The sequence below is a fragment of the Anabrus simplex genome, chromosome 3 (assembly GCF_040414725.1).
Source record: "Anabrus simplex isolate iqAnaSimp1 chromosome 3, ASM4041472v1, whole genome shotgun sequence".
NCBI lineage: Eukaryota > Metazoa > Arthropoda > Insecta > Orthoptera > Tettigoniidae > Anabrus > Anabrus simplex.
This window is the reverse complement of record NC_090267.1, coordinates 504,488,177-504,776,534: the sequence shown is the minus strand read 5'-3', so window position 1 is coordinate 504,776,534 and position 288,358 is coordinate 504,488,177. Positions and strand designations below refer to the sequence as shown.

The window sequence follows — 288,358 nt, the reverse complement described above, 5'->3', positions numbered from 1 at the left end:
CACGTCTAACGTCAGGGCAGGAATTTCTTAGATGACTTCGGGACCCACAGTTGTAACATTTACGGGCATTCACTACTTTAGGTGTTGACGGAAGGACAGGACAATTGGTAGTAGTAGGGGGAGGGAAATTCACAGGTCTGGAGGCATCCCCATGTTTGACATCTTCAGCAAAGGAACAGGCCTCTTCCAATTCTTGAAAGGTAGTAGGGCAACGGGTTAAGGAAAGATAGGAGCGGTACGCAGGAGATATTCCTTTTAAAATTCTAGAGACCATTTCACATTCTGGCACAGAAATTCTAAAAACCTTGCAAAAGAATCGCAGATCCAGCACATAAGTTGGCAAGTTCTCATGCAGGAACTGGGTCCGGAAACAGTGTTGGGGCACAAGACTTTGGAGAGCAAGAGAGGGAATAAATTTGGAAAGGACAAGTTCATGAAAGGTGCTAATCGATAAATTTTTAGAGATAGCTTCAGAAATTTCTCTTTTTAGAATCCCTTCACAATGAGGGAAGAGGGCGCGGAAAATCCCCAAATCATCGACTGAGTACACATTACCAGTCTCGGTTAACTCCACCAGAAACCGTAGGAATCGAATACACTCATCGATAGAATTTACAGAAAAGGACTTCACTCCCCGAAAAACTTCCTTTAAACAGTTAGGCGATGACGCCGAATTTAGCTTAGAGACTAAGGTTTCCAGTAAAGGAGCAGTCACACAACACGGACCTTGGGCATGGGTCGAGGACGCAATTTGGTGGGAAGGGACACTCGGGGTCGGTACAGTAGGGTTAAGTCCAGTAGAAATAGAACAATTCTCCATATCTCTGTTAATCAACAGCAAATCTAAATCAGAGGTGATCCCAGAAACCACCGTTAACAATCTAGCACATTCTGACACAAAAACAGAATCAGGCTTAATGGATAATATATCCTGAATTCGGCCCGAGTAGTGGTCAGCTCTGGCCCTCAGCCGGTTTACTTGGGCCTTGGACGGAGGCAACTCAATAAATTCTTCACGAATAATGTTAATTTCGTTAAGATTGTCACAGATTAGGTTAAGGTACTCACCCACTCGACTCCTGTCAATAGAAAATACATTAATGGGGACCTGGGAGTTGGCTGATAGCAAGGCAGCGCACTCAGCGACAGTACGGGCAGGTTCAAGGCCACGAATGGATAACTCGTACTCCAATTCGGCACGACGCAGGAAGGAGGGGTTCGTAACGGCACGCGCCATGGTAGCAAACATGGAACAAAATAATCAAAAAATTTCACAAGATCCTTGCACTCCCTTTTACAATAGTTATTGACAATAACACTTTTATTTTTTTTTAATTTTTGATTTCCATCCGCCAACATTCGCCACAGCACTGCACCGAGCAAGGGTAGGAGGGGAGGAAAGTTAGGCTGCACAAGGCAGAAACAACAGAGATTAGGCAGCAGAGCAACAACAACAACAGCAACAAACAACCACCGCTCTGATACCACTCTCACCGCTCACCACCCTCTAGGACCCCGGTACGACCTAGGGATGATGAGGTGAATAACCTTACCCACCAGGGTGAGAGTAGAAGAGAGGGGAAAAGAGGACAGAGAGAGAGAGAGAGAGAGAGAGAGAGAGAGAGAGAGACCCTGGTGAGAAGGTTGCTAGCGTGTCCGCCCCAGAATGGGAGTAATAGCGAACACGAGGGAGAATGAAGGGCACAAGAAGAAGGACAACAAAGGTACAGTCACAATATAAAAAACAAGAAACCATAGAAAAACTTACCGGAAGCAGCGGAGGAAGACGACTTAAGGCCGTGGAAGTTAATGCACAAGAAAATCGGTGGCAGTGCTCCACCGAACGTGACGAATGAAAACCAACATTTACATGAAGTTAAAAAAAAATTATTGAAGGGCAAATTGTAGGTAACAAACCAAGTCATTAAGTTGATAAAACCTATTTTTATTTTAAGACGTAAAGCCAAAATGTAAATAAAGTCAACGTAAAGTTGAAAGGTGGAAAAGGTAATTAACAGTAAATAGAATAAAACAGAAAACACCCAGGTATGGTTTAAAAGGAAAATTAATTCATTATTAATTAACAATTAATGGTAAATAAATACTCTTTAACAGATAATAAATTGAAAATTTTATGAAAACAACAAAGAAAAAAGGATGACCTCCGTACCTAATAAAATGTGTTTAGAAAACAACGGAAAACCAATAGATTTCCTTACATAAATACTACCTTGAAATAAAATGTGATCAATCACGGATAGTTATTTAATAAAAAACTAAGTTAACAATTATTCAATAAAATGGATCTTCAACGCGGCCGCTTCTCATAATTACCAAAATTAAAAACGTTCAGTTTTCACCAAGGACAGTTTCCAAGACATATAGAATTTCACGTAAAAACAAAACTCATTCGGGGAAAGAAAATAGTAACACAACGTTAAAGGGCGGTCGAAATTAATAAATTAACTTGAAACAGAGAACGAAACACTCAACTCCGAAACAAATACTTCTAGATGCACACCGGCTCCCACGCCAGACAACATTCAAACCCGACAACAATCCACACACCAAAAACGTTGCCAAGGTAACCAGCAAACAAAAGCAACGCCTCCAAAAGGAGGAAAACTGGGAAGAGAAAAAAAATGTTAATTCACCCAAAACCCCAGAAGGGGGAGGGGAGAAGAAAACAAACCAAACGAATTAGAAAACAAAACACAGGAAAGTAAACAGAAAGCCGAAGAAGGTAAAGCTCGGTACCTTGGAGACTGTACCTTGGTTTACAAGGAAGGTAACAATTTAAAGTGCCAAAAAATAATTCGTTTAAATTTTAAATTAATAATTCCAATTTAGTTCACGGTGAACCTTCCACATTACTGTGATTAGTTGCCGAAACTGTTTTTCAGATTTTCGATACCACACACGCAAATAGGTATTAATTTAACGGCGAAGTCCAAATATTTATTATTATTATTATTATTATTTTTCCAGAAATCTTCGAAAATATCAAAATCCTCTTCAGGACGACGTTTAAAAGGATTTCAAACACTGGTACATACCTTTGGTGATGAAGAAATGAGAGGAATTTAAACCTGACATTGTTGACGAAGAAATATAGTCACACGACCGGCATCCAGACCTCGTTGGGAAGTATCCAAACGAAAAATAAATCCAAAAATATGATCAGAAGAAATGGCAGGAGGTCTCCAACTAGTTCATACGGGGAAAATCCACGTTAACGTAGAGATTACGGTGGTTTCCTGGTACTCCACCACTCCATGACGCCGGACACAAATACACACACGCTCGACATGGCTGACTGAAGCGAACTCAGTCTCGCGTCGGCAAGCGAGGAGGAGACAAGTTTTGCCTGGTAGTAGGCCAGCGCATGCGCAGTTATGCTCAACAAAACACAAGGCCAGACAATGGCCCGCTGCCTACCGTAACTTTAAAAAAAGGTATGCTGGCGTAAGCCGTTTGACACCAATATTCAAGGCGACAGGGCCAGTTCAAAATGGTAATAAGGGGGAGGCTCACATTATTTAATATTGTCTCATAGGATAAAAATAGAGTACGACTAAGTAGTATTGTAGTGTAGTCATATATTAATTACCTTACTGTCGCGTGATCTTTGAGTACTATCCCAGACAATATATCCCTCCGTTCATTTTTTCAACATAAGTTATTTTATTTTTTCTTTTATTTTCATTTTTCCGTAAAGAATGGCTAAGGAGTCCAAGTGTAGGAACTGTGGGTGTGGCGAGGCATTGAGGTGTATGAGGAAGGATTTGGAGAGTTTGAGGGAGATAATTAGGATTCTCACAGAAGACAGGAAGGAAGATAGGCCTCCCTCAAACAATGACAGGTTACAGTAGGTGTACAAGCGGGAGGGAAGGAAAGGGGAGAGTTGTAGAAGACAGGTGGTCTAAAGTTCTAAGGGGAAGGAGATTGCAGGTTAAGGGCTCTATTCAGGATCAGAATTCAGGACAGGTCACGATGCGAAATCGCTACGAATCACTCAAGATAGAACAACAGAGGGAAGATGAGGAACAGGGAAAAATTGCTGAGAGGTGTGGAAGTAGAAAGAAGGGAAAAGGTAGGAAAGGGAAATGTAGAGTAGAGGATAGTAAAAGACAGGTGGAACAAGGTCATGGGAAGGAGAAAAGGGAGGGGGAAGTAGCTGCAGCTATAAGGAAAGATAGGGATGACCAGGAGGGGAGGGGATCAAATGAGGTGGGTAGGGTTGAGGCTCTGGTCATGGGGGATTCCATCGTTAGACATGTGGGAAAAGTGTGTGGAGGAAAGGGAACCAGGGTAGAGTGTTTTCCGGGAATTAGGCTGAGGCAGATGTTGAGGAATGTACAGGAGAGGGAGGAGGGGAAGGAGAAGGTGGTAGTGTTTCACGTTGGTACCAACAACGTAAGTAAGCTGATGTAAGTAGCAACATAGTTGGAGATGTATGCGATCTGGTAAATGTACACGGGTGAAGTTTAAGAAAGCGGAGATTGTTAACAGTGGAATGTTCTGTAGGAGGGATAATGACTGGAGGGTGATTGGGGATTAAAATGAGGCTATGGAGTAGGTATGTGGGAACTGGGAGTGAAATTTCTAGATCCTAATGTGTGGGTAGGAGATGGGGATCTGCGTTCAGATGGCCTTCACTTAAACAGCAGTGGTACCTACAAGTTAGAAAGTTTGTTTGGAAGGGTAATAGGGAGGTACATTCAGGGAAACGGGGTGGCCTAGGGAGCGGTAATAAGGGAACAGGGAACTGGAAATCAAGTAGGGATGACATAGAAATGTTAGTGCTGAAGTGTAGAGTATTGTAAAGAAAGGAATAGAATTAAGTAATTTAATAGATACTAGCTGATGTACACGTGCTTCGCTACGGAATTCTATATTGTATACAGAATTCTAGGTTAGGTAGTGTACACGTTGTGAGCAAGATTGTATTAAACTGCAAAGCTCTTAACGTTACCCTAGAAACGCGATGGCGATGTCACCAAACATCTTTTCTCATATGAAGACTCATATGAAGACTGCGTACCATCAGTCACAATAAGGTTGGGAAGATTAAATTATAATGGTAGACACTCACTCTCCACCAGCTTTTTACATCCTCATAAAGACTGTCTTACTGGTTTTTCCAGCTGAAATGAACAAACATTACAGTGACGTCAGTAGGAATGGCGCAATTAAAAGCAATGCTTACATATGAAATACTCGATCAAATCACAAACCACACATTTTCTCACATTTAGCGAACAGGTCTAAGCTCCCGATATTACAGTCCAAACTTTCAGAACTGGAATGACCAAGCCGCAGAGAGCCGTGATCCGTGAACACTCTTCGTCTTTTTTTCGGCGGGGAGGGGGTCGAATAGTGGGTAGGGCAAAAAATCATGCCCTTTTACTTATCTATTTCCTAGGAGTACACGATGAGTTGGTAAATATCAATTTACTATACTGGCGGCGCAAAATCTATCTAATTTGGAGGCAAATTTCTCCTCCAAGCCAAGGGAGAAATCCCCTCTTCACTGCTAATTTGGAATAAAATGAATTTGAATTTAAGAAAAGTGAGGAGGACGAAGCTTAAGAAACGGCTCTTTTCAGGGTTGAATTTTGAGTCATTTAGTGAATTGTGGTGCTATAATTTGGAATAGGCCTAAATTGTTATTCTAGACCAGGCCATAGGCCTACTACTACTACTACTACTACTACTACTACTACTACTACTACTAAGTGAGCCTCTGCCTTAAATATGCACACTGCTCATTTAAAACAGAGCGTCAGAGTGGGGATCGAACAGCTGGAATACTATGATGAACCGGTGTGTTACTTACCAGCTGTATCAGAAAATGTATGAAACAGAGGAATGGCATGCTAAAGAAGACAGTTTTATAACTCCCCGGCTATTTTATTTTCCGACAGTAATCAGTCAGACTATTATACTCGGTGCGCAGCAGAAATCCCATCTATTGGAGTTGAGAGGCAGCATACGAGATAAAGAACACCGCCACTAACAATGGTCAATGTAATGTTATTGTTCATCAATGTTATGCGCTTACGATATTGTAGGCCTTCACATTTAGTTTTCTTCCGTCTCTGAAATACCACTCCTATCATAATCGGTACGGTAAAACTGAATAAAATATACATGGTCGGAAAATGTATTCTCTGTAACATTTGTTATGTAGTACTTTTCGATAGGACCAATGACATAGGTATTTAAAAATTAAATTGTAGGCGCCTTCCCCTAAACTACAATTTAATCCAGTTTGAATAAAATTGTTTATAGCTTAGACTGTAGTTTCTTATTCGCCATCTCTATATACTGATTTTCATTAAATTCTGTTAACCCATTTCCTCGTGGCTCGGCGTTGATATGGACTTAGCAACAAATATACAAATTCATGAATATCTGTGTTATCATAGCCGGTACGGTAAAAATTTATAAGAGATAAATGGGCGGAAATTTAATGATATATAAATTTGGTTATGTAGTATTTGTCGATACGACCACTAATAATATCAGTAGGTATTCGAGAATTAAATTTTAGGCCTTCCCCTAAACTACCACTTCATTCAGCGTGAATAAAATTATTTATAGCCTAGATTGTAGTGGCTCATTCTCCGACTTTGTATAACAGTTTTCAATGAGATAGGACCACTAATGACGTAAATATTTAAGAATTAGAATTTAGGCCTTCCCCTTAACTGTGTAAGTGCCCGCCATTATGTAATGTCCTGTACAATTCCTATGCATGAGCCTGCAGGCTCGTTGGAATTAATTGAAATAAATGAATGAATGAATGAATGAATGAATGAATGAATGAATGAATGAATGAATGAATGAATGAATGAACTGCCATTTCACTCAGCGAAAATAAAATTATTTACAGTCTAGCCTGTAGCGACTTATTCACCGACTTTGAATACCAATTTTTATTAAGAGAGTACCTCTAATATCATAAAGATTTGAAAATAAATTTTAGGCCTTCCCTTTAACTACCATTTCTATCAGCGTGAATAAAATTATTTATGGCTTAGATTGTAGCGACTTATTCCCCGACTTTGCATACCGATTTTCATTAAATTCCTTTTAGCCGTTTTCTAGTGATACATGTACAGACAGACAGACAGACAGACAGACAGACAGACAGACAGACAGACAGACAGACAGACAGACAGACAGACAGACAGACAGACAGACAGACAGACAGACAGACAGACAGACAGACAGACAGACAGACAGACAGACAGACAGAAAGTACGGAAAAGAAAAAATGCATTTTCTTGTACTGTGGACATGACCGATAAAGAAATAAAATTATTTTCAAATTCTGAGCAATGTACAGACAGAACTCTTATTTTATATGATATAGATATATTTACCAGATATTGTAATAGGAGTTGAATCTTGGCTGAGAAATGATATAATGGAAGGAGAAATTTTCTCACGGAACTGGAGTGTGTGTCGTAGAGATAGGATAGGAATGGTGGGGCGGGGGAGTATTCATTCTGGTGAAAAAAGAATTTGTAAGCTACGAAAAAGTTAAAGAAGAAAAACATGAAATTCTAGGTGTAAGGCTCATTTTTAAAGATAATAGGCAATTTGATATCTTTGGAGTGTACAATCAATCAATCAATCAATCAATCAATCAATCAATCAATCAATCAATCAATCAGTCAATCAATCAATCAATCAATAAATCGATCGATCGATCGATCAATCAATCAATCAGTCAACCAATCAATCAATCAATCGATCGATCAATCAATCAATCAGTCAATCAATCACTACTGATCTGCATTTAGGGCAGTCGCCCAGGTGGCAGATTTCCTACGGTATCTGTTGTTTTCCTAGCCTTTTCCTAAATGATCGCAAAGAAATTGGAAAATTATTGAACATTTCCCTTGGTAATGAACCCTTTAGGTCCATATTGAGGGATACCTACCTTCCTTACCTATCAGCAAAGCTCATGAGATCTGTCTCTTGGGTCGTTTCGGGTTCTTCGTCACTTGCTGAGGTAAAGGTAGGGTTCATTAATTCTAATCTATCTACTGGAATGAAAGGTCTATTTAAAATATTCCTATATATTCAGGGAAATGAAGTAATTTACTTTGTCAACGATGTCATAGTCGATTGTGTCCACTGGACACCACCATCATTTTTACATAAATGTCAGAACACTGGTGTGAGACTTTAACGTAATTGCCTGATGGGCATTCTTACTAGAAACCATTGTCTCAATTATTAATCATTTAAGAAAGGAAAGTCTGGAAATCCTTAAATTCGGCTTCCATGTGAGACCACATGTACCATCATAGTGATTCGTTATGGTCCAGCCTTCGTAACACGAACTCTGGACTCTGAGTATAATTAAGGCCGTCCAATCGGTGTGTGCCACACAGTGGTTCTACGGCATGGACCCTTAATTGAATCGATGTGACCTGCGTCTATGTCATGGACCGACATCTAATCTTCTAAGTTACTTTAAAGTCATTGTGGATGATGACCGCAAGGAAATGATGCTACAATGGCATATGGCCCTAATCTAAGTCACTGAGGTTGATGACCCCCTGACCATCCAAGTTTCTAGGCTGAAGGCTAAACACAATTAAGTTACATCGGTTGATGACCAAAGTTCCACTTTACTATCCCCAGCACATTCACTGCTCAATCAATCAAAGTTCAATAATTACACCAACAACAATGCTCACAAACTTTGTGGCAGTAAAATCCATTTCCTTCGGATATGTCCCTTTAATCTTTACTTTATTTTTAATATTCCCCAGACAACAAACTAAAATTTCCAGAATGCATCTCCAAGTTATTCGCTTGATTAAAGTTATTTCAAAATGCGGGTTCACTGAATTTAATAATTTAATAAATTTAAATGATTTAACGAAATATTCACAAACAACAAATTTTATCTCCGCGGACTCTGGTTTCCTCACAAATTTCTACGCAGCTGTGATGTAAAATTCAATATTGCGATGTTTATCTGGCTGGAAAAGAATTTTTTACATCATTCATGTCCAGCTATATATCTCATCTCGTGATATCATGCTTAAAAATCTAATCTAATCCTAACCGTTATTAACACTTGGATATCCTAATAATCTACGTACAAAGCAAACAACTCGCCGTATCATTACGATGTCATACCTCGTCATCACTGAATTTTGCACACCCCTCGCAGACAAATCGATCATCACGACCATCGCTCTATATTTTAGACAACCCTGAAATTGGGTTACTCTGTTCCTTATACTCAAAGTTCATGGTTTCAAATGTTCATTCCGTCCCCAATTACAGTATTTCACAATACTTAGATCATTACCGGCTATGAATTTTCAACTAAATCCAGCATTTTAACGTTTTCCCTGGTCGAGAATTGCAGTACAATCTCGACTCCACTCCTATTCCCGTTATTATCCCCGCTGTCCGCTTAGGTCTCTCACCCCATGTTCGCTTGGCAGTTACAGGAACCACCTGGTTTATTCACAGATGACTGACTTCTCAAAATGCTCCCTTTACACTCTGCTGACATAATTAAACAAATACGATATTCTAACCAACAAAATGCACAGATATGCTTCAAGATGCCTACACTAATTATACGCGTTGCCAATTATACCGCTATGGATTTCTATGAATTTCTTTCCATTCTCAACATTATAAAATATTCCTCGGGTTATCATATCCCGGCTTCAATGACAGGACTCTAACCTGATTCGCACATCTCATCTCAACTCATATAAAACATTCCTCGGGCTTCCGTATCCCGGCTTCAATGACAGGTCCAACCTGATTCACAAACTAACCTCTGTTTCCCAGCTCCACAATTATCATCGACAAAGAACTGGAATAAAATCCTCACTAGAAATCCCAACATCTAATATCGCACAATGCATTACTCATGAATAACTTTGCATAAATGATATCGTATTTAATAACTTGATTTTTTTACGAGAAATGACTGAAACATTCTACTGGATCTTTTATTTGTCAGTCAGACACAGTTTAAAATGGGCATTAAAAAAGAACGTTTCTCTCCGTGACCAAATTCATCCCCTAGGTTCTCACCCGACAGCGCGCTTCCACTCGATTGAAAATGAGTAACCATGGATTATTATTATTATTAACGTCAAATTGCAGACAGAAGAATTTTACATCGAATGAACATCTCACTTTGACATCACAAATTACAGGCAGTACACTCACACGGATGACGATCTACATTGGACGTGATATCACTTCGGAACCCTATTCAATAACTTTTTACAACATTATATGGCACTCGCAAGACTTCAAAATTTTATCCAAGTGGAAAATAAAACAAATGACTCTTTTAGTCGTACCCTCACATTTACAAAACTTAGTAGGGGTGACCACTGCGTCGTAAATCCCCATTCAAATACAAGAAATCACGAGACAAGATATGAGGTAGTAAGATGGAAAGCCACCTACCTCATGTCCACGCCAGTATTCGTCTTAGGGCTCACCTGTGACCCTGGCATTTATTTAGCCATCTTTACATTCATGGCTGTACATCTCATTTTGTTTCTTCAGGTTTCCTGGAATAAAGCATAAAAAAAAAGAAAATACCCTTCACTTGTTTGCTGGGCGCACACGATGGATTTCAATTATTCCCGCACACGAATTACTCAATCACATTAGAATATTTCAGTACTTTGACCGTCCTATCTGATACACTTATTTCTCTCAAGAAAACTATCTCCCCACGGAGTCAAGACTTAGCCACACTGGCTAAAATCTGCAGTCGAACTCAGTCTACTTTCGTTGATTTGATTTCGCGGAGCAACTCAACAATTTCGTCCGCTTTGTATCACAAATGCCGGAGAAGGAAGCTTCGTCATGGCGTCCCTTCATATTTATAGCAGTTACCCCCTCTCTTCGGATCTCCCCTTTTGCCGCCAAGAAAATTTCTCTAAATTTTCTGACTTACCTAAACTGTAATTTCAAGAGTTTTGAAAGTGACTACATTCTTGCTACACTTCTGGCGGTAGTGTTCATGGACATTTAAAAATTTTACGGGTTCGATTTGTGAGATTGATTGACCTCCTTTGATAGGCACTATATTTTTTGACTTGGCGTTGTCACGCCGTGTACACGCGCTTCGAAATAGTTCATAAAAATGAATTGAGATTCTTCCGCCGTCGACACGTGTGGTTGACGTCACGTACCCCAGAGCGTGGGACCGAAGGTAATCACCCCCTCGTCACGTGTCAAATCCATGCTATCAAGAATCCCACTTTTAGTTTAATTGTTATATAATGCATAATGTTCTTAGGGCACAAAGGTCATGGGTTCATATTTCCCCCAAGACACGAATTCCTTTCGCGCAGTGACAAGGAATTTCCTTTAAATACTCCAGATGGCGAAATTTCTAATTTTGACGTCTGATGAAACATGACCTTTGAATGTAAATTCCTTTCCTCTCTCTTATGCAGTTGGTCATCTTCTGGTGTACGGATATTAGTTGATGCCTCCAGCTTCCTGGTAGTTCTCCACTGAATTTTCGACTGAGCTATTTATCCCTTCCTCGCCGTCAAAGTCTTCCTCGCTGTCAAAGTCTTCCTCCTCAGAACCTTCCTCAAATTCTCCCTGTTCTATCGAGATTTTCTCTGTAAGATTCCAATACTCCTCAAATGCTCTCAATATCACAGAGTCTGGGACTTGCCTGCATTCCCTACATCGTTTCAGTGGGTCATCCTGCTTTTCTTCGAGCGGTTCCACATCTTGATTCACCACTGATTCAATGAGGTTAACTTCCTGGTCCGCCATATCTTCAGGTTTGCGATAAACCTTCAAGTTAGCTGCATTGAAAATAGCCTCAGAGCGTCCATCTAACGACTGGATTTTATAGGAATTATTTCGGAAACTCTGGATGACTTTAAATGGACCCATATACAACGGTGCAAACTTCGCGTAGTACTTGTCCTCAGGTTTTGAAAGAGCGGGTTTACGAACAAGCACATATTCGCCTTCTTTCAAGGGCCGATGGAATCTCTTATTTTTGACGCGTCTCAAACGTCGGTCAGCTTGCTGACGAAGATGCCTAGCTGTCTCTTCAATGCGCATCGCTTGAGTCGGCCGTGGGTCGCTCGGACACTTCACCACTGCGTGCCATGGTCTCAAAGGATAAATATCGGAGTGAACCACATTTGGGACGCATCCTATAGATTCGTGGATTGTGTTATTCACGCAATCTTCTATGATAGGTAACACATCCATCCATCTCCAATGCTCTTGAGCACAGAAGATCCGACAGAACTTCGCGATGACCTGCATAATTCGCTCTGACGGGTTTCCCTCCGGATGGCGAACTGAACTAAGAATATGTCGAATTTCAAGCCTTTGCAACTCCTGTTTAAATTGAGCTGAGGTAAATTGTGTACCGTGGTCCGTTAACAAAAACATGGGCTTCCCCATAGTTGGAATTATGGTCCTATTTATAGCTCTTAATACCAATTTAGTGTTTGCTTTCTGTAATGGACGTAACGATGTGAACTTAGAGAATACGTCTACGGTTACCAAGACGTATCTATTCCCTCTACGTGACTTGGGAAGGACTCCGTAAATATCCATCGCGAACAATTCACGAGGTTTAGCTGGTAAGAGAGGTATCGGTGCCTGTCGAATGAGGTACGGGTTCGCCTTAACTCTCTGGCATGTGTCACATGTAATTACAAGGCTTCTCACGTCTTCTCGTAGATGAACCCAGGTGAACGTTTCCTGAAGGGTGGCGGTGACCTTGTCAATCCCACCATGACCGGTTATCCTATGGGCATGCCATATAAGACCCTTCCTAAGTGGTGGTGGTACCACAATTCGAGATTTAGTGTGATCCTTGTCTATGAATTTCAACAAGGTGTTGTCGACAAACAAATAGCTCTCAGCTAGCTTCTCAACTTCTCCACGTCCTGGGTCGTCATGTGGAAGTTCTCCCTTCAACAACGAAATTAACCTGCCACAGAACTGGTCCTGTCGTTGACATTCTGGTAATCGTGTCAGCTCATTTAGAAAGGTTCTATCTTCGTCAGTTAACTCCACGAAGTTCACCTCATGTTCGTTATCGTTTGGGTTTCGACTTAGGGCATCCGCCAGGACATTTGACATTCCTGAACAGTGCTCGATGGTCAGATCAAACTGCTGAATAAACAGTGCCCACCTAGCTACTCTCTCGCTAGCAACTACCGTCTTCATCACAAAGGTCAAGGCCTTGTGATCCGTCCTAATGGTTATAGGGAATCCAAAAATCATCTTTCTCCAGTGCTGTAGTGATTGAACAATTGCAAGCATTTCTAATTCAGTGACACTGTATTTTAGCTCGTGTTTCCTAAGTTTACGGCTAAAGAATGCCAAGTAGTTCTTCTTCTTGGGTTCTTCTCCTTCCTCTTGGTATAAAACTGCACCAATCCCTACGGTGGAAGCATCAGTTTGCAAGATAAAGGCCTTATCGAAATTCGGGTACCCTAGCTTCACACTTCTAGCTAACATCTCCTTAGTATCCCGAAAAGAAATCTCATGTTCCCTAGACCATTTCCATCGATTGTTCTTTACTAGCAAATCTTGCAATGGAGCTACAACCTCCGTATAATTTGGACAATGATCACTGAAAAATTGACTCATACCCAAGAACTGTCGGACGTTCTTTACCTTGATAGGCCTTGGAAAGTTGTCGATTGCCTGCAATTTCACTGGGTTAGGGCGTACTCCTTCACCATCAATGATGTGTCCTAAGAAGAGAACTTCCTCCTGTCCGAAATTTGATTTTTTCAAGTTGATCTTAAAACCGGCCACCCTGAGATTTTCGAGTAGCAACTCGAGATGATGAAGATTTTCCTCGAAATCCTTCGACGAAAGCAATATGTCATCGACATAGCGCGTAGTTATGGCCTTAACCTGTTCGGTGAGGTTGCGATCTAGGGCGCGTATGAGAGCTGCACCGGCGTTTTTTATTCCAAACGCGAGACGGTTAAAAACATACGTGTGCTGGTCATACAGGAATCCAGTAAACAATCTTGACTTCTCATCGAGCATTATATGATGATACGACGAGGTCAGATCAATATTAGTGAAGCGGCGCTTGCCCCTAAACCTCCTAATAACTTCTTTGATGGGAGGAGCTCTATCATTTTCAGGGATTAGTCTGTCATTTACGACCCTTGCATCGAGGCATACCCTCAGGGACCCGTCGGGCTTCTGAACGGTAACTAAGGAATTAACGAATGGTGTATTTGCCTTGGAAATCAACCCACTTTCTTCCATCTCTTTAATAATTTTTCCAGCCTCCTGGCGATGTTTCTCCGGAATGGGATACGGCCTACGTTTGAACGGCTCCCAACTATTTACAGCCAACACATATTTGAAATTTGGAATGCATCCTGGCTTTGAATCGAATACATCCTGATATTTGAGAAGTAGTTCCCTCAACTTCATCTTCTCTTCCGCCGTCCCTGGGCATTCTGATACTTTCTGATTTATTAAATCTTCTACAGCCTTTCCCAATTCAGTCTCGAGGACATCCCACTCTTCCTGGTTGACCTCTTCTGTTCCCTGTTCTATCTCCTCTTCTGCCTCCTTAGAAACGGTAGTGAAATGGACTTCTTCCTCACACATTCTTCTCCCAGTCTGACCCAATGATTCTTCGTTTAGAGCTACTAATTCCGGTCCGTCATCCTTCCTAAATTTCACCTCTCTCCTTCCTAAATCGATGACGGCATTACTTTCACAAATGAAGTCTGCCCCCAGAATAACATTATAGTGCAGCTTTGAAATTATGACAAAAGGATGCGAAAATGTCATGTCTCCTATCTGCAAATCCAAAAATGTCTGCGTTTTACAAATGGCAGTTTTGTCGGGAATGACTCCTCTAATTTTGATATTTGCTACAGGAATTTCTGGCAATTTCTTCCGAGTAGACAATTCGTTAAAGAAATTTTGTGAAATTAAGCTGATGCTGGCGCCTGTATCCAATAAACAGCTCACCTTAAAATTGCATATCCTGACATTAATGATTGGTAGCTCTCTTATTTTCCTAACCTCCTGTCTGAGGTGGTCTTCCACTAATTCATCTGGTTGTATAATCCAGGAGTCAATCTGGGCTACTATCCAGCCGTCGCGAGAAACATATTCAGGCTGTGTGTGGGAATCCTGTCTCGTAACCACTACTGGAAATTTGGCGTTTTTTTCCCCGCTCATTTGACGAATTCAGATTTTCGTCGAAATGAGGCGCGTTAGGGTTTAATTCCCTATCCTGGTGGTAGGTCTTTCGGATAGCTACAGTATGGGACATGTCTTGAGCTCCTACACAGTCAGTGTTGACTTCCCTTCGCTGGATGCTGTCCTTCCACTTGTCCTGTCCGGTACCTGACCTCAGCTCTCTCAAATACTGGTCCCCTTCTCTCCTTCTCTCTTCAGGCCCGTGCCAGCGGTCAGAACGTCTGGAATTTTCGTAACCGTCCCCTCTTCTGTTGCCTTCATTCCCGCGCGGGTTCCTTCGTCTTAGATCTGAGTTCCCCTGGTATCGACCCTGGTTTCTTCTCCACTGTTCTCGGCGTCTGTCCCACTCTTCGTGATGGTATCTGGGCTGTTCCCAGTTCTTCCTACCTTGGTATGGCCTGGTGTCGAACCGCCGCCCCTCATTCTCATATCTCGGTGCTCGTGAAACTTCCCTACCTGGCGCGCTCTCCTGGCTGTGATTTACGACATTTACCTGGGGCTCTGAATGCCTGACTATTCGCGGGGCTGATTGATGCGAATGGGTCTGGTCCAGCTGTCGCAATATCAATTCTGCCTGCATCGGGGTTTCGACCTTCGCAGCAATTAATATTCTCTGGATATCCTGTGGGAACTGTTTCTGGATAGCCTGAACCAGTTCTTGCTGACTTGGGGCTGATTCCAGTTCCTTGAACTTAACTAATTGTTCGGTAAAGTAAAGCGAAAATTTCGGCGGTCCTGCTGTGTTATACCGGCGACTATATAACTCTAGCCTTAGGTTCTGCTGAATCTCAGAATTCCAAAATTTGCCCAAAAATGCGGTCTGAAATTCCTCGAACGTGTCAAAGCTATATCGGAAACCTTTGAACCACAGCGACGCAACTCCATCTAGGTACCGTTCCACAGTCCTTAGTTGCCTCTCTTCAGGTATCCTATTATCGCGAATATACTCTCTAAGTTCTCTAAGAAAACCCTTTGGCGTCTGGGTACCACTGCCATCGAATTTCTTAGGCTGATCTTCCTTAAGACGAATCATGTTTATAACATTAGTGACGTTTTGCCCCTGAGAATGGGTAGAATTGTCAAAGTGTCCGTTCCCTGCAGGATGTATGGGACTACTAGCGTTGCTAGGGCAACTGAACGACATATCTGAGGTGCGGCGAGATTTACTAACCACTTCCTCTATCTTGGCCTGGACTCCTACGATATTGTTCACTAACCCATCCAGTTCTAATTTCCGGGCACTAACTTCCCCCTTAAGAGCCTCATGAACAGATGTCAACTCGTCGCTCAGTGTTATGACCTTATCTTGGGTATCTTTAAGTTGTTTCGATAGGTCTACCCTTGTATCGCCTAAATCCTTTCCTTGTTCCTCAATATCTGCTTGTACCTCCTCAATACTCCTAGCCGTTTCTTCCTGAGTTGTACCTAATTTTCTCATATCCTCTTTATTCATCTGGATTAATTTAAAGTCAATGGCCTCAATACGCTGGTCTACAGTTACCTTGACGTCTTCGGCTACCTGGTCTACTTTGTCATTTACGACGGCTATCTCTTTACACAACATTTCCTTATGTTCATTCATTGCTGTGAAGACCTTTGACTTATCGTCTTCACGCATGATGTTGAACTTCTCTACCTCTGTCTTCAGATCGGCCTTAAGCTCAGCTTGATCTGACATCAACTGCTGATGTAGTTCCCTACTTTCGTTGACGTGCCTATCGAGTTCCCCTCTAATTTTGTCCTGATTTTCACTCAGAACACGATGTAGCTCGCGAGTTTCTATAAACTGCTGATTTATTTCGTGTTTAAAGTCACCAATATCCTTCCTAATATCAACGCTGGCTTCCTTACAACTATCCTGAGTGTCCTGCACTTTAATGTCAACATTTTGAACAACTTCCTTCATACCTTTTAATTCTACATCTGCACTATCTAATTTATTGTCCACTGTTTCCAACCTTACACTCATAGATTTAATATTCTCACTTAAGTCCTTGATCATTTGGACAACTGCCCTTGGGCCAATTCTCCCTCCTGCATAAACATACTGTATTTAACAGAAAACGATAGGTCATCGGTGAGCCCGAGACTTCAACGGCGTATAATAAGACTACAACGATAAACATCACAACATCCCCCTATCTAATACATCACATTGTTAATGCAACATTCTCTAAAAATTTTATTTAATAAAATGTGAAATTCAATGTTCACTCGATCAAAGTGATCAGCCAAAACACTCAAACCAGTATTCAAAAATTTGGGAAATTACTCTAACACACTTAAATTATACCTTTCATTCAGTAGATAAATTATTCTCATAGTGGTATCTCCTAGCCTTACTCATCGGGCGTTTATCTATTTCTTCGAGTTCACTATCAACTCTGGCGCACGATTTTATCATCCATAATGTGGCATAGCCTCAACATTATTTCTCTTTTCCCCTAGTACACGATTTTTTTCAAAATATCCTTATCGTTATCGTGACTTATGTTCCCTCATCGTTATCGTGACTTATGCCCCACGTTGGGCGCCATTTTAATGAACCCTTTAGGTCCATATTGAGGGATACCTACCTTCCTTACCTATCAGCAAAGCTCATGAGATCTGTCTCTTGGGTCGTTTCGGGTTCTTCGTCACTTGCTGAGGTAAAGGTAGGGTTCATTAATTCTAATCTATCTACTGGAATGAAAGGTCTATTTAAAATATTCCTATATATTCAGGGAAATGAAGTAATTTACTTTGTCAACGATGTCATAGTCGATTGTGTCCACTGGACACCACCATCATTTTTACATAAATGTCAGAACACTGGTGTGAGACTTTAACGTAATTGCCTGATGGGCATTCTTACTAGAAACCATTGTCTCAATTATTAATCATTTAAGAAAGGAAAGTCTGGAAATCCTTAAATTCGGCTTCCATGTGAGACCACATGTACCATCATAGTGATTCGTTATGGTCCAGCCTTCGTAACACGAACTCTGGACTCTGAGTATAATTAAGGCCGTCCAATCGGTGTGTGCCACACAGTGGTTCTACGGCATGGACCCTTAATTGAATCGATGTGACCTGCGTCTATGTCATGGACCGACATCTAATCTTCTAAGTTACTTTAAAGTCATTGTGGATGATGACCGCAAGGAAATGATGCTACAATGGCATATGGCCCTAATCTAAGTCACTGAGGTTGATGACCCCCTGACCATCCAAGTTTCTAGGCTGAAGGCTAAACACAATTAAGTTACATCGGTTGATGACCAAAGTTCCACTTTACTATCCCCAGCACATTCACTGCTCAATCAATCAAAGTTCAATAATTACACCAACAACAATGCTCACAAACTTTGTGGCAGTAAAATCCATTTCCTTCGGATATGTCCCTTTAATCTTTACTTTATTTTTAATATTCCCCAGACAACAAACTAAAATTTCCAGAATGCATCTCCAAGTTATTCGCTTGATTAAAGTTATTTCAAAATGCGGGTTCACTGAATTTAATAATTTAATAAATTTAAATGATTTAACGAAATATTCACAAACAACAAATTTTATCTCCGCGGACTCTGGTTTCCTCACAAATTTCTACGCAGCTGTGATGTAAAATTCAATATTGCGATGTTTATCTGGCTGGAAAAGAATTTTTTACATCATTCATGTCCAGCTATATATCTCATCTCGTGATATCATGCTTAAAAATCTAATCTAATCCTAACCGTTATTAACACTTGGATATCCTAATAATCTACGTACAAAGCAAACAACTCGCCGTATCATTACGATGTCATACCTCGTCATCACTGAATTTTGCACACCCCTCGCAGACAAATCGATCATCACGACCATCGCTCTATATTTTAGACAACCCTGAAATTGGGTTACTCTGTTCCTTATACTCAAAGTTCATGGTTTCAAATGTTCATTCCGTCCCCAATTACAGTATTTCACAATACTTAGATCATTACCGGCTATGAATTTTCAACTAAATCCAGCATTTTAACGTTTTCCCTGGTCGAGAATTGCAGTACAATCTCGACTCCACTCCTATTCCCGTTATTATCCCCGCTGTCCGCTTAGGTCTCTCACCCCATGTTCGCTTGGCAGTTACAGGAACCACCTGGTTTATTCACAGATGACTGACTTCTCAAAATGCTCCCTTTACACTCTGCCGACATAATTAAACAAATACGATATTCTAACCAACAAAATGCACAGATATGCTTCAAGATGCCTACACTAATTATACGCGTTGCCAATTATACCGCTATGGATTTCTATGAATTTCTTTCCATTCTCAACATTATAAAATATTCCTCGGGTTATCATATCCCGGCTTCAATGACAGGACTCTAACCTGATTCGCACATCTCATCTCAACTCATATAAAACATTCCTCGGGCTTCCGTATCCCGGCTTCAATGACAGGTCCAACCTGATTCACAAACTAACCTCTGTTTCCCAGCTCCACAATTATCATCGACAAAGAACTGGAATAAAATCCTCACTAGAAATCCCAACATCTAATATCGCACAATGCATTACTCATGAATAACTTTGCATAAATGATATCGTATTTAATAACTTGATTTTTTTACGAGAAATGACTGAAACATTCTACTGGATCTTTTATTTGTCAGTCAGACACAGTTTAAAATGGGCATTAAAAAAGAACGTTTCTCTCCGTGACCAAATTCATCCCCTAGGTTCTCACCCGACAGCGCGCTTCCACTCGATTGAAAATGAGTAACCATGGATTATTATTATTAACGTCAAATTGCAGACAGAAGAATTTTACATCGAATGAACATCTCACTTTGACATCACAAATTACAGGCAGTACACTCACACGGATGACGATCTACATTGGACGTGATATCACTTCGGAACCCTATTCAATAACTTTTTACAACATTATATGGCACTCGCAAGACTTCAAAATTTTATCCAAGTGGAAAATAAAACAAATGACTCTTTTAGTCGTACCCTCACATTTACAAAACTTAGTAGGGGTGACCACTGCGTCGTAAATCCCCATTCAAATACAAGAAATCACGAGACAAGATATAAGAGGTAGTAAGATGGAAAGCCACCTACCTCATGTCCACGCCAGTATTCGTCTTAGGGCTCACCTGTGACCCTGGCATTTATTTAGCCATCTTTACATTCATGGCTGTACATCTCATTTTGTTTCTTCAGGTTTCCTGGAATAAAGCATAAAAAAAAAGAAAATACCCTTCACTTGTTTGCTGGGCGCACACGATGGATTTCAATTATTCCCGCACACGAATTACTCAATCACATTAGAATATTTCAGTACTTTGACCGTCCTATCTGATACACTTATTTCTCTCAAGAAAACTATCTCCCCACGGAGTCAAGACTTAGCCACACTGGCTAAAATCTGCAGTCGAACTCAGTCTACTTTCGTTGATTTGATTTCGCGGAGCAACTCAACAATTTCGTCCGCTTTGTATCACAAATGCCGGAGAAGGAAGCTTCGTCATGGCGTCCCTTCATATTTATAGCAGTTACCCCCTCTCTTCGGATCTCCCCTTTTGCCGCCAAGAAAATTTCTCTAAATTTTCTGACTTACCTAAACTGTAATTTCAAGAGTTTTGAAAGTGACTACATTCTTGCTACACTTCTGGCGGTAGTGTTCATGGACATTTAAAAATTTTACGGGTTCGATTTGTGAGATTGATTGACCTCCTTTGATAGGCACTATATTTTTTGACTTGGCGTTGTCACGCCGTGTACACGCGCTTCGAAATAGTTCATAAAAATGAATTGAGATTCTTCCGCCGTCGACACGTGTGGTTGACGTCACGTACCCCAGAGCGTGGGACCGAAGGTAATCACCCCCTCGTCACGTGTCAAATCCATGCTATCAAGAATCCCACTTTTAGTTTAATTGTTATATAATGCATAATGTTCTTAGGGCACAAAGGTCATGGGTTCAGTAAGTTATTCCAATCCCTAACTCCCCTTCCTATAAACGAATATTTGCCCCAATTTGTCCTCTTGAATTTCAACTTTATCTTCATATTGTGATCTTTCCTACTTTTAAAAACACCACTCAAACTTATTCGTCTACTGATGTCCTCCCAAGCCATCTCTCCTCTGACAGCTCGGAACATACCATTTAATCGACCAGCTCGTCTCCTTTCTCCCAAATCTTCCCAGCCCAAACTTTGCAACATTTGTAACGCTACTCTTTTGTCGGAAATCACCCAGAACAAATCGAGCTGCTTTTCTTTGGATTTTATCCAGTTCTTGAATCAAGTAATCCTGGTGAGGGTCCCATATACTGAAACCATACTCTAGTTGGACTTATATGCTCTCTCCTTTACATCCTTACTATAACCTCTAAATACCCTCATAACCATGTGCAGAGATCTGTACCATTTATTAACAATCATATTTATGTGATTACCCCAATGAACTTTTCTTATATTAACACGTAGGTACTTACAATGATCCCCAAAAAGAACTTTCAGCCCATCAACGCAGTAATTAAAACTGAGAGGACTTTTCATATTTGTGAAATTCATAACCTGACTTTTAACCCCGTTTATCATCATACCATTGTCCACCGTCCATCTCCTAACACTATTGAGGTCACAGACCGGGAAAGGGTAGCGCTGACATGGATTCAGAATTATTTGATAAGATAATCAGCCTTGTGGGAAACGACATGGAAAGGATAGCAGGAGATCTGAATTTACCAGATGTCAACTGGGAATGAAATGCGAACGATGGGAAGCATGACCAACAAATGGCAATGAATTAATATGGGAAGGACAGCTGTTTCAGAAAGGGATGGAACCAAGTAGAGGGAAAATATCCTGGATGTAGTGCTGGTAAAACCACATGAGCTCTATAGAGAAACCAAAGTAATAGATGGTATTAGTGATCATGAAGCTGTTTCTGTCGTAGTTGAAAACAAATCTGTTAGAAAGGTAGGTCTTAAGAGTAGGACTATTAGGCAGTACCATGTGGCTGATAAAGCAGGCATGAGTCAGTTTCTAAAAATTAACTATGACCGGTGGAAAACGTAAATAAATATGTAAACAGACTCTGGGATGGGTTTAAAGCAATTGTTGAGGAATGTGAAAACAGGTTTGTACCATTAAAGGTGGTAAGGAATGGTAAAGACCCACCTTATTATAATGGAGAAATAAAGAGACTAACAAGGAGGTGCAGATTGGAAAGAAATAGAGTTAGAAATGGCTGTGGAAGTAAGGAGAAATTGAAGGAACTTACTAGGAAATTGAATCTAGCAAAGAAGGCAACTAAGGAAAACATGATTCCAAGCATAATTGGCAATCATACAAATTTTAGTAAAAAATGGAAGGGTATATATAGGTATTTTAAGGCAGAAACAGGTTCCAAGAAGGACATTCCGGGTATAATTAATGAACAAGTGGGGTGTGTATGTAAGGATCTTCAAAAGACAGAATTATTCAGTCAGCAGTACGTAAAGATTGTTGGTTACAAGGATAATGTCCAGATAGAGGAGGAGACTAATGCTAGAGGAGTATTACAATTTACATATGATAACAATGACATTTACCATAAGGTACAAAATTTGAAAACTAAGAAAGCAGCTGGAATTGATAAGATTTCTGGGGATATACTAAAGACAATGGGTTGGTATATAATACCATATCTGAAGTACGTTTTTGATTATTGTTTGGTTGAAGGAGCTATACCAGATGAATGGAGAGTTGCTTTAGTAGCCCCTGTGTATAAAGGAAAAGGTGATAGACATAAAGCTGAAAATTACAGGCCAGTAAGTTTGATATGCGATACATGTAAGCTTTCGGAAGGCATTCTTTCTGATTATATTAGACATGTTTGTGAAATTAATAACTGGTTCGATAACAGGCAGTTTGGGTTTAGGAAAAGTTATTCCACTGAAACTCGACTTCTAGGATTCCAGCAAGATATAGCAGATATCTTTGATTCAGGAGGTCAAATTGACTGTGTCGCGATTGACCTGTCTAAAGCATTTGATAGGGTGGATCACGGGAGACTACTGGCAAAAATTAGTGCAGTTGGACTAGACAAAAGGGTGATTGAATGGGTTGCTATATTTCTAGAAAATAGATCTTAGAGAATTAGAGTAGGCGAAGCTTTATCTGACCCTGTAATAATTAAGAGGGGAATTACTCAAGGCAGTATTATTGGATCTTTATGTTTTCTTACATATACAAATGATATGAGTAAACAGGTAGAATCAGAGGTAAGGCTTTTTGCGGATGATGTTATTCTGTATAGAGTAATGAATAAGTTACAAGATTGTGAGCAACTGCAAAATGACCTCGATAATGTTGTGAGATGTACAGCAGGCAATGGTATGTTGATAAACGTGGTTAAAAGTCAGGTTGTGAGTTTCACAAATAGGAAAAGTCCTCTCAGTTTTAATTACTGCGTTGATGAGATGAAAGTTCCTTTTGGGGATCATTGTAAGTAACTAGGTATTAATATAAGGAAAGATCTTCATTGGGATTACCTGATTACCTGATTCAAGAACTGGGAAAATCCAAAGAAAAGCAGCTCGATTTGTTCTGGGTGATTTCCGACAAAAGAATAGCGTTACAAAAATGTTGCAAAGTTTGGGCTGGGAAGAATTAGGAGAAAGAAGACGAGCTGCTCGACTAAGTGGTATGTTCCGAGCTGTCAGCGGAGAGAAGGCGTAGAATGACATTAGTAGACGAATAAGTTTAGTGGCGTCTTTAAAAGTAGGGAAAATCACAATATGAAGATAAAGTTGGAATTCAAGAGGACAAATTGGGGCAAATATTCATTTATAGGAAGAGGATTTAGGGATTGGAAAACTTACCAAGTGAGATGTTCAATAAATTTCCACTATCTTTGAAATTATTTAAAAAATGCTAGTAAAACAACAGATAGAGAATCTGCCACCTGGGCGACTGCCCTAAATGCAGGTCAGTATTGAATGATTGAAAAATACAAGAGAAGGAATACATGCTATATACATACACCATGTGGCTCTCGAACGCCGTACTTTCTACTTATGAATGCCCCGCATGCACAAGTGATGAATGGGATGTCTACCAACTGATTTTCACAGGGGAACTACTGCCAGGGGGGAGGTAACGTCAGAATATGAAGAGTTAAGAAACGGAGTGTCACTCGCAGCATGTTACTCATTGCTGCCGTTCGAATACACCCCTTGCATTAGTAAACATCGTTTTCGACCGCATAGTTCTAGGTTGGTGTATGGTACAGCCGCACTATATTTTTTGCCGAGGTCGTGCCCACTGAGTTATAATTCACCCGCTTGCCGCGCGCATTCGTCAGTCTGGCAGTCTCTTTATTGTCCGTTAGTTTCTTAGTGTGTATTCAAATCTAAATTATTTTTAATTTCATAATCATACAGTACGTCTATGTAATTGTGGAGTGGAGTCGTGGTTGAGAGAAGGGGTGGGTGATAAGGAAGTATTTCCAGAAAGGTACACAGTCTATCGTAGAGACCGAGGAGATAAAAAGGGAGAGGGGAAATGATTATTCTGGTGAAGGAAACTTATTGTTCTAATGAATGGTTTACCGATGAAAGGGATGAAATATTAGGGATGAATTAGTTTGTGATAATATGAAGGAGGTGGGAATTATAGGAACATACAGGCCTGGAAGAGAGGAAAGAGACATGGAAATATTTGAGAAAATAATAGTTTATACTCATAAAAACAATAATAATGATATGGTAATAATTGGGGGAAATATAAACTTGCCTGAAGTTGAATGTAATGGAACTGCAAGTGAAGCCCATGAACAGAAACTTTCAGTTTTGCCAGCAGGCCTTCATGCCACAGTTTATCGAAGTCCTTTTGTATATCTAGGAAAACCGTGCCCGTGACCCTTCGCTTGTTAAACCAGATTTTGGCATGTTGTAGGAACCGCGTAAGGAGTTTTGTGGAGGAATGACCGTTACGGAACCCAGATTGTTCGTTCCTTGACATTCCTTTCTCCTTTATGTATGTTACGAGTTTTTTTTAGCAGAATTTTCTCAAATACGTTCTTTATGGCTTTTACCAGGCTTATGGGTCGATAATTATTGGAATCCGATGTATCTTACCCTGGCTTCCCAAATACTAGGATTTTCGCTAATTTCCATTGTTCTGGGAAGCATTGCAACTTAAGCATGGCACTGAATATGTTGGCGATTATTGTTAGGGCTATGTTGCTTAATTTCATGAGGACTATGTACATGATGTCGTCTGACCCGGCGCTTTTTGGAGTTGAGGTGATCGACGATCCATTTTATTTCGTGGACATTGATCTTTTTAACATCTGGCCTAGGTGCGTTATTGAGAAATTCCTCTACCCTTGCTTCTGTTCACCGTGTGAATTCGGGGTCCGGCGGGTCGTCATTCGGTGTGAATGCGGCCTCTAATGCATCAGCTATGACTTCGACCTTCTGCCGTGTGTCTAATACTGGGCCATTCGGTCCCTTGATGGTTAGAATTACGTGTGGTTCGCGTTTGAAATGTTTGCCAGACTGGTCTAGTGTTCGTGGTCGAATTTTCGCAGCTTGTGGTTCCATTCATTGGACCGGAGTTCAAAAGAATTGAATTTCAGTGATCAGCTGATTTTTCATTTCCCTGTCAATGTCGTCTGGCCGAGCTACGCCTATGCCGGTTCCTTCTTCGGATGAGATCCTTTCTGTTATGTGGGATTTCGAATGTGTGCTCCTTATATGTGTGGGTTGTTACGCTCGCTTCTGTATCACTTTGATGCGGTTTTTTATTATCTCCTTAATCTCGGCTAGGCTTTCGGGGGTGGTATTTTCTATTCCCGGTAGCAGCGTATCAGATTTCCTTACGAACTTGTCCCATTTGGCTGCTTTGTATTTTAGCCTTCGCTTGAGATTAGTTCGTAACCCTCGGCGTCAGCATCCAGTGTTAGAAGCACTAGCTGGTGTTTTGATGCTACGTCATTTATCACCTGCATACTGTATTCCAGAGGGATGTGATTGAGTAGGGTAATGTCGAGTATATCAGAATTTTGCCCTTTCGGAGCTAGGAATGTGGGTTCCTTAAGTACCGCTATTACGTATTCGCGAGCGATCATATATTCATACAGTGTGGTGCCTTGTTTATTAGTCCTAAGGCAGTCCCAGTTTTCGTGTTTCGAGTTAATGTCTCCGCCTCTTATCATGTTCCTGGCTAGCCCTAGGAGTATGTCAATGTCCCCTGTGTTGACTGTCTTTGGGGGGAGTACGTTGCTATGACGTTGATTAACGTCCCTGGTACTAGTAGGCGTATTACGCATGCTTCCATTGCCACTAACTCTGGAATTTCGAGCTCCATGTGTTTTAGGTCCCGTCTTACCAGAACCGCCACGCCGCCTCTGGTGTGGGTCTGTCATACTTGTGTACAGTGTAACCTTTGATTATTAGTTTGGTGCCGGGGGCGAGAAATGTCTCCGTGATTAGCGCCACGTGTATTTCGTGTTTTACAAGGAAGGCTTCGAGTTCCATTTTCTTGTTGTGAATTCCTTCACAATTCCCAATTAGAACTCGTAGCCCGTTTGAGTTGTGTATATTTATGTGCTGTGTATTTTATACAGACATTTCAGGGTATAGAGATAAATGATTCGATGAGGTTTACTACTTTCCTCAGCCACTTGAGATCCTCATCTTCTGCCACCCTTTATAAGAAGTTTATAATGGTGGGGATTAGGATGCTCAGAGGTATGTTTATGCCTAGTGACTTCAATATGTCTTCGGCTGTGTTGGTCTTCTAATCTGGAGGATCTCGTGGGGCTTGTGACTGGGGAGGTGGTTTTGGGGTCGTGTTATTGGTAGTGGCCTCGGTTTGGGTAGCGGATGCTTTATGTGTGAGCCCGGTTACAGTGCGCTGTCTGCGATGGGTGGAGCAGGCGGCGTGTTTTCTCTTTGGTTCCTTCTCGTGTTCCCTGGGCGTGGCCTTTGATTCCTTGTTGTTATATTTGGTTTGGGGGCTGGTTCTGCTTGTGTTGGTTAAGGCTGGGTTTCTGTTGCCCGAGGCCTGGGGAGGTGGGGATTGGTTGAGTTTGAGCCTCAGGGTGACTATTTTCCCATATCTGTTTATTGTGTGTTTTGCCTCGGCTTGAGAGGACTTTTCCATTAGTAGGGCCTCGCTGTCCTGGATATCCAGGTTTGCTTGATGGGCCTGGTTGGCTAGGGGACCTTTGTTGCCTGAAAGGCCTCAGGACGGCCACGCCGTTATTCTCCAGTGCCCTTCGTCCCTTAGCTCTGAGGGAGCTTTCGTAATCCCTGCGGCTTGGGCATTCACTGTAGCTGGCCGTGAGTTTCCCCTCGCAGTTGCAACATTTGTCATATTCCCTGTCGCCGCCGTTCGGACAGTCACGGGAGAAGTGGGGGCCCAGCGCAACTCCTGCATCTGTGGCTAAGCTTACATCCCACTTGGGAGTGACCGAATCTTTGGCATGGGATGCACGTGGTTTTAGGCCGGTAAGACTTCACCTTCACAGCCATGCTGACGTGGGTGCGCAGTCTCTTCATATTCTCCACTCCCGACCGGTCCGACAAGGTAAAGTGGGACTTGTTTACGGGGTTTTGAGTACGTATCTCTTAACCCTCACGTAGTTGAGCATTGCGTACTGAATTTGTTGCTCATCAAGTGCGATAGTTGCCAGGTGATAGTTTTTACTGAATACAGTATCAGCTGGACAGCTTCGTGTGAATCCCTCCTGAGCTTTACGAACTTATACTTCCTTTCGCTGTGCGGGAGGTACTTGAGCAGCGCAGACTCAATTTTTATTAGGTCGTTGGAATAAATTGTGATAGGTTGATTTATCTTGTTGTTGTTGTTGTTGTTGCGCTACTTGGATTTCTGTATTGTGGAGTTGAGACACCCTTCAGAGGGGACAGATGTGTTAGGGTGATCGTTAGGCTGGGTTTCTCGTTACCCTGCTTACGCTCCCTTTGGCGTGACTTCTGCTCTTGAATTCTATAAAGCGCCCCTGCTGGCTAGCAGTTCCGGTCCATAGCCTCAAGCGAGTGCTCTTCCTCTCCCCCTTGGGAGAGGTCCGGCTCTTCAGGGCATTACCCCGGTTCCTGTTCGCACTCCCGTTCCACTACCCACTCGGTTCCGCTGTCCCTGTGCAACGCACTTCTATTTAGGGGCTCTGCTATATGCAGGCCGGTCGGCTAGGTACTGCTTGCACTGGTATATGCGTCCCTGAGGTTATGGTTGTGGTGGCGGTTGTGTGTGTTATGGAGGTTGTGACTGGGTACGTTGTGTTTGTGCGCACCATGTTTTTGCGATGTATCGCCCTGTGAGATGGATATTCTGCTGCAGGTATAGTGTCTGCTCGTCGGGTAATGAACCCGGTGCCAGATTTACTCTACCTGTCCGCCGTTATTTGTTTGATCACGTGAGGAGTTCAGTGTGGAATTGGGTCCGCCCGTTATGCGGTACGCTCCCCGTGGGTGTCACAGTACGGCCGTCTGCGCGTGCGGCGCTTAACCATGTCCCTGCGCGCGGGGAAGGGTAGCCGTCATAGTGGCCTCGGTCCCTTTTAGAGCCTCGGTTGTGGATCCGATGACCGGGGAGTTGTGTTCAGTGAGGGAGGGGAAGTGACAATCTGACAAGAGCATAGGGACGCTGGTCTGGGTGGCTACCAGATCTTGGGGTCCTTGCTGTTCGTGTGGGCGCTGTGAGAACAGCGCTCCTTTCACGGCCTGCGATATGACGTCCACTACTCGGGTAGAGTGCTGTGACAACAGCTGCTCCGCGCTAGCGGTAATCTCTGGAAGTTCCCGGCGCTCGAAGTATGTCTGTGAGGTCCCAGGTTCATTGACAAATAGCTCTTTCGGAAGATTGCTCTTTTGGAAAGAATGAGCCTGGTCCTGAGTGTGTAGTTGTGGGGATGAGCTACATCGAACCAATGGGCGCGGGGTGGTCCGATACGAATGGTCCCCTCACCCACAGCAATCCATATCTAACCCTATGTAGCGATAAGCGGTAACCGGTTGGGACGGGTGTATGTCCATCTGGAAGGTCTTGAAGGTCTCGGAGTTGGGCGAGCAGCGCATAGCGCTACCCGCAGCCGCTGAGAGGAGAGAGAGAGAGAGAGAGAGAGAGAGAGAGAGAGAGAGAGAGAGAGCGAGAGAGAGAGAGAGAGCGGAGCGAGAGGCACGTACGTCCTTTCACTTCGACTGTCGAGCTGCTCCTCTCCTGCTGAATATTTTTAACTTCGGGTTGGGGGGGGGGAGCCCGCTCACCCCGTCCACCCCACGTGGCAATCGACACAATCTACATTGCCTCCGACATGCTATTAATTTCTAAGGAGAAAAGGGATAGCAGGAAAGAGTGGAAAATGTACTACTGGAGCACGTGCCTGTTTGCACGTTAGACGCGTTACCACGCAAGGTTTGTGTTGGTAAGGTGGTGTTAATGCGTCGTATTAAGGGTCAGAGAAAACCACATAGGCAGAAAAAGAAAGAGCCTACATGTAAAACCTGACAAATTTTGAAAGTACAGTATATGTAAATGGATGTGGTTTCTGGATAGGTCCAGGTGTTCGTGTTAGTTGAGAAAAAGGTAACATGCAGCAGCCATGAACCATAATTTCGCCATTCCAGTCATCAGGGGAACAGTCCGTCTGGGCACTGCCGTGACTAGCGCAGGCTACTTCAAGGGTGGCGTGCACCATCTAGGAGTAAATTACTACGGACGTAGCGTTTACTAAAGAAGTCCATACTACAGAAGTAAATTACTACGGGAGTTATTTACTCCGGAAGTAACGTCGGATAGTTGAAATACCATTTACTCTTTCAGTTACTACTATAGAAGTGGCGTTCGTTACTCGCGGAGTAGTGTTGTGTTTGTGTGTCTTCTTTAAAGAAATCTACATGGATAAGGTTATGAGCGATAGGAAACGGGGAGAAACACTTAAGAGAAAAAGATGAATGCTTGTTAATAGAGATAATGACGATCAATGCAAAGGATATAGGGGGTATGAAACACAATATAAAGATGCTGGATAAGAAAAAAATTCATCTAAAGCCGTGACAGAAGAATTCAATGCTTCGAGTGACGGAAAACGCAGTGAAGAGCAAGTTAAGATTCTGTGGAAGAACGTAATAGCGCAGGCTGAAGCAAACCAAAAAGTCATGGACACGCGGGAAAAATTAAAACTGATGGTGGTCTCTTCATACAGATCGCCTACATCCACAGCGAAATGTTTCCATTTTTACACCATTCAAATGCTGGGTCTGTACCTTAAGTACCTAGGCCTTTCCTGCCCTATCGTTGCCATAAGACCAATCTGTGTCGGTGCGACGTTACGCAAATTGAAAATAAAAGATAAACACCCCTTCCGATTTCTGAAAAGAATACCGTTGTCACTGGGAGGGCAAAAAATGGGAATATGCGTGCAGTCACAGTCAATTGCGCCCATGGTGTGTGGAAACCTGCCAACGTAAAGAATATCCTTTTATTTTCCGAACAATCATCATCATTTGCAGGCGTACCTCCTCTTTAGCCTCATTAGTGATTTAACCGCGCGATGAAACATGCGGCCAGCAGTTGTGCGGTAAACGTTAATTAGATCACCGGTAATTGTACTGAAATGTTCCGGTACGAAACAATCATAGGGCACACAGCAACTGTAATTTGAGAGATAAAACAAAATTAAGGCAGAAATTCAGCTGTAAGTGATTTTCAAGTAGATTCAGAAGGAAAGTAAAGGATTCTTTCCTAAGACCAAAAACGTTCCTGAAACTCTCCGTGTGCATATTAGACAGCTCTCGTATTTCACGCACTGTACGCACTATTACATTTCCCCGTCGTTTTCTGCTACGAGATCGTCAATATAATCTAAGTAATCCATAAACACGTTTGAAACGTCTTCCTCTCATATACGGCACGATATTATCATAAGCCAACAAGTCTAAACCTATCTTACTCCATGCACGACGTCAGAGTAAATTCGAACTATATTCGTGCGTTATTTACTTCTTAAGTAACATACTACAAGACGGTGCTCTTCAACATTATACTCATGTAGTAATTAGGTCCAGGAGTATCTGAAAGGACTAAAATACTTCGGAAGTAATTTACTCTCGTATGGAGGTCACCGAATGCTGACTTCATGAGCACTTTACTACGGTGGTAGAACTCACTCTAGGGTGGCGTGCATCATCTTGGAGTTAATTACTACTGAAGTAGCGTTTACTAAAGAAGTCCATACTACAGAAGTAAATTACTACGGGAGTTATTTACTCTGAAAGTAACGTCAGAGAGTTGAAGTACAATTTACTCCTTTAGCTACCGTACTACTCTAGGGTGACGAGCACCATCTTGGAGTAAATTACTACGGAAGTAGCGTTTACTAAAAAATCCATACTTCAGAAGTAAATAACTACGGGAGATATTTACTCCGAAAGTAACGTCGGAGAGTTGAAGTACAATTTACTCTTTTAGTTACTACTATTAAAGTAGCGTGCGATACTCGCGGAGTAGTGTTGTGTTTGTGTATCTTCTTTAAAGAAATCTAAATAGATAGTGTAGTGACTAGTGCTTTAACCACGCGATGAAAGGTACGGCCATCAGTTGTGCGGCAATCGTTAATTAGGTAAAAAAACTAAAATCTCTTTATTTGCAAATGATGTGTCCAACTCGGTGGCAAATGGTACACTAAAATACATTATTGTCAAGCACTAAATATTAAATTAAAGAGAGAATGATATTTTCCTATAATACAATGTTATACAATTTACGCTAACAATTTTTCTATTAAACACACAGCTCATCCTTAATAAATTTATATTGTTTACAAAATTCTACCTATAATATCTCCTGTACTACTTACAAATATAGTCAACTGATATACAGTATGTGGAATGACTTAAAATGATACTATACAAATTTACATTGCATTCATTTACTTTTTTTTACCCATTCTGGAACCTAAGTAACATAACGACCTGCTGCGTCTTAACCAGAGCCCCATTTGCCACCACCTTTCAGAGTTCCTGAAGGGCCTTCACAGCTACCGTAGCGGTCCCAGGGCCCTAGGAAGTCCCCACTGTACTTCACCCCTACAGGCAGTCCCCTACTTTTGCTGTCCAAATTCCTTAGACCAGGGAGAAGAATTAATTTATTCACACACATTTTTTATTTACATTAACCTGCACTGGTCGAATGCCCTCTAAAATTTCATTTATTTTCTCTGTTGCTGTTTATTCTCTTCTTGAATATCTGTACAGATTTTCGAAAAGGATCAAACACTACACCTGGTAAACTGTTCCACTCCTTCACACCCTTCCCAATGAATGAAAATTTACCCCAATCGCTTCTGCTAAAATTTCTTCTAATATTTATATTTGTGGTCAGTCCTGCCGATATAATTATTTTCCAACCGAAGCCTCTCACGGATATATCCCCATGCTTCTTCTCCTGTATAGGCTCTATATAATCCTATAAGTCTAGTATTCTCCCTTCTCTTACTTAAAGTTTCCATCCTAGTTCCTTTAACATTTCTGATACACTACTCTTTCTCCTGAAATCCCCTGTTACAAATCTTGCTGCTTTCCTCTGCACACTATCTATTTCTTTTATTAGGTATTTTTGGTGTGGATCCCAAACACTGTTTGCATATTCCAATAATGGACGAACCATACTTAAGTAACTTTTCTCTTTTAATTCTTTGTTGCATCCTTTAAGTATCCTCATGTAACAATCTGTATGCTTTTCCAACAATGCCATCCACGTGACCCTTCCAGTGCAAATTATTTTCAAATTTCACACCTAAGTATTTGCACTTGCCATCTTTTGGGAAAAATACCTCATCCAAAGTATATTCAAATTCAGTTTAGCACTCCTGTTTGTAAATGTTGTAATAGTTAATTTGCCTCCATTAACTTCCTTTTCTGCGATACATTATTTCCTACTTTGACTTTCTGAACCCTTGAATTTAGAAATGTTTTTATCCATCGTGTAACCCTTACGTCCAATCCAATTCCCAGCAATTTCTTTAATAATATTGCATGTTCCACTCTATCAAAGCCTTTAGAAAGACCTATGGCTATGAAATGTAACTGGCCTCCTGAATCCAAATTGATCTGATATGTCTTGCTGAAATCCCACCAGTTGGCCTCACAAGAAAATTTCTTTCTATATCCATACTGCCTCCTCATGAACCAATTTTTATCATCACATATCCCTCTGATGTACTTTGATATTAAACTCTCCAGCATTTTACAAACTATAACTTTCTAACAGAATTCCGGGATTCTTTAAGCGGGATGCTAACAGAGATCATTAACGAATCCTTGGCATCCGGTACATTACCTAGTGAGTTAAAAGTAGCTAAAGTAGTTCCTATCTTCAAGGATGGGGATGGGAGTAATCCTAGTAAGTATAGGCCTAGCTGCATTCTCTCCATAATCTCCAAAATATCAGAAACTATTGTTAAAAAGAGAATTCTCACTTTTTAAACAAAAATAATTTCTTTTACAATGCACAATATGGTTTTCGTGAGAACTCTAACACAGAAATAGCAACCATAGATCTCTTGAATCTGCTGCAAGACTCAACAGATTTTAATCATTTTGCTGGTGGGTTGTTTATAGATCTAAAGAAGGCCTTTGGTACAGTGGACCATGAAAGACTGTTAGCTAAATTAGAGAGAGCAGGAGTTCGTGATGTTTCTTTGAAGTGGTTTGCTAATTATTTGTCTGATAGAAAACAGTATGTAGTGCTGAATAACTGTAGGAGCTCAGCAATTAGGGTAACTCATGGCGTTCCACAAGGGTCGGTATTAGGGCCGATACTCTTTCTAGTCTACATCAAAGAGTTTGCAACTTGCCCTTTGAAAGGACGTATCACACTATATGCCGACGACACAAACATGTTCTATACTGGTTGCAATATAGACTCCATTGTTAAAGATATGCAGGAAGACCTCAATACTCTGTGCTTTTGGTTTCAAGCAAATAAATTAACAATTAATGTGAAAAAGACTAATTATATGATAATGACAAAACAAGGTCAGAATGAAATCCCATACAGTAAAATATATATGCAGAATTCTGAAATAAAACCTGTTAGTACTGTCTAATATCTTTGTTGGTGATTGATAGGAACTTGAACTGGAGAGACCATGTTGAATACATTACTAAAAGATCACACCTGTTGCAGGAATTTTAAAGAATCTTAGTTATCTTATCCCACAACATCTTCTAAAACAGACCTACTACTCTTTAGTTCAGTCACCTACAATATTTGAATGTAATCTGGATGCCCTGTAAGAAGTCTGACTCGAATGAGGTAATGGTAGTACAAAATAGAGCTGTTAGAAATATACTTAATCTTCCCTACTTAACGCCAATAAAATATCTGTACCTAAGTGCTAAAATACCACCCCTAAGCATGAGTACAGAATTCTATACAACTGTACTCATGTAGAATATAACATAAATTTATACACCACAACCCTACATATACTCTGAATTCTGACAACCATGCATATAGTTCTAGGCAAGCAAATGACTTTGCCTTACACAATGTTCGTTCTTATAAATATGGCATACACAGCTTGAAGTTCTCTGCGATCCAGTTATTTGATAACATCCCTGTGGAGGTAAAAACAGCACCAACATTGGCAAAATTCAAACAAAGAGTCAAGCATTATTTTTGGGGAATGTATAGTGCTGTTTAAATCAAAATATCAGTTGTCATATAAGTCATTCTCCCAAACAATCTTGCAAACTGTCTGGAACTATTCTTGTACCACTGCAACTTTTATGTTATGTGAATGTAAATACTCTGTAATCAGTTCTTGTACCTCTGCAACTCAGTGTTACGTATATTACTGTAAATACTCCGTAATCCATTCTTGGACGTCTGCGACTTTTATGTTCTGTAATTGTAAATAAGCTGAAATCTATTCTTGTACTTCTGCAACTTTCATGTTATGTAAATGTAAATAGTCAGAAATAATTCTTTGTAATCCTGATATTGATGATGTATATATTTTATATATTGTAAGTGTTTATTTGCTCAACCGTATACTATAATCTTATATAGACAAACTATAATTTTAATATGTAAGTGCCCGTCAGTATGTAATATTCTGTACAATTCCTATGTATGAGCCTGCAGGCTCGTTGGATTTAATTGAAATAAATGAATAAATACTGGTCAGGCTGATTGGTCTGTAGTTCTCTGGTTTCCTTTTATCACCCTTTCCTTTATAAATTGGTATTATTATAGATTCCCTCCATTCCTTTGGTATTACACCATTATTTATGACATAGTCAAAGAGAAATTTTAAATACGGCACTATGTACCACCCCATTGTCTTTAATACCTCCCCAGTAATTTGATCACTTCCTGCTGTTTTTCCTTGCTGAAGCAGTTGGATTTCTCTGAAAATATCTTCATTTGTGAATGAGAAGCTTCCTGTTTCCCTCTGTGTCTCTCCTTCTCTATCTTGTGTTTCGGTTTTCCACTCCTGGCAATCATCTACTGAATTTCTAAATAGGTTTGCTTTCTCAGTATCTGTTAAATAGTGTTCACCCCCTCCTCTCACCCTTGTAGGAATTTGGATTCCTTTTCTTTTTTGATTCCTGATATATGAATACAGCTTTTTCCATTTCCCTTTGTGGTCATTACCCTCTTGAAGTATGTCATTCATTTAATTCTCTTTTGCTTCCTTTTTCACTCTATTCAGTTCCCTCATTAGCTGTTTTCTACTTTCTCCACTCTCCCTATCCTCTTTGATTTTCCTGTTTACTATTCTACATTTTCTTTTTAATTTTCTTATTTCCCTTGTATAATAAACTGGGTCTGAGTTCATTTTCCCATTCTTAACAGGTACAAATTTCTTCTCTCCTTCCCAAATGATTCCTTTAAATTTAGCCAAGTCCAAAATTCATCAACTTTAGTTTTTCTGTACAATTTCTTGTCTTGTGTGACCCTCTTATTAAGCCTTTTTGGTACCAGTCCTTCGTCCATTATTACAGCTTTATTGTCACCTATTCCTTCAATTACCTCAGTTTTATCAACAGTTTCCCATGGTTTAACCAGTAATACATCTAGTAAGTTATTGAGATGAATCGGTTCTTGTACTGCTTGTGTAAATCCTCCCTCCCAAATTAAATTATTTTCGAGTTTCTCTTCATGGGCTTCACTTGCAGCTCCATTCCATTCAACTTCAGGCAAGTTTAAATTTTCACAAATGATTACCATATCATTATTATTGCTTTTATGAGTATAATCTATTATTTTCTCAAATATTTCCATGTCTCTTTCTTCTCTTCTAGGCCTGTATGTTCCTATAATTCCCACCTCCTTCATATTATTACAAACTAATTTTATCCCTAATATTTCATCCCTTTCATCGGTAAACAATTTATGTGAACAATAAGTTTACTTCACCAGAATAAACACCCCCCTCCCTTTTTACTCCTCGGTCTCTACGATAGACTGTGTACCTTTTTTTTAATTTCATTTCAATATAGGCACCTGAGCTAAGGCTCTTCTTGGTGGAATACAAATAAATGACAATGGCAGCTATATTCACAATCTGATTACAAAATAAAATACAGTAAGTATATAATTTAACATGGTGTAAGAGATAAGATAGGACAAAGCTTCCTAACCATAATTACCATACTACTTCAGGTATTTAGTTACATTACTTTTGAAGATAGATAAAGTTGGTAACATTTTTATATTTTTTGGAAGCGAGTTATACATAGTTATAGAAAAATGCCAAAGAGAGTTTTGACCATAACTAGTGGAATGAATCTGATTGTAGTGAATATTATAAATAATTATTGTTTCATAATTATGAATCTGTGAATTGGTAATTACTGATGTGTTTGAGCAGACTAATTTGTTTTGAATTTTATAGATCATAATTATAGAAGCCTTTATGCGGAGGTTTGGAAGTGATAATATATTACAATATTTATACAGATCTTTAGTCGGTGTCAGAATGGGCAGTTTGAAAATTATTTTTAGTGCTCTCTTCCTAAGGACCTCTACCTTTCCAAATAATTCTTTATTACAGCATGCCCAGACATGTATCATATAAGAGATGTGGCTTTCAATAAGAGCATAGTAAATACACTTCAACAACCCACGAGAAAACTTATATCGCAATCTACTGAGGATACCAATCACAGGGATAATTTTATTACAGATAGTCTCCACGTGATTACTCCACGACAGATTTTCATCTATAATCAGTCCTAAGAATTTAGTACTGTGCACTTTCATTACTCTTTGATTGAAGAAAAGCAGATTTTTATCCAAATTTAATACATATAAAGGTTTGTGAAAATTTATGTAGTTTGTTTTTGTTAGATTGATAGTTAATCGGTTGGAATTAAGCCATGTTTCAAGTAATCGAATATCCTGCTGCATATTTTGTTCAAGTTCATGATTGCTAGAGCCTGTATAAAAAATATTAGTGTCATCAGCAAAAATGGATAGTCCTCCATTTAATTTAAGGTGACCAATATCATTAATGAAGATAAGAAACAATAAAGGCCCAAGCACAGAACCCTGAGGCACACCAATTGAGATCACCTTCACATTACTCTGATTATTATTACATGTAACAAACTGCTCCCTATTAGAGAGGTAATCAACAAACCAATCCAATGCAATGCCTCTAATGCCTGCTACTTCTAATTTATGTAATAAAATTTTATGATCAACTGTGTCAAAAGCCTTTTTAAGATCTATAAATAAACCAGCTGCTAACATACCTGAGTCTAAAGCTTGTTGTAGTTTAATAATAATATCCTCAATAGCATTACTGGTACTCGAGTGAGGTAGGAAACCATACTGAAATTGATAAAAATATTTATTATTTAACAAAAAATCTAATAATCTTTTTTAACCACTTGTTCTAAAATCTTAGATAAAGGAGGTAGTACGGAGATTGGTCTGTAATTACTTACATCAAATTTATCCATGCCTTTATAGATTGGTACAACTCTGGCGATTTTAAGTTTGGCTGGTACTTTACCCTCTGATAGAGATTTGTTAACTGATTTTGTGATGTGAGGTATAAAAAATTTTGAGAGTCTCTTTACAAGAATATTACTAATACCAAAACAGTCAACACTACAACTGTTTTTAAGATTATTAATTATTTGTTCAATTTCATTTTCATTAGTAGGGGTTAAAAATAAGGAATTAGATGTGCCAGGCTCAAGGTGAGGGTATTTACACTGAGGAATTTTCTTAGCTAAAGACAGACCCATATCAGTGAAATAGTTATTAAATATAGTAGAAATTTGACTAGAATCAGTCGCCAACTTATCATTTACTTTCAGTTGTATTTCTTCATTGTTACTGTTATTAGTTGTTAGAATATTATTAATAACTTTCCACTGATTATTTGTGCTGTTTAACTTATTGATATAATAATTATTTTCTAGATCTCTTTTCATCCTAGTAACCCTGTTACGTATGTCTTTATAGTCTTGTATTAACTGCTGTGAAACATAGCCACATCCCATACTAAATCTCATCTGTTGTCTTTTAATTTTATAATATAATTTATTTTTTTGTTTGATTAAATCTGAAGTAAACCATGGGCAAAAGGGTCTAACTTTCTTATTTAGATTAGGACTTTCAGTTTTAACTAAAGCAGTACTTTCTTTAAAGTATGTCATTAATTTATTTGTTATGATATCCGAGCTATCCTCTTCATTTATAGTTAATGGCGTTTGAGACATGTACTTTTCCATAGATGGGACATGGTATTTTGTAGGTTGAATTACATAATTTCTTTGTGTATTCATTTTGGGTGTAATATTAATATCCAAGATTAATAAATTGTGATCACTCAGATTATTTATTATGTTATATATTTTATATTTGCAGACTATGTTTATGTAAAAATGATCTATAAGTGTACTAGTTGTCAATGAAATTCTAGTAGGAAAGACAGTGTTACATGAACTCTGATTATAACACCCACAGAGATTCTGAAGCTCAGTAGATATATGACTATTTTCTAATTTATTTATATTAAAGTCACCAACAGTAATACAAAATGTTTTACCACTTTTATTCCAAATATCTACTAAACATTTTAGAAAATCTTTGGAAAATTTGGTATGAGGGTTATATACTGCTACTAAGTGAATGTCATTCACAAAACCCTTTATCTCGATTAATAATATACTATATGAACTGGCATTACTTGATTTTTCATGTGTCTACAAGTAAATAGCCTGCCTAAGTCCTAAGGGGAAGAGAGAGCTAAGACATCATCTATGTTTTTGATATGTATAATGCTGGAAGTATCATTTCTCCCTTCTGGAAATACTTCTCTGTTACCCACCATTTCTCCCAACCACGATTCCACTCCTATCACCACATCAGTCTCATAAGATTCCATCAACGTGCCGAATTTTAATTGTTTATTTACTACTCTCTGGCAGTTTACCAAGAGCAATCTCAGACCCCCTTCCTCCCTAAAACTTGACTGTTGCAATTGGATAATTTGAGTTTCTTTACTTTCCTGAGATTCACTTTCTAGTTGACTGAGCCAGCTTGAAATACAACTGGCTCTTTCTACTAGTTTTCCTAGTCAGTATTATAACTCACGGGAGTTGCGTTTTTTACAGTACATATCTTAAGATTAATAAAATATACCTGAGTTGTTTGGATAAAGGCAATGTTTTGTGTAACAGTGTCTCTCGAAACTGCTGCTATCAATTACGGGTACCTGTGTATTACGAAAATGTTTACAAATTTTAACCATATCTGTGCCGGTATTAACTTTGTCCACTTCAATGTTCACACACGAGTCTAATTAAATCGTGCCTGTGGGGCACGTTCAGTACAAAGGTGTTAGTGTGAGTCAGCTTACCTAGTGTACATTTAAGTTGAGAAATAATATTCTTAGCGAGCGTCGTTGTGAACTACGTCGTTCGTCCCGCCGATGATCCCTACTGCATCATGACTTCCGAGATTTCTTGCTGCCTGTTCCGTGTTTTCTAATACCCTCTTGATTGGGGCCCCAGAATTGACGACGGCCGATGCTGCAATATCTTCATTGTTCATTTTTTCCGCAATTCCCCTCGCCTGGCTACCACCAAATATAAGAATGTTCGATACTTTCGCCGGTGCACTGTGTGGGATTTTAGGCCTAACTTTGCCGCTTCTCGTAACGGGTTTTGCGCTATACGTTTGACTGCTTCCCATACGGATACCGGTAAGTGCTTGCGTATCGCTTACTTCCCTCAGGGCTGAAGATCTATTTTTGGTGTCAGTTGCAATGCTGTCCTTATTTAACTGTACACTTTTTCTCCTAGAATCTGAAGCAACTTGACACCACGCGCTAGAACTCACGGAGCCACCTGTGTTCTGAGTGTTTACTGATACGGGTACTTTCGATTCCAGTAAACGTGGCTTCTTCTTTAAAATCTCATTCTCCGCTTTTAAGGCTTGTAAATACTGCTGCAATAAAGAGAGAATTACAAGTACATTATCATTACCTCCATCCGCGAAGATCACCTAGATCACTGGCAACTGTACTGAAATGTTCCGGTACGAAACACTCGTCGGGCACACAGCAACTGTAATTTGAGAGATACAACAAAATTAAGACAGGAATTCTGCTGTAAGTGATCTCCAAGTCGATTTAGTAGGAAAATAAAGGATTCCTACCTAAGACCAAAAACGTTCCTGAAACTCTCCGTGTGCATATTATACAGCTCTCGTATTTCACGCATTGTACGCACTAAGACATTTTCCGTCGTTTTCATCGTAATCCATAAACACGTGAAGGGTTACGTAGCTGAGAACAACAAGAGGTTCACTATCACTGTAATAGAGAGACTGACCAGAGAGGGTATTGAGAATGTTACTGCAGAAAATGGGCCTCTGTGGTGAAACACACATGGGGACTGACGCAGAAGCAGTGGAAAAAGGAAGGAGTTTTGGAACACTGTGTGGAAGAAATGATCATCTCCCTCGGTTCCAGCTCCAGCTCCGCAGGTGAAGAAAGCGATTCCTCCCTGGGAGTTGCTCCACTCACACCGTGAAGGTGAGTAATTTTCCACTGTGATGAACTTCTCCAAACTGCATTTTAAGGCTGAGAAACCAGAACGGGAGTCTGTTTTCTGATAATCAGTATCATATGCATAAAATGTAATTTCGGATTTTTCTTGAAAATTGGTAATGCAAATTTTCCAGTTTTAGCATGAAGTCGACAAAATTGCCTTGAAAAGCTAATGTTTGAATTGAAGTATAAGAGGTGTTTACAGCACCCTTCGAAATTTTGATAATGATTATTATTTTTGTCTCTGAAAATAATAATTATACATTCTTCTTCTTCTGTGCTTTCTTCTCATTAAGGTGGATGGACTTCGATTTTTCGAATTTTAGACAAGGCATGTGAGATTTTATGAAATTAGGAATCATGATCTATGGTTAGAATAAATACTTTTTTATTTTGCTTCGGATTTCAATAAAAAGAGGTGCCATGACTAATGATTGCAAGTTTAAAGGCACTCGAAACGACAAGACTACTTTTACCTCGCACAACTCTAATTCCAACTATAGCTGGCATCTTAAATTGTGCCGTTGCCTGTGACAGAGTCCGAACGATTTCTCCTCTTTGTACAAAAATCTCTTAGATATTTTTCTCACCCTCACCCGGATTTGGACCCAGAATGTTGAGCAGGCCTGTCAAAATGCCATTCTGATACTGAAATCTAATTAAAATAAAAATAAATCTTCCGGAGATAGTCTGAATAAAGCCTATGAGGAAGGGGAATGAGGAGTTTGTCTTACGATATTTGAGCTAATAAAATTACTGCTGAGCCACCTTGGAATAATGGCAACGATATTTAACGTTTTTCTAACTCTTTCATGTTCGCCGTTAATTGATATTATTTTCCGCAGATACTAGCGCAGAACGAGAGATGTTAACTGTGATGTAGTAACTCCTGCCGGATCATATGGCAACACAGCGCCCCCACTCCTTTTTTCGGCGCCACGTGCTGCGAACTGTCAGAACGCGCACATTGTTTTAATAGCACTATAGTGAGTTTCCTTTCGGTCTGCGACATGTGCCAGATATCAACGTTACTTTTCAAAGTTTGCAAAAAGAGGAGTTTGGTGTCATTGGCCCCATACATTGGGTTTGCATCCTCATTTAAGGTGTATGTTCCTTTCATAACATGCTGAACATTAACAATGTTCCACCATTTAGAGATTAAATTTAAAAATTGGATGGTACCCTCAGAGATAACCATACCCTCATTCCGTTGCATCTCTAAGGCCACAATATTTTTAGGGTCAAAAGTACTCATAGCTAGAGCAACGTTCTGCCTCTCAATAGCCGTGGGATACAAAGCCTGGAGCTAGCTTTAATAACATCCTCTTCTCAGAATGAAATAGGTCTCTCAAGTCTGAAAAATTAGACGACTCACCAAATTGTCCAGTTTACTCCACCTATTACACTTAAGGTCACTGTTTCCTTCACACTGCAGTATCCACTTGAACTTCTCAGTAGGCACACACAGATTCTTATAAAATACTTTAACATCTAAGGAGCTCGATATTTTGAAACACACATTCATTGATGGCACATCGTTAAATTTACCACCATCATCTATCTTAATAAAAAGAACACTACTTTCACTCTTAATTACTGTGAATGGAGCCACCTGTTTGCTGTCGAGAATTCTTCTGAAGTCTTCAAAACATGGTATTAAATCCTGCTCACACCACTTAGCAAAATTCTTCTCCTCCCTGTCGATCACATGTTATAATCGTTCTTCTGGATTTCTCTTGCTTTTGGGGAGCCTGATTGTATGGTAAGAAGGTTGATTTGAGAAAATTGTAGGAACTGCATCAGGAGTTAATTTAGGAATTTTACAAGGGATACGAATAGGCTCACCATTTTCGGTTGGAAAGAGCTCTTCCCTAACCACAAATTTTGGCTCGAAATGTTTCACACATACAACAGTTTGCTCTTTGACTTCCAAATTTTCCCGATGAATATTCCTTTTCCATTTCTCCCGTAAATCTCTATCTTTAGGGAATTTACAAGTTGAAGTATCCGCAATGGTATAGTTCGATGTACAACCAGGAACGCAGCAGGAACGGCCCATTTCGTGATATCTTACTGTACGGCAATATATACACAATTACATACTAACAATACCATTATACACACTCCTAACAATGCACCACACTAATAAACCGTTATAGATTACTATTTCATCAAATATATACTTAGTACTTTAATTACTCGATCAAAATAACACTTTTAACACAATGTAAACAAAGCCATGAACCAACCACCATGTCTCAAACTCTCGTCCACGTAAGCGTCATTTTCCTCCCAATCGATAATTGTATTAAGGTCTGATATATTGTACTATCTGCGCAATTTTTAGCAATAGATTTGTGTACGGGTTTGAAGAGTAAGGTGGGAGCGCTTCCGGTTCTGTTAGTACCGCCAACTGAATGGAAATGAAATCTGAATTGAATCGATAATATGTTCGATCGATATGAATTTTCTGAACTTTTGTTATTTTAAGCCAACAACTGTGTCACACACACATTATATAACATTTCTCGATGCGAATTTTATTCCTCGAGTGAATTCTATAGTTTGGCTTTGCTGTGTAAATAACAACAGTAATAGTACTTAAAGTGTACGGCAGACGTCGCACATCGATGCATAAGCGATTCATAGTTTGTGTTTCAAAGATTGCCAGTACGAATCTCGAAGATTGCCGAGGTCGACGGCTTCAGTACTAGGGTGTAAACAAGACCAACTACAATATGTAATTGTAGTTGATCTTGGGTGTAAATCTATCGCTAAAAAGTGCGCAGATAGTAGTCGGTCTTGCTTTAAGAGTACTTTACTACAACTTACTCTTGGTTGGTGCACGTCAGCGTAAGTGTTTTTTATTCTCTGGTTTATAATCACATGACAATTTAACAGTGGTGGCGGTGGTGATTATTGTTTTAAGAGGAAGTACAACTAGGCAACCATCCTCTATAGAACGCTAATCAGAGGGAAAAAAGGAAGGGATCCGACACTTCGAAAAATGAAGATATCGGCCAAAGGAAGACAAGGGCCACGAAGGACGTGAAAATGAAAGACTCCCTAGCCCTCGTAAACCTAATAGCTTCGGGGTCGGAAAAAACAAGTGTTGACCAAGATAGGTCGGATAGGATAGATGAAAGTGAGAAGCCTGGCACAAGTGGAAGCAATGCCAGGGCTCAGCTGAGTGCCCCGTGGTCGCCAATCCACACTCCAAAGTTCAGAGCCGCTGGGGCCCCTTTTAGTCGCCTCTTACGACAGGCAGGGAATACCGTGGGTGTTATTCTACCGCCCCCCCACAGGGGGTGACAATTTAACAGTGCCTGTTCGATCTGCATCCGATGGCTGCTTATACTGCCTGCTCATTCCATATTCAAACGTGTGACACTACTTACAAACAATCTACCGCTAGATGGCAGCACCAGACGAACCCTGTTATTGCGTGAATACAACTAGATAATCATACAAGCCAAATTTAAACTCTGAACGTAACAGAAAAATTAAAGAATTTTACGTATAAAGTGGTGCTCTAGAGAGTTATAGGTTCACAATTTTTCGAGAAAGAGCTTTCGACGAACAAGAAAACCTGGAAAATTTGTCTGTATGGTATTTCCCTACATTAATAAATAGAGCAATCCGCCAACAAATACAACGTCGTATAGTTTTTTTCAGACCATACTGGGCGCAGTTTCTGAAAGTTATTCACTTGATCTTGAAGATAAATGGTCTTTTCAACACCCTCACCATCAACAATCTCTTTATAATGTTCAGTGGTTTGAGTTGAATATTACAATTCAAGCTCTTTACTTGATCGGTGTAATTTTTTTCCAGATCTACTATTTTCTTCTTCATTCTGAATAGCGCAACACGAAGCCTTTTATTTGTTCTCTTTAGACTTTCCATGCTGCTGTCATCCAACATATCAACTTGACAACCAACGTCACATGGTTCGTTGTTACTAGTATTTAGGCCTACCTCTGTATCCGTAAACGGAGAGTTGAATGGAAAGTGAAAGATAGAGAACCTGACATTAGTTTAGATATAACTTTAAAACCGAAACAACTAAAGAGGCCATACTTGCGTAATGAATAATAATAATAATAATAATAATAATAATAATAATAATAATAATAATAATAATAATAATAATAATAATACGGTATATTGACACGATTTTATTCTACTAACAAACTTTTCGTAATGCAATCAATGACAGCATAATATTCTGTGTTGTACGGTACCTCTAAAATTAACAGTACAATTGTCCCCATAAATTATATTACATAGTATGTCATACTTAAAACCTTACTATAACGCTTACCATTTTCTGCAATGTCGTTTGAAGAGCTCTTGTTAGACGTCTCGGTGCTTATTTGCTTTCTCTTCCTCTTTGAAATCATTTAGGAAAAGGCTAGGAAAGCAACAGATAGGGAATCTACCACCTGGGCGACTGCCCTAAATGCAGATCTGTATTGATTGATTGATTGAATGGTTGATTCGCTGAAATTAGTGGTTGTTTATAAGTTGGATAATCAGGGAAAAGGCCGGGTACAGATCCTGTTTTTAATTTTCGCGTTTGGCTGGTCACTTTGAAATCGTCATTTACGAAATGTAGACTACAAACCACGGAATAGTCAGAAGGAATCCATTCACTTCCCCTACTGTTTCCTTCCCTGGATATAATACTCAACCTCTTTCGACGCAATTCTGTACTTGAAGGTATTTTCACGGCATTCTGGTTTCCCTTTCTTTGATTTACCGAAAGGCACGCAGCAGTACACCATTTTCACAGCACCGATATTACCCTACTTTCCGCTATGTCATTCCGACAGGTCTGGAGCCCTTGATCAAGACCAACTACAATATTCAGACCACAATACAGAAAAAACATGGCTGCCATACCAGGCCAAAGCTGACGTGGCGAGGAGGAACCTAATAATGGTCGTGAGAATATTGCAGTACGAATATATTTATTGAAGGATTTTAAAAAAACAGCATTTGATACGTAAAAGAGAAATAGTAACTTTACGTGCTCTTTATCTAGGGGATTTTTTCTTGTTTAACGTCCACTATCACATTGAAAGGTTTTGGCGATGGATGGAAGGAAAGGGCTACGAGTGGGAAGGTAGCGGCCGTGGCCTTAATTAAGGTACAGCCCCGGCATTTGCCTGGTTTGAAAATGTGAAACCACTGAAAACCATCTTCAGGGCCGCGCGGTCAGGGTTGAGTAGCTGTGATCTTGCATTCGGAAGATGGGAGGGGTTCGAATCCCATCGTCGTAACCCTGAAGATGGTGTCCCGTAGCTTCGCATTTTCACCCCAGGCGAATGCTGTCTTAATTAAGACCACGACCGCTTCCTTCCCACTCCTACCTCTTTCCTATCCTTCCGTCACCGAGAACGTTTGATGTGTTAGTGTGACGTTGAATAACTGGCAACAGAAAAAAGCATTACAATAAACAACAAGTTATCAACGCCTAACAAATGTCACTTCGTTGAAAACACGAATACGGACTTAAGAAAAAATCGACACAGCACCAAACAAATAAGTAGTTTTCCGAACATTGTGACCCATTATCCTATTATGCATCATACACCAAAATATTGAAGTTGACTAAAACTAGCACTACACACATCCTACAACTCCTCTTTTGAAGTTTCTTGGCAATTTTTCATTTGAGATCGTATAATTGTTGATAAAATTACTGGCCAGAATTTTTACATAGTCCTTTATCATTTTTGATGAAGAAACATCACACTTCCACACATCACTTGAACAATTAATGTTACTTTCAAAGGTTAATACAAGGCTAAAACAAGGGCTCTATTTTTCAGAAAGTTCCCCAGAATAAAGATTATATCACTCATTTCAATACTACTCTCTCTGCAATTACCAAGGTGACTTACCAAAATTTCACATTTTCTCTATCTCTCACAATTGAGGTTGCCTTGCCTATAACATCCTAATATCAACTTTAATTTTTCTGCTAGTAAAGCAATAATTTTAAGATACACTTGCACTTCTAAGTCACTCGTCACTTTCATATTGATGGAATATCTACTGTAGGTCTTGAGAACATTACAATATTTCGCAAACACGTTGAATGGACCCATATTTTTGTCTTAAAAGGCTGAAAATATCTGTATCATCTTCACACCAATGTTTAAATGCTACTTCGTCTCTCAGTGGCAGTTGCTGTTCATGCTTTTTAGGGCACCTTCTTCCTCGAGGTAAATAAATGTTATGCGAGAGACAGGTCTCAGTGGACAATTTAAGATATTTCCTAGGGAAGCGAATAGGTTCACTATTCTCAACGACAAATATAATATCTTTGCGGACAATGAACTTAGAGTAAAATATTTGATGCACACGGCAAGTTCATTTTTTACAGCAAAATTTTCCCTATCAATGAACCGAATCCATTTCTCTCGAAATGGAGAGGGTAGACATACGCGAAGAATTTCCGTAATTTGACCTGCAGAGAGGTACACAATGTAGCACACTACATTCTAAGTAAACGCCAATAATTATAAGACCACCTCTCAAACACAATGATAAACAAACACATAACCTGTACGGTACCACGTTGAAACACGAAATAATTAACCTACAGGTATTTTAAGCTTCCACGTAAAAGCGACAGGAGACACAAATACTTCCGTATCAGTATTGAAAATCAGGAAGTACGATCATATGCCCACTCGAAATACCTATTTCACAATTATTGCTTTAAACTCGTATCCACAATCACTTTTAACCTACGCCTGGCCCGCACCCACGGCCATATTGCCATTAATCGAAACCTGCCTTGAGGTCTGAGGATTGTAGTTGGTCTTGCCTTGATGATGCCACGTAGTGTTTCATTTAGTGCCATGTTAAAATGTAGTAATGAGCAGGCAGTATAATCATCCATCGGATGAAGATCGAGCAGGCTATGCAATTTAATGTAATGTTATATAAGTCTCGTCCGCGACATCGTACTGTACGGTTCGTAGTGTTCGAGGTTTCGTGTTCGGTGTCTGAAGTTTCTAGAACTTACTCCTGCGTTCGAGTGCTAGCTTGCGTGTGATTGTGAAGTGGTGGCATGAGTTCTGATAGTGGAGGTACTCGGGACTTTCATCCCGCGTCAAATAGTAATGTTGAACGGGAAGAAGAAGTGAAAATGGATACAAACGTGAATGATAGTTCTACTCCTACCCCTTCGTTGCAAACTTCGACCCAATGCAATACTAACCCTCCCCTTCCTGCTCCACCTCCTAATACTAGTGCATGTAATTTATACCCATTAAACCACCCGGGACCATATCTTGTTTTTGTTTCATCCAAACAAGGTAATAACATTGGCAACCTACACCCTATGGCTATAGGGCGTTTACTCCATGAAAGGAACTTTCCTGTTAAATCCATCCAGTGTAAAGGCCGTAACAGGATTCAGGTAAACTTTCACTCTCCTAATCATGCTAATGACTTTTTGCAGAATAAGTTCCTTGAGACACACAAGTTGCATGCCTTTATTCCTCACTCCAGTATCTTCCGCGTAGGCATTATACGCGGTGTTGAGAAAGATCTAACTGAATCCGATATTCTTACTTTACTTCAGAGTGACGTCAAAGTTTATTCTGTTCATCGCCTACGCCGTAAATCCCTCCAAGATGGTCCACCTACCGGCTCCGTAAAGATTGTTTTTTGCTCCAAAACGTTGCCTAAATATGTTTCAATCTATCATGTAATGTTAGAAGTCAATCCCTTTATATTTTACCCCATTATTTGTTCCAAATGCCAGCGTTATGGACACACCATACGCAATTGCCAGTCCACTAACTTTCGCTGTCGCAACTGTGGTTTGAATCATCCTACCTCAGACTGCCTTGCTAATGTCAAATTATGTGTACATTGCAATCGGGAACACGAAACGGGTTCATCAGATTGTGCTGTTCATCAGAAGCAAGTGGAAATCAAAAAACTCATGTGCACTGATAACATCTCTTTTTCAGAAGCTTCTGCTCGACTATTTCTCGACTTATTCTGAGTATAATAACATTCAACAATTTCCTCCCCTACCCTCTCAACATCCTTCTCCAATACCAGACGCCCCTCGCAAACGCAAATTCACACAAGTGATTGTTAAGGATTTGCCACCTAAGCCTTCTCCCGGATATGATAGAGCTGGGTATCTCCAGCTAGTACAATCCACTACATCCTCTCGCCCCTCTCAATCTCTGAGTTATCAATACCCCATTCAACCCAGTCAGCCAACTTCCTCAACATCGAGCCCGTCAATGCCTCTGCAACCCGCACAGCATCCTCAAACAGGTACTACCCTCCCGCAGCGAGAACATGTTCAACAGTGTGTTCTCCATCTTCTCATGCAGCTTACCCAACTAATTGGAGATCACCCCAATATCTTACCAGTTATTAGTCAACTTCGCGAAAGTTTACACCTTATCTTTCCTTATCGCATCCTTCAATGGAATGCTAGGAGCCTCCAAAATAAACAATACGAATTCAAAATTCTCATGCACGAAACATCTCCTCATATAGTCGCTTTGCAAGAAACTTGGTTTTCTCATACAACTAACTTTTATTTTCCAGGATATTCTATCGAACGCCATGACGGACGAGGATTTGATGGTGTCGCACTTATGATACATAGGCCTACTTCGTTATCGTACACTCCATTACATCTACAATACTTAATACCAAATACCTATTCCCTAGGTCTTATATATCAGAACACATATGTTATAAACTTGTATAATCCCCCTGATAACTACATCTCTTTTGCCCAATGGTTCAAATTTTTTAATCAGTTTCCACCTGATACCCAACTGTTGTTTTTGGGAGATGTCAATATTCATCATACTCAGTGGGGAGCCCCGCTCAACACCTCCAAAGGCACACAGTTCTTACATGCTGTAACTCAACATAATCTCTTGCTTCTGAACGATGGTTCCCCTACCAGGCTCACTCCTCCTGGTTCGTTGCCTAGTGCAGTCGATCTATCACTTTGCCGCAACTCTATTGCCTCTATAACCACGTGGCGGGTACTCAGTGACACTCAAACAAGTGATCACTTTCCTATCCTCATTACTTATGGCCACGGGTATATTACTAAAACCCCACTTAACGACCATTATATCGCTCCGCTACGTTCCATGAATCAGTTCAACGCTTCGTGCTTTAACTCCTACATGGTAACCCAATTGGAGACCTTCCCTGTAACAGAATTATCCTATCACTCACTTCTCAAAATCATAACACAGTATCTGGACCTATACCATCCTTTTACACCACCATCAAACTCCATGACCACTGGTGCCTCTAAATTAAAGTGGTGGGACAGTGAATGTCACCAATTAATCCTTAAACGCAAGAGACTCTTCAAAATTTATCGCAAAACTCTAACCCCTTCGCACTACTTTCACCTCAAACATCATATTGCTCATATCCGACGTGTATTCAATCAAAAACTACGACAGGCCTGGAAAACATTTATATCCTCTTTCCATAACCATATTTCTGCATCTCAATTATGGAATGCTATCCGTGCTCTCACCCGGGCTTCCACTCACGTCCCACGCCCTCAAATCCCGCCGACTATTCCGAATGACTTTCTACGGTCCCTCACTTCAGATCATGCACTTCCACCTTATACCCCAGCTATCTCTGCTTCCACTCGTCAGTGTTCAGTCCTTTCTCGTCCCATTACTCTCCCTGAGCTCACGTCCGTTCTTAACTCCTGCAAATCATCCACTCCCGGTCCTGATTATATCTCTTATGCTATGTTACAACAGTTGCCGACCAAAGCCCTAAAAGTGCTTGTTCAGTACTTTAATTTTGTGTTACATACTACGACTCCTCTTCCCGAGTGGAACACTTTTTTCCTAGTCCCGTTTCCAAAGCCTCGACGTCCAATGACCTCCCCTCACAATATTAGGGGAATAATTTTGCCATCTTGTATACGCAAACTATTTCTTAAACTCATGCTCCAAAGGTTTCTCTGGTACTTAGAATATTATTCCCTCCTTCCCAAGTATCAGTATGCTTACTGTAAAGGTCGAAATTCTCAGGATGCGATCAATATGCTTATAATAGACATCTTATTAGCTAAATCTCGAAAAGAACACACTAATGCTGTCTTCCTCGATGTACGAGGTGCCTTTGATTCCGTCCCCCTGAATATGTTATGGGATGTGTTATCACAGAAAGGCATCCCAACCACTTTCATAACTCTTCTACGTCTTCTGTTAACGTCTCGCACTCTAATCTTCAAACCTCCTCTCACTACGCCATCCCCTCGTCAAGCTACTGTCGGCGTCCCCCAAGGTGATATCTTCAGTGGAATACTGTTTGCTTTATATTTATCCGGCCTCGAGCAACTTGCCCTCCAATCTGCCCGAATTCTTATGTATGCCGACGACATAGTTCTCTACTTTTCCCATAAAGACGTAGATGTTGCTCGCAAATGCATAACACGGCTGCTCATTCAAGTTCAGTCCTGGTTACACACTCATGGGTTCTCTTTATCACCCGGTAAATGCTCTGCAGTAATCTTTATTACCAAGCGTGTTTACAACTCCGAGCCTTTACTGTTCGATACCTATGAAATTCCCATACGTTCGCACCATAAATATCTTGGCATTATCCTTGACCGTAAATTACAATTTTCCCAACATATACAACACCTACGCAACTGTACTGCCACGTATATTAACCTCCTAAAAGCCATTACACGTCGTTCCTGGGGAGCTGACCCTCTTACAGCAGAATTAGTCTACTGCTCCACCATCCGTGCTCGTTTCGACTACTGTGCACATATAATTGATCTTGCATCACCATCTGGCCTTCAATCCCTCACCACAACTCAAAATCAAGCACTACGATATGCTTTGGTGCGTTGTCTACCACTCCTACTAATGCCTTATTAGTTGAAACTGGTGACCCTCCTCTTCTCTTTCGGCGCCGATTTCTAGCATCTAAGTATCTCCTCAAACGACTTATAGTGCTCTCCAATAACCTTCTACCCAAAATACAATTACTCGCTCAATCATTCTCAACACCTATCACACATCCTTGCCGAGCCCCTGCCTTAATTTGGGCATTTGAGTCTATCTCCCCTTTTAAATCTACTATTATTCGTAGTCATGTGCTACCATACTATTCTGTGGCATACGACGTGATTCAATATACTCCTACTATTATTCATTCTAAAGAATCTTCTTTTGCTATGCTCCCTTACCGGCTTTCATTTTTTCCTCTACATTCTAAAAAAATTCCCATTTCATCCACTAATGCCTGTCCCAATTTTTATACTGATGGATCCAAAAATTCTTGTGGTGTCGACGCTGCTTTTTATTACGAACAGACTCAGTATGCTGAATTGTTTCATTTATCGTCCCACTTTTCTATTTTTTGTGCTGAACTCCTTGCCGTCCGACAAACATTACTGTACATCAAACATTCATCCATCCAATCTGCTAATATATTCACTGACGCTCTCTCCGTGCTCCAAACACTAAAATCTAACAAGTTTACGCTGAACTGGTATGTTTATAATATCAAACACATCCTCTTCAATTTACACCAATCAGGTGTCCAAATAAGCCTCATTTGGATACCTGCACATAAGAACATACCAGGCAATGAACGAGCCGATCGCTTAGCGAAAGAGGCTTCCCTCTTATCTACAACCCCAGCTACATTTTCTGTTCCAGCCACAGATTTCATATCTCTCCTCAAATCACAACAACGACAAATATGGCAAAACACATGGACAACATCTGCATGTCAGAAGGGCAAATTCTATCATAGTCTCCAACCCATATTACCTACTACTTTCTGGTATCAACACGCCACCTACACTCGTCGTCATATCATCAATATCATACGTCTTCACTTTAATCATTCCCTCACATCTCTATATAAATTTCGATTTCGCTTACAACCGCATCCCCTATGTCATTGTGGATCTGTAGATGCTGATATCAATCATCTCTTTTTTTCAATGCCCATTGTACAACTCTCCTCGCCGATGCCTGTACTCCAGCTTAATACAATACAATTATCCACTCCCCTCGTCAATTGCATGTCTCGTATACAAGCCCTCTCCCACAATCATACGTATCTTAAATCAGTTCTTAGATCACTCTACTTTACAACTATAACCCCACTTTCCCACAATACATTGACACTACTTACATATTTCATCATATTCTCATTTGCCTCCCGACCACCCTAACGCCTCCTCTTCAACCAAGACACACAGCTACCGTTTATTCTCATCTCTCCCTCCACCGATCGCGTGTACATTTTCATTGATGTTCATATCAACACACCGTCGCCCCTCTTCATCCTTTGTTTACGATTTCACTGACACTTTGCGCTCTCTACATCCCCCATATACGTTGCTCAGATATTTCTTTCCATCTGTCCAAAGTCCTACACTCTCCCATACATCCACCCCTCCGTCGTTCCACTGCCCTCTCCTGCTTATCCCTTATATGTTGGCCCGGTGTGTATGTTTTGTAGAAGTCGCTGAGACGGCCACTCTAGCGTGAAGATTAGTATATCTTGTGTCCCTGTGCTTTTCCTATGTCTCCTAGTCTTTTATACGTATTTCCTCACTCTCAGTTGTCTAGGTGCTACGTCTTTTCCTGAACTACTTCAAGTGCTTTGAACCCATTGCTTGCTGATGCTTATGGGCTGTGTCTACGACATTTCACCCAGTCAATACTCGTTTACTCATGTAAACTCACTAGTATAAATGAAAAACTTCAGTTCAATAATTGATGCTTGAGCTTGCAAGTAGAAAAACACAAAACACTGATCTTCACTATATCACATAACAACCCTAGTTTGCTAGAGCAGACTGTTTTCATACGAGAAACTTCCAATCTTGCAATCACACTGCGTCGAAAGCTTCACCCACACGAAGAATCCAAAATAGCACTCGCAAGTAATACACTAATGATATGAGGAATCACTCAAATGGAACCTTCAAAAGCATGAGCAATTCTCACCCTATATTACAGACAGAATTATAACACGATATTGGCTTCATCTAGAAACAAATTTAGCACTCGAATAATCTCGACTGTAGGATTACAGAGCAAACAAGAAACACTGGTTGGAAAAACCTGCTTGAGTCGCTTGAGATTAGTCATAAGTTTTTTACGGGGGTTAGCATATAAAGAACATTCAAATAAAATGTGGTTGGAGTCGCCATTACGAATATTTGTACCACACAAAGAGTTTGTATCCTGCGTTAAATGGAAACGTGATCTATATTGTGGTGTAAGGGCATGATTAAACCGTAACCGAATGATGTTAATAATATGTCGTCTAGTATAGGATCCTCGTATAAACCAAGGTTTAACTAAAAGTGTTGGTTGTAAATGATAATAGAAGTGACCTTTGACTTGTGCAGTCTGTCTATAGAAATTCTGCCATTCTTGACGCCCCTCCTGTCGGATAACAACTACATAATCAGAAGCTGGAACAATATTGTTAGTATTCGGAACAGGAAGACGAGAAGCTTGTTTTGCAAGACAATCTACTTTTTCATTGCCCTCGATACCCACATGACCTGGTACCCATACTAAAGTTATGTAAGTACCGACGTTGTCAAGCATATAAAGGATACTCTTGACATTGTATACATATCAATTATAGGATAACTCATACGAAACCAAAGATTGTAATGCACTCAGCGAATCCGTATAGATTGTAACTCGCGTATATCCCTGTCGCTGAACAAAAAGTAAAGCTTGCTGTATAGCGAATAACTCCGCCGTAAAAATCGAACAGTCACTAGGCAAACCATATTGTTCTTTAACATTTAGAGAAGGTATATAATAAGCGGACCCAACTCCATTAATGTTCTTTGCCCCATCTGTAAAAATGTTTATACTTCGTGGAATATTAGAAAATTTCACTCTTTTAACAGGACAAATCTCGGTCTCCTGCAGACAAGTAACGTTAGTAGAGCCATTACGTATAGGCCATATTATTTGAGGCTTATAATAAGAAACCTGATAGGGTAAGGTATAGGGTATTAAATTAACACTGTGTAATAAGGTATACTGTTTCAATGTAGTAAAAGCATGAAACAGTACTGGCAATCTGCGTAAACCCTGACGCCGTACGGAATAATACTCCGAGAGTAACTGTAACTTCGGAATTAAAGGATGACTTGTTAAAGAAAACTTTTTAAGTAAATATTTCGTCGCAAGTATTTTTCTACGTACTTGTAAGGGAGCTTCGCAGGATTCGACTAAAAGTGCATTGGTAAGTGTGGACTTTAAAGCTCCAATACAGGAGCGTATTGCTTTATATTGACAAGTGTTAAGAATATTCAAGTTAGTATACGATGCCAAGTCAAAAATATGTGATCCGTAGTCCAATATCGATCTAATAGTGGTTTTGTACAAAGATAGCACCACAACGGGATCTGCCCCCCATTGCCTACGGGTTACAGCTTGTATGACCTGAATATACCGTTCACTCTTCGAACGCAAATATAAAAAATGATGTTTCCATGTAAGTTTTTGATCGATAAATAACCCAAGATATTTATGGTGACTAACCACTGGTATTTCATACTGATCAAAAGCAAGTGGCGATCGGTCATAGGTTCGGTGATGTGTAAATATCATCGCTCGACATTTCGCTATGGAAAGATTTAACCCATGGGCCTCTAACCATGTTCTAGCTTCATGAAGCGTGAAACTAATATGTTGTCTACAGAGCTGTAAATCTTCATGTGTATAATAAAGCAAAAAATCGTCAGCATACGCCTGTAGTCGAGCATGATGTAAAATGACCGTTTCGAAATCTTTCATGAAAAGAGCGAAAAGAATACCACTCAGAATATCGCCCTGTGGCAACCCATTACTTACCTGCCGGGGCTGGATTGTATAAGGTGTCGATTTAAATCTGAGTGTTCGATAAGTCAGAAGTTGTCTGAGAATGATAATAAATCCCTCAGGAATCTTAAGAGTTGGAAGTTTTTCCCATAATATGTTCAAAGGTACGGAATCATAAGCCCGTTGAATATCAAGGAAAACCGCTATGGTACTATGTTTTCTATGACGAGCTAATAGTAAATCGATAACAAAACTATTAAATGCATCAGATGTACTGCGTCCCTTAAAAAAGGCATATTGATATCGAGGCGTCAAGTTATAGTATTCTAATACCCATATGATTCTTCGAAGTAAGATCTTTAGAAAGACTTTACGGAGGCACGAACCGAGGACTATACCTCGATAATTACTAACCTCAGTGGGTAATTGCTTATTTTTAAGAATGGGAATTAGAAAAAAATCATTCCAACTAACAGGTGTACTATGATTGCGAAAAATATCATTATACCTGTTTAATAATGCCTTCTTTGCTCTACTAGGTAATAATTTGAGCATTTGATATGATACATTATCTGGACCTGGGGAGGAATTTGAGCACGATTGGAGTACTGCCTCTAATTCCTGATAATCGCTGGGTTGTAGCAACACGGAAAAACGTGCATCTAGTGGGTCTTGGGAATGAACATACTGTGGTACAACAAAATCTGGCGTCTCTCTAACAAGAAAATCAGTTAATACCTGACCTGGGATGGTCTTGGCAGGGGAGTGCTGCGTAACTCGTGTGATTGCCCTGATGGCATTCCACAAGTCTGCAAGTGGAACCTGACGCGTGAAGGACGATATAAACTCCCTCCAAGCGACACGACGTTTTTGATGGAAAATTCGGCGAGTTTGTGCTATGTGTCGTTTGAGCCGGAAGTAATTTTCAGGTGTTGCGTGCTGCCTATATTGTCGAAAACGTACTTTGCGGGTTTGAATCAGCAAATGACATTCCTCGTCCCACCACTTAACATGCGCAGGTTTCCTAGAAGATAAAGGGGGTGAAACGATGATGGGGTGGTGAAGATTAATATAATCTGTTAAAATCTGCAGTAAAGTTTGATATGAAAAATTATTTTCCGGTATTTTTTGCAACGCATCCTCAATGTAAGCGGTATATATTTGCGGTTTAAATCTCCTCAACGATCGAATCATGTTATTTTGCGATGTGTGCGGCGGTGGAGAAAATGGTCTGCCTACACCATAAGAAATAACAATAGGGAAATGATCACTGGAATATGTATCACTCAAAGTATGCCATGTAGTGATAGACACCATATTTCTCTTACACAACGTTAAATCTACTGCGCTAGGAGGGGCAGAAGGCGCAGTCAAACGCGTAGGAGAGCCATCATTCAAAATAGCAAGAGTATGGTTATTTACTGCATTAAGGAACTGTGTACCTTGAAGTGTATCCAAATTTCCTCCCCACAGTGTGTGATGAAGATTAAAGTCTCCAAAAATAAAAACATATGGTTCGGTAGTAAATTGTTGAAAGAATTGGTTCCATTGTCTCTCAGTAATGGAAAATTCAGGAGGACAGTATATATCACAAGTAAAATATGCATATAATATAATCCTATAACATATGTATGGGGTATGGCCTGAATATTCGAATGAATGCGATATGTCACGGACGAGTGGACCAAAAAGGCAACCCCACCGTAACCGGGTCCATCATTGTAATTAGGATACTTAATGCGAGTCTCAAGATTAAACCAAGTTTCTTGTATAGCTAAAAAGTGGGGTACTGTTTCCTGAATTAATTTAAATAGCTCATGACGTTTGTTCATTAGACTTCTAGCGTTCCATTGAGTGATTCTGATCATAGAATTGAATAAAACTGCAAACCCTGTCCCTTAACTGGAATACATTATGAGCTAACGCGGGGTGATCACCCAATAATTGTACCAATTGCTGAATAGATTGATAAAGACCACTTTGAAAATATTCTCTTTGCCTATGAAATGACGAAAGCGGTTGCGCCATTGAGGCGCTACTCGTGGCAACAGGTTCGTCCAAAGGTGCCTCCATCCGCCGGCTTGCGCCATTGGAAACAGGTGTAACTCTTGAAGCTGCCATCTCCATGCGGGGAATCTCTCGAACCAAATTTTGATAACCTTCCTTATCATTTCCTGGGGCTGGTACTGGTCTCGGTGATTTTAAATTTACTTGTGTGAATTTTCTCTTACGGGGATTCGACTGTGTAGGAGTCTGCTCCTCCCCAGTTAAAGGGGGAAAATTCTGGGAATTGTCTACTACATTATATTCACTAGGTTGGACTTTTTGTACAGCGTCCTTGAACGATAAGTTCTGATGGCTCATGATCTTTTAAATGTGGACTTGCTGTTGGTGAGTTGGACAGTCAACATCTCCAGTTGAATGGGTACCGCGACAATGCACGCATTGCAGGAAAGTTTCCGTACAGTTCGCAGTAGTATGGTGCAATGCACATTTCCCACACTTTGGACTTGTCGCTCTGCAATGCTTATCAACGTGACCGTACCGTTGGCATTTTTTACAGATGATGGGAGCAAAAACATTTGGCTCCACCTCTAAATGCACCTGATATAATGACACATACTGTGGAAGTTTCTGCGCACGAAAAACCACTTTTATAGATCCAGTAGGGACATACTGTGTTCCTTCTTCGTTAACAATTCTACGGTTCAAACGCTTTACAGAATTTATAACAGCAGGAGACTTTAAGTGCTTTAATATAGCATCCTCTTTCAAGGTCTTCTCTACTCCCCTGATAACTCCTACCCGCAATACATTAGAGCTAGGTATGTATGCCCGTAACTTAAGCTCAACTAATAAAGGGTGCTTCAAAAATGAATTTGCCTGTACGGCATATACAAATTCTATTTGTACCCTATTTCGTCCCTTGCGGGCCACTGATTTTATGCCTGGAATATTTTTCTCATAGAAAATTCTACCCAGGGTCATAGGATGCATGTTACCGACATTGCCTGTTTCTGTGGACTCCACAAAAATAATGAAAGGTCCATAATGAGTACTAGGATAAAGTTCCTGCGACTCAGTCTTCGAAATCGAAGCACCAGCCTCTTTATTCACCACCGCATTTGGTGTATTCGATTTACTCACTGTACCACTATTCTCACTTGGACTATCATCCTCATCCTGGTCCATTTGAACTGTCTCTTCTCGAGCAACTGTGAGGGTTGAAGGATCAGGAGACTCCTCACCACCACTTTGCTCCCCCATAACGTACGAATTACACTCGTAGAATCAGTACTCAATACCGTCCACGCTACCTCTTCACAGCAACTGTCCACTCAACTGCACACTAGCACTGCTAAGAGGGAACTGATAACGATAAGTTAAAATGCTCTTCTGATTCACCCGCCAAGTGTCAAACACCGGTTTGAACCCATTTTGTGAGGTCGCTGCATGGTCTACTTCCCTCAATCTTCAAGTACTTCGTACTCAGAAAACATTGTAAACTGCATTGGTGTACTACTTTATTCGAATTGTGTGCGCGCGTAGAACTAGTACATATATAATACAGTATTGTGTCTGGGTGAAATAACGAGCCCATATCAACTTCACGAACAGAATAATGTTATAGATATTGGTGTTCTGTGATGTAACCTGCTGCCATCTGTTGACTCATTTCCAAAGAAAATAATTTCCCAACTCAAAGATGTTTCAAGCAGTTTGGTTCATTATTTAAGGGTCATGTCTTTTTAAAGTTACGACAACAACTAGAATTTTCCTATTGTAGTGTTAATTAGAGGGGGATTTGCAGGTACTAATGTCGCGTTGGAATGAATTGCGGAATCATAGAATATAACTGAAAGAAGTTTGTATTTATTATGTTTTATCTTTCAGGCTTTGGATCGCTAGAGACTCTGGAAGGTAGATGAATAATTCTGATTGGTCTGTTTTAAGAACAGCGGAGATTTTAACGTATCCTAGCAGTCATGTTTGGTAAAGATTATTTGAAGTGTGATTGGAACTGTGGAGCTATGACGATTTTGTAATACAAATGTTCCACGAAATGTGTATGTAGTCTCGCATGTAACGAGTGCTGTTGAATTACATCCTTGCTGTCAAAACAACCATTCAAAAAGACATAACCAATCGAAGCCGTTACAAGATCTGTTAACATGGCTGCATTTCGAATTCATCAAGATCAAGAAAATAGCAATGCACAGTTGCGACTACGTCAGAAAGAGCCTCAAAATGCTGACCAGAAGCAAAAAAGAGCCGTGCTTGGTGTACTATGTAATAATGTTCTGAGGCCTAATGTTCAGAAAGGTCGTAAGAAGGTACTCGATTATTGTGTCGTCTGTTCCTAAGATTTGCTTTAAGTTTAAATGTCAACTGTTGCTAATCACACATTTTGGTAGATAGATATTTTAACCCTGATGTTATTAATCTCTCCTTCAGAATCTTTCATTATATCATCTTTTGGGTGTTGTGATTATAGCCGTTGTGAGTTGGTTTATCACACTCTTTAGAACAAGTGTCATTGGCGATTTTGGATTGTATCTTTATTAGCCTACTTCTAAGATACTAGGAGGAAGATTAAATTTTTAATCTAAAGCGTGCCGTGTTTGACCTTAGTTTTCCTTTTATGGATCTCTGCAAGTTAAAAAAAACATGACGCTAAATATGAAGGAATATTTTATATCAACATAAGTGTTTTTCTTATGTGCCAATTTTTGTATTTTTTACACGTTTTTAGCTGAAGATGTTCCAAATCAGAGGAATGAAAGGTGTTGTTCTTTAGTCATTTAACTAGACTTTAAGCTGGAATATGTTCGTGATTACACAGATTAGCCATAAAAAGCAAATAAGTATTGGAAGGTGGGATTCTTCCTTTAACTTAAACCTTAGTTGAGTTGATGCCAATACGGGATAAAAATGAGATAAGTTGCAATTGAAGGCTATCAATTTATTTTTATAATAGAATTTGTCATCTCTAACTTAACTGAAAGAGTTCTATAAACAAAGTTGATACAATGAAACACTGGCATATAGAAAGTGGACTACTGGAGCAATCTGTGGGTTATGTCGTGCATTCCTATCTACGAAATGTCACTGTAAAATTTGTCACAAATGGAACATAATTGTTTTTACACAGCTGAAATCTAAAATCTGCAGTAAATTAAAAAATATTTTAGATTTGGAGAATATTATGTACAGCTACTTTACTACTTTACAGGTACCTTTGGTGCTACGCTCACAGTAACACGTATGTCTTTTGTTTGTCTGACCCTGTCAACAATTTTGTGTGTGATGTCTTTGTTCACTGAAGTTCTTTGCTTTCGTTTCATTGCTTCAGTTGTGAATGACATCATTTCCTGAATTGTATCGCGATATGCAAGATTTAATAGGCGATAAAAAGCTTTGGCCAATGTACATAAGAAGAATTCTCTGGACTAGCGATTTATTGGTCCAGGGATCATACTATTTTCGTTCGAACAAAAATAAAAAATATTTATCGGTCCAGGGGTCTTTCAACAAAAATCATTTTTGTGTTACCTGCGATATTTCTCTGTAATGTGCAGCACCAAGTTGTTGAATGCGTCCTTAGTTGTTTTTCCGTAGAGTTCGAGCCACACCACTATAACATGGTCATTTGCCTCATTGAAGAATGAAATATTGTGAATGCTGTTGACCTCCATTTTGCTGTTTGAACTGGCCACTCTAGTCATATGGATAAAGATAATGAGAATCCAGACATAGCACTCACATTCCTCGGTGCTAGCCCTGGACCTCAAGAAATTAACAAAAGACGGCACCAGCAGCGGAATAAGACATAAAGGAGTCCTGTCTCTAATAACGATGGTATTTCTTAATTTACCGCAGATTTTTCACTTCATTTAAGTAAAAGCAATTGTTATGTTCCATTTGTGACAAATTTTACAGTGGCATTTCGTAGATAGGAATGCGCGATGTAACCCAATCTGTGATCCAAACATGCAACTGCTAGGACACAAATCTGTATTGTGGAGTACTTCACTCTCGTCACCAGGGGGCCCTTAACAGAGTCCTGGCATTGCTTCTATTTGTACCAAGGTCCTCAGTCATCTATCCTACCCGACCTCTCTTGGTCAACTCTTGATCTTTCCTGACCCCGACGGTATTAGGTTTCCGAGGCCTAGGGAGTGTGTCATTTTCACGCCCTTCATGGCCCTCTTCTTTCTTTGGGTAATACCTTCATTTTTCAAAGTGTCGAGCCCTTCCAATTTTCTCCCTCTGATTAGTGTTAATAGAGGATGGTTCCCTAGTTCCATTTAAGACAATAATCATGAACTCTCACACATTGTCCTATCGCAGTGGGCTAGTTTCAGTTTGTGTTTTGATTCTTTTGTCCTCTGCGGTCTGATAACATAGAAACAAAAATTTTGTAGAGGCGGTATCAGCCTCCTCCAGTTTATTGTAAATTTCACAATCTGCAGTTCAATATGTTTCAGAACATTCACGAGGCAGTTGAAAATAAAGTACCTATCTTCAAAAGACTACAGTTCTTGGTACAGTTAGTCATATATGCACAAGTTGATCTAGTTTCCTGTTGATGTGAATCCATTCCCTGTTTTTTCCCTTTTTATACATTCTTTCATAAGAGTTAATAGAGACAACACTTCCTCATTTATTTCATACGCATACAGAAGCCACAATTTGAGCATGAGCGTCTATGCCCCCAATAGTGTACTGCTGGTGCCATGTGATGGATTATTTGTGGACAGCTGTGACTGAGCCTGTTAATTCATGCACAGTTGTTTAGTGTTGAATGTTTGCTGATGAGCTCAAGTCTGAGATCTGCACCTAAGGTAGATGCACCTATGCCTGACTCTGTACCTATGGCTGACAACGTAACTTAAGATATTAAAAAAATGAGAACATCTCCACTCATAATTAATTTCTTTTTGCATCGTTTGGCTGCATGGCTAAATGGTTAGCGTGCTGGTCACAGGGGTTCTGGGTTTGATTCCTGGCAGGGTCAGGAATTTTAACCATCATTGGTTAATTTGGCTGGCACGTGGGCTGGGTGTACGTCTTGTCTTCGCCATAATTTCATCCCCATCACGAGGCGCAGGTCGCCTCCGGGAGTCAAATCGAAAGACCTCATCTTACAAGTAATAAATCTCATTGTAGACCGTATTGGACATCAGATATGAACATTAAAACAAGAATAATAGTTAACACCACCTTTCCAATACTTATCTTTCCTTATATTTAGGAAATAAACATTACAACAGGAGTTGTAAGATGGGACATGTTTCGCTTAACAGTCGTAAGCATCATCAGCCGAAAATAAATCTTCGCCTAAAGTTAGGTCAGGTCCCTGAACCTAGTGTCCTTAACATATATGGCACCCTAAGAATCAACATTTATATTTAGAATATGAAAATAGGCTTAAAACTAGTGTGAAAAAAACATAGAATGTTACAACATGGCCTAACCCTCCCGTCCCAACTTACTCTCCGCCTAGGCAAGCACACAGATACAACACACGCAGCAACGGGCGTAAATTTAACAGACCCCCTTGAACGGCTAATGTCTCCGGTCAACGCTCATCCAACATAAGAGATTTCAGTTCACGCACGTGGCATCTTATTTTTTCCCGTTTTGGTCTTGAACTCCCAGCAAAAATGAAGCGGCTTCAGGCGTGATCAATCCTGTTTGAAGTGTTACTACTCCATGTTTGCTACAGTATATGATTTCTCTCGCCCGTTCTCACGTATCTATACAAGAGTGAGATTTAATTATTTCTCCACTTAAAAGAATATAACCATGTTTTGTTATGTATGAACATTCTTATTAACTGACTGGCAGCCATGAGTTTATTACACTGCCAGCTCTGTGTTGTACGTTATGTTTTTAACCTCTGGCAACACGATTACGAGTTTTTTCTAACTCTGTCATGATGAACACTCTTATATATTTTCACTCTTGTTTTTATGTTTGAACATTCTGATTGACTGACTGGTAACAATGATATCCTAATGATTTTAATTATTTCACTACCAGCTCTGTATTGTACTTTCTGTTCTTATCCTCTGTCTCAACTCGATTGTGTTTTTTTCTCTTAGCCATGTTGTAACATTTTATGTTTTTTTCACACTAGTTTTAAGCCTTTTTTCATTTTCTAAATATAAATGTTGATTCTTAGGGTGCCATATATGTTAAGGACACTAGGTTCAGGGCCCTGACCTAACTTTAGGCTAAGATTTATTTTCGGCTGATGATGCTTACGACTGTTACGCGAAACATGTCCCATCTTACAACTCCTGTTGTAATGTTTATTTCCTAAATATAAGGAAAGATAAGTATTGGAAAGGTGGTGTTAACTATTATTCTTGTTTTAATGTTCAGACCTGCATCTAGCGAGCCGAACTTGACCTCGGACACTCCTGGCACTACAAGCCATACACACTGCGAATCGCGTCAGCGTGTGGCGCAGATCGTAGTTTACAGACTGGAAAGGTGCGGACTACGATCTGCGCCACACGCTGATGCGATTCGCAGTGCACGGGTTCCACCATCGCGTATGCAAGAATAAGGGTTTCTACACTCCGGACGAAGTATCGTGTGCATGTGAACAGTGCGATAAACAGTGTGATCGGTATCATGCGCTATGGTGTCACCAGAGACATATATCCCTAACACAACTTTGTAGCGACTAAATTGCTATATGCAGAACAGCTATGCACGTTGTGCGCTTTTCTCTTATTGTTATTATTATTAAAAGCCATATGCCATTTCTCTTTTTCATCATTTTGTAGTTTAAATGTTCCCTTTGTTAGGAAAAATGAATTGGCAGTAATTAAAGTTATGATCTACAGTAGATCTGCAAGTCCGTTGTATGAAGGGGAGCATCAGCAAACAGTTTGTAGTTTTCATAAGGAGGTTAGCACTAGTAAGATTTAAAAAACATTTTTTTTTATTGGGTTCTGAAAGGTAAATCAATATTTGATAGTATATTCAATGAATGTGCTAGAATTTTATATGGTGGCTGAAATGAAAGATATAAATTCACATAAATTATGGAGGGTCAGCCATTGGTACGCTGTAGTGATGCCTTATGTCAGCTTAGAGTGAAAACATTATTTTGGTCTGTTTCAAATTAGACAAATTCAGTTTATACTAGCTAGATAGTAGATATGGTGGCTATGATCATTAAGGCATCAAGTCTATATGGTCTATGACAGTGTGGTTAGCTGGCTCAAGTCCCGTTGATATAAATGTTGATTCCCACAGAGAACCTGAAATATTTGTCTCAAATGAGTAAATTTATAATACCAATATTAATAGTCCGTTATTGGACATTTTTTCAGCTAACTCATTCCTTGTTGCCAGCGTTTTGCCCCAGTGTACTAAGTCTTCACTGCTGGTGGCTCCAAATAGCCTACGCACTGGCCTCCACGGTATGCACTAGCCATGCGTCTTGGTAGGTGTACTATTTACCAACTGATGAGCCCAACTTAGCACACTGGGGCGAAACGCTGGCAACCAGGAATGAGTTAGCTGGAAAATTTATAATTGCCAATAACGGACCATTTATATTGGTATCAAGTCCTGTTGGTCGAAAAAAATTTCACCATCAGAATATTAGCAGCTGGGTAGGAGAGGTGGTGGTATACAATTTCTAATCTCCAGATTGCATGCCAGACGCCTGGATTAAACTTCAAACATCTCCGCAGTGCTCATATGGAGTGAGGATATATGACGCTGTTGATGGTGATTCATTCGTTGGATGAGGATGTGAAGCCTTCAGCAGACCCCTTGGTGCTAATTGACAGGAATAGGCTATGTGCAGGCACTGGGTTTCACCTTCTCTCTTTCTTCTATCATATATCATGTCATTCTTTTCATCTCAGTAACTCCTCAGATGAGGTTGAAGTCGGGAAGGGCATCCGCTCGTAAAAACTTGCTACGAAGATTCATCTCTCTTTCAACCCTACCCCATAGAGCAACGGTACAAAGGTTGGATATGCATAGTAGCTAGGGTAAAACTTCCGTACCCGGTGTGTGAAAGTGAGGTTAGAGATTCAACATTCCGTGGCTCATGCGACGTCCCGTAACGCTCGGCAGGCTTGCCAACTTATGCATTCTTAGTGACACCATTGGGCTGGATTGGTTAGGTCCGGGGAGTGACAAGATCATTGGGCTCGATGGGTTAGGTCCGGGGAGTGACAAAACCGTTGATCTGGATTGGTTACGTCCGGCTAGTTACTAAACCATGGCTTGGGGGCAAGCAAAGGTGTAGGTTAGAGCCGCAAAGCGGCCCTTAGCCTTTAGTATCCTGCGTGACACCACCATTTGTTTGGTTAAGTTAGGATAGGTTAGTGATGAAACGATTGGTCTGGATACGTTACGGTAGGTTAGTGACAAGACAATTGGTCTGGATAGTTTAGTTTAGTGTTTTACGTCAGCTTTTAGATTTCAACATTCATCCAGTGTTTATTCACTCCATGCTCAAGACTTTTAGGCATTACACATAAGGTGGATCATTTGTACTCTCCTTTATTGTATGGATAGTTTAGGGTAGGTTAGTGACAAAACCATTGGGGTCCGACTCGTTGGCTGAATGGTCAGCATATGGCCTTCGGTTCAGAGGGTCCCAGGTTCGATTCCTGGCAGAGTCGGGGATTTTAATCGCTTCTGATTAATTCTTCTGGCTCGGGGACTGGCTGTTTGTGTTCGTTCCAACACTCTCCTCTTCATATTCACACTACACTACCAACCACCATAGAAACACACAATAGTGATTATATCCCTCCATATAGGGTTGGCGGCTGTAAAACGGCCAAATCTACATGTGCGATGCAGTTCGCACCCGTGATACCACAGGTGTGGGGAAAAACAGTAGGAAAAGAAGAATTGACAATTGGATAGGTTAGGGCAGGTTAGTGATAAAACCATTGGTCTTGGTATGGTTCTTATATTTAGCAAATATGGCAGCCCTGTATTTGCACATGATACAAGCTCTGTCGGGGACAATACAAAGCTTGTCTGGCGAATAGGAACACTAAAGGTGTTTTAATTTGTTCCACCTCTTCAATACTTTTATTTTCACTTATAGTGGTTACATAAATAGACTCTTAGTTAAATGGGACATGTTTCGCCCTCAATTAAGGGCATCTTCAGCCTAAAAACAATCATCAAGAATACAACTAATATTAAAAGTGAAAGCTATTAAAATTCAGAACATAAAAATGTGAAAAATGATGCAATATATAAAGATGCTAATGGAAAACTGTCTATGATTAAACTATAATCTTGTCGGAGACTAAAACTTCTTCCATTAAAAGTCTAATTAAAAACAGTTCATTTAAAATATTAGTGGAAAACCAAAGTGGTAATAATATAAAGCCAACGACATGAGGGCGTGAACACAAGCATAAGCATGATTGTCATAAATACAATCTTTCCAAGGCCGCTGATGAAATTCGTCAGTGTAAAGTGAGACAGAAGCATCCGTTAAAAAATTGTAAGTGGCCCTTAGCACTGGTAGGGCTCCTCTGCAGCACAGTTACAACACCAGACTCAGAGCCAATAGACGGGCAGCAATCAACACAACAGTAGATAACAAATAACAACTTCCACTAACATAAAACATTATTTCTGCATCTAATGACATTTCCTGGCAAGGTTCCAGCCAATTGTATTACCTACCGGTGCTAAGGGCCACTTACAATTTTTCAACGGATGCTTCTGTCTCACTTTATGCTGACGAATTTCATCAGCGGCCTTGGAAAGATTGTATTTATGACAATCATGCTTATGCTTGTGTTCACGCCTTAATGTCGTTGGCTTTATATTATTACCACTTTGGTTTTCCACTAATATTTTAAATGAACTGTTTTTAATTAGAATTTTAATGGAAGAAGTTCGTCTCTGACAAGATTATAGTTTAATCATAGACACTTTTCCATTAGCATATTTATATATTGTATCATTTTTCACATTTTTATGTTCTGAATTTTAATAACTGGCTAAACTTTTAGCTTTCACTTTTAATATTAGTTGTATTCTTGATGATTGTTTTTAGGCTGAAGATGCCCTTAATTGAGAGTGAAACATGTCCCATTTAACTAAGTCTATTTATGTAACCACTATAAGTGAAAATAAAAGTATTGAAGAGGTGGAACAAATGAAAACACCGTTATTGTTGTTGAACTGTAAATTTTCAATACGGACCTAAAATAAGGTTTATAACATATAACATGGAATAGGAACACATCGTGAAATTCTTGGGGCGGGGTGGCGGGTTTCTAGCAAGCATTAAAGGAAGGATCGGTCCTTTCTGCTACTTAAGGTATCGTATATCATTTTTATGATTTTGATCATCCCTAAATCTGCACACTGGGTACGGAAGCGGCATCCTGGCTGGATATAATATTTCTTTTTTATGTGAATCTCCAGTAAGGGAACACGAGGCTCACCCCATGTTAGATGTAAGCAGCTGATATAAACCATAACCCAAATGTGATACACTTTTTAAAAATGTTGTCACACCCATCTTTTAGGTGGTGATATAAAATAGACCCTCAACAAAGTAAATTTGTAAAGTACCCACAGTCATCTATGGCTGCTGCATTGGATGAGGTGAAATGAGGAATGCCAGTAAATAAGACAGGTTTAAAATAAGGGGTACCAAAAATTGTTCTGCAGGATACCTGTAATGTTATGCTGTAACTTAGGCCTATAAACAATGATTGGTTGATTAAAGGGTAATTTATTTTGTTATACAATAAAATGTCACCAATAGGTCCAAAAAGTGTCAGCCTTGGGTGATGAGAAAAAAAGGAAGTGTCAGCTACAGGTACAAAAACACACATTTAAAATATTAATTAATTAATTACATGCATATTTTCTTTTTATGCATCTTGTTGGGCACATAGTACATAAAGATAATGTGTGACTTGTTTAGCAAATTTTTTCCCCCTTCGATTATGTAAAAAAATTATGAAGTGTCAGCTATTGGTGCATCTACCTTACATCAGGTCTATTTCTGTACTTCGTTTTTAATTCAGTTTTTGGTAGCACTTCACTGTTGGGGGTGCATGTTTAGTAATGATTGTCATGTAAAAATGACTTTGAAATGATACCTGAAATGGAGAGGAGAGATCCTGCCTTTATGTTTGACAGAAGCATTCTTACTTGTATAGGAAAATTATAACGGAAATACAGACACTTCTGTGATCCTATTTGCTGTATTGACCAGCATGTGAAGAAGAGCAGTTTGCTATTGTCTCCAATAGGGCTTGCATGGCTATCCACCATTTTGAAAAAATAAAGAAACCACAAACTTTGAAAGTGTGATGCGAGTGCTGTGTCTTGATGTAAACATATTAAGTATGGAAGGCGTAAAATTCAGTGTTCATTAATTCAAGTTTTATCCACTGTTGAACATAGCCTAGAATGAGCTAATCTCCCAGGGGATACTTCATTAATTCAAGTTTTGTCCACTGTTGAACGTAGAATGCTCAGTGTAATATCAATATAATGGGTCCGTTATTGGACATTATAAATTTTCAGGCTAACTCATTCCTGTTGCCAGTGTTTCAGTCCAGTGTGTTAATTTGGAATCGTTGGTTTAAATATAGCACACCTACCAAGGCGCATGGCTAGTGCTTACCGTGGACACCACTGCTTAGACTATTTGGAGCGGTACACACGTACTGTAGTATAGGCACTCCAGCATATAACACATAACTTCGCGAAGAAATATATACGAATTTTACCTTAGAATCATTTTAGAAAAGTGATGTGTTCATTCTGAATGCCAGGGACCAACCCAACCCGTCCAAAAAGGTACATGTACATTAATAACCCTAATGAAAGATTTCACGCGCCATTGTCCAGTAGCTGGCCAGCTATGAGCACAGCCATTGGCTGACATGAAGTCATTCTCAGAATTCCTAACATGTTTCCGTTACCAACCCGCGCAAATTAAAAACACAAGGAAAGGCTCTGTTAGTAGCTGTAACCTATCTTTGAGAATCCAGGCCAAGCTCAGTCATGAGAACAGTGTCCCCTTCGGGGCCACACTCTTAGAGAGGCTTTTAACTATTGCTGTGGCGCATATTACCTGCACGGCAAGAAATAAATTAATTTTAGTAGCTGTAACCTGTCTTTGCAAATCCAGACCAAGCTTGGTCATGAGAACAGTGGCAACTATCACCGCGGTGCATACTGCAATACCAGAATGGAATGCTCCTGTGCTTTTGTCAGACATTTCCTTAACAGTTAGTAGCAGCTCGTAGCTTGTATACACTCCTACCGGCAATCCTGTGAACTAAGCATGGATGTGCAATGAGTTGAGTGCCGACACTAGGCTTATGCCTTTGAAGCTACCGGCAGTGCGAAAAGAGACAGCCTCTCATAGTGCATTGGCACTGCTGGTAGCTTTAAATAGCCTACGCAGTGGCCTCCACGGTATGCACTGGTCACGGGTCTTGGTAGGTGTGCTATTTAGCAACTGGTTAGCCCAAATTAGCACACTGGGGCAAAACCCTGGCAACAGGAAGGAGTTAGCCTGAAAATTTATAATGTCCAATAATGGACTCTTATATTGGTAATATAAATTTACTCATTCGGGACAAATAATTCAGGTTCCGTAAGAGAATGTATATCCATGTTGTAGAAGGCTCTGCTGTCTCGCTGTACTACTTCTCGGCTCTGGCCCCCATCCGAGCAGTCTTGTTACCACTCAGATGTAACCAGTCCAGACCAATGAGTTTGTCACTAGCCAGATCTAAGTTAGCAGCCTTGTGTAGTGTCCTGCGACGTGTGAGCTGCACCATACTGGTTTCCTAACCCCTCTTTTGCACCCCCATAAGTTTTACCTTTCTCAAATAGAAAAGTAGGAGCAATATGGATTATCATTCTGAAAGCACAATTAGATGGTTCACTGTAATGTTTTCACTGATCATCTGTTTACAACTCCAGTTTCTTGGGTACTGTTGATAACTCATTCACTATCTTATATTCATATATTCATGACATTGTTATAACAATGTCAGTCTTGATCACATCCATGGTGGTGGTGAGTGTTTTAAGAGGAAGTACAACCAAGCAACCATCCTCTTAACACTAATCAGAAGGAAAATGGAAGAGGTCTGACACTGTGAAATATTATCAAGCTAAGGAAGGCAAGGGGCATGATGGGCATGAAAATGAGACTTCATAGAACTCGAATGCTCTAATACCGTTGGGTTCAGCAAATGAGTCGACCGAGGGAGGTCAGATAAGGTAGATAAAACTGAAGAGCCTGGCACAAGTGGAAGCAATACTATGACTCAGATAAGGCCCTGTGGTTGCTAACTCTTGCTCCCAAGTTAGCCTGTGGGGTCCTTTTCAGTCACCTCTGACAACAGGCACGGGATACCATGCGTGTTGTTCTACTGCTCCCACCCACAGGGGGCCTACAGGTTCTAGATTTTCCAACCTGGCATTTTTTTTCTACCTCCCTTTCCAAGTGCACTTGGGCTGTTCTCATAGGCTCCGTCATCACATGTCTAAACCACTGTAGTATGCACATACTAACTCTGTTTAGGAGAGACGTCTTAATCCCAGCTTCCTCCCTCACCTCATTTGTTAATGTCCATTCTGGTCTTCTGGATGGTAGACCTCAGGATTTTCATTTTTGATGGCCTGCATTTTTGAAGTCTCTTCATGAGGGTGCACGTTTTGATATAGGTCAGGATTGGTATGAAGTAGTTGTTGAACATTGCTAATTTTGCTTTCTTTGGAATCTTAATATCCTGAATAGGGGTGGGCAGACCAGAACAGTCACTTATTCCAAAACATTAGGAGCGTGAGGTGGAGTGTTTCGGTACAGTGTGCCAGCACACGGAACTGTAACTGCGCTGTAGAGAGAAGTTTGTGGGGCAACATGACATGCTCTGCATCAGTGGGAATGTGCCTGTACCGGACGTGCTGTGTGTAGTTACAGCCAGCATAAAGCTGCATGGAACGTGAAGGAATAGTCGGAACACTGAAATTTGCGCCCAATATCATGTTTAACCCAAGAACTGCGGATCGTCTGACAGAGGGTGTGACTGTTTCTCAACTGCTATTGTCTGACTGACGGTCGGGAAAATCGTCGTAGTTCGTAAGAATCTCAAGAGATGGCAGGAGTAGCATGTTTACCTGCTAGTTGGAAGGTTTATCTTTCTTTTGAAACTATTTGCGAGTCACAAATATCATTTGTTTGTAAGGCAGACACTATTTTATCTTTACACTTGAAGTTATCGACTAAGCAACATGGCGTCTGTTTTTGTTGACGATAATGAAATTGAAAGACTTATGTATGATGATAGGATAGTGATGATGATTATTGTGTGGAGGATAATGTGGAGAGTTCATCAGATGACGAAACTGAAAATGAAATTGTGAGTGCAGCGGGTAGATTTTCACAGGATGTCCCAAAATCCTGCGACATGTATGTTGATGAGCTTCCAGGTTCTACAACAGGTTTCAGGCAACTGGTAATGTAAGTATTGAAGGCGTGAGTGTGAATTGGTGCAATATGGAAACTCCAGAAAGTGAATTCCGCGGAAAAAGTGTCTCGTGTACTGTTCACCACCCAGGACCCAGAAATATGCCTCCCCGTAATGCAGCCCCAATCTTCTACTTCTTTCTGCTTTTTAACCTTGGGTTCTGGAGATTATTGGTGCAAGAGACTAATCGTTATGCCAGACAATACATTCATAAGTTAGGTGTTCTACAGAAGCACAGTTGATTTCGTGTATGGCCAGATGGTGGTATTGGGATGGCAGATTTAAAACGTTTTATTGGCCTGGTCATAAATATGGGTCTTGTGAAGAAAAAGAACTTGTCAAGTTATTGGTCAACTGGGCACCCTAGTCAAGACACACTCTTCTTTAGAAAAGTGATGGCGAGGGATACTTTCTTACTAATAAACAGATTTTTCCATATCGTGCAGCAAGAAACCAGGTGACCCGGACTATGATCCCCTCTTCAAGGTTAGGCCAGCCATTGACCACTTCAATTCATGTTTTAAAAATCACTATGTTCCAGGGAAAATACTCAGTATTGATGAGACATTAGTTGGTACTAAAAATAGAACTCATCTGATTCAGTATCTGCCAAACAAGCATCACCACCAGGTGTGTGAACCAGTTTCCTCATATACAATGCAGTTCAGTGTTTATTCACCTGTAAAGTCTGGAGGTACTACACCAAGTGGTAAAGGATTGGGATATGATGTAGTTTTCAGTTTACTGACCAGTATTGGAAATATATTTGGGAAGGGGTACTATATTGTTGTAGACAACTGGTATACTTCTGTTGACCTGGCATTAGCTCTTTGGGGACTGTTTGCAGTAATAGAAAAAATCTTCCTCCAGGAATAAACTCTTTAAAATTAGAGCCTGAACAAACTGTATACAAAAGAAGTGGCCCTTTGCTGTTCGCTGCATGGAGAAAAAAAATCTTAGAAAAAATTATCAGTTCTCTCTACTGCATGCCCAGCTATCAATCACAAGATGAAACGTAGATCTTCGAAGGGGAGGGAAATTGTTATGCCAGTTGTAGTGACAAAGTATACAAAGGGGATGAGGGGCATTGATGTGTCTGATCAGAAAATTGATCATGTGTCAGCTGAACGATCTAGCCATAGGAACTGGTACAAACTTTTTTTCATATTTTAGAAGTGAAGCTTCCACGGTGTGAAGAATTATTTAATTTATTTTCCGGGTTGAACCGTGTTGTGCTTGTACGCATATCACGTACAGTTTGCCGACGTTTCGAATACATTGCAGTATTCTTTGTCAAGGCGACTGAGATACCCCTACTCGATCCAAGGTAATCAGTCTCCCAGGCAGAAATTACACTACTAGAGTGGCCTTGATCTTGGCCTTTTATATCCTAGCCTTTCTGGCTGACCTAAGCCCTGCCTGTCTCGCGAGGCTTCTGGAAAGTATATGTCACAGCCAGGTAGTGGGGCTTGCCCGCGCTGTTATGTAATGGGGTTGCGGCCCGTGTGTTTATGTTGTGGTCTGTATGTCTTAAACTATGAATGACAGACCACAACATAAACACACGGGCCGCAACCCCATTACATAACAGCGCGGGCAAGCCCCACTACCTGGCTGTGACATACTTTCCAGAAGCCTCGCGAGACAGGCAGGGCTTAGGTCAGCCAGAAAGGCTAGGATATAAAAGGCCAAGATCAAGGCCTCTCTAGTAGTGTAATTTCTGCCTGGGAGACTGATTACCTCGGATCGAGTAGGGGTATCTCAGTCGCCTTGACAAAGAATACTGCAATGTATTCGAAACGTCGGCAAACTGTACGTGATATGCGTACAAGCACAACACAGTTCAACCCGGAAAATAAATTAAATAATTTTTTCATATTGTTGACATGGCCATCCTCTATGCCTATATTCTATATACACTGAATACAGATGAAGATAAAAACTAATATCAAGGTATGAGTTTATTGTAAACATTGTGGAATCTCTCTGTGGTGCAGAAGAAATTCAAAACATGCCAGCTTCTGGCAATACCTTTCACACTATAGAGAAACTTCCCAATAATTGTCAACACAGGTGTGTTGTATGCAATTCTCCTGGAAATAAAAAAGTGAAAAGGGCGAACTATGGCTGCTTTGGATGTGATCTTGGTGTGTGTGAACTGTTAAAAGGACTTGGATCACAACACCAAAAAGAGAAGGGTGTGAAGACTTTAGTCCACCATGCTTGTATTTCTGATAAATGTTGAGGTAAATCTTTTATTTTTTCAAAAGGGAACTAATAGCTTAAAATTAATGTTATGGATCTCCATCATAAGCTTATAGTGCACAAATTACATAAATAATATTTTCAGTCACATCAGCCAATTATTTCAGCCACTTCTAGGCCAGGATTTTTTAAACATTTTTGTAATTGGTAAAACTTTTTATATATTTTCACAGTATTACCCATTATAATTAATTTAATCTTTTTGTCGCTTGCATTAACGATTAGTACTACTTCTAAGCTTTAAAATGGTATACAATACATGTACATTATGACTTATTTGTGGCTACAAATATATATATATATTTAAATGTTTGTGGGTTACTGTAGTCACGTCCTAGTTCGTGAACCATGGGCAACGGCTGAGTGGCCTAGTAAGTGGTCCTGATAGTCAGGATACCAGTTGCTATGGAATGGGAGTGGGCATCTCAGACATATTCTGAGTCATGGCCCTCCTTGTGCTCAGGCGGCTAGGGCTATAGAATTCACCGGTGGTCCATAACCTGTTAGAGGAGAGATCCTCGCTTGGATCATGTGCAAGTAGGGTAGCATCCTGCTTCATGAATTTACCGAGCTCAGAACATTTTAAGCAAGCCTCCGACCTATGGGAGTAATGGAGTCCCACTCCCATTTGACAGGCGAGGGACTCCTTGGAAACAACTTGGCGAACGAAATGGAATTCGATAGGGAGCTATCAATATTAATGGGGCTTATGGAAGAAAGAAAGTAGAACTGGCTGAGTCAGCAAAGAGGATGCATTTGGATGTGCTAGGAGTAAGTGATATTCGGGTAAGGGGAGAGATAAGGGATTATAAAGTGTACTTGACGGGTGCTAGAAAGGGAAGGGCAGAGTCTGGGATAGGGCTCTTTATCAGGAATACCATTGCACGCAACATAGTTTCTGTTAGGTACGTAAATGAGCGAATGATGTGGGTAGATTTGTCACTTGGAGGAATCAGGACTAGAATTGTGTCCGTGTATTCACCATGTGAGGGTGCAGATGAGGATGAAGCTGTCAAGTTCTATGAAGCATTGAGTGACATCGTGGTCAGGGTCAACAGCAAGGATAGAATAGTGCTAATGGGCGATTTCAACACGAGAGTTGGGAATAGAACTAAAGGATACGAAGGGGTGATTGGTAAATGTGGAGAAGATATGGAAGCTAATGGGAATGGGAAGCGTTTGCTGGACATCTGTGCTAGTATGGGTTTAGCTGTTACGAATACATTCTTCAAGCATAAGGCTATTCACCGCTACACATGGGAGGCTAGGGGTACCAGATCCATAATAGACTATATCTTAACAGACTTTGAATTCAGGAAATCTGTTAGGAATGTACAAGTTTTTCGCAGATTTTTCGATGATACAGACCACTATCTGATCTGTAGTGAACGAAGTATCTCTAGGCCCAGGGTAGAGAAAGTGAAATCTGTCTGCAAACGAATAAGGGTAGAAAATCTTCAGGACGAGGAAATTAGACAGAAGTACATGGATATGATTAGTGAAAAGTTTCGGAGAGTAGGCAGTAAGCAGGTTCAGGATATAAAAAGTGAATGGGTGGCATACAGGGATGCTGTAATAAAAACAGCAAGGGAATCCCTAGGAACAACTGTGTGTAAAGATGGGAAAAGGCGAACATCTTGGTGGAATGATGAAGTGAGAGCAGTTTGTAAACGTAAAAAGAAGGCTTATCAGAAATGGCTCCAAACAAGGGCCGAGGCAGACAGGGATTTGTACGTAGATGAAAGAAACAGAGCGAAACAAATAGTTGTTGAATCCAAAAAGAAGTCATGGGAAGATTTTGGTAATAACCTGGAAAGGCTAGGTCAAGCAGCAGGGAAACCTTTCTGGACAGTAATAAAGAATCTTAGGAAGGGAGGGAAAAAGGAAATGAACAGTGTTTTGAATAATTCAGGTGAACTCATAGATCCCAGGGAATCACTGGAGAGGTGGAGGGAGTATTTTGAACATCTTCTCAATGTAAAAGTAAATCTTCCAGGTGGTGTTGCAAACAGCCGAGCTCATGGGGAGGAGGAAAATGATGTTGGTGAAATTATGCTTGAGGAAGTGGAAAGGATGGTAAATAAACTCCGTTGTCATAAGGCAGCAGGAATAGATGAAAGGTGAAGTATAGTGGGAAGGCAGGGATGAAATGGCTTCATAGAGTAGTAAAATTAGCGTGGACTGTTGGTAAGATACCTTCAGATTGGACAAAAGCAGTAATTGCACCTATCTATAAGCAAGGGAACAGGAAGGATTGCAACAACTATCAAGGTATCTCATTGATTAGTATACCAGGCAAAGTATTCACTGGCATCTTGGAAGGGAGCATGCGATCAGTCATTGAGAGAAAGTTGAATGAAAACCAGTGTGGTTTCAGGCCACAGAGAGGCTGTCAGGATCAGATTTTCAGTATGCGCCCGGTAATTGTAAAATGCTACGAGAGGAATAGGCAGTTGTGTTTGTTTCGTAGATCTAGAGAAAGCATATGACAGGGTACCAAGGGAAAATATGTTCACTATACTGTGGGACTATGGAATTAAACGTAGATTATTAAAATCAATCAAAGGCATTTATGTTGACAATTGGGCTTCAGTGAGAATTGATGGTAGAATGAGTTCTTGGTTCAGGGTACTTACAGGGGTTAGACAAGGCTGTAATCTTTCACCTTTGCTGTTCGTAGTTTACATGGATCATCTGCTGAAAGGTATAAAATGGCAGGGAGGGATTCAGTTAGGTGGAAATGTAGTAAGCAGTTTGGCCTATGCTGACGACTTGGTCTTAATGGCAGACTGTGGCGAAAGCCTGGAGTCTAATATCTTGGAACTTGAAAATATGTGCAATGAGTATGGTATGAAAATTAGCCTCTCGAAGACTAAATTGATGTCAGTAGGTAAGAAATTCAACAGAATTGAATGTCGGATTGGTGATACAAAGCTAGAGCAGGTCGATAATTTCAAGTATTTAGGTTGTGTGTTCTCCCAGGATGGTAATATAGTGAGATTGAATCAAGGTGTAGTAAAGCTAATGCAGTGAGCTCGCAGTTGCGATCAACAGTATTCTGTAAGAAGGAAGTCAGCTCCCAGACGAAACTATCTTTACATCGGTCTGTTTTCAGACCAACTTTGCTCTACGGGAGCGAAAGCTGGGTGGACTCAGGATATCTTATTCATAAGTTAGAAGTAACAGACATGAAAGTAGCAAGAATGATTGCTGGTACAAACAGGTGGGAACAATGGCAGGAGGGTACTTGGAATGGAGAGATAAAGGCTAATTTAGGAATGAACTCGATGGATGAAGCCGTACGCATAAACCGGCTTCGGTGGTTGGGTCATGTGAGGCGAATGGAGGAGGATAGGTTACCTAGGAGAATAATGGACTCTGCTATGGAGGGTAAGAGAAGTAGAGGGAGACCAAGACGACGATGGTTAGACTCGGTTTCTAATGACTTAAAGATAAGAGGTATAGAACTAAATGAGGCCACAACACTAGTTGCAAATCGAGGATTGTGGCGACGTTTAGTAAATTCTTGGAGGCTTGCAGACTGAACGCTGAAAGGCATAACGGTCTATAATGAAAATGTATGTATGTATGTAATACAGTAACTTTACCCTCAGCATTTGAGGTAAAATCCTGCAGCAGTACTAGGGTTAAAAGATGCTTTTAAGCAACCCATGTAATGTATACACTGTGTAAATACTATGTATACTATGTATTGAATAATAGGTGGAAATCTTTTATGTTTATAATTTATATGTAATCTCAGTTCAGTACGGACCAATAACATGAAGTTTATAACCCTTGATGCCTTGAAGTCAAGATTTTGTTTGGTCAATATGAAATACACATAACACGGTTACAATGGCAATACAAGTTTAAAAAAGTAACTAATCAAAGTATATTTTCACCAGTTGAATGTATTGGCCTGTATTATGAGTAAGTTGGGCCAGGATAAAACTTCACAGCACGTGAAAAAGCAGTCGGAACTCTGAAATATGCACCCAAAAAAAAAATCATGTCTAAATGTTTTTGGGATAAGAATGTTTTCATTCATTCTGAAATACACCTCTCACAATTACACTGGCAGCAGTTGTGTTTACAAATGTCACAATGTTATTTTCACCAATTAAAAATATACTCTCGCAATTGAAACATTCGTCGGTACTTGATTTACGCACACAATATGTAAGCGGAACATGAAAATAAAAATTAACCCGTACGAGCAAAACACGATAAAAATTAAACACTACAAGCGGAACAGGAAATTAAAAATAAAACTACAAGCAGAACATGAAAATAAAACTTACATATATAAAAGCAGAACACGAAAATAAAAATTAAACACTATATACTGTACAACAACACAAAAATAAAAATGAAGTGGAACTATAGACAAATATTAGGCCCGGTTTATTCAACCTCATTTAACATTTAAATGCCTGTTAAAAGAAGGTAACAGAGAACTCAACCAAATTAGCATTTAAACAACATTGGTTAAGACTATCAATCCATTAAACTCTCAGTTAACTTAGCTGCTCATGTTCAAGCAGTTAAATTCTCTGTTAGCTCAAAATATAGCAGGTGCATTAGATGCAGAACTTCTGTATCTTGAATATTTGGAATATGATTGGCCTTTTCCAGAATTCTGCCAAGCGTCACTTTTAACTTTGAGCATGGCTCCATTAGTTTGCTTACTTTCTGTAACAGGTAATTCAGTGTTTACCCCAGAAATTTTCGCCAGCCGGGTGGCAGGGAACGAGCTGCCTGGCGGGAAATACTACGTAAAAAATATGATCAAATTTCAGTTTATTTCCCTCAGAGGATTAATAATATCAGACAGGTAAACATTAACTGCAAAACTGAACTATTTTAATGTTCTCACGAACAAGACATAAGAGAGTGGTATTTTGAGCTTCTCGTGTTCTGCTGCTCGTTCATCATATAACACCGGGTCTTGCTGCTCGGTTGCTGTAGAGTGCCATGCAGAATCTAGTGCTTGCATGCTAATCTGGACACTGCTTGCACATGATACGTGACAGTCAAGCTGAACATTTGAACTCGGGGTGTAATTGATGCAATTGTGCTGATAATAAGGAAGATTTATCATTTAAATAAACAGTTTTGCAATATTTAAATTTTAATTTGACTCAGATATTTATTAATATAATAAAACTAACACACATCTAGGTTACGTTAGCGGGGTGGTCTGTAAAAACAAAGGTCAAGACAAAAATTTCAAATAAATGTTGACTTCATGCACCTTGGTTTACAGCTGTATTCAAACAAAAGCACATTGAAGTGCGCTCACAAACTGTGGTTCTGCCACTGCCTTCTAGTTTTAAGAGTTAACACAGTGTTAGCTAACTGTTCCCAGGAGATGTTTGGATGAACGCAAGAATTTTAACAGGCTGCTACATTTTTAACGCTGTGTTAACAAACAGCGCGTTAGTGTTCTTTTAAATACAAAGTATGTTACAAGTGTTTATTTATATATCCACCTATTTAAGTACATTTCAATACGGACCTAACATGAGAATTATAACATGTAGTGTTCTTTTAACCGAGATTGAATAAACCGGGCCTTAATCTTCCAATATTACACTTTTAAAGGTGCTCAAAAATGTTCACAGCATGTTTCCTTTCAGGAACATGATTTTAGAAACTGTCACTCTTTAGACATGTACGGTTTTCTGTGATGGTTTGTCCCTGCTTTAAAAACGCTCGTTCACAGGGAACTGATGTCGCCATAATGCAAAGTCTGTTCATTAACTCGTAGAGGGCTGGCAAAGTATCTTCGTCATTCCACCATTGAAGAGGATTCTCTAGCCTATGCAGAAGCGGCATCTCTGTCTGACAGGTCAACAGCCCAGAGGCTGGCTGGATCCTCAAATACGCATGGCTGTGAGCTTGCATCTGGGAGATAGTAGGTTCGAATCCCACTATCGGCAGCCCTGAAAATGGTTTTCCGTGGTTTCCCATTTTCACACCAGGCAAATGCTGGGGCTGTACCTTAATTAAGGCCACGGCCGCTTCCAACTCCTAAGCCTTTCCTATCCCATCGTCGCCATAAGACCTATCTGTGTCGGTGCGACGTAAAGCCCCTAGCAAAAAAAAAAAAAAAAAGATCCTCAAATAGCACCACTAAAGGTTATGCAGTTCTAAGGAAACCCCAAAAACCAATGGCAGCACCAAAATGAGGCGTACTAGGCAAGATGAGGAGTGAGGTAGTTTGCCATTGCTTTCCTCACTGGGTCAGAAAGTACTATTGCAGCACGACTGACCCTGTAAGCAGCACCTTTCATAACACTCGGATGCACTAGTTGTGCTCTGAATATCATTACTCAGCACTACCCATACCCCCAGCAGCTTCTGTATTGTCACAGCCATGGATGTTGACTGGGACTTCGGTGGAAGCCACACTTTACTCTGGTCTGTGCCAAGAGATGGATGCAAAAGTACTGTATCCATCAAGAAATGACAGCAGGCAGAGAAGAGGCATATTTAAATCCATCTGTATGATACTTGCTGCTTTTGAATTAACAGTTGGTACTTGAGTGAGTTCAACTGCTGCATCAAAGTTCTTCCATAGTATGCTTGAAGATATTGTAGATCCATATGCCCGATTCTCATTTGATGAGGGCTCTTGTGTTCCACCTGATGTGTTAACAGCTGTCTGTTGGTGTGCAGTGCCAATAATGGTAGCAGCATCATTGTGTTTTTCCTTTATTTCTTTAAGTTTACTTTCACCCTTCATAAAACCATACGTCTTAAACCTTGGGTCTAAAAGTTTTGCTTTCCACAGTATATATATATTGCAGTACTTGTTGCAAATTTTACTTATCAGTGCTTCATATATCTTGCCAAGGAGTCCTCCAGATATGACCAGACTATCATATTCCATCTCTCCCAGCTGTTGGTAATGAGTTAGAAGGTTCCTACTCATCAATCCAATCTTTGAAAGGATAATGTGCTTTTCGCTGCTAACTTCCCTAGTCATTTCATCAAAGCATCATGGAATTTAAACTGATTTCTTGATTATGAACCAGTCTTCATTATTTAAAACTTCCACAGAATTATTGTTCATTTTGCAAGAGTACTTTGTAATGGTTCCTTGGTCTGAATGACTCTATTCATCTTATATGTTGAGTTCCACCATGTTGGACAGTCCTCCTTTAAAGTCAGAACAGGATAGCCCATCTGTTTTTGAGTGCTGTGAAGTTTCTCCAAGGTTTATGCTTCTTTTAAAGAATTCAACAATACGTTTTACCTTCTCTCTCGGTTTTTATTTCTTCTTGGCTTGATTGTGCTAAAAGATTCAAACTATGCGCCATACACGGAACGTGCTACCAGTTGCACTTTTGAACGGCACTAACCATATTTGAAGCATTATCTTCAACGAAGTTCACCCATCTGTTGTGAGGGCTACATTCAAAGGATTTTCTGACATGTTAACCATGACATCTTGCAATTTTTTGTCATAGTTTATTCAAGAGACTATTCAAAAGTGTTTTACGACTTGGGAGATTATAATTAGGGTTCAACATTGATAAAAATGTCAAACTACTCAGCCTCAACTATATTGAAAGGTAAAAAAATCTTTTGCGATCCATTTCAACAACTGTTCAAGTTTCTCTTTCTTAGTTTGTTGACATAGGCCTGAATGAATAGGCTTGTATTTTGTCTTGTTTCAATCTTTGTACCTTCCCTTTGCGTAATGTGCTTAACTCGAGAGTATGATCAGATGTACCTGTAGTAGTAGTAGTAGTAGTAGACAATGATGATGACAATGATGACAAAACAGCTTCCATTAGTGCCACAGATGTGGCAGCACAGGACTTGAAGCTTTAGTTGTTGCCTTTTTATCTTCTGAGTAGTGATGCACCGATATGAACCTACTTTGATAAATATCTGTTGTGGGATGTTTAAGTTTGAAATGTCTCTTCGTTGTGCCGGTTGAAGATCCCTTTGCATACAAAATGGGACATAAATTGCAATTTACTCTGTTCGGTTTTATTCTAGTAAAAAAGAAAAAAAGTCCCAATCAGGACTCCGGTGCCACATTGTGCAAAGTTTACTGTCTTTTGTACAGAATATATTACTAGGCTTCAATGAAAAACACTCTTACAAAACAGAACACATTAAGTTATTCGCATGTACCAAAGGCCAGTGGCCGGTGCAGCGGAATTCACAGAACAAGGAGGATATGACAAAAAACGGAACACTCCAGCATGTGGCGGTACACTGCCGGTATCAAGTCATCTAATAGATATAGGTGTTGATTACCATAGCTAGTAGGTGAAGGGCAGTGCATAGTGGTGCTTCTGACGGGGTAGTGAGTCACTGTCTCTGTCTCACTTGAGAATGTTTCGGAACAACTGACACTCGGTGTTCCAGAACAGTGGAACATAACTGTGCACTGGCACAGTGTGCCAAAACAGGTACATAGTGCCCAACCGTAATCCCGAAGAAGGGTCCTCGTTTGTTGGTAGAAGAGGGAAGTCTATTACACTCTGTTGTTGATCTCTCTTGTGGCTAAGTTGTCTCTGGAGACTGTTATTGCTGAGGTAGATGAAGCTGTACCTGCACTAAAACAGGTGGTGTTACTTTGATGACTGCTGGCCGGCCATCTTTGTTCACCATCACCACCACTGTTTTAGTTTTGCTGATCTTGAGGTTGAACTCCTGAAATGTGGCCTTCTGTGTTTTGAGTTTTGGCTGAACTACTACTTTTTCTCCCCAAATCATGTTCTGTCATCCATTTGTGGTAAACAGCAGTTGGGACAGTGCACTACCCTGCTAGATGCCACTCTTCTTCGTGAAACATGAGGCCCTCCTCTTCAACTTGCACACAGCTGGCACAATCCTTGTACAACGTTCTTTGAAAATCCTCTCGGCACCTTCCTCCTTCACAAGCACTGCCAGATCTCTGTTCGGGAATATCATGATCTGGTTCTTGCCTTTCTCCCAGTAGGCTACTTTGCCATCAGTTTCCTGGCACTGAAGATACGATCTATAGTTGGCCCGTTATTTGTGAATCCATACTGCTCCTCTTCCAGTTGTGGTTATATGATGCTTCGCAGCGATCTTCTCAGATGGGATACCGTGGGTGTTATTCTACCGCCTCCACCCACAGGGGGAGGGAGTCTTATCCATATCCATTGAAGACATAGGTATCACTCAGCAGCATCCAATGTCTGTCTGCACTGTGCAGACAGTGTGTGTCTCAGAAGAGCAGCTGTGCATCCCCTCCCTTACCCTACGTCTTTCCTTCCCCTCCACTCCTTGCGGTGGGGGAGTGTCCTCGTTCAAGAAACTTTTATGGGTTAAATGTTAGGTGACAAATGTATTTTGCAGTAAACTTTGTGAGAACACTGAACTTATTGTTCATGAAATATTTTCAATTAATCAAATTGCTTGTCATATGAAGGAAAGAATGCCAAAAATCATCCTTTCAAAATATGCTCAAGTTAACTCTGGACTGTTTAACACACAAAATTTATATTTATTCATTTAAATTTCTCCCTTATGCGAAAGGGAACAAACATATATAACACAATAACAGCTTTACAAAAAATAAAATACATAATGCTCCTACAATGGTAAATGTGCAACTAATTTTACATACCAATTAAAAAGTAGTACCATGCATGTTTGCTGATACACATAATGTTAATTTCTATTCTCATAATAATTCATGGTTCTGTGAGTTAAGAGTCTTGAGTTCTCTTCATCAGAAGTATTAAAAAAAAAAAAAAAAAAAAAAAACTCTCTCATTGTTTCTTAAATTGTTGTGGCAAATCACCACTTTGTCGCTTTTTAGCAGTTATGTTTTAATGATATGGTCCTTGACTTTTAACAGATCGCAAGGGAGTGGTCTTACAACAGACTGATACTGAAACACATGAGTAGCATGGCAGGATACATCTCTGCCATAATGCGCGTGCACCATTGTCTACTGTGACCGAACGGGCATCACTCCTACCCCGACTCTGCGAATTTGCACAGTGTGAAGCATTCTGGATGCTACTGGTATAACTAATCGCAAACCTCAAAATTCCTCCAAAGTGATGCACATCGAAATAAATACTCTTTAACCTAAAAAAAAGTCATAGCTTAAATACCAATAAATAACAGTGTAAATAAAGCAAAGAAAGTATGGGATCTAAGAATAAACAATGTTTAGCACACTACTGCCAACCACATGGAAAATTATGAAATTGTTCTAATTAATTCACACAGTACTGTAATTGAACTCTCAAACGACACTGAACTTAAAATGTAATTTGAAGCAGAAGGAATTGTTAATTTCTGGAAATTATCAGTGAAACTGTTTGCCTACTGGTGGCTACACAGAGTGCTTAATGCAGTGTGGAAGGACAAGGTACCTGCAGACTCGCACAGGGGTGTTGTGACATTCTTGAACAGAGGAATGATAACAGATCTGCATTTAGGGCTACTGCCCAGGTGGCAAATTCCCTATTGGTTGATTGCTAGTCTTTTCTAAAATTATTTCAAAGAAGTTTGAAATTAAATAAACATCTCTCTTGATAAACTATTCCAATCCCTAGTTCCTCTTTCTATAAACGAGTATTTGCCCGAATTTGTCCTTGATTTCCAATGTTTTCATACTATCTTTCATACTTTTAAAAACTCCACCCAACCTTCTTTAGCAACTGTCATTCCAAGAAAAAAAAAAGTAATAAAGAAAAAAAAATTGCCAACCATCGGTGGGTAACTGCAGTCCTGACTTTGTCTTTACAGAGCATCCCATCACTATGTACTTTCGGTTTTGTCCTTACCTGTGGAAATGGACAGACGTCTGACTTAAATTGATTTAGTTGCATGTGCCATCTGTGAAAGTTATTATGGAGTATCTGAAGACCGTCTTCTAGGACCCTCTTGCAATCAGCCTTTGTCCCCCTCCCCATGACATGCCAGACCTGTCACAAGTAGGTCTGCCCTGTACAGGTTGAATAAGATGGGTGTGAGAACAATCCCTGTGGTATGCCATCGTCTGACGTTCCCTAGGTCCTTCCTTTTTCAATGATAAAGATGTGGAAAAGACTATTCAATGGTATGTTGTTAATCAGTTTACTTGATATGATGTATGTCACCTGCATGTATATTAACATCAGCCCATTTTACCAGACATCATATGCTGGAATTAAGTCAATGAACACAACTCCAGTATTGAGGCGGTGTTCATATCCTGCTTCAATGTGTCATAGGTAATAAATTTCATATTATTCTGTATTGAAGAGCAATATGATGTGTAGTGAGTAAAAAGTAGGTCCTCAGCCTGCACTGTCAGACTGGCATGCACAGGGCATGGAGGATGATGATCTCTTGTTGCTAGCACCATATTCAGTTGCTCACACAGTGCTACCAACTCTCCTGTTAGTTTGCTTACTACATAATGTATTTGATTTTTTCTGGGCATAATGGGTTAGACTTTGTTTAGGTGCGTGTGTTTTAATTTATCACCATTGGTTTGCTTACAGCATAATGGGTTGGTTTCCTTTCTATAGGATTGTTTGTTGGTAATATCTACTTGTGCTGTATTCTGGGAGTAACACCATATTGAATACATTTCTGTCTGTATCAGTGGCTCTTGACATTGGTAGTATGGAATATGTTGCGCTATTTCTGATATTTTCCTATAAAGGTAATAAATGTGAACTTGCATTCGGGAGATAGTGGGTTTGAATTTCGCTGTTGGCAGCCCTGAAGATGGTTTTCTGTCCTTGCGTTGCCAAAAACCTTTGGCGTGTTAGTGTGACGTTAAACCACTATCGGTATATCAAGTAAATAATATTACATTAGTCTTGGGACAAGTTTCAGCCAAAAAAAAAAAAAAAAAAAAAAAAAAAAAACCACCAGCAGCAAGTATTTATACTCTGGATGTTAGGATGTATGACTGGGTATCATATATCTTGTTTGCAGATTTTCTGACTTGTGAGTTCCTGTTATGACCACATACATATGGCTTTGTCTTGCATTAGATGCCCAAGATATTCACTCTTTGATCAAGATATACCCTCGGTAATGATGTGACAAGTGTTGTGGTAAGAGAATATTCAAAGATTCTTAGTAACTGCCAGTTGCCCATTCATGCAGAATTCATTCACTTTGCTTGTGCTGGGTGAATTGAGTACCTCAACAGACTGACGGTTCCAAGCCTGGATAAAGGTGGAGGGTTTCTTGGTGAGTTAGCAGCTTGCTCAGGGTAAAGGATACTCGCTCATTGTGACAAGAGTATGCAAGAGAAATGGATGATTAATTTGCAGAGTTTGCTCAACAGTATTTTGTAAGGATGATAAATTAGCCTATGGATTGTAAAAAAAAAAAAAAAAAAAAAAAAAACAGTGCCAAGGATTGGCACTTGGAATGCAAGACCAGAGAACAGGAATGAACATGAAATTGTAATAGCGTTGTCATGTTCCGAAGAGACTCACCTTGAAATACAAAAGCAAAAGAATAGGGGCTTTTCTTCACAATCTCGACTTGTTGATCAAGAAGTTATTTGAAAACCAAAATATGTTGTAAACAGTTGCTCAGAACTTGAACGGGAACTGTACCATGCAAAAATAGTTAAGATTGAGTAACAGTGATTAAATATTCTTGGTAATGTTTGTTATAATAAAGTGTTTAATTATTCTGTTGTTGATGAAATGTGATCTGTACCTTAACTGTTGGACTGCTGTTCTTTGTCATTCTTATAATTGATTTGCACTGTCTGTCTTTTTCTAGGATTCTGCAGGTTACATAAGTATATGAGGTATTGTCTGAAGTAAAGGTCAGGTGAATCATTTTCTAAATTTAAAATGACAAATATATATATTTTTTAAATTTGACCAATTTTCCTTTCAAACAAGGCTTTTTTTGTTTTTCATCTTTGATGTGGACAATGATGTGTGACTTAAATCCTTACTTTGTGTTTGCATATATTAGGAAGTGTCTTCCTTCTACATAAAAGGTAGTTTCCTAGAAGATTTGTATTTATTGTTATTCTGAAATTTAAGAATTTTCTTTTCTGACTTGAGGAATTCTCTAGAGATTCTAATCTTATTTTCAGACGTGCCAACTCCCCTGATTTAAGTGGGAGACTCCCTATTTTTGGTCCTTCCTCCTGCTCTCCTGATGTCAGAGACTTATCTCCCGATTTTGAGAACTGATTTAGTATTCCTGTATTTTTTTAAAATTCCAGGTTGTTCCTCCTTTAATTGGAGAGAACTGATGTTCAGTGGGGACTGGCAAGACAGATGCAATCAGCTGGTGGTGGTCTTAAATATGACAGGATCTCTAACGTAATGCTTTTTATTTTATCATTCCACATAACAGTGCCGACTGTGAAACTATTTTTAGTATATTTACAAGGACGAAAAACTCGGTTCAGATAAAGTTTCCCGAAAATGAATTCTGGAAAAAAATTAAACTTTAAAACTTTTTCAACAATGCCAGTGCTTTGAGCATAAATCTAGTTCATAAATTTCTGAAGAGGCCTAAGGCAGTGACAATGAAGAGTCATGTGTTCTAAAGCTCAGATACATGCAACATTTCAGTACCTATAAATAAATAAATCAATCAATCAATAAAAAAATAAGAGAAATTATGTAATTGAGTAGTATAATGTTATATATTCTTCAAAGTTACGTCTTGAATGATGTGTCCTAACATGTAGAAACATGCCATAAAAGATCTAATTTTTGACTTTTGAAAGTTGGCAGGTCTGTATTTTGTTTTCCCAGTGTAGAAAAGAAAATTATTATTGCAACTGTATTTGTATTTATTCATTGTTGAAATGGTTCAGTATTCTGATAATGGTATTTTTTTCCCTTAGGATGAACCAAAGATCTTGAAACAGAAGCCTGATGCTGAAAACAGAAGAGACGCTTTTGAAATTTATATAGACAGTACAAGTGAAAATGTTCCACAAAGTGAACCAAAAATTCCATCTCCAAAAGTTGACCTTCCGGAAACAATTACTGCTCTCCATCGCCTTCCCCTTCATGATATACATGAACAAGATGACTCACTTTTTGAGGAAAATTGGGAAGGCTCACCCATGGTGGTGGATAAATCGGTTACTGAAACGGAAGTTAAACAAACGAAACGCAAAGATGTTGCTCAACAGTATTTTCAGATTGAGGAATATAGAGAAGATATCCACTTGTACTTGAAGCAAGCTGAGGTATGGTCACTTAGTCATCTTTGTAAGGAGTAGAAACATTATTACAATAATCTACAGGATGAGCCAAACATCCTACCCCCTATTTAGTTTGCAGTTACTGATATGTGTAGTAGGCTCACAGAGGAGACAAGTGATCAGATGAGGTAGAGATAACAAGTTATTCCAGAATGTCTGTGTGTATGTCATCATTTTCATTGCGGGGAGATATTTGTCTCGTAAGTGTGATGTGAAATTCTCCTCTGTATTATGGAAGTGAATTTATTTATAACTGTTAGGTTAAAATTAGTTTTCATAGACTGAAGAACCCAACAGTTCTAAGTTAAGAGTTAAAACTGGAAAGAGGTGGGTTCAGGAATCACAAATTACTGACATGATCAAATCAAATGCATTCTGAATGGATTTTTTCTGTTCATCACATGTCTGGTGTTCCCCTACAATTAAGTAATTATAACACGAAGACGGGTCTGGATTGCGGATTGGTCACTCCAAAGGTTTTTTTTTGTGTGTGTGTGTGTGTGTGTGTGTGTGTGTGTGTGTGTGTGTGTGTGTGTGTGTGTGTGTGTGTGTGTGTGTGTGTGTGTGTGTGTGTGTGTGTGTGTGTGTGTGTGTGTGTGTGTGTGTGTGTGTGTGTGTGTGTGTGTGTGTGTGTGTGTGTGTGTGTGTGTGTGTGTGTGTGTGTGTGTGTGTGTGTGTGTGTGTGTGTGTGTGTGTGTAAAACAAGGCCACATGCCCCCAGCTTATAACATAAGGTTTCTTTTCACCCTTGATATGGATAATGCTCTGCAACTTAAATCCTTCAAAAAGTTAAAGGTTTTTTTTTCAGATATACAAGACTTTTTGACAAATTATTGATTTTTATATGATAAATTTACATAATCTAAGACATGATTCCTGATTACGAGTAGGGATGGTAAAGGGGAAACAACTAAGTGGAAGGGGCCAGCTATTAGACATTAGAAAAGGAAAGGAAGGGCATGCGCAGGTATTTTTCATGTGGGAGCAAGACAGAGATAGGGAGGTCACAGTTTTGATTGGACCTGTCAAAAGGCAAAACAAATGATGATGATGATAAAGATAAATTGCCATTTTAAATATGAAATCGTGTTATGTGTTTACTTATTTGGTTGATCGAGTGCGAGGTTACGCTATGTTGCTGAGGTGACCCATAGCGAATTCCTAAACATCCATGAGATCGAAGATGTTTTTGCATTGCACTTTTTCTATTTAGGTTTGCACTTTACTTTGTGGTGTGAATAAAAGCAATTGGTAACAAGGGTGTAGCGTTGCCATTATGGTGTTTGTACTGTGAACAGTAAATTAAACTTAAAAATTGTATGAAACTTGTCATCTTTGATAATCAGTAGCAAGGCTGCATCTGACATCAAATCTAATCATCAAATTACAGTAGGCGCTCGCTAATCAGACGTTCATTAGTCTGACATTTCCAGTAATCGGGAGTTTTGAATGCTTTTAGTGTGGGAATGGTCAGCTTTATAGTTGGACGGTTTTGGTGGTGGGCGACTGCTCCGTAATCGGACAAAAGCAAGTTTATTGCACTCCACCCCTACTACTCCTGTTGCTTGGTGCCACTACAGATAGCTTATTATTAGGCAGTGTCGGTCAGTCTTAGCGAAGTGTAGCACCATAACCTTAATGCATGTGTACTTAACTGTTAAGCGATTGTTACAGTTTAGTTCTGTCTCTTTAGTTTTAAAGGAAGTTTACGTAAATAAAAGTACAATAATCTACAGTTAAAGTAGATTTTTGTGAAATGTCAACGGTCAAACGGAAACATGAGAGACTAACACTGAGTGTTAAAATGGAGATTTTAAGAAAGTTGTCAAGGGAGAGAAGGTTGCTAACATAGCTCGAACACATAATATTCTGCGCACTACCATCTACTCGATCAAGAGTAGCAGAGAGAATATTGAGATGTTTATAAAAGATGCTGAAGGCAAACTGTGAAAGCAGGTGAATTTTCTGAGATGGAAGAAGCACTTTACTCTTGGTTTATAAAAGGATGTGTTCACCACACCCCCATTAATGTTGAATTGTTAAAAGAAAAATCTAATTTTTTGTAACAAAATGTATAGAAAAGATTTTAAAGCAAGTGATGGTTGGTTTGGAAAATTTAAAGTGCGGTATGGTATTTGTCTGTTGACTGTGACCGGAGAAATATTGTCTAGTGACGATGCAGCTGTAGAACCGTTTATTAAAATTTTTCTAGAGCATGTAGATGACGGGTGACCAGGTGTACAATGCAGATGAAAGTGGATTGTTTTGGAAATTGTTGCCACAAAAAAAAGTTATGTTCATCAAAATGAAGCTTGTGCACCTGGTTTCAAAGTTCCAAAAGACCAAATAATCAATTTACCCTGCTCAGATGCCACTGGAACACACAAATTGAAACTTCCTTCATAAGGCTAAGAATCTGCAGTCATTTAAAAATGTAAATTTGCCTGGCACTTATAAAGGTCAAAATAAGGCATGGATGATAAAAGAAATCTTCCATGAATGGTTCCATACTGATTTTGTACCGCAAGTACGCTCGTTTCTCAAAAAAATAAATTTACCTGAAAAGGCGCTACTCGTCGATAATGCACCAGGACATGGACCAAATGATGTGTTAATGTCAAACATTAGGGCTCTTTTCATGCCTCCAAACTGCACTCCCCTGTTACAACCAATGGACCAAAACAGTTGAAATGGTGAAAAAGAGGTAAAAAAAGAAAAAACTTTTGCTTGAGGCTTTTAGCTGTAATATCACTGTGACTTTGAAATCTATCAACTTGACTCACTGTTTATGGTTGCAGCAGCCTGGGATACTGTACCTCCATCAGCAATAAGATCGTCATGGAAGAAGTTGTGGCCTTCACTGGACTCAGCTGAAGAAGGGCAAGATTCTTTTGATCCAGAATATTTAATGCCATTAGCAGACCTGCTAGTCAGCAGTAAAGCAGGCCCAAGGCACTGAGCTTCGAGTCGACATTCAAGATAGGTGTGGTGAAAATATTGACTTTCAGGAGGCAATAACTGATGAAATTATAGCAGAGCTAGATTCATCAAACTGAGAAGAAGCTGAAGACTCATTCGAGGTGTTACAAGGACAACTGTAAAAACTGAAAATGCGTTCTCTGCCATTGAAACGTGTATCAAATGGGGAGAAGAAAACTCCACAGCAACCAGCACTTTTAACTGCATTAGGAAAGTTGAAGAGTGATGTACTTGTGAAAATGTATAAAAGGAAGAAACAATCTACTATAGATAAGGTTTTTTTTTTTTTCATTTACAGTAAAATTTAAACATGTTGAGAACAGAACATACTAATAATACATATTATTTTACCGAGCTCGATAGCTGAAGTCGCTTAAGTGCGACCAGTGTCCAGTATTCGGGAGATGGTAGGTTCGAACCCCACTGTCGGAAGCCCTGAAAATGGTTTTCCGTGGTTTCCCATTTTCACACCAGGCAAATGCTGGGGCTGTACCTTAATTAATGCCACGGCTGCTTCCTTCCCACTCCTAGCCCTTCCCTGTCCCATCGTCTCCATAAGACCTATCTGTGTCGGTGCGACGTAAAACAACTAACAAAAATATTATTTTACTTAATTTTAAATATAGTTTTTCAATAAATGTTACCCTACTTTATATTAAACTCTATAGCCTAATCAATTTGTGTGTTTTTAAATTTTCCAATAGTCGGACCCTTCCAGTAATCGGACAACTTAATGGTTTAAGACATGTCTGATTAGCGAGCGCCTACTGTATGCAGTTTTTCCTTCAAAACTTTCCAGCTGCTTATCTCGAAAGTAACATGTTTTCAAGGAAATAATTTATGGGAGATGTTTGAGGGGGAAAACAATGATTTTAGCTACATTTTATTTAATAAAGGTTTTCAAGGTTACTTCAACAGAGGTGCCAACTATTACGGATTGTCCGTAATGATTACGGATTTCACTTCGCGATAAACATCTATATCATACGGCATTATGGTCGAGGGGGAAATTATTACGGAAAAGCAACATTTTCACGATAAAAATTAATTTCTGCGAAAAAAGGAAAGAAGTAAAAGAATGTTCAATCCCTTAGAGAATTACTGGTCAACCCTCCTCGTTTCATTGTAAGTTGGCAACTAAACATATTAGGCAGTTATTTGGTCGTCACTTCGCGAGCGTTGTGAAATCACGCCCAGCTACATAGATATATGCTACTCTCTTAGCTAGAATGACGCGGGAATGACGTATCAAGTCGGCCGTGAGGTAGGCTCTACTCCTTGCTCTGCTGTTCTCCAGTGCACGGTTTGTTGTGTGCGTAGAACGAGTGGTATATTTAGCGCATTTCAATTCTAATTATCCTAGACGTTGATTCGAAAAGTAGTGATAGGTTTTGTGAAATGAAGCAGAGCAATTGTCAAATTGCATCTTCTAAGAAGACAGCAGTGTTACAGAAATATCGAGACGGTTACACAAAGGAATGGCCGTGCTTACTTGCCTCACGTGTTAGTGAAAACCACGTGTTCTGCAGTGTGTGTTCGTGTGATTTCTCTGTGGCTCACGGTGGATGAATGATTGCAGAAGACACATAGAATCCAAGAAACATCACACATACGGTGAATCAAAATTACGAAAGCAGTCTGTTTCATTGTTGTTCGTAAAAAGTAATGAAACTGCGGTGACAAATGCCGAATTATTGTTCACATTTCTTTTGGAGCATAATATTCCGTTATCAGATTCAGATCACGCTGGAAATTTGTTTAGATTAATGTTCCCCGACTCTAAGTTATCTCAGAAATATGGTTGTGCAAGAACTAAAACCTCTGCTTTGGTTCAATACACGGCATCTGAGGCAAAAAAGGAAATACGTGAACTTTTGCAAATAACGCCTTTTTCTTTGGCTACTGATGGTAGTGCGGATTCAAATGCAGTTAAACTTGATCCTATAGTTGTATCTTTCTTTAATGCTCAGAGAGGCCAAATATCAACTCATCTATTGTCATTGTTAGAGAGTACCGACAATACAGGTGAGAGAATTTTCTGTTATTAATAATGAATTGTCTTTTTTAGGCATTCCATGGGAAAATTGCATTTCTTTTTCATCTGACAATGCATACTTAATGATAGATACGAATAAAGGTGTTGCCAAATTTGTGAAGGACAGGCATTCTTCTGTTTATGTCCCGGATTGTTCACGTCATCTCATACATCTGTGCACTAAATGCAGCAGCCCAATTGCCAGTCAATGTAGAGACCTTTTTGGTTCAGTTATATTACTGTCTTGAAAAGAGTTCTAAAAGGCAAGACACGTTGAAAGTTTATTAGGCTGTTTGTGGCACAGAGGGTCACAAAATTTTGAAATATGTTAGCACCCATTGGCTCTCGCTTCTTCAGTCCATTGATAGAGTTCTTAAGTAGTGGGAAGCTTTGACACACATGTTTTGTAGTGAGACCCACCATAAAAATGAGACCACCAGGCAGTTGGAAACTGTGAAATCTTTCATACAAGACCCACACACAACTGTTTTGCTACTTTCTTCAGAGTTCACTTCCTCTTTCTAACTCTGTGAATATATTTCTGCAACAAGATGCTCCAGCCATACATCATCTTAGGAGGAAACTTACTGGTCTTTTAACTGACCAATTGGTCAGACGTGTTCAGCCATGTTCTCTTCAGTTAGAATCTACCTCCCTTTTGAGTGTTGAATTCAAGAGGAGGAAATACCAGAAAGCCAATGAGGACTTGGGAATTGGAGCAAAAGCTAGGGCATACTTGAAAGATAATGATTGTGATGAACACATGTTTTATAATTCTGTCAGAGAGTTTTATATGGCAGCTTGCAGTTACATTATCAGGAAATTTCCCCTTGATGATGAATTTCTTCATGCCGAAGTTGTAGACATCTCTCTCAGAATTAAGGTTTCCTATTCATCTCTTGAATATTTTGTTCGAAGATTCCCAACTTTGGTCAAGGAAAGTGAACATGACAAACTTGAAGATGAATTTGCAGTTTACCAGTGTGATACTTTCCCTGAATACATTGTACATGGACCTAACATTGATGTGAATTGGGGCAACACTGAAGAGCTTAAAAATGAAAGTGGACAAATTAATTATAAAACCTTAAGTAATGTTGTATTTGCAGTACTAAGTGTACCTCATAGTAACTCTCCCACAGAAAGAGTTTTCAGTGTAAGGAAAAATCAGACAGAATTCAGGCCTACGTTAAGTACATCTACACTGGAATCGCTTATGGTTCTGAAGACGAAAATGTCATCTCAGGGGGAAGTATGTTTCAAGAAAACCTACACCGAAAAGCAGCTGCTGGGTGCGAAACAAGCTCCAAAGAATTTTTTATCGCAGAACAGGTAATGAGCAAATTTTATTGTGTAATATGATATACTTTAGAATAGATTGCTGTAGGAAAGAGCAAACGGGGTGCTTTGTATTAAACTCGTAAGCATTTTGCCGGGGGGGGGGGGGGGTTAAAATGGGATTACTGATAACCCACTTCAAAGGTTGGCACCTCTGCTTCAAGATCAACTTTTTTAACAGAAACCCCCATTTTTGTTATCAGATTCTGTGTTTTTGCACAAAAATAAACTTGAAAAATGTAAAAATAAAAATTATTGGAGATGTATTTGACCGAGGAGTCCAATTTTGGCAGATACAATCGTGTCAGAGGGACTAAGAGAATGCTCTGAATGATTATGAAATATTTGTTTTTGTAATGGGTACACATTTATTTTTATTTTTTTTGCTTTACATCGCACTGATCCAGACAGGTCTGATGGTGACGATGGGATAGGAATGGGAAGGAAACGGCCGTGGCCTTAATTAAGGTACAGCCCCAGCATTTGCCTGGTGTGAAAATGGGAAACCACGGAAAACCATCTTCAGGGCTGGCAACAGTTGGATTCGAATCCACTATCTCCTGATTACTGGATACCGGCCGCAATTAAGCGACTGCAGCTATCGAGCTCAGACATTACCTTTAACGGTTCTGTAAATCAAATTGTAGGTACTGGAATGATGATTGAATAAGTGTCCTTGTTCTGAGGTGGTTCAGCCCATTTCAGACACTCATTCGAGGTGAGCTGCATGAACCATTTTAATAACATATCAGCCCGCCTGCCTTTCTTAAATCTCTGGCAGTGCTGGGAAGGAAACCAGCTGATAGCACTAACAGTTATGCTACGGAGGTGGACCATTTCAACAATGCTATGTATCTAGAAATGTTAATGTTATTAATCCTTTCATTTCATGAAGAAATTTAAAAATCAGCAAGATTGAGAACGGTAAGAGTTGCTTTAAATGAAAACTTTCTTGCATTCCAGCATGATGCAGCGCTATCACATTATGCCCAGAATGTTTGATGGTGGCTTAGTAATAAATTTCTCTAATACACGATTGGTAGAAAGGGGAATACTGAAGATCCCCTGATTTAAGCCCTTTAGATTTCTTTCTATGAAGGCACCTAAAATAAGACATTTTTAATACACAATCTGCTGTTCTGAGAAAGGATAACAGCTTCACGAAGTACACATAAAATAAATACAAAAATTTTTAATCCACCTTCTCAATACTTGACAATCATGTGATGGTTACAAAAACATTACAATGGGCTATTACAAGGTACTAGTTTCGGTCCTATAAGGACCATCATCAGCCTAGCCAAGATATACAAGTGTACTAGCTGATGTACCCGTACTTCGCTACGGGATTGTCATAAAGACTGTTTTTGTGGTTTTCCTACCTGAAGGTGTCAAAAGGAATGTAGTGATTAAAAGCAATATTATATAAAATACCCGATCAAATTAATAAACCACACATTTTCTCACTTTTAACCAACAGTACTGTACCGTACCCAGGGGTAAATACCCTCTAGGACGATGCCTCCATTCCTGTATGAACATCCGACTAACTCAGGGTTGGGCAGAGTGTGGGTTGGTTGTCGATTGGGTCAGGATAAAAAGTCGAAGTTCTACTCTAAATAGCAATCAATAACAGGAAATGGAGGTATAACACGAATGAGAAACAATCATAAGGGGTAAGATGGATTTATTAATAAATATCCCCGATCATATCACATGAAAACAATAAAATCAAGAAAAATAATAATTTGTAAAAAAATAAACTCAAAGTATTGAAATAAGTCGAAATTAAAAACGTTAATTGAATGATTATACAAATTTGACATTAAAAAAACAAGTTCAACAAAGAACATTTATATAAATCAAGACTGAGTTTCTTCTTATAGTCCAATGTTTATGTTGTATGGCAACAAGTGTACGCAAACACTGCCATGTGGTATTTCCGTATGGAGTTTCACACTATCGCAACCCAACGATACGGTTTCAGAGTTAATCCCGAGAGTCGTCAAACTATTTCCGTAAAATAAAAGTTACATTATAAGAAAAATTACGACGGAAAGAAAAATAATTAAGACGCAATGGACGCTAGGTAAGTTATGCAAAATACTAGGGGCAAATCCTACACTATATTTACAGCAATTCAAATAATCAAACTAAACATATATATACATCGGATATCGAATAAAGTCTTAAATGCTACACTGCTTCTAATGTGAATCCCGGTTCACTACAAAAAATCTAGACAGAACTAGATAAACCAACAATACTTCAGCACTCAGGCTGTTCCCTTTAAAAACGAGACAAGGTATACAATCACAAATAATAATGTAAAACATCATCCTGTAAGGGAAAAACATATAAATAACTCTTGATATCATGAAGAAAGCAATGGGCAACATTGCCTCCTTCTGCTGCGTTTGAGCGCTCAACAGCGCGGTCATCCGTCATGTACTTCCGGGTAGATTACGAGCTGTAAAGAAATGTTGAACTCCACTATGCTAAAGATTGGATTTTGTTTCCCGAGGCCGCCACAAGGAAATACTGTCTCTTTCACACATACAGATAACACAGGCCAGGAATCAGCTTGCCATGAGATAACGCCTTTCATCAACTACACGGAAACTCCCGTATATTCATTCCTTCTTAGCATGCTTGGGCCATTTAACATCAGACTCAATAGTCTGGAATTAACACTGTCCATTCTGATCATAATAAACACTCAGAAGACACTAGGCAGGCACACACATCTGCACAATACTCTTTATCTTGTCAGGCATACAATCAGCCTGCACCAATACATTATAATTCAGCATGCAATTGTTATCTCATTATTCCTCATGAATCCCACTGGTCTTTCCACATAATGAGACGCAGTTCGAGTCCTTGGCAGACCATCAGGCAAACAGAATCCAACTTAACTTCAAAGATCTTAATTTAACGACGACGTTCTGCAGCTCCTTCTGGCAGCTTCTGTAAAACCATGCATCATGCAAAATAGCTATACCTGTCTCTCTGAATAACCGAAATAAAATGAATTGATACGTGTTTGACGTAATATAAAAATGAACCTGTCGATCTAGCCCTTCTAGCCTATATACAAGGATAACTCGGAATATCCTACGCTAAGTATCATACTCAAATAAACAACTGATCCTATCAATCCCTCATTTTCCCAAACATCTACTCATAAAGCAAAATGAAAATAAAATAAACATGCATTATTCTCGTATCCGAATCTATCATAGTAACAAAATTTAAACAAACACATGCCGTCAGGCTTACTTTGAATGAAAATTAAAATTCTATCTACACTGCCCTAGTACCTTAACATAACTTGCATATTATGCCGTAAATAATACATGCGCCTTACTGTATATACACGACTCTCGGGAAACCAGGATAGCAGCTTACATCCCCACTAATTTATGGGTCTACTCCATGTTAATCACAGCATTAACATGTGGGAATGCACTTCCTTCCTCTACAGGCGTATCCATCATTTTGCTGGAAAATAATTCACTGGAACACAGAAGACTACAATTGATAATCTCTTCGCTGCTTAATGCTGCGAGCCGAAATACCCTTTCTTTTTACCAGATCAGCTAACACACTGATTCACATATATATAACACACTTCACTTAAAGGGTAAAAATACAGTTTAAAAAAAAACAGCCCACGGTTCGGTACGGAAGTTCCACGCGAATACGCGCCCGTCGCGAAATAGTGAAACAATGGCACGTTTCCACTACACTTGTTACTCAGCGGTCACTGAACACAGTCTTTATCAATTGAAAGTAAACTCTGTCAAAATTATACTATTTCATTTGCTCAAGTACAGTAAATTATAGCAACTGCACAATTTAAAGTATCAACGAGGACCAGTTACTATTACTGGAATAACACCACGTTAATCACGATCACCAGTCACAGAGTTAATGCATCCGCACTGTTCAAATCTTTTCCACAGAATGACGCTCTCCAGAGCTAAGAGTTACTGAACTGAGCTCGATAGCTGCAGTCGCTTAAGTGCGGCCAGTATCCAGTATTCGGGAGATAGTAGGTTCGAATCCCACTGTCGGCAGCCCTGAAAATGGTTTTCTGTGGTTTCCCATTTTCACACCAGGCAAATGCTGGGGCTGTACCTTAATTAAGGCCACGGCCGCTTCCTTCCCACTCCTAGCCATTTCCTGTCCCATCGTCGCTGTAAGACCTATCTGTGTCGGTGCGACGTAAAACAACTAGCAAAAAAAAAGAGTTACTGAGGGGGCTTCGGTGACGCCAATAATGCTGGGGTTCCCGGGTGTCTGAACCAACCACCAATCAGAGAGTTCGTCATGTATGATGACATAATACTTATTGTGATATATTTACAAAACACAGCTCAAACACTAGCAAATCTCTTCCACCAATTTTTATAATACATTTCCAAATATATCTGACTTCAGAAACTGTGGAAAACCGATCTCTTACAGAAACTGACTTTATCCACAGAGCACGTTGGTCATCCTGGAATTAAGATTTGGCGCGGTGTAGCCTCCAGGTTTGCCAAATCCCTAAGTTCCCATTGGCTGAAATATCTTGCTTGGTCAGCATCTAATACACGTGTCGATCCTTGCCAGCGCTTGGGTACGCTATCCTATCTCACGGTCATACAGAAATATGAAGCAACATCCAGCGACTTACTGTCTTGCTCAACATCCGGTATCAACTATCTTAGGATACGATGCTTTAACATGTTAGACTGTAACTTTTATGAATAAATTTCACATGTTTGGTCAAATAATATTCCAATTATTATTATGGGCCGGCAGGATACGGCTCAGTACTACGGTGCCGATCTAACAGTCCAAATAACATATGAAGAACATGAAATTCATAACCCTTGATAACAGTCCAAAGTTCCAGTGCTGCAATGATCAGACCGCAGACCCCCGTGGACACTTCTCTGCCATTATTCCGTTAAATGTGCACACGGCTCATTCCAATCAGTGCCTCAGAGTAGGAATTGAATAGCTCGAATGCTATGATGAACCAGTTTGTTACGTATCAATAGTATCAGGGATTTATCTAACTCCCCAGCTTCTTCCCGCCAATTTTCAGGCAGGCTGTTATACTCGGTACGACCGGGTGAGTTGGCTGTGCGGTTAGGGGCGCATAGCTGTGAGGTTGGATCCGGAAGGTAGTGGGTTCGAACTTCACTGTCGACAGCCCTGAAGATGGTTTTCTGTGGTCTCCAATTTTCACACCAGGAAAATGCTGGAGTTGTAACGTAATTAACGTAGGGGCTGCTTCCTTCCCATTCCTAGCCCTTTTGTATCCCATCGTCGCCATGAGTCCTATCTGTGTCGGCGCGACGTTGAGAAAATTTAAAAAAGAAACTCTGTATACAGCAGTAATCCCATGTATCGGAGATGAATGGCAACAGACACAAAGCAAATCACAACAAACAATGATCAATGTAATGTTATTGTTGATCAATGTTATGAGCTTTCTGTATTGTAGGCCTTCACATGGTTTTCTTTCGACTCTGTAATATAAGACCATCTTGCAAAATTAATTATAGCGTAGACAGTAGTTCCTTAATCCCCGACTTTACATACCGATTTTCATTAAATTCTGTTTACCCATTTTCTTGTGATGGCGCTGATATGATCTTAGCAACAAAAATCCATATTGATGAATATCTCCGTTATCATAGCCGGTACGGTCAAAATGTATAAGACATAAATGATCGAAAATTTAATACTATGTAACTTTATTTATATAGTAATTGTCAATAAGACCACTAATAACACAAATATTTGAGAATTAAATTTTGAGCCTTCCCCTGAACTACCATTTCACTCAGCGTAAATAAAGTTATTTATGGCCTAGATTGTAGCGACATTCCCCGACTTTGCATACCGATTTTATTTACGACGGGACAACTAATAACAAATATTTGAGATTTAAATTTTAGGCCTTCCCCTAAACTACCATTTCTCTCAGCGTGAAAAAGATTATTTATGGCCTAGATTGTAGCGACTTATTCCCGGACTTTACATACCGATTTTCATTAAATTCTCTTCAGCCGTTTCTCGTGATGCGTGTACATACATACATACATACATACATACATACAGACAGACAGAAATTACGGAAAATTAAAAAATGCATTTCCTTGTTACTATGGGCATGATTGATACAGAAATACCATCCTTTTTAAATTTTGAGCAATGTGCAGACAAAACTCTTATTTTATATATATAGATACCATAGTCCTAAAACAGAGTTATGCGGTGAGATGAGACATGAAAGAATGGACTGGGGATGTGGTGGAATTATATACATATAAAATGGTGAAAATATGAACTGTTGTAGATGTAGCAAAGTTATGTTGAACAGTGACAAATAAAATCTCTTTGGTGTCTCGTAAAATTACAATATTAAACAATAATTATCTCAAAATTGAATAAAATAATCTAGAGTTGACAGAGTTAGTTGCACTCAACCGGCAAGCTTGTTTCACATTGCGCAAGGTTCATTTGGTTCCTATTGAATTGGGATTGCTCCTTTGTAACATAAGATTTCAATCTACCACAAGATATGTCCAACAGTTTTGTCAACATTTAACCTCTGTTGTGGATTTATTGGACAAAATAATTCCCTCTGCGCCAATGTTGAACTTTATATCTTCTAGAACTTGGTAGAAACATTGGACATTGTTTAAAATCAGACATAAACCAATTTTTAAATGTGCTACCTTGGACTATTGTCAACTCGAGATTATTTTATTCAATTTTGAGATAATTATTCAATTTTAGGACTATGGTATAAAAAAAATTTGTGTTTATTTTATGTGTAATCTCTCAATATGGAACCAACTATGAAATTTATAACCTTCAAGGAGTACAGTCAAACCTCGTTAGTGCATTCCTCATGGTTACAGTTTTACGCGTAACACACCGTACATGCGGAGTCCCGATTCTAATCGTATCAAATCTATATAAAAATACCTCGCTTATCGCGTCTCGAATTTTAGCCATTACCGTTTAGCAAGATCACATTTTTCCTAGTCCTGAAAATGTTATTTGTCATCCCTATACTCCGTACAGCTCTACTTCTAAATTGACGTTTTAGCAGATTCTGCCTCTGTCTGGTGGTTATGCACTGAAGCATAGACATCCAACCAATCCCAAGCTGCCATTCATATCGATTTATATCGGCAGAGCACGATCTTGAAACTTAGTTGCCAACTCTAATATTTACATTCGCCACGTGTTTAACCTATCTCGCTCAGCGTGTTTGGTATTCGGTACGGTTCACGATCTTTTGCATTTTCCTTCAATATTTAGTGTGTTTTTCATATTGTTGGAGGGTTCCAGTGACTCTGAGATCTGTAGTGTGTTCCCTTTGTAGGCCATAACCTCCTTTCTGTGCCAGCCATTAGCCGTTAATGATGTGTTATTTCCTCATTCTCTTTTATTGTTAATATATTCTCTTATAGTGCCAGATATTGTTTAAAAGTGTAGTTCTTGTGAATTTGTTTTCAATCCATATTCATTCGTTTTTGTGAGTACTGTATTACAATTCAAAAGGGCTGTTTACCGCGGTTATATTGCATTAGCTGTTCTCGCAGGCATAGCGCGCTGGCAACAGAGGGAAGGCGATGCTCATTTGTTTTGCGAAACTTCAATTTAGAAGTAAGGCCGTGCGGAGTATAGTGAAAGAAACATGATTTCTCAGGAAAGAGCAGTCGCCACAGTTACATGATTGCAAGAAACGGCGTTGAATTTCTGAACTTCTCAGGATAAGTTGCACTTTCGGGGAGCAAGCGATTAGCCTCGGGAATGTTCAGTTTTGCTTGCTGGTTAGCAGCGAGGTTGCTGAATAACACAGTGAGCCTATTTGTGCTTGTATTTTGCATTCCATTCAGAAGTTAGAAATTTATTTTGTCTTGAGTGGTGCAGTGAAGTGTACCGAATCTTTGTCACGTGATACGATAGCCTACAACTCTGGATTAGGAACGTAGCCTACAACTGGATGAGGAACATAATTGTTTGAAATTGACTAGTGTGGTGCATATTTGTCTTGTGATAGTTAGGGACTAGCTAATGTACTCATGCTTCGCTATGGGATTGGATTCTTAGAGAGACTGACCATGTGGTTTTCCTAACTGAAGTCAACATAGGTCATTAAAAAACGTCAGTAGGAAAGTAGCGATTAAAAGCAATGGTATATAAAATACTCAATCAAATGAAAAACAGCACATTTTCTCACTTTTAACAAACAGTACTATGGTGTTGATCTAACAGTCCAAAGTTCCAGAGCTGGAATGACCAAACCGCAGACAGCTGTGAATACTCCTCTGCCATTATTCCTTTAAATATGCACAATGCTCATTCCAATCAGTGCCTCGGAGTAGGAATTGAATAGCTTGAATGCTATGATGAATGAACCAGTGTGTTACATGCCAGTAGTATCAGAAAATTTATGATCCAGAGGAATGACATGCTAAGGGAGAAAGTTATCTAACTCTCCAGCTACTTTAGATTCAGGCAGGCTGTTACACTCGGTATGACCGGGCGAGTTGGCTGTGTGGTTAGGGGTGCGCAGCTATGAGCTTGCATCCGGGAGATCGTGGATTCGAACTGTCGTATTCTATGAACAGGACAGGCTGAGGACTTGGGTTTGAATATCAGATTGACCTTTATATAAGACACTTTCTGACACCATTAAATTCTTAGTCTAATTTATTTAAACAAACTATCAAATATACCCTTCCAATAATATTACATCACACTTGTAATTATTCTCTTCTCAATATTACTTTTAAATAACCAGTTTATCAGTCTTCTGACTTCCTTGGAAAATACACACACTTCTATGATTCACTTCACAACATTTATAAATTCCCTTCAGTCTTTAAAGTTTCTTAACTGGTTGATACTTATCTCGGGTTTTGAAGCTTCTTTCTTCTTGCTTCTCTCTTGAATCCTCGTTGTGGTGTTCCTCTGAATCTTCCCTGACAGTTTCAGGACTCGAACACAGAACTCTAAGGTAAATACTAACTGAAGCTACAGTCTCCTTCGAACACTCGGTGAGCTCTCTAAGTACTGTCTCTGTACTTTACCCTGTGGGACACTGCTAACCAGTTCTACTGCTTGACAGTCTTAATTGCTGCCTAATTTGAATAACTTCTTATACTGCTGTTTTCACTAACTGATGGCAGGCTCAACTACTGCCTAATCTGACTAACTCCATATACTGCTATCTTCACTGACTTTATTCTACAGAGTCTCTTCTCTGCCAAGTGATCTAGTGTCCGTCCCTTCCCAAGAGAACGTTCCTCTCCAATGTTAACAGAATAACTCCCTGAATGACACAAGAATTACTACAGACAGAATGACACAGAATGACCGAATGACCAAGAGGTTCCCTTGTCACTCGCCTTTATCATTTCTCTGAGCTTCTGGAACAAGTCATCCCCTACTACTATGTTCCCTCACATTACTGATCTGTTAGTTTCCTATTGGTTACTTCAAGTGTGGTCCCACCCGTCTCATGGATGTACATGTGACTAGTGACCTTCCAGAGATTCTTTCTAGAAAGAATTATTGCACCACAGCGTGCGTTCTTATTTTTTACAGGGCACCTTGCTGCATGACCAACAACAGGTTTGCTTTTCCTGGTCCATTCTCTAAAAGCTTCTAACTATGACCTTGTAGTCTGTTTACTTGTTTCTCTGACCAATATTCTGATTGCACAAGTTTGCCTCATTCTCAGCTCACTGAAATGTTCCAAGTTGAGACTAGCTTTAAGAAATGCTTTTAATCATAATTGCAATTCTGCACTTATTCACTGCACTGATATTCTATTACACTTACTCATTCACTTCCACTGTTTCTTGCTGTATCTTCCTTTTATATATTACACTTAAACTACTCATGAGTATTAGGGATTTCTGACTGGGAGGTCACGGATCGAATCTCGTTCGATGCGCTCGCCCCATAATTTCCCACGGAAGGACGTGTTGCGAATCGGTGCTCGCGACAGAACCGCACTGTCGGCAGCCCTGAAGATGGTATTCCGTGGTTTCCTACTTTCACACCAGGCAAATGCTGGGGCTGTATCCTAATTAAGGCCAAGGCCCACTTCCTTCACACTCCTAGCCCTTTCCTATCCCATCGTCGCCATAAGACCTATCTGTGTCGGTGCGACGTAAGGCAAATTAAGAAAAATACTCGCTACGCAGCAGTAATCCTATCTATTGTAAATGAGTGGCAACAGAAGACACAAAGCACACCACAAACAATGGTCAATGTAATGCTATTATTGATCAATTTTATGAGCTTTCTATATTGTAGGCCTTCACATTTAGTTTTCTTTCGACTGTGTGATATTAGGGCATCTTATAAAGTTATTTATACTGTAGACTGTAGTTCCTTATTCTCGGACTTGACATACCGGTTTTCATTAAATTCTGTTTACCCACTTTCTCGCGACTTGGCGCTGATATGGACTTGGTAACAAAAATCCAAATTCATGAATATCTCTCTGATCATAGGCAGTATGGTAACAATGTATAAGACAAATGATCGGAAATTTAAAACCATTTAACTTTTAGTTATGTAATATTTGATACGGCCACTAATAACACAAATATTTGAGAATTAAATTTTAGGCCTTCCCTTAAATTACCATTTATCTCAGTGTGAATAAAATTATTTATGGCCTAGATTATAGCGATTTATTCCCTGACTTTGCATACCAGTTTTCATTAAGATACGTTCACTAATAACATAAATACTAGCTGATGTACCCGTGCTTCGGTACGGGATTCTCAGAAAGACTGACTTGATGGTTTTCCTAACTGAATTCAACATAGGTCATTACAAAAACGTCAGTAGGAATGTAGCGATTGAAAGCAATGTTATTATATAAAATACTCGATCAAATGAAAAACCTCACACTTTCTCACTTTCAACGAAGAGTACTACGGTGCCGATCTAAGAGTCCAAAGTTCCAGAGCTGGAATAACCAGGTCGCGGACTGCTGTGAACACTCCTGTCATTATTCCGTTAAATATGCACACTACTCATTCCAATCAGTGGCTCAGAGTAGGGATTGTATAGCTCGAATACTATGATGAACCAGTGTGCTACGTACCAGATATATCAGAAAATGTATGAACCAGAGGAATGGCATGCTAAAGAAGAAAGTTATCTTACACCCCAGCTACTTCCCACCAATATACAGGCAGGTTGTTACAGTCGGTACGACCAAGCGAGTTGGCCGTGTGGTTAGGGGCGCGCTGCTGTGAGATTGCATTCAGGAGATAGTGGATTCGAATCCCACTGCCGGCAACCCTGAAGATGGTATTCGGGAGATGGTGGGTTCGAGCCCCACTGTCGGCAGCCCTGATGATGGTTCTCCGTGGTTTCCCATTTTCACACCAGGCAAATGCCGGGACTGTACCTTAATTAAAGCCACGGCCGCTTCCTTCCACTTCCTAGACCTTTCCTATCCCATCGTCGCATAAGACATATCTGTGTCGGTGCGACGTTCAGCAAAAAAAATATGGTATTCCGTGGTTTCTCATTTTCACACCAGTCACACCAGGCTGTACCTTAAAGCCAAGGCCGCATCCTTCACACCACTATTCATTTCCTATCCCATCGTCGCTATAAGACCTACCTGTGTCGGTGCGACGTCAAGCAAATTTAAAAAAACCTCCGTACACTGCAGTAATCCTATCTATCGGGGATGAGAGGAAAGAGAAGACAAAAAGCACATCACAACAAACAAGGGTCAATGTAGTGTTATTGTTGATAAAGTTTATGAGCTTTCTGTATTGCAGGCCTTCACATTAGTTTTTTCGACTCTGATATTAGGGTGTCTTACGAAATTATATCGTAGACTGTAGTTCCTTATTCTCAGACTTTACATACTGATTTTCACTAAATTCTGTTTACCCATTTTCTCGTGACTCGGTGCTGATATGGACTTAGTAACAAAAATCCAAATTCATGAATATCTCAGATTATATGCGGTACGGTAACAATGTATAAGTCATGACTGATCGGAAATTTAATAACTTCTTAGATAACTACTAACTTACGACTTAACTAAAGTTAGGTTAGTTATGTAGTATTTATCGATTCAACCACTAATAACATAACTTATTTGAGAATTACATTTCAGACCTTCCCCTAAACTACCATTTCACTCAGCGTGAATAAAATAATTTGTAGCCGAGCTTGTAGTGGTTCATCACCTGACATTACATACCGATTTTCATTAAATTCTCTTCAGCCGTTTTCTATTGATGCGTGTTCAATCGTACAGACAGACAGAAATTACGGAAAAGTAAAAAAATGCATTTCTTTGTTACTGTAGACATGACAGATACAGAAATACCATTCATTTCAAATTCTGAGCAATGTACAGGCAAACATTTATTTTATATATATATATATATATATATATATATATATATATATATATATCACATTTCAGGCCTTCCCCTAAACTACCATTTTACTCAGTGTGAATAACATTATTGATAGCCTAGATTATAGCGACCTATTCCTCGACTTTGCATACCAATTTTCGTGAAGATACGACCACTAATAAAATAAATATTTGACAATTAAATTTTAGGCCTTCCCCTAAACTACCATTTTTCTCAGCTTGTATAGCCTATATTGTAGCGACTTATTTTCCATCTTTGTCTAGCCATTGTCATTAACACACGACCACTAATAACATAAATATTTGAGAATTAAATTTCTGGCCTTCCCCTAAACTACCATTTCACTCAGCGTGATTAAAATAATTTATAGCCTAGATTGTAGCGGTTCATCACCCGACTTTACATTCCGATTTTCATAAAATTCTCTTCAGCCGTTTTCTCGTGATGCGTGTACATACATACAGACAGACAGAAATTACGGAAAAGTAAAAAATACATTTTCTTGTTACTGTGGACATGACCGATACAGAAATACCATTCTTTTCAAATTCTGAGCAATGTACAGACAAAACTCTTATTTTATATATATAGATTTGAGAATTAAATTTTAGGCCTTCCCCTAAATTACGATTTATCTCAGTGTGAATAAAATTATTTATGGCCTAGATTATAGCGATTTATTCCCTGGCTTTGCAAATCGATTTTTATTAAGATAGGATCAATAATAACACAAATATTTCAGAATTAAATTTCAAACCTTTCCCTAAACTACCATTTTTCTCAGCGTGAATAAAATTATTTATGGCCTGGATTGTAGCGACTTATTCCCCGACGATGCATACCAATTTTCATTAAATTCTCTTCAGCCGTTTTCTCGTGGTGCGTGTACATACATACATACATACATACATACATACAGATAAAAATTACGGAAAATTAAAAAGGGCATTTCCTTGTTACTATGGACACGACTGATACGGAAATACCATCCTTTTTAAATTCTGAGCAATGTACAGACAAAACTCATATTTTATATATATAGATATGGCAAAATAATTTTGTAAGAAATAACTCCCGAAATTTCTATCAGACCTTTAAGAATAACCTGAAAGGTTATCAATCCCGGAGCATTTGCTTCAGAGATGCAAATGGTAATATTGGCCTTAACAATGCCGAGAATTGTGAGATTCTGGCAAAACACTTCGAACACCTGCTGAACTGCCCTGAGCCAAATCATAAATTAGAATTTTCAGAAATTCAGGAAAATCTAGAAGCTGATTCACCTCCAACAGCGGAAGAAATAAAGGAAGCAATAAAAAATCTTAAAAATAACAAAGCTAGTGGGGAAGACTCCATAACAGCTGAACTTTTAAAATGGGCTGAACCAAAAATTATAGAAGATCTACAAACAATCTTTGAAGAAATTTGGGAAACAGAAAAGATCCCAGAGGATTGGAAAGTGGCTCTAATACACCCATTACACAAGAAGGGTAACAAGCAGGATGTCAACAACTACAGAGGTATATCTCTCTTGCCAGTTGCTTACAAGATATTCTCAACAATACTACTAAATAGAGTAAAATCGACACTGGACAGTCAATTGGGTGAATATCAAGGTGGATTTAGAGAAGGAAGATCTTGCTCCGAACAGATTTTCAACCTGAAATCTATAATTCGACACAGATTAATAAACTCCAAAGACATAGTTGTAACATTTATTGACTTTAAAAAAGCCTTTGACTCTGTTGATAGGGAAACTCTAGATAAAGTAATCTGTGAATTTGGAGTTAAAACTAAATTGGCAAACCTAATTCGTGAAACACTTACAGACACTATCTCGAAAGTAAAATTTATGGGTGAAGTATCTCGACCTTTCAAAATAAATACAGGTGTCAGGCAGGGCGATGGTCTATCTCCACTCCTTTTCAATTGTGTCATGGAGAAAATTGTAAGAATTTGGAATGAAAAACTGAAAGAATCTAAAATATTGCCACTCATGCTGGGGAAGAAGAACAAAGGTGTTGCAATAAATTGCCTAGCATTTGCAGATGACTTTGCCATACTTTCAGAAAGCCTTACAGATGCAGCAATGCAAGTCAATCTCCTTGAAAAGACAGCCAACATGACAGGCTTGAGAATCTCTGCCGAGAAAACAAAATTTTTGACGAATATAAAAAGTGCCCCAAAGTTTTTAGCAACGGATATTGGTCGAATAGAAAAGGTATTTGGGTGAGACAATTCAAGAAAATGGTTTCGAAAAATCTGCTATAGAGGAGAGGATACAAAAGATGGAAAGAGCATACGGTATAACTAAGAATACTTACAACAAAAAGTGCTTATCAAGGAAACTTAAAATAAAGCACTACGACACAGTAGTGAAACCAGAATGCCTTTATGCCAGCGAATGTCTAGCACTGAACTACAAGCTTGATAAATTAGAAATATTAGAAAGAAGAATTTTAAGGAAAATATTAGGTCCTCCAAGAATTGCAGAGTTTTGGAAATTAAGAAGTAACAATGAAATTTACCAGAACGTAGAAAACATATCAGAAACAATAAGAAAAAGGAGATTGCTATTTCTTGGACACATTTACAGAATGGATGACAATAGACTAACTAAACGAATCTTCAAGTACCTTTGGGAAAAGAAATCAACTACCACCTGGATTCAAGAAGTCAAGAAAGACCTGGAAAGGAACAACATACGAGAAGAAGAATTATTGGAAAGAAAGATTTTTAGGAAGAAAGTCTTACAAATGGAAGGATTCCAAGGGAGGAAGGAAAAGAAAACAGGCACAAAGTGGACTGAAGACAGGAAAATGAAACACAGTGAAACAATGAAAGAATACTGGAAGAAAAGGAAAGAACAACTAAGGAGGAACAATTGAAATTGTAACGTGGTCCTTAGAAGGCCGGAACGCAAGAAGAAGAAGAAGAAGAAGAAGATATGGCAAAAGTTGTGAAATTCCTTACTAATGAAGACAAAATTGAAATCTGTCAGAAAGTGGGCTGGCGTCTGCATCTTGAAGCACGCAGAGGTCGTGAATGTTGAACTTGCTTACTCGCACCTTCGAGTTTCGACTCAATCACTCAAGTTGGTTGAAGTTTTGTTCGATTCAAAATGGCAGCCAAAGTCATTCCTGCCAGTCGCACATGGTTGAGTGTAACATCCAATTCATTGTCAAAGAGTGTGACCCGAGAATGTTTAATAACGCACTGCTCTGAAATAAAAGGTTTTCACTAACATTTGTATTGAAAAGAGTGTGATCTGCTATAATACTTCAATATTTTTATTGGCCCCAGTGCATGTTTTCATATTTGTTCTTCATGACTTTCATTGCACTTCTTTTATAAGCCCCACTGGAAAAGGTCTTCATATTTGTTCTTGTGTTTTTCACATCTTTTAATAATCCTTTCCTCTCATGTTTAGATATAGTTTACACTGTACCAGCAGAGTGGTTCAGGTTTGTGGGTTACTGTAGTCACGTCCTAGTTCGTGAACCATGGGCAACGGCTGAGTTGCCTAGTAAGTGGTTCTGAGAGTCGGGATACCGGTTGCAATGGAATGGGAGTTGGCATCTCGGACATATTCTGAGTCATGGCCCTCCTTGTGCTCAGGCGGCTAGGGCTATAGAATTCACCGGTGGTCCATAACCTGTTAGAGGAGAGATCCTCACTTGGATTATGTGCAAGTAGGGTAGCATCCTGCTTCATGAATTTACCGAGCTCAGAACATTTTAAGCAAGCCTCCGACAATGGGAGTAATGGAGTCCCACTCCCATTTGACAGGCGAGGGACTCCTTGGAAACAACTTGGCGAACGAAATGGAATTCGATAGGGAGCTATCTATATTAATGGGGCTTATGGAAGAAAGAAAGTAGAACTGGCTGAGTCAGCAAAGAGGATGCATTTGGATGTGCTAGGAGTAAGTGATATTCGGGTAAGGGGAGAGATAAGGGATTATAAAGTGTACTTGACGGGTGCTAGAAAGGGAAGGGCAGAGTCTAGGATAGGGCTCTTTATCAGGAATACCATTGCACGCAACATAGTTTCTGTTAGGTACGTAAATGAGCGAATGATGTGGGTAGATTTGTCACTTGGAGGAATCAGGACTAGAATTGTGTCCGTGTATTCACCATGTGAGGGTGCAGATGAGGATGAAGCTGTCAAGTTCTATGAAGCATTGAGTGACATCGTGGTCAGGGTCAACAGCAAGGATAGAATAGTGCTAATGGACAATTTCAACGCGAGAGTTGGGAATAGAACTAAAGGATACGAAGGGGTGATTGGTAAATGTGGAGAAGATATGGAAGCTAATGGGAAAGGGAAACGTTTGCTGGACTTCTGTGCTACTATGGTTTTAGTTGTTAATACATTCTTCAAGCATAAGGCTATTCACCGCTACACATGGGAGGCTAGGTGTACCAGATCCATAATAGACTATATCTTAACCGACTATGAATTCAGGAAATCTGTTAGAAATGTAAGAGTTTTTCGCAGATTTTTCGATGATACAGACCACTATCTGATCTGTAGTGAACTAAGTACCTCTAGGCCTAGGGTAGAGAAAGTGAAATCTGTCTGCAAACGAATAAGGGTAGAAAATCTCCAGGATGAGGAAATTAGACAGAAGTACATGGATATGATTAGTGAGAAGTTTCGAACAGTAGACAGTAAGCAGGTTCAGGATATAGAAAGTGAATGGGTGGCATACAGGGATGCTGTAGTAGAAACAGCAAGGGATTGCTTAGGAACAACTGTGTGTAAAGATGGGAAAAGGCGAACATCTTGGTGGAATGATGAAGTGAGAGCAGCCTGTAAACGTAAAAAGAAGGCTTATCATAAATGGCTCCAAACAAGGGCTGAGGCAGACAGGGATTTGTACGTAAATGAAAGAAACAGAGCCTAACAAATAGTTGTTGAATCCAAAAAGAAGTCATGGGAAGATTTTGGTAATAACCTGGAAAGGCTAGGTCAAGCAGCATGGAAAGAAATTAGACCTGAAATGGTGAAGTATAGTGGGAAGGCAGGGATTAAATGGCTTCATAGAGTAGTAAAATTAGTGTGGATTGTTGGTAAGGTACCTTCAGATTGGACAAAAGCAGCAATTGCACCTATCTATAAGCAAGGGAACAGGAAGGATTGCAACAACTATCGAGGCATCTCATTTAGTATACCAGGCAAAGTATTCACTGGCATCTTGGAAGGGAGGGTGTGATCAGTTGTTGAGAGGAAGTTGGATGAAAACCAGTGTGGTTTCAGACCACACAGAGACTGTCAGGATCAGATTTTCAGTATGCGCCAGGTAATTGAAAAATAAATAATAATTTAAAAAAAATGCTACTAGAGGAATCGGCAGTCATGTTTGTTTCGTAGATCTAGAGAAAGTATATGACAGGGTACCGAGGGAAAAGATGTTCACTATACTGGGGGACTATGGAATTAAAGGTAGATTATTAAAATCAATCAAAGGCATTTATGTTGACAATTGGGCTTCAGTGAGAATTGATGTTAGAATGAATTCTTGGTTCAGGGTACTTACAGGGGTTGGACAAGGCTGTAATCTTTCACCTTTGCTGTTCATAGTTTACATGGATCATCTGCTGAAAGGTATAAAATGGCAGGGAGTGATTCAGTTGGGTGGAAATGTAGTAAGCAGTTTGGCCTCTGCTGACGACTTGGTCTTAATGGCAGTCTCTGCCGATAGCCTGCAGTCTAATATCTTGGAACTTGAAAATAGGTGCAATGAGTATGGTATGAAAATTAGCCCCTCGAAGACTAAATTGATGTCAGTAGGTAAGAAATTCAACAGAATTGAATGTCAGATTGGTGATACAAAGCTAGAGCAGGTTGATAATTTCAAGTATTTAGGTTGTGTGTTCTCGCAGGATGGTAATATTGTAAGTGAGATTGAATCAAGGTGTAGTAAAGCTAATGCAGTGAGCTCGCAGTTGCGATCAACAGTATTCTGTAAGATGGAAGTCAGCTCCCAGACGAAACTATCTTTACATCGGTCTATTTTCAGACCAACTTTGCTTTACAGGAGCGAAAGCCGGGTGGACTCAGGATATCTTATTCATAAGTTAGAAGTGCTGCCTGCTGTCATTTCTTGATGGATACAGTACTTTTGCATCCATCTCTTGGCTCAGGCCAGAGTAAAGTGTAGCGTCGACCTAAGTGCCAGTCTACATCCATGGCTGTGACAATATGGAAGTTGCTGGGGTATGGGTAGTGCTGAGTAATGACATTCAGAGCATGACTATTGCATCTGAGTGTTATGAAAGGTGCTGCTCATACGGTCAGTCGTGCTGCAATAGTACTTCCTGACCCAGTGAGGAAAGCAATGGCAAACTACCTGACTCCTCATCTTGCCTAGTACGCCTCATTTTGGCGCTGTCATTGGTTTTTTGGGTTTCCTTATAACCGCATAACCTTTGGTGGTGCTATTTGAGGATCCAACCAGGCTCAGGGCTGATGACCTGACAGACAGACAGAAGTTAGAAGTAACAGACATGAAAGTAGCAAGAATGATTGCTGGTACAAACAGGTGGGAACATTGGCAGGAGGGTACTCGGAATGAGGAGATAAAGGCTAATTTAAGAATGAACTCGATGGATGAAGCTGTACGCATAAACCGGCGTGGGTGGTGGGGTCATGTGAGGCGAATGGAGGAGGACAGGTTACCTAGGAGAATAATGGACTCTGCTATGGAGGGTAAGAGAAGTAGAGGGAGGCCAAGACGACGATGGTTAGACTCAGTTTCTATTGATTTAAAGATAAGAGGTATAGATCTAACTGAGGCCACAACACTAGTTGCAAATCGAGGATTGTGGCGACGTTTAGTAAATTCTCAGAGGCTTGCAGACTGAACGCTGAAAGGCATAACAGTCTATAATGGTAATGTATGTATGTATATACCAGCAGATACACAACGTAAAATGCCCCCATGATAGAAGAAATCTTATTTAGTGTTTCCATGTCCCTGTTGGATAGTTTTTATTTGTATATTCTTTCTCGCTTAGCACGTTCCTTTTTGTTGTCCCATGCAGGAATGTCTTGATAAGGTTTTACTTTATTCCTAAATGTGCATTCCAGGATGTTAGACTGGCTTTTGACAATTTTTTTTTGTATGGAACAAAATTGAGCACCTTTGGAGAACTAGTAATTCTTATAACATTGCTTAATGATGAACAGCTGTTATTTTTAAGAGCAATTTACATTTTATGTCTTACAATTAACTAAGGGGTGAACAAAAGAAACAACTTCTGTGGTTTAACTGTGTTTGTGTTTTGTTAAATGCAAACAAATGAACTCTATGAGGGGCGTTCAGTATATAATGCAACACATTTGATTTCTCGGCCAATTATGGTTTTAAAAAATTGGAATTTTGTTTGGTATATCTTTGAATATTCCCGCTTTGTCTCGTAGAGTTTCATTCATTTTCAGTAGGTGGCAGCACTATAACCTTGAAAAAGGTGTCTGTAATGGAGGTGCGTATCAGAGAACATTTATTGAGTTTCGTTTGGCGGAAAACCAAGGGCTTCACAGATATTCGTAGGCTCTGGGAGAATGTCTTTGGAGACCTGGCAGTGGACAAAAGCACGGTGGCCGGGCTGAGTGGCTCAGACGGTTGAGGCGCTGGCCTTCTGACCCCAACTTGGCAGGTTCGATCCTGGCTCAGTCCGGTGGTATTTGAAGGTGCTCAAATACGTCAGCCTCGTGTCGGTAGATTTACTGGCACGTAAAAGAACTCCTGCGGGACTAAATTCCGGCACCTTGGCGTCTCCGAAAACCGTCATGGAAGTTAGTGGGACGTAAAACAAATAACATTATTATTAAAAGCACGGTGAGTCGTTGGGTGAGGCATGTTCCATCATCAAAACAAGGTGGAGCAAACCTGTCTGATCTGGACTTTTCTTCCCCATCCACCTTACAGCCTGGATCTCGCGCCTGCTGACTTCCATCTGTTTGACGCAATGAAGGATGCTCTGCGGGAAGCACTACATGATGGGAAAATTATTGACCAGTTGCACTGGTAACAACCAAACACTATAGTTCAGTTTGTATGAGTTTCAACTTGGGAGATAACCGGAAGTCAGACATTGGTGCCAAATTGTTAAGAGTACAAACAGCTGATTCAACTTACACAACACAAACGTAAACATATATATTCGAATATATTCAATTATTCTTTGTAGTAACATGTATAACTCGCATAAGATTAACAATAGCACATATTTAGGATATAAGATAAAAATACATAAATGCTCGAGGAGATAAAAAGCAATGAAATGAAATATATTCTCACCATCAAGAAGAGCTCGTGTTTCTAATCGATTCAGTTTCTCCTAAGGAAGGAAAATCTTACAAAGGGAATACATCACTCATTTCTGAGTCGCTATTGGCATTGTCATTGTCTCTTGAGGTTTTACTTTCGCTTGACGGTAACAAGATAATAATGTCTACATAATCGTCTGATACTTCCCCTCTCCCAAGCCTTACTAATCTTGGATTAAGTCTCACAACCTTGCTCCTGTCTTCCGCACTTGCACGGTCTACGGCTTCCCAAAGAAGTCTTTCAACTTCCGAAGCTGTGAAGTCGCTTATTCACAGCTACCTTTTCCTTCACTTGGTCCTGAATCAGTTCTATGGCGTTAAAGTGGCAATGTGAGGGGCCAGTTCCCCCTGTGGGTGGGGGGCGGTAGAATAACACCCACGGTAAACCCTGTCGTAAGAGGCGACTAAAAGGGGCCCCAGGGCTCTGAAATTTCGAGCGTGGGTTGGCGATCACGGGGCCCTCAGCTGAGTCCTGGCATTGCTTCCACTTACAGTACATGTGCCAGGCTCCTCACTTTCTTCTATCCTATCTGACCTCCCTTGGTCAACTCTTGTTCTTTTCCGACCCCGACGCTATTAGGTTTGCGAGGGCTAGGGAGTCTTTCATTTTCACGCCCTTCGTGGTGGCCCTCGTGGTCTTCCTTTGGCCGATATCTTAATTTTTCGAAGTGTCGGATCCCTTCCATTTTTCCCTCTGATTAGTGTTATATAGAGGATGGTTGCCTAGTTATACTTCCTCTTAAAACAATAATCACCACCACTGAGGGGCCAGTGACCTTCCATGTTAGGCTCCTTTAAACAAGCATAATCATCAAACTGGCAATGTTACGTGAAAGGCACACAGTTTTATGCCCATGCCTCCTAGCTGTTTCATGCACCACGTAAACTGGCTACAAGGGCTTGTTTAGTTTCACAAGGTGCATGAGACACCCCCCCTTCCTTCCTTGTGTTATCGCGAACCCAGTGTTCTCCCTAGGACCATTTTAGTGGGCACCACTGCCGCTTTTACAGACTGCCTGGCTAACATAACCCAGATGCATGCTAGTTACGTAATATTAACCCTTTCCCGCCCACATTTTAATTCTGCTTATCCCTAGGTTTCAACCTATTATGTAATAAAAATTGAAGCAGCGTGCATTGTTTCGGAAAAAGTTAAATATAATAAAAGCGATTAATAACAATTTATTCAAATTTTCAATAATATTAGAAAACATACCATCGATTTCTCTGTTCATTGAATCATAATAAGGTTGTTGGTTCAATCCTCCACCGCTAACAGTGATACTCGACACAGAAATAGGCTGTATTTGTCACATTCTCATGTCTGAATCCCTCTAAACCAGTAACCACGTGGTTCTGGAAGTGGAATGATGCCCATATACTGTATATGCGCTTCTATTTCTCCTGAGCGAGTGTCTTCCCATTCCGTATCTATATTACCGGAATGTGCTGTTTGAATGCTGCATTGATATATATGCAAGTGGCTATGTCACTGAATAGTTTGTCTCGTCTTAACATATGTAAAAAAAAATGTATTTCTCGTAGTACTCTTTCTAAATTATGGACAGGTTCAACATCGTCCACATAATCATTCAGAGTAACGAAACGAAATGTTTGTTACCTGAAATGCCGGGGCATCACAGTCAGGTCCGAATCTCTGTCCATTTTCACTTATATCACTGATATCACTAAAATTATCTTCATTGATATGTTATTCACTCACTAAAAATTCACCTCCACCCCTACTCAACGATTCTGTGTCACTTTCTTTGCCTATATTCAGCTCACTTTCAATATCCGCAGTATAAAATCCCGCTATGTTTACGAATGAAACAGCTGGCCTGCGCTTGCAGAAGTTCAAGGCCGTTGCCTAGGCAACGTCAAGACAGATTATCGCTCTTCTTTTATTTCCTAAGCCTTATAGATCGTACTGCGTGTTAATAAACGCTTTATAAACGCTTCACTGCCGAAATAAAAAAAACCTATCGCATACATCGCAGAAGTGTGCAGAAAATGCATCCGGCCGCTAAGGACTGGAAGGCAAAGTGAACAGTCGGGCGCTAAGGGCAGAAAAGGGTTAATACATATCGAGTCATAGTGTGCTCCAAATGAAGATGTAAATAACCGGGCGAGTTGGCTGTGCGGTTAGGGGAGCACCGCTGTGAGCTTGCATCCGGGAGATAGTGGGTTCGAACCCCACTATTGGCAGCCCTGAAGATGGTTTTCCATGATTTCCCATTTTCACACCAGGCTGTACCTTAATGCAACAGCCGCTTCCTTCCCAGTCCTAGCCCTTCCCTATCCCATCATCACCAGACGACAACAACAACATGGTTCAACCCGGAAAATAAACTAAATAATTCTTCACACCGTGGAAGCTTCACCTCTAAGACCTATCTGTGTCAGTGCGTTGTAAAGCAATTAGCAAAAAATGTAAATAATTTAAAACTGTTAATGTAAATGATAAATTATTGTTAGCATATTGTATAAATTACATCGAAGTTTAAATGTTTAGCTTGACTATAACGTAGTGTCGTGCGCGAGCGGTGTCTGGATTAGCATGGAATCGCACGGATCACTCGATTCACTCATGGCACTCTACAGCAACAGAGTGGTCAATAATAATAATACTAATCGTATGGCCTCAGCTATCGTGTGCAGACATTTCAATTTGACGCCATCTGGCTGTCTGCTCGTCAATTTCGACGTTCCGTTTTACTCTAGGCCCCCACAAGATGGCAGACCGGGTAAACCATGTAAAAGACCTCTGGTGACATATTTGGTGTTTACCCCACAAAATTCACTAAAACTCATCCTTAGACGCCCAAGAGAGATTTGGTTTACTCTGTCATGTAGTATGCGTAGTGAAATGGAACGTCAAAATTGACTATCAAGCAGCCAGATGGCGTCAGATTAAAATGTTTGGGCACGCTGGCTGAGGTATTATTATTGTGGGGTTATCCGTGGAACGCAGACGTGAAAGAAGGTGCTGGTATGAATGGGTCTAACTACAGTGTCAAGATAAGAATTTTAAAAACTTAACTGAAGGTTATAGTTTTGAAAAACAACAAATTTAACAACTTTTCACTTAGTGAGATAACAATGGCATAGCAATTTAGAAACAAGACTTAGGAAAATCCGAGATTACAGTACTTTTAATTCTCTAGTGCTATACAAGCCCCTAGTTTTACAATTTTTGAGTTCCCAGCTCAAATTTACAAAGAGCACCAATTTGTTCAAAGGGCAGAAATCCCCTAATACATGGAGCACTAGCTCCTTAAACTAAAATATCGGGCCTCCCAGAGGAACTTTTACAACACTTGAAAAAGTGCTAAGGTGCTCTCAGTATTCCCAGCCTACTCAAGGCGACATAACATGAAAATCTAATAAACACTGGCCTTACAAGGCACTATTTACAAATAAAAATCTTATTACACAGAGGTATCTAGTACCCAACCTACAGGGCCTTAGTGAAAAAGAACACGTTAAATAAGCGGCCGGAGTGCAACTTGAATGGAGTCTAAGATTGAGGTCAAAGACCTATAGGGCACTAGGTCGATGAAACGGGCTAATCCCAAACTACTGAGGTTGCTCGGATGGAGATAACTTTAATACATTGGAGAGACAAAACGTAGCACCTCAAACGCAGATGAAGGGGAGCTCGAGAGGGTAGATCACTCTCTATCCCCTGTTTACAGTTAATGAAATTTTTACATGAGCCGAAAGGAGATTTACATTTTAGAGAAGTTGGTTACATAGTTAAAGTTTCGAACCTTTCCCTCAGGTTAAACTGCAGAGCTATCAAGAAATAAAGATGTTAAGAGGCCATTACCTTGTCGGTGTACTGCTGCCTGATAAGAGGCACCTCCCGCTTCCTGCTTGACACACACACTTAGTTAGATGACGATCAAATGGCTAAGAGACTTGAAAATCCTCAGTTTATAAACCCTCGGGGAAAGTTCAAGACCTTTCACAAATAAACCAGCCACACCCTCTCAATTTATTGGACAATTTGAAAGGTTACACTCCAAATCGAAGAAGGAGGTTGTGATAGGTTGAAAATTAATTACAGAAATTCGTGATTGGCTAAATTCAAAACTGGCGGAAGGAAAAGATAAATATTGCCAACCCAAAAATAAAGGAACATCAATTAGCAAAAAACCACTTATGAATACAAAACTCCTTCAAATCAAAAGTTCTTCCACTTCGCACAAGGGTGCATGATGGTAGTTTTTTTTTTTTAGCAGTGACATCTATGGCAGACTGTCCAAACTTCTTGATGAATGGCAAACAGAAAAAGTAGAAATTCACACAGTACAGGAAACTTCACATTACGTCAAATTACTGTGGTGACATCTTTTGAATAAATTTATAAGTTGGTCCAGTTTCAATTTCACGGTTTCTCCAGTAGAGGAGTTCTTTTAGGCGCAAGATTTAAATGCGCTTCGTTGGGGTGTACCTCCCGGTATTATTATTATTATTATTATTATTATTATTATTATTATTATTATTATTATTATTACAGTAGAGTCTCGATTATCCGACCTAAACGGGACCTGGAGTACGTCGGATCACCGAAAATGTCGGATACTACAGAATAACTTTGAAAATGAATTAAAACAAACAGGAAGGCTATACCGTATTACTATGTTTCACGGTACTCTATTTATTGACTTATCAATTCAATTGTACAGTAGATGCAGTATTGAACGAAAACATTCCAAATGTCTTATGAAAAGAAACTTGTCAATAATGTCTGCTTGCCTGCTGATTCAAGTTTTCTTGCTGCGAGATCCCGCCATAGACGATAATCTTTTACTGTGAGTCATCGTTTTTTTCCTTTTGTTCTGCAAATCCTCGTTCTTCTTCATTATCGTCATTTTAGTTAGCACTCACAAACCCAATAATATCAGGGTCAGTTAGTTCAAACACTTACGCACAATCTTGAGTCGTACCATCCTCACAGCCAGGATGCAATTCAGTAAGGGAATGTTTTCCATGTCTTCCTGTATCACCTCTTCTCGATGTTCAACTTCACTCAATATGTTCCAAGACTTTCTAATGTCGTAGTTTTAACTTCTTCCCAAGACTGCGCTATCCAGTATGCCACATCTTTCATGTCTTTCGTTTTAACTTTTCCATCATGTCGTTGCCATTGTCAATTTTCTCTATGAGGGATGAAAGGAGTTTCCACCGATATTTCCTCTTCAGTGTCTCCAACACACCACGGTCCATTGGCGGCATAATGACGTCACGTTAGGAGGGAGGAACATGACTTTGTCACCATTTCTAAGTTGCTCTTCATTTCGGTGTGATGTTGTCTAGTAGAACAATAGCTTTTCTAGGGAGATTGTTTGAAGCTAGAAATGTTTCTACATCTGGAACAAACTGTATAAAGAACAGTCTTTTAAGAAGTCAGCAGACATCCAGGGAGTCTTCTGATTCACGTAATGAACTGAAAAAGCATTAACAGAAATGTTTTTAAATGTCCTAGGCTTCTTTGCTGTACCGATCATAAGCAATTTTGTTTTTAAGTTACCAGTAATATTAGTATGGGCAAGAACAGTAACTCTTTCCTTACTACGCTTGTAGCCAAGTGCAGATGTCTTGGCTTGAACTGCGAGAGTTTTGATGGCGGCATCTTGAAATTCAGCCCGGTCTCATCACAAAAATCTGATCACTGGTTAATCCTTCAGCAAGAATTATTTCTTGAAGTACCTTTTAAATTTCACAACCTCATCGGATTTACCTGACAGTTTTTCTCCATAGATATTAAGCTGCCCAACGCCGTACAGGTTTTTCCACTGATCAAGCCACCCAGCACTGGCATTAAAATTAGGGTCCCCTTCATTTAACTCCTTACGGAAATACACCACCATTTCTTACAGAATGGGGCCAGATATTGACAGGCCCTTTTCCCGGTTTTGAGTGAACCAAAAGAAATAGTGCTTCACTTGCTTTTTCGTACACCCATTCTTCATTGTTTTTCTACTTTTCAGTGCTCTGGTAGAGCACCACTTTTCAATTTCTTCCCTCTTATCTTTCCAGACTCCCACTGTAACTCGTCCAACACCATAATCAGAAGCCACTTTTTGAAGAGTTTTCCCTCTGTCCAGTCTCTTTAAACCCACTAAACTTATCTTCCACAGAAACAAACACTTTCTTCCGTTTACTCGCCATACAGAGGATATGAAAACTATAACATCCATGCCCAACCAATACTACACTGAACAATCCTACCAATGACTGCCAGTGCTTGTCCCACAGTCGCACCCTCTACACCGGGTGTCCTAGAATTGCTTCCACCTAAAGTTCAAATTAAGCCTACCGGTGTCGGATAACACGGAATGTCGGATAAGCGAAGGTCGGTTGAGCGAGATTCTACTGATTATTATTATTATTATTATTATTATTATTATTACTATTAATGCCCTGAGAGGATTAAATTAAAATTTTTTGGTATTCATTTTTTATGTATTCCTGCCCGGCTACTCATTCCTGCTACCCAGCTGATGAAAATTTCTTGGGAGAACACTGTGAACCGAAATATTGTGCTCCTTCAACCACTCAGTCAACTCATTTCTAGCCATCAGTATTGGGGCTTTGTCAAGAAGGACTGAATGAACTGACAAAGACCGCAAAAAGAACTAAGCACAATACAACACAGCTGACTGATAGCCGTGGTTGTAGTAAACAAATTGACAATACTGGCAATCGCAACTAGAGTCTAATGTGGTCTATCGGAGTGATTGGCTGTTTATTAATTCATTTAGCCTCCGCCAAAAGGCAACACACAAATGTCAAGTCGAAAATCGTAAGAACTGAACTATAGCTCCACAATGTGATCACAACCTTGCTAGGACTCATAAACCGATAACATTCACGTTTAAACCTTCATTACACAGGGTAACTCTCATAAATCCATCATGATTATTGTTATTAATACGGGTTTTCCGTGGTTTAGAGGTGAAAGAAGGTGTGGGCATCAATGGGTCAAGATAGAACAAACAGAAGATTGATTTAAAACTTTAAATTTATGGTTATATTTTTCTCTTTTTTAAAAATCTTTTGTCAGTAAAAAAAACTTTACAAGATTCAGGTACCGGTACCAAATTTTACTTACAAGCTAATTGAACAACTTTTAGAAAATTGAATAACAAAGCTTTGAGCTTGAAGCTCCCTAATCATTCAGGAACACTGTGGCTCCTTTCAAAAAACAGTAAAGGAGACAAACCTCCCAATTTCTTTTACTACACAAGGAGACCGAGTACTCAAAATACCCAATATTTACATTTACATTAAAAGATGAAATTTACATTATTGAAGATTGGAAATTTAAGGTTACATTATTGAAGATTGGAAGCCTTCCCCTCGAGCTAGTTTTCAGAGCTTATCACATAGTTATAAAATGGCTTTAAAAACCCTTATCACAAAATTAGATTCAGCCCATAAGATAAGGAGGATTTCACAAGAAACATCGATCGGTGTGACAATTTATTTCATGAAATGCCTACCGAAATAGCGTTAATTTTAACACCGAAATCAACAGTTTTATTTCGCCAAAAAATAAGGCCCTTAATTATTATTATTATTATTATTATTATTATTATTATTATTATTATTATTATTATTATTAAAACTAAACTGCTGTAGCATCCAAGTAGCATCTACAGGTTTCTGGACTCAATACATGTTATGAAACACAACAAAAAGAAAAACTGATTGGGCGCCAGTGTACTTCATGATAGACAATATGAACTTAACATGAGACTGTTATCCAGGGTGGGATTATACACTGATGATATCCTGATTTGCTTACCTAAACTGAAAAGGTACTAGGGTATACTGGCTAGGTTATAACTCTTTTGTGAAATAAGACACAGTATTGCCCTCAGTGTTGTAGCGATGACCGAAAAGAAGCTTCCTAGAAAAAGTAGAGGACTTCATTGATGAAGAGAACATAATGATAATTGGGGATTTTAATGCCCAGGTAGGAACTGATAGATAAGGTTATGAAGGAATTATTGGTCCATATGGATTTGGTAATAGAAATGAGGAGGCTGAAATTCTGCTTGATCTATGTACACAAAACCAGCTTCTGGTGAAGAACTCGTAGTTTCAGAAACGGGATAGCCACAAGATAACGAGATACAGCTGGGACGGTCAAGATAGATCAGTGATAGACCTTATCACAGATAGGTCAAGTGGAGAATAGGTGCATGAGTGAGAGCCTTGATAGTGACCATAGACTCCTCATTGCAGACCTAAGAGTCACCAAACCTATTATTAAAGTAAACAAGAAGAAAATACCACAAAAAGACTGGAAATTGAATGATCTGGAAGTCAAACAGCAGTTTCAAGAGGAAATCAGAGCTAAAATACCAATAACAGACACAAACAAAAGTAATGAAGAATGGAATGATTTTAAGGGAAGTCTGGTTGGTAATGCAGATAAAATATGTGGAAGAACAAGCAGAATTAGAGAGAAAAGAACATCTTGGTGGAATGATAAAGTGAAGCAAGCCATAATGAAAATGAATAAAGCCAAAAAAGTTCTTGATGTGACTAAGTCTGACAGAAGAATCAACAGCGAACAAATAGATAGCAGTAAATTGGAAGAGATGGCAAAAGAATATAGATACAGAAAGTTGGAAGTCAAGAGAATTGTACGGGAAGAAAAAGAGAAAAGTTGGAAAGAATTTACAACTACATTGGTAGAAGACAGTAAAGGGAATATGAAAATGATATATGGATTAGTAAAAAATAAAAGATCAGATAAAGAAGCAATTACAGCTCTGGAGACAGCAGATGGGAATATAGATCGCAATATCAAAAATATCACGGATACAATGGGACAGTATTTTGACCAGCTCCTAAATGGCCCTAATGAGATCTCTGTTGAGGATGTAGGACAGAAAACATGTCTTATCCTAAGGATAGTTCAGGCTGGGGACTCGAACGAGTTTAATGCACAACTACTTACTATAGGGAGCATGCACGACCGCTCTTAGCACCTCTATTGGAATAAATCGGTAACGTTTTGGTGATCTTGTCTTGAGCGGTCAATCCAGGCTGTGAAAATGTGGTGGTGGTGGTAGTATATCAAAATGCCTAAATCAAATAGAAACTGTTGTGTAATTAACTGCCACAACACACAAACACGCATGGAAAAGGAATTACATTTCACACATTTCCTGGTCGTCCATGGGAATCAGACGCAGGAAGTGGATTTCGGCTGTGGGAAGAATACAGTAAGTGCAGTACCTTATTTAATTTGCGACATAAATCACACATTTCATATCACACAATTCAAACATACCAGGCATGCCAAGTCAAGAACACGTTCATTTAAGTACACTTTGAAATAGTGCATTTCATTTCATTGCAGCAGGTTCGTATGTTTACATGCATGTCCTTCCATGTGCACGTGTCTTCACTACGCCGAATATTTACAATAATAATAATAATAATAATAATAATAACAATAATAATAATAATAAACGTTTACCTGCATTTCAGTGCAAATGAAACTCCATGAGAACCCACCAAATGCTCCGTCATTTGAAGTGAACGTTTTTTGGATGAAAACCAAGTAATATTTAAAATCATCCATCATATACACCATCTGTGTTTCATGAGAGCTATAAGAAGAAACCGAAAAGAGAACGTGATGTATCCCGGTTTGAAAGAGCGAGTAAACAAATGAAATGCTCAAATGTGCATACGTCTTCTAACCAGGAAACTCGTGAATTTATTGTGAAAAATTAGTGAGAAAAACTACATAAGTCGGTGCAAGCAGCATTTGAGATTGAGGCAACGACTTTTGAATTCACTTGTGTTTTAGTGGGAATGATGTAGGCATACAATGCAACTGAAGCACTGTACCTCCCAGAATTTCGGAGAAAAGTTGTGGTCCCAACACCCCCTGGACATGTGCAGAGGATTTCATGGATACCAGAGCATAAAAAGTGAGGCACAGTTGAAGGATTTAACAAATTTTTCATTTAAAACATTCTTTTTTACTTTCTTTGTTTCTAAAGTGTCTATAAATATAAGAAATAACTATGTTTGTTTACGCTTTTTAATGAAAATGAAATTGGGTAATACCTTTGCTGCCTTGGCAATCATATTTGATGTACAACAGACAATTGCTGCGCGGAGTAGTCTAGAAACGCACTTCTAATTTTATTTTCTAGCCTAGCAAACTATCCGTGCAAAACACTTTGCCTCGCACTTTTAAAACATTTTATCGTGATGCACGAGTTATAATAGATTGCACAGAAATGAAATCAGAAACGCCAGCAAGAATAGATGAGAGATGTTACATGTATTCTTTGTAAAGCCATGTTATACATTTAAATTTTATTAGCTGTGGCCCCAAAGAGAACCAATTTTCCCCCCTTGTTTTGATGAAAGAACTAGTGATACTTTTATTGTTAACAATTTGGACTTCCTAAATCTTTTGAGTGAAGGGGACGTTATATTAGCCAATAAAGGATTGCCAGGTATTAAAACAGTCGCCTCATTCTTTATTTATGACGTGTTACAAATTCAGAGTGTAGCAAGTGTGCAAATTCATTGTTGAAAGATGCATACAGAGGGTGAAAAATGTCAAAATCTTGAAAAATATTCCTAAAGATCTGTTTCCGTATATAAGCGACATTGTTTACGTAGCTTGTGTGCTAGCAAATGTCTTGCCACCAATAATAAAGAACGTAGAACGGTAACACATGGCCACTGTCAACTAGTTTCTGCGCTTTATTCACTGTTGACTTGCGACTATTTTGGAAGTGTATGTACTCTTGTTATTGCAACATCCATAGCACCACTTCATATCTTGACAAGATGCAACGACATTTTTTGCCGTAACTATGACGCAAGTTTTCAATTCAGCGGAACGCACTCTTACCGTATTGATTTTCGGAACTCTGCCAGAGCGCTCCGTTACTAGTACCGTGCACGCTCCCTATAATAACACCTGTTTCAGTGGCCTTTTTGCTGAGCTGAATATATATTTAAAGAATCGCCAAACAAGTTACACAAGCATATTTACAAAATTTACACAGTTATGAGTGGTTGAGCTTCTGTTCATACTGATGGAACTTCCTAGCCTAAGTACACAACTCTAGCTGCTAAAGGGACTTTGGTTCCCTTTTCTTTCAGAAAGTCTATTTTAGTTAATACTTATCTTCCGAGATGGACGAGCAATTTTGCGGCGTCGTCTTTCTTCTTACTCCGTGCTCACTGACACCTGATAGGTCTTGATGCTTCACACCTTGTTAACCGTCAAGAGAATGCAGTTCTGATGGCTCTAAGTCTCTACACCTGGGAGTCTTCCTCCACTGTGTAACCTGGTACTACAACTGTCTTGCTTCTTGCGTGGTTTCCTGTAACCAACTGTCCTCTCTGCAGTCGGTGAGTTCCTTCTCCTGTGCTTAAGTCTGTGCCCGTATAATTCAGAAACTACTACTCTTGGCTCTCCCTTGAACTGGTTCTCGTAAAGTCTTTTAGGCTAACCTTCGGCCTTTTCCACGGACCATCATCCGATTAACTTTTGAGAACGACTGAATTTCTCTTACAGTCTGACTAACTACTCCTAGATTGTCTGTACAATGCGGCTGTGTGACTACGTGATCAACTCTCATTGATTACTGAACAACTGTCTGATCAACTACTACTGCCTGCGGGACTCTCTTTCTCGACTTTTCGGACTTTACTTGACTCGACTGATTGTCGCCTGACTTAACTTGATTTCCCGGCTGACTGCCTGACTAGACTTGACTTGACTGCCCAGACGATTGCTGACCGCCTCTCCAGTTCCCTTCCTGACTGCCTCCTAACTCCTGGCTGCTCACCTCCTTAAGTCACCTCTTGTTTTTTCGAACCTACTGTTCGACGTTTGACTTTGCCCTACTCGAGATTCTGTGATGGCCCTTTCTTATTGGTCAGCGTTTTCCCTTACCCAGGAAGATTGTTGTCATCTTGTTCTTTCTTTCTTTCTTTCTTTCTTTCTGTCTTTCTTTCTTTCTCTTTCTTTCTAGAAGCATAGGGGACATGTAAATTTCCATGGCCTACGTGCGTCCCTGAAGTTCTTATCTACTGCTCTTAAAATATTTATTTACTATGATAGTACTGGTACAAACATCCTGTGATATGTCCTAATATTACACCATATCCTGGCTTGTTTCAAGCTTTCAGGAACTGCATTGTCCTCATGGTTTCTCATATATTTATTGAATTATTCTCACATACTTTTTATCATACTGAACACTCTCACTCCTTGGATTAAGTATTCCGCTAGGACACTGTCGTGGGTTTTGGAATTGTTTCCCTTCTCTTAAGTCTATGACTCCTTTCTTACATCGCTTGTCGTACTGAGAGGTCACGGTTTGACTCTCGTTTAAACCGTTCGTATGTGGGTTGTTGGATGCGCAGTGTCACAGCCAGACAAACAATAGAGGAAGATATCCCAATTACATGGACAGAAGTAGAGAGCAAGCTCTCCGTAGGATGGAAAGTGGTAAGTCAGCAGGAACTGATGAAGTTACAGCTGACATGATTAAAGCTGCTGGTCCGCCAGGAATACAGTGGCTGTAGAGTTCTCAGAACAATATGGAAGGATAACGAAATACCTGAAGATTGGACAAAAGGGGTGATAGTTCCTGTCTTTAAGAAAGGGAGTAGAAGGAAAAATGAAAATTACAGAAGCATTACCCTCTTTATCATGCGGCCTTAAAATTTTGGAGAAGATCATTGAAGCCAGAGTAAGGGATATACTAGAGTCTATCTTAGAAGAGGAACAATATGGCTTTAGGGCTGGAAGAAGCACAACAGATCTGATATTTGCTTTGAGGATGTTGGCAGAGAAACACTGGGAAAGAGGAAAAGACCTAATTACTGTGTTTATGGACCTTGAAAAGGTGTATGATAATGTTCCTAGATCAACTATTTGGAAAAGTCTTAGAAAACTTGGTGTACCGGAGTACCTTATTAGGAATGCTACATACTAATTGCAAAAACTGTGCCAGTATTGGAGATGGTCACTCTGAATGGTTCAATACAACCAAAGGAGTACAACAGGGAAGTGCCTCATCACCTATTCATAGCAGTTATGGATACCATTTTAAAGGAACTGAAAGGAAAAGGTAATAAAGTTCTTCAGGCTCTGGTGTTTGCAGACAATGTGGCAATATGGGATGAAACAGAGGAGGGAGTGCAAAATAATCTGAATGCATGGTGTAAGAAGTTTGATGATTATGGAATGAAATTGAACCCATCAAAAACAGTAGAATTTAAAATCGGCAGACATAATACAGAATGCAACATAAAAATACAGGACCACCCAGTTGAAGTAGTACATTCAGATATTTAGGAAGTCTAGTGGCTAGTAATAATAAAGCTGAGATAGAAATAAAAAACAGAGTAACCAATGGCTCTAACTTTACAGTTAGACACCTGCTATGGGATGAGAAGGTCCCACAAAGAACATCAATGACCCTGTACAAGTCATATTTCATTCCCATCCTTACATATTCTCTGGAAACCTGCACACTAACATCAAAGGATTGTAGTAGGATTCAAGCCTGTGAAATTAAATTTCTTAGAACTGTCCGCCAAAGGCATGACTTGATCACGTGAAAAATGATGAGATCCGATCTAACCTAGATCTGAATGAATCTATGGAGGAAAGACTTAGGTCATTAGACTTAAATTGTTTGGGCATGTTAAACGAATGAATAGCACAAGGTTACCATGTGCTTATTTGGAAAAGAGAATAATAGGTAGAAGACAAAGAAGATGGAGCAACCGAGGGAAGACGTGGAGAGAAGAGGATGGAATTGGGAATTTGTCATGGACAACAAAATCTTTTTGAATAGGCAACTTTAGAAGACGCTCTTTTTCAAACACCCTACCCGGCTCGCTGGAAGGACAAACCGATGATGAGTTTTGTTCTAGTATCCCAATAGGCTACCATCCACCTTCACAACACGACATCAGAACGACAATGTAAGAAATATACACTTAAAATGAACCAAATCGATATACCCATAGCATATTGCCTCATAACACATGACAACACAATTTACAATGTAAGAAATACACTGTTTTCTCTTATTACTCACAATCAGCACTGACTTTACATGACATAATTACTGAATTAAATTAGCTGGTACAACGACCTTGTTATGAAATAAATACATTAGGACTTTCTCGGCCCCTTGACACACAATGAACTCCACTGTTTGAAATGCAAATTATGCAGGATGGTTTAGGGTAGCCCGGTTAAGAAAGGAAGAGGGGGGAGGAGTAACACCTCATTACAAAACTTTGGTTCACCTGGCCCAGTTGTAAGGGCCCCTTGTCAGGGTTGCGGCAAAGACCTCAACTCCGCCCGGTTACTCATTCCTGCCACCCGGCTGACGAAAATTTCTAGGGAGAACACTGGACATGGAAAGCTTGAGTTTAGATGTACTATGTATAGCAGAAATGAGATTTTCTGAGTGGAAATTATCGGATCATCCATTCTGGTATGGCAACTAATAGACCAGGATATGGGAGTGCCGGTATAAATTTACATAAGAATTTAGAAGATAGAGCATTGGTGGCCAGGCATATTGCACTTATGCAGCACACTGATATTTTGTGCGATGAGCTGGCCTCATGCTTGCACATCAGGTTACCACCCCTCTGCAACTGCTCCTCCCAGCGTGACTGACTCGGCTAGCCATTCCGGATGGGAATACTATTCTCCCTCCCCACCGATTAACAACAGTACGACACCTCAGCCATCTAGTCGTACCAATCATCCTTTCTAAGTCTGAAAATTTCACACTGCACATTATTTTTTTCTTCTTGCGTTAGGACCTACTAGGGACCACGTTCCAATTTCAATTCTTCATCCTTTGTTGTTGTTCTTTCCTTTTCTTCCAATATTCCTTCATTGTTTCACTATTTCTTTTTTTCTTTCTTCAGACCACTTTGTGCTGGTTTTTTTGCCTCCCTCCCTTGGAATTCTTCCATCTTTAAAACTTTCTTCCCGAAAATTTCTCTTTCCGTTACTTCTCTGATGTTTCTTTCCAAGTCTTTTTTTGATCTCTTGAATCCAGGTGGTTGACTTTTTCTTCCAAAGTTACGTGAAGATCTTTTTGGTTAGTCTATTGTTGTCCATTCTGTAAATATGTCCAAAAAGCAGCAGTCCTCTCTTCTGTACCGTTATAGATATGTTTTCTATGTTCTGATAAATTTCGTTATTACTTCTAATTTCCAAAATTCTGTAGTCTTTAGAGGGTCTAATATTTTTCTTTCTAGTACTTCCAATCTTTCAAGTTTATAATTGAGTACTGAGCATTCACTGGCATATAAGCATTCTGATTTCACAACTGTGTTGCCGGCAGTAATGTTTTTATGACTGCCTTGAATAGGCTTATACAGTCGCAGGACTGCCTGAGTTTGTAATCCAAGTTTTTTCTCTACTGGTGTCAGGCCTACTCCTTCACTGTTTTTACCTGTGTATGTGTATATATGTACATGCATTGTAAACGTACAAAATTTTAGCATCAGCTAGACACATTACCTTTATGCCATACTTCTTTGGCCTTTTAGGCATGTACCCTAGAAGCACACCTTCCACAGAAAGAGATACGCATTTCATAGACTGTAACGGTGCTTGATACACAATATTGCTGCTGGTAGTTTTGAATGAACGTCATAAATATCTCAGAAATAGGAGCTGTCTCATCTTGAGCTTTTCGCTCAGCACGCGTCACTGTCATCAGGTCGTAAACAGGCAATCAGAACTAAGTACCTTTTCTTGGTCGTGGTCGCATGAAAAATAAGACGGACATAGCGTCTTGAGTAAACAGTGACGTAATATCTTCATGGTTCGATTTCAAAACTGACCCCAACAATAGCAATCCAATTAGTGCATTTATTTTTGTAACATATCAGTATTCCTATACATACTTTTATTGGTGCTCTGGCTTAATAACCCTCTAGAATAGATGCTTTACATTGGTGTTGATCAGTACTTTCTTCATCATGCTATCATCAAAGAGAAGATTCCATATATCCAGTTTCTGGCGATTTTGTCCTAGAGTTCTAGCTGGACGCCTAAGGCCAGGTAATCCACGCCTTACAATCTTATGGGCAGGCATTAGACATTTCTTGCAGTTCTGCGACTACTCCACTGGAAGCCAGGTCAAGGCTCGTTCCTTTTAGATCTACCTCAGTAAAAATCAGGTTGTGATTGGTTAGCTATAACATCAGGCTAACCTAGTACACCAGGGATCTCCAACAGTTAATCAGTTTCTGATTGTTAATCAGTTCCTTCTGATTCTCTTTCCTCATTTGTAATCAAAAAATCTGAGTCCACATCAGAGTCATCAGTGCAGTCCCCCTATCTTCCCCAGATTCATCTTCGTTACCTGACATTTCACTCTCTTAAAATCCTTCGAATGACCGGGCGAGTTGACCGTGTGGTTTGTGGCGCTCAGGTGTGAACCTGCATCCAGGAGGTAGTGGGTTCGAATCCCACTGTCGGCAGCCCTGAAGTTGTTTTCCGTGGTTTCCTATTTTCACACCAAGCAAATGCTGAGGCTGTACTTTTAATTAATGCCATGGCCACTTCTTCCCACTCCTAGACCTTTCCTATTCCATCATCGCCATAAGACCTATCTGTGTTTGTGCGACGTAAAGGCAATTGTAAAAAATAAAGAAAATCCTTTGAATGCAATCTACAGGGTGTTTCAAAAATGGGGGGCATAATTTCAGGTGTGTATTTCTTACATGTAGACAATCAAAATAGTTCATTACAACATGTGTCCGGAAACGCTTCATTTCCGAGTTATGGCCTTCACAACACTGAACTTCACTGGAACATTTTTCTTCTGCAGGTCATTGTCATTACAGATGATGTTCAAAATGTCCACCTCCTGCTTGAATACAGACCTCACATCGATGTCTCATTGACTTGTATCGAATGTTTCCTGATCGATGGATAGGTAGTGGCCCAATTGCTTGGTCTCCACGCTCACCTGATCTGAACACTCCTTTTCTACTTGTGGAGCCATTTAAAATCATCAATGTATTCGTCTCCGGTGCCTGATGTGGAAACCCTTCGGAATCGAATTGTGGCATTGTGTGAGGACATACTCAATACTCCTGGAGTTTGGGATCGTGTTTGCAGGTCAATGAGACATCGATGTGAGGTCTGTATTCAAGCAGGAGGTGGCCATTTTGAACTTCTTCTGTAATGACAATGACCTGTGGAAGAAAAACGTTCCGGTGGAGTTCGGTGTTGTGAGCGCCATAACTCGGAAATGAAGCATTTCCGGACATATGTTGTAATGAACTATTTTGATTATCTACATGTAACAAATACATACCTGAAATTATGCCCCCTATTTTTGAAACATCCTGTATAATGTCTACATCACTCCCGCATACAGATAAACTTGTGAAAGGTTGATCCATGTTACTTGGAACAAATAATGCACAGCACGTTATTAGAGCCACCCGGTATGTGAGACCACACACTAATTGTATGTTACTAGAGCTACCCGGTATGTGAGACCAGTGTGTTTTTATCTATCCATATGTTGCCACTGTACACTTCACCTCAACTAAACAGACGAGTGTTTGGAGGAGGGGGTGAGGAATAGGAAAGGTACTAAGCAGGAGTGCAGCCTTGACTAAACAGGTTAGCCACTGTAGAAATATCAAATTTTCTCCTGGTTTCACAGAGTGATAGCTCCATTAAAGTATTAAAAAGCATTGTTCTTACGTCGCTATAGTTTTAAAATAATTGTAAACGGTTTCTGCAATGGATGTAACCCAAGAATTTCGATTTTAGGTTATGGGGAGATAGAAGGATATTTCACCGAGAAAGGAGCCCTCAAAAATTGAAGGAATATCAAATAAAGAAATTGCAAGAAAATTGTTAATTGACTATAAAACAGTAGGAAACATTTTTGAAAAGCAGAGCGAAATTGGACTCTCTGGCTTACGACACCGCTGTGGTCGTAAGAAGAGCACAAGTCCCAGACAATGCAGGTCAATAAAACTCTTGGCAAAGAGAGAAAGGAAGATGAGTTCATGTCAGATAGCTTTCAAAATTCAACAAGCCTTTCAGAAGAGTATTTCATATCAGTGTTCAGATGACTTTTTGGAGGTGAATATCAAGAAGACAACTCCCAAGAACAAACCTATGCTGACTAAGAAACACATCACAGACAAGATTCAGTTTGTAAACATGGACAAGGACTGGACCACAGAAGACTGGGACAGGGTGATATTCCCTGATGGAAAGAAGTTTACTGTGTATTTGTAGTGATTCAGGCATGAAACTCTGGATTTAGGTAGGGGAAGAACTGAACCACCAATGTGTTATTCAAACAAAAATGTTCTCTGAAAGTGTTATGGTGTGGGGTGCATTTTGTTTGAACGGGGTTGGATCAAGATGTACAGGTACAATCAGTGGTGTGGAATACTGCAAAATCATTGAAAAGGAAGTAATGAACACAGCTAGGGATCATTTCAGTGGTAAAAACTTTGGACAGTTTATTTCTCAAGACAGCAACGCCAGTTGCCACCGATCAAGGGTTGCACAGCAATGTTTGGCTGATCTGGATTTTCAGTGACTATGGTAGCCAGCAAACTTCCCAGACATGAACCCTATTGAGAATCTGTGGTCAGTAATGTCAAATTTGAGCTGATAGAGAAGATCGTTCATGTCTGGTACCACGAAATTGAGCCGATGTTATGCGAAAGTATGGTTCACTTGATGCCAAGAAGGATTCAGTCTTTCAGGAAAGCCTGTGGAAAGTACACTGAATATTAAACTGTTGATATTTATGGGGTAAATTAATCTCATTGTAGAAAATGTTAAATTTCATTCAATAACCACCAATTTTGTTTTTTAAAGTAGCTTACCTTACCTGTTCATTATGGAAGAAAACGAGGGTGGGTATATTTCTTTTGGACCACAGTGTAGATTGTGGAAGAGAACCCTAGTCCCAATGGTAGATAAAACTGAGGAAGTTTCTCCTGTCAGCAACGTTTGTACTTCAGTGAAGTTGTTGCGAAAGGTGTCTGTACTCCTGAGAAGCCGTCTAAAGTTGCACCTGGCAGTAGGTATAAAATGCCTCTTGGAATGGCAACCCCACCATAATAGCCTAAATATGCATGCCGTGAAATTGTCTAGAATCAAATGCTTCTTATATTTTTTTGTGTACATTTGATGCTTCACAGAGAAACTAAACTACATTAAAAATGAAAATACGAGGGCAAGTCAATAAGTATCTGTAATCAATTTTTATAGTTTATTACAAAACAAGAGTACACACTTTTTATTGATATAACTTTTTAACATAGTCACCCTGCTTTTCAATGCACATGGTCCACCATTTCACAAGCTTTCTGATACCTTCTCCAAAAAAGGTTTTTTTGTTGCGCAGCAAGCCACATATTCACCGCTTCCTTCACCTGTTGATTGGAGCTGAATAGACGGCCTCTTAGAGCATTTTTAAGTTGACCAAACAGATGGTAATCCGACAGTGCGAGATCGGGACTGTACGGAGTTTGAGAGGGGTGGGCGTCGGTATGTGGACGCTGTCGTGCAACAAAAGTACTCCTTCAGACAATCAATCTCTGTGTTTGTTTCAGCTTGTTTACCAGCATATAGCTGTAATGTTCACTCTGCTGTTTCTCCCTTTTCCTGGTAATGTTCCAGGATTGGCCATTCAGAGTCCCCAAACACTGTTATCATAACTTTTCCTGCAGAAGTTTGTCTTGATTTTCTTTTTGACTGAGGATCCGGAATGCTTCCATTCCATGCTCTGACGTTTGCTCTCTGGTTCGAAGTGGTGAACCCATGTTTCATCTCCAGTGATGATCCGTTTCAGAAACATTTCACCTTCGTTAGCATGACGGTCCAGTAGGTGCTGACAGATTCTCACACGATAGCATTTCTGCTCTTCATTCAGTTGTTTTTGAAACCATCTTGAATATACTTTGTGAAAGTTAAGCCTGTTATGCACAATTTCATATGCAGAACCATGGCTAATGTGCGTATGGTTTGCCACGTAATCAAGTCACTCTTCTGTTATTCAGGATCATATCACACACTTGTTCAATATTGGCATCGGTTACGGCTGCAGATGGTCACCCGGATCTTTCCTCATCCTTCACGCTCGTGCGACCTCTTGAACTGTTCACTCCACTGGTAAACACTTTGCTGTGGCAAAACACTTTCTCCATATTGTGCTGAAAGTCTTCTGTGAATTTCTGCCCTTGGTACACCCTCAGACCACGAAAAACGAATTACTGAACACTGTTCTTCCTTGGTGTAAAGAGTGGCGCGGCAATCTTTAAGTCATAACAGCACAAGCTATACTGATCTGATAACTTGGAAAACTACCACAGATTATTAAAAGAAATAAATTTCATTATGATAGGTCCGTATTGAACTGTGATTACAATAGTATTTAAACTTTATATTATTCAGGTTCACCTTTTCAATACAAATTCTACAATGTTTTAAATTACATATTCGTTCAGGGACTAGTTTCGACCTAACAGTAGGTAATCATCAGCCTAAAGCAAATCAAACACAAATGTATCGAAGAAATTAAACAATGTAGACACAAAGGTCTTAAAAATGTACATACCATGTAAGAAATTAAGATAAGAATTCGAGAGATGCGCTGCACTACATTAAAAAATAGCTCTATGTTAGAGATTCATAAAAAGTCCAGTGCGCCGTACAACATTAAAAAAGTTGTTTAAGAAAGATCCTTAAATTGCTGGTCAGGGATTTCAATATAGGCTGGCTCCTTAAAGATGCTGCTTTCCATTCAAAGATCAACTGATATCTCAAGATATTCATAATTCAGTACACAAGGATGTGAAGCATGATGTTAGAAAGTCTCTTCTGTTTTTAGAGTCTTGAAGGATGATGATTGTTGCTCGTGGAGGCTTAATATGTAATAGTAAATAAAGGTGGTTGGATTTTGCAGTTCAATGCAGACCGTACAGCTCCACTCGGCTTGTTACAACACAAAGTAATTCCCATATGACATATTTCATTTATGTGTACTCCCCCCTATCTTACCTCTATCTTAGCTGTCATTTATTCAATGTCAACTGTACGGTCTGCATAGTTTGAGAGGAGACAACGTGCCAGGTGAAATGTATGTGATAAAGTTATGGAAAAAAACGCCAATGAATTTAAAGTTTTAGAATAGCAGCATTCTCAGTTTCTTCTCAATTTAGCAGTCCCGTTCTCAAAGATTGTTTCCAATGTTGGCTAGGTTTCTCACACAACCTCGTTTTTTCCATTACAGATTGGAACTTCATTAATGGTTTCCACTATGGTCACGTACATTTTACCATACACCTGTTACTTCTCTAACACAGCTTCTCAATTTTGTCGCTGCTCTCCCGACCATTTAAAATAAGGCAAATTCATCGACGTTTTTTCTATCACTTATCACATACATTTCACCTGGCGGCACGTTGTCTCTTCTCAAACTTGGTTTCTCAAGCTTTTTGGCTCCCCTCCTAACCATTCGTGGTGATGGTGTTTCTACAAAGACAGACTGTCAGCCTGAATTTTCAACAGTGATTTCATCTTGTTTTTGTATTGTTTGTCAAACGAAAATTCTTAGACTAAGAGGTCCGCAACCTCACCATTAGCACTTACTGTTCCATTCCCTTCTGTATCATTTATTTTCTTAGTTTTAACACACTTTTTGGATTCAATTATGTTTTACATTAACCCTTTTTTCACTGAATTTGTCTCAGCGGGTTATTTATTGCTCCATCTAGCGATGTAAATATTGTTTATTGTTATTGTTTTTATTTCCATCATATCACTTTTGTTTTTTCTTTTCTTCCTTCATTATGTTTTTAACATATTTTTAGCTTGTATTATGTAGATTAACTTATTTCACTGAAGATGGCTCAAACGAGTCGAAACATGTTCAAATTTTATTGCTTCATCTAACGATGGAATTAGGATTTGTATAAAATTAGGAGGATACTTTTAATTTTTCCTTTGTAAAGTGAAAACCATCAATACAGAATGATTCTAATATCTTGCAATGGTACTAATCACGGGTACTATAAACCCATAGTGGTCCAACCACGATGATAATCACAGATCCATTGTGTTCCTCACGTAGTTGTACTAACTGCACGTAAGGTCAACCCAGGGTGTTCCCAGAATTGATTATTTTAACTATAGTGGTTAATCCTGTCCGTATTGACTTATATTCAATTTCTGTAGAACACATTCCTGCCTTGTCAATACTTTACATATTTTATTATACTTAATTACCATACATGTTTTGAGAGCTAACTGCTCTCTTCTTCAGTAGAGCCAAAAACATCAAAACTAAATCTTTGGACTTGATACATTTGTACAGATGTAGTTATCAACAGAACAATTATATATAAATCTTGAAATTGTTACAATATTTCTTTGTGTTTCAACTTTTACTTACTATGTCATTTCTTCTTCTTCTTCTTCTTCTTTTATGACCACATAGGATCACTTTAGTCAGTCCGTCGTTCAGGTCTCTTTGAAGGGATTGTTTGGGCTTTGCGGTCCTCCCAGTACTTCTTCAGACGCTCCGATCTTCGTGCCCTTTCCTCAGTTGAAAATGTGTGTGTTGTTGGTTTGTTTTGTGTAAGGGTAAAGCGGAGGTTTGTATTCTTGAGTTTTGTATTCAATGTTATCTTATTTTTGGTGTCTTCTGTTGTAAGGCCTATTTCCTTCAGATCCTCTCTTACTTCTCTGATCCATTTACATCCTGTTGTGGTATTTTTTGAGACGAGATTGTGTTGTACTAGTTGTTTCAGAAGTCTCGAGTCCTGCATCCTCATGATATGTCCAAAGAATCCCAGTCTCCTCTTACGCATAGTATCTGTAATGGGTTCTAGCTCTTTGTACACGACTTTGTTAGGTATTAACCGCCACTGTCCATCTTTCTGATATTTTTTGTTGATACAGGTTCTTCCAATCCTCCTTTCAATTTTCTGAAGTCTGTCAGTCTGATTGTTTATTCAGGTAAAAGAGTGTTTCTGCTGCATATGTAGCTTCCGGTTTTATAACTGTGTTGTAGTGTTTTATTTTTGTATTTATTGATAGACATTTCTTTTTGTAGATATCCCATGTTAATTTTTGTGCTTTAGCTAATCTATTTGTTCTTACTTGGATTGAGATTTTTTCATTTAAGTTATGTGTTATTACTTCTCCAAGATATTTAAACTGAGTTACTATTTTGATTTTATTACCATTTATGGTGACTTCTTTTAGCTGTGTTGGTTTTTGGGGCATAATTTCTGTTTTTTCAAATGATTTTTGAGGCCAATTTTATTTGCAATGTTTTGAAGTTCTGATATCTGGGTTTTTGCTTCTTTTATGTCCACTGCTAGTAATGCTAAATCGTCAGCAAAACCCAGGCAATTCGTTTTGATTTTTCGGCCAATCTTTATTTTGGGGGGACATTTTCTAAACCATTCCCTCATTACCATTTCTAGAGCACAGTTAAATAATAGTGGTGAGAGCCCATCTCCCTGTCATTTATTACAAACTTTAAAATAGAAAATTTCAAATCATAAAATGAATAAAATCTATTAAATTAGTCACCATATGCTGAAAACTTAAAATCTGCTCTGCTCTTGGAACTTAACGTCCTTATTTACATCTAAAAAAGAAAAATGTTTCTACATACATATATACATCATCATTAAAGACCATTATGCCTTTCAGTGTTCAGTCTGCAAGCCTCTGTGGATGTACTATACGTTGCCAAAATCCTCTATTTGCAACTAGTGCTGTGGCCTCATTTAGTTCTTTACCTCTTATCTTTGAATTGTTAGAAACCGAGTCTAACCATCGTCGTCTTGGTCTCCGTCTACTTCTCTTACCCTCCATAACAGGGACCATTATTCTCGTAGCTAACCTATCCTCCTCCTTTCGCCTCGCATGACCTACCACCGAAGCTGGTTTATGCGTACAGCTTCATTCATAGAGTTCATTCCTAACTTAGCCTTTATTGCCTCATTCCTAGTACCCTCCTGCCATTGTTCCCACCTGTTTGTACCAGCAATCATTCTCGCTACCTTCATGTCTGTCACTTCTAACTTGTGAATAAGATATTCTGAGTCCACCCAGCTTTCTTTTTACGTTTACAAGCGGCTCTCCATCATTCCACCAAGATGTTTGTTTTTTGCCATCTTTACACACAGTTGTTCCTAGGGATTCCCTCGCTGTTGCTACTACAGCATCCCTGTAGACCACCCATTCTCTTTCTGTATACTGAACCTGCTTAGTGTCCACTGTTCAGAACTTCCTACTAATTATATCCATGTACTTCTGCCTAATTTCCTTATCATGGAGATTTTCTACCCTTACTCATTTACAGACAGATTTCACTTTCTCTATCCTAGGCCTAGAGATACTTAGTTCACTATACAGATCAGATAGTGGTCTTTATCATAAAAAAATCCCCGAAAAACATTCCTAACAGATTTCGTGAATTTGAAAACGGTTAAGATAGTCTCTTATGGATATGGTACCCCTAGCCTCCCATGTGTAGCGGTTTATAGCCTTATGCTTGAAGAATGTATTTGTAAATGTTAAACCCATACTAGCACAAAAGTCCAGCAAACGCTTCCCATTCCCATTAGCTTCCTTATCTTCCCCACATTTACCAATTTACCACTTACCAATTTCTTATCCTTCAGTTCTATTTCCAACTTTCGCATTTAAATCGCCCATTAGCACTATCCTATCCTTGCTGTTAACCCTGACCACGATGTCACTCAATGCTTCATAAAACTTGTCAACTTCATCCTCATCTGCACCCTCACATGGTGAATACACTGACATTCTCGCCCTATTTCCTCCAACTGCAAAATCTACCCACATCATTCGCTCGTTAATGTGCCTAACAGAAACTATGTTGCGTGCAATAGTATTCCTGATGAACAGCCCTACCCCAGACTCTGCCCTTCCCTTTCTAACACCCGTCAAGTACACTTTATAATCTCCTATCACTTCCTCGTTATCTCCCCTTACCCGAATATCACTTACTCCTAGCACATCCAGATGCATCCTCTTTGCTGACTCAGCCAGTTCTACTTTTTCTTCCATAAGCCCCATTAATATTGATAGCTCCCCATCGAATTCCATTTCATTCGCCAGTCGCTTGCCTGTCAAATGGGAGTGGGACTCGGTTACTCCCATAGGTCCGAGGCATGCTTAAAATGTTCTTAGCCCGGTAAATTCACGAAGCAGGATGCTACCCTACTTGCACATAGTCCAAGTGAGGATCTCTCTAATGGGTTATGGACCACCGGTGAATTGTATAGTCCTAGCCACCTGAGCACGTGGCGGGCCATGACTCAGAATATGTCTGAGATGTCCACTCCCATTCCATAGCCACTGGTATCCCGACTCTCAGGACCACTTACTAGGCCACTCAGCCGTTGCCCATGGTTCACGAACTAGGATGAGACTGACTACAGTAACCCACACATGAACCATATTTTTTATTTTTATTTTTTTATTGTATAGTATTGAATAAAAATCTCAAAAACCTATTATTGCCACATTTAATTTGGTAAACTGTCAACTTTTATGTCTGTGTCGAAATTCGCTCAGAGAACATAACAAATTGGACAATTTTGTCATTGTCTTTAATACCTCCCCAGTAATTTGATCACTTCCTGCTGCTTTTCCTTGCTGAAGCAGTTGGATTTCTCTGAAAATATCTTCATTTGTGAATAAGCTTCTCGTTTCCCTATGAGTGTGTCTATCTTCTGTTACTGTTTCCAACTCCTGGCAATCATCTACTGAATCTCTGAATTCCCTACTAAATAGGTTTGCTTTCTCAGTACCTCTTAAATAGTGTTCATCCCCTTCTCCCACCATTGTAGGAATTCGGATTCCGTTTAGTTTTTGATTCCTAATATATGAATACAGGTTTTTCCATTTCCCTTTGTGGTCATTACCCTCTTGAAGTATGCCATTCATTTAATTCTCTTTTGCTTCCTTTTTCACTCTATTCAGTTCCCTCATTAGCTGTTTTCTACTTTCTCTACTCTCCCTATCCTCTTTGATTTTCCTGTTTACTATTCTACATTTTCTTTTTAATTTTCTTATTCCCCTTGTATAATAAACCAGGTCTGAGTTCATTTTACCCTTCTTAACAGGTACAAATCTCTTCTCTCCTTCCCAAATGATTCCTTTAAATTTAGCCCAAAGTGTATCCACAGTACTCCCTTCAGTTTTTCTGTATAATTTCTTGTCTTGTGTGACCCTCTTATTAAGCAGTTTTGGTACGAGTCCTACATCCAATATTAGTCTTATGGTCACCTATTCTTTCAGTTCTCAGTTTTATCAACAATTTCCTATGGTTTAACCAAGAATACATCTAGGAAGTTATTGAGACGAGTTGGTTCTTGTACTGTTTGTGTAAATCCTCCCTCCCAAATTAACTTATTTGCCAGTTTCTGTTCATGGGCTTCACTTGCAGCTCCATTCCATTCAACTTCAGGCAAGTGTATCACAGAGTCGGGAAAAAACAAAATGTGAAAGCCTGCGATGTAGACAGCTCCTAAAATTGATCAACAATAACATTACATTGATCATTGTTTGTTGTGATGTTCGGATTACTGCTGCATACCTAGTATAACAGCCTGATTGAATATTGGCGGGAAGTAGCTGGGGAATTAGAATTCTCTCTTCTTTAGCATGCCATTCCTCTGGCTCATAAATTTTCTGATACTACTGGTACGTAGCACACTGGATCATCTTAGTATTCCAGCCATTCGATCCCTACTCTGAGGCAGTGATTGGAATGAGCAGTGTGCACACTTAAATGGAATAACCATGAACCTACTACGTTGGCGTAGCAGGGGGAGAGGTAGTACTACCACGAGGCACGTTCCAGGTGGCGGATAGGGGGGTCCTAATCGGCTTGCCGGCGGACTTGAGCGAAATAAAATAGTTCTCGTGGACCAAACACACACACCCCTGTGTGTGAGGGATGCAGGCGAAGAGTACACCCGCGGTATCCCCTGCCTGTCGTAAGAGGCGACTAGAAGGGGCGACCTAGGGATGTTTGAATTAGAACCATGAGACTACTTATTAGTACCACCACGCTGGGTCAGTTTTACTTGCGTGTATTACCACTACTTACAAAGGTGAAATAAAAACAGACCCAAGACTACCCTAGAAAAAGATTCCGCTCCTAAAGAAAAGTTTTCCACATTCACTTTCAATAATAGTAACATTGACCAAATTTCTAATATTTTTAAGAAACACATCAAAATAGCTTATAGAACCTCCCACACCAACTCCATACTCATTTTCAATCCACACACTGTCAACAATAACTATAGCAACATTAACAAATATTTGAACTCCGGAGTTTACAAATTAAAATGCCAAACCTGTAATTCCAGCTACATTGGACAAACATTCCGAAATTTTGTCATAAGATGCGCCGAACATCGCAATGCTCTCCAATATATTAGTTTCTCAGCTGTGAGTGAACACCATCAAGCATCCAGCCACGAATACACTTCAAGAGATAAATACCTCAAGATCTTGCTTTACGAGCAAAAAGGCACCTTGCTCAACGTTCTCGAGAGCATCCACATCAATTTAGATCAGTTTATGAACCCCTCTCACAATTTAAATGAAGTCAGCGAGAAAAAGAACGTTCTACTTGAAACATTCATTCCATCCTAGCAAACACAGTCGAACCAACAATAGACTCGATCACGCGAACGAGACCGTTACTTTGAGAGGCCAGGCCATTTGAGAGGACAACCACCTGCTAAACACCGTAAGTTTAAGCTTTCTTCACACCCATTCTCCACTTTTTACTTATCACCCCACGTTTCTCACACAACCTCATTTTTCCATTACAGATTAGAGCTTCATTGACGGTTTCCGCTAGATCACTTACAGTTTACTATGCATCTGTCTTCTGCCTAACACAGCTTCTCAATTTTATATCGCGGCCCTTCCGACCCTTTATAATAAGGCAAGACACCAGCCAACATTATGAAACAATAATCAAGAAAGGGACCGCTAGATTGAGAAGATTTTGAGAATGCTGTTATTTCTAAAGCTTTAAATTTCACTGGTGTTTTTTCCTTGTCACAGGCTTTTCGCCTGCACGTCACATCAGGCTTGGTTTCTCAAAATGTTTGCTCCCGCTCCCCTCCTGACCAATTTAATGTGATGGGTTTCTGCAAGGATGATTTTCAACAGTGATTTCAACCTGTTTGTTATTGTTACCAAACAATATTTTGTAAACTATGAGGTCCACAACCTCACCATGTGCTACTATTGTTCATTTCTGTCTGCACCATTTGTTTTTTCATTCATTTGTTTTCTTAGATTAACACAGTTTTTAGTTTCAATTATTATTTTAAATTAACACTTTTTCACTGAATTTTGTCGCAGTGAGTTGTTTTTTGCTCTGCATATTGATGTAAATATTGTATATTTATGCTAATTTTGTTTCCGTCTAGGCTCTCTTTTGTTTGTTTTTTTCATTTGCTCCATTATGTTTTTTAGCATTTTTTCAACTTATATTATGTAAATTATTTCAAATCTCCCCTCATTTTTCACTGAAGATGGCTCAAACGAGCCGAAACATGTTTGAATTTGTTTACTTCGTCTAATGACGGAATATTTATTGTATTGAATTAAGAGGATACTCTCATTTTTCACCTTTGTAAAGTGAAAACCGTCAATACGGAATGATTCTAATATCTTGTAATAGTACCACTATGTTAGGTACACAGTAGATTTGTGATTAGTAGCAACAGTGTGTGAATCAGGGTGAGTTTTACAGTACCTGTGATTAGTACCTCTCTATGAGCGACACCCTGGGTCTGCCTTGCCTACGGTTAGTAGCCACTATACGAAGAACAGCATGTTTTGAATTTTGGTCAGTGGATGATTTTGGACTTTTAAATTGTCATTACATTTTGTCGCATTTTGTACCATTAGGGGCCGATGATCTAGATGTTAGGTCTCTTTAAACAACAAGCATCATCTTAAATGAAATAATGACACAGGAGTGTTAGTGGCTGTCTGCGGCCTGGTCATTCTAGCTCTGGAACTTTGAATTTGTTAGATCGACACTGTGGTACTTTCCTTTAAAAGTGAGAAAATGTGCTGTTTTTCATTTTATCGAATATTTCATATGACAGCATTTCTTTTAATCGTGACATTGTAACGGCCTATGTTGACTTCATTTGGAAAACTATAAGGACAGTCTTTCTGAGAATTCCGTTAGTGAAGCACGGGTACATCAGCTAGTTATTTGATCCAAATAGAATTGCGCTTCGCATAATTGCGCGGGCACTTGATGCAATATATTAATCTATGCATTTGCTAAGTAATGGCATTTAAATGCATACATGTGGAGTATGAGTTCATACTATTTTCGGAAGGCTTGTCAGAGACCGATCATCTCGCTCACATACTTCCTGTGAGGTAATAGTTGTCATATTCAGCCTTGTAGCCTCGTTATAGCAACAGTCGGGCTTTGAGACAATATGTGTTATAAATATATCATAGTATTGTATTGTGCAAGACATGTAGAATAAGCAGTTTTGACCAATTGTATCTTGATTTTTCCTGATTTTCATATCAGAATCTCCTTATTTTTGGTTTTGTAAAGTTGGCAGGTATGCTAAAGATTTAGGTTTTTCGAAACATGTACGGTAATAAAGTATAATAAAATATGTTAAGTATTGACAAGGTGGAAAAGTGTTCTACAGAAATTCATGGCATTCCCCGTGTCATGTTACTAATCACAGGTAATCTCATGGTTCAAAATCGATCCCTTGGTTGCCCCCTTTTAGTCACCTCTTACGACAGGTAAGGGATACTGTGGGTGTATTCTTAGTCTGTGTACCCCACCCACAGGGCGTTTTAACACGTTCAGTACCTGCTTCTGAGCGGGACACTTGAATGCCTGGACCAGCCATTTTCATGCCCGGTCCTCTTGACGTGCATCACTTAATACAATTTACAATTACTCCTAAACTATACATGTTAGAAAAATGATACTTTGTGCTTACCTCTAGTAAATATTTAGGGTGTTATATCTGGTGTCACAGGTTTCAAAATACGTCTAATTTTATACAGCCAATCTGTTTTTTCGGCATAATGATTACTGTCACCGAAGTGAAGAAATGAAAGAATATGAAGGAAGCGTGTTCGGAACATTGTATTAGAAAATATCGGAGTATGAAAAACAGGGTCTTTGATCTAGTACATTTTTATATCAGGATTTTGGACTGTTTCCGCGATTGCATCATCGATTTCTTTGTGAAAGGTTGGGGCACCGCACTTATCACTTGACTCGCGTATAGCTTGGTCAGCTCACACACATACTGATAAAATTCGTCATTCATGAAAATACTCACATAACTCAAAATATCCCGCTTATTTTCTATTTGAACCTTTATAACTGAATTCTCTGTAAAGGGTGGAACGGGTGGACAATAATTAGGATGATATGTATCAGGCACTTCTTTCTCAATAGGCCTATCGGATTCGGAAATCGGAATTTCCTCGTCACTCTCACTTTCACTATCTGAGTATTTCAGGAATAAGTTCATCACCAGAATCATTGTGAACAATACCTAATAATTAATCTTCCGTAAGAAATTTTGTTTTATAAGCCATTATACTACACTCGACAAGAACAACACGCACTGCATTGGAACCTCAAGTACCGTCTTGACGCGTGAGGAAGTGCTGAGATATTCCCGCTAAAACAGTTAAGATAAACTTGAGCCCACTCAACACGAGGGTTATCTCAAAAAGGTCAGCTAACTTCCTGCTACAACCAGTACGCTGACTAAGGTGTAAGAACGCATAGATGACGAATATAAACAGCATTGCTTCGCGCGGAACATTAAACGTCTTACGCCGTCCATGGCCCGCAGCATAGGAGCAAGCTTAAACATCTTACGCCGTCCACGGTCCGCAGTGAGTTAATGTAATATTATGTCAGGTAATTGAGAGTGGTGGTGAAGATCGTTTTAAGAAGTAGTACTAGACAACCATCCTCTATTAACCCTTAGACCTACCATTACTTCTGAAAGGAAATATTCCCTTACATACCATTTATTTTTTAGTCACTTTAACATAAATTTGAGTAATCGCATACATCAGATTACCGAGCAAAGCGAGCTTTTAGCTCGTCTATAATAACAGGAAACCAATGTTTTTGTTTGTAAGTATTACTGGTTTCAAGGTAAGCAGATAATTTAGCAAGAAATGTAGAGGCATAGGCATCGGTTTCCTTAGTAATGTGATACCAGAACTGTTGGGTTAGAAATTCATTCACTACGTCCATTTCTTTCGGATTATTTCCCAATCCCCTCCTCACTATAGAGTGAATTTCAGAAACTGGTTTGCATGTTACATAAACAGGCTAATTGTCAACAAGATCACAATTCCAAGTATCATTTTACTAGACTTCTCATCTGCTCTTGTTGCATTGTGCTTATATCACGTAGTTTCAGAACTGAATTCGGAATCGATTTCATCACTGTCAGTTAAAGTATTTTCACTCTCCAGAGATTCATTTCCACTTTCAACATCACTATTTTCAGGCCAGTTACGAATAACCTCATCCATGCCACGCTTGGATGCCACCATGATTAACGAGCGGCAAACTGAGGTGCTTTTTATTTTCCGTATTTCTGCTCAGAGTTGCTATTTACACAGAGAAAATAGCTTCAGGTATCATCTGACATCAATTGGGTAGGCTGCAAAACAGAATAAATCTCTCTGACCAGCTAACCGCGATAATGAACTTACAAATGTTCCGTGCACCAGGACGGAAGTGTCCGTCAAAGTGTGTTACCGCCTTATGATCGCAGGATGGAAGGTTCCATCAAAGTATGGCAATGGATTAACACTAATCGGAAGGGGAAGTGAAAGAGGTCCGACACTTTGAAGAATGGAGGGAAGGGAAGGGCTATGAAGGGCATGAAAATGACTCCCTAGGCCTTGCAAACCTAATACCGCTGACAACGGTAGAAAACAAGAGATGACCAAAGGAGGTCAGATAGAAAAGATGAAAGCAAGGAGCCTGGCACAAGTAGTGGAAGCAATGCGAGGAGGGGGAACTGTGGTCACTAACCCACGCTTCAAAGTTCAGACCCACTTGTCCTCAATTCAGTTGTTCTTATTCTTCCACTCACACCCACAAGAGGATCAGGTAATCTACAGAAAATGTTCTAGTAAATTCATGAATAGAGCCTCATCTCATTTAATGTAAGAATAAGTAAAAATTATTAGGCTGCCACAGATGATTTTTTATATTTTTTATTGTTGCAAACAGAACATTTATAATTCAAATTTGTTGGGAGAAATCATTAAAATTATTCCTATAGGCATACTATAAGTTGTCATAAAAAAAAAAAGAATGGGGGGTGTAGATCTAATAGATTAGTTAGTGGCAACATACAGAACCAGAATACGTCAAAAAAAATGATACTGGCCAATTTTTGTTTACTTACTGGACGTTTGAATTGTCAACGCATGGCTGATAATGCATAAAGTCTTGCCGGATTATGATAAATTGCAAAGTCTCCTGAAGTATTGAAGGGATGTATGCGTAAGTTTGCTCAAGACGCATGGAACTGTTTCTAGAAGGGGGAAAACAACCGTGTGGTCCCAACATAGTCGCTTTGACGGAAGGAACCACTGGATTATTTCCATGAGCACGGAAAAGAAATGTCGCCAGTGTTCAAGTAATATAGATGTTGATTCCCATAGGGAACCAGAAATATTTGTCCTGAATGAGTAAATTTATAATACCAATATAAATGGTCCGTTATTGGACATTATAAATTTTCCAGCTAACTCATTCCTGGTTGCCAGCGTTTCGCCCCAGTTGCTAAAATGGGCTCATCAGTTGATAAAGCAAAATTCATGTGCGACAAATGTGACGTAAATTGTATATAGGATAATATCTTTTGTTTATTTACACCTATTCAATACATTACAAGAAGTTGGCATTTACTTTAAAACATTATTCAGATGAGACATGTTTCGCCTCTCACTGTGAGGCATCTTCAGTCATTATCAAAAACCTTATTTTACCAGGCTTCTGGTTAAAGATATTCAAAAATGTGTTTGATGATTATAAGAGAGGTAAGATTTACGTTAGTTATAAACATGTTCATGAAGTAACTAAAAATCCAAAATATTGATAAAAACATATGTAGTTCTTTGTTGAATAGGACTTGTTTGATTCTACTATAGTAAGAGAAGGTGGCTTGAAGCCGTAGTCATTAATAGATGTCTAATACATAGTGGAAGGCATAAAATATCAGTTCTATGAGAATATACATTACATTCAAATGATACTAAAAACTAGTGGATTCAAAGGTAGTACATATAGAATGTTCAATGAAATAACTATAGATCTAGTAAAATGATAAACACATATGTAGTTCTTTGTTAATTAGGACGTCGTAAGATTGTACGGCTTAAAGCCGTAGTCATTAATAGATGTCTAATACATAGTGGAAGGCATATGAAATCAGTTCAATGAGAATATATAATACAAACAATTGATACATAAAAACTGGTAGATTCATAAGAGGTACATTTAAAAATGAAGGCGTCATGTGACTATAAAAGACAGTTGATGGCTTAAAGCCGTAGTCAAAGTTTGAAATGTAGGTCAAATAACTGCTAAATATATGGTAAAAAGATGTCAAAATATACAGCTCAGTATAAAAAAATATGAAGGAAAAACATTCCAATTGCTTGACAAAAGTTACTTGACGTTGGCATGCGTTTGTCCGTGATATTTATTGGTCAACATTTCGTAGGTTATTTTAGATTTATTCGGCAAGATTGCGTTGACAAGAAGTTCACCAGATGTTTATAGTTGGCCTAATTTGTAAAAAGAAAGTTGCAGAGATGATGATGGGTGGAAATTCTCAACGTTGGTATGGTTTTCTGACGTGAAGGTTGGAGAGCTGTTGTGTTCTTCTTTGATGACAATATATTTTTTATAAAACGTTGATTGTAAATGATTTATACTATTGAAGAGTATTATGGAAGTTTGATGAAGCTGTTGAATTATTGTTATAGAATGGTTCTGAAGAAAAAACTGTAGTTAATTTTGACGAAAATGAAAGAAAACATGGGAAGGTTTTGTTTAAGTGTTGTTAGTGAGAAAATGTTGGTGCTTACCTATGGCGTTGTAGGCCCATTTAACAAGCTGTGTGAGGCGCTATTAGGATACTAATGGTCACTAACGGTTTTTACTCCTTGTGTTGTACGTATGTCTGGCTAGAGGGGGGTGGGTAGGAGGGGGCGGAGTTGTAGGCTTGTGATTCGTGAACGGGAGGGAGTTGTGAATGGTAGGGGAAGCGGAGGGGCGTGTATCATTTATTGGTTTATGAATGGCGCGTGGAAGGGAATTGCGTAAGATGGGAGGGGGAGGGGGGTATGATGTATTTGTTGACGTAGGGGTTCTTCTCTAATGAGACCTACACAATAATCTCAAAGGATCCCACTACAAAAACTCAACGTAATCTAAAAACACTTTTAAAAAGCTCTTCATTTTTATTTAATGAACATGAATACCAAAGTCTCATTAATATGAACCCCAAACTACCCACCGTCAGATCACTACCGAAGGTACATAAAAAGGACGTTCCCATTCGACCAATCATAAACAGCCAAAATAGCCCGACATATAAAACCTCACAATTCCTCCAGAAATTTCTCAAAAAACATTTCAAATTCCATAACAAACACCCCAAAAATTCAATAGAACTATGTGAAACTCTAAAAAAAATTAACTTAAAACCTAATCACACATTGTGCTCTTTCGACGTCATTAACATGTATTCAAACATTCCCGCTAAAAAAACTATAGAAATAATAAAAAACAATCTTTCCAAACATAGCAATTTAAGCAAAATAGAAATAGAAGAATTCTTAAAAGTACTAAACTTCGTCTTACAAAACAACTTTTTCACTTTCAACAAAAAAATATACAAACAGGAAGGCCTGGCCATGGGAGACCCTTTATCCGGAATACTTGCTGAAATTTATATGGAAAACCTCGAAAACAGCAAAATAATAAATAACATCAATGGATTAAATCTCTGGCTACGCTATGTTGATGACACGCTAGTAATAATTGACAAAAATCTCAACAATAGTGAAAACATTAACTTATTTAAATAATCTGGATAACAATATTAAATTCACTAAAGAGGACGAGAACCACAAATCAATTAATTTTCTTGACATCACAATAACGAGAACTTCCAATAAGTTTGATTTCCAAATTTACAGAAAACCCTCATTCACACCTATAACTATTAAACAAAGTTCCCTTCATCCACAATCACACAAACAGTCCTCATTTTATAGTATGGTGTACAGAGCTCTAAAAATTCCCCTTTCAGCGACCAATTTTAAAAAAGAAATAAATACAATAAAAGAAATAGCCACTTTTAATGGATATAATCCCTCTATCATAGACAAACCAATCAATAAAGTTAAATTGAAACTATCCACAAACCTCTCCCCAATAAAAAATGAAAAATCAAAGTTCGCAACCTTTACATACACCAACCCAATCATACACCAAGTAACCAACACCTGAAAAAATCAAGAGATCAAAATAGCTTTCAAAACTCAAAATTCAAACCAAAAAATGTTTTTCAACCATAATACAATAAATTCAGAAAATAATAAATACTCAGGCTCCGGTATCTATAGATTAAAATGTAATGAGTGCCTCAGCTCATACATCGGACAAACAGGAAGAAGCTTCATAACTAGGTACACAGAACATTTCAATGCTCAGAAACATAATAAACACTCAGCAATGAGCAATCACATGAAAGAAACGGGGCACAACTTTACCACAATTGAACAGGACCTTCAAATTTTAAAAACAATAAAAAAAAAAGGTAGACTTATGACCGAATTCGATAATTTATACATATTTTTGGACCAAAAATTCAATGCTAATAAGAATTTAAATGATCCAATAGACAATAGAAGCCCTTTATATGACCAAATAGTAACATTATTCAATAATGTAAACCTTCAGGACAAAAAGTTTTTTAATATTTTCAAAACAGTATCAACAAACACCCCTACGTCAACAAATACATCATACCCCCCTTCCCTCTCTCATCTTACGTAATTCCCCTCCACGCGCCATTCATAAACCAATAAATGATACACGCCCCTCCGCTTCCCCTACCATTCACAACTCCCTCCCGTTCACGAATCACAAGCCTACAACTCCGCCCCGTCCTACCCACCCCCCTCTAGCCAGACGACATACGTACAACACAAGGAGTAAAAACCGTTAGTGACCATTAGTATCCTAATAGCGCCTCACACAGCTTGTTAAATGGGCCTACAACGCCATAGGTAAGCACCAACATTTTCTCACTAACAATACTTAAACAAAACCTTCCCATGTTTTCTTTCATTTTCGTCAAAATTAACTACAGTTTTTTCTTCATTTCAGAACCATTCTATAACAACAATAATTCAACAGCTTCATCAAACTTCCATAATACTCTTCAATAGTATAAATCATTTACAATCAACGTTTTATAAAAAAAATATTGTCATCGAAGAAGAACACAACAGCTCTCCAACCTTCACGTCAGAAAACCATACCAACGTTGAGAATTTCCACCCATCATCATCTCTGCAACTTTCTTTTTACAAATTAGGCCAACTATAAACATCTGGTGAACTTCTTGTCAACGCAATCTTGCCGAATAAATCTAAAATAACCTACGAAATGTTGACCAATAAATATCACGGACAAACGCATGCCAACGTCAAGTAACTTTTGTCAAGCAATTAGAATGTTTTTCCTTCGTATTTTTTATACTGAGCTGTATATTTTGACTTATATCATTTTACCATATATTTATCAGTTATTTGACCTACATTTCAAACTTTGACTACGGCTTTAAGCCATCAACTGTTTTTTATAGTCACATGACGCCTTCATTTTTAAATGTACCTCTTATGAATCTACCAGTTTTTATGTATCAATTGTTTGTATTATATATTCTCATTGAACTGATTTCATATGCCTTCCACTATGTATTAGACATCTATTAATGACTACGGCTTTAAGCCGTACAATCTTACGACGTCCTAATTAACAAAGAACTACATATGTGTTTATCATTTTATTAGATCTATAGTTATTTCATTGAACATTCTATATGTACTACCTTTGAATCCACTAGTTTTTAGTATCATTTGAATGTAATGTATATTCTCATAGAACTGATATTTTATGCCTTCCACTATGTATTAGACATCTATTAATGACTACGGCTTCAAGCCATCTTCTCTTACTATAGTAGAATCAAACAAGTCCTATTCAACAAAGAACTACATATGTTTTTATCAATATATTGGATTTTTAGTTACTTCATGAACATGTTTATAACTAACGTAAATCTTACCTCTCTTATAATCATCAAACACATTTTTGAATATCTTTAACCAGAAGCCTGGTAAAATAAGGTTTTTGATAATGACTGAAGATGCCTCACAGGGAGAGGCGAAACATGTCTCATCTGAATGTTTTAAAGTAAATGCCAACTTCTTGTAATGTATTGAATAGGTGTAAATAAACAAAAGATATTATCCTATATACAATTTATGAAACTTTCAATACGGACGAAAAATGATTTTCATCACTTGTAATAAATGTGACTTAGGCCTGCACCCGAAATGTTTCAAGGCCTACCATTCATACTAGAAAAACAGTGGTGGTATTATGCCTTAGGCAGTTTCCATGAAGAACTCTACAGCCTGATGTAGAGTATTATGCGAAGTGTGATAGAAGTACAGAATTTTGAGCAAAAAATAATTGTATCAACATTTGAGCAAGTTTCTTGTGTGTTAGTGTATTTCTAACTGATATTCTGACAAAATCAACAGTAAAGGAACGATCGTGTGTTGTACTGGTCTTGTACTATTGAGTCTTCCCTTCCTCTCCCTCTTCCCCCATGTATTTTCATGTGATCCGATTTTTCAGATCACATCTCCCTACCAAAGTACGTAATATCCCGTGTTCTATGCATAATATATATTTAATGTACTTACAAATGGTTAGGAAAACACACACACAAAGAAACTAAAAAGCAGCCAGTAAACTTCATGCCCTAATGGGTTAATAGGGGAGAATCATTTGCCATGTATTAATTGTAATGTCAACTTCTACTTTCAACTATATACTAATTAATGATATAACTGTTTGATTAAATTCAATTTAAAACAAATTATCTGATGATCATTGTTTTGTTTTTCAGCTTCTACACAGACCAAAGCCAAACTATATGAAGAAACAAACTGATATTACATATTCAATGCGCTCCATCTTAGTGGACTGGTTGGTAGAAGTTGCAGAGGAATATAAACTGCAGGCAGAAACATTGTATCTTGCAATTTCATATATAGATCGATTTCTCAGTTATATGTCTGTGGTAAGAGCCAAGCTGCAACTTGTCGGTACCGCAGCCATGTTTATTGCTGCGTAAGTATAGCCGTTTGTGCCTATTTATATTTAGTGGAGACTTATTGTTGTACCCGCCATTGGTGAATTCCTTTATATACAATTACAGCAGTAATGCCAGCTAGTGGGAATGAGTGGTAGAACAGACAGCACTCCTCAACTGCAGTCAGTGTGTTATGTTAATGTTCAGTTTTATGGATTAGGACATACCAAGCCATCAGTTCTACCACATTTAGTTTTCTTCTTGGTTCTGCAAAGAAGACTAAATTCATTATCTTCAGCGGGCATGCCACTGTTGAGGCAATCTTATGACTATACAAACAATAGATTTAGAGAGTAACCACTTTTAAATATCTGGGTGCCATTGTCACTGAACAACTTGATCCTAAGAAAAAAGTGAAACAGATAGCAATAGCACAAAGAATATTTACAAAAATGTAATCTTTCTTTTGTAATGACTTATCCTAATTTAAAACTTACCGTATTTACGTGTGTATAGGCCACGCTTTTATTACTGAAAATAGGTAGGTAAAAATGGGGTGTGGCTTGTACGTGGAATTTTTGAATTAAATACAGAAAACACCCTTCAGTTTAGAACACTTTACTACGAGGGGTTTTCAGTATATCATACAACACATTATATTTCTTGGACAACTTTGGTTTTATAATACCAATATAAATGGTCCGTTATTGGACATTATAAATTTTCCAGCTAGCTCATTCTTGGTTGCCAGCGTTTCGCCCTCGTGTGCTAGGGTGGGCTCATCAGTTGGTACCTAGCACACCTACCAATACGCTGGCTAGTGCATACCGTGGAGGCCACTGCGTAGGCTAACTGGAGCCACCGGCAGTGCCAATGCACTAAGAGACTTTGTCTCATCACTAAAAATTTATAATGTCCAATAACGGACCATTTATATTGGTATTATAAATTTGCTCATTCAGGACAAATATTTCAGATTCCCTATGGGAATCAACATCTATATAAACTTTGGTTTCCCAAAAAAATGGAATTTTGTTTGGGACAGCTTTGAATATTCCTGCTTTGTTTTGTAGAGTTTCATTAATTTCCGATAGGTGGTAGAGCTATAACTAGCCTTCAAAATGGCGTCTGTAACTGAGGTGCTTACCAAACGGAGAGCAGTTATTGAGTTCCTTTTGGTGGAAAACCAGGGCATCACAGAGATTCATAGGGTCTTGCAGAATGTCTACGGAGACCTGGTGGTGGATAAAAGCCCGGTGAGTTGTTGGGCGAGGTTTGTTTCATCATCACTAAAGGTACTCCGAAGGGGTTATTTTGTTCGATATCCTCCCTCGCGGTGAAACTATCAACTCTGAAGTGTATTGTGCTACTCTAAGGAAATTGAAGGAACAACTTTAGCCACAAAAACTCAAACTTCTCCTGTACGACAATGCAAGACCTCACACAAGTCTGCACACAATCATTGAACCATAGTTAGAGGAGGGCTGGTGGAAAAGTATTGGGAGAAAGGCAAGAACCTCATCATTGTATTCTTGGATATAGAAAAGGCCTATGATAGTGTTATAAGAGATAAGATCTGGGAGTGTCTGACGAAAAGAAATGTGCCTGAAGGACTGGTAAGGAAAATTCAGATGATGTACTGTACTGGTAAAAGAGCCCGACTCTCAGATTATATTTTAAAGTAAGCAAGTATATAGTTCTCAGGGCAAAAACTGGGCGACTAGTAGCTAGGGCTCGGTACAGGAGGTAGGGTCCTACCTACAAGAAAACTTTGACATTGACTGAACATGAGTTTATTCATATAAGACATGAAATTGCACATCACCTCCAGGTAGATATAAGCTGTCTTCCACATAGTCCTATAATATGGCTCGGATTCTCCAGTTCACCAAGCCGAGCAGGTTGGAACACGTTCCAGAAGATTCCAGGGACTCCGTACAGAAGCAGCTGGACTGTCTGGGTTGGTAGAAGGTAGAGATGCCTCGAACTTTCGAGGCCCAGGTTGAACCCCGATGATCTAGGTGATGTTGCAGATGATCATTTATTACCTCAGTCCAACATGACTGAGAGGGTTGATGTCTCCAAAGTCACTCGCAGTACTGATAAATCTGAGTTCATGAAAACCTTGGGTGATTAACCTATTAGCGAAGTCACTGGTAATTATTTGTCAAGACTTTCAAAATTTAACACTCGTAAAATGATATGTCTCTCTATATGAGGATTATGAACACTTTCAAAGTTCACCACTAGCAAAGTCCTCGTCTCTGAATAAATACTGGCAAAAAAAACACAAGTCCCTTCTCATGAAACTATGACCAAATTTAAAGTTCATCACTGACGAAGGTACAAGTCTCTTAATGAACACGGACGAAAAACATGAGTCCATCCACATGAAAATCTGAACAGATTTAAAGTTCATCACTGACGAAATTTATAAGTCTTTGAATCAACACTGGCGAATGTACAAGTCTTTGAGTGAACATGTACGAAAAACACAAGTTTATTAGAGGAATGAGTCTCTTAACACTCGCAAATATTGCAGGTTCAATTTATGAAGAATTCGTTCTTTAACATACGTAAATAATACAAGTCCAATTATGAATTTAACACACGTAAATAATACAAGTCCATTTCATGAATAATTGGAAAAAATTCCAATCTCGAACACCCGTAAATATTGTAAGTTCAATTATGAGGACTTAGAAAATGTTCTTTAACACTCGAAATATTGCAAGTCCACTTGAGAATACTTGGAAGAATTTGTTCTCCTACACACGAAGAAAAATACAAGTTCACTTTATGAATACTTAGAAAATTACAGAGTTCCCCGTCGGGACTGTCACTACACGACGATAGTAGCAGCGAGAGTATCCACGCTGACTACTCAGCTGTAACTGAGTGAACAGGCTACAGTGGGCCCTCCTTTTATTCGATCCGGGACGTCTACGTCACAATACGGCTTGACTGAATATCTCCTGAATCCCTCGATGGATTTACTTCAAACTCGAGCATTGCGACGTTCAGGTGATCCCAAACAAGATGACATATCGCTCAAGCCGGTAGCGTAATTATTACGGGAGTTACAAAATTTTCCCCGTCGAACAATCCAGAAGATGTGACGTGGAGTCTAGAATATACGAGTCCAGGCTGGGAACACGTGCTGTGACGGGCGGGTGGTCTAACTAGCCCCTGTGGCTACTTCACAGCTCACAGCTGTCCTTCACTCGTTTGCTTGCCCCGCTGACGGTAAACAAACCTGGCGTGCTCAGAACATTACGCGTGGTAATTAAATGTAATTTATACTCAAAAAATACTCATGTACGGGTCGTAACCGGTACAGTACAAAGATAGGTCTTTTCTATTCTGATGGTGGGCGGTCTACATGCTTCAGGGGAAGCGGGGAGCATAGGGCCGACCAATCCAGCACGACGGGAGAGGCCGTTAAGGGAAAGAGAGAGAGGCTACTGCTACGTTGCCAGAAGTGCCTGCATGCGCATTAGAGTTGTGTTGAAATCCACATAACTATGAAATACGTTATGAAATATGTTATAGTTCAAGTATGACCTGTTGATGAGTATTTATTTTTTATTCATTTTAATTATTTTATTATATCTTTGGTGTAATATAAGAGTTAATAATGCATATAACACATGCATTGACAACAGACCGAAAAACTGTTCGTTGAAAAGTACAGTTACACAAACACATTTTCTTATTGTCTTACTTTACTTACTTTATTCCAGCTGAAGTATCCGTGTTACAGAACTTGGACACTCGTCATCGTCACCAGAGCTGTCACCGGAAATATTCTTGTCACTCGACTCCTCACTGTGGCTGTCGTCTCGCAGATTTATTATGGTATCATCCATAACTGTGCCCAATACCACGTCCCTTTTGTAATTGTCCTCTTGAAATTTTTCAGCATGTGACACAAGCCTTCCACTCCTGTTCGGTTACTTTATCCAGCTCCTCTTCCGTAAAAGATTGGACGTCAGCCAGTTGGAACATTTTGTTCCTTTTCCCTACAGCAGTTTTAAAGTTTCCCCAAAATCAGTCCTATGGGGTTATAGGGGCTTCTCTTAATCCTGTCTCCCCCGGAGATCCAACTGGGAGACTTACTCCGGAACACTTGGAATTAAGCAAAGCCATCATGGGGTTGTCGAGGGAAAAGTACAGTGGTGGTTTCTCGTTGCCTTCCACTGCCCCCAAATCCATTCGCTCACCGACCCAGTTTCCCGCTGGGGTTGGTTACCCAGCCTTCCACTGGGTTGCTTGGCTTAACAGGGGCACCGCGAGTAGGTTGGAAATTGGAGGATTGAGGTGAGAGAGGCTAAGAGAACTCTCTTGTTCTTCTATTCACATCACACCCCTATTTTGCCCGAGTCTCAAGATGATACAAGCTAAAGATGTGCCAAAAAAACATAATGAAGGAACACATGAAAAAACAGAGAGACATGACGGAAATAGAAACAGCACAATATACAATATTTACATCATATGGAGCAATAAATAACTTGCTGCAATAGAATTCACTGAAAACATAATTGAATCTAAAAACTGTGTTAGCCTAAGAAGAAAAGAAATGAAAACAAATGACAAACTAATAAGTGCACATAGCGAGGTTACAGACCTCTTAATTAGAATTAGAAATAGGAAAGGATTTCCACCTATCAATACTTGTTTATTGCACTATTATGCTACAGGACCGGTTTTGACCCTTTACATAAGGTCATCTTCAGCTGAACCATGCATTCATAGAGATCGGGCCAGCTAGGAAGCCATCCGGTGAGGGGAAGTGTGCGAGTGAGAAAGCAGAGCCGTGGGAGCGAGAACGCTGACTTCCCCTTTTCGCTCAGTGCTGTGGTGACGTACAGTTGACCTGAAATATTTGTTATAACTGACATGTAACACTCCGCAGATTTCCAGTTAGTGGAATTCCCTTCCGGCTGTAAATTACAGACATACCTAGCCTAAATGAATGCATATAGAAGTGTTACAGATAACAGATAGATTGAAGGAGCTGTCAATATCGTTTCCGTGTATCAATTTGCGTCGTCCTTATTTTAAAATTATAATTTGATGTAAAATTAACTTTACGACGCTGTAAATGTACAGTGTAGAATATGGTTTGCTATAACACCAGGCTTCATAACCTGAACCACGTCACGTAAAATAACTATAATAATAATAATAATAATAATAATAATAAGCTACAAGAAAATTGAAAACTCTCAGATACTATGCGAAGAAGGAGGATACATTTTTACGGTCAATCTTCTCCTCAAAATGAACTCTATGATTAACCGAACAATTCTTGACTTCTTCCGTAACCCAAAACAAAACCGAACTGGTTTAAAGAAACTGAAAAAGACATGGTAGAATTAAAAATGACAGAAAATTCACTATTCGGTCGAACAGCTAAAGTAGTAATTAAAGAAGAAAACATAACGTTCCAAAACAAATCTACATTACAAGCCAAATCTATTATCTCGGAAGACGAGAAGAAACTATGATCAGAAAGAATGAAGAAATACTGGGCACTAAGAAAAAAACCAGAGAAAATTGATTCAACATACCCCAAAGACGGTGAAACGAAATAATAATAATAAAAATAAAATATCCGCCTCTGTGGTGTAGTGGTTAGCGTGATTAGCTGCCACCCCCGGAGGCCCGGGTTCGATTCCTGGCTCTGTCACGAAGTTTGAAAAATGATACGAGAGCTGGAACAGGGTCCACTCAGCCTCAAGAGGTCAACTGAGTAGAGGTAGGTTCGATTCCCACCTCAGCCATCCTGGAAGTGGTTTTACTCTAGGCAAATGCCGGGATGGTACCTAACTTAAGGCCACGGCTGCTTCCTTCCCTCTTCCTTGTCTATCCCTTCCAATATTCCCATCTCCCACCAAGGCCCCTGTTCAGCATAACAGGTGAGGCCGCCTGGACAGGTACTGGTCATTCTCCCCAGTTGTATCCCTGACCCAATGTCTCACGCTCCAGGACACTGCCCTTGAGGCGGTAGAGGTGGGATCCCTCGCTGAGTCTGAGGGGAAAATACCTACCCTGGAGGGTAAGCAGATTAGGAAATAATAATAATAACAACTTTTGCTTTAAGGCGAGAAAGCAGTGTTAGACTAAATGATAGTTTGTCACTAGCTCCTTAATGCCAATATTTTGTTGCTTTCTTGTAATAATAAGAAATGTGAGTTAACGATATGACATATATAATTATATAATTGTTCTCAGATACAGAAACAAAATATAATTCATAAAAGGAAACACCATAAAGGGTCTACATTTGCTGAGTAACAACGTATGCATACGAAGATAACTTAAATGGCACTAGAAGTAATAAATAATAAAATAATGACACTATAATTATTCACAAAATGAGCACATTCTTGTTTTATTATGTCCACTACATCTCTTCAATTCCACTGAGTTGTCCGTCATCACTTCTGTCGTCCTCACTTCTGTCGTCCTCACCGGATGACGTGTCGTCGGCTCCCAGCTAGATCGCAAAGGACTCCATAATGTCTTCAAAATGTTCCCCATCCCTTATGTTTCAGTCTTCGGCGGATATTGACGCGAATTTCTATGTAGTGAGTTTCTCTACGTCGTCAGTAGTGAAGGTGACGTTGTGAGAAGCTACCCAGTTCTTCACTTTTGCCCACATTATTTCAATACTGTTTAATTCATAGTGATATGGGTGCAGTCGAATTACCGAGTGTCCGTACTGTTCCATGAGTTCATCTAGGACGTAGGTTTTGTGTGCCAGCTTGTGCAATTTGATAAGCTCGTAAAGCTTGTGTTTGTACATCGTCTCACGGTGTGGAATGTTCCTATTCACTAGCCAGATCGTCACTTTACGTGAGCTGGAGGTTGGAGCACGATCTACTTCCTTGTGATATGACGCATAGTCAATTACGAGAACACTGCGAGGTGGAAGTTATCTTTCATATCTTTCATTCTCTTAAAAAAAGTCACTTCATGTCATCGTGGTAGTCGCCACTCTTGCTGCCAGACTTCCAGGTTAGCAGACAGTTTCACCGCCAGCATGTACAACTATCCTCCGCCCGATACTGGGAATTTTTTAAATAAACAAACCTTTTGTATTTTATCATGTTTTTCCATTAGGATGCGCTTGTTAGTGTTAGTTTTTTTCTGATGATATCCTAATGATCGAAGAATTCGCTTGACACTAGTTATGGATCCTTTGAACTTTAAGTCTTTACCTAACTTTGCTCGAATTTTTAAAACTGTGCGTAAACATTTTTCATCTAAATAAAAATTGCTAACAATACGACGTACGGCACCTTTGTCAAAGTCCAGTAATATTCTTTGTGCGCATTCTGTTTTTGTTTGGTGTTCCTAATTATTTCGTTTTTCGCTCTTAATCCATACCAAAGAACTTTCTGACACTCCAACAGCTGCTGCTACTCTTACCTGCACTTTTTTTACTATCTATCACAAACTTTTCTTCCATTGCCTCCCTTTCCATCAAGTCTATAACGTTCAAGATTGCTGCACGAGTCTGACTCTTTAGCACCTTACGATGCAGGCTACTTTTAACGCCTTCCATACTGTCACAGATAGGCCTAACGTACACCACCACTAACCATAGTCACTACTCAATGGGAAATTAGAAAGCAGAGCGAAGCAGCTGAGTGTAAACTTATGCACTGAACTGTCCTTGTAGCAGGAGCTCTCTTAGGAGGGGATACGCTACGCGAGATAGTCCAAAGTGCGCATGCGCTCCCAGATGTCTTCCTAGCTGGCCCGATCTCTATCTATGTGATGAAGCTATGACTAAGATTGTATTGTCTAAGGAATGCCATATGATCACATTTGGTCACATCCAAATGGGGCATGTCATAACGTGAATTGGCGTATGTGCAACAATGCAATTGTATGTCTAAAATAATATGTTTAAGGTCTTAAAATTAGTTTATAAAACACTTCTCTACTTAAAACTAATACTGTATATATATAATATGAATACAATATATAGGAACACTTCATGCACATGAACGTTCGTGTCTTGCTTGTTATTCATCGGTTGACTTCTGTGGTAGTGGTGACTGGTAGTACACAACAAGCTCGCATATCAAACACAACTCAGCCACACCAACAACAATAAATATAACATCACTGCACAGCTACAAATGGGAAAGGAGCCACTACTTGGAACCTACTGTCACTCAAATTTTTGGACGTCGCGGGACAACATGATTCGATTTTAACATAAGGCGACAGATTCAACACACAGCAGAGCTGAACATATTTTAGCCTAATTCTATCCATACGTCTGGCACCTTTTTAAAATTGGAAAGTGTTTTATTCTATGTATATACATGAAGACAAAATCTTTTACTCATACAATTTCACAAGCAAATCATATCATTTAAACTCCAGGAACAGCAACTAAGTGTAAAACTATGTAAATAAGACTTGAACACAGAAGTCAACCGATGAATTGAATAACGAGCAAGACACGAACGTTTATGTGCATGAAGTGTTCCTATATATTGTATTCATCTTTTATATATATATAAAGTTAGTTTTAAGTAGAGATGTGTTTTATAAACTAATTTTAAGACCTTAAACACATTAGTTTAGACATACAATTGCATTGTTGCACGTAGTGACATATACGTAGGTGATTTGAAAAGTTCTCGGAATGTACTAGAATTAAGTATCTTACCTCGGTGGAATTGCTTTTATTTTTCAACATAAGTCTCCCTGTAGACTAATGCATTTGGTCCAGCGATGTTCCAATGCCTTGATCCCATCTCGAAAATGAGATTCCTCCAGGCCTGCAAAATACCTCTCCAATTCGGCTGAAGTTCTTCCCTTGTAGAAAATCTCTGTCCACCGAGGAAAGTTTTCAGCTTGGGGAATAGATGAAAGTCTGATGGTGCCAAATCAGGTGAATAAGGTGGATGTGGCAACAATTCGTACCCCACTTCATGAAGTTTTGCCATGTCAATAACACTTGTGTGAGGCGGAGCGTTGTCCTGATGAAAGATGACCTTTTCCTTGCCAAACCAGACCTTGTTTCGCGTATCTTTTCCTGTAGTGGGTCTAGGAGGTTTGCATAGTATTGCCCTGTAATTGTTTGGCCAGTAGGAAGATAATCTATCAGCAGAATGCCTTTTGCATCCCAGAAAACTGAGACCATGACCTTTCCGGCTGAATGCACTGAATTTGCTTTCTTTGGTGATGGTGAATCAGCATGTTTCCACTGCTTTGACTGCTGTTTTGTCTCTGGGGTATAGTAATGGACCCAAGTTTCATCTGTAGTCACAAACCGGCGCAAAAAATCTTGTTGGTTGCACTGAAAACGGGCCAGACTTTGTTCGGACATTTCCAATCTGGTGCGTTTATTGTCCAATGTCAAGAGCCACAGCACCCATCTTGCGGATAATTTTTTCATACCCAATTCTTCGGTTAAAATATAATATACCCATTCAGAAGACATCCCTACAGCTTCAGCAATCTCCCGCAATTTCAGTTGACGATCCTCCATGACCATTTTATGCATTTTTGCGATAAATTCTGGCGTCGTAACACTTTTTGGCCGTCCACTACGCGGATCATCCAAGCTCTCCCGACCAAATTTAAACTCGCTGGTCCACTTGGCAACAGTTGAAAATGAAGGAGCAGAGTCTTCCAGTGTGTTCTGAAAGTCGGCATGAATTTCCTTTGCTTTCATACCTTTCTTTACAAAGTATTTAATCACTACTCGAATCTGTTTTTTCCATTGTCACAAATCACTACATGGGAACAACAACAAAGAGTCGTCACTACCACACTCCTGCAGCTAGACCACTGACGCGCCACCTCACAAAGGATGTGTGATTATTGCTTGGGAACCTCGTTGCTCTAGCACTGACATCTAGCGGTGATTCTGAGAACTTTTCAAACCGTCCTTGTACACCCATTCACGTTACGACATGCCCCATTTGAATGTGTCCAAATGTGATCATATGGCATTCCTTAGACAATACAATCTTAATCATAGCTTCATCACATAGATTTGAATGTATGGTTCAGCTGAAGATGACTTTATGTAAAGGGTCGAAACTGGTCCTGTAGCATAATAAGTGCAATAAACAAGTATTGATAGGTGAAAATCCTTTCCTATTTCTAATTGTGTTATTCGTCAATACGGAAATTAAGATTTCGATACAGACCTCTTAGTCTACGAAATTTTGGTTTTATAACAATTCAAAACAGGATGAAATCACTGTGTCGAAAATTCAGGCCGTAAATCTGCCTTTGTAGAAGCACCATCACATCGAATGGCTAGAAGGTGAGCGGGAGCGAAAAAAGTTTGAGAAACCAAGCCTGAGATAACGTGCAGGTGAAATGCATGTGACAAGTGATGGAAAAACGCCGATGAAATTTAAAACGTTTGAACAGCAGCATTCTCAGTTTCTTGTCAATCTAGCGATCCCATTCTCAATTATTGTTTCACAATGTTGGCTGGCTTGTTTGCCTTATTTTAAAAGGTCAGGAGGGCCGCGACAAAAATTGAGGAGCTGTGTAAGAGAAGATGACAGATGCATTTTAAACTGTAAGTGACCTTAGTGGAAACCGTCAATGAAGTTCCAATCTGTAATGGAAAAAATGAGGTGTGAGAAACTTGGGCTGATAAGTAAAAAGTGTAAAATGGTTGTGAAGAAAGTTTTAAACTTACGGTTTTTAGAAGGTGGTTGTCCTCTCAAAACGGCCTGGCCTTCTCAAAGTTAACAGTCCCGTTCGTACGATCACGTCCATTGTTGGCTCAGCTGTGTTTGTGAGGATGGAAGGAGCGGAGGGGGAAGGGGTGGTCCTGGGCGAGTGGGGAAGGGGGAGTGGCGGTGAGTTGGAGAGAGGAAAGTGGGGTTTGTTTATATATGGAAGTTCTGACAAATATATGGAATGAATGTGTCAAGAAGAATGTTCTTTTTTCGTTGATTTCATTTAAATTGTGAGAGGAGTTCATAAACGGATCTAAATTGATGTGGATGCTCTCGAGGACGTTGAGGTCCCTTTTTGCTCATAATGCACGTCCTTAAGATCTTTCTCTATTGAAATGTATTCGTGGCTGGATACTTTATGACAGGAATGGCGAACCTATGCCACGCGTGTCACTAGGTGACACGCGGACACGATTTCGGTGGCACGCCACATGAACATAATATTTTATATATACGTCTCGTACTAGAGACAGTGCATATCTTACAGTGTTTCACGTGTAAGAAATAAATATTGAAAACCTAAATACTAGTTCCATTTGGACGTGCAATATGGCAACACTGCTACACGGATAGGTCCGAATGTCAAGTGAGATAGTGTCGTTTTCTGGTGGTTTTGTATACGGACATCGCAAATATGTTTTCTGCCGAAAAAAAGCAGAAACTTAACAAAGGTGGTGACCGTATTTTTCAAGAATTCTGGCCAAGGGAATTCGGACTGTTAAAAAGATGTGTTGCCTGTGTTCGAAAACAGTTGTATCCCCCACATTTAACGTAAGGCGCAATTTTGTTCCATTTCAAATGAAGAAAGAAGAGAGTTCGTTTCACAAAATATCCAACATTACACAAACAAACTAGTTTTTTGTATCATCTTTCCGGCCCAGGAATAATATCAGTGCGGCTTTTTCTATCTGTCGCACTGCATAGTACAGCATGCATGGGAAACCGATTTCTGACGGTGAGTTGTTGAAAGAAAGCTTCTTATTGACGTCCGAGGCATCATTTGAAAACTTCCTAACAAACAACTAATATTTAACAAGATTAAAGGAATCCCAGCCAGCTGAACTGTCAAGGATAGAATAATAAAAATGAAGAAGTTTCAAAGCAGTTGAAAGCTAATTTGGGTAACTCCCACATATATGCAGTATGTTTTGATGAAAGCTTGAATGTGACCTTACAAACAAGGATAGCTGTTTTTTAGATTTCCTTGTGGAAATGTGATGAGGGAGAAATTAGTTTAATTGTTGAGCGTACAAACTACACCATGGTAAGATAATGAAGCTAATGGAGGAAGTATTTACAAGATACATTGCACCCGTTATGCAGATATTTATGATAAATGAATCAATAAATGAATAAATAAATAACGTATTATGAAACATAATCGGGAAATTGAAAGGAAGTTGCGAGGAGGGGTGGGGGGGGGTAGGTTGTAGACATCACGTAATGGAAAGGGAAAACAATAAGTGGCACAGTCAACAGATGAGAATAATAAACCAGAGTTAAAATGGCACACTAGTTGGAAAAGGTTCGCCATCCCTGCTTTATGATGTTCACTCATAGCTGAAAAACGATTATATTTGAGACCGTTGTGATGTTCGGCATATCTTATGACAAAATTGCGGCGTGTTTGACCTATATAGCTGGAATTACAGGATTGACATTCTAATTTGTAAACTCCGGAGTTCAAATATCATTGATTAATGTTGTTATTGTTATTGTTGACAGTGTGTGGATTGAAAATGAGTTTGGAGGTGGTGTGGGAAGTTCTATATGCTATTTTGATGTTTTTTTTTATTTAATATTAAAAATTTGATAAATGCTACTATGATTGAAAGTGAATGTGGAAAACTTTTCGTTAGGAGTGGCATCTTTTTCTATGGTAGTCTTGGGCCTGCTCTTATATCTATTGATGATTTTGCTGATGAAGGTTCTACTGAAACTGATGTGTTCTGCAATATTGTAAATAGTATTAATTTCTTTTTTGTAATTCTTGCGAGATATAGGAACACTTAATGCTTTGAGGACCATGCTATTGTAAGCTACTTTATGTATGTCTGGCTGCAGAGGTTTGTTGGATGGTACTGATGGTTTGGGTGGGTTTCCTGTATACATTAAAGGATAAAGTGTTGTTCTGTTGCGCATAATGGTTAAGTCCAGGTAATTAAGGGCATTATTGTTTTCTGACTCTGTGGTGAATTTTATGCGAGTCAATGGAGTTGAGAATTTCAAGTACTGTCTTGCTGTTAGTAATGTGGGAGTCTAAAATAACAAATGTGTCGTCTACAAAGCGTGTCTAGTGTTGAATGCCCTACAAATGAAATTTTTGACACTAAACTTTTAAAATAAGGCGAACAAACCAGCCATCATTGTGAAACAATAATCTACAACGGAACCGCTAGATTGAGAAGAAATTGAGAATGCTGCTGTTCTAACGTTTTAAATTTCATCGGCGTTTTTCCATCACTTGTCACATGCATTTCGCCTGCACGTTATCTCAGGCTTGGTTTCTCAAACTTTTTTCGCTCCCGCTCCCCTCCTAGCCATTCAATGTGATAGTGCTTCTTCAAAGGCAGACTTGCAGCCTGAATTTTCGACACAGTGATTTCATCCTGTTTTGAATTGTTATAAAACCAAAATTTCGTAGACAAAGAGGTCCGCAACCTCGCTGTGCGCACTTATTGTTCGTTTCCATCTGTATCATTTGTTTTCATTTCTTTTCTTAGGTTAACACAGTTTTTAGATTTTCACTGAATTTTATCGCAGCAAGTTGTTTATTGCTCCATATGATGTAAAGGTTGTATATTGTGCTGTTGTTTTTATTTCCATCATGTCTCTCTTTTTTTTCCATTTGTTCCTTCGTTATGTTTTTTGGCACATTTTTAGCTTGTATTATGTAAATTACTTAACACCCCCCCCCCCCCCCCCCCCTCTTTTTCACTGAAGATGGCTCAAACAATTTGAAACATGTTTGAATTTGATTACTCCATCTGTGGTGCTAAGAAAGCAACAGTAATAAGATGAGACCGAACTGTCGGAAACGACCTCTCGGTCAAAGAGCGAACAAGAAGGAGATGTGTGGTCCTTTTCAGGACCTTCAAGTTCGTACAATTGGACCATCGCTGCGCATTTGTCAGTTGAATATTGAAGGGATTAGTCGAGCAAAATGCGAGTATCTTTCCAGGATTGCACTGAAATATGCAGTTGATATCATCGTGCTTCAAGAAACACACACAGCAGACGAACTACAGTTACAGAGTAGGGGGAAAATTCCAGGCTTTAAATTTGTAGCGTCTAACTATCATCAAAATTATGGCCTTGCAACTTATGTCAGGAATGATATAACAAATTACCAATTACTATCGGTAAATTCTGAAAATGACATTTTTACTACTACAGTTAACATTGAAAACTTGACAATAGTTAATGTGTACAAGCCACCAGATGTTACTTGGCCTAATCCTCCTATACCTTCTCTGCAGTATCCTACTATATATCTCGGTGATTTCAATAGTCATCATCATCTTTGGGGATATAACAAGGATGACTCTAATCGTGAAGTTCTTGTAGACTGGATGGAAACTGAAAATTTGAATCTGATTTTTGATGCTAAGGACCTGCCTACTTTTCAGTCAGCTCGCTGGTCTCGAGACTACACCCCATATCTTTGTTTCACAAATCGGTTTCATAATTCACACAGTCAAGTTCGACGTACAGTGCTCGACGGTTTCCCACATAGTCAACACAGGCCTGTTCTCTTGGAGGTTGGGATGTCTTTACCTGGTGTTCGTTCACATCCTAAACCAAGATGGAACTTCAAGAAAGCCAATTGGACTGAATTTGCAAAGCAAACAGACTCCAATATAAGATGGATCAAACCAACATACAACTACTACAGCAGATTTGTAGGGGTTATAAAAGGTGCAGCGAGACGATGCATTCCTAGAGGATATCGTAAGGAGTATATCCCTGGCTGGAGTTCAGAGAGTGAGGAATTACTACGAGAATATGAAGAACATCCTAATTCTGACAATGCAGCTGGTCTCCTCCAATCCTTGGATGAGAGTCGAAGAAGGATCTGGCATGAAACAGTGGAATCCCTAGATTACACCCATTCTAGCAGAAAGGCCTGGTCTATAATTAGGAAACTGGATTCTTCAAACCCTGCAACTAAGAGATCAAAAACAGCCATCAGTCTGAATGATTTTGCTAATCATCTAATATCAGTTTCTAAAAACACAAAAGACAAGCGAACCAAAAAGAATATCAAATTAAAGTTGAATATCAAGAAAAGGGCAGCGCCGCAGTTTTCTGAATTCTCTACTCCATTCAAAGAAGGGGAAACTGAAGCTGCAATAAAAAGTATGAAACTTGGAAAAGCTGCAGGATTTGATGAAATTTATCCTGAATTTTTGGCTCATTGCGGACCAGCCACAATAAAATGGTTAACCAACTTCTTCACTAATATTCTGCAAACTGGAAACATATCACCTCTGGTGAAGAAAACAAAGATAATAGCCACACTGAAACCAAATAAAGATCCATCTAAAGTGGAAAGCTACCGTCCAGTAGCACTTCTAAGTGTTACATATAAACTCCTTGAGCGACTGATCTACAATAGAATTTATGAAACAATCAACAGCTACATTCCTATAGAGCAAGCAGGATTTAGACCTGGAAGAAGTTGTAATGATCAAGTACTGTCTCTCACCAAGTATATCGAAAATGGATATGAGAGGAAATCAGTAAGCGTGGTTGCCTTTTTGGATCTATCAGCTGCCTATGATACTGTCTGGCGAGAAGGACTCCTAAAATTTTCGAGTGTGATCCCATGTCGTAAACTTACGGCCTTACTTAGCAATATGCTCAGTAATAGGTACTTCCAGATCTACGCTGATAATGACAGAAGTAGAGTGTTTAAATTAAACGATGGTTTACCTCAAGGATCAGTCCTTTCCCCCCCCCTTCTTTTCAGTCTGTACGTATATGACCTCCCATACACATCATCAAGAAAATTCATTTATGCTGATGACATTTGTTTGGTGACTCAGTGCTCCAACTTTTATGATGCTGAAACTTCTTTAGCCACTGATCTGGAAGCCTTGGATGTATACTTCAAGAAATGGTGCCTTCTCCTAAATCCTCAAAAAACAGTTATATCTACATTCCACTTACGCAACAGTCTAATTACAAACCAACAGTCAGATTCCGAGGTGAAGTGTTGCCGTTGTGCAGTACACCAAAATACTTGGGAATAACACTTGATAGAACTTTGACTTTCAAGCAACATCTCTCAAATGTAGCTGCTAAGGTAAAAACTAGAAATAATATTCTTCAGAAACTTGCTGGTACATCATGGGGAGCCAATACTCATGTTCTAAGATCAACAGCATTAGCCTTATCATATTCTGTTGCTGAATACTGCTGCCCCTCTTGCATTCGGAGCACGAACACACTATGGCTTCCTGTTCTCAGCAATATTGCACCTCCAGCCCTAAGACGATCAGAAGCTCTCCTAAAGGTTTGGAAGAACATTCAGCAGAACCCCCAGCTACCCATCCATCAAAATATTACGCACACTGAACATCGACTGAAATCAAGGAAACCACCCTGGCATACAGCAATGGATCTTGAAAGAACATCTTTTCATGTTAACAGTTCATGGAAAGCCCAGTGGGATCAGTCTTCGGTAGTGAACAAACATCTGGTTGAGAATCCTTCTAAACGAGTACAAGGATTTGATCTTCCAAGACGACAGTGGAGAATCATCAATCGGATAAGAACTGGACAAGGCAGATGTGGTTATCTGTTGTGCAAATGGGGTTGGACTAAGTCTGCAGATTGTGATTGTGGTGCATCTTCTCAGTCAATCCACCACATTGTTGCTGACTGCCCAATTCGAGCTTTCAAAGGAACGCTGATGGACATTCACCGCACATCGGATGAAGCAGTTGATTGGGTCAAAATGCTAGACCTAGAGTTATAGTATTGTACGGACTTGTGACTACGCACATTTACCCTGAACTATATACATGTGTGTACATAGATTCATCATACGATAAATAAATAATAAATAAATTACTCCATCTAATGATGGAATTATATGATGTATTGAATTAGGAGGATACACTTAATTTTACTTTTGTAAAGAGAAAACTGTCAATACAGAATGATTCTAATACCTTGTAAGTCTCATCTAAATAAAATATATGGGGCGAAGGGTCCTTATTCCTAAGAAGATGCATTTTTCTCAAAAACGTTACTCTGGTTGTTCCTATATCGGCTCTCTCCATTAAAAATCTTCTCTCATTGCTCCTTTTTTAAAATACTTAAACCCAATAGACTTCAGTATCCTCCACAATGAAGTAACTCTCCCCATTTAAATTTTGTATCTCTTTCTAAATCACCGCATGATTTGTTCAATGTAATGATTGAGGAGAATTCTTATTACATCTTTATGGAATCCGTTGATTGCCTTTGTTATACAGTTCCTTTTGATTCGTTTGCACGATAATTGAAATGAGATGGAACCAGACGACTGGAAATGAGATGAAACCAGATGACTGGGTACTGTCTGTACCTTCCTTTACTATACACTGAACGGTTTGCGTACTAACTTGACAAGCTTCCGACACTCTCTGCTACACTTTATACAAACTCGCTAAAGGGCCATTATTTTCTGCTTCCTTTTGAAAATATTCATGAACATTGCTGATCATTTTTCTACCCTGGCTCCTTATCTCCTTCCTCTTCGCCATTGTAAGATATATAATGTAGTTATTACATACAACAACAACATAGAGCAACGCAAATAGAAACAATAGAATAGAAACAAACTGTCACATCACACGCCACGAACACGCTAATCGAAGAATGCAGTGAAGGACGCTGCAAGAATTACTCATAAAACAAGAATAATCCTAAAACAAACTCATCAAATGAGCTCTTTGTAATACCCACATGCACACTGTAAGACTAGTTGGCAACACAGCAGTTCATAGAGCGAAGTGAGCGCGGCAAACTCCCCGGGCAACTGAGTAGTTCTCAGCGCCACCGCTGGGCAATATTTTGTCTGATAGAGCCGTGACATATTGCCCGCACCCCACGTCCCCTGACAGCATGTAGGCCGCTCGCCATCAGAGCAGAAAAGACCTATAACTGTGTACAAACTGGGGAAGGTCGATCATCTTGGTTTGAGACCAAGAGTGGAGTTCAGCAAGGAAGTGCACTGTCCCCATTACTGTTCATTACTGTTATGGACAATATAATAAACGTCAAGGAAAGGTTAGGTGAACTGAATGCAGTGGCCTTTGCTGATGATATCATGATTTTGGGTAAGACAGAAGAGGAAGTACAGACCAGACTCAACGTATGGAAATCCCAGTTTCAGGAATATAACTTCAACATCAGCGAAACTAAGACAGTGGTGATGGCAGTCGACAGAGAAGAGCGTCCAGCAAGTGTAAAACTAGGAGACCACCATGTAGAGCGTGTGGATAGTTTTCCTTACCTTGGAAGTGTAATCTCAGTGATAATTTGGTCAGAAAGGAAATTAGAGTGCAAAAGGGATAAGTATTCTACCAACAAGTAAGAACACTTTTAATGGGATGACATGATTCCAAAACCGGCCAAACTGATGATGTTTAACAGCTATTTCATACCAATATTGACCTATGGTATTGAAGCATGCACCCTCACAAAAAGAGATTCATCAAGACTGCAAGCATCAGAGATGAAATTTCTTAGATCCACCATCCAGAAGACCAAGATGGACAAGTTAAGAAATGAGGACGTGAGGAAAGAAGCCGGAACAAAGACATCCCTATTAGAAAGAGTCGGCACATCCAGACTACGGTGGTACGGGCATGTGATGAGGATGGAGCTTACAAGAACAGCCAGAATAAATCTGGAAAGACAGGTGGAGGGGAAAATACCTGCAGGAAGACCTAAAACCCGATGGATGGACATGACCAAGGTTGATCTAGTTGCCAGAGGATGGACAGTGGATGATGATCTCCATGACAAGTTGTATATGGACAGGAAGAAGTGGAAGAGGCTCATTAACAGTACCTGGGAAACTGGAGCTGTACAATGATGATCAATAAAACAAACTTGCTTTTAGAAAGAAAAAAATGTTACATTATATATTGAACTACCTTCGCAGTATTGACGTCCGAAACGGGGGAGGAGCTTATGGTCAGCTGTTTCCAATATGGCGGCGAGATAGTGACGGGAAGTAAACACGACAGTGATTGGGTGTGCGTCTGTAGGATTTATAAAGTGTTCAAAATGTCTTTGGTGTCGTATGCGCAACTGTTGAGAGTTGTCGGAGATTTCACGCGTCCATTAGTGGAAGGGGAAGAAATATCCAAGCATAATTACGTGATATGTGTAGGTAAAAAGTTTGAAACAGAAGATGAAACTGGTGTTGTAGCGTTGTGTTTACAATCATCCCACATCGATTCCAAACCCCACAAAGTTAATGTTGTCTTGAACTGTACATGTAAAGCGGGTTTGTCAGAGAAATGTTACCGTTGACACACTAATTCAACTTAACAGTTAAGTTATTGTAATTTTTCACTATTAGAGGTTATGGAGTAATTTCTTGTTGATTTGGTCCATGCCAAAGCCTTAGCCAGATGACGGGAGAGTTATCTGTCTTGTAAACTGTAATCTTGGGGAAGAAATAAAATAATAATTCTACTAAGTAAATGTTGTAAAGCAAATATATCCTAAGCTTTATACAGGCTTGTGTTGGAACAGCCCACATCCTAATCTTAATATTCTTCCATTTTTACGATCAGCACAAAAGTTAGAACTTAGAACCGACAATAATAAGTATAAAAATTATACCTACCTACAGAATATGCAGAGCAAAGTTTGAAAATTATAATTTAAGAGTACTCTAACCTCTACAGTTACAGCTGTTCGGGGTTGAAGAATACTTGGTTTGTCCAATTCTACCAAATAATTAGGTTATGGCTTCAAATTTATGATGACCGGGCGAGTTAGCCATGCGGTTAGGAGCGTGCAGCTGTGAGCTCGCATCCGGGAGATAGTGGGTTCGAACCCCACTGTCGGCAGCCCTGAAGATGGTTTTCCGTGGTTTCCCAAATGCTGGGGCTGTACCTTAATTAAGGTCATGGCCGCTTCCTTCCCATTTCTAGACCTTTCCTTCCCATCGTCGCCATAAGACCTACCTGTGCCGGTGTGATGTAAAACAAATAGCAAAAAAAGCTCATTTTTGATGGCAAAATACTACATATTTTCTTTCATTGATAGAAGTATTTTATAGGCAATTTAAATGCAGTGCTTAATTACTACCAGTTAAAGATATTACTCACACGTAGGTAGCTCATTTACTGTCTGCTGTTACACATATGAAGAAGTTCACAAAGAGCGGATTACATTCTATGTGCGGCACAGAAGTATTAGGCTACAAGTTTATCAGTATTTTTGATGTAGCTAAATCTTTGTGAATACAAATTAGAGACAATAACTATCAATGAGTACAATAAAGAGTGCCGGTACCTACACTGTGGAAAGAAGTCGTCTTTACGAGAATGCAGACTGCACACTGTCATGTATCGCGTAACGCTGTTTTCCAATTAACAGCGTGGAAACCCATCTTTCTCTCTGAACTTTTTGTACAGGGAAGTAGTGAAGAGATTTCGCATCCGTTTTATATGATTTGCAACCGTATACAGAGCAGTACTGTGACGTACCCACTTGGCCCACAGATGTATGACAAATTTATAACGTGGCGGGTCACTTTAATATTAAAATAAATAAATGATATGTCATTGTTTCTCCAGAAACAGTATCCCAAGGGCGCCAGTCTTCAAGCTTATGGCTTGAAAACAAAAGTAGATAATTAATAATAATAATAATAATAATAATAATAATAATACGTAATGAGACTCAAAAAAACTCCCAGGGGTGAGGTGAACGGAACACAAATCAAGTACACTAACTTGGAATTTAAGGATCATTAATAATCATTTCGTAAAATACAAATTAAAACAGCTATTTATTAAGATGAAAAACGTGACGTAACGGCGTTTTAACGACATCTGAACTTACGGAAGCAAAAGAAAAATTGAATTAAATTAATTTTAAAAATGAACTGTTGCGCGAAGACTTGCAGTAACTTATGCCATAAGCTCACCATATGTAGACTCTGTTGTCTTGAAGCTGATGATGTGTGGATCTCGTACCGGCTGCCTTCTCTGTTGTTGGATTCCAGTCCTACTTCTACATTTCCTGTCATTAACACTTCCTACTGTACTCCTTACATAAAGTCGTAATGAGTCCTAATTTTAAGTGCAAAACCACCATGGGTTATGTTCATGGAGAGAATACATTCGTATTCTTCCGTATTACGGAACAGTAGCGTAGCTAAATTCATAATAAAAGCTCTCCTCCCCTATACCAGTCAGAACCGGTCTCCCGTTGACTACCTCTCGTCATTGAGATAAGTCCCAATGAGAGTAACTTTTGAGTAGAATATACTCAGATGCAAAGTGAACTAAGTTAAAATCTTCTCAGATGTGTAGACGTCGAATCGTAGTAAGAGTATGAATAAGAATCTAAATGAGAATCTGAATGTCCTCTCCAGCCCTTGTCGGTGGTATATATCGGTTCAAAAGTCTCCTTCCATCAGCCATATCACATGGTCCAGTAAGATTCGAGGTCTCATCCCTTCTCCGATGTATAGCTGTGCATCCATCACGTTGCTTCATTACGTTCATTCCACTGATCTCTATACATGGATCGCTGATGGCAGCTCTCCGCTGCAGGAGAAAGTACGCCAAGTTGAGCGCGCGGTTCGCCATGTTGGCGTACCCATCCTAGAGCTCTCCTTATGGGGAAGCAATGATAATATAGTCAATTTTAAATCGCAATTAATGGCGCGTTGGAATAATTAAAAATATAGGGACAAGTTCATTCAAAGGATAAGGACATTGGGATCACTGACATGTCGTTCCGAGGTCAGTAAATCTTCGGGATAGCAATAAAAATGAGTGTATAATAACGGCCGACTAATATTAACTTAGGTGCTGAATACATGCAATTAGCGATCGGTAACACAATACGAGTGAAAATCAGTTTCTGGAAACATTGCTGTAAATTGTGTACATGTATGTCACGAAATTATGCATTCTTAAAATGATGTACCTATAAACGTAGCTCACTATACAGGCCTAGATTCGACATACCATAATCGGTGCTTGATAATGAATTCCTGTTTCTATGAAGTAACACGCAGTTTATCAAATTAAAATATCATTGAAGCAAATGTACACATTCATAAAACCAGCAAATATTCAAAACTTGTCAATATATCACATTACCTGCAGCTTAATTTACTATTACAGACCTCTTTAATTAAATTCAGCTACCAAAGCAACATTGATGGTCATCAGAAATATGTAACACCCGTTAAATGAGCCCCAAATACCACAACTAGTATAATGGGATAGCCTAAAACACCCACCACACTTTGCCTTCTCCCACCACTCCAGTGTCTGAAACCCATAATTATTACTGATGTAAATAAGGTCTAGAATTCCTCCAGACTTTATTTTCTAAGATAGTTATAAGGTCACGCCAATTATTTCATCAAACCCGTCAGTTTAATTATGACAAATAAATAAAAATATAAGTAAATCTTTACTTGCAGTTAATGTTCAGTAAAATTGAATACATCACTTCTAAGGCGTGCAGTTTGTCCATTTTTATCTAAATAGTCTTCCTCAACGTGATGGGAGCAGAGAACAGCTGTTTTAGAAGGCTCCCAAGTCTCCCACCTGATACTCCTAATCCATGATCTTAGATGTTCGGGTTTCGAGAAAGGAAACCAGAATATGCGAAATAAGATACAATAAACCTAAAACTCAAAACACTACCCTAGGAAGATTATTATGTACAGTATAAAACTCACCGATGAAATGATTTCTCCTTCTGCTGATCGTTTCTGTTTGTACATCTATAATAAGCTGAACACTGCGGTATGTTAATACCCGGTAGGATGCTTCTTCATTCGGATTTCACATAAATACATGCACATTTAAATTTAATTTTGTAATTTACAAGCAGTGTCCGCCTCTGTGGTGCAGTGGTTAGTGTGATTAGCTGCCACCCCCAGAGGCCCGGGTTTCTATTCCCGGCTCTGCCACGAAATTTGAAAAGTGGTATGAGGGCTGGAACGGGGTCCACTCAGCCTCGGGAGGTCAACTGAGTACAGGGGGTTCGATTCCCTCCTCAGCCATCCTGGAAGTGGTTTTAAGTGGTTTCCCACTTCTCCTCCAGGCAAATGACGGGATGGTACCTAACTTAAGGCCAAGGCCGCTTCCTTCCCTCTTCCTTGTCTCTATCCCTTCCAAACTTCCCATCCCCAACAAAGCCCCTGTTCAGCATAGCAGGTGAAGCCGCCTGTGCGAGGTACTGGCCATACTCCCCAGTTGTATCCCCGACCGAAAGTCTGAATCTCCGGGACACTGCCCTTGAGGCGGCAGAGGTGGGATCCCTCGCCGAGTCCGAGGGAAAAACCAACCCTGGAGGATAAACAGATTAGGAACGAACGAATTTACAAGCATACAACAAGGCAACAAACCTAAATTCATAAAATACACTACTATTTCTTTTGAAATAACACAGCACAGAACACCCGTGGAACTACAATCAAGGGGGTTGGCGTCACTGAACTAAGCATAAACGAAGCAAGCGCGCTCCTCGTGGTCTATTCAATGGGTCTACTGCACGGTGCGCTCGCTGCCATCTTACTACGCCAGTCATCTTCTATTCGGCTTACTGCTACCCAAGCCACCAGCCATCCATGTATAGAGATCAGTATTCATTCACATAGGCTGAACTTTCCCGCTGAAATAAAGCGTCCCGAAGCTGAGTTTGAAAAGTGGGTGTTAATAATATATCAACTGTCTCTTCACGAGGTAGAGAGGGTAAGGTCTCTCGTAACCTAGATGACGTACTTTTTCTGGAATTGGGCTGAAATTAGCCTGACTCTGGTCACCTCACAACGGCTATTGGAAAATTTACTGCAAGTTATAAATATGCGTGATGTTGAAATACTTTACCCAATAATTTGTTCGTTCAGAATACGTTATAGCCGCAATACAAAGAAATGAAATGATTGGAATGGATGATAAAAACCCTATATATATATATATATATTAATTTAAACATGACCTATCAGTGATTAAATATACACATCTTATCAATTAAATATATAGTTCAATAATTAAAAACATTCAGTGATGTCCCAAACATCACAGTACCTCCTCAAATTTGACAATTTTCTTTCTGTTTCCATCACGACGTCAATGCTTTGCCATGTAAATAAACCTCACCAGTCACTATATTGCAGCTTCAACATTCTACCGCGTGGCTGCGCCATCCAACTTTTCTGATATCAATAAAACATTAGTATCTACATACCCGGCAACCTATTGCATCCAAACATGATTAAAATTGTTTAAGGTACCTATTCATCATCACTTGACACTATCACTGTCACTGCCTCTGTCACATGATGTGCTCCACACTGTCTTCTGACCCGTCCACTGTGTTGGAAATTGATGATGTTTTGAAGCTCCTGGCTACCATCTCTGATGGGATCAGTTTCCATTCATCCAGGATCCATTCACACATTCAAGAAATTGAAGGCTTCTTGAGTAATTTCCTTAGTATTGCTTGCACCTCCATTCACGATAGAAGTGCTGAAAATGTGCCTGAAAAGATCAGTCGATGGAGACATCTAGGGGTTGCAGCATTCCTGTCATTCCACAGGAATCACGTCAAATCGCTGTTTTCTCATATCTTTTTCACTATCTCTGTCAAGTGACCGTGGAAGCTGTTAATCACCAACATGGATGGCCGACGTAACAGGGCTCCAAGATGACGAAACCACAATGTGGTTTGTTCATCCACCCCTTTTCCTGCACTTTCACTTGCATCCCTGGGGGCAGCTTTTCATTTGGCATTGTTTTTTGCTTAAAAGTTGTAGAAGTAGGCTGTTTGTCTCTGCCAGCAGTGATGCACAGCATTATAGTACATTGCTGTTTTTCTGCCATGCAGTTTGAACATAGAATGTTTTTTTTTGCCTGTTTTGTTGACCATAAATTCCCCAGGCATTACAAAATATACAGGAGTTTAATCAGCATTTCCTGTTGCTGTAGTCATGCGTCTTCCTTAAATTCAAGACATGTTGAAATTTAAGCTGTTTCTCCTGGTACATTTTGTGTAACTGCTGAGCCATTGACGTTCTGCGAATCACCAGCTCATGTCATTCCATAAAACACCTTGCCCAACCATAACTTGTTTTAAATTGACTCTCAGGAATCTCTATTCTATCAGCAATTTTTGTCCTTCAAACTGTAGCATAAAATAGAAAATCCATCGGCTCGTGTTTTACGTATGTACTCCATAAGATTGTTTTCCAGTTTTGGATATTGTGCTTTTTTCCCATGAAATGCTTGCCAGTTTTGTGGTTTTAAAATTGCATCTTTAATTAAAATCCAATGCCACATGTTCTTTTCATCATCAAACTTCCTTCCCGCTTCTCTATTACAGTTTTCTTCGGCATAACACACCACTTGTAATTTAAATTTTGAAGTGCAACTTACGCTGACATGACCCATCCTCAGTTTACAACAGGAGCACAAGTACTCATTCAATTATACTGATTTGCGTCGTATATTTTTTATATACGTACTTAACTTCCCGCAACCGAGACAAATATTGGACCTTCAAGACTTTCTCCACTCTACTTTGGCGTTCGAGACCGCAGCGCATGACCTTGAATGTGCCGCGCTGATCACCGGGAACTGGCGGTTTGCTTCTACAAATCTATTCGTCTGCGACTTCAAGTTATTTATGATCTTCATATATTATTTGATAGTGTTGTGACTTTGTGCCTGACAGAGTGTGAAACTGACCTATTTCTCCAATATTCATAAACATTGTGTGATTTCGCCTACATGTTTTTACGGCTGACGATGACCTGGACTAAGGTCGAAACCGGTCCCATTTAAATAAGAATGTAATTACTACATTTCTTTCTTTTATGTATTGAGTTGGTTGAACTTCAATTATTTAATTTTTAACGTTAATAATTTCAATACGGAACAATGAAATTTTTATCTTTAAATCAACTGCCGTGCAAACAATGAATTCTACTGGGTACCTTACTTTCACCACCCACAACCCCTCAGCTATGGCTGACCTGATTACAGTTAGGCAAGCATTGAACTCTAAAGGAATGTGCAACATTGCCACATTTCACAGAATGAAACTACATACTTTGAGTCTAAAACGGAATTCAGAAAAAGAAATATCTCTATAAATGTTGTCTCAAAATTCAGATATGGCTTAGCCACGTGAGCGGCCTATACACGTGTAAATGTGGTAGACAAAGGATAGTAAAGTGCTATACATGGTGTGGAAACATGGATTCTTAAAAACATAACAGTGAGGTACTTGGAAGCCTTTGAAATGTGGACCTATTGGAGGTTGCTCAGGATTTTGTGGGTTGCTTGTCTAATGAACCAAGTAGTACTCGGAAGGGCAAGGGCAAGTCATTCAAACAATAAAGCGCCGGAAGATTCCTTACCTTGGTCACATCCTCAGAAATGAGCATTACGTAATCTTAACAGCAGATTGTAAAAGGCAAAGTACAGGGTCATGAAGATGTTGAAAGAAAGTGATCATAGCTTTGAAATATCATAGAATGGACTGGAATTTAGTGTTGACTTTTTCATCTAGCAAGAGATCGCTCTGCTTTTACCAAAGTGATTGTCAACTTCGTGGGGGGCAGGGGCAGATGTGGAAGTTTAAGACGATGTTAGAAGATCCTAAATCATGGTAGTTTTTCAAGGCTCCTTTTTCTTATTTTCCTTATTTCAGTAGACATAATCAGTATCTTCATCATTGTGGGCTGATGTCACTTTTGGAAGCAATCATCAGTATTTAACTCATTGCTATGATGACTGATATATTTTTATTTATATAGTCATTTTTATTTACATGTAATAGGCAATGTTCTGATGTTGGACTGAAACAAAAAATCTAAGTTTGTGAAAATGTCTTTTATCATGGCTGTATTATTATTATTAATTATTATTATTTGTATATTAAAAATGAATGAAACAAAAGATCAGAAATTATACCAACTCTTTTCATATACAATATTTTGATGTAGCTACTGTAATATTAACAGAAAAATTTGCATTTTCTGTTTTGGGCCCCTTAATGTTGCTATCCTCCTCTATGAACCAAGTGACCTTGCTGCGGTGGGGAGGCTTGCGTGTCCCAATGACGCAGATAGCCGAGCCGCAGGTGCAACCATATCGGATGGGTATCTGTTGAGAGACCAGACTAACGAATGGCTCATCGAAAGGGGGATAGCAGCCTTTCGGAAGTTGCAAGGGCGGCAGTCTGGATGATTGACTGATATGGCCTTGTAGTAATACTCAACATGGCTTAGCTGTGTTGATACTGCTACACGGCTGAAAGCAACGGGAAACTACAGCCGTAACTAACTTCCGAGGACATGCAGCTCTCCCTGTATGAATGATGTACTGATGATGGCTTCCTCCCGGGTAAAATATTCCGGAGGTAAACTAGTCCCCCATTCGGATCTCCGGGTGGGGACTACACGAGAGGGGGCAATCATCATGAAGATGGTTACTGACATTCTGCGAGTCGGAGCGTGGAATGTTAGAAGTTTGAATCGTTGTGGTAGGCTAGAGAATCTGAAAATGGAGATGGATAGACTAAAGTTAGATGTAGTTGGTATAAGTGAAGTACGTTGGCAGGAAGAACAGGATTTTTGGTCAGGTGACTACCGAATTATCAACACGAAATCAAACAAGGGAAATGCAGGAGTTGGTTTAATAATGAATAAGAAAACAGGGCAGCGGTTAAGCTACTATGACCAGCATAGTGAAAGAATTATTGTTGTCAAGATAGACATCAAACCAATGCCCACCACAATAGTGCAGGTCTATATGCCTACTAGTTCAGCGGATGATGAGAAAATCGAAAGAATATCTGAAGAGATAGAAGATTTAATACAATATGTAAAAGGTCATGAGAACCTAATTGTGATGGGAGACTGGAATGTAGTGGTAGGTCAAGGAAGAGAAGGTAGTACAGTAGGAGAATTTGGATTGGGACAAAGGAACGAAAGAGGAATTCTGCACTGATCATAATTTAGTCCTTGCCAATACTTGGTTCAAACACCACAAACGACCGGCTGTATACGTGGACGAGACCTGGAGACACTGGAAGGTATCAAATAGACTTCATTATGATTAGGCAGAGATTCAGAAACCAGGTGTTGGACTGCAAAACTTTCCCAGGAGCAGATGTGGACTCTGGCCACAACTTGTTGGTCATGAAATGCCGTCTGAAGTTGAAGAAATCGAAGAAAGGAAAGAATGCAAAAAGATGGGATCTAGATAAGTTGAAAGAAAAGAGTGTGATGGATTGTTTCAAGGAACATGTTGCACAAGGGCTAAATGCAAAGGCTGAAGGAAACACAATAGAGGAAGAGTGGATAGTCATGAGAAATGAAGTCAATAGGGCTGCTGAAGAGATGTTAGGAAAGAAGAAAAGATCAACTAAGAATCAGTGGATAACTCAGGAGATACTAGACCTGATTGATGAACGACGAAAATACAAGAATGCTAGAAATGAAGAGGGCAGAAAAGAATGCAGGCGATTAAAGAATCAAGTGGATAGAAAGTGCAAGGTAGCTGAGGAAGAATGGCTGAAGAAGTGCAAGGATGTCGAAGGTTGTAGGGTCCTGGGAAAGGTAGATACTGCATACAGGAAAATCAAGGAAACCTTTGGAAAAAGGAAATCTAGGTGTATGAATATAAGAGCTCAGATGGAAAGCCACTTCTAGGGAAAGACAACAAAGCAGAAAGATGGCAAGAACATATCCAACAGTTCTATCAAGGTAAAGATGTAGATAATTTGGTTCTGGAACAAGAAGAGGCTGTTCATGCTGATGAAATGGGAGACCCAATTTTGAGGTCAGAGTTGTGAGAGCTGTGAGAGACCTAAATAGGAACAAGGCACCTGGAATTGATGACATTCCTTCTGAATTACTGACTGCCTTAGGAGACAGCAGCATGGCAAGGTTATTCCATTTAGTGTGTAAGATTTATGAGACAGGAGAAGTCCCATCCAATTTTTGGCAGAATGTTATACCTATTCCCATGAAAGCCGGTGCTGACCGGTGTGAAAACTACCACACCATTAGTTTAGTATCTCATGCCTGAAAAATTTCAACACGTATTATTTGCAGAAGAATGGAAAAACATTTTGAAGCTTAGTTGGGAGAAGATCAATTTGTCTTCAGAAGAAATGTAGGAACACGTGAAGCAATCCTGACTTTGTCTGATCTTAGAGGATCGAATCAAGGACAAGCCCACATACATGGCATTCGTAGATCTAGAAAAGGCATTTGATAATGTTGATTGGACCAAGCTATTTACGATTCTGAAGGTGATTGGGATCAGATACCGAGAACGAAGAATTATCTACAATCTGTATAAAAATCAGTCTGCAGTTATAAGAATCGAGGGCTTTGAAAAAGAAGCAGCCATCCAGAAAGGAGTGAGGCAAGGCTGCAGTTTGTCCCCCCTCCCCTTCAATGTTTAAATAGAACAGGCAGTAAAGGAAATCAAAGAGAAATTTGGAAACGGAATCACAATCCAAGGAGAGGAAATCAAAACCTTGAGATTTGCCAATGATATTGTTATTTTATCTGAGACTGCAGAGGACCTCGAAGCTGCTGAATGGTATGGACAAAGTCTTTGGTAAGGAGTACAAGATGAAAATAAGTCCAAAACAAAATAATGGAGTGCAGTCGAATGAAGGCAGGTGATGCAGGAAATATTAGATTAGGAAATGAAGTCTTAAAGGAAGTAGATGAATATTGTTACTTGGGTAGTAAAATAACTAACGATGGCAGAAGTAAGGAGGACATAAGATGCATACTAACACAAGCAAGGAAGAGTTTTCTTAAGAAAAGAAATTTGCTCACTTCATTGATATAGGAATTAGAAGGATGTTTTTGAAAACTTTCATGTGGAACATGGCATTGTATGGAAGTGAAACATGGACGATAACTAGCTCAGAAAGAAAGAGAATAGAAGCTTTTGCTATGTGGTGTTACAGAAGAATGCTGAAGGTGAGATGGATAGATCGAATCACGAATGAAGGTATACTGAATCGAATTGGCTAAATTTGACAAGAAGAAAAGATAGGATGATAGGACACATCTAAAGACACCCAGGACTTGTGCAGTTGGTTTTTGAAGGAAGTGTAGGTGGTAAGAACAGTAGGGGTAGACCAAGGTTTGAATATGAAAAGCATATTATAGCAGATCTAGGATGCAGTAGTTACATAGAGATGAAAAGGTTAGCACAGGATAGGATGGCATGGAGAGCTGCAACAAACCAGTCTATGGACTGATGCCTCAAACACAATGTTGCTATGCCACTGTATAGTATAAAGTATTATAGAAGTTAGTTTGCACCTTTTCTTTCTCTGAATTTAAATACAAAAATTAAAACTGAATAAAAAAGTGTGAGAGGCACAAAATTGTGTTCATGTTGATCATAATCATCTTGCACAATTTCCAGCTACAGGTTGGGTCTGATTATTTTTATTTATACAGAATTGATCAAAAAGAGAAAACAAATTTCAAATATTTCCAACCAACTGTAAAAGACAGAAACACAGGAAACATTTCGATAGACGAAGGTTCAAAGGTTCTTGAGGTTGCATGCACTCAATATTGGCACTATATGTTGTGTGACAAACATCAAAATGATAGTCCATGTCTTGCCACACAGGAATCAGCTGGTCCCTAGTTCTTGAATTCATAGCTTCAGCAATTCATTGTTTCAGATCTTAAAGTAGCAAGCAGGTGTGGGACAAAAATTGAAATCACAGCGGGGTAATGGCTGGGGGGGACCTTTGAGTCCTAGTACTGATTGGGGCATGCTTGCTTACAGTGGTCCACTGTACAGTTCAGCGGGCCTGGACCACCACAGGGAATATGCTGGGCCAAACTATAAGAGGTCCATGAGAACAAAGTATTTAGGAAAAATCATGTTTTTTTTTTTAATGTATAGAAAAAGTGTTTCTAGCTCATCTGGTTCATAAGCTACGACTGTATATACATGCAGTAAACAACTGAGTCTCGCTAAGATAATGAAAGCCAATCTTGCACATTTATCTACAGAAAGCTAGTTGCAATAAATTCATCATCTTTTCAATTAAGGCAGGATACGAACATTATAAATAATTATGTCAGACAACAGTAGAATGTGCGTTGATGGCGTATACTGAAAAATGCACACAGCATTCAGATCTAATTCAGACATGTGAGAGAAGAAAGATGTCATTTAGTGAACTGGCACTGCCATCTGTCTTCTATTACTTGAGCGGGTTCGACTGAAGATATCTGGAGGACGGTTTTTGTATTTCCTTCCCATGCACAAAGCTGAAGTTTAAATTTATTCAGTGTACCTAAGTTGAGGCCTGAGTTACACATTGGTTTTAGGATGAGCATCCACTATACTTTATGTACCTACGTTCAAGTAGTCTGTTCCAATCTTTATATACGGTGTTTGATATAGGCCCACTGCTCTTACTAGTTCCTGGTGTCTTAAAACTAGGAAATAACATCTTCAAATGATAGTTCACTCATTGCTTTTATGACGACATCTCATGTGACGATTGATGTTCATACACTGGCTGTGAGTAGTGATAAACATATTACTGCTCTGTTTCTAACATCTATGAACAGAGAGGCCACTCAAAAATATAAACAGCATGGAAGATAAATATATATTAGACTGATTTTTGACTGTACTGTGTTGTTTAGTGTGCACAACAGCACAACACCACAACACATTGTAGTCCACATCAATCCATTTAAAGAATTGTTTGGTACCCACTTATCTTCAAAATCTATGTTTCAGTGAATTTAACATGCTGAGCTACCTTGTTCAACAAAAGAGGCCATTTAATCTGTAGTTTACTTGATATAGTGGTCATTTTCCTCCTCTCCTTACATTCGATTGGCCTCAAGGGGCTGCTGAATTCTTGTTTCATACTATTAAGCATACTTAATGAACCCTTTGGTCCATATTGAGGGATACCTACCTTTCTTACCTATCAGCAAAGTTCATGAGATCTGTCTCTTGGGTCGTATCGGGTTCTTCGTCACTTGCTGAGGTAAAGGTAGTGTTCAGTAATTGTTTGTTTTTGATTTTGAAGTAAAGCAACTTGGTGCCTTCAATACTTTATTGCATTTGATATGTCTTAATGATGCGATATCACAACTTGATGACGGACATGACTGTTGCATGCGTAACCATTTTCAACAATACAAAATCATCTGACCAATCGGAAATAGGCTTAGAAAGTGCCAACTTCAATTAATGAAATAATTTTACAAAAATGAAAAGTCTCTTCATAACATCTTGCCCCCCTTGAAAGGAGTTCTTTCAACTAAACTATTGTAACATTGTAATCTTATACCTATTGTAAAAACACTTATTCTGAACATATGCATTAATACAAAACTCTATACATACATATTTTTATCATTAAAGAAAATAATATTGAAATTATATCTTTCATGAAAAATAACACAAAGTTAAAGATATCACAGGAAATCTTGAATTCAGTTCTCCTTGTCATCCCCTTCAATGGGAAGAGGGCATATTTTCTTGATGCTTCGGGTGAAAGTTCCACCAGCCATCCGAACGGTGACAACCCTCACCTCACCATCTCGTCCAGGGTGAACTTGAACTATCCTACCTCTGGGCCACTCTAGAGGAGGGATGTTGTCCTCAATTAATAGCACCAAAGAATCAACATCAATATGTCGATTGGTATCATGCCACTTGATGCGTTTTTGCAATTCCTGTAAGTATTCTCGCTGCCATCTCTGCCACAACCGCTGCCGAATTTTCTGCAAGTGCTGCCAACGTGACAAGCGGTTATCGGGTTCTCTCAACAAATCCCTTTGCACAGGTTGCACGATCGAGTCACTTAGAAGAAAATGTGCTGGTGTTAAGACTTCTAAATCATTTGGATCATTTGGCAAGGGAGTAAGGGGACGTGAATTTAATACCGCCTCTATATCGCAAAGAATAGTGTAGGTTTCTTCGAAAGTTACCACACGTCCCTGTGTTTCAGTCAGCAAATGTCTTTTCATCATTTTTACAGCTGCTTCCCACAATCCCCCAAAGTGGGGTGACCGGGGAGGAATGAAACTCCACTGTATCTGCTGCTGTGCGAGTGAGGAGGTAATGGTCGTTGACCCCTTTTCCAAAAAGGATTGGATATCTTGTAGTGCGTTCGCTGCTCCAGTGAAATTCTTCCCATTATCAGAGAAAAGCTGCTTGCACAAACCTCTTCTCGCCGTAAAGCGTTGCAGTGCAGCTAAGAAAGCTTTGGTCGTTAGCTCTGACACCAACTCCAAATGCACTGCCTAGGTACTGAAGCATGTAAATACAGCTACGTAACTCTTGTAAGTATGAATGCGGCCCCTTCTGTGGCTTTCTCTTACAGATATTGGACCTGCATAGTCCACTCCTGTGGTAACAAAGGGTTGAACAACTAACGTAACCCTTTCTTTTGGTAAATCTGCCATGCGTACCTTTGGAACTGTAGGATGGTAACAAAAGCACTTCAGACACCTCTTGACAATCCTTTTCGCTTCTCTTCTGCCGCTGATAGGCCAATATCGTTGTCGAGTTGCATGTAGCAGTTGCTCTGGGGGACAATGCTTCAGACGACGATGTTCATTTTCCATGATCATTCTGGTGATGTGATGATTTGCTGGTAGAAGCACAGGATGTCTCTGTTCTGATGTTAGCTCCGAAAAACGAAGCCTTCCTCCAACCTTAATCAATCCGTCACTATCCAGAAACGGACTGAGTGACTTTAGAGAACTCTTCTTTGGGAGGTCTTGATTATTAATTAAGCAATGTAGTACTTGAGGGAATGCTTCTAATTGTGTCCATTTGACTACCTGCTTCTCTGCTTTACAAGTTTCTTGTATTTCTAGTGAACCTTTTTTCCTTTCTGATGGTTTGAGTTTGCAGTTATAAATGAATCTTTGACAATATGCTACTATACGGCATAATTTCGGAAATGACGAGAATTTATTCAGTAGAATGCTGGTTGATGTTGCTGTCAACGTAACTGCTGTGACCTTCAGCTCTGGTAGTTCTGTTTCAAATTCTTCTGAATGCTCTGGTTGTTGACGTGTGCGAAGCCAAGAAGGTCCACTCCACCACAGCTTTTTATCTTCGAGTTCTGCTGAAGTAATTCCTCTTGAGAGAAGATCAGCTGGATTTTCAGTCGAAGGAACATGCTTCCAGGTGGTTGCATCAGTGGCTTCTTGAATCTTTGCAATCCTGTTTGCCACAAATGTCTTCAGCAGCCTTGGCTCAGTGTTGATCCATCCCAAAACAATTGTACTGTCACTCCATAATCTGATCTGACCAATTTTTATCTTTCAAAGCACTCAGTTGTTTTGACAAGTTGTGCAAGAAGAAGGGCTGCCTCCAATTCGAGTCTTGGCAACGAAATGGTTTTTAAAGGAGCTACTTTCGTCTTCGCACAAAGTAAATTGGAAATGTAGAGACCACTTTGCGTTTGACAAACTGCATAAATGCATGCTCCAAAAGCCTTCTCTGAAGCATCACTAAATCCAAACAAATCAAAAGAGCCAGAGCAATTCCCAGGATTTATGTTTCTCATAATTCTGATGATGTTCAGTCTTTCTAATGACGCATAATACTCGTTCCAAATCTGAAGGTGCTCTCGAGACAATGGCTGATCCCATTCAAATCCATCTACCCATAAGTGTTGCGTCAACAACTTCCCTTTGATCAGTACTGGACCCACGAGTCCTAGTGGATCAAAAATCTGTGCGATTTTGGAGGCAACTTCTCTTTTGGATCTTGGTGACTGCTTTGCCACCTCAACTCGAAACGGAAGGCAATCTTGTGCTGAGTCCAAGAGTCTTACTAGCTTCACCTTTGTCTAAAACCAGTAAAGTCCCTTCGTCGCTTTTGCTCTCCAAATCCTGCAAGATCTCTTTGCTGTTGGACCTCCATTTCCTCAAATGCATTCCACCCCTCTCGAGTATATTTTGTATTTGCCGCCGTACCCCGATCACATCTTCTAGAATGTCTCCTCCACTTAAGCAGTCATCCATATAAAAATCATCGCGAATAGCCTTTGCTGCTGCTGGAAATTCATTTTCATGAAGAGTAGCCAATTCATTTAGGCATCTCATGGCATGGTAAGGTGCTGATGCTGTTCCGTATGTTACTGTATTCAGCTGATAAATCCTCACAGGGGCTGAAGATTCCTCTTTCCACAAAATCTGCTGGAATGCTCGATCTTCAGGATGGATGAGGATTTGCCAAAACATCTTTTCCACATCTGCCGTCATGACGTACTTATAGCTGCGAAATCTAAGTACAATGTGAAAAAGATCTCGCTGTAAATTAGGTCCTGTCATGAGCTTGTCTCGAGTGATGTTTTTGCTGAGGCATCAAATACCACTCTGATCTTTGTGGTGTCACTATCTGGACGTACCACTGGTTGATGGGGTATGAAGTATGAATTTGGTACATCTTGATTTTGGTTTGTTTCAATTAAGCTCATATGCCCTAGTTTCTCATATTCATCCATGAAATCTGCATAAGCTGTCTTGAGTTCGGGGTGTCTGCTTAACCTCTTGGCTAATGATTATAGTCTGTTTAGTGCGTGTATTCTTGATTCTCCGAGGATGACATCTGGCTTAATGGGGAGCCTTACGATGAATCTACCTATCGTATCTCTCGAAACGGTGTCCGTGAACTGTCTTTCACATATTCTTTCTTCTGATGTGTAATGTTGAATCTCCGGAATTGCTTCTTGTTTCCAAAATTTCTCCATCTGATCTGATAATTGTTGATTGCTAATTTTCATGCATGTTGTTGTTGATCCTTGTTTGTTCTCAAAAACTTCACCACCTATAATCCAGCCTAATCGGGTGTTTTGCAGAGCTGGTTGTCCTTCAGCTTCATTCTTGGGTGGACCTATGACTATTTTCCAATAAAGTCCTGCACCAATTAACATGTCGATGTCTCCAGGCTTGTTGAATGTTGGGTCTGCCAAGCGAATGTCCTTTGGAATAACAATCTTGTCCTTCTTGATCTCCAACTGTGGCAATCGTCCTGTTATAGTTGGCAAAACTAGAAATTCTGCTTCCACCTCAAATCCGTCATTCCTTGAAGCGACATGTACTCTCGTAATCCTTTTTGTTTCCACTTTGGAACAGTCTACTCCAATGATCTGTGTGTTTGGCTTGACATTCGGTAAACCAAGTTTCTTATACAGACCTTCCTTTATTAGATTCGACTGAGATCCCGGATCCAGTAAGGCTCGGCATGTCATTCTTCTTCCGTGAACATCTTTCACATCAATTAAAGCTGTTGACAAAAGTATTTGTGATGTTATTCCTTTCGCCAAGCTCACATTGAGTGAAGCAGGTGAATGCTGAGATTCGACACACAGGTTTATGGGCACTTGATTTTCTTTAACACTTTGTTTCTGTTTGTCATCTTCCTCAGCATGTAAAAGTGTGTTGTGAAGAAGTCCACATTTCTTGCATTTTGATCCTCTGCAATTTTTTGCAATATGTCCTGGTTTCAAACAGTTATGACACTGTCCTTTTTCTTGAAGCAGTTTTCTTCTGTCTTCAACTGATCGTTTAATTAATTCTTCACATATAAAAATGGGATGACTTCCACCACACAGATTACAGCTTGCCTGAGTTGTCGTCATAACAACTTTCTTGCTAGGTTGTTTGTCCTTCGGATTTGCCTTCGTGTTCAATGCCTTGGTTTTGTTATGATTTAAAAGCATGTATGATTGGGAACGCTCAGTTAAAAATTTCAAGAAATCATCCAATGTTGGCATCTTCTCTGGAGTGTTGCCTTTCACGCTTTCCTGCCAGTCTCTTTGCTCAATGAAATCCAGGTGCTTCTTTGCTAGATGAATAACCAATGTGTCCCAATATTGTACCGGTTGCTTCATTGCTTTTAATGAAGCCATGTGAGTTTGAATATGAAATTGTAATTGCCTGAGTGATTGATTTGTTCTCCTTAAAAACTGTAGGAAACTTGAAAAGTTCATCTAGATTTGTCTCGATTATCATCATTTGATAATCATATGTATCTACAAGCAAGTTCCACGCACTTGTGTAGTTTTCTTCTGAAATGGTAAAACCTTAAATGACTTTGCGTGCTTCGCCCTGCAGAAGACCGATCAGATACTGATATTTTTGGATGTTTGTTAGTTGAGTATCATTATGAATGGTTGACTCAAAACTGTTCTTAAAAAGCAACCATTTTGTGAATTCGCCGTTGAATTCCGGTAATTTAATTTCTGGTAATTTATGTATTCTTCTGTTATGATGTTGTGGAACTTCCTGTTGATGAACGGCGTTGTTTACTGCCGTGTTCATTTGAGCTAGTAAATTATTTTGAACATCCTCTGCTTCATCTGTTATCGTTTGCAGTTGTGTAACTGCGCTGAAGTAAATAGATTCAAATAGCTCTCGCTCTCCCTCACATTTTTCTTCAAACTGTAATGCAGCTGTTTCATCAGTGATCTCAGTTTCCTCTATTTTCATCTGTACTTCTTCAAAAGAATTCCATAGCTCTTCACATTTTTAAATTCTAATCTTCGCCTCTGATTTTGACGTGTCATCTGTAATCTACTTTATTATTCTTGTTAACGTGCCTTTTACTCGACTACGCGATTGTTTCAATTTCGTTAGTTGCGACATATTTAAATTAAGGTTATGCTGTGAAAGTTCGAAGGGATTGCGTGAAGGTTATGTATAAATTTAAAGGAATCGTGTTGCTAAATTGAGGTTATATGACAAAAGAATATGGATCTTTTATACTTATGACAACAGGAGGATCAATGGGCTTGAATTTTTTTAATATTATTATTATGATGTTGATCACTGCATGTTTATATTACGAAAACGTGCGCTGAGAGAAAGAGGCTAGAATCTAAGAGTACCGTATGTATAGCAAGGATGGTGTATATGTCAAAGAGACTCACGCTCTCACGGAGATTCTTCCCTTGAGCGGCGAAGAGAATGTAAATCTTGAAATCTTGTCTTTACTTCTTTGGATGTACCAAGTACGAAAACTCGAATCGTACTTGCCTGATTACTGATTTATGCTGTAATCCGTTGAAGTTGTTGGCTTCAGCGGTCTGACCTTCGTTATGAACGAGAATGCAATATCCGTGAATGATTCCACGAATTCGAGATGTGTTGTATTTTTTGCTCCGATGCTTAACCTCAATTGCGACGCTCTGTTTTCACTTCTGGATTTCACTTTCCATTATCTTGCTTGTATTGAACATCTCAGGTTATCGAGGGCCGTGCTGTTGGGCGCCAATGTTTGTTTTTGATTTTGAAGTAAAGCAACTTGGTGCCTTCAATACTTTATTGCATTTGATATGTGTTAATGATGCGATGTCACAACTTGATGACGGACATGACTGTTGCATGCGTAACCATTTTCAACAATACAAAATCATCTGACCAATCGGAAATAGGCTTAGAAAGTGCCAACTTCAATTAATGAAATAATTTTACAAAAATGAAAAGTCTCTTCATAACAGTAATTCTAATCTATCTACTGGAATGAAAGGTCTGTTTAAAAGATTCCTATTTATTCAGGAAATTCTGAAGCAATCTGATATGTCAACGGTATCATAGAAGTCAATTGTGTCCACTGGACACCACAATCATTTTTACATAAAGGTCAGAACACTGGTGTGAGACTTTAACGTAACTGCCTGATGGGCATTCTTACTAGAAACCATTGTCTCAATTATTAATCATTTAAGAAAGGAAAGTCTGGAAATCCTTAAATTCGGCTTCCATGTGAGACCACATGTACCATCATAGTGATTCATTATGGTCCAGCCCTCGTAACACGAACTCTGGACTCTAGGTATAATTAAGGCAGTCCAATTGGTGTGTGCCACTCAGTGGTTCTACGGCATGGACCCTTAATTGAATCGATGTGACCTGCGTCTATGTCATAGACTGACATTTAAACTTCTAAGTTACTTTAAAGTCATTGTGGATGATGACCGCAAGGAAAATGATGCTACAGTGGCATATGGCCGTAATCTAAGTCACTGAGGTTGATGACCCCCTGACCATCCAAGTTTCTAGGCTGAAGGCTAAACACAATTAAGTTACATTGGTTGATGACCAAAGTTTCCACTTTACTATCCCCAGCACATTCACTGCTCAATCAATCAAAGTTCAGTCATTACAACAATAGCAATGCTCACAAACTTTGTGGCAGTAAAATCCATTTCCTTCGGATATGTCCCCTTAATCGTTACTTTACATTTAAATATTCCCCAGAAAACAAACTAAAATTTCCAGAATGCATCTCCAAGTTATTCGCTTGATGAAAGTTATTTCAAAATGCGGTTTCACTGAATTTAATAATTAAATAAATTTAAATGATTTAACGAAATGTTAAAGAACAGTAAATTTTATCTCCGCAGACTCTGGTTTCTTCACAAATTCCTACGCAGCTGTGATGTAAATTCAATCTTGTGATATTTATCTGGCTGGAAAAGAATTGTTACATAATTCATGTCCAGTTATATATCTTGTCTCATGATCTCGCACTTCAAAATCTAATCTAGTCCTAACCGTTATTAACACTTGGATATCCTAATAATCTACGTACAAACCAAACAACTCGCCATATAATTACGATGTCATATCTCGTCATACCATTTATGAATTTTGCACACCCCTCACAGACAAACCAATCATCACAACCATCGCTCTATATTATGGACAACCCTGAATTTGGTTACTCTGTTCCTTATACTCAATGTTCATGGTTTCAAATGTTCATTACGTCCCCAATTAAAAATTTTTTACAGTATTTCACAATACTCAGATTATTACCGGCTATGATTTCAACTAAATCCAGCATTTTAATGTTCTCCCCGGCCGAGAATACAGTACGCTCTCAATTCCACGCCTGTCCCGTTATCATATGGTAACCCTCACAGCTGAGGCCTCTCGTCCCCAAGTTCGCTTGGCAGTAACATGAAACACCTGGTTTGTTCCAGTTGACTGGCTTCTCAAAATGCTCACTTTTAAACTCTTCCGACATAATTAAACAAATACGATATTCTAAGCACCAAAAATGCACAGATTATGCTTCAAGATGCCCACACCAATTATACGTGTCGCAAATTAATACCGCTATGGATTTCTGTGTATTTCTTTCCATTCCCAACATTATAAAATATACCTCGGGCTATCGTGTCCCGGCTTCAATGACAGGTCCAACCTGATTCACAAATCTTATATCAACAAAACTAACCTCTGTTTCCCAGCTCCACAATTATCTTCGACAAAGAACTGGAACAAAATCCTTACTAGAAATCTCGACGTCTAATATCGCACAATGCATTAATCATGAATAACTTCGCATAAAGGATATCGTATTTAATAACTTGATTTTTACAAAAAATGACTGAAACATTCTACTAGATCTTTTTATTGTCAGTCAGACACGGTTTAAAATGGGCCTAGAAAAACGTTTCTCTCCGTGACCAAATTCATCACCCTAGATTCTCACCCGACAGCGCGCTTCCACTCGATTGAAAATGAGTAACCATGGATTCCTACATTATTAACGTCAAATTGCAGACAGAAAAATTTTATGTCGAATGAACATCTTAATTTGACATCACAAAATATAGGCAGTACACTCACACAGATGACGATCTACATTGGACGTGATATCACTTCGAAACCCTATTCAATAACTTTTTACAACATTATACTTCACTCGCAAGACTTCAAAAATTTATCCAAGTGGAAAATAAAACAAATGACTCTTTTAGTCGTATTCTCACATTTACAAAACTTAGTAGGGGTGACCACTGCGTCGTATTTCCCCATTCAAATACACTTTTAGAGATCATGAAACAAGATATAAAAGGTAGTAAGATGGAAAGTCACATTACCTTATGTAGTCACACCATTGTTCGTCATAGGGCTCACCTGCGACCCTGGCATTTTATTTAGCCATTTTTACATTCATGGCTTTCCATATCATTATTATATTTCTTTAGGTTTCCTGGAATAAAGCATTAAAAAAAAGAAAATAACCTTCACTTGTTTGCTGAGCGCACACGATGGACTATGATTATTTCCGCACACGAATTACTTAATCACATTAGAATTTATTCAGTACTTTGACCGTCCTATCTGGTACAATTATTTCACTCAAGAAAACTATCTCCTCATGGAGTCAAGACCTAGCCACAATGGCTAAAGTCTGCAGTTGAACTCAGTCTACTTTTGTTGTTTGATTTCGCAGAGCAGCTCAACAGTTTTTCGTCCGCTTTGTATCACAAATGCCGGAGAAGGAGACTTCGTCATGGCGTCCCTTCCTATTTATAGCAGTTACCCCCTCTCTTCGGATATCTCCCTTTGCCGCCAAGAAAATTTCTATAAATTTTCTGACTTAACTAAACTGTAATTTCAAGAGTTTTGAAAGTGACTACATGCTTGCTACATTTCTGGCTGTAGTGTTCATGGACATTTAAAATTTATACGGGTTCGATTTGTGTGAGATGATTGACCCCCTTTGATAGGCACTATATTTTTTTTGACTTGGCTTGGGTCACGCCATGTACACGCGCTTTGAAATAGTTCACAAAAATGACTTGAGATTCTTCCGCCGTCGACACGTGTGGCTGACGTCACGTATCCCAGAGCGTGGGACCGAAGGTAATCACCCCCTCGTCACGTGTCAAATCCATGCTATCAAGAATCCAACTTTTAATTTAATTGTTAATTTATGCATAATGTTCTTAGGGCACAAAGGTCATGGGTTCAATACATATCCCAAGTCGTTCCATCTATACGATGGGTTGGCGAATGAAGTCCCTCCACCAACTTCTGTCTTTGTACTTTTCTCCAATGTTGTCCCAGTCCCCTCCTCATACTATTAGATATAGGGGCATGTTTCACCCATAATGAGGGCATCAGCCTAAAACTCTCATAACCTGAAAGAAAGAAAGATAGACCAAGATCTGATTGTTCTTATATGTAGTTTTTAACGAAGGTCTAAAATATAAATAAGAGGATACTGTTTTAGGTACAAATGTGTGTATAAAATATCTAGCAAATAGAATATAGTAGATATAAGTACTCTTATGACAAAGTCTAGAGACTACTGGCAAAAATGAGTGCAATTGGACTAGACAAAAGAGTGACTGAATGGGTTGCTATATTTCTAGAAAATAGATCTCAGAGAGTTAGAGTAGGTGAAGCTTTGTCTGACCCTGTAATAGTTGAGAGGGGAGTTCCTCAGGGCAGTGTTATCGGACCTTTATGTTTTCTTATATATATAAATGATATGAGTAAAGGAGTGGAATCAGAGGTAAGGCTTTTTGCGGATGATGTTATTCTCTATAGAGTGATAAATAAGTTACAAGATTGTGAGCAACTGCAACGTGACCTCGAAAATGTTGTGAGATGGACAGCAGACAATGGTATGTTGATAAACGGGGCTAAAAGTCAGGTTGTGAGTTTCACAAATAGGAGAAGTCCTCTCAGTTTTAATTACTGCATTGATGGGGTGAAAGTTCCTTTTGGGGATCATTGTAAGTATCTAGGTGTTAATATAAGGAAAGATCTTCACTGGGGTAATCACATAAATGGGATTGTAAATAAAGGGTACCGATCTCTGCACATGGTTATGAGGGTGTTCAGGGGTTGTAGTAAGGATGTAAAGGAGAGTGCATATAAGTCTCTGGTAAGACCCCAACTAGAGTATGGTTCCAGTGTATGGGACCCTCACCAGGATTACCTGATTCAAGAACTGGAAAAAATCCAAAGAAAAGCAGCTCGATTTGTTCTGGGTGATTTCCGACAAAAGAGTAGCGTTACAAAAATGTTGCAATGTTTGGGTTGGGAAGAATTGAGAGAAAGAAGAAGAGCTGCTCGACTAAGTGGTATGTTCCGAGCTGTCAGCGGAGAGATGGCGTGGAATGACATTAGTAGACGAATAGGTTTGAATGGCGTTTATAAAAGTAGGAAAGATCACAATATGAAGATAAAGTTGGAATTCAAGAGGACAAACTGGGGCAAATATTCATTTATAGGAAGGGGAGTTAGGGATTGGAATAACTTACCAAGGGAGATGTTCAGTAAATTTCCAATTTCTTTGAAATCATTTCGGAAAGGGCTAGGAAAGCAACATATAGGGAATCTGCCACCTGGGCGACTGCCCTAAATGCAGATCAGTATTGATTGATTGATAATCAATCCTTATTGTTGATCTTTACGAATGTCTTGTTTTTTAAATTTGGTAACAAGTACAGTAGTTAGTTAAAAGTTCAAAAAGAATACGTAAATTGCTGCGTTGAAATGAAATCTGGTAAATATGGTGCCTTATTTTGGAGATGCGGTAAGTAGCTTATAATAGCTTAGTATTTAGGATAAAATTCACTCTTAGTGGTAGTTAAATTTAAGTCCAAAGTTGAAGTTGTTACTTTTATATGAAAAGATAAGAAGACAAACTTCTTGAACCCCTTAGGAGCGAGGACAGGTACTCTTCAGAAAACGTAGCTATATTTATAATTAGCTGGTAGACATGGTTGTAGCTTCTTGTATTGAAAGTCGAAAGGAAAATGTGCGACGTTGAGTAGAGCTTGTGGTGTTATGTCTGAAATAAGAGGAGAGTGAAATGTTAAGGAATAAAATTAGAGGAGGAGAGAACAAAGAAAAAAACTATGTGTGTGAAGATTACTTACCCCTTCGACAGTTGTGATGTTAATTTGATTAAATATGAGGTGAGTTGAAGAAAATGTTGTATGCGATTTCATTTATCTTTTCAACTGTTGTAATGTTAATTAATATTTGTGCTTCTAGTGTTATACCGATGTGAGATTGGCGGGGGAGGGTGTGGGTAGGTTCGGCAGGGCGTTAAGTTTGTGTTATTGGATGTGGTTGGCTTTGGGGGCAGATGGGGAGGGAGTTGTGTTTCCTAAAGTGGGAGGGGTCTTGAAAGATGATAATTTCAGATTGTTTATTAAGTTATTGTGTTTATAGTTTAGAGATTGCAACAATTTTGGTAAAATCTCGTATAATAGGTTTTTGACTTCAATAATATTAAGGTTTGAATTTCTGTTCTAATATTGGTCTAAAAATATATAGATGTTTTCTAATTTGTTCATTAATTTTCCTTTACCTACTTTTTTAATAATAGTAGCTCATAGCTGAAAATTTGTTGTGCTTGGAGGCATTGTAGTGTTCTAAGTATCTAGTGTGAAAGCTGCGGCAGTATACGACACGCCACATTGGGTGCAAGTGAGTTTGTAAATCCCTGAACCTGAGTAAATGTTATTTGAATTGACTGTGTTGTGATTGAAAAATAATTTTTGGTTGGTGTTATTTGTTCTAAAGGCTATGCAAGTGTTTGGGTTTTTTAGGGGGTTCGAAATTTGGTAAATGTCTGGATTGTAAGTGAACGTAATCAAATTAGATTTTTTGAATCTGTCAGGGATGAGGTTAGTTGTTAATTTGAGTGTCATTTTGTTGATTAAATTGGTAATAGTTCCTGGTTTATATCCATTAATTTTTGCCAAATCTTTTATGTAATTGAGTTCATCTTTTAGGTTCTTAGGTGTTAGAGGGATTTTTAAGGCTCTGTAAATTAAACTATGGAAGGTAGCTTGTTTATGTGATTTTGGATGTAATGAAGTATTTTTTGTTGCAGTGTGGGTTGGTTTTCTATAAATTTGGAAGTCTGATATAATCATTACATGTTACTGTGACAGCTAGGAAATTTAAGGATATATTGATTTCATCTTCCTTTTTATTTTATATTTTTGACTAGGTTGTTAAGGAAATTAAAAATATTATCGCTGTTATTGAGTTCTTTATTAATAATTACAAAAGTGTCATCTACGTATCAGTTAAAAATTGAGGCCTTTTATATTTATTGATATTTTATGATGTTCTAAAGAATCTAAGTATATGATAAATATTATTGATCCGTATTGAAGATACTATATGTAGGATGCTAAATAGTTTATTAAGTCACCTATTCAATACATTAGAATTTTTGAACATTTATGAATTTATCTTTATTTCCGTATGAGACATGTTTCGCCCTTCATTGAAGGCATCATCAGTCATAGTACTACCTCAAGGCATAAATCGGGTACCTGATTTGTAATTAAATTGTAAATACTAAGATGTAATATCGACATATTACAGTAGGGATAGTCAATGAGAAAAACAATGTTCATTGATGATATAGATACCAATATATCAGCCATTGGCTTTAAATTCAGTTGTGAAGGATAACAGTGTTTTGGATGTTCGAGTATGTCCTACAAAGTATCATCAACCATTCTCATCTTGGTATTTTCACATAGCATTCATGTTATCATTAAGAGAAAGATTCTAACCCCGCAACATGTTCCCTGAAAATACAATTATCAACAAATAACTGCCATCATTGTTGCCGTTCACAATGCACCGTGTACTTGACATTTCGTTTCAACTACACCGAAATTTTGCCTAAACATTACGACACCCAAACAAGTTTCCTTCCACACCAGCCAAATTCACCGTTGCTTATGGAGCCATATTTACGAAACTGGGACTTCAACCAGACAGCTTTCAGTATGACTATCTCCTAATATAACCTCATTTGGCAATTTTGAAAAACGTTGAAATATTTTTCCTAGCATTCCAATAATTATGAACTGAGGTCAAACCACACTGCATATTACTGTGTAGTTGCCTTGTCAATACTGCAATCATCAACCAATGGCAGAAATAATGTGATACACATTGGGACCAGACACTTTGTATCCTTTCTCCCCATACTGCTTCCATATAAATATATTGTGCCTAACAGTTATTTTGTAATTAGGCTGGGCGTTCTCATTCTTGCTCCAACGTTGAGCGCCAAATAAATGCACCTACATTTCTAATTGCGCCACGTTGGAGGACCAAATAAATGCCCCAGTTGCTTGTCTCCTCAAACTGCCACACGAATAGGAGCCCAATAAATGTAACTAATGCTTTGCCCTGCGGCACCTTCCTCTTTCCTTACTTCACAGTCGACAGCCATTTAAATATGCCATCATTAACTATCATGCAACCACGCAATTATATTATATGATGTATATCTGCAGCTTTACCTCTCTTCTTTGACCTGACAGAATAAACCTTCTTCTGCCGACATATATTTTGGTTAGGACGAAAATCTCCTTCCCACATTTCACTGTTAGTGTCAAATAAGTTTCTGATTCGCTGCACATCATCTCTCAGGGATAAATATTATGTTCAAAAATAACATTTTTTTTAAACATGTGATCGACTGAGAAACTGCATCTCCTCTTTTCTAGTTTGTCAGCATATCCATTTCTTCTTAAATGTAATTAAGTTTTTTTTTTTTTAAATCAACTCTCAAGTTCATCCAATCACAATCTTGCAATAATTCGACTTAAACTATTCTTCTATAATAATGAAATAAAATAGCAATAATAATTATTTAAATCCTTAACTTCTAGTTTTATTCATGATCATAATGTATCTTAGGATGAATTATTAAAATGTTCAATTACAAATGTTGCATTCTCAAAAAAAAAAATAAAAAAAAAAAAAATATATATATATAGTTCTTGATTGAAATCCGATCATCATCACATGTACTTATTTAATCGAGATATTAAAATGAGGAAAAATCAGTTAAAATATTTATCAATCATGTTGTGACTATATATGTTGACAAAATATCAAGAATGCTTATTTATGACTTCCACAAGTCATTAATTTTATCTCATTTTCTCAAACTTCACTCATAACGTAAGCAAAATAAGCAAGTTCCATTTATCATAGCTTCCAATGGCTATTCTATAATATAGTAATAAGTTAAAAAAACATAATCAATTAGTTTTATCTGTCATGGGACAAAATATATCCATAATATTTCCTGAAAAAACATGTAGCACTAGCCTAACTTAGCATAATCATGTTCATAATCAAGTCGTGCACCTAATAGTGTCAAATTCTCATTTAAATACAATCACCTGATCGCGAAGTTTCCAAGGAAAATTGTAAATGATAATGATTTATTTGTTAATGGCAGTAATTCAAATTATGAAGATGCTTTCTCCCACAAATCATATCTTCGACATTAACCAACAAGATCTTAACCCAACATGTGAAATTCTCCAAAAAAAAAAAAATACCAAGTTTAAGCTGCAGTTTCAATTATTTGGAAATAATCTTTTGATGATCGTACACCGATAACATCTTACAAATTCAATAACCTTATATCACCATATGTATATCACATTAACCCAAACATCATACGCTACTACGTAAATCACGCTGCAATTAAGACAACTATAACCTATAGTTTGCATTATGTCGTGTAAATACCATCAATTACCCAAAAATACATATCTTTCATCATATTCATTTAATAAACATCATGCCTCCACATAAATTGTATTAACAAATATATCCAATCATCATATTCACGAGTATAATCTCATTATTCCGTCGTATATTCTCTCAATTACACATATAAATATCAATCATTCCTCTCTTAGCAGCGTAATGTTTCAGTATTCCACTACCATATCATAATGATGCTTTATGGGTTTGATTATTATTCAAATACCAGCAATAATTCTTTACCTGTGAAAGAAATACATGTATTAATACATCGGGCTCATATCTACTCACATATGGTGACAATTTGATGTTGAATCAAGTTCTACTGTCCTTGAAAACGATCTATTTCCGATTGAATCAAGTTATGAATAACACATTACTTTAGCAATAAGTCGAAGAATCATTTTCAAAGCTCTCCACAAATGAATATAAGCATCCCTGAAAAATGAATATTAATTTACGTAATCGAAGACTACCTAAATTCACGGCTTTAAACAATTATATGAATTCTTTCGTGAAGGCACTGCACATTGAAATCAGTTCTCGAAGATTAAACTGTAAACCTTACTATAATCACATTACAAAACATCAACATACTACATCTCAAGTAAAATATGGATAATTTAAATGTATAAAACTACACGGAACTTAGCTTATTTCTGCCCACGTTACTGGACTGGGTTGGTTAACATCTTGATCTTCTTTGGATTCATCGGCTCCAGGTCATGGCTGCGTCATCTCTGGGCAGTGGTTACCAGCCTCGGATTTGCAGAATCAGCTGAGTGGTTTGCGCCAGACGTCAATCCCATTTTCTCAGCTTAGCCGCTCATCATAATGCCGTCACATACATGCGATAAAAACATATTTAAGAATGTCATTAGTTCCATTGCTCAATTATACAATGAATTATCTTGTATTTAAATTCTAGCAGATTATTCTTCCGAAAATAATATCTTCAGTTCTGTTATTTATATAGTTCTTTAGATAATATCCAGTTTAACGCAAATCTATTTCAAATTGGCGAAAACTAATTTATTTTCTAAATAATCCTTGATAATTTCCAACTCGATCTACGGTTTCAGTCAGTTTTATCTCTTCTCCTTTTACTTTTCACGCTCGATAATCTTGATATTTATTCATGAATTGGTGTAATATCTTTATGTTACTAATTGTTTCTACAACCAATCATTAAATCTCCTCTCGTAACCAGATTCTTCCTTCTTTACGTGTTGGACCTCGCGTGTCACTTCGTTCAGATGCTCATCGTATAATGTGAGTGTTCACTTAGCCGGTTTAACAATTTAAGAGACTCTGCATTTTTCTTAATCACGGCTGCATGGATACTATAGGTCTGAACGTCTTAATTTTTGATCATGGCTTATTTGATTCGTTATGTCTGTATTTCTTTCGACATATTCACGGCCTATTTAGTTCTGTATGTCTGTATTCTCTATAATACACTTTTTTACTATGTAATCCTTGTTATTTTATCGCAATGCATGGCAAAAGTTGGTGTTGTAACATCTCGTTTTGACGTAATCAGTGCAATGAAATGGTACTATATATATAAGCTTTATAATTTCCTAAGATTTTCGAATAGAGTAGTGTCAATGATTCTTCAGACCACCACTGCTAGACACTGCTAAAATGCCCTGTGGTTTTACGCATTGGTGCTGGCAACTGTATCTATAAATAAGTTAATATAACCTCCTTTTAACTACATATATTAATGAACATTGTTTTCTCAATGAACATTATTTTTCATTGAAATTTTAGTAATATTTACCAACATTTCTGATACTGAAATATCAATACTTCATACCGACCACTGCTGCTGGATACTGTCAAATACCCTTTGGTCTTGCCTATTAGTGCAGGTCTCTTTCCCTTAGACTGCCCCATTGTTAATATGTTAAGTTATCCTTTGTAGGACATACCCTAACATTCAACGCTGTTATCCTTCACAACTGATAATTTACAGCCAACGGCTGATATATTGGTATCTATATCATCAATGAACATCGTTTTTCTCATTGACTATCCCTACTGTAATATGTCGATATTACATCTTAGTATTTACAATTTAATTACAAATCGGGTACCTGATTTATGCCTTGAGGTAGTACTGTGACTGATGATGCCTTCAATGAAGGGCGAAACATGTCTCATATGGAAATAAAGATAAATTCCTAAATGTTCAAAAATTCTAATGTATTGAATAGGTGACTATTCTATATCTAAGTATATGTTGGCTAAGATGCCAGATAAGGGGTCTCCTATAGCCAGACCATCGTGATGGTACTTTTTATCATTAAAAGTAAAATAATAATTTAACACAAAGCTCTACTTCTAAATTGACGTTTTGGCAGATTTTGGCTCTGCGCTGAAGCATAGACATCCAACCAATCCTAAGCTGCCATTTATATCGATTTATATCAGCAGAGTACGATCTCGAAACCTAGTTGCCAACTCTAATATTTACATTCACCACGTGGTTAACCTAGCTCGCTCAGTGTGTATGGTTTTCGGTACGGTTCGCGATCTTTTGCATTTTCCTTCAGTAATTGGAATTTTTCATATTGTTGGGGAGGGTTCCAGTGAGTCTGAGATCAGTGGAGTGTTCCCTTTGTAGGCCATAATCTCCTTCCTTTGCCAGCCAGGAAGGATGTGTTATTTCCTCATTCTCCTTTATTCTTAATAAAATATTCTCTTTTAGCGCGAGATGTTGTTAGTAAGTGTAGTTTTTGTGGATTTGTTTTCAATCTATATTCATTAGTTTTTCTTAGTCCGGTATTAAGTTTGTCAAGGGCTGTTTACCGCGGTCGTATTGCATCAGCTGTTCTCGCGGGTGTAGCGCGCTTGCAACAGAGGAAAGGTGATGCTCATTTGTTTTGCAAAACTTCAATTTAGAAGTAGGGCCATGCGGAGTATAGAATTCTTAAGAAATCTTCTATTTCAAGCTTGCTAACTTTACTATGTTTACTGAGGTTGTCTTTGATGATGTTTACTGTTTCTTTGCTTAGTACATTAGAGTACATGTTAGTAATGTCAAAAAAGCATGCAATGTGGTTGGGTTTTAAGGAGAATTTTTTTAAAATATCACCAAAAACTACTGTATTCTTTAAAGGGAATTTATTATTAAAAATGTAATGTTTTTTGAGAAAATTGTGGATATATTTAGACGTTTTATAAGTTGGGCTGTTTCTACAATATTGATTATTGGACGTATAGGAGTATCTTTTTTGTGTAATTTTGGTAATTGTATCTGTTACGAACTATTTCTTAAATTTAAATAAAAATTCTTACGTATTGAACAGGTGGAATTTATAATCTAGTATTATTATTTGACTTTAAGTTTACAATTTCACACTCGCACTGCTTTGTGAAGATGTTTCATATGACTGCCATCTTGGCGTGGAACATATGTCCTCCCAAATCGCATGGACTGGCTGGGGGAGGGCAGGGCTGAGCTTGTCGGAGCTTCCGTGCTTCAAATTTCTATAATACTTTCTCGCCTTGTCAATACTTCACATATTTTATTATACCTAATTCCCGTACATGTTTTGAGAGTCAATTACTCTCTTCCTCAGTGGTGCCAAACCATCAATAATCTTTGGACTTGGTACATTGTAACAGATATACTTATCAACACAACAGTGATATATAAAAATCTTGAAATTGTTAAAATGTTTCTTTGTGTTTCAACTTTACTTACTATGTCAATTTATTACAGACTTTAAATAGAAATTTTCAAATCATAAATGGATATCTATTAAATTAGTCAACTATATGCTAAAATTTTAAATCTGCTCTGCCCTTTGAACTTACGTCCTTATTTACATCTAAAAAGAACTAAAATGTTTCTTTGTGTCTAAGTTTACATTTACTTTGTCATTTAATAAAAACATTTGAAATAGATCTTTTTTTTTTTTTTTAATAAATAACACCTATTAAGTCGGTCACTATGTTGAACTTAAAATATTTCTGCTCTCTTTCTTTAAAATTTTTTTCTTTTCCTAAAGTCTGCTATATTTCTGAGACCTCTCATCGAATTCGGAAATTCCTCCTTGTAATCATGTCCAACCATGGCAACCATCTTTACTGTCCAATTCTTCAGTTTCAACTAAATGTTTTCACATATTCAAATGGCGTAACATGGGTCTGAACCAAACAATATATACTCGCTTGCTGTCAATGACCTTACAGGACGAGCTGCTACTATGCTGCCGGTTACGTAATGACCTTCTAGTCTTCAATCTCAAATGGTTACCAAATTTATTCACAAACGAAATATTATTACACTAATCTGAATCAAATGTGTTCTTGCTCTTTGCTTGCTGTCAATGACGTTACGAAGCGCGCTGCTACTTGTAGCTCTATCGGTGCGCCGAGTTCTCTCCTGCAGCTGGACTCGGTAGTCGGCTCTCGGTTGGTGGACATTGCCATGCCCGCTGAATCCTCCCACAACTTCCTCGCAGGTCGAACTTGGCTACGGGCTGTGTTGGACTTCCATCTCGTGCCCACGAAGTCCAGCAATCGGGTATTTGGTTCCCTCTTCTGACGTCAATCCGGTCTTGAACTGGGCCGCGATGTCCCACTCGAGTTTTCCAAACTGGGTCTCGATGTTTTTAGCCTGGGCCTGAATCAAGGAAATTAACAGTTCAAATACCACGGTCCTCTGGTCGTTCTTCATTTTAGAGTCCAGTAGATTTTAAGAGTCCTGTCACGGTCGCCAGTTGATGTATCCACAAATACGCGCACGGAATGCTGTCAGTTGGTAGTTATTTATTCACATCTATTTACAAATTAAACACTCACAACCTTAATCACTGCTGTCACAGACAGAATACATACGTTGACAGGCCGCCATTTTAACAACCGCCCGTCACAAAATCGAGGTTACAACCTTGAAACATAGTTGAAAGAGTTGTCTGCGTACAAGCATGTCACAGCACGAGGTCACAAGTATACTCCTGCTACACAATAACTCTACTAAATAATAACTCGTAACTACCGTCAAGATCACCTCCTTATATGTGCCTGGCCAGGCATCTGGAAAGATACATTTTCTCGTAAATTCTAAAGTGCTTAACAACATGGTTATAATGTGTAGAATATTCCACAGAGTTCTCGTCTACCTAATACCATTCTGGATGTTAGTGTTTCACAATTCTGTAGCGGATTACACATCATTAGGGGCCGTATTTTTTTGTAATAGCGATACGCGCGAAATTTTTTCGTATGCTCTTTCTTACCTATATATGACCTTCTAGATACTTGAAATACCGTATTTTAGTAAAATGAGTTCACGAAATATCACGAAATCTTATTTATTGCGCGAATTGAGCGAATAATCACGAAGTATACCCGATTTGGTACGAAAAATGCAAAATATTATCGGAAAAGATCACCAGAAATGTTCAAATGCTTTCAGTTCAGTTGCTTGATAGCGCTGTATATTATCTACACTAATCTACACGCAAATCAATGGGCACTGTGTATCGGAAGTACATGTATTCAGTTCCGCGATCTGTAAGACAATCGATAAAAATCGATATGTTATCGATTACAGCAACTGCGATCATGTAGCAAGACCTGTCTTCGATAAAACAGTGCGCGTAATATTCTTTGGCAGTGTGAGTTCGCTACTGATGAAACATAACCAGCAAATGCCCAGCGTTTAATTATTAAAATGCCTAAAACTAAAGTTACAACAGTTTTTTCGAAGGCCGAGGAATGCAAGAGTGTGAGGGGTTCTATGTATTTGATGCTGCAAAAAGAATACTAATGTGTAAATACTGTAATGTTCGTATTAAGTGGGAACGAAAGGACACGTGCGATAAACACTGCAGGGAATCAGAAACTCATAAAAAGAAGAAGAATGAAGCAAGTGAACATAATTCTAAGCGGCAAATAACAATCGGCGGTACTCTACACATTGCAAAGAAGTTGAAAAGTGATAGAGAACAATTTGTGATAGACACAACAAAAGCATTCATGCAAGCTAACATTCCTCTTGAGAAATTGGATAACCCTGGCATGAACAAGTATATAAAAGGTAAGATAAATAATTCTGTCTTTATTGTAAAATATGCCCGTATTTGTAGGCCGATTTTAAATAAATCATCGGGTTGAGTAGTAATAATGTTTTTACGTCCCACTGACTACTTTTACGGTTTTTGGAGATGTCGGAATGTTGTCCTGCAGGAGTTCTTTTACGTATCAGTAAATCTACTGACACGGGGCTGACGTATATGAGCATTTTCAAATAACACCGGACTGAGCCAGGATCGAACCTGCCAACTTGGGTTGAGAAAGCCAGTGCCTTAACCGTCTGAGCTACTCAAACCTGGCTGGGGTATTTGAAGGTGCTCAACTACGACGGACCCATGTCCATACATTTACTGGCATGTAAGAGAACTTCCGTGGGACAAAATTTTGGCAACTCGGTAACTCTGAAAATCGTAAAAGTTTTCAGTGGACATAAAACCAAAACATTAGTAAGTTACTGGTATCATAGTATCCCTGTATTCATTTCCATGCTTTTTTTCTACAGGGGCTGGTGATCTTCCACAGGCAAATACTTGCCGCCAAAATTACATTCCACTTGTTAAAGCAGAATATGAAGAGGAAGTGAAAGAAGCTGTGAGAAATAGAAAACTGATAATTCACTGCGATGAAACTACCATTCGGAAAGGGGAAGCAGTTTTCATAATTCTGTTCCGTATACTTCCTGCAGATGCCCTACCTTCAAAGTTATACGTTGCTTCAGTGAAAATTTTGCAGAATGTTGATTTGCAAGAGTGTTGTCAATCTATAAACAATGCAATTGTGAAGTACTCTGTAGACTACAATGATGTTGTCGGCATATCCTCTGACAGTGCCCCATATATGACAAAGTGTGTGCGTACTCTCAAAGGTTTAATTTCAGATGACTTAGTTCACGTGCAGTGTTAGGCCCACAAACTAGATATCATAACCAAGCTTGTGCCCAGCTACTTCACCAGTCTGAATAAGTGCGTAAGTATGACTAAGAAAGCATTCAAAAATACCCGGAAGCACAAGCATAGGTATTTGAAATTCCTTCGGGAGAAATATGTGTACAGTCGCGGTGAGAAGACGGTCAAACTTTTCCCGATGCCCGTATTAACCCGCTGGGATGCTGGCTCGATTTGGCTGTCTGTTTACAAGAATATCTCTGTGATCTGGTTGAGTACTTTAAAGAGTCAGATGATGTCAGTGACACTGTAAAATATTTCAAGGATCTAACCAGCAATGAGCAGAAGGCTATATTGTGTGAAGCTACCTGTGCTAAGGAACATTGGACCTCTGTATCTCAGTTTGTAACAGTGCTAAAAGGATCACACTATCCAACTGCCCACAAACGTACCCCTAAACTAGACATTATAATTAGAGGATTTGATTTAGTCAGAAAGTTAGTTTTAGATAGACTACTGTTGCCCTGAACCAGCTTTCAGGGGAAAGAAAAGATAGAGAAGAGAGAAAAATCAAGAATCTGGCGGAAAAATGCACAGAAAAGCTGAAAAAAATGATCGAACAGGATCCAGCTAGAAGAATATTTCAAGCCACTGCGGCACTATTTTATCTTCCAATGTGCTCAGCAATGAAGTGAACTCTACTCTCATGGACAGTGTGAAGAGCATTCCTATTCTTGCTAGCATATCCACAAACAGTTTCTTCCAGGGCTATATGGCTTTGCAAAATGCTGCGAAAGCACATCTGGGGAGGAGAAGAAAGAAGACCTCGTTAGTGAAGTTTTAGGAGGCTTGATAGAAGACCACAGTGAATTTGCACCCACGTGTTTACAAGCATTATGGCTTTCGACATCTAATGTGGACAGCGAGAGGGGGCTTCTCTGCTTACACAAAGATACTTTCTGACTGTCGTACAACTCTGCATGCTGATAATGTTGAAACCATGCTTAGTTTGTACTTTGGAGATAAGTAATTGAACAGTAAAAAAAATGTAACTATGTATAAATTGATATTACAGGGCAGATCACCTAACTTTATTTCGAGGTATCAGTGATTTACGTATTTGTTTCTATAACATTTTGTATATTTGAATGTTCTAAGATTTAATAACAAGCTTGTATTATAAGAGTTCTCTTTAAAAACCCTTATCACAAAATTAGATTCAGCCCATACGATAAGGAGGATTTCACAAGAAACATCGATCGGTATGACAATTTATTTCACGAAATACCTACCGAAATAGCGTTAGTTTTAACTCCAAAATCAACCGTTTTATTTCACCAGAAAATAAGGCCCGTACACATCATATACAGGTAATAATAAATTATATAATATTAATTTACAAGTATTTCCATTAACTCACATAAATATTTATGTACAGCACGTTTCATGACATAACCTCCCAAACAAGGTGATTGTATCGTATGTATATATGTAATAATACTAATATTAACTGGATGTAAACCCTTCATAGCCATACATTACAAGTAGTAGTAATAATAATAATAATGATCTTAAAATAATAATAATAAGAAGAATTCAAGCTTGATACTTGAATTATTTATCCATGGGTGAGAGAATATTGTTTTCAAGTTATATCAGTTTATCACAATCACATCAACATTACAGTACCTGTGATTAGTTCCACTATAGGAGGATTACCAGTGATTACTATTATGAGGGGCTGGTGACCTGGATTTTGGACAGCAAGCATCTCTAAAAGTAAGGAATTGTGAATTGGATCCACTAACTGTTTTGGATTCATGGTCATTTTTTCATCTCATTTTAGATTCTAGTTGTGGATACATATTGAAATTTTAATTATCGTGTCATTTTGTTGCACCTCATATCATCAGCGGTTGATCACCTAGGTGTTAGGTCCCTTTGAAAAATAATCATCAATCGATGTACTGCATCCCTCATGGTTATCTGTTTGAAGAAGTTCATAATATTTTCCTCATGTTCTGTCGCTTCCAGGAGTGAATGTCGTAAGCAGTGCAAATACTTTTTAAAATAGACATTCCAAGATGCCCTGATCCATAATTTGCATCAAACTTGTTACATTAAGGGGCAAAAACAAAGCATGAATTCCATCACACATTAGTTCCTGTTAATCTGTATATGACCGTGTGTGGTCGGGTAATAAAACTGCTTTAATGGGCAGGCTCGTTCTAAAAAAAAATTCGTTTCAGGTGCATTTTCTTCAGAAACCTTAAACGAAGCCATAACACTAAGAAATTACAATAAAGGACCTTATCTTTGATTATTTTATTCATGTTTAACAATTTTCCGTTTTTCTCCTTATAGTCTGAGGTATTCCAAATCCGAGGTACTCTCCTCGCATTAACTTGGATACTCCCTGCTGTAACTGTATGGACCTGTAATACACTAACGAGCAAAAAACAAAATTAGGTTTTATGATTGTCATTTAAATCACTACTATTATTGTCACATTGAAGATTGGGAAATATGTATTTAAAAGAGTAGAGGAGTTTAAATTCCTTGGTGTATTAATCTGTGAGCAAAACCGAAGGCAAAAGGAGCACCAAGCTAGAATAAAGAATGCAAATGAGGCATTTTACTCTGAGCCGTATATTAGATTCCAAGTTTTTAACAAGGAATGCAAAAATGATCATCTACATTACAGCACGTTTCATGACATAACCTCCTGTACTTCTGTGTGGTTCCAAGGCATGGGGTGCGACGAAGAAAGAGCAGTAGCAGTTGCAAGTCTGTGAGAATACGGTTTATAGAAAAATATTTAGCCTATGATTCAATCCTCTCTCTCAAAGCTGGCAGAAAAGATCTAATTATGAGATTTACACCCTCTCTCAAAAACACACTATAATGGGGGTGATAGAATCCAACAGACTGTGCTGAGCTGGACATGTACTGACAATGCAGGATAACAGAGCATCAGTAGATCTCTACAAGGGATCTCTTAATGGGAGAAGACCTTGAGCAAGACCAACAGGAAGATCAAGGTATGCTGGAACTTCCAAATTGATAACTGAAAAGTGCAGGCTCAAGATCGAAAAGGATGGAAGAGAACTGTGAGATCGGCACGGGAACTTCACGTCCCTCAGAAGCCTGCGGAGTGAGTGAGTGACTATTGTGAGATATCCAAAGTAAATTTCATCGGTAGAAATGAGTTTACAGCAAATTATTCACAGGCATACAAAAACTTGCTAAATTCACCCTAGTTTGCATCAACATTTAATATTGTTTAAGGACAGTTTTTCATTTCCTTTTGCGAAAGGTTATGGTTATCATTGCACTGTTTATCTGCACCACCACACATTCAGACCAGAGGTGGCAATATGCGTTTCTGAAACACAGCTTCGAGCCTTTGAGGCTTACCACTGATAAGTGCTGCAATATCCTTAGGAATGAGTTCCCATTCTTCTTGAAGAACTTCCTGCAGCCTGTGGACTATGAATACGTACTTTTCTTCCCATAATGTCCCATTGATGCTCAAGTGGTTTCAGATCCAGACTGGATACAAGCTATTGCATCATTTGGACCCCTGTCTTGCCGAGGTACTAAAGAACAAAGATCAAAATGTTTTTAATGTGTGCCATAAGAATGCTATAGAAGAATTTTAAATATAAGAACATTACACAACATTATTTTAATGAATTGTGTCATTTATGAATAGATTAAGTGGAGTTTTAGAGTCACACATCGTACGCCATACAAACATTGACGAACATTTTAGAATAAGAGGAAAATACATACATACATAATCATTATAGACTGTTATGCATTTCAGCGTTCAGTCTGCAAGCCTCTGAGAATTTACTAAACGTCGCCACAATCCTCGATTTGCAACTAGTGTTATGGCCTCATTTAGTTCTATACCTCTTATCTTTAAATCGTTACAAACCGAGTCTAACCATCGTCGTCTTGGTCTCCCTCTACTTCTCTTACCCTCCATAAGAGTCCATTATTTTTCTAGGTAACCTATCCTCGTCCATTCGCCTCACATGACCCCACCACCGAAGCCGGTTTATGCGTACAGCTTCATCCATCGAGTTCATTCCTAAATTAGCCTTTATCTCCTCATTCCGAGTACCCTCCTGCCATTGTTCCCACCGGTTTGTACCAACAATCATTCTTGCTACTTTCATGTCTGTTACTTCTAACTTATGAATATGATATCCTGAGTCCACCCAGCTTTCGCTCCCGTAAAGCAAAGTTGGTCTGAAAACAGACCGATGTAAAGATAGTTTCGTCTGGGAGCTGACTTCCTTCTTACAGAATACTGCTGATCGCAACTGCGAGCTCACTGCATTAGCTTTACTACACCTTGATTCAATCTCGCTTACTATATTACCATCCTGGGAGAACGCACAACCTAGATACTTAAAATTATCAACCTGTTCTAGCTTTGTATCACCAATCTCACATTCAATTCTGTTGAATTTCTTACCTACTGACATCAATTTAGTCTTCGAGAGGCTAATTTTCATACCATACTCATTGCACCTATTTTCAAGTTCCAAGATATTAGACTGCAGGCTTTCGGCACAATCTGCCATTAAGACCAAGTCGTCAGCATAGGCCAAACTGCTTACTACATTTCCACCTAACTGAATCCCTCCCTGCCACTTTATACCTTTCAGCAGATGATCCACGTAAACTACAAACAGCAAAGGTGAAAGATTACAGCCTTGTCTAACTCCTGTAAGTACCCTGAACCAAGAACTAATTCTACCATCAATTCTCACTGAAGCCAAATTGTCAACATAAATGCCTTTGATTGATTTTAATAATCTACCTTTAATTCCATAGTCCCCCAGTATGGCGAACATCTTTTCCCTCGGTACCCTGTCATATGCTTTCTCTAGATCTACGAAACATAAACACAACTGCCTATTCCTCTCGTAGAATTTTTCAATTGCTTGGTGCATACTGAAAATCTGATCCTGACAGCCTCTCTGTGGTCTGAAACCACACTGATTTTCATCCAACTTCCTCTCAACGACTGATCGCACCCTCCCTTCCAAGATGCCAATGAATACTTTGCCTGGTATACTAATCAATGAGATACCTCGATAGTTGTTGCAATCCTTCCTGTTCCCTTGCTTATAGATAGGTGCAATTACTGCTTTTGTCCAATCTGAAGGTACCTTACCAACACTCCATGCTAATTTTACTACCCCCCTCTATGAAGCCATTTCATCCCTGCCTTCCCACTGTACTTCACCATTTCAGGTCTAATTTCATCTATTCCTGCTGCCTTATGACAATGGAGTTTATTTACTATCCTTTCCACTTCCTCAAGCATAATTTCACCATCATCATTTTCCTCCTCCTTATGAGCTTGGCTGTTTGCAACACCACCATGGTGATTTCCTTTTACATTGAGAAGATGTTCAAAATATTCCTTCCACCTCTCCAGTGATTCCCGGGGATCTATTATGAGTTCACCTGAATTACTCAAAACACTGTTCATTTCCTTTTTCCCTCCCTTCCTAAGATTCTTTATTACTGTCCAGAAAGGTTTCCCTGCTGCTTGACCTAGCCCTTCCAGGTTATTACCAAAATCTTCCCATGACTTCTTTTTGGATTCAACAACTATTTGTTTCGCTCTGTTTCTTTCATCTACATACCAATCCCTGTTTGCCTTGGCCCTTGTTTGGAGCCATTTCTGATAAGCCTTCTTTTTACGTTTACAGGCTGCTCTCACTTCATCATTCCACCAAGATCATTCCCATCTTTACACACAGTTGTTCCTAAACATTCCCTTGCTGTTTCTACTACAGCATCCCTGTATGCCACCCATTCACTTTCTATATCCTGAACCTGCTTGCTGTCTACTGTTCGAAACTTCTCACTAATCATCATATCCATGTACTTCTAATTTCCTCGTCCTGGAGATTTTCTACCCTTATTCGATTGCAATCCGCAAAACATTTGTACATTTCTAACAGATTTCCTGAATTCAAAGTCTGTTAAGATATAGTCTATTATGGATCTGGTACCCCTAGCCTCCCATGTGTAGTGGTGAATAGCCTTATGCTTGAAGAATGTATTCGTAACAGCTAAACCCATACTAGCACAGAAGTCCAGCAAACGCTTCCCATTCCCATTAGCTTCCATATCTTCCCCACATTTACCAATTACCCTTTTGTATCCTTCAGTTCTATTCCCAACTCTCGCATTGAAATCGCCCATTAGCACTATTTTATCCTTGATGTTGACCCTGAGCACGATGTCACTCAATGCTTCATAAAACTTGTCAACTTCATCCTCATCTGCACCCTCACGTGGTGAATACATGGACAATTCTTGTCCTAATTCCTCCAACTAACAAATCTACCCACATCATTCGCTCATTTACGTGCCTAACAGAAACTATGTTGCGTGCAATGGTATTCCTGATAAAGAGCCCTATCCCAGACTCTGCCCTTCCCTTTCTAACACCCGTCAAGTACACTTTATAATCTCCTATCTCTTCCTCATTATCTCCCCTTACCCGAATATCACTTACTCCTAGCACATCCAGATGCATCCTCTTCGCTGACTCAGCCAGTTCTACCTTCTTTCTTCCATAAGCCCCATTAATATTGATAGCTCCCCATCGAATTCCATTTCGTTTGCTAAATTGTTTCCAAGGAGTCCCTCGCCTGTCAAATGGGAGTGGGACTCCATTACTCCCATAGGTCCGAGGCTTGCTTAAAGTGTTCTGAGCTCGGTAAATTCATGAAGCAGGATGCTGCCCTACTTGCACATAGTCCAAGTGAGGATCTCTCCTCTAACGGGTTCTGGACCACCGGTGAATTGTATAGTCCTAGCCGCCTGAGCACAAGGAGGGCCATGACTCAGAATATGTCCGAGATGCCCACTCCCATTCCATAGCAACTGGTGGTATCCCGACTCTCAGGACCACTTACTAGGCCACTCAGCCGTTGCCCGTGGTTCACGAACTAGGACGTGACTACAGTAACCCACAAACATGAACCAATACCAAAACATATTTTAACACAACAATATTATTTGTATTATGTGACATTCATTACTGAATTCTGTGATGCTTTGAACTGTACATTATGTTAATATTAAGTTCTATGATCAGCTGAAGATGACCTGAATAGGGGTCGAAACCGGTCCTGTATACTAATGTGATACAGATGTGTTAGAAGCCATATATCAATAAAGTATTGATTAGGTGGAAGCTTTCCATCTTTATGGGTCTACATGTGATTCGTGCCACTAAGTGAGAAACACTGCTGGTTTGGCTGGTGCCCATGGTTAGTACCACTATGTGAGTAAAATCATGCGTCTGCGTTGTCTGAGAATAGTAGTACCATTATGTGAGGAACACCCTGGGTTTGTGTTGCCTGTGGGCATTGCCATACACCGTGGGTGTACATTGCCTATGATTAGTACCACTGTGTAAGCAAAACTATGAGGATTCGTGGTCTATGATTTGTTCCACTAAGTGAGGAAAACCACGGGAATACCGGTGTCCGTAATTAATCTCACTATGTGAGGAACAACATGGGTCTGTTTTGCTTGTGAGTGGTGGCATTGTGTGCGAGACATACAATGGGTCTATATTACCAGTGATTAGTACCATTTGAGGGGCAGGTGACCTGGATTTTGGACCCCTTTAGATAATATCATACCAGTAATGAAGGCATTGTGAATTGGATTCACTGATTGTTTTGTTTCACTATCTTTTTGCGTCATTCGTTTTAGATTCTAGTCAGTGGATAGATTTTTAAGTTTTAATTTTAGTTTTGTTCACCTCGTACTATTACGGGCCGATGACCTAACTGTTAGGCCACTTTAAACAACAAAATTCATCATTTAGAAAAGAAGCTATCCCACCCTTCCACATGGGCTCCACATTAAAGGGAGGCATCTTACAAGTCCTCGTAGTATAATAAAGAACGTTTACAAACGTATTAGATAGAGCAGAGCAGAATTTAATCAAATTTAATTTAATGAATATTCTAATTATGTAGGGATGAACAAGTCCTGAATACCTATGTGATGACTTAATGTGCTGAATGTTGCAGTAAAACTAGGGATAATTTTTAAGACAATTGAGAAACGCATTTTCAATATTTATTCATTCAGAAACAAGATATGGTGCGTGATAAACAGTTCACTGCAGCTTTTAGAATTTTTAGATTTAATTTTATGAAGGTTGTACTTTAATAAAATGTATAAGAAATTTACAAAAATCACTTAGCGTTTTTATAAGGGAGGGCTCAATTTTCTTGCCTTGAACATTTCTGGGGAAGAGGGAGGGGCGGGGGGGGCGGTCAAGTCATTTGCCCAGGGCTCGTCAAAGTCTTCTAGGCCCTGGCTATCAGCTTGCATTTGGGAGATAGTGGGTTCGAACTTCACTGTCGGCAGTTTTCAGATGGTTTTCTGTAATTTCCCATTTTCACACCAGGCAAATGTTAGGGGCTGTATCTAAGGCTACGATCTCTTCCTTCCCACTCCTAGCCCTTTCCTATCCCGTCATCGCTATAAGACCTATCTGTGTCGGTGAGTCGTGAAGCAAAATTGTAAAAAATAATAATTACAGACCACCACTGAATGGTATCCACGAAGAGAAGTTTCATACAGAATACCTTTTTCCATGCCTCCTCCATCTGGGAATTTGAGGGAAAACCAAGATTCATCCGTGAAGAGAACTCCTCACTCTTTGTCAACCCAGTCCTGATGATCCCTAACAAAAACTAAGTGACTCTGTCGATATTGAAGCATCAGATGTGGGTCAGTAACAAGTCTTCTGAAGGATTAGAATTCAAAATCACGTAACTTCCTCCTCGCTGACATTCACACCTTGTACCTTGTCAAGTGGAGTTCTGGTTTGAACTACAGTACTGTGCCAGTCACACAGAATTTGAAGCTGCAAGAACTGGTCGTCCCTTGCAGAGACTGTGAGAAACTGAACCCAGTTACCGATACCTCTGCGTGCATGGTACATGACATTGATGGAGCACAGTGTAACAAATCAGCCACATACCACGAGCTGCATCTGGCCTTTACCAACACTGCTTCCCAAGTGGCATCCTCTGAGCTTAAACAGCGTTTGCATTTCAGCCACCTCCAGTTTCCTTTCCTAAGCTTTGGCAATTGCCCAAGTCTCAGCACTTGATACTATTACCAGTCTTACCACTTTCTTATACAACCTTCCTTTCAGTCTGCTGCTTGCATTCCTGTCACAACACTCCCCTAATTTTCCTCCAGTTCCTCATCCACGCTGGATTTTATGGGAATCTTCAGCATCCAAGCCTCCAACATTACTGCTTGAAATCTTAGAGATGTCGTACTGCTGGTCCTGGTCACCATGTGTTCAGTCTCTACTGATTTTCATTCCTCTCTCTTCCAGTGCTTTCTGCCATTCCTCCAACCTTTCCTCAGGTCTGTATTGTTTGGTATGACACAAGGCAATATTGTCAATCCTGAATATCCGCTTTTCCTTTGAAGATCGGTACAAGTATACTTTTCCTCCGTTCTTGTGGTATAGTAACATTTTGTAATAGTTCTTTAGTAAGAAACTGTTTTTGGTTGTGATTGTGACAGTTACAATGTTAAGAGATGATCCCTTTCTGATGTTGTAGAATTCCACTGTAGTTCTACATCCTTTATTTTTGTCAAATGTTGTTTAATTTTTGCAGCAAATATGAAGAGATCTACCCTCCAGATGTTGGTGAATTTGTATATATAACTGATGACACATACACAAAAAAGCAAGTTCTTCGCATGGAACATCTGATACTTCAAGTGCTGGGTTTTGATCTCTCATCTCCCACAGTACTTACCTTCCTCATTACGTACACGACTGATATGGAGGACATGAAAGACACGGCTACCTACTTAGCTATGGTAAGTTAGTTTTCTGAGAAGCTCTTATTTTGTTTATTCTTGTACCTGTACAAAAATATTATTAGGAAGGATAGGAGTTCATTCGCTTACCAGGTCGGCTCTGTAAAGAGTGGGAGAAGCTTATAGTTATGAATTTCATTGGTTCCGTATTGAAGTATCACCACATTAATTGTATGTTATTTTATAATGTGTTAAAATGTGTTTTAGATGTTTTAGGAATGTATATCTTGTTTTAATTTGTACCCAAGGCTGATGATGGCACATAGATGCCGAAACCGGTACCATTTGACTATTTGACATGCGATTGAATCACAATAAAACGTCATTGTATTGAATAGGTGGACCTTGAAAAGAATTTAATTTTGGAGTGGGAGAAGTGTAAGAAAGTAGTTGTAAACCGATATAATTTGATTGGTAAGTTAATTGTAGAAATCCTGTTGTCAACAGTGTTTGGCTAGAATACTCTTTCTGATGTCTTCATGCCTGTGGTTATAACATCCATGATTTTGTGTGTGCTATTTTGAATGAATGAATTTATCTATTTTATTTAGTTTATTTAGTTGCAGGAGGTACTGGGTAAAAGAAGAAAGAAATGACTCTTGGTGGTATTGTAATGATAATGATATGTGGATATGATTGAAAATAAATGTTCACATTTTAAGACTGAATAGTACTCTTGGTACTATCACTCTCCAGAAATTGTATCTTTACATATTAACATTGCTGCGTTTCTCATATGATCGTTTCACAAGAAGTCGCGTGGATGCTGGGTAAGAGGTGCGAGAGGTAAGCATGGCTGTCACGCATGTGCCTATCTCAAGTCTCAAAGCCTGACAATAAGCATCTGTTCCGCCTGCGTGACTTTTGCGAATTGAGGTGCTGTTGTGAAGTTTCATAGTGTTGGTGCAGTTGTGCTTTAGTTGCACATTTACTGTATGTACTGCAGAATGAACACTTCGATAATGAATATGCACTGATTCAGAGAGCTTGCATAGTCTGTCACAACTGATGTTTGTAGCTGAGTGTAGTATCTGTTACTTGTGCGATTCCTCCAAGCTACTTCTCGTCAGATGCAGTAAAGGGAAATCTTTTCAATCCATCTGGTACGTTCAGAGTGCAGTTCCAGTGACAGAATACAAATTCAACTTCCAAATATAAAGTAATAGTAGTGAAAACTAAACATCTCATTTTGAATCTCCTCGTTCTACACATCTCTCTATCGACCACATACTGCAATAGCATCAACCTTGATACAATGGACTGAGCGAGTTGGCTGTGCGGTTAGGGACGCACAGGTGTGAGCTTGCATTCAGGAGATAGTGAGTTTGAATTCCATCGTTGGCAGCCTGGAAGATGGTTTTCAGTGGTTTCCCATTTTCACACCAAGCAAATGCTGGGGCTGTATCTTTATTAAGGCCACGGCCGCTTCCTTCCCATTCCTAGGCCTCTCCTATCCCATCGTCGCCACAAGACCTATCTGTGTCAGTGCGTCGTAAAGCCACTTTTAATTTTTTAAAAATACACTGGATGTTACCCTTACACTCCTCGTAATAGCACTAAGGACAAGTTTTTGCAATTTTGTGGAACAACTCTACACTCCTCAGTCTTTTACCCTTGTGTCAGTTCATTCCTCATCATCACGTTTTGAATTCTGGTCAGTGGATTAATTTTGTGCTTTTAAATTGTACTCTCATTTTGTACCATAGCGGCCAATGACCTAGATGTTAGGCCCCTTTAAACATCAAGCATCGTCATCATCAACCTTTACCCTTGGCAGGACATGGCGGTATTCACATTTTTATGGTCCTGATTTGCTTCCTCCAAATCTGGTGGTCTGTCGCTAAAAGGATAGCCTCGTGGATGTGTTTCCCCACCAGGCACTGTAGCTTATTGGGTGTTTTCCTGGGGGTCTCTTGCCATTAACCTTTCCCTCCACCACAAGAATCTCCTGGTGTTCTTCTGGCAGTGTGAAGTACTAGAGCTGATTTGCTGAAAGTCTAATCATCATCATCATCATCGTCAGTGTCCCACTCCAGTCGCCCGGGTGTAGTTTGAAAGTTTTTAGTCTGGATGCCTAATTCTTCCAGCACAGATGTATTGGTTCCATTTTCAGTCCCAAGAAAATCTGAGCATGCGTTGGTAGACCCACATTTCAAAGCTTTCAGTTTTCCTCTTATATGCCAGTTTCATTATGCAGGTCTCAGCTGCTAAGGTGGGAATGAGCGAGTTGCAGTCTTGTGTTCTTTATTTTTTCTTTCATTCCACATCTTGTTCAGTTTGTGATGGCTGCCCTGGTCATGGCTGTTCTTCTGTTTTATTAGAACACCATCTTGCATAAGAAATCCTTGAGCCCAAGTAAACAAATTTCTGGAAGACTTCAAAACTAGCAGCTATCTCCCTCACATTGGGTTGATTGGCTTTCCTTCGTTAAAATAGAATAATTGAAAAAGAGGTTCAACATATTCAATACATAAGAGAAAGAAATGTAGTGATTACATTCTTATTTAATAGTAATTAGAATTCTGTCAACAGTTATTACCTTCATCTTCTGTTTATTTCCAGAGCTAGCATCAGCTTCTCCATGAGAGCCTGTCGCTCCCGTGCACTAGCTGCCAGAAACAGTGTGTCTGCATACCTAAGGTTTCTGATTTTCTTACCCCTAATTGAATACCTCCTTCCCAGTCCTCGAGCATGTTTCTCATTTGCTCATTGCAAATATTGAAGACGATGGGTGCGAGAAAGTTTCTGGACATTGTTTGGTTGACCTGGGCAGCAACTGTGTTCCTCTGGTAAGGATTGTGCAAAAGTACCACTAAATGCTGTTGGGTCCTGATGTCCATTTTACAGAGCCAAATGCCTTGGTATAATCAAAAAGCAAGTTCTTTGCTTGGAACATCTGATAATTCAGTTACTGGGTTTTGATTTCTCATCTCGTACAGTGCTAACCTTCCGTTCTTTTCTAGTTTTGAAAGTGGCTTATTTGGAACAAAATTGCTCCAAGAGACATTTCTTCATGCCAAGATAGATGAACCAGATTTTTAAACTTCGGACTACCAAGCTCAGTTACCAAGCGACCTTAGACTGCGAGAAGAAATTGCTTTGGAAATAACAGTAAAAGCAATAATCAACAAAAACCATTTCAAGAGAATTATAAATATAGAGTATTTTGAAAATACAGGCTGTTTAATCACTGAATTCAGAAAGCATACAAGTCCAGTTTTAGTCAAACTGAAATTTCCTTCTCTAATACTTTTTCAGTTGTAACAAAAATTGTCATAAAAATAAATAGTAATTTTGGGGGACTATGGAATTAAAGGCAGATTATTAAAAGCAATCAAAGGCATTTATGTTGACAATTGGGCTTCAGTGAGAATTGATGGTAGAATGAGTTCTTGGTTCAGGGTACTTACAGGAGTTAGACAAGGCTGTAATCTTTCACCTTTGCTGTTTGTAGTTTACGTGGATCATCTGCTGAAAGGTATAAAGTGGCAGGGAGGGATTCAGTTAGGTGGAAATGTAGTAAGCAGTTTGGCCTATGCTGACGACTTGGTCTTAATGGCAGATTGTGCCGAAAGCCTATCAATCAACTGAGAAGGAAACTACTATAGTCAAGTTTCTCAAGAGCATTTAAACATGTATTGGAGATCTTTTCCGATAGGATTTCGTATTTTTCTTACCAAGTGGGGTATATTTCATGATTATTTGCGCGATTCACATAATAAACAGATTTCGCGAGTTCATTTTGCTAAAATACGTTACGGTACGGTACCTACAAGGTCATATAAAGGCTAGAAAGATGATATGAAAAATTTCGTGCTTATCGCTATTACCAAAAATACGGCCCCTAAGAACTACTTCAGTACTGTATTTCATTCTTAACATTCATTGACATAAGCATTACTCTTGCTCCCACAACATTTCAGTCCTAGTGGTGATCCTGAGACAAACTGAAGGCCAGCTTGGGATTGCAAGACACAACATTGACCAGACTGAGGAAAAATTGTCGGTGATATAGCAGACTAAAAAGTTCCTGGTAGCAATCAAAGTGAAACTGTAACGTTTGACCAAAGTAAGTTTGAGAAGGAAATATATCAAATAAGTTGGCTGTGGTTGGGATTCCGCAGTTGTGAGGTTGCTTGGGAGATAGTGGGTTTGAATCCCACTGTCGGTAGCCCTGAAGATGATTTTCATGGTTTCCCATTGCAGCGTTAAACAAGTAGCAAATAACCTCAGCCTTTGTGGGTGAAGTTAACTTCCGAAAGTAACCAGGGGAACCTGACCCCTACAGAGCATGTCCGCAGATGGTGGGCAGGGGGGCCTACATTGTGTAGGGCTGGTTGAAATACCCAATACATACCTGCCAACTTTCCCAATTTAGGCGGGAGACTCGCCATATTCGACAGTTTTTCCCGCCTTCCGATTATTCTATTATTTCTCCCGATTTTAACTTATTTTTGGTGAACTTCAAACATTTATTTCCAAATCACGCAATTTCAGCTTTTTTTACGCCAGTGGCCGGTCGTCCTTCGCTCATTGGCCACTTTCAAATGAAATATCGACGTTTATTAATGCGAGAAATGTGCACGAATGTGCGATGTTTATTGAAACTTGTACATCGCGATGCGTACGTAGATTAATACACAATTTATTTTAAATAGATTAAACTAGTACCGGTTTCGGCTCTTTAACGGCCATCATCAGCTAGTACACGATTTGTTTCCAGCCATTAGACAATTCACAAGTTGTTATTGTATTAGACATCCGGATGTCTAAGCCGAAACCGGTACTAGTTTAATCTATTTAAAATAAATTGTGTATTGATTGGTGGAAAAACACATTTCTTATCTATACTTTGTATCTGTCTATACGGAAAATGAAATTTATAAATAATAATGCATACATAGATTATCAGTCCTTCGTTCTCGCGTGCTATGTTCGTGTTCATTCATATCAGTCTAGTCGATTCTAGAGACTAGTCGCTAGTTATTGAGTCATTTTTAGTAATTTAGTGACATAATTTCAGTGATAACGACTAGTGACTTTTCTAGAGATTTTAGGAGCCATTTGGAGACAATTCTGACTAATTTTAATTTATCTCAATAGAAATAAAAGTTTTGTCTGTACATTGCTCCGAATTTAAAAAGAATGATATTTCCGTACCGGTCGTGACCATAGTAACAAGGGGAAATGTACGTACGCACGCACGCTCTTAACGAGAAAACGGCCGAAGATAATTTGATGAAAATCGGTATATAACGTCAGGGAATAAGTCTATAATCTAGGCCATAAATACTTTCATTCATGCTGAGTGAAATGGTAGTTTAAGGGAAGGCCTAAAATTTAATTCTCAAGTATGTTATTATTTGCTCTATCGATAAATACTATGTAACTAAAGTTAAATATTAAATTTACTATAATTTATGTCTTATACATTTTTACCATACTGGCTATGATAACAGAGGTATTCATAAATTTGGATTTTTGTTTCTAAGTCCATATCCGCGCCGATGTACGAGAAAATGGGTGAACAGAATTTTATGTAAAGTCGGGGAATAAGAAACTACAGTCTATGCTATAAATTTTTTCCACTCTGCTCCAAATGGTAGTTTAGGGGAAGGTGCCAAAAATTTAATTTTTAATTACCTATCTTACTGGTCATATTGAAAAGTACTACATAACAAGAGTTATAGAGAAAACAATTTCTGATTATTTATGTCTTACTCAGTTTTACCGTACTGACTATAATATTGGTTGTGATGGTGATTCAATTTTGAAGATGATTATAAGAATGAGAAAAAAGTCATGAAGGAATGATCGCTTGAATAATCACACAAGAGGGAGTCATGAAAGAAAGGACATCTCACTTCACATTAGGTGCTCTAATATCACAGATTCGGAAGAAAACTAAATGTGAAGGCCTCCAATATAGAAAGCTCATAAAATTGATCAACGATAACATTACATTGACCATCGTTTGTTGTGGTATGCTTTGTGTATTCTGCTGCCATTTTTCTCCGGTAGATGGCATTACTGCTGTGGATCGAGTATAGCAGCCTGGCTGAATATTGGCGGGAAGTAGCTGGGGAGTGGGGAGTTAGATCTCTTTTCTTTCGCATGCCATTCCTCTGGTTCATAAATTTTCTGATACTACTGGTACTGGTCTTTCTGAGAATTCCGTTGTGAAGCACGGGTACATCAGCTAGTTATTTGATCCAAATAGCATTGCGCTTCGCATAATCGCGTAGGCGCTTGATGCAATATATTAATCTATGCATTTGCTAAGTAATGGCATGTAAGTGCATGACCGATTCATACATGTGGGGCATGAGTTCATACTATTTTCGGTAGGCTTATCAGAGACCGGTCATCTCTTCTTTTCTTCATGCGGTCCCTAAATGTTAGTTCCTAATTAGCGTCGACCTCTAAGATCTTTTGCTACCATGTTTTTCCTTCATTCCCACCTAGATATACCTGCTCCCTTCACAAAGCTGCAGGTTTTTCTTATTGGGTCTTCTTGGATTTTTTCCTCTTTAACCTGGTAGTCCTAGAGTGTAGTCTGATTCTATCCAGCGCCTCACATTCGAAAAGTATGTTTTCAGCTGATTCCTCTGCTTGATTGCATTTCCTACATATATTATCTCTTATTACTCCACTTCTTTGTAGGTGTTTTTTCAGATGGCAGTGTCCCGTCAACAGTCCTACTGCCTAGCTTATATTTTCTCTGCTGACGTTCAAGAGTTCTTTAATATGCTTCTTGTTTGGTCTTTTTATCAGTTCCTTTGCAAGCCTGCATCCTGGAGTATTTTTCCATTTCTCCATTTGTTTCTTTTGTACCCATTTTCCTATGTAGTGTCGGGCTTGTTCATAGGAAATCCCGCATACAGGTTCTGGGCCTACAAAGTGTGTTTCTGCCCTTTTCCTGGACGTTTTATCTGCCTTTTCATTTCCTTCTATACCTGCATGCCCTGGTACCCATATTTTGACAATGTTGTACTTTGAGAGCTTCAGAAGTGAATGGCAATCCCAGACAATTCTGGATACTATTTGACTGCTTCTAGTGCCTAAATGGTCGCTTGGCTGTCTGTAAAAATGAAAATGTTTTTATTCCCATAGTTCATTTTCAGATCATCTTCAAGACATGCTGTGATAGCTATCACTTCCACTTGAAAGACTGTAGTGTGTTTGCCCAGGTTTATCTGGACTGATCTCTCAGGTCTTTCCCCTGTTGATCCCTCCTCCTGTGCCATCCCCAGTCTTTGAGTCATCAGTCCTCCACACTATATCATCTTTTTCAGTATTTCATTTGTTGATATCCCAGTCTTCTTTTTTTTTTAAAGATATAATCTGGGTCTCAAACGGTTTTTCAAAGTTGTACATTTGTATCATATGATCAGAAGGCATGTGTAGAACTTCCTCTGTTAATTTTACAGTGTCCCAGATTGGTTCTTAGTGCATTCCAGCACTCTGTTGTGCCAATCTATATGAACTCATTCTAGCCTGTCCTTTTATGAAATTGCATAGTGATGGGAGTTCTAGTTAAGTATTCAAGGCATCTGTCAGTGTAGTTCTCATAGCCCCAGTTATGGCTATGCATGCCATTCTCTGTAGGCTATCCAATCTACTACTGACTTTTCCTTGGCTTACTTTCTGCCACCAGATGATTGCAGTATAGGCCATCAACGGTCTAATGATCATATCACAATACCATTGATGGTCTTAGGCCCCATGTCTTCCCAACGGCTCTTTTACATCCATACTGCAAGTTCTTGGCCCGGGTTATGATCCTACACCTAGGTGCAGTGCCTGTTCTTTCATATATATATCGTGCCCAAAGAGGTTCAGTGATCTCTTTCCCTCTGATTTATTCCTTCTTGTAAAAGGACCAGAGTTATCTTGTTTGGGTTGACTGCTAGTTGTTCTTCCTGACACCAGTTCTCCACAAGGTTAAGTGATCTTTGCATGAGGTCCTGGATAACACTCATCACCTTACCTCGTACCACAATCACTAGGTCATCTGCATATCCTTGTGTATAAAAACCTTGTTCGTTGAGCATAGCTATGATTTTGTTCACCACAAGGTTCCACAGCAGAGGAGAAAGAACTCCTCCCTGAGCACAGCCTTGGATGGCCCTACCCGTCAGCATTTCTTCAAATAGGGTTGCTTTTATCTTCCTTCCGTCTAACATGGATTTAATCCATTTGACGACAGTTTTACTCACCTTGCTCTTTTCCAATGCTTTGATCATAGAGTCACAGATTGTATTGCTGAAGGCCCCTTCTATATATAGAAATGCCGCAAGTGCAATTTCTTTATATTCTAGGCTTTCCTCTATTTTACAAACCAAATGGAGTGCTACTTCATTGAATCTGCCAGGTCTATATGCAAATTGATTTTCACGTAACGTTGAGTTCACTTGCACTGTTCTTCTGATATATTTATCCAGAATTTTCTCCATTGCTTTCAGCATGAAGGAGGTTAAACATAATGGTCTGTATGCTTTGGGACAGATCATCTCTCACATACTTCCTGTGAGGGAATAGAAATACGTGATTTTTAGCCTTGTAGCCTCGTATAGCAACAGTCGGTCTTTGAGACAATAAGTGTTATAAATATATCGTAGTACTTTATTGCGCAAGACATGTAGAATAAACAGTTTTCACCAATTGTATCTCCTGATTTCTCCTGATTTTCATATCAAAATCTCCTGATTCTTGGTTTTGTAAAGTTGGCAGGTATGCCAATACAACCCATGGACCAACAGGTAGCCCAGTTCCTGGGGGCTTTAAAATACTGGGACACCCTCTCTCCATGGGTCATAAATATGGAGGGCCCCTGCCCTGGGTTATGAGTGAAGTCCTCAACGGCATCTACGGCGGAGAAGATGAACTTCAGTACGGTGGAGATGGCAGAAAGGGCAAAATCATAGCATCTGTACTCCAGAGAAGCGGCTACGAAAGGCCTCTGTCTCCATGCTAAGGGCGGCTTAAGTTTGAACCTGACAGTAGGTATAAAATGCCTTTGCGTGTGGCGAGCCCATCATAACAATAGCCTATATGGATAAAGCAGGTATGGTGCCTCAGAAAAGATTAGGACATCCCCTACTAAACGCAACGCGCAGCTCTTTGGGTGCTGGGAGAACTGTGAGAAGTGGCCAACCAGCACCCAAACTACATCAAGATTGCGGTAGTAAATGTCCTGATACTGATGGGAAAGACAGAAGAACTGGTGACTTCATGAAAGAAAAAGATATAGCCATACTTGGACTGTGCGATACCAAGAAGAGAGGGGTATGAGAGAGATTCCTCTGAAAGAAGGATATGGGCTGTATTACAGTGGAGGACCTGAAACAAAAAATGGAGTGGCCATCATACTTAAGAAAAGAAATCCAAGAATATGTGGAGTCTACAAAATGTGTCAGCGATGGGATGATGGTGATGAGACTCCAGTTTGAAAATGGCATGAAAGATCTACAGTGTTGCCAAAAAGTTCAGGGACACCCGTGTATTTCAGACTTGAACAGATTGTCCCTCAACTTTTAAACTTACGATGTATTTTAAGAGCAATTGCTGTTAAGTACCCTAATGTCATGTTTCGTTGAAAATTTGAGGACTGTAACTAAAATAGTTCATGAGTTACAAATTTTTCTGTCTTTTATGGCCACCCTAAATTAACCTTGATTTTGAAGACAAAAAATTATACAATTAAAAAGCTATCCAACTATGCATACTGATTGTTATGTGGTTGCTAGGCGATAACAACACCTTTAAAGTGACCCTTGTTAGAAGGCCTTAACCCAAGATCGGTCGAGAGGGGAGTGCAGTGGTAACAAAAGATTTTATCTCACCACTGCTTGTTTTTCTTTTGTTCTGCTGACGTGTGCTGCTATCCAACTGACCGGTGATATGTCAACAATCAAATAGTGCTGTTAACGGCTGCCAAGTTGTCATCAGAATAACCTAGACTACGTATTTGTGAAGTCGTGAGCACTGCGCAAACACCTTGACCGATGGTGTTCGTTTGAATTCTAAGTAATGTTGTGCCGTGATTATTGAATTAGAAGACTCAGAGTAGATGTTTTGAGTTCATAGTTTGCTATTTCAGTGCATGTGAAGTTACATGTAGTATTCATCAGGAACTATGGATCGTTCAGATGCTCAGGTAATCCAGTGGCTGTTGGAAGAATCTGATAATGACACTGAAATAGGCTCATCTTAAGAATTGCATGATTTAGTTGATTCAGACACAGAACAGTCAAATAACAGTGACCATGATAATGGAAGTGAACAATCTGCCGGTGATAAGCAGGAAGTAACAGAACCTCGAGTAGTGTATATCGGTAAGGACCAACTGACGGTTTGGCATACTCATGTAGCACGCCAACAAGTACGTAGGAAGCGCAGAAGTATAGTTATTCATCCACCGGGAGTCAAAGGAGGAATTGTAAGAAACGCTAGCACTGTTCTTGATGCATGGAAAATATTTTTCCCTGACAAAGTGATTGAAGAAATTACAGTGTACACAAACGATTGCCTTCATAAAATTTGCAGTAACTACAGCAGGGAAAGTGATGTTATAGATACAAATCCCTATGAAATAAGGGCAGTTCTAGGTCTCTTGTATTTAGCAGGCGTGCAAAAATCGTCACACCAGATTGTGGAGGATTTATGGAATAAAGATGGGACTGCTCCAGAATATTTTTGACTTACAATGGGTGGTATGAATAAAAATGAGAATATAGTATGTACTCAACTTTTCTGAGTATATTCTCCACTTCATAAGAATAAAGTTCTTGAGAATGTACTCACTAGTTGAGTATATACTCATGTTATGGAGATGGTGTAGTATATACTCACCTTCCTAAGAGTCTGAGAGTAGTTTCTCATATGTGCTATGAATAAAAGGGAGTACCTTCTCAGATTGATGAGTATATACTCACTTTGTTTTGAGTATGGCTGATAGTTGTCTCAAGCTTGAGTATATGCCAATTTTTAGCTTCTGAGGAGAAATAACATGGCTGAGTTTATTAATAATGTGGTGCCTCGTGGAAAAATTTACAAGGAGAGAAGTGAACATGTGGACTCTAATAATTTTAAAAGTCTATATCGTTTTTCCAAAGTTAATGTGGACTGGTTAAACCTATACTTATTTGGACCGGAGAAACTGGAAACAAGAGGTGGTGCTGTTAAAAACATAGTAAAATTAAAAGCATTTTTAAGATTGGTAGGTGACCCAGGATTCCAGTGTGGCATAGGAGAAGATCTTGGAATCCACCAAACAACTGTGTCTAAAAATCTTGTTGAGGTTATGGACCGCATCATGGCTAAAGCTGCAGTGTGGATAAAATTTCCTCAAACAGATATGGAATTTGAAGTTGCGAAACAAGAGTGGCAGGAAAAGTACTACTTTCCAGCAGCGGTAGGTGCTCTTGACTGCACTCATGTTGGAATTAATAAGCCTACACATTATGGTGATGAATATGTAAACAGGAAAGGTTATACAAGTATTACTGTACAGGCAACGTGCAATGCCAAGGAAGTTTTTACCAGTGTCGATGCATCATGGCCTGGATCTGTGCATGATTCTCGAGTCTGGAGAAATTCAGCTGTCCAGACAACAGTAAGTCTGAATAGGGTAAATGCTTTACTGTTAGCGGATAGTGGCTATGGTATTGCACCTTGGCTTATGACACCGTTCAGAAATCCACAAACACCTCAAGAAATTGCTTATAACAGGTGCATTACCAAAGAAAGAGTTGTGATCGAACGATGTTTTGGGCAACTAAAACAACGTTTCCCAATTCTTCAGCACAAAGTACGCCTATCTTTAAATAAAGTGCCAAAACTGATCATTTGTTGCTGTGTGTTGCACAATATTGCCAAGTACTTACAGGATGAGGACCCTGAACTACAACCATTAGGTGGCAATGTAAGGTTAGAAGATGGAAATGATGACATGGCAGCTGCTGCAAATATCAGGTGGAATGGTGAAGCTAGGAGAAATGAATTGGCAGAGATAATATATCAAGGTGTTTGAGTTGCAGCAAGTACCAGTGTCACTCTGTTTATTGTTCACTAAAAAAAAAAAAAAAAAAAAAAAAAAAAAAAATCAAAAATGTATGCAAAACAATTTATTTTTAAATATATATATACTCGACTCTCATTCTTTCATCTCTGATTTTAACTTTTTTTTCTGTGAGTTCCAACACTCTTATCTGCTTTAACAGCACCAAGCGCTGCAGGTCTGTGTTATTTAGAGTTCTAGTTTCGTCATTTTCATAGTCATCCAAAACACTTCTTTTTCGTTTAGGGGTGGCTACATTTGGAGAGTTGACGATTTCTACAGGACTCCCTCCTTCTCCTCCCTCTTCCAATACTACAAATTCCACTACAGGTGGAGGAATATGTTGTGGCTGAACTTCAGTAAGCCCTACTCCAACCGCAGTTGCTCCTACGAAAAAAAAAAACGAAAAACGTTTTAATTCACTAATTCAGTTTTCTACGGACAAGTGAATTAAACGGAGCTAAAATCCCAGGCCCGGGATTCAAACCCGGTACTCTGAACCAAATGCCTAGGTGCTATTTGGTTCTTATAAAGCAATAAATATAAATATCTTAACCTTAAAGTTTGTAGTGTTGGCACACAAAATACTGAACTTTCTACAACCTCTATAAACCTGTTCAAGAAAATAATCGTGAATATACTTTAGGAACATACCTGGAATTCGTGTCAATGTTGGATTGGTATCCCCATCCAACAGCTCGTGGATAATATTCTCCCAGTCCTTCAGCACTATCCTTTTATTCCCCGTTTGGTTTAGGTCGCACTTTTGTTTCACCCTCATTTTCATGTTGTTTATCCTTTTCGTAATGGTGCCGATCTAAACTTTCTTGCCGCACATAGCTATCAATTTCGTTTGAATTGCCTCCAACGATTCGGATTTTTCTTTCCGAACCGCCGGCAGTTGGGACTTACTAAAAAGTACCGCATGTTCCAGCAATATATTCGAAAATGTTACCGGATGAATACTTTCCATATCGACGAACTTCACGAACGAACAATCAGTGCAAACTACAAAGTTACAAACCAAACCGGATCCAGTTGAGGTTATGTTGCGATTGGAACCAAACAAAATAACAGTTGACGATCTTCTTCTTCTTCTTCTTCTTGAAAGGTGTGGTTGGACTCATGTGTTATCGTCCAGTCACGAAAACATTAATTACTTAACACTGACACATGTATCACTCGTATTGTACTTTAAAAAGTAATTGATAGAAAAAAAAGGAAAAAAAAACATTCTATAGGAGTCACACAAGAAAACGATGATAACATATAGACAGAGGGTAAAGAGAGAGAGCAACCTCATGAAGGACACATTCTATTTTTCTCCTACACACATCAACACTATCATGTGATACGTATAAAACATAGTCGTCTGCGTAAGCTAAAACTCGTGCGTTCTTTGTAATTATACGTTCTAAATCTCGCATATAAAGCGCAAAGAGGATACCGCTTAGTATATCACCCTGTGGGACTCCATGCGAAACGTGTCTTCCTGGAAACGGGGGGAAGGGGGATTTGAGAATGAGAGTGCGAGAAGTATATAGGCGTTCTAATAGAGAAATAAAAGCAGAGGGAAAGCCAAGCGAATCAAGGCACGACCATAATAGATGTAAAGGAACGGAATCATAAGCTCCTTGAATATCAAGAAAAACAGTAATAGTGCTATGTTTACGATGTCTAGCTAGTAGGAGATCAGTCAACAAAATATTGAGTGGATCTTGTGTGCTACGTCCTTTAAAAAAGGCATACTGATATTTAGGAAGGATCTGATGTTTCTCCATAACCCAGAGAAGACGCCGTAGTAGAATTTTTTGAAAGAGTTTCCTAACACAGGAACTTAAAACAATGCCACGATAACCTAAAGGAGAAGAGGGATCTTTTCCAGGTTTAAGAATTGGAACTAAATGAAAGTTGTTCCACTGTGCCGGTACCTGTAAGGTGAGAAGGATATTATTAAAAAGAGAAAGTAAGACAAGAAGACCGGTATGGGGTAAAAGTCGGAGCATAGTGTAAGTGATACTATCAGGACCAGGAGATGAACTACGCACTACTTGTAAAACGGACTGTAATTCGGACAGTTGGATGGGTTGAAGTAAAAGAGAAAATTGGGGGGATATGGGACGGAAAGAAGAAAAGGGAGGCGGAATTGTGAAGTCAGGTGTTATAGTATATAGAAAAGAAAGAAGGACATTAGGCAGAATAATCGAATGCGCAGGATGTACAGAAGTAACACGGGTAAGTGCGCGAATGGCGTTCCAAAGGGATGTTGCAGATACGCGATGATTAAGAGAGGAGATGAAGGCCTTCCAAGACTCGCGTCTCTTTGCATTAAATATGCGTTTGATACATGCATTATGACGTTTCAATGTTAAATAATTAGCTAGTGTCATATTCTTACGATACAATTTAAATAAAGCTGTTCGCCGCAGTATTAACTTGTGACATTCGTCGTCCCACCAATGTATTTTCTGATAAGGACGGGGGCAGAGGGAGGGGATAAATTTGAATGGATGGAAAGTCTCAACATATGAGGAGAGAATGCGTAGAAGGGTAGGATAGTCTAAGGTATTGGGCGTGTATTGAAGGAAATGGGTGTGAAGGAAACTACAATACGATTGTTTATCAAAATTTCGGAAAGACCGAATATTACTGAGCTGAGAGGGTGGGGATGAGGAAAAGGGTGGTTTACAAACACCAAAAGAAATAATAATAGGGAAATGATCACTCAGATGAGTGTCACTGAGTATATGCCACACGGTATTAGGAGTCATGTGGTCATGGCAGAGCGAAAGATCAACAGAACTAGGGGGTGAACCAGGAGGTGTGAGTCGAGTTGGGGACCCGTCATTTAAAAGGGTAAAGTGATGGGATTGAGTTGCCGTAAGAAAATTTGTCCCTTTAGATGTATCTTTAGAACTACCCCAGGCAGTATGGGAACAATTAAAATCACCAAAGAGAAAAACATTGTCTATGGAATCAAATTGGGTAAGGAAGCGGGACCAGTGAGAGGTAGAGATATAAACATCAGGAGGACAATACATATTGATGAAATATATATTTCGCACGATAATACCTAAAGCAAGAGTATTTGGAATGCAATGCGTCAGAAGAAAGGGGACATATGGAATAGACTTATGAATAAAAATGGCAAGGCCTTCACTTCCATTAGTATCAAGGCGTTCGACTCGAAAATCAGGAAGATGAAAAAGGGTGTTTGCATAAAACCACGTTTCTTGTATTATAATGATGTTAGCACATGTTTCCTGAATTAACAGTTGAAGTTCATGTTTTTTATGAAAAAGACTTCTAGCGTTCCACTGCAAAACGCGTATCATATAGGGTAAGGATATGAGCGATGCGATCTCGTAGTTGATAAATTACCGGTGAAATGGGAGACTCTCCTCCCACATTCTGAAGAAGCAAGAATAAGATTTGTTGGATTTCTTGATGTACTTGGTTTCTTTGTATTAACAGTTGAGAGTCGTGGGATCGGGGCGGGTAACTAGGACCCGAAGTAGAGGGAGGTGATGCTGTGGGAAGAGAAGATGGTGTTGTAGCAGGCGGAGGAGAAGAAAATGGAACCCGGCCCGTAGAACCAGGGTCAGGGCGTACCAAGGCAAGATAACCAGTTCTATCATAACCCGGAGTCAAAGGCGGAGGGGCAGATTTCTGGATTACTTGTGTAAATTTACGTTTTCTAGAAAAATCTTGAACAGGGGAAGAAGAGACTTGTTCTGGTACCAGGGGAGGAAAATCCTGGGGGTGTTGAGACGGATGATAATGAGGGAGGGAAGTCTTGTTCTTAGCATCTTGAAATGAGATATGTTCCGTGCTCATGACCTTCTTTATCTCTTGTTGGTATTTGTGTTCCGGACAAGTTATTGCTCCCGTTGGATGTGGGCCTTTGCAATACACACATTTTGCAATTTGAGATGTACAATGATCGGTGGCGTGCTCCATTGAGCACTTTCCGCAGCGTGCTACCTGTGCACGACATTGGGCACGTGTATGACCATATCGGAGGCATTTTCTGCAAAGAACAGGGGAAAAAATGAAAGGCTCAACATGCAAGTAGACTTGGAAAAGAGACACTTGTGTAGGCAACTTTTGGGCTCGAAAAGTAATTTTAATTGACCCAGTGGGGACATAACCAACTCCATCATTGGAAACAATGCGACGATTGAGACGTTGTACTGCTTTAACCGGTACGGTTGAAGTAAGATAAAGTCGAATGTCGTCTTCAGAAAGGTTCTTATCCACATCTCGAATAATCCCCACACGAAAAATATTAGATGACGGGATGTATGCCTTAAGATGTAGAGATGTGAGCAGAGGGTGGCACAGAAAATCGTTGGCTTGGCCCGCATTATTAAAAATTATTTGTCGGCGATTACGACCTTTACGGGAGATAGACTGGACGGGAATATTACGTTCATAAAAATGTCTCCCAAGGGCCATAGGATGGAGTTGCCCTAAATTTTTGTTTTCCAGAGATTCAACGTACACAATATAAGGTCCAAGGTGTGAATGGGAATACTGTTCACGTTCCATAGGCGGCAGTACATTGACACCATTAGAATTAGAATTTTGTGATAATTGTGAGTCTGTCAAAATTGAGTTGCCAGGTTTCCAGAAGATTCGTCTTGCATCCGAACTTCTTCCTCCTGCGCAACAACTAACTTATCTCCTAACAAAAGGCTTTCACCTCCACTGGAGGCAGCCATAATAACACACGGCACTAGCACTTAAACAAGAAAAAAGAATCCTCACAACCAAATACTGAAAACACGTAGCACACGACTAAGCGTATCGTAATGTGTAAGTATTAGGTAGCGACTGGAGGCACAAAGTTCTTCAAAATATACCAGTAAATAAACTTCAAACTATTTGCTGAAGTTCAAACAACACCTCTCACGGTTGCCAAGGAAAACGAACAGTTGACGATCGTACACAACATGAGTATCTACTCAGTTTCAAACGATCCACATGGCGGTGCGCTTGAGTATCTACTCCATCACAGGAGAATCTTTTTATTCTTACCAAATGGAGTACATACTACTTGGACTGAGAATATACTCCTACTAAATGCTCATGCTCATGAGTATGTAGTTTGAGTAAGTACTCACGTTTTATTCATACCACCCAATGAGTTCTCACTCAGTTGACAAAAAAAGTACATTTATTGTTCCATCTATTCAATACTATCAGTACCACGTTATGTGGTCAATTAGACATAGAAAGTCTAAATATTATGGGGACATGTTTTGCCCTTCTTAATGGGCATCAGCAGCCATATTAATTTAATCTTAAAACATTGTTTAGAGGACAATGACACTTTATAATTCGTAAAAATTGAACTAAGATTTCCTATGATATTAACTTTACAGAATAGTGGTTATAAAATATGCTGTTGGGATATAACATGTACAACATATGCTAAAATTATTGTAAACTAATTTAAAATCTTGTCTAAAAGAAAATTTATGTCAATATAAAGTTCTTTTCTTTTAGACAAGATTTTAAATTTTCTTGTACACAAGATTTTAAATTAGTTTACAATAATTTTAGCATATGTTGCACATGTTATATCCCAACAGCATATGTTATAGCCACTATTCTGTAAAGTGAATATCATAGGAAATATAGTTCAATTTTTACGAATTATAAAGTGTCATTGTCCTCTAAACAATGTTTGTTTTAAGATTAAATTAATATGGCTGATGATGCCCATTAAGAAGGGCGAAACATGTGCCCGTAATGTTTAGATTTTCTATGTCTAATTGACCACATAACGTGGTATTGATTGTATTGAATAGGTGGAACAATAAATGTACTTCTTTTGTAAACTGAGTGAGATCGCTGTTTTCAATACGGATCAAAAACGAGAGTGATGGTTTGTAATTACAATGAGTTACCGAAAATTTGTTACTGTTGCGAGGTCTTCGTTTTGATGAGGCACGGACAAGGTTGACAAGGAAAGTACTTGATAGGCTAGCCCCGATCAGAAATGTGTTTGAAGGTTTCGTAGCAAAGTGTGTGAACAGCTACAGCATTTCTGAATACGCTACAGTTGCAAGTGATAAAAAGCATTGTTATCCGTATTGAAGATACTGAATGTAGGATGCTAAAAGGTTTGTTTTGTCACCTATTCAATACATATAAATTTTACAATTTAGGAATTTATTATTGATTCCACTTGAGACATGTTTCGCCCTTCATTGACGGCATCATCAGTCAAATTATCTCCTCAAGGCAAAAATCAGGTACCTGGTTAGTAGTTGACATGCACAAATTAATACATATAACACATTACAAAAATTAAGTATGAGAAACAGTTGTACAATAGTGATGGTTGAACATATAGGTTTATAGAATAAGAAGTCAGCACCATTGCATAAAATTAAAATAGTAGAGTTCGGCAGTGGTGCTCTGGAGAACAGTTGACGCGATCATAGGAAAATATAAAGTTTTAAAAATATTTACATTATAACAATCAAGGGAGAAAGGGTGTAGTGCTTGGCGTCAATGTTTGTAACCAAAAATTAATGTCAATAGTTGGTAACTATACAGTATTTACATTGTCCAATTGAACAGTTGAGAATTTTACAATTTATGTACATATTTACACAAGAGCAGCTTGGTGAGCAGGACCAGTCTCCGTACTGATCTCGGTGCTGCAACCAGACAACTTTCAGCTTGATGCATATAAAACCTCATTTCGCTATGGAATATTTCCCTACCCCCGGTGATTTTAACTAAGGTAAACAACTCTGCATATTTCTGAAATGTCAATGCTACATTCTTCTTCCCTTTAAAACAACAGGATGCACTTGGTACTAATTTTTTATTTTATATATACCCTGCTCACCAAAAAGAGCCGAAACGTTGTTCTGGTTTCAAGTATGCATGACTCGGATGAAATAGATCCACCTACTGGTGATAAAGAGAAGCCAACAATGGTGACATTGTACGACCTCATGAAAGGAGGTGTAGATGTTGTTAAGATGAAATCACAGCACACTGTTGCTAGAGTATGTCGTCGTTGGCCACTCAGGTTTTTATTTACTTATTTTTTTTTTTTATGTTGGTGCCATCAATGCTCAAGTAATCCTCGTTTGCAGCACTTAACAGTAAAATGGAACGAAGAAAATTTTTGAAAACTCTGGCATTGCGTCTCAGAAGAAATCATATTGTGGCAAGTCTTTCAAAGGAAGGAGTTCGGAACGACCTGAAGATTCTAATAAGGAAATACCTCCAATATCCAGAAACAGTGTACTTCTCGTCCTGCTACAATCAGACAGGGTGAGATGTGGCTTTTGCCCGAAAAGAAAGAATCGTTTCTTCAGGGTTCGGTGCATTTCTTGTCAGGCTTCAGTTTGTGGAGAGCATACAATAACCGTGTGTCATCAGTGCTATGGTGAGAAGGAAGCTAGGGATGTCAGCAGCAGTGAATGAAGCTGCAAGATACCAAACACAATATTCAGAATATGAATGAACTGTCCATAATGCAATAGTTTTGTTCTCTCATTGGCATATTGGACATTGTTTTGTATATTACATCGTTTGATATAATTTGTGAATAGATTCTCTGAATTTAAAATAATAATTTTCATCATTTATTAAGGCACTCGTCGTTCATTTGTATATTAAGGCATTATAACTTGAGGCCAAATGTGATAAAAAATAAATTAAAGTGCTCCATAAGGTGACAAAAGAATAAAAATAGAAACTTCCTAGCAAGATAATTTCCAATTGATATACGTAAGAAAGACAGAAAATACTTTTTAATTAGCGTGAGCGCCGCGCTAACACCTCGACCGATGACGTGACGTTACTAAGTTTGACCGATGTTGGGTTAAAGAAGTTCGTACTCATTTTGGCAACACTTTAATAAAATTTCATTTCCTGTAAATTTTAGGCCTAATAGAACTGACTTTTGAGTTGCTGCAATTTTTGAGTGGAGGTAACTAGCGCGATGTGGTTTTCACAGCTGGATTCCTTGTGTTGCAGTGGTGGGGGAGCAGCTGCGCGCGCAATCACCAGCTCATAGGTGTTCATTCCTTTGTGCAGTTTGGAACCTAACTGTTTGCTTAGCTATTTCCAATTAGTGTTTTCTACGAAATGGGTCGGCATTCTGTGAGAGTGGACACAAAACGGCAAGTTATTGGTATGTTCAAAACCGGCATCTCATACCGATCAATAGGAACTCTGTTAAACGTGTCTAAGACTTGTGTGGAGAACAGTGATCGAAGCCCCTCGCAGCGGACGACCACTAAAAACCTCGCCTAGACAGGACCGTAAGCTGATAATATTAAGCCGTAAAAATCGTAATGCCAGTGCTAATGATCTTCTAGGCATGTTGAACAGTGAAGGAACAATGAATATTAGTGTGTCTACTATTTCTGCAAGACTCCGTGATCAAGGTCTAAATTACTTTTATGCCCTCCGAAAACCGCTACTGAACAACTTGGAGAAGAAACGTCGAAATGCTTGGTGCAGAAATTGTTCTGGCTGGCTAAAAGAAGCTTGGAGACGTTTGGTTTTCACTGACGAAAGCAGGTTTGAACTCTTCCCCAAACGCAAAGTCCATGTTCGCCGGACGGCAACAGAAAAGTTTCTTCCAGCGTGTGTTGCCCCAGCAGTTCAACAAGGTGGCGAGTCTGTCATGGTATGGGGTTGCATCACATTCGAAGGACCTGGTGAGCTTCACTTTGTGGATGGATCTATGAACAGTGCTTCATATTGCTGGACCATGGAGGAGGTTATGCTGCCTTGTGTCATCGGACTCTTGGGGGAAAGCTTCATTTTACAGCAGGACAATGTGCCCTGTCACAGGTCCTGGCAAACAATGCAGTGGTTTGCTCACAATGGTGTTGAGCTGCTACCTTGGCCAGCACGAAGCCCAGACCTTAACCCTATTGAGAATATATGGAACACTATGGCACAGAGACTGGCCAAGAAGAAACCTTCAAACAAGAATGAGCTGCGGCTCTTGCTTGCTCATCTGTGGAGGCAAATTACAAAGGACGAGTGCCTAAAGTTAATTGACTCCATGCCAAAACGAGTTAAAGAGTGTAAAAGTGCTAGAAGTGGACCTATTGACTATTAATTAAAAAGGTGTGTTTCACATGTGGATATGTAAAAATGTGTATAACTTCATGTTTTAATATATTGTCAGGAACTTAAATACAGACTTGCTTTTTCAAACCCTGTCCCTAAACTTTTTGGCAACACTGTATTTCAGTTGTATGCCCCACAAACGGATTGCATAGATGAATATCTAGAGGACTCTTTAGAGGAAGTAGAGAGACAGATAGAAGATAAGGAAGTGCTATTGATGGGAGATCTAAATACACAAGTTGAATGGAAAGACAAGGAAAGGAAGACGTTGTAGGGCCCTTTGGATATGGAAATGTAAATCCAGGGGGCGAGTTGTTGGTGGATCTTGCATAAGGAATCAAATGATTGTTGGTAACACCTGGTTTAGAAAGAAGAACAGTTAGAAGATTACAAGGTATGGTTGTGGAGACAGACGAACAAAGACTATGATTAACCCTTGAACGCCTGAATTTTTTATTTTTTGAAATGTTCAATTTTTCTTAATAAACATTCTTAGGAATTCAAGGAATATCCATTATTTTGAAGCAGACGTGTTTAGTTTCGGAAATATAGGGTGCTGCATATATGCAATGCTAGGCGCTTAAGTAGTAGTCTGCAAGGTACCAACACATGTTTTTTTCTTCGAGAAAATAATGAAAATAAGAGGACAGTGAGCGTGGAGAAGAAGATATGAGTTATTGCTGAGTTGATTATTTACTAAGGGATAAAATAAAATAGTTTATATACAGTAAGACATTATTTACAGTATCTATTATATATACATATGGTTATCAAAATAAATATATTTCTTGGAAAATGATATTGAAAACTGACAGGGTATTCAGAATTCTTCAGTTTACTGGTGTGATCATTTGCTGTGGGTTTCTCTGAAGACTCAGTGATCTGTATGTCCCTTTATGTGGAACGGAATGAAGAAACTTATGCAGAGCCCAACGTCACACTTTTCACACCCTGTATGGACTATGCTAGAGCATTTCTCGTATGCACACCGTCTTCTTTTATTATCTGGGATATACATCACAAGGTGGTCTCGCCCGTCGTACCGTACAACTTCATGTACGCGACCTTCCCCCGTGCGCGAGAGCGATTGGCGCCCCGCTCCTCTGGGCTCCGTGCCGTAGTATTGCGCCACTTCCCGCTTGAACTGAAGCTGCCGTCATTTTAGACCGTGACATGTTGCTGAGGTACCAAGCATTTTGCAGGCTGACGTCTAAAATCCAGGAAAAAATTGCCCACCACCATTTTTTGCTCCTAACTGCCACGCAGAATCTGTTGACGCTCTCGTCCATGAGATCTGTTCCTCCCATACATGTATTATAAATTCCTAATAGTACAGGGCGTTCTACCATGATGACTTTGCCCTGGAAAACCTGGTATATGAGTTTGAATTGCATGCACAGCAACGAAGGGTTGTTACGTCAATAAAAAACCCTTCAATAACAAATTGGTACACGAGGACATGATTTGACAACGGATCCGCCTAGCGTTGCGAATATGCCGCTGGGAACATGTGGATCTCACTCGCCCACGAGTTATTAATTGTAAAACGAATCGTGCTACATTCCAACTCCGCTGAATTTACTTCCTGGATTTCCTAAAAGAGGTTAATTATTTCTAAATCGTAAAATTATATGGCGAATCTTACCTCTTACGGTATGCCATTGTGATAGCTGGAACACACGGAGAACTTCAAACATACACCTCGTCAACAATCAAGCAGTGACTATTGATTAACCAACTCGTAACAAAGCACAACACTTCCCTATACCGAATAAGCGTGCAATTTTCAATGTTTTACTGGAAAACAACTTCATACATTGAAAGAAAAGAGCACTGGCACGCCGTTGCACATATGCAACGCTAGGTGTTCATGGGTTAATTATATAATCATCGAGAAAGAACCTTTTAGATGTTACATCCATGCCTGAAGAAGCCTTTGGTGGAGATCATAGAGTTGTGTTAGGAAAACTGAAAGTGGGATTGAAAAACCTCCATTAAGAGAGAAAAGAATTGAAAGTGTGGAAGTTGAAGGAGAAAAGCATACAAGGACAGAGATGGAGAATGTGAATGTCTAGCACGGCCTGTGTTGAATTGAGCCGTGATTTGTTTCATGGTTGCCCGTCTGTCACTATTGACAATCAGTCTCGGATGTCGCCGGTCACGGTCATCGAGGGTGGCTGGACAGGTGGATCTTTCGTCTGTTGTGGATGGTGACACTCACATTGAACCATTCACGATACACATGGACACGGTTGATCGTGTGAAGCCGAATTCCCGCACCACTTCCGAAATCGCACTTCCCATCCGTCGGTCACCGACCACCATACCCCGTTCGAACGATGTCAGCTCACGACGACGTTCCATGCTACACCTGTCACTTGCACAGCCACTCCTCACAAGGTCTCGTGATGAGGATGAAAGGATGATAACACACACACCCACCCCCCGTGCTGTAGGAATTAACCAATTAAGGTTAAAATCCCTGACCCGACCAGGAATCGAACCCGGGACCCTCTAAACCGAAGGCCAGTATGCTGACTGTTCAGCCGACGAGTCGGGCGTAATGGCAATGCACAAGGAATGTTGTAGTTGCGTGCAAACACAAGTTGGCAGGACAAGTTGGTTCAAAATCACTAGTGGGCTGAGACAGGGAAGTGTTCTATCTCCAATCCTATTTACAATAGTAATGGATGACATCATGAGAACAGCAAAAGCAACATATTGAGGAAGAGAAAGTAACATCATGGTATTTGTGATTTGGGGAGAAGAGGACACTAAGGTCTCCTATACAACTGCCGCTGGCACAGGGGGCGTGTGGTGCGCAGACAACACACCTGCGCATCAGTGCTCCCCTATCCCATGACATTTGCTCCGTCAGTGTAGTGGAGACGTTCAAAGAGCTGGGGAGTGAATTAATGGAGAATGCTCGACTGGATGCTGAGATTAGTAAGAGGATTCAAAATGGAAGCTGTTTCTATCGTAGTGTAAAAAACATGTTATGGGACAAAGATGTGCCAATGGAAGCAAAGGAATCTATGTACAAGATATATTATGTACCCATAACAACTTACGGAGCTGAAGCTTGAACATTTGACAGTGGAAGATGAGAGTCGAATACAGGCAGCTGAAATGAACTTCTTGAGGAGTATGATACAGAAGAGTAGAAGAGACAAAATAAGGAATGAGAAAATCCAGGAAGAAATTGGAGTGGAAAAAATGAATGATAGAAAGAGAAGAGCCGATGAAGATGGTTTGGGCACATAAAGCGATTGAGTGATGAAGGAATGCCAAAAAAGGTGATGGAAATGCAAATGCAAGGAAGGAGAGGCCGCGGAAGACCACGATTGAGATGGAAGGACACAATCTATTGCAGTACTAGAGAAAGGAACCTGGACTGGGACACAGTGTTGGAGGAGGAATGGTGGAAAGACCGAAGAAAGCCCCTACCCGGCTACAGCTGGATAATGAGAGATGATGATGGTGATGAAAAAGAAATATGTGCTGGGAGAATCTGAGAAATTGTTTTCTATAATCGTATCAGCAGCAGCTCATAGCCGACCTCTTCTGGACTAGACTTGTTGGATAGCAAAATGGTCAGTTAAACTGACGATATTAAGACTATATTAGTTTATATTCCTACATGTTAATTTAAGTTGTTTTGAACAATATTTCAGATCATATTAGGCTTACAATAGTAAGTGCCTTTTTTAGTCGGCTTATAAGTGATAAGCACTATGAAAGAAGTTGCATCTTGACCGTGAGCATGGTGGGATGGGATACAGTGCAAGCACTTGTGCCCATAGGAAACTGGAAGAGACATTCACTGGGTTGACCAGTTAACCTGATGTTGGTTAAGAAGGTGTCCACTAATATAAATGTCTAGTAAGCTCTTATGTTAGCCTACAAGTCTTCAAAAGCCATAGGCAATTTCTTGTTTAGCAGGCTGGATGATATAGTTAATATTAGAGCAATGTCTAGAAAGATAGCATATTCGATGATTTCAGGTTTCTTCTTTAGGAAGAGATTTCACCAGATCTTGGATCACTCCTCTTCATTTTACAAAATTTGATGAAATAATAACTTCTGCTGTACCAAATGTGAATGGAATTAGGATTTAAATACCTTTCTAACAGTAAATTTGTGTAATAAAGTCCAGTTATAGATTGTGGTAAGAACTGGATCAGTGTTGTTTAAACTGTTAAACGGCTGTTTCTAAAGAAATCGCACTTGGAAGTCCAATAATTTTAATACTGCACATTTTTAGGAGATTGTTATACTATGATTTTTTCTTTCATATTTACTCTTTACTTACAGTATCTGCATTTATGTTCCTGGCCAATTTAGCATGTTTCTTCTTTTCTTCCAGTATATTAGTGAATTATCTCTTCTGGAAGGAGACCCGTATTTGCAGTTCCTACCATCTGTCAGAGCTGCAGCAGCAATTGCTCTTGCAAGGCATACATTGAGCCTTGAAGTGTGGCCTCAGGAATTACAACATGTCTCCGGTTATAAATTGAGTGATCTAGAAACATGTATAGAGCATTTGCGTCAAACTTTTGAAGGAGCTTCCACATATGCTCAACAAGCTGTTAGAGAGAAGTACAAATCAAACAGGTAAAACTGATATATTGCTACTTTTTTCTAGATACACTTCTTATATCTGAGATTTGACCATATCTCTTGTTTGCATATCATATTCTAATCAGAGACTTACAGTAATTGAAAATCTTCCACATTTTTGATACTTTTTATTTGCTTTTTAGCAAATTAATTAATTAATTATAAACAGTACATGTTTCATTCTCACTTAACATCTTCAGCTGTTGTTAAGCTTAGGTGAATTGCTAAGTTTCTGAGTACATTATTTTTAGGTACATTGTTCCTCTTAAAAACTATTTTAATATAAATTAAATGATGATAATAATAATAATCGTATGGCCTCAGCTACCGTGTGCAGACATTTCAATTTGACGCCATCTGGCTGTCTGCTCGTCAATTTAGACGTTCCGTTTTACTCTAGGCCCCCACTAGATGGCAGACCGAGTAAACCGAAACTCTCTTGGGCGTCTATGGCTGAGATTTAATTAATTTTGTCGGGTAAACACCAAATGTGTCACCAGAGATCTTTTACATGCCGACATCGTACGACATGGAGTGTCGAATGGACTTTTTTCCGCCCTTCAAAAATCCGACTACCTCTGCCGGGTTTGAACCCGCTATCTTGGGATCCGGAGGCCGACACTCTACCGCTGATGATAAAACAGTGTGGAGGTTAATGGGTTGATAAAATGAGACAGGATGAATACATAGTTAGCCTACTTATAAACCTATATCACCGGGCGAGTTAGCTGTGTGCGTAGAGGCGCGCGGCTATGAGCTTGCATCCGGGAGATAGTAGGTTCGAATCCCACTATCGGCAGCCCTGAAGATGGTTTTCCGTGGTTTCCCATTTTCACACCAAGCAAATGCTGGGGCTGTACCTTAATTAAGGCCACGGCCGCTTCCTTCCAACTCCTAGGCCTTTCCTATCCCATCGTCGCCATAAGACCTATCTGTGTCAGTGCGACGTAAAGCCCCTAGCAAAAAAAAAAAAAAAAAAAAAACCTATATCTATTCATTGGAATAGTTGTTAAAAGTTTCAAGTCTGTTACACTAAAAATATCTGTCTTCCAGTTAAAAGGTTTTTAACCCATTCGCCTCACATTTAAATACCATAGGAGTTCACTAAGAAATCACATTTAAATACCCCTCTACGGCCGTCGTCATCACACTATTATTTAGAAAATCATACAAAACCAACCAGTAAATATTCCTTTCTAAAAATTTACAAGCATGATAAAGAAGTAATAAACTTACCAATGCCGCTATTTTAGTACGTCTGCTGGGTGTGGTACACCTCAAAACATTCTTCTAAGTGAAGAGCTACGCCACACTTTTTGCACTGCCAGCAACTTTCGCTTCTTTTACTCCGGCTGTAGCACACAACACACCTTCTTGTGACTTTTGATTTCTTCTCTGTAGGGGGAATACGCATAGGAAAGTGGGCCCATGATTTAGCTTGTAATCTGGTTGGGGTGGTGCTCTCTGAAGGTCGACCTCGAACAGAGTACTCCGGCAACTGAACAGTCTCTAGTAGCTGCTGCGCAATGCTAGTTCCGAAGTCCGTGTAGTTAGTCTTTCTGTTAGCAGCGATCTTGTGATACACAGTGAAGGAATTGAAAATACACATATCTAGGAGGTAAAAGAATATTTTCCTATATCCTTTCACTGTACGTCGCATGACGGGGAACAGAGCTGTAACCTGATCCTGAAGGTCAACACCATCCATCCCCTTCTGGTATTCAAGGCCACACTTGGGCTTTATCACTTCTTCCCTCAGGGTTTGTCCTCTCTTTCGTCTGAGTTTGCCTGTCCCTGTCATGTCAGCTGATTTGTGTTTAGTGGTGAGAAAGCAAACATCCTTGTTATCTTTCCACTTCACACACATACTGTTGGCAGACCACGTCTCGTACTCTCCACGTTTTAGTTTCTTCTTACTGATATCGCAAGGCATGTCTTTTCGGTTCTAACAGTTCCAATTACATTCATCTGCTTGTCATGTAGCCTTTTGAATAAATCTGGGGAAGAATACCAGTTACAGTAAAATTAAATTCTTTCAAGGTCCACCTATTCAATACAATGACGTTTTATTGTGATTTAATCACGTCAAATAGTCAAATGGTACTAGTTTCGACATCTATGTGCCATCATCGGCCTTGAGTACAAATTAAAACAAGATACATATTCCTAAAACATCTAAAACACATTTCAACACATTACAAAATAACATACAGTTAATGTGGTGATACACGAAATACGATAAAATTATGATACAGTTGGTGCGATATAAAATTCTTAAAATTGCGGCTGTTCGTTACATAATTCAGTCTGTGTGCATCCGGGATAAGTTAATTTTTGCAGTTGTATGCTGTCTAGGTGAATGGCATTTATTCCTTTAGATATTAACATATGAGTAACAACACAGTAAAGGTTTCCACCTATTCAATACAAAATATATTCACAATATTTTAAAATTACATGGAATTAGTTTCGACCCATCTAGGGGTCAAAGCAAAGATGTGGCTAATGATGACCCCTAGATGGGTCGAAACTAGTTCCATGTAATTTTAAAATATTGTGAATATATTTTGTATTGAATAGGTGGAAACCTTTACTGTGTTGTTACTCATGTTATTCTCAGTTCAATACGGACCAACAACATGAAATTTATAACCCTTTAGATATTAGGTGGTTCCAGGGAAGTTTACTTTGATCATGTAAGATCGTGATGTAATTAGAGATAAATTCCCACTTCAATTTGAACCTTGAGCAGCATGTAAACGTGTTGTTACACAGACAGAGCCGGACGAAGTGTGTGGGCAACGGCAAATGAGGCTAGGGGAAGGAAGGAGGTGGAGCACTTGCGGGGGAATATAACTAAGGCGGGGCGGAAGGATGGGGTAGTGGGGGTAATTGACGGGAGTGTGTATTCCGGATTACTTGGAAAATCGAACCGTTTTTCGATAGTTTGGTATTTTTAAGCCAATCGATTAAAAGATCGAAAAGGATATTAGATTTCTCGTAAATCTCATTTAAATTGTAATTGGGGTTAAAATACTGGTCGCAGTTGATGTAACAACTTTCAATGATATTTAATATGGGTCCCTTGTTTACTGTTTGAAGAACTTCCATATCTTATTCAATGTCGGTAAATTTGTAATTAGTGTCGTGCATATGTATACCCATGACGGAGAACTTATTGCGTCTCATCGCGTTGACGTGTTCCGAATATCTAATCATAAAGTTGCGTCTTGTTTGACCTATGTCATAGAAAGAAAGAGATCCACCTTATCAATACTAAATTTATTAATGTTTTTAAAACAGGACCGGTTTCGACTTTTCACAAGTCATCCTCAGCTGTCGTATACATACACATTAGAATACATGTTTTAACAGTTGTATCTTACAAATAAATGTCATATTTGATAGACATTAGGTAGTATGTCTGGAAGTGAAATTCTGCTTCTTATCTCCAAGTTTAGAGGATCAAGAATATATTAAAAAGATATCTGTCTTTAACATATTTAAATAATTACAACACATGATAAAATTTGTTGTTTACACCTGACCTTGAATATAGCATTAACGTTCAAGTTTGACCTATGTAGGAGCTGCTGCATTCATTGCATTTTAGTCTGTATATTCCAGATTTGGAGTGGATACTGGGGGTATTGATTGATGCAGAGTTGTGTAAAATTTCGGAGGTTCTATTGTTAGTTTTGAATAAAATTCTTACATTGTGTTTTCAGAAAAGGTTGGTGATTTTGTGGATGTCATTATTATAAGTGAAGGTGGTTGAGATAGGAGTTTTTTCTTTTATGAGTTTGGTTTTAGGCCAGTACCTATATTTGTTTATTATTTGTTCTATAAACTGCCTGTTGTACCCATTGAACTTGGCAACTGCCCTTATGGTATTAAGTTCGTTATTAAGATCTTTCTTTGCCATGGGTATGGCGAAGGCTCGATATACCATGCTATTGTATGATGTACGTTTGTGCATTATGGGATGTATGGAATCTTTGTGTATAGTGTTAGCAGTTTGTGTAGGTTTCCTGTATATTTTGTAAGACAGGCCAGATGTATTTCTAATAATGGTTATATCTAGAAAATTGATTGCTTTATTGGTTTCTGACTCTAGTGTGAATTTAATGTATGGGTCAATACTATTCAAGTCTTGAAGAGTGGATTCCGTGTTCTTGATTGATTCATCCATAATGACGAATGTGTCGTCCACATATCTATCCCCACATGAGAATATTTGGAAAGTTGTTATTATTGATTTTTGTATGTTCTAAGTTATCTAAATAAATATTAGCCAAAATTCCTGATGAAGGTGATCCCATCGCCAGTCCATTCTGTTGATATATAATTTTGTCGAAAACAAAGAAGTTATTGTTGATGACCAGGTTTGGAAGCTGAATGAAATCTTGTATTTCTAGTTTGCTAAGAGAACTATGTTTACTTAGATTATTTTCAATGATTTTTGGAAGTTTAGAAATTGGTATGCTCGGGTACATATTTTCTATATCAAAGGAGTGGAGGGAGTGGTTAGGTTGTAGGTTTAATACCTTTAATTTCTCAATCAGTTCAGTAGTGTTTTTAATGGATTTGTTGGAGAGAAAGTGATAATTTTTTGTTAGGAAATTTTGAATGAATTGAAATGCTTTGTAGAGTGGACTGGGTCTGTAGATAATGGGTCGGATAGGAATATTAGGTTTGTGAATTTTTGGAAGGGCTTTGACTGTAGGAAGGCCTGGATTCATGGTTATCAGTTTAGATTTTTCATGGTCTGTAAAAAGAAATGTTCTTTAAATTTTGCTTTAGTTGCCTCTGGATTTTTTGGGTAGGATCTTTCTTGATTATTTTAAATGTGTTGTTGTTGAAAAATTCTTTAGTTTTGGATACATAATCAGTTTTATTCATTAAGACAGTAGGTTTACCTTTATCTGCCTTTGTAATTATTAAGTCATTATGTTTTCTTTTACTTTTAAGTTCTGTGATTTGTTTGTGTTCAGAGGTAAATTTGTCGTCATTTGAGTTGGTGGAAATAGTTTTCCTACTTACGTTTTTAGCTGTGCCTATCTTATCTAGTTTTCTTTTTATTTCAAATCTAGTTTCATCTTGTTTCTCCAAAGGCATTTTGTTTATTGTAGCTTCTGATTCTATAATCATGTTAGTCATTATGTTTATTTTATTCGTATTAGGCCAGTTTTGGTTAGGACCTTTTGATAAGACGGCGATTCCTTCTTTATTAAAGTTTACATTGGAAAGGTTAACTACAGGGGGATGAAATTTCTCGATTATATTTTTTGTCAAATTGAATTCTTTAGGTTGATTTACAAGTGAAAACGTTTGTTTCTTCTTTTTTAAAATGTTTAATTTTCTATCTAAAGTAAGCTGTTTTCTCGAAAGAATATCAAACAATTTATTGTCAATTTGACTTTGAAATATGTTCCATTGTGCTATAGAAAGCAGATGAGCTGCTTCAAGGTGAGTTTCATACAATTTGTTATTTAAGAAGGATTTTTTTTTTACGTAAAAAACAAATTTAGTTTTTCAGCCAAATCCTGTTCGTTTTTTGCTGAGTTTCGATCAAATGAGGTGCGTAACGATGTTTGTTAATTGTTCCTTTCAAAAAATTGGGTGTTAAATCATGTGTAATACATTGCTTCAGGAAATTGATATCTTATATTATAGTATAATATAATATAATATCACTTTCTCCCCAACAAATCCATTAAAAACACTACTGAACTGATTGAGAAATTAAAGGTATTAAACCTGCAACCTAACCACTCCCTCCGCTCCTTTGATATAGAAAATATGTACCCGAGCATACCAATTTCTAAACTTCCAAAAATCATTGAAAATAATCTATGTAAACATAGTTCTCTTAGCAAATTAGAAATACAAGATTTCATTCAGCTTCTAAACCTCGTCATCAACAACTTCTTTGTTTTCGACAAAATTATATATCAACAGAATGGACTGGTGATGGGATCACCTTCATCAGGAATTTTGGCTAATATTTATTTAGATAACTTAGAACATACAAAAATCAATAATAACAACTTTCCAAATATTCTCATGTGGGTATAGATATGTTGGACGACACATTCGTCATTATGGATGAATCAATCAAGAACGCGGAATCCACTCTTCAAGACTTGAATAGTATTGACCCATACATTAAATTCACACTAGAGTCAGAAACCAATAAAGCAATCAATTTTCTAGATATAACCATTATTAGAAATACATCTGGCCTGTCTTACAAAATATACAGGAAACCTACACAAACTGCTAACACTATACACAAAGATTCCATACATCCCATAATGCACAAACGTACATCATACAATAGCATGGTATATCGAGCCTTCGCCATACCCATGGCAAAGAAAGATCTTAATAACGAACTTAATACCATAAGGGCAGTTGCCAAGTTCAATGGGTACAACAGGCAGTATATAGAACAAATAATAAACAAATATAGGTACCGGCCTAAAACCAAACTCATAAAAGAAAAAGAAAAAACTCCTATCTCAACCACCTTCACTTATAATAATGACATCCACAAAATCACCAACCTTTTCTGAAAACACAATGTAAGAATTTTATTCAAAACTAACAATAGAACCTCCGAAATTTTACACAACTCTGCATCAATCAATACCCCCAGTATCTACTCCAAAATCTGGAATATATAGACTAAAATGCAATGAATGCAGCAGCTCCTACATAGGTCAAACAAGACGCAACTTTATGATTAGATATTCGGAACACGTCAACGCGATGAGACACAATAAGTTTTCCACCATGGGTATACATATGCACGACACTAATCACAAATTTACCGACATTGAACAAGATATGGAAGTTCTTCAAACAGTAAACAAGGGACCCTTAATGAATATCATTGAAAGTTGTTAAATCAACTGCGACCAATATTTTAGTTAAAATCCATTGTATTGGGCTTGTTTATGAATAAAGAGCAGTCAATTTTCTCGTTCCATGTGTGTAAGGGGTTGCTGTATATATGTAACTGTAGTAAGCTAACCTTTTTTGTGATTCCGGATGCAATGAGTAGTTCTTTATTTTAATGGGAGTAAAAGTGGGTTTTCTGTGTATCTTGAAGACAAACTCTTCCTTTTATCCGTGTTATATTTGTCTAAAAAATTTATGGAACGTTCTTTTTCTTTTAGAGGAGGGTTTGCTGGTCTGGCACCCAGCTGTAAAACTGACAACGCCGAGTGTCGGGCGGCGGGAAATAACCTGACTCCCTAAAGGGGCCAACGGCTTCGGGCAAATGAGCCGCTTTAGGTGGGGTGATGTTCCCCACATTGGAGGAAATGCCACTGGAATCCATTATGCAGCGTCTGTTCTCCAAGTTAGGGGCGGCTGCACAAGGCGTCTATACTCCAGAGGAGCGGCCTCATTATCACCTCACTGGATCACATCCAGAGTTGTAATTCGGGACCTAGTCCCACACAGGTGACACCTTGACTGTCAACCATTTTAAGGAATACTCCACCGGCTGAACCAAGAGTTCAGAGAAGGAAGCATTTGAATACGGTGGGTTGCCACCTAAAAGATACCGTGAAGTCGGAGGCACGGAAATACCCCAGTACTTCGTACACGAACGAGACAAAATTAAGAATGAACCAAAGCAGATAACATAATTCGCTACACACAATATAAACTCACTCATGCAAACCGGTAAACTAAAAGTGATCGCCGACGTAATGGACCAACACAAAATTCTTATCATGGGATTACAGGAAATTAGAAACACTGACCAGGATGCCTTGGAATCTCAAGGGTACAGACTTTATAAAGGTATAGCTGGGAAGAGAGTGATGAAGATTGTCCCACAATTTGGAACAGGATTTTTGGTCAGCCTTAAAATAATAAACTCAGTTCAAGAATTCAAATCAGTCTCCATGACTCTCAACGCTCACCTTAAAGGCATCTAATAAAATCTATACTATAATAAATGCCCATGCTCCCACTAATGATAAAAACAACTCCTCAAAAGACCATGAGGAAACAGAAGAATTTTGGGACCTATTGGACCAGACTATAGATAACATCCCCAAACACCATGTAAAATTATTAATAGGCGACTTCAACGCCCAACTATGCAGAGAAAGAAAATACCATGACATCATTGGAAAATGGCCAGCACACAAGAAAACAAATAAAAATGGAGAGAGACTAGTTGACCTGTGTAGAAACCAAAACTTAATCTCAAAATCTACATGTTTTAAGAGGAAGCCTCGGAAACTCAAAACATGGAAACACCCTGACTACACTAAAGGAGAATGTCAACTGGATCACATATGCATGGACAAATACAAATATCTATAACGTCAAAGTCCTCCAAGGAATAGACAGAGGTTCAGATCACTACGTAGTTAAAATTAAAATTCAACTCACTCCCCAGAGGAGACGGCAAAAGCAAGCCCTTAAAACTAAAAGAAAAATAAATCCTACGCAGCTAATCAACAACAAAAATTACCAGAAAGCAACTGAAAAAATAAAAATCACAGATAAACTTGAAGGCTTAGAACACAACCTTAAACAAATTGCAGAAGACCTGGCTCCAATTAAACCACGTAAAAAACACCAATGGTGGAACAGTGAATGTGATGAAACAGTGGAGAAAAGACATCAGGCATGGCTATTACATTACGCCCAAAAACAGAAATATCCTATCAAAATCTAGTAAAACAGAGAAAAGAAACTACCCAAGTCTTAAGAATAAAAAGACAACATCATGAGGACACACTGCAGTTAATTGAAGAACAGTTCAATAAAACTCAATCAAGGGACTACTACAAAACCTTCAGAAAGCAGCTCCAAAAATATGAACCCCCGACCCTACTGATAAAGGATGAAAATGGTAAGCTGGCTCATAACAATAAAGACAATGCAGAAATTCTGGCTAAATATTTCAACAAGCTTTTAAATTGTGAGGAACCTACAGAACTCCTTCATTTGGGCACCAACACCCTGATAAAAGCACCACCAGAGAACATCAATCCCCCCACAATAAAGGAAGTCTACCAAGCCCTGAATAAATTAAAAAACTACAAAGCGCCAGGAGAAGATCAGACCTTTGCGGAAATCTGCAAATATGCAGGAACATCGCAAAAGTTGCCCTACATCAACAACTTCTCTATCTGGATTAAAGAAGAGCTACCAGAACACTGGACAACAGCCCTCATTCACCCACTGCACAAAAAAGGAGACAAAACCGACCCTAATAACTTCAGGGGAATCTCGTTGCCTCGTTGCTTGACATAACATACAAAATAATTTCAATAATCATCCTTAATAGGATAAGTTTACAACTTGAGAAAGAACTAGGAGAATATCAAGGAGGTTTCAGACCCTGGAGGAGCTGTCCTGATCAGATCATGAGTCTTAAGTTGATAATGGACTATAACAGGAGAAGAAACAGAGATATGGTGATAACATTTGTAGATTTCAAGAAAGCTTATGATTGCATCCATAGGGAATCTCTGTTCAAAATTTTAAGACACCTTGGACTACACCCCAAATTAATAAACATGATAAAATTGACTCTCACTAACACCAAATCAAAAGTGAAGTTTAGGGGTGAAACATCAGACACATTTGAAATTAAAACTGGACTACGGCAGGGAGATGGGCTCTCACCACAATTATTTAATTGTGCTCTAGAAATGGTAATGAGGGAATGGTTTAGGAAATGTCCCTGCAAAATAAAGATTGGCCTGAAAAATCAAAACAAATTGCCTGGGTTTTGCCAACGATTTAGCATTACTAGCAGTGGACATAACAGAAGCAAAAACCCAGATATCAGAACTTCAAAACATTGCAAATAAAATTGGCCACAAAATATCATTTGTAAAAACACAAATTATGCCCCAAAAACCAACACAACTAAAAGAAATTACCATAAATGGTAATAAAATCAAAATAGTAACTCAATTTAAATATCTTGGAGAAAAATAACACATAACCTAAATGAAAAAATCTCAGTCCAAACAAAAACAAATAGATTAGCTAAAGCACAAAAATTAACATGGGATATCTACAAAAAGAAATGTCTATCAATAAATGCAAAAATAAAACACTACAACACAGTTATAAAACCGGAAGCTACATATGCAGCAGAAACACTTTTTCACCTGAATAAACAATCAAAGACTGACAGACTTCAGAAAATTGAAAGGAGGATTGGAAGAACCTGCATCAACAAAAAATACCAGAAAGATGGACAGTGGCGGTTAATACCTAACAAAGTCGTGTACAAAGAGCTAGAACCCATTACAGATACTATGCGTAAGAGGAGACTGGGATTCTTTGGACATATCCTGAGGATGCAGGATTCGAGGCTTCTGAAACAATTAGTACAACACAATCTCGTCTCAAAAATACCACAACAGAGAAGTAAGAGAGGATCTGAAGGAAATAGGCCTTACAACAGTAGACACCACAAATAAGATAAAATTGAATACAAAACTCAAGAATACAAACCTCACTTTACCCTTACAAAAAACAAACCAACAACATGCATATTTTCAACTGAAGAAAGGGCACGAAGATCAGAGCGTCTCAAGAAGTACTGGGAAGACCGCAAAGCCCGAACATTCCCTTCAAACAGACCTGAACGATGGACTCACTAAAGTGATCCTATGTGGTCATAAAAGAACAACAACAACAACAAAAAGTAATCAGGACAATAACCTGAATGATATAATTGACAATAGGAACGCTATATTTGAAGGGATAATATCAAGTCTTGAAACTTTAGGCAAAAGAAACAACACAGACAATAAAAGGATGAAAAAAAACTAGCCTCTGCCATTTTGTACATCCACCCCTTCTAAAGCCAAAGCCGTGACAGTAAGCGACACGCCTCCTCCCCTCTCCGCAGCCTTGCCTCCCCGGAAGGAGGAGGAGCAAACAATGGAACACACACACCATTATTATACAAGACTCAAACGTAGCCCCTCCAGGGTCACGGTAGAATTGGAGTTTAACAACAGTAAGGTATGGAACCATTTTATACATTAAGTTATTATGTAAAGGCACATTTTTTCATTATAAAAACAAATCCCTATTTTTCTCATTTTGTTTCAGAAATTGAGACGAAGCTCCCTTCTCAAAAAATGAACGGCAGTCAGCTTCATAGTTCCGCATTAGACTCGATTTAGGGCACTTTAAAAGCAAGCTCAAAATAAATAACAGCCAACCTGGAAGGAGTGAAAGAAATGAACAATCAAACAATAATTAGAACAATGTCAAAAAGTCAATTATTTTTTTAAAAACCTTTTAACTGGAAGACAGATATTTTTAGTGTAACAGAGTTGAAACTTTTAACAACTATTCCAATGAATAGATACATTTTTTTAAGTAGGCTAACTGTGTATTCATCCTGTCTCATTTCATCAACCCATTAACTCCCTCATTGTTTTAACATCATTTAATTTATATTCAGATAGTTTTTAATAGGAACAATGTACCTGAAAATAATGTACTCGGAAACTTAGCAATTGACCTAATCTGAACAACAGCTGAAGATGTTCTGAAGTGAGAACGAAACATGTACTGTTTATAATTAATTAATTTGCTAAAAAGCAAATAAAAAGTATCAAAAAGGTGGAAGATTTCCATTTCTCTTGTGCCGTGACATCTTGCGTGTCCCACTGAAGCAGGTAGCCGAGTCGCAGGTGCAACCATATCGGATGGGTATCTGTTGAGATACCAGACTAAGGAATGGTTCATCGAAAGGGGGGTAGCAGCCTTGCGGAAGTTGTAAGGGCAGCAGTCTGGATGATTGACTGATATGGCCTTGTAATAATACTCAACATGGCTTAGCTATGTTGATACTGCTACACGGCTGAAAGCAACGGGAAACTACAGCCGTAACTAACTCCCGAGGACATGCAGCTCTCTCTGTATGAATGATGTACTGATGATGGCTTCCTCCTGGGTAAAATATTCCGGAGGTAAACTATTCCCCCGTTCGGATCTCTGGGTGGGGACTACATGAGAGGGCGCGATCATCATGAAGATGGATACTGACATTCTGTGAGTCGGAGCATGGAATGTTAGAAGTTAGAATCATTGTGGTAGGTTATAGAATCTGAAAATGGAGATGGATAGACTAAAGTTAGATGTAGTTGGTATAAGTGAAGTACGTTGGCAGGAAGAACAGGATTTTTGGTCAGGTGACTACCGAATTATCAACACGGAATCAAACAAGGGAAATGCAGGAGTTGGTTTAATAATGAATAAGAAAATAGGACAGCGGGTAAGCTACTATGACCAGTATAGTGAAAGAATTATTGTTGTCAAGATAGACATCAAACCAATGCCCACCACAATAGTGCAGGTCTATATGCCTACTAGTTCAGTGGATGATGAGGGAATCGAAAGAATATGTGAAGAGGTAGAAGATTTAATACAATATGTAAAAGATCATGTGAATCTAATTGTGATGGGAGACTGGAATGCAGTGGTAGGCCAAGGAAGAGAAGGTAACACAGTAGGAGAATTTGGATTGGGACAAAGGAATGAAAGAGGAATTCTTCACTGATCATAATTTAGTCCTTGCCAATACTTGGTTCAAACACCACAAACGACGGCTGTATACGTGGACGAGACACTGGAAGGTATCAAATAGACTTCATTATGATTAGGCAGAGATTCAGAAACCAGGTGTTGGACTGCAAAACTTTCCCAGGAGCAGATGTGGACTCTGACTACAACTTGTTGGTCATGAAATGCCATCTGAAGTTGAAGAAATTGAAGAAAGGAAAGAATACAAAAAGATGGGATCTAGACAAGTTGAAAGAAAAGAGCAAGGGATTGTTTCAAAGAACATGTTGCACAAGGGCTAAATAAAAAGGCTGAAGGAAACACAATAGAGGAAGAGTGGATAGTCTTGAAAAATGAAGTCAATAGGGCTGCTGAAGAAATGTTAGGAAGGAAGAAAAGATCAGCTAAGAATCAGTGGATAACTCGGGAGATACTAGACTTGATTGATGAACAACGAAAATACAAGAATGCTAGAAATGAAGAGGGCAGAAAAGAATACAGGGGATTAAAGAATCAAGTGGATAGAAAGTGCAAGGTAGCCAAGGAGAAGAAATTTGGCTTCAGAAGAAATGTAGGAACACGTGAAGCAATCCTGACTTTGTCTGATCTTAGAGGATCGAATCAAGAAGGACAAGCCCACATGCATGGCATTCATAGATCTAGAAAAGGCATTTGATAATGTTGTTTGGACCAAGCTATTTACTATTCTGAAGGTGATTGGGATCAGATACCGAGAACGAAGAATTATCTACAATCTGTATAAAAATCAGTCTGCAGTTATAAGAATCGAGGGCTTTGAAAAAGAAGCAGCAATCCAGAAAGGAGTGAGGCAAGGCTGCAGTTTGTCCCCACTCCTTTTCAGTTTTTACATAGAACAAGCTGTACAGGAAATCAAAGAGGAATGTGGAAAAAGAATCACAATCCAAGGAGAGGAAATCAAAACCTTGAGATTTGCTGATGATATTATTTTATCTGAGACTGCAGAAGATCTCTTCAAGCTGGTGAATGGTATGGACGAAGTCTCTGGGTAAGGAGTACAAGATGAAAATAAATAAGTCTAAAACAAAAGTAATTGAGTGCAGTCGAATGAAGGCAGGTGATGCAGGAAATATTAGATTAGGAAATGAAGTATTAAAGGAAGTAGATGAATATTGTTACTGTACTTGGGTAGTAAAATAACTAACGGTGGCAGAAGTGAGGAGGACATAAAATGCAGACCAGCACAAGCAAGGAAGAGCTTTCTTAAAAGAAATTTTCTCGCTTCATTGATATAGGAATTAGAAAGATTGTTTTGAAGACTTTTGTGTGGAGCGTGGCATTGTACGGAAGTGAAACATGGACGATAACTAGCTCAGAAAGAAAGAGAATAGAAGCTTTTGAAATGTGGTGTTACAGAAGAATGTTGAAGGTGAGATGGATAGATCGAATCACGAATGAAGAGATACTGAATCGAATTGGGAGAGGAGATCGATTTGGCTAAATTTGACAAGAAGAGATAGGATGATAGGACACATCTTAAGACACCCAGGACTTGTTCAGTTGGTTTTTGAAGGTAGTGTAGGTGGTAAGAATGGTAGGGGTTGACCAAGGTATGAATATGACAAGCAGATTAGAGCAGATGTAGGATGCAGTAGTTACATAGAAATGAAAAGGTTAGCACAGGATAGGATGGCATGGAGTGCTGCATCAAACCAGTCTATGGACTGATGACACAAACAACAACAAAAACAACATAATAATTATACTCTGGTACTGCAGACTCCTTCAGTCATACTCTTTATAAACCATGGACCATGACTGAATGGGCTAATGCATAGTACTGCGAGCTGGAACATGCGAGACCATCTCGGGTGTATTCCGAATTGCTTGGGCAACTTGAGGCTGGCTGGCTGGCTTGCTTGCTTGCTTGCTTGCTTGCTTGTTTGCTTGTCATGTAATCCTTGTTTATTATAATATGGTATTTCTTGTCTTTGATTCACAGAATACGTTATTTTATTTCTGTTGAGTTTTCTTAATGTTTCATATATCCGTTCAGACAATTAAAGAATGGCTGAGGTGGTGTTGGTGGTTTTGAATTCTTTAAAAGGAAGTACAATTTGGCAACCATCCAGACTGGATAAAACTGGACGTTTTAGAAACTTGGAAAATGTATAGACATCAATTAATAGATCCATAGGACATGCTCAGTGATAAAATTGAAAATGAATATTTAAGAACAACATTAAGCTTTGCCAGCAACTGTACATTTCTGAGATGACACACACCTTTAATTAACCCAACATACATGTAATAAATTCATAATGTACATAGCTCCCTCCTAATCGTAAATGCAATAGCATGATATTCTTTGAAAACAATCTTGTATCACATGTAGAGCAACATGTAGGTGCCGTAAGGGAGAATCGAACTGTTTGACTGTCCTTTGAAAATGAGTGAGGACATGAAGAAACATTAGAACTTATTTTTCAAAATTGCAGTGTGACCCTCTACATACAATATTTCGATATGTACCACAAGAAGTGAGAGTTTATGTATATGACTGCTGTTATGCAAGACGATAGTTTGGAGACTCGTGTGAGGATGGGTATTACTGTATTTGCTTATCTGTGACACTTATCCTAAATCTCTCCTAATAGATGATGTGTTTTAATATTTTAAACCTTTTTGAATAAAAATATCTTTAGAAACTAAGAAACTCATGCTATGTGGTAAAGCTATTCCTTTTCAGAAGTCGGTAAAAAAAACACAAGAAAAAAAAGCTAGACGTTGTCATGAATGACACATTAAACTGGAATGACCATATAACAAGTATCTGCAGAAAGGTTTATGCATCTCCTCACACACACACACACACACACACACACACACACACACACACACACACCCTAAAAATGAAACAATCCATTCTTCCACTTAGCATGAAAATAAAACTTACTCAAACTCTCATTTTTATCTTAACCGATGCAACTGTAGAACAAACTATGAAGCTTCAAAGGGCAATGAACTCTTGCATACGATTTATATTTTCTTTGAACTTTAGGACACATTTCCCCTTATTATGAGAAGCTATCCTAGCTGAAAATCGATGAACTAAGAAATTTACGTACTGCGACACTAATTTTTTTACTTCTGAATAAATCTACACCTGAATACCTATCCTCACATTTTAACTTCCTCTCATCTATCCATGGACATAATACCAGATCGATTCGGTTAATCACTCTTAACATGTAACAGCTCTCATCATTGTTCCGTATTGAAGATGCCGTTAGGCATAGAATTTCGAAGATAATTTAATAAAAACCACCTATTCAATACTTTCCACGTTTAGTGTGGTTTGCATCTACACGAATTTATGTAGACTTATTAGGTCAGGTACATGTGTCATACATTATTTTGGGCATCTTTAGCCTGTAGACAACCTTTAGGTCAGGGTTTGGGACTTTTTAACCAATATATACAATATATACAAACATTAATGATCTCTTAAGACTAACATGCCAGGATAATAATTTAAAGGATATGAACTAAACATAACTGTGGCTAACATAAGTTAATGGTGTTTTAACACATTAAAACTTGTCTGTCCTATTCTGTCTAATTTGAAAATATGTCCAAAAACTAAAATGGATCTTCTTTATCATAAGTCTTGCGTAAAGAGGGTTCATTTGACTCCTATATCATATCATATGTTCTTGACGTACTGTAACTGATGTCAGGATGTGTTGTCAACAAGTGGGAGATTTTTGAACTGATTGTTAATTGTAGGCTGGTCAAGATAGAAAGTATCAATTTAAATTATCTGTGTTTTAACTTGGCAGTTCTATTCTATTTAACTTAAAAATATGTTCAAAACTAAAATGGATCTTCTTCTCTATCATAAGTCTTAAGAAAGGAGGATATTGATACTGGGGCGTATTTGACCCACATATTTCATTTTCATGTTCTTGACGTAACTAATATTGAAATGTATTGTCAAACACTAGTAGAAATTTAAAACCAATTGTTATAAATAGACTGGTCAAGAACGTTGTTGTGAATGAAACTGTAAGCGTCTTGACTTCGGGTCTCGTGTAACGTACTCTTGACAATTCCTTGACAATATGAAGTTGTTTCTTAGTTTTAGGCTGCTGCTTAATTGAGAAGGAACATCCCAGACACTTGATACAGTCTTGTGCGAATATAGTTCCCGTTGATGTGTTGCTTGGTCTTTGGAAGGGATCTTAAGATTATCTGTAATGAAGTAACATGAAATTTTAAATCAAAAATTTTAGAGCACGCATTGTGACAAAATGTATTAAACTAACACCTCATAGATGTAAAATGACTTACTTGTTCAGTTCATACTAGATGAACCTGTCTGTTCCGGCAGCGCCTGTCTTGTCAACATTTCTACTCCTGGTGTTGTATTGGTGCGGTAATGGAGGGGCGAGGCATGGAGGGAGATTGGGGGTAGGCTGGTCTATGGGCGTATGTGCTATTGCTGGAGGGGAGTTTCTAGAAGCGATATGGGCGGGCTTAACTTTTGGTATGGTGGATGAAGCATTCGAGTGTGCAGATTTAAAAACTTGAGGGATTTTGTTTTGATTTGAATTCATGATATTAATTAATCTAGGTGTTAATTCATACAAAGGATTTTTTCACTGACATCTTTAAGATTTTTATTTTTATTGCAGGTTTGGTCCAAGAAAGATGTGTAGATTTCCCAGTTCGTTCATTAATTTCCCTTTACCTATGCTTCTAATGATGGTAAGATCTTTCTCTATGCATGTAAAGTGATGGCCCGTTCCTCTCATGTTGACTTATCGCTGAGTACTTGTGTTTTTGAGCATTATAGTGTTCCAAATATCTCGTGTGAAAGCTCCGTCCAGTTTGACCGATATAAGAAAAATCACATTGTGTACATGTTAGTTTATATACGCCGGACCTTGAATAATGGTTGCTATTGTAATTGACCTTGTTGTGGTTAAAAAAATGTTTTGATTTGTGTTAACTGTCCTGAAGGCTATATTAATATTGTGCTTCTTTAAAGTATTTGCGATCTGATGGACGGCTGGGTTATTATGTAAATGTGGTGAAGCTAGGTTGGTGGTTTTTAAGGTTTTTCTGGGACAAGATTAGTGGACAATTTAATTTTGATTTTATTAAACGGTTAACCATATTTATTTTAAACCCGTTGAGTTGAGCAAGATTCCTTATGTATTTCAGTTCAATTTTTAAATTGTTGGGAGAAAGAGGAATTTTAAAAGCTGTATAAATTATGGAAAGAGGCTTGTCTTTGGGACTTCGGGTGTAGGGATGAATTCATAATAGTTAAGGGAGAGTGTGTAGGTTTCCAGAATATTCGAAAATCAAAGGTATTATGTTCGCATGTGTTATATCCAAAACGTTTAAAGAATTCTTGACCTCATCCTCTTTAGTAAACTTAACGTTGGGATCGATTTTGTTTAGGGACTCCAAAATCTCGTTACTATTGGTGACATTTTTGTTGAAAATTACAAAAGTATCGTCTACAAATCTGAGCCATAAACATAAGCCTTTTATTTGTGTTATAATTTTTGTGTGTTCTATTGTGTCCATATAAATGTCTGCTAAGATGCCAGAAAGGGTCGCCCATCGCTAAGCCTTTTTGCTGGTAAAACTTTCCATTGGAAGAGAAATAGTTACTGTTTAAGGCAAAATTTAATATGCTCATGAATTCTTCAATTTCCATCTTAATAAGGCCGCTGTGTTTATTGATATTATCATTGATGATTCTTAGTTTCTTTGGTTGGAATGTTTGGGTACATATTTACGACGTCATAGGAGCACATTGAGTGATTGGGTTGCAGGTTAAACTTGTTTAGAATTTTGCAAAAACTGAATTTTTTTTAAGGGATGTTTATTAATGAATACGTAATTTTTTTTTAGGAAGCCGCGAATGAATTTTGATACTTTGTAGGTGGGGCTGTTTCTACAATTTATAATAGGGCGTATTGGAATGTCCTTATGAATCTTGGTTAAGGCTCTGGCTGTTGGAATACTAGGGTTCATATTAAAAAGTTTTTGTTGTTCCTGTTCATTGAAAAGAAAGAACTTCTTATTAGAGTTTTTAGATTTCGCTGAATTCTCATGGTTGGATCTTGGTTGACTATTGTGTAAATTTTGTCCATAAAAAAAGTCTTCTCTTTTTTGAATGTATGTGTGTTGATCTAGGAGAACTGTGGGTCCTCCTTTTTCTGCTTTTGTGACAATGTTGTTGTCGTCAATTTTCTTTTTTAAGTTCTGGATTAATTTTTTCTGGTTGAAATTTGAATTTGCGTTTATTTCTTCCGCTAATTTTGGTAATTTCTTTTTTACCTAAAACCTGGTATCATTATTTTTTTTTCAAAGTTAGTTTAGAGATGTTAGCCTCGATCTCAGCTACTGTATTGATAATCAGTTTCTTTTTTCTTGCTAGGCCAGAGAACTGAACGTCTGTCAAATTAACTACTGTGGGTGTATTGTCCTGAGAGGGAGCCACTTTGCGTGTCTAAAACTACGTTTAGGAAACTGTGATTGAGATGCTTTTAATTGAGATAGTTTCTTGTCAAGAGTAACTTGCTTCCTATCCAACAAAACAATTTATTGTCCACTTGTAGTTGGAAAGAGTTCCATTCTCACGGATGTAAAGCCTGAGCTAACACTAAATGAACTTTATATAACTGCAGATTTAAAAGTGACTTATTTTTATATGACGCTTTAATTTCATTTCTTAACCAAATATCATTGACCTTTTTTTGAACTCTATTCAAACTTTGGTTAGTTAAGGTTTTTCACTGTGTAGGCTTCAAAAACGTTGGGATCAATTTTAGTTCTAGACACTGTTCTAAAAAGGCCATGTCTTTCGTTAGTTTACAAATCTTGACCTTAAGGTTGAAGTACCTATTTAAATGGTATTTTGCCTGGTTGCTACCAAATTACAAGTAACAAGTCTCATCATTGTTCCCTATTGAAGATGACGTTAGGCATAGAATTTCAAGGATAATTTAATAGAAACCACCTATTCAATACTTTCCACGTTTAATGTGGTTATTATCTACATGAATTTATGTAGACTTATTAGGTCAGGTACATGTTTCACCCATTATTTTGGGCATCTTCAGCCTGTAGACAACCTCTAGGTCAAGGTTTGGGACCTTTTAACCAATATATACAGACCAGTATATACAATATATACAAACATTAATGATCTCTTAAGACTAACATGCCAGGATAATAATTTAAAAAATGTGTACTAAACATAACTGTGGGTAACATAAGTTAATGGTGTTTTAACACATTAAAACTTGTCGTTCCTATTCTGTCTAAGACATGATAGAGAAAGAAGATCCATTTTAGTTTTGGACATATTTTCAAATTAGATAGAATAGGACTGACAAGTTTTAATTAACTTATGTTACCCACAGTTATGTTTAGTTCACATTTTTAAAATTATCCTGGCATGTTAGTCTTAAGAGATCATTAATGTTTGTATATATTATATACGGTATATTGGTTTGTATAAATTGGTTAAAAGGTCCCAAACCTTGACCTAAAGGTTGTCTACAGCCTGAAGATGCCCGAAATAATGGGTGAAACATGTGCCTGACCTAATAAGTCTACATAAATTCATGTAGACCCAAACCACATTAAACATGGAAAGTATTGAATAGGTGGTTTTTATTAAATTATCCTTGACATTCTATGCCTAATCACTCTCCTGTATACAGCCACTCTTTCCAAGTGTCTGGGGCAAGGCTATGGAACACTCTCCCTGTCAGTTTACGTAATAGCACTTCAGTAGTCTCATTTAAACTTTCTTGTTCAGATTTCCTCTTAAATCCATGATCAGCTTGTATGAATGTTAGTAAAAAGCTTTGTAGTGCAAGTATGATTTAGAGCTATTGATAGATGATGTAGATAGATAATATTAATCATTAAAAAATAACAATTTTACCGGTTATGTTATAATATTATTAAACCACACCCGGGCAACTGGAGTGGGACGCTGATGATAAAATATTACTCCATTAATTTAGGTAGTTTCTAGAGACTGTTAACAATGTTATTTTTCCCAATCATTTTACTACGTATTGTATGTCATGGTTAAGTGTAAGAGTTAAGTGTGAGCCCTAACTTCGCCATATACAAAGGCATAAAATAAATAAAATTATAAGGAAAATTTGGGCATTAATGGGTTAATGAAAAACTTTATGGACTTCTTTTATATAATAATATAAATATTTGTAGATGTTTCAGCACCCACTTCTCAATTTTTTTATTTCTTTAATTTGTTTTGGACATACATATATTCCGGGTACCAAACTAGGAATTGTCAAGTTTCCCCTTTTACAATTAACTGTATCTAAAACGTATACTAGTTTAAAAATTGTGAAAAAATATTATTTCTGATTTGTCGTGTTTTGTGTAAAGCCTCTATGGCTCAGGCAGCAGTGTGGTGGCCTCTCACCTCTGGGTTCTGTGGCTCAAATCCCAGTCACTCCACTTGAGATTTGTGCTGGACAAAGTGGAGGCGGAACAGGTTTTTCTCCAGGTACTCTGGTTTTTCCTGTCACTTTCATTCCAGAAATGCTCTTAAATATCATTTAATTTCATCTGTCAGTCATTAATAGGGCCCAAATTCATATGCACTAAAAACTCCAAAAATATACATTGCACATATGCACTAAAAATAAAACAAAATACTTACCAAACGCATTATTTAATTTTAACTTGGTGTTAAATTGGTAAACATGTTTCATTCCTTGAAAAATGATGCATGGCAGTAGGTTATCAAGAGTTTTTTCAATGTTTTCAGGGATCAATGACTTTCTGTTGTCAGAGAGAATTAATTTATACGCTGAAAATAATTGTTCTACGTCGACGGACATAACTGGGCAATACATGTACACTGGGACCGACTGCCTGATTCCACTTATGTATTTGCTTATGGATTGAATCTTCTTCAGTCCTGGGTTTGAGTCCAACACCGCACTGAGTTACCTTTTAACTTTTCCTCCAGTTTCACCAGGGACACCATTTAAAGAAATAAAGGTGTTTTGAATTAACTGAAGGGATTCTTGTAGGGATGCACCGCGAGTTTCTAGGCCCTTAATTGCCTTCGAAAGTGACGAATAATGCACATGGACGAAACCGATATCTTTATAATACAGTTTCAGATTCAAATGCTCACTTTGTTTCATGAATACATGCAGCATGGTTATCATTAATACTTTTAAGTACATCTTTCACTTGATTAAAGTTCTCCTGGTAGAACGATATTGCGGATATTGTGAGAACAGGTTCCAGCGGAAGAGAAACCTGATGCAGATGAGTTTTATACAACTGTGCACAACCCAGTGCTTTTAAGAACAGTTTTTCCCACTTGAAATTGCTGTGTTGACAGATAATAATGGTGGCATGTGGCCTCCGGAGAGGCCTGGAGCAGGTCTTTCGAGTTGACGCCGTATAAGTGACCCCACGTCTGTGATGAATTGTATTGCTGAAGTCGACACACGCCCAGGTCTCGAGCCATTGGAATTAACCAATTAAGGTTAAAACCCCCAACCCAGCCGGAAATCGAACCCAGGACCCTCTGGACTAAAGGCCAGCATGCTAACCATTTAGCTACTGAGCCGGACTGTTGACAGATGGAAATAGGGTATGTATCTTTTCTGCAATATGATGCAATCCATGGGCCAAACGTGACATTGATAAAATAATCGAAGAGACTGACCAGCTTTCATCATACACGAAGCTGAATCTGTGACTAAAAGGCGCTCTTTGTAAGAATCAGTCTCCATTCACTAGGCCACAGAAGTCTCAGGGAATTCTTAACAAATCTTGCAGCTGTAGCGTGGTTGTGTTTTTCTAGCACTTGCCTCGAAAGTGAATGAGGTTTACCGGGTTCTTCTGGACATAATTTATCCACTTTGAAGTTCGCAATGTATCAACCACACGAATCGGTTGTTGGTTGTTTCATCTACCGATATCCAGACACAGTTCCCTCCTATGTCAGATCATATCGAATCCATGACGGAAGTGTGCGGGGAAAGGAATTAATTATTCCTAAGGGTAGATTCATCTGATATCCTTTGATTAGCATAATGCTTTTCAAGAAACGAGCGTAGATGTGGGTTATTCAATTTCATACAAAAGTTTTACAAATATCAGTGAAAAATTAACTTCACGCCATGTTTCCACGTCGGTTAAAAGTAGTGTTGCATATTCTTACTCTGTTCTTTTGATCTGAGATGTGAAGTTGTTTTCGAATGCTGTTCAGTTTGAAATTTTTTATTGCATTTCACATTATTTTCACACACTTGACAGTACACTACATCACTGCCGCTTGTATAGTCACTATTGCCTGATATCCACAGTTTAATTTAGAAGACCTAGAGCTCTCATCTTTAAGCACTTTTACAGTATAATTTGGTTAAACCCTGCAATAGTTGAAGCACAAGTTAAAAGATGAATGCACTTGCTTAAGCAAACCTTGCGAGGCTACTGTAGGGAGGAAGTGAGAAAGAAGGAAATAGCTGGTGTGAAAAGGATCATTATCTGCCTAGCTGCTTGTATTGCGACACTGAAAGCACTTTAGCTGATCAGGAAAGCCTTCTCGTGTTGCTAAAATATGTATAACGTATTGAAACAGGAACGCCCATACTTCAGCTTTGTGGAGAGCATGGCGTGTACGGTTCGTGCTTTAGAGGGTACGAGAGAAGGGTAGTGAAATGAGTTCATTTTTAAAGTGGAACTTGCAGTTTATTTTTAAAAAATGCGTGGAAATTATATCGCCTTTTACAGACGAATGGTTTGAATGTCCTCGAAGATGTGGAGGAGGCGTCGTTGTCGACGGTGTCCCACGTTGTCAGCACCGTCCCATGGCGGTTGTTAGCCCTTGATGTTGAAGGAGACTCGAACCTGGGGCAGTCGTCTGATGATAGTGCAGCGTGGAATAGTTGTTGAGTTTTGTATTCCACTAAGTCCCATGAAAGGAGCAGAGAAATGTAAAACTTTCGCACAGAATGTCAATAGAATCTGATACGACACTTCTCTACTGCACTGCACTGCAAATTATGGCAGGACACTGTTTACTGGCCAAATAAGTTCCACTATAAATGGTGTTGGTCGCACATTTGAAAAAAGAGATGAAATCAAAATCACAGTTCTGTGAGAATGATTAATATTGTTCGTGCAATAGTCACTATCGAACTTGAAGTGATAGGCAATGAAAATAATCTGGAACTTTCTGAGATACGATGGTAAGTCCTTCGGACAGTCTCTGCACTGTTTGTAATGAGTACATGCAATGTTCTAGCACAGACACACGTAGAAATGAGTTTCTGTGAAGACAGAAAAGAAATAGTTTATAACACAGTCTCGTGAAAAAGAACCAAGTTCTGTTACGACTCAGTCTTAACAAAAAAAAATCGCGTAGTTTCTCAGAGATAAATTTTACACTGAGCCACATTTTTAGACGTAATTTAATACAACTTTTCGGCGATAAATGTAGGCACAGTCCTTTATGAGGGGTATTAACATAGTCCCTTGAAAAAAAATAAAGGTACCGTATTACACAAATCAGCACAGTCTTTGAAAGGAAATATCGGCACAGTTTTATGAAAGTAAATGTTAGCACAGTTCTGTGAAATGGATTGACAGTCTTTTGAAAATGAAGGTTGGCACAGTCTTATGAAAGAAAATGTCGACACTGATTTTTCACGGGGTGAATTGACACAGTCTTTAAAAGGAAGGTTGGCACTGTCCTTTAAGAAATAAATTGACACTGTCCATAAAAGAATTGTACTTCCATTAGGGCACAATTTTACGAAATAGCCTAACAGTCTCTTGCAGAGAAAACAACTAAAGCACAGTCTTTATGCCCTAAGTCCTTTAAGTTTCAAAATATCAAGTGATTACTGTACAGTCTCTTCAATTACACAATTCGCAAAGCGAAATAATGTTACTCGGCTCGACAGACCAATATTATCAGTGAATAAGCTTTCACTTACACGCGAAGTTAGTCCACAGAGAAGGCTTTCAACACTCGTATTACGTACTTTCAAACCCCGGTCCTTAGTCGGACAGAGTAACGAACTGTATCACATCAGTGAGATGACTGGTTCATGACAAAGTACTGTGACACACGGACACACTCTGATCTCCTCGAGGCTGGCGACCCCCTTATATTGCTCAAGATCGGACGGCGAGACTGGAAATATGAGCTTCTTAAAAAATTCATATCTCGGCCATCCTTCCGCCGATTTTAATGAAATTTTGGGTGGTAGCATTTGTTGTCCAGGTCTACAATTGTGACGTTCTCCAAAAAACGATCTGACCTTCTGTTCATGATGAAATGACATAGAATCGAATAGAACTTTCAGTGTGACGTCACTTGGCCTTGGCTGGCACTCTGTAGCAGCGCTTGCTTGCATGCTGTCCCCCATGATGTCTGCGTGCTCAGCGCTCGTTTTGAATCCATACAGTCGGGTGTTAGTGCGTTCTTCTCATGAAATACATGAACGCGAATGCTCGCAGGGCATTCCTGTTTCAGTATAGAGTTCATTAGGTTTTTCATTTCGTTCAGAAATTTTAGATAATTGATCACACATGAGAGAAAAATGTATCTGTATATGCACTAATGTTCAAAATATATATATTTTTTTTAATGCGCACATGCCGTGCAGAATACCATTACATTACATTTACATTACATACACATTACTTTTCTTTGCTATAAGCTATGATGGATTTCTGTCTATTCCTGCATTTTACAACAAATTATTTCACGAACCAAATGATGAATGTGTGTGTGAGTTGTGCTTGGAATGTTCAAAATATACACTAACGTTCAAAATGTGCATTTGCATATGCGCATATGCATTTTTAAATAATCTGGGCCCTAGTCATTAATCATTGCCCCTAGAGGAGTGTGACAGGTTTCAGCAGCCAGCACAATTTCTATCACCGCTAGATGGGGGCTTCATTCCTCCCATTCCTGACCCGGTCAAATTACTGGAAGGGTTTGGATTTTTCATATATTTTGTGTTTCCATAATGGATATTAAAATTTTTTTTTTAAACTTACAAATATTTCTGAAAATATCAGTTGATTAACCTGTACATAACAGTAGTTATAGAAGCTACAGCTCAGTCATCAATATTTGGTACATTTTCACCATATTGACTATAACAGATATTCTTGAATTTCGATTTTTAGTGGCAAGTCTATCAAAACTGAATATCACTTACATGGAATATTGTTCAGTCATATGGCAACGTGATTGTTGTAATAAGATGCAAAACCATGTGGTCATCACCATTTATAAAGGAAGATACTGCAGACTATGAAAGTGAGAAGGAAAACTTGAAGAAAAGAGTGTGGGAAATGAGACTCCTTTGACTTTGGATCCCGTAATTTTGCCAAGCCAATAAGCCTACAGTATCTTAACCTACACAGCTGATAAACAGTAAAATTACTCTGACTGTTGTTATACTCCCTGCCGTGTAAGCGTATACACTAAGGATACAACCTTACTCTTTCTCCCCTGTTAATACTGAAAGTTATTTTCTAACCATTGGGTTTGATTCATTGTTGCTAACCATACAGTTTAGGGATGCCAATAAGTAATCTTACAGTTACTGTTGATCTATGTTGGCACTATGTAGTCATGATTTTTTTAGTGACTTGCAAGTTTTACATATTGCCACTGTCGTATTGTGAAAATGCTGTGGGATTGTAAATCTGTTTGGGTAACCAGGTAAATAGGATTGTGGCATGTTTGAATAATTCATTTAATAATGTAGTTTGTGTTAAATGACGAACACAGCATTTCATTAATACGATCTTATTCAGTCCATTTTGTGTGTATCGAATTCACCTAGGATGTATAAGAACCAAGAAAAATCTGCAAGAGCTCTCCGAAAACGAAAGCAAAATTACCTCTTCTATGAAGATTTGTTCAGTTGAAATGGAAGGAAATTTAGTTATCAACCTAACCTTGTCTTGTCACGAATTTGGTATGGTTTGCAGACTTAGCGTTTGTGTATTCTTATTGACTTATGGTCTAAGTACATGTAATATTTGCTTGTGTATGTTATTACCGAGTAGTTTCACTTCAGTCTGACAAGTAAATAACAAATTTCAAGAAGGGAGGTGAATTATTTACACGAGGCAAACACCGAAGAATACGAAGCAGAAATATATATAACATTAAATTGAGTGAGGGTGAGAGTGTGTGTTTATTTCCTTAATTCCTCACTGAGCTTGAAAATGCCTTATTTATGAAAATATATATATTTTGATCATTTACTTTGGTAAAGAACCTCCATTATTGATACTTAATGTTGAGGTTAGTTTGTTTATGGTTGTCGTGTGATTTCAGTATGCAACCAGTCAAGTTGGTAGCAGTGATGAGCCAATTAAAAAAAAGAATAAGGCAGCGATACTTGCTTTTTAGTGTATAGCCTTGCATGCAGAATACTTTAGCTGAGGTGTGCTCTGTCTGTCTTTTCTTTCCTCACCATGAGATGCATTTCTGCTGCTGTTACACAACTAGTGCAATATGCTCGTGCATATTCGTGCTAGATTTTACCCATAGTTTTAAACTAGTCACAGTATTATTAAAGACACATAGGTATTGTGACCACTATATTTCACTATCAAGCTGACAAAGAGGGTGCAAGTTACCGTGTGTGAGCCAGTTGTTCAGTTGGTCCTCTAAGTGTAGTCTGGAGTCTAATGTCGTTCCATGTAGGTTCGTGAAATGGATCAGCTGCAAAGGTTTGGGTATTTCTCTTTGATCAAGAGTCTTTTTGCGAGACTATGGGTTGAGGACATTGCACCCACGCTGCAGATGTGCCAATGCCCTCTTTCTTTATAAGTGTCTAACAAATAGAGTGGATTGCTGAATATTGTTGGAATTGATTTCATTGCATGTTCCTTGCTGCAATACTAGGCAAAGGTATACTTTCCATCTGCCTAAAGTGAGAACTGTGGTTCAGGCAAACTCATGGCTGCTGAGGGCACGAAAGTCACTGAATGAGGTGGGTGAATCAGGGGACCTTTTTCACTCACTCCCCTCTAAAATTAGGCATGCCCTAATGACTTCAAGAATCTGAGGTCCTCTCTGTAAAATATATAAGTATGTGAATGTAGATGTCTCTGGATTTAGTTTAATCGTGGCAGTTATTTAAGGAGATTAATTTTAATTTAAGGTGTTGTAAATGTGTGTATATAAATGTCTCTAGATTTAGTTTAAACTTGGTAATTATTTTAGGAAATTAATTTCAGTTATTTAAAGTGCATTTGTTGTATATATTGTTTCATTGAATCATCTATAATTGGGCCTGTTGATTTAAGTTCTCTGTATGCTATATTTGTCAGTAATGTTCTCTCTTCCTACAGACAGTTCCAATTAAATTATGATAATAAAATTACTTTTGGTCTGTTAATCCTATTTGTATTTTTATAGGTGGAATAATGTTTCGCTGCTTACTCCTCGGATGGGTCCTATTTGTTGACATATGCTTCAACTTCTGTCTTGACCAGTGCAAGTTCACATGTTACATCTTACTGTAACTGTGTGTAACAAGTCTGCATTTCTGAACCCAGTTGTCATGTTGATCTGCATTTAAGATCATAATTCCTTTTTTAAAGTAATCTTTTCATGAAAAGTTGTAAGTCCTTAACTAATGCCAAGGACAACAAAAATTACTTCTGATACACACATTTGATAGCTATATTTCCTTTTTGTAAAACACACTTTTTGATGTAAGCTTATTGTATAAGAAGCTGAACATGTCATTGTGAACTTAATGTATTTAAAAACTAAAACACTTGCACTGAAATATTTAAAGACTTTTTCAGCTTTAGAATTGGAGGTTTTTACAATATTTATCAGTTAATATAAATATTTGTTTGTGTATTTTTTTATGGGATGTGCTTTTTGAAGAAACTGGTTTTTTTTTTCTGTAGCAATTTAAAACTTCAGCTATTTAATGTACATACTGTAACAGAAAATTTTAATCTTAATTTTTCATGAGATTACCATGAAAGCTCTGGAACATATGCTTTACATGTCGTGGTTGGCTGTTAACAAGAGTTTCCCATTCGGTGTATAAAGAAATTATTCTGTACAATTGCTATTTTTATGCTTTTTTCTAATTGTAAAAAATTTCATGGAAATGGAAGTTATCTTTCCTTCTCCATGATAGATTTTGGCAATCAAATCTGGTTTTGTATTCATATTTTTGACTGCGCAAAACATGAAAAATGATACACACTCATTACTGTAGAAAAGAGTATGTTACATGATTATGGCACTTTGTTGATGAATCTGTTCAAGTAACAGTGGTATGGATTTGTGGGGGCAAATCTGAAAGGTTTCTCAGTTCGGATAAAAAAATAAAAATGGTCTATAGTAAAAGTGTTGAATAGCAGAAACATTGCTGCTACAAATTTTAAGGATCCATTTTCAAACATTGAACTTTATGGTGGCCTATGTGAGTGGAGGGAGATAAAAACAACTGCCTTGTTGATAGTTCTACTTTTAAGGAAGAAAGCAAACTTGTTTACTGTTAGTGTTTATAAATGTATGAAACTCTATCGTTTCTTTGAGTGTGAAGCATCCAGTTTTTTTTAAACTCCAGTGTTAATTTTAGAATATTATGTTTATTGGGCTAAACACGTATCCTTGAGGAAGTGTATGTAATATTTTCTTATTTGCACAAAGAATTTCTTTGGTAAGTATCAAGGAGAATACTAACCCGACCCAAAATACTAAACCTGTGATGAGAGGAGGAAAGAAAAGCTACATTGTCCTTAGCATTTAGTTTGTAGTTTGGCCTAATACATCATTAATATCATGGTTCCTTGTTCATTCAGTAACTTTCTGCTAGTTTATTTTTTATTACCAAATTGTAGATATTCTCCTAATTGCCAGTTACAGAAATATTTTTCCTAAGAATTTTTATGACCACTGTACTAATTATTTCCTATATTACCAACTGTAATTTAGATTTGAAAGATTTCTCTCTGTATGAATTTGAGCTACTGGCATTTTTTTAATAAGTCTTGGCACCATTATAGTTTTATATAGAAACCCTTGATTGTTTTATAAGAATTTCCAAGAGTACCTTAATACCACTTCTTTTATTGTTCAAAGAAATCAGCTCCTTTGAAGGAAATGTGTGAAGAGACTGCTATTGGGAGAATAGTGTGTATGAATTAGGTTGTGCTAAATGTACATCAATCTAGTCCTAAATTGTGTTCTTAAGTCCTTAGTAAAGTTTGCATGAAAAATAAGGCAAGGCATTTAATTTCTCTTAATGTACCTTGCCAATTTTTTAGCTGATCTTATGAAAATGTATGTAGAACTTCTGAAAAACATCTTGTCCTCTTCAGATTGCACTTTCGCAAGTGGTTTAGAATTAAATTAATCTCAAGAACCGTACTACTGTTACAGGATGTGATGTTTCGATGAAAGAAGAAATGTGAAATAATTTGTGTATGCTGTATATGATATAAAAAATATACAATGGCTAAAGATATTGCTTAGCATTTATAGTGTTTTCTAAAGTAGGTTTCTAGTCTAGCTGCACAAAATTTAAATTTTTTGTGTGTCCGAACACACTTCAGTTTTCTTTTTGGGGGGTGAAAAGGTACCAGGCTTTACTGTACATTATGGTCTCGTTAACTGTTTGCAACAATCTACAGGTGATGGAATTAAAATAACTAGTTTAACACACATGCACCACAATTATTAGTTGCCACCATTAAGGACAAAACTATAAGGATGTATCCAATAATTGGTCAACCTCTGTATGTTCTGTTTTCTATCACAACTTAATTTTAATATGTGGAGAATACGATATCAAACAATACATCAGGAAATCATTTGTTTATCTGAATATTGATGTGGCGAGGTTTGGGCCCAAAGGAGGGAGATCAGCGAGGTTGTATAGCCTGTTATAAGTAGTCATAGTGTAAAGAGCAGGTTTAACCACAATATGTCCCTGTAGGAGAACTAAAAAAAAGTTGATTTTATTTTTCATGCCGTTGATGTCCTGTATTTCAACAGTGTAACATTTGCCAAAATCTATCTACTCAAATTTTCTAATCAGTCTAGTTTGATAACAGATTCTGAAAGTACATCTCAGTTGCATTCAAGAGAAAATTACTTCAGTCTCTGCAATATTTTGTATCAAAGAATGTAATAGATTAAAAAGAACAAAATTTTAATGTCTGTTTCCTGTAAATATTTGTAAGATTAGGTATGTTAATTATTAGTGTTTATTTTATTACTTGTACATAATCACATATGGTCTTTCCAAGCAGCTATTTCTCATTTTATAATTTCTGGATCAAATTCTCAATGTTTGTAAAATACATTTGTTTTATATGTGAGATTATCATATTTTTATATTCTGTTGGACTCAGCTTCTATATTTTGGAAGCAGTAGACTTCTGAGAAACCACAGTATTGACAGGAAACATCAGTCAGATGTTTGCATGTGTTTGATAACATTCCAGATTAGCCACGATTGGCACGTCTGTCTTCATATTTAAGTTATTTTCTTTTTGTTTTAGAAAAGAAATAATACACTAGACTTTGGTGAAGAATATTTTGTATCCTGTTGTGTTAACTACCCATTTCCAATTTTTCTTACTTAATTTTATGTACCAGATAAAGTTGGGAATTTTGCATGGATCTGTGAAACTTTTAAACTCATGTATGACATGGATAATTGTGATGAAGTTATCTTTTTTTTAAATTCTGAAATTATCTAAGGATTTAAAATCATTACCAGAAGGCTAAACTAGTCCAGTTCACAACCAACTTCCATTAGAAACAAATTATTTCTTCAAGAATTGACCTACTGTAGTTAGATTTATAAGACATATTTCAAACCTTTCACTATTTTTGTTTTGTGAAAAGTTATAAAAATAGTAAAATTTGGTATGAATGTTTGAGGGGAATTAGCTTTTTGGTTTAGAGGAAGTATAGACACTTCTGGAAAGGTAATACATTTTCATGCCACTATTGAAACTTCATTAGTCATTTAAACTTCCACCCGTTGTACAAAATTAGGAGTCTTCAGTACCTTAAATCATTGATATATACTGTATATTTAAAAATTTAATTCTGTGAAAATATTTCTCTAGACTATATTTTTGGAATTAATAATAAAGATTTTTTTTTTCTCTCTTAAAACACGTCGCATAATATTTTAGCATTTTATGACAGTCATGTGAAATTTGCTGGAAACTTTTACCTGAAAAGTGCATAGACAGAAAGGACTGAGAACTCGCATGTATTAATGAAAAAGACCATAATTTTTGCTCAACATTAAAGTGGTAAATGCATCGGTTAAATCAATTTGGTTTTGTCTTGGTGTACACTGTACCAGCACTCTAGTATAACATAATTTTAAATATGACCTTCATAATAATCGGTAACATTCCAATTTGCTCAGTTCCATTCATTCTGTATTCTTTTCACATACCTTGCTTTTTAATTGAAAATGAAATAAGTTTAGAAGCATGTTTATGTATAAATTTGTGTTTGTACATTTTAGTGCAAGAAGCTACTCACTTTTATTTTAAATGTTTAAAAAATTGAAAATTCAAGTTGTTTCAGTAAAAAATAAAATACAGTGAAACCTTGTTAGTGCATTTCCCGCTTGATGATGATTAGGTGCCATAAAGTTGACATAGACACCTGGCGACTGCTTGGATGGACTCACTCCAGTTTTGGTCTTCAGATCCTTCTGTGGCATGTTCATATTGGATTTGACAGTGTCAATCCATCTCCATGCTGTTAGCCCTGGTCTCCAAGACCCTTCCACCTTCCCAAGTTTAGCACGTCATAAATTCAAAGTCCCAATTCTCATCATATTAAATCTAAATAAAAATACCTCACTTATTGCATGACGAATTTTTGCTATTGCTGCATAGTACGATCACATTTTTCCTAACCCTGAAAATGTTGGTTTTCATCCCTTGTGAAAAGAACATGATTTCTAACTCCTGTAAGAGCCCTTGCCACAGTTGCGTGATAAGAGGAAAGGGCCGTATATTCCTAAATTTCACAGGATAAGTTGCAACTTCGGGAAGCTAAACATTAGCCTCAGGATTGTTCAGTCTTGCTTGCCGGGTAGCAGCGAGATTGCTGAACACAGTGAGCCTGTTCGTGCTAGTATTTCACATTCCATTCAGAAGTTAGTTTATTTTGTGTTGAGTGGTACAGTGAATGGTAGGAGATATTTGTTGCATGATAGCAAACATCTAGATTTGGAACATAATCGTATGAACTTGACTAGCATGGTTCATATTTGTCTTGAGATAACCTAGTTATGAATGTCAGACTCGTTGGCTGAATGGTTAGCGTACTGGCCTTCAGTTCAGAGGGTCCCGGGTTCGATTCCCGGCCGGATCGGGGATTTTAATCGCTTCTGATTAATTCTTCTGGCTTGGGGAATAGTCCAGTCAAGATGTACATCCGTGCTTGCAAAAGGTCCAGTCGTTCTGAATTTTTTATATGTTGTTAGGACCTAAACCAATAATAAAAAACCAGATTTGCAATTTCCAAAGTGCTGTGCGAGCGGCGGTGTACCCAAAAAAACCATGAAATTTTCGGACTTTTTTCAGGTTTTGCTCAATATCTTAGTGAAGGAAGGGTCTGACTGGAATAGTCACTCTATGTGCTTTTAAAGTAAACTAAATTTTCTACAATTTGAGACCAGGGCGAGCTCTATGCAGCCATTGGTTCCCAAGATACAGTTCTTTGAAAATAGGTCATTTTTTCAAGAAAGTGAAATTTGTTTGAATTGGTCATTTATTTTGTGAAATATCTTCTAAAATATGTATCCCACCCCAAATATTACATAGAATGAAGTTGTAGTAAATTTAATTAGCTTTCATTTGCGACCAGATTGGTACCTGTAGGCCTAGTGGTTCTCTCAAAAACGGCAGATAACAAAAGACAGTCATAAGTGGGTTTTGGGGGAAATGCAAATAAACTGTCGTCACGTCTTTTTATGGTTTTATTTATCAAACAGTTAAAATTTATCTATTTTTGTTATTGTTAGAAAAAATTTTGATGAAAAAAGAAAAAGATAATATAATTATCGGGAATTACGTCATCATCAAAAATTGTTTTATATACATACATACATACATACATACATACATACATACATACTAAAATGCTTGTACAAACATCATGGTACCTACTATAAGGACAAGTTACATGTACACAAAAAAGAAAACTAATATAAATCATGTAGGTATAGTGTTTTGGTTGCCAAATCATGCCTTTCTTTTTGTCTTAGATGGCCCTAGCATGTGCTCGCACGAAGACGGTGTCTCGATGGCTGTGATGAACGCTGGGAGAAGCGCCCAGTCTCTAGTCGGGTCATCTTCATCGTCAGAACATTTGAGCTCCACATCCGGGACGTTAATGCACAATTTGCCACCGCATGTCTGGCAGAGGACTGAACAGTGGAGCCCAGCCTTTCTGCACGAGCAGCTCCCAGAGCACCCTTTCTTGCATTTACATGAAATTTTTCGCAGAAGGGCAGGAGGTGCGGGATCCATGGTGGTGGGAATGGGGGTGAGTCCCTGAGAAGACAGCTTCCACCCCCAATCAGTGGGATTCAAATTGACTCCCCGCCACTTCTGCACTTGGAGGTAGCACCTTGCTGCATGGTGGCCTGCGGCATCTTCCATCGGTGGCAAACGGGCGAGGTTTATTCTCGTTGAAGTGACGAACGCCTTATACCTCAGGAAATCCAAAGTATCCCTCGTGATGTCACCCCCATATAGAGCCACAAAGCACTTGATGCCTGCTTCTCTCACGGCTTGTGGGGTGGAGTCTGGCCGAAGGAAGACCTCCACTTGCTCAGCAAGGTGTTCACTCTTGCTCAGGAGTGTGGTCATTTTGGTCTTTCCTTGGCCAAACGGTGCTGAGGTGGTATCGCACCCGGTAAACGCGTGGATGAATAGTACCGTCCCTGGCGATCTCTGGGAGCCCTGGTGGTTGTAGGAGGTTGTAGAGTAGTGACAGCAACGAGCTTCGTCCTTCGTGCTCTTCTGAAGGTAGACGTTTGTCTCTTCAGCGCCTAAACCATTGAGAAGAACGAGCAGGTCGACGTCTTCTCCCACTATGACGACCTGATCGGCTACTGCTTTTCTTGAAAGCGCTGTCATGACGATCTCTCGATCCGCATCTTCTTCCACAACAGCCACTTCTACACCCTCCTTCTGAAAGGCGTCACAAAGAAGAGTTATTAGGCGTCTCTTGTTGTTCTCATTGCCCAATACATGCTCTTGAGCAACTTGAATTACTGTGGATTCATCGAACGTCAATTCGTATCTGGAATGAGCTGCGTAGCGCCGGAGTCGTTCCGCTGTTTTGGTGTTTTTTTCTGGTAGCATCTTCGGGGTAGCCGTCAAAAACGACGGAGACGTTCTTCCCAAAGTGGTTACGGACGTAGGTGGTATAACGCGCCAAAAGTGCTTGAACTGTGCTCTTCCGTTTCCACACGACCTTGTGCAAGAGGTAGCCACCATCCAAAACGACGCGAGTGCTGGCATCTATCGGCGTGTGGCCGGTAAGAGGAGTGAAGGCAGAGTACAGAGTGGATTTCGTGCCCTTGCGCATCCCCTGTTCATTGAACAGAGTCATCGGGAACGGGGCCAACTCATACTTGAAGTCATCCTGTAAATCCTGTTCAGATTGCTTTGCAATACACACTCGTTGGAAAATTGTGAGCGGATCCACAGCTACTCTTTTGTTCTTGTCGGGCAATTTAATGGATGAGGTGATCGATGCCAGCGTGGTAACTTTGTTTTTCCGTTTTATTACTACCTTGTCGTACATTTGTCCCACAATTTTAATCACTCCCTCCGTCCCAACTCTCTGGGCCGTGTGGCAGTTAATCTCAGGACCTGCCAGTGAACCACTACTGATAGAAAGCAAACTGTCAGTTTTGGGAAATGGGGGGTGGAGAGCAAACCAGTTTTTGAGTTTTTCCACATCACTGTTATCTCGGATGATTGGAGAAGGTCTCATGTCTACATGCTGCTCTCTAGTAGTACATGAGATGCTGCAAAAACTTTCAAGTTCTTCACATATATTTACCATAAACACCATTCCTGTTGTCCACTTTGCCAGCACACTGTCCGATATTCCCCTTCCTTGGGTCAACCCACCGTAGGTCTTCATGGATCGCATCAGCTTCTGTTCAATTGTTAGGTCTGACCACAACCCAGACCAAAACTAGTCAGACCGGCGAATGGGGAAGGATCCTTTGGTGAACATGTCGTATTCACTTTTATCCATCCGATCTTGTAGAGCCATCATATCCTGAAGGTAGAGGTGCGCGCTCTTAGCGTACAAAAAAATGTCCAGCTGCGTGAAAAAAGGGAGCATCTTGTGGACAGTGTACAAATGAAGGTTCCAATCACCAGCACGCTCTGCCTGTATGAATAGTTTGATCAAAGTGGTCATACGAAAGTACTGGACCCACAACTCTGATGTTGGACCATTTGCTTCAATTTTCTCCAAGGCACTTTTAAATTTCGCCTTTAGTATTTGGTAGGTATCAATTTCTTCTGCTGACATAGTGAGATACCTCTCAGTGTCTCTCAGCAATTTTTCAGTCTCGTCTCGCTCCTCAGTAGTCATATCAACCTCATCAAAAACGATGCCGGCCAGTGTGAGGTTTGTTAAAATGTGGGCTCGAACAGCTCGTGAATATGCGTGACCATTCAAAATGTTGTCAACACTGTGGCCTGCATAGATGGTGGCTAGTAGCTCTTTCAGACCACTCCCACCCATTATTGTGCCAATGCATCCCATAAAGGAGAGTAAGAGGTGAAATCCACCAAGCCGTACAACTACATTTTTCAACTGCGGGTGAAGTCTACTCTCGACAATATCTCTTGCTTTCATGAATAATGGCTGGTCGAAAGTGACGAACGTGATTTTCTGGCCATGAGATTTGCTCCGGTTGCTGGCTTCCATGAGTGAAGTGAACACCGTATTGTAGGCAGTGGGAGGGGCACGGATAAATGGAAAAAAAAAGGATTTTTGAGCGTAAAAACTGAAGCCCGTCTGTAGCTTGCTCCATAAATTCATTCCACCCTGGCATCGACTGTTTTTTGAGTGACTTCCCATACAACCATATTAGGTCAGGAGCCGAGGGCAAAATTTCACCATCAATTTCATAGGTTCCTTGCAAATTCTCAACCACGATTGCTGCCAATCCACTGTTTTCCTTAACAATGCACTTTTTGATTTGTACTTCACTGCTAGAGGTCACATTTTTAGCAGAAACATAGTTCTGTATACGTGGGATGTTTTTGTCTCGCATTACTGCTCTCGAGGGGGTCACGCACATAATGCCTCCCATCTCATGAAATGTGTTATCACCATCCAGCGTGTTAATGTTCACGTCCCCATTGTCATAGACAAATTGGATAAAAGCTCCTTTTCCTATAAGTGGTCAGGATTCATCTCGTACGATCGCCGAAGTTTCAAGTTGCACATCTGCTGAATAAGAACAGGAGAACCCCAGCGCAGCGCACATATTTACCAGATGTTTGGATCCATATTTTCTGTAAAACTAGGTACCAATTCCAATCAGAAGGGAGGAAACAAAAGATCGAGGTCGTACAGCAGCTATCAGAGCATGAGAAAATGACACACACTACTTCTTCCATGCTTCAAGGAGGCCACGCTTGTTTTTGAGAACAACAGTCTCAAAAAATAGCTGTACTGACTCAGGGATGACAGAATCAACACTGTTGAAGAAATCGTCCGAGGGGGGATACTGACTGGTGTCATACACTTGCGTGCGGATATCTTCCACGATGATTTCTGCTGCTGCCTTCACAACTCTCAACCGCTCTTGCTGCAAATCGCCTTTTTGTTCCTTGTACCAATGATCATACAAAACTTTATGGCCGGTGTTTTTGAAGCAGACGAGTGTCCCTTTGTTGGAACCCATCTCCACTATGACTATGTCATCGCCAAAACGTTCTTGGAGGTAAGTTTTCGCTGTTCTGACATCAGGGATACAATCACCCTTGATTTGCTGCAGAAGGTGTGATAAAGAAAACTGGCATTCATCACTGTTTTCCAATAGGTAATCGTACACACACTCCATCGCTTCTTCAGTATTACTGGCTGGACGATACCCTCTCTTATTCCCAGTAGCAGGTAGTATTATAAACAGTCTCCTATAGCACAATCTGTGGTACGTCCCGTCTGCAACAACCAGGTCGTCAATGGCGAGGAGGCGCTCCTCAATGGCCCTTCCCCAGTCGTCACCTCGGCGTTTAGCAGCATCTAAAATAGTTTGCCTCGTGCCCAACTTCTGAACTGTATGGACCACATTCCTTCTTGCCAATGGCAGTTTGCTTTGTTGCTGGAGAAATGCTTCAGTGATTGCATCACCATACAAAAAGCTAATCCCTCTCAAGGTAGGAGCCAGTTTACTTGATAATCTTGTCGATGGAGTCTTCGGTTGGGAAGCAGAATCTCCTCCTCGACGAACTGAGGCCTCAACGTTACACACAGCTCTGTATCTCTTCCTGCATGCATCATGAACGCTGACTTGGTTGCAATTTTGGAGGTAATTTTTATTTTCCTTGAGACCACGTTTTTTACTCACTTCAATGAGTGTTCGAATTCCTCGTTCTTTGATTATCACAACAGGACCTGTATCGAGGTCCTTACGACACAAGAAACACACGCCCGGACGGATAGACATGTCGCAACACACTGAGAGCTGCCCTGGAAGGGCCGGTTGCGGGTAAGGAGGTCAAGGGAGGGGACAACGAAAACACTTGGGGAATTCCCTTTGAGGCGGGAACACCCGCGAGGGCTATTTCCTCTCTCTGTCGCCTGTCTGTCTTTCTCACACCAGTACGAAAGATTAGGACTGGTTCTACTACGCGTCCTAAAATAGCCTTCCTTGCAAGATTAGCAGATCTTCACGATCCAATAAGAATGTTATCGCCACGGGGTCCTTCATTTGTCTGCAACTGTTCCCAATTGGTTCTGTAAAAAAAAAAAAAACTCCTAAAATTATGAAGTTATTAGTCACATGGATTGTACAGTCTACCCGACAGGTCTCAAATGCATTTTTAACAATAACAAAAATAAATGTTAACTGTTTGATAAAAAACATAAAAAGACGTGAGGACAGTTTATTTGCATTTTCCCCCCAAACCCACCTATGAATGTTTTTTATGTTTTTGAGAGAACCACTGGGCCTATAGGTACCAGTATGGTCTCAAATGAAAGCTAATTAAATTTACTACAACTTCATTTTATGTAATATTTGGGGTGGGATACATATTTTAGAAGATATTTCACAAAATAAATGACCAATTCAAACAAATTTCACTTTTTTGAAAAAATGACCTATTTTCAAAGAACTGTATCTTGGGAACCAATGGCTGCATAGAGCTCGCCCTGGTCTCAAATTGTAGAAACTTTAGTCTACTTTAAAACCATATAGAGTGACTATTCCAGTCAGACCCTTCCTTCACTAAGATATTGAGCAAAACCTGAAAAAAGTCCGAAAATTTCATGGTTTTTTGGGTACACTGCCGCTTGCACAGCACTTTGGAAATTGCAAATCTGGTTTTTTAATATTGGTTTAGGTCCTAACAACATATAAAAAATTCAGAACGACTGGACCTTTTGCAAGCACGACTCCCTTTTCATGTTTAACTTGACTGGACTAGAATGGGTGTTTGTGTCCATCCCAACACTCTCTTCTTCATATTCACACTACACTACCAACCACCACAGAAACACACAATAGTGATTACATCCCACCATATAGGGTTGGTAGCAGAAAGGGCGTCCAGCCGTAAAACAAGGCCAAATCCACATGTGCAGCGCAGTTCGCACCTACGACCCCACATGTGTGGGAAAAGCGGTAGGAAAAGAATAGCCTATTTATGGATACGGAAAAAGTCGTGAAATTCCTTACTTATGAAGACCAAATTAAAATCTTTCAGAAAGTGGGCTGGCATCAGCATCTTTAAGCGTGCAGAGGTGGTGCGAATGTTGAAACGCGCACGTTTGAGTTTCGCCTTGATCACTCGGTTTGATCGAAGTTTTGTTGGATTCAAAATGGTGGCCAGAATCATTTTTTTGCAGTCGCACCTGGTTGAATATAACCTCAAATTCATTGTCGAAGTGTGCGACCAGATAATAATGTTCAGTAACCCACTGGTCTGAAATAGAGGGCTTCTACTAACAGTTGTTTTAGAAAGAGTATGATCTGCATTAATGTATTTTTATGGGCCCCTGTGTAAATATTTTCATATTTGTTGTCTGGTATTTTTCACACCTTTCAATGCACTATTTTATAATCCGCAGTGAAATAGGTTATCATATTTGTTCTCTCATATTTTTCACATCTTTTAATACTCTCCTCTCATATTTAGAAATGGTAGAGACTTTTCACTGTACCTAGAGATACATAAAGTATAAGGTCTTCCTGTGGGAAAAATCTTATCTAGTGTTCCCATATCCTTGGATGGTTTTCTTTGTATATTCTGTAGTAAGTTTTCTCACTTAACACATTCTTTTTCTCATTTAACACATTATTTTTCCTTGTCCCCTGCAGAAACTTCCTAACGAGGTTTTACTGTATGCCTATTTCATTAGGTTCTTTTAAACCTAACAAGTTTCAGTATGTTTTATGAAAAGATAGATATCTTTATATTGATACCAAATGACAGTGGCTGAAAGTATGATTTGAGAAGGGATTAATTTGCAAGACTATAATTTTTAATCTTTGTCTGAATTGCACATCATACTTAGATCAATATTTCTCAGATCACTTTGTATCGAATCTTTATCAGCCACCCTTTAGAGTATGCAGGTATGTTAGCAGTCCTACTGTCAAAGGATGGAAAGGTTCACCTATTCAGTACCATTACCTTAATATAGTGACCTTCATAATTGCTACTAGTTTTGACCCAACATACATTGGGTCATCTTCAGCCATGATCCAATCAATAATAATGAAAATAATTTTGTATGCCTTAATTTAAGTCTAAAATATTGAAGTCCAACTACACATTTAAACTGAAACTGCTGTAGTTGGTGTTGAACCATGCCGTCGTTCTTATAGTAACCAAATGTTCTTAAGTCGATCTGGGAGTTGGTATTTCATTAGCTGTACAGTTGAGCCATTTGATTTATAAATTGTCTTGTTGAATAGTAACATGAGTAATGGTTTATATGTAGCTTGAAGGGGAACATTCAAACTTGAATAAGTATTCCTTTTCATCAGATGTAGTGATGTGTTGCTTGATTTGGTTTGAAGTGAATGTCCCTATGTTCCTCGTAAATTGTGTGCACTTGGCACTGACACCAACACCAGACTGACTGTCAAGAGGGACCAGGAGTATAGCTTACCTTAGCTTATGTTTTGCAGTTAGTTCATGGCTGAGGATGACCCAATGTATGTAAGGTCGAAACTAGTACCAATTATCGTCATCATCATTAGTCGTGCTCATTACTGAGCGTCGTGACCTCATAACTCCGTCATTTCCTTGTTGCAACCTTGACAAGATGTCTCCATCCCGAGCGGTTTTCACATTTCGTTAATATGACCTGAAGTGGTAGCCCAGTGATCTTCTTCGCCTGATCTATCCATCTGCTTGCTGTTCTTCCTCGTGGTCTACTGCCTTCAATTTTGCCTTGTAAAATTACCTTTTCCAAGTTCTCTCCATCTCGTCTTAAAATGTGGCCAAGGAACTGGAGGTGACGTTCACTCACACGGGAAGATAGGAGTTTCTTGATGCAGAGTTCGTCCAGAATGGAAACATTAGTTCTTTTTTCTGTCCAGGATACACGTAGCATTCTCCGCCAACACCACATCTCAAAGGCATCAATGCGCTTTTTGTCTTTAGCATTCACGGTCCAGGTCTCACATCCGTACAAAAAGACGGAGAACACTAGTGATTCTACCAAGTGCATCTTCGTGGCTTTCGATATTGCCCGGTTCTGCCAGATCTTAGTAAGTTTAACCATTGCAGCACGACCTAATACGTCTTTTTACCTCTTTATCACAACTTCCCGTGTCATTGATGACAGACCCCAAGTATACAAATTCCTTAACTATATTCAGGTCCTTTAGGTATCCCGTAAGTTGGATTTCACCTTGCCGATCAACTACCATTAGTTTGGTCTTTTTGATGTTTAACACTAGACCATACTGAAGACTAGTGTTCTTCACCCTTGTAAGCAAGTCATGAAGTTACTCTTCACTACCAGCGATGAGGGAAGTGTCATCTGCAAAGCGTAGGTTATTAATTTTTCTGCCACCAATTATATAGGACACTATATTAAGCTAATGGTATTGAGTAGGTGGACCTTTCTACCCTTCAATAGCAATGAATTGTCAATATGGACCATAAAGAGCAGTCCTACTGTTTGTCAGTTTTGCTATTGGTATAAATATGGTATGTGCTTTTTGTAGCGTAATATCTATGAGCTAAAGGAAGGTATAAAGAGTGGAAATGACGCTGCCATTTTGGAAGAAGCTTGAGTGATTTACACTGTCATGAGTTTGGGGGAGGGGCGTGTCTAACAAGAGAGCATAGGATGACTAAAGAACTGCCGATTTTAATTGGACATATTTTTATAAACATTGATCGAAAACTAACACAGTCATCTTACAAGACAATAGGCTACGTACGGTACATGGCATTTCACTGTCCTTTAAAAAGACGTTCTGTGTACAGCTGTCGCACGTGTTGTCCTCTCTCACGTTGAGATTTATTTCTTTAGAAATGGAGAAGCCTACATGTAAAATACTGTTTCACAATTAGCTTAATGAGTAAAGCATAGTGAGACTTTTCCTTGCATTTTGTAGCTGTAAACAGATGGTTAGAATTATGAAACAAAAAACCTGGCAACATAGAATCTACATCACTGCAACTTCAACATGATATTCTTACAAGGGAACACATACATGTGTTACATTTGGATCCAGTTGAAATTTGGTAGGAATATTCGTGGGAGGCAGTAGAATGCTAAGGTGAAAACTGCATGTGCAAGTTTAAATGCCAACATTGAACAAATAAATAGTCGTAATATTAGAAGTGCCGCGGGAGTATCAGGGTGTGGCGGAGAGGTAGGGAGGATTGAAGCAGCGGACGTGAGCCAACCGGGCTGTGTCGAGCTGCGCCAGCAGACAGGCAGCGTATAGTTAGCGTGTTCCCCTTAAACTCCCCGATCAGATGTGCAAAATGTAAATGTGGAAAAAGCACATGAAACAAGTGTATTAAGGACGATGTTTAAACAACGATGCCAATAAGGTTTGAAAACTTCACGCCCGAGTTCTTGTTACTCGTAATTAGTTCAATAGTGATTGTTTACAAAAAAGTTTGACAAGGCCCAGATACTGTGTGCACCATGAACATCTTACAGCGCTGTCGCTTTCACAAGTATTACATTGATTATTGGAAGGCTCTTCTTTGAAACAATCGACTGGATTAAGAAATTGCGAAGGTTTCTTTTTAACATAGCCACATTTGTACCAACATGCTACGAAAGCGTGGAGAGGAGAACTGGTTGTGGGTCAAAGATTGCACTTTTAAAAGGTTGTTCCTTAAATGTATATTGATGTCTAACGAGTTTAACAAAATTAAATTGTACAACATACGAATAAATTGCTTCCAAATGCTGAAGCCCAAAATATCTAACGGCTGGATAAGTCCAGTGCCTCCTTTCGGAATTGTTTGAACATTAATGATTTTTTTACTCCCAATTTTAGCATTTAAAATATTTTCTTTCTGTCCGGTCCACGAATCGAGAACGAAAACACTGT

At 38.9% G+C, this 288,358-nt stretch overlaps 1 protein-coding gene across 1 annotated transcript; it reads left to right on the top strand.

Moving 5' to 3' along the window:
• Window positions 1–59,959: 59,959 nt before the first annotated feature.
• Window positions 59,960–274,825, top strand: CycA (cyclin A). The gene is made up of 7 exons (XM_067143668.2): window positions 59,960–60,003; window positions 60,087–60,526; window positions 88,821–89,171; window positions 154,722–154,945; window positions 218,905–219,112; window positions 244,660–244,907; window positions 272,962–274,825. The coding sequence occupies exons 2-7, from the start codon at window positions 60,365–60,367 to the stop codon at window positions 273,008–273,010; spliced, it is 1,242 nt and encodes a 413-aa protein (XP_066999769.1). The 5' UTR covers window positions 59,960–60,003; window positions 60,087–60,364; the 3' UTR covers window positions 273,011–274,825.
• Window positions 274,826–288,358: the final 13,533 nt, after the last annotated feature.

Bases quoted from the DNA above. Each gene is read 5' to 3' on its own strand.
- CycA (XM_067143668.2), top strand. From the start codon at position 60,365: ATGGCTGCATTTCGAATTCATCAAGATCAAGAAAATAGCAATGCACAG. The intron at 89,172-154,721 runs GTATGGTCACTT...TTTGTTTTTCAG, and splicing joins TGTACTTGAAGCAAGCTGAG to CTTCTACACAGACCAAAGCC. The intron at 154,946-218,904 runs GTAAGTATAGCC...TAATTTTTGCAG, and splicing joins GCAGCCATGTTTATTGCTGC to CAAATATGAAGAGATCTACC.